Here is a 285,762-nt window from a genome sequence, read left to right as displayed (position 1 = left end):
CTGAGTCATCATTCGTATCAGAAAATGCTGAAGGGGCGCCTGGGTGGCTCAGTCGGTTAAGCGTCCGACTTCAGCTCAGGTCATGATCCCGTGGTCTGTGAGTTCGAGCCCCACGTCGGGCTCTGTGCTGACAGCTAGGAACCTGGAGCCTGATTTGTTTCTGTGTCTCCCTCTCTACAATGCTGAAAAACAGAGTGCTAAGAGAAGGCAGATCAAAGACTAAGACCAGGAAGCCACCCAGAACCACCAAGAGGGCAAAACTGGGACCAAGAATGCAGTGAAGAGCAAACTCTAGGAAAGACTCCTGAAAGGAGCTGAATTCCCTCTGGGTCGAAGATCTCAGAGATAGGATGCAATGGGAGAGATGATGGCCCTCACGACAGAGAGGAACAGCCAGGATTTTGCCAGGCCTGGGCGGAGCAAGCAGAAGCGTTCCAACTATTTTCAGCAAACATTTACAGAGCGCTTTGCTGGGTAGAGAGGACACACAGACAAACTGGGTGTCGCCCTGTCCTTAAAGAGCTCAAAGACAGGTAAACAGAAGATTACTGTAGAATGTGATAAGTACCATGATAGAGGGATGGAAGGAGGTGGAAATCCATTCCGCCTAGAGCGGTCTAGAGACACTTCAGAGAGATGACCTTGCGTTGGTTGGGTAATAGTTGGGGTGGGCTTGACAGGCGTGGCGAGAGAAGTCGGAGGACTTTTAAGAAGGGGAAACAAACTGAGGAGGGCTGGAAAGCAAGAAGATGCTTGGAAAAAGCAGCACACTTGGAAAAAGTGCAAGTGGTTCAGTCCAAGACGTGCCAAGTGTATTTGTGCAGAGGCCAGGCTCAGAAGCTTGGGCTTAATTCTGAGTTCAATAGGGAACCACGAGAGGGTTTAAATAGCGCCATGAGGTGATTAGATTTGCATTCTAAAGAGATCACTTTGGCTGCCAACAATAGATTGGATTTAGGAGGGACAAAAATCAAAAGTAGGAAGCAGAGTACGGAGGTTGTTATAAAAGTCCAAGCCTCAGGGCGCCTGGGTGGCTTAGTCGGTTAAGAGTCTGACTTCAGTTCCGGTCATGATCTCATGGTTCGTGAGTTTGAACCCCGTGTCAGGTTCTGTGCTGACAGCTCGGAGCCCTGAGCCTGCTTTGGATTTTGTTGTGTCTCCCTCTCTCTCTGACCCTCCGCCTCTCATGCTCTGTCTCATTCTGTCTCTCAAAAATAAGTAAATGTTAAAGAAAAAAATTGAAAAAAAAAAGTCCAGGCATCAACTAAAGAAATGGGAATGGGTGGGTTCAGCAGAGGGGTGTGGATGGAGAGAGAGAGGATGTGGGATTGGAACTTCTCTTAAACGTTGTTCCACCTGCAGGATTTCTAGCATTCAAGGACCCCTTGGAGGTTACCCCAGGGTGGAGTCACTTTCCCCTCTTGCATCACTCAATCTGTCATGCTTGCCTGGAAGGTAAGATACGACGCAAGGCTCACCAAAGCTGTATCTGGTATGCTTTAAAAATGGGACTAAACTGGGGCGCCTGGGTGGCTCAGTCGGTTAAGCGTCCGACTTCAGCACAGGTCACGATCTCGCGGTCTGTGAGTTCGAGCCCCGCGTCGGGCTCTGGGCTGATGGCTCGGAGCCTGGAGCCTGCTTCCGATTCTGTGTCTCCCTCTCTCTCTGCCCCTCCCCCGTTCATGCTCTGTCTCTCTCTGTCCCAAAAATAAATAAATGTTAAAAAAAAAAATTTAAAAAAATGGGACTAAACCAACCTTTACTGAACCTTGGCCTAGGAACCTACATTTTCTTAACCTTTAAAACAATTCTGTAAAGCTTATAAACTTGTTGCCAATTTGCAGATTAAAAAAAAAAAAACTGATCTAGAGAGTCTAGAAAGATGCCCAAGTATACAGAAATATAACGCATCTTTATATATTGATCTTGTATCCTGCAACCTGCAAAACTCACTTCCTAATCCTAAGAGCTTTTCGTGTGTGTTTATTTCTTTGGCTTTTCTGCATAGGTAATCATGTCGTCTGCAAATACATTTTTGCTTCCTTCTTTCCAATTGGATCCCTTTTTGTTTTCCTGTCTCATCACACAGCTATAAACTACAATGTAGGGTGTTGAGTAGACGTGGTGAGAGGGGACATCCTTGTCTTATTTCTGAGGAAAAGCATCCAGTCTTCCACCAGTAAGTATGATATGAGCTGTGGGTGTCTTATAGATGCGCTTTGTCAGGTTGGGGAAGTTGCCTTCTATTCCTGGTTTACAGTTAAAAAAGGGCAAATGTAGGATTTGAACCCAGTCTCTTAGACACTGGAGCCTCTGTGCTCAGCTCTTACAGCAGCAAGAATATTTTTTTTCCATGTGCTGCCAGTTCATTTTACAAAAAGCTATTCCCCCGCCTCCTGATTTTTTTTTTTTTTTTTTTTTTTTACTAGGCAGTGGGGAGGAACAGATTTCTCAAAGGCTGTTTCATCAGAAACTTCATGAACGTTCTGTGTTGCTCTAATGTACAGGTTCTTATTTCTCATCAGCTAGACTCTTCATTAATTTCATCTAAGTGGTGTAATTAAAGAAACTGTTAATTGGTGTATTACTAAGGTGCCATTATGGTATGTGACAAGCTTTAATTAGCATGTGGTCTGGCACTCAATGTTCTCGACGAATCACTCGGAAACAGAGATCATTCTCTCAAGAGCAGCACTTAATATGAACAGAAAGGTAGTGCGATTTTAAAGCAATGGGGAGAGAAGGGAGAAAAAAATAATTTCCAGTGTTTTTTTTTCTCGTGAAAATGGACTCTTCCTCGCCCCACTTAACAACACCCTCCATGGTGAAATGCACAGAGCTAGAGACCATGTGTTGAACTCCACTAACTGCAGAATGTTGTACAATGAAATCACAGACGTCTCTTTAGCCAATGTGGCTGCTCTATAAAATGGGTGACCTCTAGAAGCACGGGGACCCCACTACTTCCTCTACCTAGAATGTCCTGGAAAATTTCTACCCTCGTTGGAATATAAGAGTCACCTAACTTATTCTTTATTTTATCAATTCAGCTATTCTCCATCCAATAAATATTTCCTGAGTACCCACTGTGTGCCTAAGGCTCCAAAGAGCTCAAAAGAGGAATGTGACAGGGCCCTGCCCTTGAGAAGGTTCTGGATGCTGTCTGCACACAGCATTGGCAGCAACTTCCACGGGCACTTGTCACATGGCACGGTTATTGGCTTTCTACCATCAGCATACCTCAGGGATACTGTAGTGCTCCAGGGAGCCCTTCCTTTTTTGGATCCTTGGCCCTCAAACACCTAGTACAACACCTGAAATGTGAATTAACAGGCTGTTAATACGAATCATTCTGTTTTCCTTCATGGTGTTGAAATGAATGGTGGGATGTAGTGGGAAGAATATTGCTTTAGAATTTGAACCCTTGCCAGCTGGATTAATCTAGACCCATCACTTTATCTTTTTGAGCTTCAGTTTTGTTTTCAAAATGGAAATGAAAATAAGTCACATAATATCAAGACTGATGTGTGGCTCAGATGATATACTTTATACAATGACATATGTTAAACTGAAAAGCACCACTCAAGTCAATTATTATTAAATTGTTAGTTATCGGTGAGAAATTTCACCCTGATTATTTTAAGATAATGCCCCAATCATTTAAAAAAAAAAAGAGCTTCCTCTGTTCTGAAAAATTTCAAAAGTAGTTGATTTCCACAATTCAAGGAATTTTCCACCATCTAAGAGCCTAACAGATCAGAAAGAAAATCTCTGAGACAAGACTTCAGCCAATTTAGTAGAGATCTCTATTAAATACAAACTCATTGATCGTGTTCGTTTGTTTGTTTGTATTTTTATAAGTCCCGTTCTCCATCATTTCGATTCAAAGTTCATCAGTCTATTATTTCTTCTACACAACCAGTACAAATAACTCACAGCCAATTTAATTACCTCGTTACAAAATTTCAGTTTCAATTCAGATCAAACAATATCAACTGAGCTTGTGCCAAGCGCTGAGCTAGGCGCTAAGTGTATAACCGTAACAGAATCATGTCTGGGTTTATACATTGGTTTGATTTCTAAATATACTCACCTATTAAATTGCTATCATAACTAAAAATGATAGCCAGCGACCAGAAGCCTCACTTCCATAGTAAAATACTGAACAACCAGTAAGTAATGGTAACTAAAAACTTAAAAGATACCGTCCAGGTAGGATGCATTCTGGAAAATTCTTTTTCCCACTTGGAACCACAGGTAACCATAGAACAGCTTGTGTTGTAGCAAGGATGGAAGGTTCAACTGGACTTTTATAGTCTTCGCAGATCTTGAGGTACTTACAATGTCCACAGCCAAAAGAATGGTGAAAAAAAGGAGTTGCTACAGTCCGGTGGGTAGAACACATCTGTTCTTTAAAGACTGATCTTTGAACGTTTGCAAATGGAGAGTCTGAGAGGACTCCGCAGGGAGCTTAAAAGTAGTGACACTGGAAAGCCTTTGGTTACAAAATGATGAAAAAGTCGTGTCCAAAGAGAGAGAGAGAGATGAACCCCAGAGCTGCCAAGTCAGACAACTTGATTGAGCACCGTTCACAGCACAGACCCCAGGGGGTGTCATTCATGGAGAGGGCACCTTGCGCAGGCCGTGACTGGGATTCTGAGTAAGAACTTTACCCAGGTCCTACTTTTTGGGATTAGTACTTAATTACCACCAGAACCGTTTCACAATTACACATATATGTTATTTTACTTAAACGTTAGCATCGTGTGTGTGTGTGTGTGTGTGTGTGTGTAAATATACAGATGTATTAATAAAACTTGGTTCATCTGTACATAACTCCATCTGAAGACTAAATCAAGTTCTTGAGAACCAAGTCCTTGAGTGCCAAGTTAAACAGACCTACAGATATCATCAAGGACAGAAACCTGAACTGGGTAGACGTAAGTAGATTTCCTGGCTGGGTAGGTCAATTACCAAGGTATCAATGAGTTGGTAAAACCATCTCTGGGTCAGCCAAGGTCTACCCTGTAAAAGTGTTGGGGGAAAAGACTGCAATCTCATGAAATGTAATTTATAGACACTGCTGAATTTATAAATTAAGAGCTCGTGTATTAGAATACTTGACACTTTGTCCAATAGCTTCAAAAAAGCACGTAATTACGATCAAAGGGTTAATGCCTAACAGTCTTATTCTGATATCAAATTATTCAAAGTCAAGACAAGAGAACTCTATAAATATATTTTGTTATGTCAGCCTCTCTCTGATTCTCGGAAACTTCTCTCGACGAATGCCATTATCCAAGGCTGCAATTGCCAGACTGTGCACACACAGATAATGGCTATTCATTCATTGTATAACTCCCGGTGAGGAAACAGTCTCAACTCCTCTTTTAAAAATCTCAACAGGCGAAAAAAAAAAAAAAAGATTGAAAACAATAGCTTTTAAGGGCTTTCTAAAAGGGCGTAATTTTCCAGAGGCATCTCCTTTAATCCTGTAAGAATCCAATGTTGCTTCCACGCAGGTAATCTTTCTGAATCCTTGTAAAGTAGGCAGCAGGCAGGTACTCCGACCTTTTATTTTGGATATCAGTTGACCAAGTAAATGTCCATACACTCAAAATAAATGTTCGGTGGAGCCTCTGTTATTCCATTGAGAGAGGCAGCATTGGACCTTATCCATTCTTTTAAAGAAATAGTTAATCATGCTTATCAGGTGCCAGACAGTGTTCTAGGTGCTGAGGGTCCAGCACTGAGCCAGGAGACAAAGACCCTGCACTCATGAAATTTACATTCTAGTAGGGAAGCCGGGACAAACAAATAAATATATAAACAAACAAATAAATATATTCTAACGTGATCTCGTGGTCCGTGAGTTCGAGCCCCGCATCAGTCTCTGTGCTGACAGCTCGGAGCCTGGAGCCTGCTTCAGATTCTGTGTCTCCCTCTCTCTTTGCCCCTCCCCCACTCATGCTCTGTCTCTCTCTCTCTCTCTGTCAAAAATAAATAAACATTAAAAAAATAAAAATTAAAAAATTAGAAAAAGCATGGTAGTTGTTTTTCTTTTTTAAATGAAAGGACATAGAGAAAGTATTTGCAGTAGAAACAGCTAACAAAGGATCTACATTTGGAACCTAGTAAGAAGGCAAACAGTCCAATTTAAAAACAAGCAAAAGACTCAACAGACATTTCAGAAAGAAGAGATACACATGGCCACCGAGCACATAAAAAGATGTTCAACCTCCTTCCGTCTTCAGGGAGATGTAAACCCAAGTTACAGTGAGATCCTACTACAATCCAAGTAACACGGGGAAACCTATCTGGAAGACTTACAGCACCAAGCGTTGGCAAGGGTGCGGAGCGACAACATTTCTGTATTGCCGGTGAGAGTGTGAATCGGGACAAACGCTTTGCAGACCGGTTTGACTTTTTCACGTAAAAAAATTAAACATAAACTTACCCTATGACCCAGCAATTCCACTTTTAGGTAAATTACCCGAGAGGAATGGAAACATCTGTTCCCCGAAAAGACTTGTAGAGTGATGTTTGTAATAGCTTTATTCGCTATAATAAAAAACTGGAAAAAGAACCCACCAATGTCCTTGAATAGGTACATGGATAAATGAACTGTGGCATACTCATGCAACGATAAAGAACGACATGGATACTTGCAACAACATGGATGAATCTTAAAATCATTCTGCTGAGGAGGAAGGAAGCCTGTTGTCAAAGAATTCATATTGACACAGCTTGTATGAAATTCCAGAGGAGGCAGAAGTAACAGGTAGTGGTAGGGACACGATCAGAGTGGTCTGGGAAGAGAGTGATGGGGCGCGGCGGCTGGGAGTGACTAAGGAAATAAAGGAACCTTCGGTGGGGGGTGAAGGATATAATCTATGTTTTCGTTGCGGTGATAGCTACCCGGGTGCCTACCTTTGTTAAAACTCACCACACTGTCCACTTAAAACGCATGTGTTTTGCCATTTGCAAATCATACTTCGATAAAACAGAGGCACGTTTTTACCGGAAGGGATGTCAAACTGAAACGAGAAACTTACTAAATGGGTTTAAAAGGCCACCAGAGCCAATAGGGAAAACTGGTAGATTGGAACGTAAAGGAATGACCTGGAACATAGCACAGAGACAAAGAAAGAAAAGGCAAGAAGGACCAACACATTCAGATTGGCGTTCTCCTAGGAAGGCAGTGAGCAGTGAGGGCCCCAGCTGAGGCCACAAGGAGCAGAGAGGAGCCACCCTCCCCTGGCTAGAGTCGTGGGCAAAAGAAGCCACTGTCGTTTTTAGCCGCCTAGAATGAGCTAGTTTCTCACACAGCTGTGGAAACCTGGAAGGGATTTGATACCAGAAGTCTGGTGTTATAACAACACCTAAATGATGTGTTGGCTTTAAGCCCCAATGGTGGCAGAAGCCGAAGGATCTGGAGGAGGCTGTTGGTGTAGACACGAAGGGATGCGAAAAAGGTGTTACCAGAAGCTGGAAGAAAGAAGACGCTTGCGCGCAGGAACATATTAAACAATATTATCACCTGTGGTAACGTGTAAATTAGAAAACGTGCCTAATGAACCAAAAATCTAGCCAGAGGAATTTCCAGGCAGAATGGGGCTGCCTGGCATCTCCAAGTTGCTTATAATAAAATGAAGAGAGCAGAGAGGTAAAGCAATGAATGGCTCTGTAAATATAAAAACGACACCCACACGGGTTGAAAGCGTATGTCCCCACAGAAACCGACAGAAAATGTTGATAGCAGCTTGATTGACAGTTGCCAAAACTTGGAACAACTAAGAGGTCCTTCAATAGGTAAAGGGATAGGGGCACCTGGGGGGCTCAGGTCATGGTCTCACTGTATGTGAGTTCAAGCCCTGCATCAGGCTCGTTGCTAACAGTGAAGAACCCACTTCAGATCTTCTGTCCCTCTCTCTCTGCCCCTCCCCTACTCATGCTCTCCTGTGTGTGTGTGTGTGTGTGTGTGCGCGCGTGTGCACGCTCTCCCTCTCTCTCCCTCTCTCTCTCTCTCTCTCTCTCAAATGAATAAGCATTTTTAAAAAGTAGGTAAATGGGGGCACCTGGGTATCTCAGTCAGTTAAGCAGCCAGCTCTTGACTACAGCTCAGGTCATGATCTCACAGTTCATGAGTTTGAGCCCCACATCAGGCTCTCTGCTGACCTCGCCTGCTTTGGATGCTCTGTCTCCCTTTCTCCTCCCCTCCCCATTTGCACTCTCTCTCAAAAATACATAACCATTAAAAAAAATAAGTAAATGGCAAAGTAAACTGTGGTGCAAATATGCAATGGAATATTAGTGATAAAAAGTAAGTCCATTATCAAGCCACAGAAAGACGTAAACTCAGATGCATATTTGGAAGTAAAATAAGCCAATCTGAAAAGGCTACATATTATGTGACTTCAACTATATGAGAGTCTGGAAAAGGTAAAGCTATGGAGACAGTAAAAAGACCGGCGGTTCCGAGGGTGTGGGAGCAGGGGGATTAATGAGAGGAGGACAGGATGAATACATAAAGTACCGGAGGCTCTGTAAGAATGTTCGTAGCCGCACCGTTTGTCATAGAAAACTGGGAGCAATGAAAATCTCCGTGGACAGTAGGAAGGATAAATAACGTACAGAATGTTCATATAATGCACTACTATGCACCGTGAAAGTTAATGAAACTGAGCTGAATGCAACAGCACGGATGAATCTTAAGAGCACATTGAGTGAAAGAAGAAAGCGCATCTGTAGTATGAGTCCATCAACATAATGCTTAAAACTGGCAAAACTAAACCCCATTGTTTAGGGTTACATACATACGTGGCAAAACTAGGAACTGTTTACCATAAAATTTGGAATGGTGGTTACTTTTGAGAGACGGGGAAGGGAGTGTGCACAAGGAGGGAACACTCTGGGGCGTCCTGGGGTGATGCCAGTGTTCTGGTTCTCGACCCGGCCAACAGGTGCACAGGTGCTCGCTCTAAATGTGTTTATTTTGCTAGACATTGATAGGCTTTCTTTTTTCCTCCTTTTGTGTGTGTTGTCTTCCACAATTTAAACAAAATTGAGAAAGAGTTTAAGTGGTTTTCTCAAGTTCAAAGGGCTAGTTTCTCACAGGTTCATGTAGAGCAGTCTTTTATGAAAACCTCTTAACATCTACGCCACAGAGGTGTCTCTTTTAGTTAATACTAATTACTTAATTCAGAGAACGCTCAGTTAACACTATGTTGTTTTGCCTGTTACTCTTTCTACCTGCCTGCCCCATGACTTTCATCCAGGTGTCAGGCTCTCCTTTGTTATCTTTCCAAATTGGTTTACAATAATAAAAGGGATTTCCCTCGTGATTTGCAAGAGCCTGGTATGGAAGTAATAATGAATGGAATGGATATTGCTTCTTTCTCTTTGCATTATTGCTGGGACAAACCTAACTTCCCAAAGAGTTGGATGCCCGTGTCCTAGGAGGAGCCCGGGCAACGGAGGAGACTGCAAAAAAGAAAAACCCAGAGCTACTATTTTAAGATTTTATCTCACCACATATATTTTTGCCCAGTGAAGGAATCTGTTTCAGTTTGAGTGCTAATCTGGAAGTAACCTATCCAGCCAATGGGAACTGGGTTTTAGCAACGTGACCCTTCTCATCAGAACAGGAGCTGTCCAGGGAGACAGTCAGGTGGATCCCTCCATCCTCAGACTGGACGGAGATAGGATTAAAGAGAGAACTGGTACAAAAAACTGAAAGACAAGCCATTCTCTGTTGATTCAAACAAACAAACAAACAAACAAACACTAGCTCCAGATATAGTAGAGACAGCAGAGCCTTCTCAGCAATAGGATGATGGAGTTGTAGATTTAAAGTTACTTGTGAAAAAATACGTAAGAAGAGAGGTCCTTATGTCAAAAGACACATGCTACCTAGAACAAGAACAGCATGGAACTCTCAGGAGAGGAAGTGCAGGGGTTAGAAATCATATGGCCCTGTCACAGAGCCCAGAAGCGTCTCGAATCCAGAACCTTCAAAGTCCCAAGCCGGCATTCTTCCTCCAGCCTGGATGCCGCCGGGACTGGCTGGGGTACATGGGAGACTGCAACATCTCAACGGGTTCTGCCGACAAAGAGCAAAGGCGAGGCTGCTGCCCAAGCAAGGGCGACGGTCCAAATGCTGGGCAAGCACCTTGTGCTGAGTGAGATCAGCTGAGGGATCTCATGCTGCTGGTAAAGCTTGGAAGCCCCTTAAAGAGAGCCAAGAGTCGGGGAGTGAAGGGATTCGCACACGCCAACCCACAATATGCTACTTTGGCATATGATTATCTGGACCTGAAGACACTTGCAAAACAGCAGAATTAAGGAAGGCTCTCTGACCTCCCCCTTTCCACCTAACTGCAGGTCCGAAGATTTCCCATGAGAAAAGTGCCCTCCCTGTACTAGGGAAAGAAGAACATTCTTATCACTGGAGACTGGCGTCAATGCCAAAATGGACATGTAAAACAAACCTACTGAAATGGCCCATATCTTCTATTAGTTTCCTGTATACATTTCCCAGTCACTGTCACAAAATTTACTGTCCCCAGCCCAAGCCCTTTTGTCTTGTTCCAGCTCCACAATTTATTGTCCTTTGTGGAAAAAGTATATGTCTTTGGGCTGAACGCCTCTTAAAGTCTTCATTTTCTTCTTGAAGACTCCCATGTAATCATACAAATATTAAATAACGTGTACATTTTCTCCCGTTAATCTGTCTTATCTGCATTTCATTCTTTGGTCCAGTCATGGAACCTAAGAAGGTGGAAGGAAGAGTTTTCTTCCCCTACAAGAGCAAAGTCAACTGTACCATGACAGCCAATTTTTTGACCCAAAGTTTCTTCCCTCACAGCTTCGTGTCCAGGAAAAACCTCTGATGCCATTTCAGTGAGCTAAGTGTGTGTGTGCAATCAAAATTAAAAAAAAAAAAGAAAAAAAGGAAAAGAAAACAAGTGCATGGAAAGGTCTTCATGGTGTCAGTGAAAATAGAAAATGCTTCTTAGGGGCACCTGGCTGGCTTAATTGGTAGAGCGTGCGACTCGTAATCTCAGGGTCGTGAGTTCAAGTCCGACTCCTGTAAAGAAAGAAGGAAGGAAGGAAGGAAGGAAGGAAGGAAGGAAGGAAGGAAGGAAGAAGGGAGGGAAGGAAGAAAGAAAAAAAAGAAAAAGAAAATGCTTCTTGAGAACAGGACTGTTAACTTTCTCTAAGTTTGCATAGTATTTGGTGAGCCCTTCAGGGTCAATTATCACTCATCTGAGGGCTGTGCAATCACATCAATGACCGCTTGATAATCCCTGTGGGATGAATACAAACCGTCATACGACTTGCAGTTTGCAGTGTTCCCACATCTCTTCCCTTGCTCCCATGACTCTGTGGTTTGCTGGGAAGAACGAGACCGTCATACCACACATGATGGAAGCAGACCCAGACGGCAAGAGCGGCCTCCTCAAGGCGACTCCGCAGCTGGTTCCCCAATCACTTACCAAGTACCTGTTCATTATGGTAGACACTTCACACATATCATTTGATTGAATCCTCAAACATCCTGAGAAGTAGAAACCACCCTCACTTTAGAATTACACTTCACGTTAATGTAGAGAGAAAAGCGTAGCCAAGAATATCCCAAACAGTTCTGAAGATGATGAGCAAAGTGAGGGGGGTGGCAAATCTTATTGAATATCAAGAACTATTATACTGATAGAGACATATATCAGCCATGCTAACAGAGACGATGTAGTGTCAGTTCAAGAATAGCCAAGTTGACTGTCGAGCAGACAGGCAAGGGTAGACTGGTGAGCCAGCACCAGACCCGCACATACATGGATCTTCACGGATGACAGAGCAGGCATGGCAAACCAAGGAGAAAGGATGGAATTTTAATAAACGGTGTTGGGACGACTGGTTACCCATCTGACAAATAGGATATTAGACTCCTTACCTCACACCGTACATAAAAATCAATCCCAGGTGAACTAAAGATGTAAATAGGAGTGATAAAACTATAAAATATTTAGAAGGGAAGCACAAGAGAATATGTTTTTGATCTAAAAATAGGAAAGAATGGGGTGCCTGGCTGATTCAGTAGGTAAAGGATGAGACTCTTGGTCTCGGGGGTATGAGTTTGAGTCCCACATTGTGGTAGAGATTACTTAAAAACAAAATATTTTTTTTTAATTTTTTTCTTAACGTTTATTTATTTTTGAGACAGAGAGAGACAGAGCATGAACGGGGGAAGGGCAGAGAGAGAGGGAGACACAGAATCAGAAGCAGGCTCCAGGCTCCGAGCCATCAGCCCAGAGCCCGACGCGGGGCTCCAACTCACTGACCGTGAGATCGTGACCTGAGCCGAAGTTGGCCGCGTAACTGACTGAGCCACCCAGGCGCCCCAAAAACAAAATATTTTTTTAAAAAGTGAACAAATAAAAATTTAGAAAAGGAAAGAATTTCGTGAACACGCCAAAAGATATACCAATAACAAAATGTACAACTCACAAAGAAAAAGGTAAATAAATCTGACTATACAAAATGTAAAATTCCTGCTCAAAGGACACCACAAAGGGAAAACAACTTTCACAAACTGGGAAATGCCCACAAACTTGGAGAATTCATTTCTAATACACGTAACAGACAAAACGTTAATTATTATCTACACCTTAAAATAAACCCCATAGAAAACTTGGCAGAAGGCTCGAAGAGGCACCTTACCTACCAAGGATCTTCTATAATCAACGGACATATCAAAAGGTGCTCAATGTAGTTACCAATTAGGAAAACACAATTTTAAATTGTAATGAAATACATTTCACACCTGCCAGAGCAGCAAAAATTCAACACTCTGAACGTATCAATTGTTGGTGAAGTTGAAACCGCCTGGATACTTATGTGCTGGTGGCGGAGGAATGAATTGGTACCATCACTTTGGAAAGTAATTTGACTTGACGTGATAAATGGCTGCACAGACCGCAATGGTTCGTCTCAGCGATCGCCCTGCAAAAAGTCTTCCACTTGTGCGTGTGGGGATACTGAGGTGAGTGATCAGGGCAGCACTGTTTGTAGCAGCAACACCGGAAGCCATACAAAGTCTGTCGATAATGGCTAATTAAATGTATGATGTATTAGTATAACCCAGTAGCACCCAGAAAGGAAAATGAATGAATTGTAACTGCGTGGAACCCTGTGGCTAAATCTCAAGAACTGGATATTGAAGAAAAGGAGCAAATCACCGAGGAATACACAGCGTGTCTGTGTCTGTTTCTGTGAAGTGCCAGATCAGGCACATCTAAGCAGGGCATTGCGTAAGGATACAGACATACGAGGCAAAACACTAAGGAAAATCAAGAGAACACTGAAACCCAAATTCAGAGAGGAAGGAAACTTGGGGGGGGGGGTATGGGAAGAGATGGGGCGAGGTTGTGGATCGGCACCCAGGGGACTTCAAAAATACCAATATAGGTGTGATGGGAGCAAGGCTGTATCCTGTGGTGGGGTCCGTAATGGCAAGAGACAAACGACCTAAGAGGAATGAATTAAATTAATTATAATAGATTCCTGTAATGAAATAGCATGCAGTCATAAAAAAAAAGTATTAAGGGCCTTCTTTATGAACAAATATGGAAAAATCTCTGCCATGTTATCTGGTGGGAAAAAAAATTGAGAATGGTGCTTACGATATTCTGCCATTTGGGTCACAAAGGAGGAAAATACATCGAGCGTCCTGGGTGGGATGTACAAAAGCACATCTGACAAGAGTCAGACAACCCTGGCTTTGTCTGGGAAGGAACTAGGTAGGTGAAAAGTTTCCACGTTAGGCCAAGTGAATCAAATATCTAATTCTAAGATGTAAAAATGTTAAGGGCTACATGATTCATATAGCATTATATGGTGTTCAGAACTTCCTTGAAAACACTCCAGCAGGTTTAAAAATAAATGTCTAAACAGATGAGAGAAGATGAGCATAATATTGATAATGCTGAAGTGCGGATATGATGAAGGGATGTCCGCCTTTGAAATCTTCTCTGACGGGAAGTTATATAAAGAAACCTGCAGAGTTCTGGGTCAGAACTCAGACTGAGCACATGTGCTGAAATCCTCTCCATCTCCAGACCCCACCAAAATAACATAAAATGCATTTTGAAGCCATATTCACAGCACAGCTTGTCATTTAAAATTCTGAAATCCAAACCAGAATCAACCTATAGAGATGGTCCCATAAATGATCGTGTGGCCACCTGAAGTGAAATTATGCATCAGGAGCCCAGAGTCCAAAGCTAAATAACCTGACTTAGGAGGAATTTGTTACATTTGGGGGACCAAGGGTGGTAAACACGTCCCTTTAGTCTTCTCCACTTGCAAATGGAGGTGGTGGGGGCGGGGAGGATGTGAGGGTCCCACCTGTCCTGGGATGAGAGCAGGGTCTCTTTCCTCAGGTGTGACTTGACTGAATTCTGAGGGCTGAGAGAGTATACGTATTCTGGAAAAGATGCTGCGTATCCAAATTGAGATAGATCACATTTTTAACACCAGAAGACTTGAAATGATCCACATTTCCATCAGGAGGGGACTAATTGAATAAGCTATGCTAGATCCATGCAGTGGAGTGTTATGTAACCAGAAGATGAAGAACTAACTAACCACAGTGAAATGGAGACATCTCCAGAATATGCTGTTAAGTGAAAAGGACAAGGAAACAAGTATATGATGCTATCACTTGTCAGGGGACACGGTGGTGGGGAGGGTTACACTCATGTGCTTGCCTGTGGTTCTTTTCAGTGGAAGGAATAATACAAAACAAATAAAAAGGATGACCTGTAGGGGGAGGAGGAAACTGGGAGGGGACACGGAAGGATGGTGACACTGAGGGATGATAGACTTGTCTGGATAGACGCCATTTTGCCCTCGTCTCCTGCAGCTTCTGCATGCCTGTCTTCACTGCCTTCCTCGGCCTGCTCTGCCCAGCGCCGGCCCCCAGGTTCTGTTCCGGCTTCTTGGAGCTCTGCTTTTCTGAAAGGAATTTGGCTTTGCTGACATTCTAGGTCGTGTGGACCTGATTACCTCCACGGTGCATCCTGGTCCCCTAAGCTGCTACCCTGGATCTCCAGGTGGATGCTGGTCTTGCGTCCCGACCCGTCTCCCACGTTGAGCCACAGATGAAGAAAACCCAGATCCTTGACCATCCCAACTCTTGTTACCTGGGCACAAAGGATAGGCACATAACAATTTCATGGGTTAAAAACACTGGGCCTGATCACCGGATGCTGTGACTCCAAGGTCCTCCCAAGACCCCTAGCCAGGCCTTTTACAAATGAATTTGTCCCTTGCTTCTAGAAAGAGTGTATCAGCAGGTTCATGGCCAGCTCTACTCATTAGGGAGCAAGGGGTAGGTGGTTCAGGCTCAGAGGGAGGAGGCCAGGAAGGTCAGAGTGTACTGGGTCACTGGGCCGGGGGTTAGACAATTAGAGCGCAGGAAGTGCGTGCATGCGTGTGAGTGCATGGGTGTGTGTGCGTGTATGTGTGAGACAGAGTCAGAGACAGAGAGAAATCATTCAAAGCCTTTCTTTTCCTCTTTCCCGTCATAAAGAGAAAGCGAGACACTTGGAATTGCAATTGTGGCAGAGACTGCGTTTCTCAGGCCCCTTGACTCCAGATGGGGTCACGTGACAGGGCTCACCAATGGAACTTGGGCCACCCCTGGGCCAAGGAGGCTACGAGCCGGTATCTCTCTCTCGTCTTCACCTTCTGCGGGTTGGTGCACATGAGCATACCGGAAGCCATGTATTAAAGATGGCGGAGGATGAGCCTGGCTGTCGAATTGGCACTTGGAAGAAAGTCACCAGGGACACTCATTTTAGACTTTACGTGACTGAGAAACAAAACAAAACACTTCTCCTTGGTTTGACCCAGTGTACATTTTCCGGCTGATTTGTTAAAGCAGCTGGCTCTACCCAAAGTAATACATGCAGATTTCCCAACAGAGACACTTTCAAAATTTGCACCCCAAAAGAAGAGTGTGGGTTTCCCCCCTATGGGTTCCTCTCTTGGCCAGCAGCAGACAATGGGCACAGGGCTTGGTGGTTCAGGCGTCACCCAGCCTTCCACCTGTGGATTTTACTGTCCCGAGAACATGGCGGGCAAGGCCATGTTCCTGTTTTTACGGAGCACAACACTGAAGCTCGCGTGGGTGAAGTGACTTGTCCTCCCTCTTTTCACTGGACCGGATGGCCCCGGCCACAGAGTTGTGCGAACTCCAAAGGGCTCACGAGAGCCCCTGATATCAGTGTGCGCTTTCTCAAAACCACACTTCGTGAGAAAGTGGAGCTGGCTCTCCGGACGGGACCGGACTTGGTGATTTGGCTTGGAGATTGAGCTGGTGTGGCCTCATTATCCACAGGCACAGGAGGAGCCACTTGGGGGACAGCAGGGTGTCTGTGGGAGGAAATCGCAGAAACCTCCCAGAGCCAAACGTCTGTTTTCACACCAGCTGCAAAGTGCAAAATGATATTAAACTGTCAACATCTTTCCCCCGGTCTAAAGAATCTGAAATCCTATCTGTGTCTGTCTGTCATCAGATCTGTGGTACGGCTGGGTGGCCGAAACACCGAATCTCGTGTGCCTGGGACCGACTCCCATGTTTCCAGGCTTTGGGAATCGGGGCAGAGCCCCCTCACTTGTCCTGGACCTCAGCTTTCTCCTGGGTAACGCTGACACTTCAGGCCTAGGAGGTTTGTAACGAGGATTTTAAAATATCATGCGTAACAATGCTTAGTAAGCTGTGAAAGACAGAACTAACGTTATCTCATTGAGTGAGATACTGGGTGTGAGACATCTACCCGGGGCCCGCTGTGTAAGTAGATGGTCAGGTGAACGCATTTTCATTTATTTCCAGTGTTATTCCTACCAGGATTTTTGTTTTGTCCCAAGACCACGCCCACAGCGTGAAGTCTCAGAAGATATTAGTGCCTCTTCTCATCCTATATTATCGCTTATCGTCTCCTGTTGGCCAGTTGTTGCCAAAAATGGCCGCAGCGACATTTTCAATCCCACATAGGCTCCTAGAACCTTGCCACTTCCTGGCAGGAGGTAGCATTCATTTGTCCTTGAACGCGGGTGGGGTGCCGTGACTGCTGTGTCGAGTAGAATGTGCCAGAAGCAATGCGGCCTGATTTTGGAGGCTCGTTCGTAACTACTAGGTACCTTTTTGGGATGCCTGCCTTTGAAATCAGCCACCATGCTGTGAGGAAGCGCAAACCAGCCCTCGCGAGAGTCCACGTGGAGAAGCCCACAGGAAGGGACTGGGGCTCCCACCAATAGCCAGCATCAACCACCAGACAGGTAAGGGAACAGACCTTTAGGTGATCCCAGGGCCCAGACTTTGAGTCTCCCAGCTGAGACATCGTGGAGCAGAGACGGGCCGTCCTTGTCTAAACTCCCAACCCCCAGAATCGGTGAGCACAGTCGCTGGTTGCTTTGTGCTGCTAAGTTCTGGAGCAATATTTGGGGGAGCCGTCGCACCTGGGACCTTCCCCCAGTGGACCAGAGACCTGTTGAGGAGGGAAACTGTCTCATCTACCTCTTCCTTAACAAGCTGAGCAGGGGACTCAGCAAATGGTGGCAGCCTGGTCCTTCCGGAAAGATGCTTGACACCCCTTCCAGTCCTTCTGGAAAGCCTCTGTGCTCAACGAGGCCAGGACTTCCAAGGTGTGCAAAGGTGTTTGCTCATTCACCGACCATTCACTGGATGTGTAATGGACCAGGGGGCTGTGACGGAGGCAAGACGGCGAGCAAATCAGAGGCGTCCGAGGCCCACGCGAGTCTTCCAGTTTGGTTGGGGGTGGAGGGGGCAAGTTACAAGCAAAAAAGGGACGCACAGTTATTCTCAGTTGTGATGAACGCTGCCGAAGGAGATACACAGGGGGAATGCGGTGAAGGGCCGACGAGGAGGGACCTGCTCGGTGGGATGGCGAGCAAGGGCCTCTCTGAGGAGGTGATGCATGGGGGGTGGGGGGAGAACATTCTAGGTGGACAAAACAATTACACGCAAAGGCCCGGAAAGAGTCGGGGATGTTTGGGGAAATACAAAACCAGTGTGGCGGGGTGTGGTGAGCCAGTGCTGGGCTGGAAGACGTGGGACAGGCAGACCTCGGGAGAGCTGCTTGGATTTTCCTCTGAAGGGTGTGGGTCCAGTCCCCAGGGAGGACACGGACTCCAACATCAGGCTGGGGGGCCTGTGTACGCATGTTTTCTGCCCTCAGTTTCTGGGGAGTGGCCAGTTTGTGACTCCTCTCTCTCTCTCTCTCTCTCTCTCTCTCTCTCACGCACACACACACACAGCACACCCACACAATATCAGCCTAAAGTAGGTAAATAAGAAATAAGGAGCTTCTGAACAACTGAGTCATGGCCACTGAGTAGACACCCAATTGCCCTACCCTGCACCTAGCACGGTTCCAAAAGCCTCCAGGCCTCACTGAGCACCGTCCACTCTTAACTTAGCACCCGGCCCTGACAACCCTTGTTAGCTGCTTGCAGAGCTGTGAGAAGAAGCAAACTAGGAGGGATTCCTGGGGGGATGCTGCCGGCAGCCCCCGCTGAGTGGGTCCCTCTACCTTGTAGGCCCTCGTTCCTTCTCCCGTGCGGCCCCATGCTCGGTGCCCTCCGAGGCCGGCCTTGCGCGCGAGGTCTCCTTGGGTTAACCCAGAAGATGGGGCCCCCCCTCCCCTCTCCCCCACGAACCGGAGCCCTGAGTCAGGAAGGAGGCTACCGGTACAGGAAGAAGCCAAGAACTTCAGGGCAGGGCGGTGCGAGCGCGCGGGCCGACCCGTGTGCCCTGTCTCCTCCCCCAGCAGGACATGCTCTTCGTTTAACAGTCCCAGATTCAGAAAGCAAGGCCGTGTGTAGCATTTTAATGTTTTCTAATAAACGTTTTGTATTTAAGTGTGTATAACTGACATAAAATGTCTATAGGTCTTAGAATCATTTCTACTCAAAGTGCTAGAGTAGGGACGCCCGGGTGACTCAGTCAGTGGAGAGTCCGAATCTTGATTTTGGCTCAGCTCACGGACCTCACGGTTTCTGAGTTCGGGCCCCGCATCGGGCTCTGTGCTGATAGCATGTGGCCTGCTTGGGATTCTCTCTCTTCTACTCTCTCTGCCCCTCCCTCTCTCAAACATAAGTAAATACACTTTAAAAGGAAAACACGCTGGAATAAAAGTTTAGTGTTTAAAACGACAGTAATAACGATGACAATGACTGGCATTTGTGATTTCTGCTTAGCTGCTGTTTACCGGGCACTCTCTATACCCATTTAATCTTCACAATGGGCGTTAGCTTTCTAGAAATGTCACCTGTCTGGCACCACGCCCCCTTCCTCAGCACACGCCCCTCAGAGCGTGCACGCTCAAACACGCACACACCCAGAATTTTCGAGTAGGTGCCTCATGGGTAGACACGGACGGTCGCTTCTTACCCTCCCTGCACCCAGCGAAGAAAATCCACATTCTGCTGGAGCGGGAGCAGGGAACAGCTGCATGAGACCCGAGAAGGAACAGCCCACTCTGAGCGGGGACTTCGGGGAGCGTCGGGAGAGGGAAAGACTGAGGATAGTCCTGGGGCCGGCCGGCGGGAGCCGACGCCCGGGCTCTGCCCTGTGCACGCTGTGTGGCGGTCTGTCGGCTGTCTTCCGAGTGTGGTCCCCTTCCCATCTGTTGCTGCCTGAATTGTGTTTTCCCACGCCCAGGCCTGCCCAAGCTGTCACCAGCTGTGACCAGCTGTCAGCCAGTTGTTAGCACTCTGCCCCTCTCCCTGCCACGTGACAGCCCCTCTCGTCAGCCAGAGCCCAGAAGAACTTTCCAACAGGCGGTCCAGGGGACAGACGGCGTTTAAGAGCCGAGCACCCTGTAGTTAGGTTGGAGACCCAGGTGAGAGACACAGAGACCCGGCCAGACAGACAGACACCCAGACAAACAGGAGTGGAGGCAGAGAGCGGGAATCAGAGAAAAAGAGAGAACAACAGGAGAGAGGCACAGACACAGACGTTTAAAAAGCAGGGACGCACGTGCACACACGCACGCACGCACGACGGGCAGGTAACAAAGAACCGTTTCCACCCACCCACCATGGGTCCCGGGGACCAGAAGCCCCGGGAGTGTTGCTAAGGGCCTCCTCAACCAGCTACTCCAAGTGTGGTCCACAAACCCACGCCAGCAGCCACGACCTCCCTGGGCGTGTTTAGACTCTCAGAGCCGGGCCTACAGAGGGCGGGTTACTAGTCCCAGGAGATTCATGTGCACGCGAAGCATGAGGAGCGTGGCTCTGACTTGCTGCGCCGCCGTCTCCGCAGCCAGAGGTTTGAGGCTGACGGGCTGAGTGCGCCCTTCCACTCCCGCTGTGACCCGAGCTTGGGAGGCAGGAGGGGCAGGGGGGGCAGCTGTCCGCTCAGCTCTGAGCACAGAGCCAGGAAGAGGGCCTGGGAGCCAGCAGGCAGCCTGCTCTGCTTTCCACCCTTCCACCTGGCCCCTGTCTCCGCGCTGCCTTCGCCCTTGTGGGTCCCTCCACCTTGTAGGCCCTCGTTCCTTCTCCCGTGCAGCCCCATGCTCGGTGCCCTTCGAGGCCAGCCTTGCGCGGGAAGTCTGCTGGGGTTAACGCAGAAGATGGGGCCCCCCCTCCCTTCTCCCCCACGAACCGGAGCCGAAGTAGTGACCGCTGCCGACCCACTGGACATTCTGACATTGCCGGGCTGTTTTGCTGATGGCGCTCACTCAATACACACAGCAGGATTGCGTTGAGTACTTTTATTATCCCCATTTGACAGATGGGAACAGTGAGGCTTAGAGGGCTACCTGTCTTTATCCAACATGTCTAGGGGATACCAAATACCCTATGTGCCAAGTTGGGTGGCCAGCTAGTCTGTGGACCCCCCCTCCCCCAATCAGGCTTCTGGGCCCAGATGGTGGCCCCTGGACGACGGGGCAAGCCAAGCCCCGAGGGAGCAGGAACCCACAGAATCTCAGCTGCCTCTCCAGAGATAAGGGTGCTTTGTTCTCCAGGCTATTTCCAAAACCAAGGAATTCCACCGAGGCCTCTAGGCGGCCGGCTGCCTCCCCAGGCGCTGTACAATTGCCTCTGAAACATCAAGAATGACAGTTATTTTTTATTAATGAACTCAGGACCTGCTTGGTTCCATAAACAAGGCTCTTCCCTGGAACAACCCCTCTCTCCAGCTCTCAGCCTCCAGCCCCCTGAGGGGCCCCTCTGCCCACAGCCTGTCCCTGACTGAAGTTGGATAGCGGGTCCCCCACTGGAGGCTGCTAGGGTGGTCCTGGACCGGGACAGGAAAGAGGGCCCACCCGAGGACACCCCCAGCTCTGGGGCTCACAGAGCTGGTGCGGAGAGAGAAGACACCACCTTATCCACCGATCAGCCCGGTCTCCTGGGGCAACTGACCTCACCTCTCTGGAAGTCGGTTTTCAGACTGTAAATCCGGACAGTGGTCCCTGGGCTGCCTATCTAGAGGGCCGAGGGAATCTGAAGAATGCGAAGTTTCCATAAAGTGCAAAAAGACGGCGTGACCTGTGTCCTTCCAACTGATTGAGGCAGGAACAGCCGCTGCTATAGAAAACCACTTCTAGCTTTTACCTTGAGATTATACATTAAGCCATTGCTCAGGGCGCACAATTTGCATTAGACTGAATACAGTTTCCATCTTAAAAAAAAAACCTTGCTGCCTGTAGAAGTCTGTACTTTCTCGTTCTAAAGAGCAGGTAACAAAGGCGGAAGGGGGAAAGCGGTAATAGGAAAATGAAGTCAGCTCGCCAGAGCAGATAGAACACAGGGGATTGCTTGAGAGCCATCCATGGATGGTCGTGGAAGGCCTTTTTTCACAGACGTTTCTGCAGGAAAAAATAACTTCCCTTTTGCTGGTCTGACACCCTCACGAAAACAATTACTTCTAGCACATGGTTTCTGAGATTTCATATGAATATTGACTATAATGCTCATTCTGGAGCAGAACAGCCTGCTTGGACTCCCTACCTTGTGCTGAGCCCTTCTAGCCTATTTCCTCTTTGCAACTATTGCACGAGGTAGGGACCATCTCCATTTTCCAGGTAAGAAAACTGAGGCCCAGGAAGGAGAAGTAACTTAGTTAAGGTTGCATAGTTGGTAACAGGGAAGGAAGATGAAGGCAGGGTTTTGGGTCTCCAAAGTCGTATTTGCTGCCGCAACAGTCAACCCAACTTCCTTGGTGTCAAAGATTCCCTCCGTGGCTCCCGCCCATAAACACCAGATGACTCAGACTAGCACAGGCGAGAGCCTCCTGTAAACTGTGAAGTCCCACACGGAGGTCAGAACTTTTTACATCAAAGCTCTAATTTATTACAAGTAATTTAGAATTTGTTATTTCCTCCAACGAAGGCTTGCTTTTACAGAAGGAACCACCACAGGGTTCCTTGAATAATGAGCGTTTAAAATATTACTAAACAAAACTTTCCAGGGGTGCAATCTGCTGAAGGGAAGTGAGGGCTGGGAGGTGGAAATCTCTGGAACTGTGGGATTTTGCGAGGGCAAGAGGAGCTCAGCTGAGGCCTCCTGACGAGGACAAGTGCTTTTTGGTCACCTCAACCTGTTCACAGCCCTGGAGCAACCAACTAATTTTTTTTTTTAACCAACATGATTATTTACCATCATTACACATACAGTAGGTTACGTTCATGGGAGAGCCTGAGACAGTTATGATTTCCAACAAGGCTCAGAAAGGTTTAGTGACCTGTCTGAGGTCATAAAAAAAGCATGGCTTAATAGGAATACACACCCATATGGACCAGCAACCCCACTCCTGGGTATATACACAAAAGAATTGAAAGCAGGGACTTGAACTGCTCCTTGCATATCCAGGTTCATAACCCAAATAAATACTCCTAAATACAGAGAACAATCGGAGGGTTGCTGGAGGGGTTGGAGGTGGGGGGATGGGCTAAACGGGGAAGGGGCATTAAGGAAAACACTCGTCAGGGGGAGCACTGGGTGTTACACATCGGGGATGAATCACGGGAATCTACTCCTGAAATCATCATTACACTATATGCTAACTAACTGGGATATAAATAAATAAATAAATAAATAAATAAATAAATAAAAGAAAAAAACAAATATCATCGAGGGGTGAATAGATAGACATAATATGGTATGCACGTACAAGGGAACATCATTCAGCCTTAAAAAGTTAAGAAATTCTCACATCTCTACAACACGAACGAACCTTGAAGACATTATGCTAAGTGAAGTGAATCGGACACAAAAGAACAAGTGTTTGATTCTACTTAGATGAGGTCCCTAGAGTGGTCAAGTTCACAGCGACTGAAAGTAGAATGTTGGTTGCCGGTGGCGGGGGGGGGGGGGGGGGGGGGGGAGGGCTGGAATGAGGGGCTGGAAATGTGGCGTGGATGTTGAATGGATATGGGGTTTTCATTTGCAATAATGAAAAGTTTGGGGGATGGATGGTGGCGATGGTCACCCAACAATGTGAATGTACTTAATGCCACTGAACTATACACACAAAAATAGTTAAAATGGCAAATGACATTCACGTTTTATGTTTTACGTATTTTTTTACCCCAGCTAAAAATCAATGTCAGGGGCGCCTGGGTGGCTCATTCGGTTGAGCGTCCTACTTCAGCTCAGGTCATGATCTCACTGCTCCTGAGTTAGAGCCCCACTTTGGGCTCTGTGTTGACAGCCTAGAGCCTGGAGCCTGTTTTGGATTCTCTCTCTCTCTCTCTCTGCCTCTCCCCCACTCATGTTCTGTTTCTCTCTCTCAAAAATAAATAAACATTAAAAAAACAAAGCAACGTCAATGTACAAACTGAGTAATAAAAATGGTTACCACTTATAGAGTACCCAATACGTAGTAATACAACCTTGTGAGGTCTCGTTACCCTTCCAGTTTTAAGATGAAGAAATGGAGGTTCAGAGTGGTTAGTGACTACCCCCAGAAGTCATAAAGCCAGAGAAATAAAGTTGGGGTTTAAAGCCAGATCTTTCTTTCTCTTTCTTTCTTTCTTTCTTTCTTTCTTTCCTTCTTTCTTTTTTCTTTCTCTCTTTCTTTCTCTTTTTCTTTTTAATATTTATTTATACTTGAGAGAGAGAGAGAGAGCGCGCGCACATGCACGAGCACAAGTGGGGGAGGGGCAGAGAGAGAGGAAACCAAGGATCCGAAGCAGGCTCCAGGCTCCCAGTTGTCGGCACAGAACCCACTGTGGGGCTCGAACTGAGGAACAGCGAGATCATGACCTGGGCTGAAGTAGGACCCTCAACCCACTGAGCCACCCAGGTGTCCCTAAAGCCAGGTCTTTCTGGCGATCTCTTTCTGGCTTCTCTGTGTTGCCTCCTCTCCTCTGAAAGCCTTAGCGCCCGTCTGCATGGCCTTTGGTAAAAGGATTTTGTTTCTTTCACAGAAAACTATGAACAAAAGGCATTCAGCCTTGGATTACTATTAGGGGCTGCCTCTGGCCTCATTTCAGGGTGGCCTGGAGTTAATTCCTCCCCACCCTGTGCCTCAGCTTCCCCATCAGGCAAACCGGTGGCTGTCCTCCCAGGGCATTCATTCCAGCACTCTCTCAACAGTGCATGGCCTCTCAGAAATGTCTGTAAAAAGAAGGCAAATTCATAGGTCGACCATAAGTCCCATTTTGTTCCAGGCAGTCCTGATTTCTGACTGTTGCCTTTCAAGAGTATCCTGGTTTGTGTGATATGCTCACCCCACAAATTCACTAACTAGGTTTTGTTTGAGCAACATTTGGCTTCAGACCTCAGAGAGTTGCCTCTTGTAAATTCTTATTTCTCTTTGTTTTGAAACCTACGAGGTAAAACCAGCCAAAGTTTGTCAAGATTGATATTGCAGGCTTTGTTTCGAAGTCGCTCAATGCGGACAGTTGTATGTATCTTTGTTGAAAATTGCAAGCCAAGGGGCGCCTGGGTGGCTCATCTGGTTGAGCGTCTGACTTCAGCTCAGGTCATGATCTCACGGTTCGTGAGTTCGAGCCCCACATCGGGCTCTGTGCTGACAGCTCGCAGCCTGGAGCCTGCTTCGGATTCTGTGTCTCCCTCTCTCTGCCCCTCCTCTACTCATGCTCTCTTTCTCTCAAAATAAATAAACATTTTTAAAAAATTAAAATAAAATTGGAAGCCAAGATGTCTAATGATTTGGTTTTGTTTCAGAGCTTAAAACATTTTTCATTAAGATAGGGATTATTCTGTGATTTTAGAAAACACAACAGTTCAGTACAATGATTTTTTAAAAATTCGAGTGTAGGGCCAGCACAAAATGGCTGGAATAGCAGGATTTGTAGGAAGAATTACTATTATGAGGGTGTTAATGAGTTGATACATAGAAGAGCCACACTTCTACAGAAGTAGAGTGAGTCAAAATTTGTCCTGTTATATTCTTTGGCAGTTTATGGTCACTCTGAGAAGGATTTAAACTTTTTTATTTCATGGAAAGGCAACATACATTCCTTTTGATAATGTGAAAAATATAGAAAAATACAAAGAGACAACAATCCCATTACCCAAGATTCCTACTATAAACACTCTGACATATACTTCTGGTTATTTGTGTATTCATGTATGTATCATTTATCCAAAAATAGCACACACATTGTATTCTCTTCTATAACATCCGTTCTTCATTTATATTTATATGTCAGACGCTTTTCTATTTTGTTAAACATGGTCCATAAAATCCCTTTAATAGTTATGGGGTTGTCAATTATATGGATATGTCAAAATTTACTCAACTCTGCCCCTAATGTTGGATGTTTCTTTCTAATTTTTTGGCTTTGAAAAACCACAAAGAACTGAGAATCATTCTTTTGGCGAGAGTTTTGGAGAACAAATTTTTGGAAGTGCATCTGCTAGGTTAAAGGATATGTTTCTCTAAGGCTCTTAATGCATATTCCTATCAGAGTCACTGTGGAAATTCTAAAACTTCTGAAATAAATGTGAAACGAGACATCGAAGGCACAGACATTCTAGACCTCTTCCCCATAATTCATGTCCTCTGTGCCTCATCATAACAGGTTCCAAAGCCAAATGGGCCAGCTTGTTCTAATGCCCTTAGTGTCCCAGGATGGTTGAGTTGCAGAGGGAAGAATCCAGGACGAAGAGATTGGACACTTGGTTTCTAATCCTGGCTCAGTGGCCCAAGTGTGGGCCATAAACAAGATATCTGGCTTTCTGGACCTAAGTTCCTCCATTCGTGAAACAAGGGGTCCAACCAGAAAATGATGAAAGTTCCTTCCTGCTCTTACATTGGAAAGGAAAGGAAATTGATGGAAATGCAGTAAAATATTAACATGAACTTCTAAATGATCTTAGCTCTGCCTGCTTTCTCTCCCCCTCATTTCAACCTCCCCATGTCTCACATCGTCCCCGTGCCTGGCTGCCTTTTACCTTTTCTTATTTCACCTTCTCTGATTTCACCCTAAAACTCACCCTTGGACAGGCTTCCGCTGGGTGGCCAACGGTGACCAAGCCCTTTTGAGTCCTTAGGAATTAGAAGTAATCTTTCCCCAATGTGCTTTTTTTTTTTTTGGCTGTTGTTTAGAACCTTTGAAATGCAAATCACTCCAACCTGCAGCTAAGGAAACTGGCCTCTATAGGGCCTCCAACTGACCTCAACAGCCTGGTCTAAGCCCCAAGTAGGCAGGACTCTGCAGCCTGCTTCCGAAGATCAAAGGGGCATTGTTCAGCTAAAGTTCACCACCAGAAAACCTAGATTAGCGAGTAGTTCCTCCCCCCTCATCGGCTTTAATATCAAACCTCTGTTAACATAGGCAGGACGCAAGGGCTCTGGCCACTGGGCTCTGAGCTACTTGAGGAGAGAAGCTAGTATGAGATCTCAAAAGAGGGACAAGGTAACAGCTAAGGTTGCTTCTCTGATCTCGCTTGATATAGAACAAATCAAAGTGGTCAGGAGTGGGGATTCTGGAGTCGGCTGGCCCGCCAATACCTAGACGTGAAATACACTACATGAATTCCTACAGCCGCGTCTAGGGGCCAGAGGATTCAAGTATTTCGTGATTCATCGGCAGTCTCTGCCTCGCTCCTCCTCGAGCTAGTCCTGACTGGTCAGTGGAAGTCAGCAAGCTCTGGCCAGCGGGATGGATTCTGATCTGCCTGACCACTGCAGGTTCCCACACTTCCCAGACTGGTTGTCTGGACCCCTGCCTTCTCTTTCCTGTGCATGCCCCGTGGACACACACATTATCTCCACTCCCTCCTGGAATCCCACTAAAATGATAGTAAAGGAATGTAAAAGGCACAGGCCACAAGGACAGAGAGAACAGAAGAAGAGACTTACAGCAAACGAGAGATACCCATGACATTTTAGAAGCTGGAAAATAGGGCTTAGTGGTAACGGGCTTAGGAGATAGAAGAAGAATCTAACTTTCTTCAGTAGGCCGAGTCTACTGGAGAAGAAACAATAGCAGCCAAGAGATGGCAACAAATCTTTAAAAGCACAAAGCAGATGGGTTAATTGGATCTGACTGAGAGGAGAAACGTGAGTTCTAACTGACTTCAGTAGGCCAACTAGAAATAAGCTGATATGAACCCTACAACTATGGAAAGGCTCCAAATTGGAAGCCCCAGATCTCCCAGGAGGTGAGGGGTCGGAATGAGGCTAAAAACTTGAGAATTGGTGAAAAGACTTCTTAAGGGGCAGTTAGACACCCCCCCCCGCCCCCCAGTTGCCCACCCAGCCCTCATGTGTCCATTTCAGCACGATGCTGAAAGTCTGCTCCCTAAAGAATTTGAGTTGCAGAGGGCAGAGGACATGGCACAGCAGAGGGCAGTGGAGATGCCAGGCACGGCTGAAAACAGGATGCCGTTTGCTCTTGAAAGCAAGGGGACAACATGAAAAATTTATACAGCTGCAGACTGATTCCACCGCCTACCCCGGGCTCCCGTCTCTGCTTGACTCCACAAACAGTAGCACGTCGCTTACACCACGTCTCCCCCTGCACATTTTGGCAAGAGAATGGAGCAACCATCGCTGCAGAAATGAACTGATGAAAACAAGACAAAAAAAAAATCTATAAATATTAACATTTACACGTTTACCCAAAGACCCAGTCAGGTCCCTGCGTGATCACGTTATAATAAAGCTTACCAGTCAGCAAGGTTCATATATTTGCACAAAGCTGCTTAGGGCCTCAGACTTAAATAGGGATGTGCAGCCAAAGATCGTACCATTTGTGTGGAAAGTCTTTAATATGACACGGGAGCCAAAACAATTTGACAAAGGGAAAACCAGACCAATCAGAAGATGTTTGTTTGAAGTTTAGGAAGTCCAGAGTCAATTTTTGGAGAAATCACAAAAGAAAATTTCTCAGAGCTAAAGGATTTGATGTTTTGTTTTGTTTTTTAAATAGAAAGGGTCCTTCAAGGGCCCAACACAATGTATGAAAAAAGAGGCATTGTTATAAAACTCAATAATAGTAAGAATAAAGAGAATACCAAGGAACAAAGATAACCAGAAAGCTAGAAACTAAAGCACATGAAAGCAGTGTGTTAAAAATTCTGAGGGACAATATTTTCCAAATAGACAGTATAATACTCTTCTAAATTATCAATTAGATGTAAGTTTAGAAAAAAATTCAGACTCGAAGATCTCAAAAACTCATCTCTCATGAACCCTTCGTTGGAAAGTTTCTGGGGAATGTCCTCAGCCAAAATGAGAGAGTCAAGGATGTGACAGACACGGACAATGGCGAAGATGGGGGAGTGGGGACCAGATATACGGTCCCATCTGAAACAAAGAATGAGACAAAATATAGGAAACAATGGCTCTCAGGATATTAGACACCCAGATAACGAAGGCCATTGATCCCCGGGAGATGGAAGATGGGGTGCTGTGCAGGGACGCTGAAGCAGGTGATACCCAGAGATGGAGCTGGAAGTCTGGGGAAACCAAGGCAGCTGGCATTCACAGGGTAGAACACTTGAGCAGAAAGCATTTTGCAGAAAAGGGAATCTTAGAGATCTGAAGAAGGTCTCCTCCAGCGTTGAGCTGAGCACTTTCCCATGAAAACCAGCCAGGGTCAGGGGAAGAGCCATTGTAGGGTTAGAGAGAAGAGGGCTGGCACCCTGTCTGTGCCCACCTCTCAGACTGCACAGTCCCATGGTTCCGGAGGCATCTGCCAGCAGACTAAGCAGTGTTTTGCCCCAGTGTTGGGGAAAAATGAACCCTAGACTTAACTATTGCTCTGTTCCAGTCTAACAAAGATTAGAAGCAAAAACCAAAGGGATTGTTTCCATGTAATTTAACCTCAACCCAGAACAGAATTCAAGAATGCTTTTAAGAATGTAAAAATATCCAGTACCCAGCTAAATAAAATTTACAAATAAATATACAGACTTATTATTATGGAAATGTCTTTAAAAGATAAGACTACAGTAAAAATATTAAGAATGTATTATAAAGTTAATAACATATATAGAAGTAAAATGTGAGAATATCATCACCAAGTCCTAGAGGGAAGACATGGAAACATATTGTTGTAAAGTTCTTACACACAAAGTAGTGTAATATCACTTGAAAGTAGCTGTAGAAAGTTAAAGATGCATACTGGGGACTACAAGGCAACAACCAAAATAACAAAACAAAGAATTATAGCTAATAAACCAACAAAATCCAAAGGGATTGGAATGGAGTAACAAGAAATACACAGTGAAATTCAAAAGAGTTGGGAAAAAGGGGAAAGTGGAATGAAGAGCACGTGAGGGAAATAGAAAACAAATAGTAATATGATGCGCTTGAACCCCAGCACCTCAATAATCACATTAAATGTAAATGTCGGGAACGCTCTGTCACAGCCAGCCTCCAAGATGGCCGCCATCGAGACCTGCCTTCTGGTGTTCATGCCACCATATAAGCCGCTCCCATTAAGCGTGGACTGGGCTTAGTGAGTTACTCAAGATGAGGCAGGTGTGATGGTGTGATCGCAGACTAGGTTGTACAAGGCAGGGTGGCATTTCTTTCTTTCTCTCTCTCCCTGGGATCAACGGCTCTGGGGAAAACCACACTGTAAGCCGTCCTATGGAGAGGGCCTCATGGTGAGGCCCTCGTGGTGAAGGAACTGCAGCCTCTGGCAAACAGCTTTTTGGTGAGCTCAGAAGAGGATTCTCTGGTTTCAGTCAAAGCTTCCAAGACTGTAGCCCTAGCAGACAGCTGGGTTGCAACCTCATCAGAGACCCTGAGCCAGAACTGCCCAGCTAAGCTGCTTCAGCATTTCTGACCTTCAGAAATGGGTGATAAAAAGTCTCAGCAAACTAGGAATAGGGGGGAATTTCTCCAATCAGATTAGAGGCATCTACAAGACCCCCAAAATTACCCTCACACGGAGACTGAATGCTTTTCTCCTAAGATTAGGTTCAAGGTAATCATGTCCCCTCTCAGCATTTCTACAAAGCATTTATACTGGAGGTTTTAGCCCCTGCATGGAAAAGAATTAAAGGGCATCTAGATTGCAAAGAAAGAAATAAAACTGTTTTTATTTATAGGTGACATAATCATTTATTCAGAACATTCTTTAAAAAAAAAAGTCTTATTTATTTAAGTAATCTCTACACCCAATGTGGAGCTCAAACTCATGACCCTGAGATCAAGAGTCGGATAATCTACCAACTGAGCCAGCCAGGCACCCCCACAGAACATCCTTTTGAATCTGTAATAAAGCCGCTAGAACTACTGAGTTTCACAGGCTTACAGGATACAAGATCAAAGTACAAAAATCAATGTATTGGTATAGACTAGCAATAAAGAATCAAATTAAAATTTAAAAATCAATGTAATTCACAATGACATCAAAAATATTAACTGCCTAGGGATAAATCTGACAAAAGGTGTGCATGATCTATGCACTGAAAACTACAAAATATCCCTAAAAGCAATCCAAGAAGACCAGAATACGTGGAGAGAGATATGAGTTCATGCATCCAATGACTCAATATTCTTAATAGTCTAGTTTGTACTGAGTCTCAGTTCGTACTGAGTCTCTACAGATTCAACATACTTTCAATCAAAATCCCAGCAAAGTTTATTTTTTTGTAGGAATTGACATGCCAGTTCTAGCATTCATATGGCAATGTAAAAGATCAAAACTCAGGTCTACATGAAAGAGCATCACATTGTAGAAGGAATAAGTGGGGATAAAATTAAAATGCTTATTTTTCTTGGGGCGCCTGGGTGACTTAGTCAGTTGAGCATCTGCCTTCGGCCCAGGTCATGATCTCAAGGTTCATGAGTTTGAACCCTGCATCAGGCTCTGTGCTGATGGCTCAGAGCCTGGAGCCTGCTTCAGATTCTGTGTCTCCCTCTCTCTCTCTGCCCTTCCTCCACTTGCTCTCTCAAAAATAAATAAATAAATAAATAAATAAATAAACTTTAATATGTTTATTTTTCTTATTCTTGGTTGATCTAACAGATAAGTTTATTCAAAATAATAGTACCAGCAATATATTTGATTATGTATGCATATATATACATATATATACTTATATATAAATTAAGTGCTTATATATAAATTATATATATATATATAATGCTTATATATAAATTAAATGAGTGATAGCAATTATTCAAGAGATAGGAGGGAGACATTCCAATTATTTTGTTATTATAAGGTACACTACTTGGGAAGTGGTGTAGAGTTATTTGAAAGTAGACTTGGATTAGTTATAAATGTATATTGCGAATTCTAAAGGCATTGGCTAAAAGTAGTAAAAAAAAAAAAAAAAAAAAAAGGAGGGCACCTGGGTGGCTCAGTCGGTTAAGTGCCCGACTTCAGCTCACGTCACGATCTCACAGTTTGTGAGTTCGAGCTCTGTGTGGGGCTCTGTGCTAACAGCTCAGAGCCTGGAACCTGTTTCAGATTCTGTGTCTCCCTCTCTCTCTCTGCCCCTTTCCTGTCTCTCTCTGTCTCTCAAAAATAAATAAATAAGCATTAAAGAAAAAAGAAACGAGAGAAAATGAATCATATAAACAGTCAGTTAAAACCACAAAAGGCAGAAAAATAGTGGAGTCAAAGAAAGAGAGAAACAAAGAACCAGGGTAACAAATAGAGAACAGTACCAAACACGGTAAATATTAATCCCCAACTCTATCAATGATCGCTTTGAAAGTCATGGTTTAAATGCACCAATTAACGGGGTGCCTGGGTGGCTCAGTTGGTTAAGCGTCCAGCTCTTGATTTCGGCTCAGGTCATGATCTCCTGGTTCGTGGGATCGAGCCCTGTGTGGGGCTCTGTGTTGACAGCCTGGAGCCTCCTTGGGATTTTCTCTCCCTCTCTTTCTGCCCCCACCCTGCTCATGTGCACTTTCTCTCTCTCTCTCAAAATAAATAAACGTTTTTAAAATGCTCCAATTACAGACAGTAGATTAAAAAACAAGACCGCACCTATATGTTGTCTACAAGGAATTAAAACCACAGTGAGATACCGCTAAACATCTGAGAGAATGTCTAAAGTTAAAATGACTGACTGTACAAAATAGCGGCAAGAATGTAGAACAATAGAGCCTTTATAACATTGCTAGTGGGAAGGTAATGTGCTACAAACCATTTGGAAAACAATTTGGCAGTTTCTTAAAAAAATAAAAAAACAAAAAACAAAACAAAACAACAATTAAAAAAACCCTATAGGACCCAATCCTTCCCCTCCTGGCTATTTACCCGTGAGAAAGGAAAGCATATGTTCATACAATAATTTTCACATGAATGTTGCTAGAAACTTTATTTTTTGATAACCAAAGACTAGAAACAACACAAATGTCCTCCATCTATATGATGGGATACTATTCCGCAAAAACAAACAGAACAAAAACAAAAACAAAAAAAGCAAGCTGTTGATACAGACAACACCATGAATAAACTTCCAAATAATTATGCTGAGCAAATAAAATGAGTTACAAACAAATACATACTCTGTGACTCCGTTTATGATAAATCCTAGAAAATTCCAGGTACCCTTCAGTGACGGGACGCAGATCAGTGGTTGTGTAGGCATTGGAAAGAAGCAGAAGAAAGGGATTACAAAGAGACACAAGGAAATTTGAGGTGATGGATATATTCAGGACCTTGATCATGGCCATGTAAAACTTACATATGTCAAAGTTTATCAAGTTGTACATTTTAATGCGCTAAATTTGCTGTTTGTTAATTACACTTCAATAAAGCTGTTAAAAAGAAAAAGGGCAAAAGCCCTGTTTAAAAAGACCTGGAATATAGGATTTGGGGGATCCAACACAAGAGATAGGAAATGGAGGTGCCAGGCAAGGGGTAGACCGAAGGCCTAGGACCCAGCCCTGCACTGTCAGCCAGATCAGAACAAGAGGGTGGAATGCTCCAGAAACAAATGAAAGACATACTTCCTTTGTGTATTTGAATGCACTAATTGAAACCCTAAGGAAATACAGTTCCATTGGAGAGTTTGGGCATGAATTAGATACATAGAGCAAGGTAGACAAAATTCACTGAGCTAAGTAAACAAAAGGAGGCAATTATTAATTGCAAGGGGGCCAAAAAGTTGCATCAGGTAGGAAATCTAATGGGAGTGTAAAAAGTGGCTCTATTCTAAACGTACTTGCATACACGTAAAGATGTAATATGATTGGGGTGCCTGGGTGGCTCAGTCAGGTGAGCGTCTGACTTCGGCTCAGGTCGTGCTCTCGCGGTTCCTGAGTTCGAGCCCCGCGTCGGGCTCTGCGCTGACAGCTCAGAGCCCGGAGCCTGCTTCGGATTCTGTGTCTCCCTCTCTCTCTGCCCCTAACCCAGTCGCATTCTGTCTCTGTCTCTCTCAGAACTAAATAAACATTAAAAAAAAAAAAATTAAAAAAAAAAAAAAGATGTAACATTATTTCGCCAAATTCAAATGCTGGGAGGAATGGAAAGAAAGAGGTGGGAACTGATGTGCCGTCTAGTAGCTGGGGAGAGAGCCCACGAGAGGCCCCAAATCTCGACTCCCAGACCAAGGAGTCAAAAGACAAAAATCTCAGAGTGATATATTAAGAGAGAGGATAGTTAGGTGAGGCCACAGGTGTGTTAACTAATCTTCCTGTGGTCCTGATTCCACAGTGTATACGGGGGTCAAATCGGAATCTGTACACCTCACACACACAGTGGTCGGTGTCAGTTACGTCTCAGTAAAGCTGGGGGAAGCGGCGATGTGCACATATCACGGAGGCAGATGCAGGGAGGCCAGCAGAGATGCGGCCCAGGGAAGGAAAAGCAGTTGCTTCTAGGAAGGAGGACCCGGGGCAGCGAAGAAACTGAGGCAGGAGACGGCTGGTTGTGGTCAGAGCCAATAATCTATGGCTTTTGAAACTACCTGTAAATATCCCTTCGACAAAACAAAAGGTACCGATGAAAATGGCAGGCTTGCCTACTTTCCCCTCCTTATTTGTACCTGTCCAGAGCTTCCCCAAGTCTATTTATTACTTTCGTTTAAAAAAAAAAAAGAAAAGAAAAAGTGAGTCAATAAATGCAAGTGAACAAAACCCATCCTGTTTACAATTCTCAGGAAGGCAGAGGAAAAGACTTTGAAAAGAAAGTTGCAACCGGGATGGAAAATCCCTGAGTCGCGGGCAGCTGGCCGGGCTCCTGGTCTGCAGCGCCCAGGCCAGCCTTCCCTGGGGAACCGCCACAGCCACTCCAGGGTGCGGCCAGCTGCCGGAGGACCTGGGGCCGCTGCTGCGGTGAGGGTTTGAGCCCTATGGCACCACCCCATGTGCATGCGCGTGTGCACCCACACCCCGCCGCCAACACACACACACACACACACACACACACACACACACACACATCAAAAGTGGGTATAAGATAGCCTGACCTCTCCCAGTTGGAAACTTCAATTTTCTGGATATTTCTCCTTCAGAAGGAAGCGAGGGGTAAGAGGGGGACAAAGTGAGTGAGAAGGGAAAGGAGAAGGAGTTGAGTGCTATTCTGAAGAGAACATTCCAGAAGTTTCCAGGGGAAGGGCTGGAAAATGGGTCCTTCCCACATATTACCTCACTGAATTCCAAAAATAATTCGTATCCCCTTTTGACAGAAAAGGAATCAAAAGCCAAGAGAGGTCAAGGAATCGTTGTAAGCTTACCAGTGTCAGAATTTGAACGCACAACTCTTTCATCTTTCCCTTCTCTTCTTTCTATCCTTCTCTCATTATTATCATTATTTTATTTTATTTTTTTTTATGTTTGAGAGAAGCACAAGCGGGGGAGAGATAGAGAATCCCAAGGAGGCTCTGCACTGACAGCAGCGAGCCCAAGGCGGGGCTCGAACCCACGAACCGAGATCATGACCTGAGTTGAAGTCAGAAGCTCAACCGACTGAGTCACCCATTTTTTTTTTCCCTTTTGAACATACTTCCATGGCACCCAGACAGGACACTGAACCCTAGTTTGGGTCTCTGTAAACTTACACTTGAGAGAGAGAGATCTGAAGAATGAAATAAATGAGTGAGTAGTTTCAGGTGCTTGTTAGGGCTGTGCACCCAGGGAAACAGGGCGACATGATGGACAACCGGGCATGGGCGGAGCAGAGGTGGTCAGGGAGGGCCTCCGAGGAGGCAATGTTTGAGCCGAGCCCTGAATGACAAGCTGGGGAAAGACAGAGGAGCAGAGCATCTGGCCTCGGGATGGCCGTGAGGGCCTGTCTGATGCGGGGCTCCCTGGGAAGGTGACCCTGAAAGTGTTAGAGGATGATGGGCAAGTGTTCTTGGGAACAGCACGTGTGAGGCACGATGGCCGCGGACCCTCAGGAGAGGGTACTTGAGCCATGCTGGCCCCCTGCACAAGGACCCTGACCTTGCCACAGCAGACTCCCTGGAGTTGAGAACTTAATCATCTCTGGAGCCCCCACTACCTTAGAATTAAGTCCTGAACCTGATACTCGGCCTTTTGTGCCTTCAGGTTACAGGAGATCATTGTCTCTATGTGCTACCAGGAGAACACTAGGGCTGTCACCCTTGACCTTATTGATTAGTCACCTCCAGCCTTCCGCGGTCTTTCTCAAATGCATCAGTGGTTCTCAGCAACAGCCTGTCCTGCTCTGTTGCTCCTCCCCACTGCCAGCTTCTTAAAGACCTGAGACACTGCACTCCCAGGGCATTCCTATCCATGGGTATCCCATCCAAGTTCATCATGGGGCTTGGAGCTATGGCACAGCACCCTTGGGCAATCGGGGCTCCACCACAGTGCCGGGGTCCTCGTGGCCGCTGGCTGGCGAGTGAAAATCCCCAGCAGGGTGGGCTTCTCAAAGCATGCGTGGGCAGTGAGTTTATTCGTGAACGTTCTCTTGATCAACCCCTGGCGGGGGTGGGGGGCAGTAAAGGAAGTTAGCCAGAGAAGTTGGACCCTAGCGTCTTTGCAACAAGGGCCCAGCTAATCTCCCTGAGAAACCTGGAGCTGCGGTGGCTCTTCCCAGACCAAAGCAAGGGCACTGGTCTTTGGTACCTATGCATCAGCCAAATACTGGGTTGAGCTGCCTCCTGGGAAGGGCCGTAACTTTGAACGTGGCAATGACCTTCAGCCAAGGGTGGTGTGTGTGAGGGGGCTGCTCAGCTGGAGACATTGCTGGTAGCTGGGGGAATGAGCACTTTGGTCCTGAAGGGGTTTTGAGGGGTGCACGGGGACATCTACCATAGCCCCACTTTGGACCCTTGTAATGCAAAAAACAATTAGCTTCCTTTCCTCGTGAGGCATCCATAGAATCAACATCTGGAGGCCGAGAGCCCGAGGCCCATTACAAGTAGCAAAAGAATTTGGACAGGATGCGTTTAATCTTGAGTTAATGGTACAGTCCTCCGCCAAGATAAACTTCTCAACCTCGACGTATTTTATTTTGAAAAGATGTCATTGTCAGGTACAGGGGAAATGTGTCCTCACTTAGGCTGCTGTGCCAGATGGCATAATCACTGGATGGGGCCACTTGTTCGGTCTGTTATCTTCTTCATCTGAGGAGCTCTCTCCCCCACAGACCCATCTCCCGAAAAGCTGGCCACAGTTACTAAGTACTTCCCGCCTCTGACAGCTGCAGGAAAGCGACGCAAGGCGCTTTGAAAGCAGACATTTTTGGATGTGACGTTTCTAAACATCAGATATGTTGGATTCCCCCTCCCGTCCCCGGCGCTGGGTGGAAGTCAGATGGGACTGACAGGGAGCATTTTGCCCTTATTTTCCATTCCTTACGTTTTTATTGAGCACCTACTATGTGGCCCCTATGGTGGTAGTTATTAATTCATAATGACTGCCCTTCGCTGCCAGTCATGGGCCAGGCACTGTGCAGGTCTCATTTACAATACATGTAAGGACTGCAGGAGGTAGACGGGTGCCCAAATTATCCCCGGTGTCTGCAAAGGGACATGGAGGTTCGACTAGATTAAGCAACCTGGTCAAGTCAGCGGTGGGACCCAGCCTATGATACGGGCCTTACTTGTAACGCTCAAGGGCTTGCCATCCGTCACGGAGTCCAGTCCAGTGAACAGGAAATGAGTTCCCTGACGGCCCTGTGCCTGCTTCCGCAGCGGGTACGGTCTACAGTGCCACGCGCAGACCTGCTTCCCCCCCGGGGCGTCCTGGCACTCTCGGCCAATCCTAGAGTTCTAGAACTCTCGGGACTGCCACCGGCAGTCCAGAACGTCTACCGCCAGGCCAGGCAGTTGATGACAAGGATGGATTGCCTCTCGGCGCTGAGCTCCCAGCTCTGTGCCCCAGGAGAGCTCTGTGTGGCTGGTGTGCTTACCCTCCGCACAGAAGCAGGAGGTCCTGGCGTCCCTTCTAGGGGCTCGGTCCTTCCCGCTCCACCCTCAGGACTTTCCTCTAGGGCTAGAGCAGAGCTGGGGATAGGATAGGATGGGGGACAGAAGTCCTACAGTCCACCTCCGTTCCAGAATTTCAGAGCACACAGTGAAGTGCCAGAAAGAAATACCCTCTTTTTGGGGCGTGGTTCCGTGTCAAATCCCGGAGGCACGGTCGCTTAGTCTACCGAACCTCTTCAGAGACATTCTTCTACCCAGTGAAACTGGTAGGGGTGGAATCACCGGTCCCATTTTGAATAAAGAAGATGAGACTCGGGAAAGCTGCTACCTGACTTGCCCAGGAGCACCTTCAAACACCAGGGCAAAGACCTCCTGAAGGACACCACTCTTCTTGTCCCCCACCCCCGTAGAGTCCGAGCCAGAAATCTAGGAGGGGACAGTGCAATCCAGGAGAGAGAAGGCAGCCTTCGGAGTCAGAAGAGCTAAGTTTGAATCCTGGGTCACTACCTGGGCGACGGTGGGTAAGTTACTTAGGTCCTCCCAGCCTCAGTTTTCCTACCTGTGAAATGGAGTGAGTAATCCTTGCATCAGGTTGTTCTGGGGTTCAACGGATGTCACAGCTGTAAAGAAGCTAGCCGAGGCTGTTTGAGAGAAGCCCTATATCTCTCTTCCCCTCCTCAGAGATGTACAATCATTCTTACCCAGACATGTGGTTAATATGAAACAGCTATATTTACCTGTCGACTAATAATAATTTGAAGCAACTGACTTAATGATGAGCCCAATATGATAACCCTAGAATATAATGGGAAGGAGACACTTGTCCTTGTCCCCTTTAGTCCTTGTCCACAGGTGTCAGTGGCATTGGACTGGCACTGGGTCAGGCTGAGAACACCCTGAGCTGAGCACCACACCCAGGACGCTGCTTCCTCTCCAGGGTCCTTTCTCACTCTGCCCTCTTTCCCCCCCACAACGCTGAACTTCTGTCCTGACCATCCCCGTCTGACCTCTGAGCACCTTCAGTGCTCTTCCCTCTGCCAGGAACACACTCCACCAAGCCGAAGAAGCTCAGCTTGAATGTCACTTTACTCCTTCACTCATTCATTCATTCATTTATTCATTCATTCACTCAGTGCTTACTGAGTACTCATTAGACTCTAAACAGTGTGCTGTTCCTTTCCAGAAATCCTTAGTGAAAATAAACTTGGAGTGTGTGCAGAAGGAAGGGAATAGGGTCCAGGTGCCCCCCACCCCTTCCTGGGCCTGGGTTGCCAATAAGGGGGTGAACTTGGTTACCTTTGTGAACTTGCTCAAGCCGTGACATTCTGGGAGTCAAAGAGCTCCCAACCCATGGCCAGCTGGACCGAGAAGGGGGTCTTAGGACACTGGCATTGCACTTGGCTTTGGTGAGCCTGTGCTCTGCTCCCTGGTGCAGGCCACCTGTCCAGAGCTAGATGGACGCTCCGTGGGACTGTGCAGTGTATCAGGCAAACCCATCACTCCAGTCAGGCTCAGAGATGGATGAAAGTCCAGCCAATCCACTGCGACAGAGACCCCTGGGATTGTTACCCTCACCTACCCTCCCAAGGCATATTCTTTCTGAGTGTTTCAGGGTGGCCATCACGAAGCACCCAAAACGGAGTGGCTTAAAACAATGGTAATGTATGCTCTCATAGTTCGGTGGCTAGAAGTCGGAACTCGCAGTGCTGGCAAGGGCCACGTTCTCTCTGAAAGCTGTAGAGGAGAATCCTTCCTCGTCTCTTCCAGCTTCCGGTGGTTTGCTGGCAACATTTGGGATTTCTTGGGCTTACAGCTACGTGATTCCAATCTTTGCCTTTCTTGTCACGTGGTTCTCCCCGTGCGTCTCTGTCTGGGCACGGCTGTCTTCTTATAAGGACATCAGTCATATTGGATTAGGGCTTCGTCCTACTCCAGTATGGCCTCATCTTAACCACTTACACCTGCAACAGCCCTATCTCCAAAGACAGCTGCATTTTGGGGTACTGGAGGTTAGGACCTCAACGTGTCTCTTTTTGGAAGGCAGCCCACAACGCCTCCCTACCACCTCCCGCAAGGAGCCTCTCAGCCTCTCCGGTGGGCATTGGCCTTGACCGCGGCGCTTGGCCTTCAAATGTGTTGAGCTCAGTTGCTGGAGATTTTCCTCTCCTGCTTTCCTCCCCCAAATATTTATCAAAAGATTAATGTATTCCAGGAATGGTGCCAAGTCCTGGTACCCAAAACAGTAAACAAAACAGATGGTGGAAAGGCTGTCATTACGTCATCCTGGCCCATGGGTCCTAGGTCCCCTCTGAGGCCACACAGAACACCCTGGCCACACCTTGCCTGTGACCCTGTAGATATCTGAAGACAGGCATGGGTTCCCCCCAAACTCCTTTGGTTTGAACAACTTTGATTCCTTTACTTCTTCCTCTTGATAGGGTGACTGTATATGTTATGGACCAAACTGAGACATTTTGGAGAGTGAGAGTGAGTGCTATTAATAATTACACCGAGGCAACATGCGTAAACCAGCAACGTCCCGGGCTGACCACAACATATGGTCACCTCATGGGGCATGGGTTTCCAGGTCCTTCCTCACCCCTGGTTGCTCTCTTCTGGGTGTTTTGTAGTCTGTCTCCTTTTAAATCATTGCTCCCAGAAGTAACTGCCATATGCGTCTGGCATAGTGGAAAAAAACCAGATAGGCGGGGGGATCATTTTAATAAATGTGCCGAACACCGTGACACAGGCAGGAGAGAGGTATTTGGAGAATCCAGAGGAAGAAACAATTAACTCTTTCTGACAAAGCTCGGGACGGCTTCCCAGAGGAGCTGATATCTGAAATGGTTCTTCGAGGGTGAGTAGATTTTCCCACCGGGAGAGGGGTACAAGTCCTTGGGAAGGGCATCTTCGTCATGCCTCAAGGTCGAGGAAGAGCGGGGTTCCCGGCTTACCTGTTGCTGATAGAGGATCATGTTACCCTTCCTGGAGCTCTGTGAGGTCTTAGCTGATGCTAGCTCTACTCCGGGCTAACGCTAGAATATAATGGGAAGGACGCACTTGTCCCGGCTGCCGGTAGTGGAATCCTACTTCTTTCTGATTGTCTGGTTTGCTCCAAGGAAGAACAGGCAAACTACAGGCAGAGTTTGGCAAACGAAGCATGAGCAACTTGCTCCAGGACCCCCTGCACTTCTAGGCCCCCATAGGAGTGAGTCATTTATAAGCACTTGCTGAGAGTAAGCTTCCTTGATGGGTCGGCCTGGTCTCTGGGGAGGCAAAGATCACACATGGTCCCTGCTCTCAAAGCGGTCCTTCTAGGGAGCAAGGCGCATGCATGCAACGAGACACAGGCCATTGCAAAATATTTAAGAACCGTCACATACCTTTATAAATTCGTCGTGCGTTTTGTGAACACAGGGAAAGTTTTGAGTAATTCAGTCAGGATACAGTTGGCTTTCACTGAAGAACTTTGAGGGCTTTGATGGCCAAGTCAACCTTCAGAACTAGAGAAGGGGTAGCCCAGAGGTGTGAACACACAGGAATCGTGTAAGGTCAGGACAGCCTTTGTGGCTCTTGTGGAGTGGGGGTAAGGAGAGGGGGGCGGGGCGAGGGTCCTCAGAGCTGCTGGAATACAGGCCACCGTCATGCCTGGCCACCCATCCACACACCCGCCTTCCCTCTGGCCAAGGTCTAGACACCAGTCCGCTGACTGTCCTGGGCAGACGGGAGGGCAGCGAGGAACAAGGTGGATCACAGAAGCCCCCAGGGTCAAACACATCCCAGCACTTCTGGCTAAGCTTCTCCCACGCCCTCAGGAGGCTGGCTTTCTCGCAGCTGCCGTGGGCTCCATCTTCCAAGGTGCGGAGTGGTGGTTCTCTGGGGTGATGACTCACCCTGGAGCCAGCCCCCGTCCAGGGCCAGACACTCTCCACAGCCCAGGCGTTTCAAAGGGGCTCGTCTTGGACAGACACCGCGACCAGAAGGGTGGGCATCCGCAGTCGCTGGGGGAGAAGGTCAACCACAGAAAGCGTCCCCAGGCTGTGCCTTCCTGCTGCGGTGAGAGGGACGTTCAGCTGGGAAGCCAAAGTGTGAACCTCTTGGAGCTCAAGCGTCACCTCTTTGGGGAGGCTTTTCCCCAATTCCCTCCTGCAGAGCGAGCCTCTCCTGGGCGCTCCCGGGCTTCTGCTGGGCCGCCTACCGCGCACGGGACTGTTGGTGACATGTGTCCTCATCCCCTCGGGACTGAGAACACGCCTGAGGCCGGGGGTGCCTTCCTCATTTCTGAACTCCCACCCCTGGCACCCACGGGGGGTCACAAATGTGCGTGGCACGAAAGTGAGGGAAAGAGGAAGGAAGTGCACAAAGAAAGGCATGATAAAATAAAATCCCGCGTTCACAGAGAGGAGACATGGGTGGGGAGAGCGAGAAGGGGCTGCATTCTGAGTTGACCTTTGTTCTTGTCGGCTCCGCCCACTCAAAATACTTAATTATTATATTTTATGGCTATGTCGGTAGAAGGAAAAATGTAAGCCAGGCACAATTCATTTTTATATATTATTCAGTATTATATTCAAGTTTCTTCCCTTCTGATTTTACTTTTAATTATTTTTTTAACGTTTATTGATTTCTGAGAGAGAGACAGACAGAGCATGAGTGGGGGAGGGACAGAGAGAGAGGAAGGCACAGAATTTGAAGCAGGTTCCAGGCTCTGAGTTGTCAGCACAGAGCCTGACAGGGGGCTCGAACGCATGAACGGTGAGATCATGACCTGAGCCGTAGTTGGATGCTTAACTGACTGAGCCACCCAGGCGCCCCTCCTTTTGATTTTAAAAGACACTATTGTGGGCCCCTTAAAATATAGTGGGTCTCAGGCATAGGACTTACTTGGTCCTAGCAGGTAAGCCATCCATGAGCCATAAACATGGTGGCCAAATACTGATAAGTGGTCTCACCTAGGCACCAGCCAATCAAACCCCACCCTTTGCAGCCTCAAGTCGCTGCAGGCCCCTGGCGTTCTGGAAGAAGGGGCTGAAGTGGTAGCCAAGGGGGCCACGCTTGGGGGGGCACTGTGACTCCTTACCAACTGGTACAGAAAGACTGAGAGCCACCAGCATCCAGGACAAGTATGCCCTTCCCATTAAGTCCTAGGGTTAGCCCAAAGTAGAGCTAGCATCAGATAAGGCACGGACATTCTGGTGCCTTCTGTAAGCCCTGGGTGGAAGTAGAAATAATAAAAATGGTCGCTGCAAAGATACAAGATAAAGAAAGAGGAGGAGGTGAGCCTAACTGCCAGGTTTCTGATCTGGGTCACAAGCGGTACCCTCAGTGAAAGACGGAATTCAGCAGGAGAAGCCGGCTTGAGGGGAAAGATAAGGAGTTCTGTCTGGAACACGTTGGATGTGGTGTATCTCTGAGATTCCAGGAGGCAATGCCTGTGAGCGTCAAATAGGTGGGGGTAGCGTTTTTTTTGTTGTTGTTGTTTTTTTGTTTTTGCTTTTAGGAAATAAGGTCTGGAGCGATCTGGAAGTTTCAGTGGGTGCAGAGTAAGCCCTCAATAAATCTGTCCTAGGCTGAATCAGAACCTCCCCGCCACCCCAATATTTCAGCCCCGGGCTCAGAAGATGATCTGGAGGACCCCACGCAGACTGACATAAAGGGAAAACACAGAACATCCTTTGTCTGATTATGATCGAGGCAGACAACTGCAGGGTATACTTCAGCTCTAAGTACCCAAGGTGTGGGGCCTCTGGCTGTCAGAAGTCAGCACCAAGGGCCAGCAAGAGCTTGTCTTATTGTCTTGTGCCTTGAAGATCTGGGAGGCATAAGAAGAAATTGCATTTTCCAGTCCCTGAAGCAATATTTGTTTTCCCTTCACGTCTATTTCCCTGGGTGTATTTTTTTTTTTTTTACTCTGTTGATAGATATTATATAATCACATTGTTTAAATATTTGAGATGGTGATTACACCACCATTCAATTTTAATTGCTACTTTTGTTAAGGTGTCAGATGTTTTCAAGCAAAATTAATTAGGACCAACCAATTGATGGATGGTCTTTCCAATCCAGACCTTCAGAAACCAACCCGTTTCACACCCAAACACTACAATTGCAGAGTGAATTTGAACCGTAGAACTTACCATCTAAGGGATGTCCTCCCCTAAGGCCACATCACGGGTTGGTCTTACCAATGATGAGTAAAAATGCAAAGCATACGGTGGAGAATCACAGAATTTATTTTTATGCAAAAATCCCTTCTCTAGCAGGTCTGATGCGTCACTCATTTCTTTTTGAATCCTGTAAGTGACAGGCATCTCAGTACCGATCAAGACGGCCGCATCCACCGTTGGCCTGTTGTGAGGGTTACGAAATCCTTCCTTACGCTGTACTGGAACGGATTTCGCAGTCACTTGCTCCTGTTGCTTGTACATTTCGCTTTCTGAAACAACACAGAAAACTTCACTTCTGATTCTGCTCCCTGTGAGGACATTAGGGTGGAGCTCTCGGGAGTTCTGTAGCCGACTTCTCTTCTCATTGTGGGGCTAGGTCCACAGACTTAAAGGATTTGAGAAATCTCTGAGAAGGAGTTCTGAACAGATTAGTCAGCTGCCACGCCCTCACTTAGACGTCATTTTCGTAAAAGACATCACACCCTAAAATCTACCTCTGCCCTTGCTCATTTAGGGGGACGGGTGTCAGTGTTTGGAGAAGAGAGTTGACGTGCTATATTGGTGACTCACTTAGAAATCAGGTTGCATGTACAAATATGTATTTATTTGAAAATTTTAATTATATTTACGAGGTTTAATGCAGTCTTTAAGATGGCGTCTGGGAACCTGCGGAGAGGTACTTTTAGAAACAAGTGTGCACTTCGGTCAGACTGAGTCAGACTGTGCTGCTTTAGAAGTTCAGCTCTGCCACTTATTAACAGTGTGACTTTAGGCCTTGGCTTCTTCAGATGGAAAATGGGTATGAAAATCATTAACCTTGCAAAGTTAGAGTGTGGAATAAGTGAGAAAAATCTATCAAGTGCCTGGCATTCAGCTTGGGTTGTATCAGGTGCTCAATAAATGGAATGATTAGGAGTGTAGATTCCAGTTTTATTGATTTTTTAAGTGTATTTATTTTTGAGAGAAGGAGAGAGAGAGAATCCAAGCAGGTTCCACACTGTCAGCGCAGAGCCCCACAGCAGGGCTCAAACTCAAGAACCGTGAGATCATGACCTTAGCCGAAATCAAGAATCGGAAGCTTAACCGACTGAGTCACCCAGGTGCCCCTAGATTCCAATTTTAAATATGAGGAAGAATGTTCAGGGGTGCCTTGGTGGCTCAGTTGGCTAAGCATCCTCAGGGTTCTGAGTTCAAGCCCCTCGTTGGACCCCACATCAGGCATGGAGCCTACTTTAAAAAACAAATGAGAGGACCAACTGGGTGGCTCAGCCAGTTACGTGTCTGACCTTGATTTCAGCTCAGGTCATAATCTCACTGTTTGTGAGATCAAGCCTTGCATTGGGCTTTTCACTGACAGCACGGAGCCTGCTTGGGATTCCCTCTCTCTCCCTCTCTCTCTGCCTCAATCCAACTTGTGCATGCACACCCTCTCTCTCTCTCTCTCAAAATAAATAAATGAAACGTAAAAAAAGGATTATTTAAACACTTCTTAATTAAAAATGTGTTTAAATAAGCAATAACCAATCATGATTTTAAAAATCCAGTTTTAATCTCAGCCCCCAACAATTCCACCAGGCAGCCTGGTGTGTGACTTTTCATATACGCGGATATAAGCACATTTATCAGTATGATGTGATTACTTCACGAATGAGCTCATGTTATACACTGTTCTTCTTTCCTGTCACGCTGCATGATGGACAATAACTCCAGCTCAGTCCTCTTCACAACCACGTATCGTTATGATAGATTTTTAAAGGGAGGTTTCAGAAGAAATGATGCCCGTGAACCACGGTGTTTTCTTTGAGTCCATGATCCCAAACAGTTGGATGAAAACAGAAAGATTCAGGTTAACGTCTGATAAATATTTCATCTCTTAAATAGGGCGAAGATCTAGATAGCAGTAAGGAAATACTCCAGAGAAGACAAGTAGGTAATTCTGGATGAGTGGGGATTATTTCGGTAATATTGAGAATCACGCCGCGATTATATGGCTCTTGGTCATTTATCTTACAGTTGGCACTGATAGCGACCCTCCAAGGACAGAGGGACCCACTGTCCCTACCTTAAGCCTAGAGAAGACTGAGGCTCAAGGAGCCCCACGCTGGGAAACCAGGCCTTGGGAGAAGGCGGAGGACAGGGGGTGTTGGTCTATCTAACAAACGTGATTTTTCTTGACTTGACCCCTCAAAGCCCTCATCAGCAGGAAGACCATTAAAAAAATGCCAAGTGCCCCTTGGGCATCTGACCTTATGTGCTGTGCTGACCTGAAGCTACTCCCTCATTTTGAAAGAAATGCGGATCTAGGACATCAGGCTGCGGGCTGGGACTCCTTTTGATCCAAACACAGCGGTAAGTGGTCCAGGGTTTGGTGAGCACCTCCGAGGTGCCAGCCCCATTATTAGACGTCACCAAATGTGGGACAGTGGAACCTGCACTGGGCTGGCGACTGGGCTTCTGTCCCAACCTGGGCTCATGTACCCCCACCTCCGTCCCTGTGTGGGGGGTGCCGTCGCCCCAGCTGCCTGGGGAGTGGCTGGAGCCCGAGTACTATTCCCTGGCCTGACGCTGGGGCCGCCGGGGCCTCCGTGAGTGCAGAGAAGGGCAGGGGACCTCACTCGCCCCCTAAGCTTACAGAATGAAAATCTTGGCACTCATCCACATGGTTTCAGGGGTGAGTGGAGTGGCATCATCTCAGGCTGACCCGGGGTTTTAACGGAGCAGAATGAGGAAAAGGAGACAAGACACCCCATCTGGAACGGTGGGCGGTGTTTGGGAAGTTTATTGAGGAGTCCAGGCTCTGCCCAGCGAGCAGAAGTCTGGTGAGGTGTCGCGGGTAGGAGACGAGGAGACTTTGCCCCTCTGACAGCAGGATGAGGGCCCTGCGGGTCTGGCTGTCCTTGGCTCAGTCCTTGGCCCTGCGGGAGTGGCTGACCTTGGCAGTGCCGGGAGCAAGGACTGGAAGACCGCCCACAGAGGGGCAGACACTGTTGTCAGCTAATACGGTGGGCCAGGGAGGGGAGTCGATTGGCAATCACCTTCCCTTCCCTGCAGCCCGGACTGTGAGAAATGAGTATCACATGGAGAGAAAGACGGCTTCCTTGGGACCCGAAGCAAACTCTGCAGACAAGGTGACAGCTACCAGGACTCCTGACCTCAGGAGGCACTGGGAACCTCGCTTAGCTAATCTGTCCTCTGGAGGCGGTCCTGAACCTGCAGGCATGCCATTGTGAGGATGTCATAGCCAGTGGCTTCTCTCAGTGATCTCCTCATGAAAAAGTCCACGTCGGGGCACCTGGGTGGCTCAGTCGGTTATGTGTCTGACTCTTGATTTCCGTTCAGGTCATGATCTCCTGGTTCCTGAGATCAAGCACTGAGTTGGGTTCTGTGTTGAGGGCACAGAGCCTGCTTGGGATTCTCTCTCTCTGGCCCTCCCCTACTCACACGTGCTTTCTCTCTGTCAAAATAAGTAAATAAACTTTAAAAAAGAAAACGCATATATTCCTCTGTTGTGGAACTAAATGCACCACAGCCCCAAACCCCTCAAAGGAGAGTGGAGACAACGGCAGCTTTTAACAGGAAGAAAGATGGTGTCCAGAAACTTCTGCTGGTTTCAGGAGAGAGTGCTGGGCTTTTGTTATTTGTGTGATTTGATTTCTCTAAAGGAGTGGCATTCAGTCTGGGCTTCAAAATCCTAAAGATGCCCAGAAGTACCTCTAGAGGGAGACAGAAGGAGGCTGAGAAGTTGGGGTTCAGGGTCCTAAACCAACTGCTACAACCAAATTTGAAAACCGCAGGTCTGTTGCCTCACTTTTCCCAAGGACTCTGGCCTTGACCTTCCATGCATGCGTAGCAGAGATCAGTCAGTCTTGCTTTGGGAGAAGAGAGAGAAATTCGTCCACTCATTCCACAAATATTTTTCGAGCACTTTGTTTGTGGCAAGTACGGCCATGCATCATGAAAATCGAAAAGGTCTAATAAGTGCCACCGTCGTCTTTGAGTCGATTGCAAATTTTGTGTCTGTGGCACAGAGAGTTCCTAGGAACAGTAGGAGTGTGGGCTCAGCGACAGGCCTGGGCTTCTCCCTGTGAATAGTTGGAGTCCTCGCAGATCTAGACACACAGATCCAGTTCTCTCCAAGATACCTCTTTCTCTCCAGCTTATTTTCGGTACCTTCAGTTTGTGAGGACTCTTTGGTCCAGCCATGCTTTTTGGGTTTTCTCCCCCCACACTGTATTGTCCAACTGGTGGCCGTCTTAATCTAATGGGAAGTTTTAACGAGAAGTTTTGCGGCTTTGGTCTTGATATATTTTTTTGCCCTGTTCTTTTTTCATAAGTGGCTTCTTGTCTAATAAGAATGCTGTAATATGTAACGAGAACAACTACAACAAGTAATAAGCCTTTGCTATATTAAGGCACTGAGATTTGTGGGTTGTTACTGCAGCATAGCCTCACCCATGCTGATTAATACAAACGCCATCCACTTATCCTTCGGGCCAAGTCCTGTTTTTCACCCCATGGCTTAAATGTCTCCCAGTTTGTGAAGCCATCTTCCCCTCCCCAGGGTAGGGGCAAAAGCTCGCTCCCCTGTGCACACAATATGTTACAGCACAAAATAAGTTTTCCTGAATTTGTCTATGTCTTTGTCTATCGCCCCCACCGGCTTGAGAGCAGAAGTTACAAATCATATATAAATGTTTGTTGATAGACTAAATGAATGTAAGTACAGTGTTCAGAGATTTGCTTCTTCAAGTCTAGCACTTTAGTGCTCATTTCTGAGCTGCAAAGAAACAATCTGTCACTGTATAAGTGACAAGGTGCAATTGTCAAGCATCTGCCTGACAACTTGGGTTAGGTATGAAAGTTTGAAATCAAGGGGATTAGAAGAGAGAGTTTGTGCGATGTCTTTAGACACTAACAGCCAGTGCCCCGTGAGCGTTGCCGAACCAGACGGAAACCTTCCTTAGCAAGTGTCAGGGAAAATAGCACAGTCCTCCACACTGAAACAATTTGTTAGCGTTTACAAGTTCCCGTTTTTCTGTATTTTAACTTCTAATTGGTTTCCTCTTTTGTGCTAAGAATGCCATCTGTCCCTTTGACAGGTTTTTGGATGTGATGCCACTTACCAGGAAATATGACCATCATAAATATTGTAAGATGATTCTAGCGTCCATCCCCAACAGCCCTGTCTTAGTAACTTCACACAGAATCCCACACTGTTCCTGGGTAGAGATTTTACCACTTTTCAAGCACTTGCTATGTTAAAATAAAGCTTTTCGCCCCCACAGTTCCTTGGAGTTCATAATACAATGCAAGGTAGCCTACTTGGTCTTAGTTTGATTGGGGATCTCACATCTGCTCTGTTGCAATAAAAAGGGTATTATTACCCCTATTAGTGGGTTAGAAAACTAGGCCGCTGAAAGGAGACTTGCCTAAGTTATAGAAACAATACGGTATCAGGATGTTAAACTTAATTTCGGAATCTAAACCCACTGCTCTATGGATATCATCTCTCCCTTAAGGAAGAGCAGGAATGGGACTCATTATTCCCATCTAATGAACCCGGAAAGGGAAGCCAAGAGATGCTGAATGGCCGATGTAAGATTCTTCAGCAAACAATTCACAACTCTAGACTTGAACCACTCATTTCCTGTGGTCTTGTGCTCCATTACTACCTTAGGCTACCTGGCTACCTTGGCTTTGCCGTACTTTCTTCCAAGTGCAAGGTCACCTAAGTCAAGGACAAGCTAAGGAGAGAGAGGGGGACCCACCCGGGGGTGGGGGTGGTTCTGGTTGGAGAAAGGATCAGTAACTAGTCCCAGTACGTGAGAGGAGCAGCTCAACTGGGAACCCAAGTGCTGCGCTCTGTTGATGTAGGGCTAACCAAACTCTCCCATGCAGACTGGGGCAAGAATATGGATGCTACCCCACTTAAAACTCATGAAAGGCCAATTGATTTTTTAAAATTTTTTTAAATGTTTATTTATTTTTGAGACAGAGAGAGACAGAGCATGAACAGGGGAGGGTCAGAGAGAGAGACACAGAATCTGAAACAGGCTCCAGGCTCTGAGCTGTCAGCACAGAGCCTGACGCCGGGCTTGAACTCACGAACCGCAAGATCATGACCTGAGCCGAAGTCGGACGCTCAACCGACTGAGCCACCCAGGCGCCCCATGAAAGGCCAGTTTAAAGATGAAGACATTAAGGCTCAGAGTGGCTGTCTCGGTTACCTGATCAGGCAGAGCTCGCTGGCCTGTCTGGCTTCAGAGCTTGGTCTTTCCACCATCCAAGGCAGCTAGCAGATACTATGCAAGGTGCAGGGATAATGTGGGCAAAGTTTCTTCCACTCAGGGACTGTTACCCTCGTGAGGGGAGTTACACATAACAGGACCCCCGATAAAGAAAGCAGGTGGATTATGCAAGCTGGCAGCAGGCTGCATGCAATCAGCGGAGACTTGCAGGGGAAAGGCAGGATTGGGGAAAGATCAGCATTCCTTTCTGGAGTCTCTAGCTGATCTTTGAGGAGAGGATTTGAAGCAGAAAAGAAAGACTTTCTAGGCCAGAGGCAGCAGTTTCTGGAAATGGACAGATAGGGGCTTATCGCCGATCACTATTTACACACAAGGAAACCGAAAGGGCCCCCCCTCCCCCGGGGCAGATATTAAGGTGGACCTGGGTGGTCCTTGGAGCTATAGAGAGTGTCATCAGCATTGAAGGAAATTGAAATTAGCAAGAATCAGTGGGCAAATCAACCATTTATTATGTAATCACTTGAAGAGGAGGTCTGAAAAACGTAGTGGATGGTGGACACACCCAAATGAAGTCCCGGAGACTGGAAAGTAATTCCAGAGAAAGGCGACCCGGGTGTGAAAGTCTGCTCCATCTGAGGGGCAATGCCAAATGGATGCGCAGAGGGGGTGTGCCGTCAGGATTCCCTGCAGCCCTCCCAGGCTCCTGGGAAGACTGGGTTCCCCTCTGTGCAAACCCTTGAGTTTCCAGAGTGCCAGCCTACGGGCCTCACCCATCCCCAAGGTGCCTGGCCCTGAGCAACCTACCTGCCTCCCAGACAGCATTCCTGTCTTGCCTTTTTACACGGAGAAAACAGGTAAATGGGGATTTCAGTTCTACAGCAGCAATAGCACCTTCCTTCCACAAAGTTCTTTGCAGCTCGCCGAGCATTTTCACGCACCCCGGTTTTGCTCTTTCCCCAAGGCTCTGTAATATACGAAGCCTGAGAAAAGGCTTCCTGGGGGAGGGGGCTGTCTGAGCTGCCTCAAAACCAGGGAGAATGACAGTCTGTGAGGGGAGCGCAGGGCCTGTTGGATACTTCTCATTTTCTAAATCTGTCATTCAATTACTGGCATTCAATGAGGATCATTCTTGTTTTAAACACAATTATGCCAATAACACTCTCCACCCCAAAACCCTCTCATTGCTGGATCTCCAAAAAAAAAAAAAAAAAAAAATCTGTCTTGCCTTGGGCACGTGCAACATCGTGTACTTTAAATGGCTTTGGCTTGTTTGAGTTTAGTCCTAATTAAGCCACTGCCCATTTTGTCTCCTCTTGGTCTCCTTGAACCCCCTCTCAGTGGGCTCAGTGTGGTACCAGTTTGGTCTGAAAGACTGCCAGCAAGCCTGGGAAACAAAAGAGAATTTCGGGACCGACTTTAGGCTTCAGGAGAGGATCCTTTACTCCTCCCCCCGCCCCCGCCCCGCCCACCACCAAATGATTAGCTTCATGATTAGCTGTCCTGGGAGTAACAACATTTTTTTTTTTTTGAAAAAACAAAACCAAAAAATTAAACTGGCTCTTCATCCCACCGGTTTAAATACAAAACAAAACATGTAAGTAGGAGGAAAGTTTCTCCCTCTACCTGTCTGATTCCATTCTTCAAAATAAACCACTCTTCGCAACGTGCTGCACATTCCGCCCAATAACCGGTTGCGGGTTTGTGTTGACCCATCTAAGTGCCCGAATATTCAAGATGCCAGGCACATTGACCCATCCTTTGCTCATTTTCCTTCCTACACACGGATATTTCCTTAGCCGTTACCTATAGATCTGATGCATTACTTTTAGTGACTGCCTATTATTCGACCATTCCCCTGTTGATGGGCATGGAGATTGTTTTCAGTGTTTTTGTTACGGGCAAAAAATCCTGCAACACGCATCCTCGTGTACCTATTTTTGTTTTATTATGTCTTGTAAGATGGAAGAGTGGGATTGCTTTTACTCTCGGGGCTGGAACATCAGCCCTGGAGGAGAGGCCCCCACCCCCTCCTCAGCCTTGCCAACACTTGGGCCAATCTGCTAGACCAAAAAATGTTAATCTCCTTGAGATTTCATTTGCATTTCCCTGACTACTAGTGAAGCTGAGCATCTTTTCATATGTTTATGAACAATTTGCATTTCCTATTCAGTGAATTACCTACTCTTATCCTGGACTCCTACTACTATCTGGCTGTTTTTCCTATTCAATGTGTAGGAGCTCTTTGAATACACGGGATATACTTTTTTCTCTTATAGACGAGGCAAGTATTTTCTGTCACACTGTAGTCTTTTGACTTCGTTCAGGGTGCACTTTAACTATCAATTTTAATTTTTATTGGTAGTCAAATATAGTCAATTTTTCCTTCCTTGTTTCTGGGCTGTCTCAGAAAATACTCCAATCTTTATTTTCTTCTTATACTTTTATAGTCTTTTTTCTATTTAAATCTTCAAGGCAGGCTTTTCTTTCTTGCTTGTTGGTTTGTTTGTTTTTCTTCCCCCTTTGGTTTGGTTTTGTTGTTGGTGGTGTTGTTGTTGTTTGTTTGCTTTCTGTTTTGCGATTGGGTAAGGCAGAGATCTGGATTTCCTATATTCCAGATGAAGGGTCAGGGATTTAAGAGGATTTAACCAGCAATAAAATGACGCAATTTTTTGTTTCGGAGCGGGGAGAGACCCAGTGAAGTTATTAGGAGAAATTGTGGTCCCTGAAGCTGGACCCAGAGGAGACCCTTAACTTGTGATCAGGAAAAAAATAATCTCGACATTGCGGAGCTCCTAGTCAGTCGTGAGGCCGGACCCTTGTGAATGTGTGTGGGGTTTGTTTTGTTTTTAATGAAGGGATTTACAGGCCAAAACATTGTCTTCCCTCAAAAATCTCCTTATTTGTAAACCCAATCCTGTGTATCACTCTGTGCAATCCGTTGGTCCACTTTAGAAGTGTGTCTGGCTGAGTCCACGGTGAGGTTTGTGACTCATCTGTGCCCTGACTTGGGACACAGTAGATGGGTGCTGAAGCAAACCCTGTCTTCGAGGCCATCTGAAGATTTTATTTAATGTGCGTCCACACAGCCTGAGAGCATCGCAACATTTGAAAAATTCTCGACGAGCAGGCTAGGAAGCAGCAGCGGCAAGGTTTCTGGGCGGACAAAGTCTTTTATCTTTCCACTTGCAAATGAAGACACCAATAAATACTTGTTGAATTTTATCATTCTGTTAACCTTCAAATTCAGACTTGTCAGTAATTACTGGTTTGCATTAAAAGGAGGAGATAGAGATTGAGGTCCTGGAAGGATACCTGATTTGCTGGGTCTCTTGTCTCCTTGTCCCCTCTTTTTCTGTTTGTTTGGGGTTTTTTTTTCCATTCTTTTTTCAGTCAAGGGAGAAAGACAAATGGCCTGCTGAAGGGCACACCTCTGGTGAGAGAGGACAAAGGTAGGACTTTTAAACGTAGTAAAGGGGGGCCATCTTGGCCTATTTTAACTGTCCTCACATTTTGGTAAAATGGTAGGGCAGGCAATTCTGAGTGCTTTTTCTGGGCACTGTGGCTGCTGGGGGCCCGAAGAAAGTTCTCGAGTGACACTCATTTTTCTCTCCTACTGTGGCCAATACACGGAAACTATATTGGAAGAGGTGGCCACCTTAGGACTCATTGTGGGATCTCTGCCTTTGAACAGATCAACAAGGACTTACTGTAGTCAGGTATTACCGTAGACAGGTAATTGGCTTTGCCTCTGACAAGGCCTGTCCTTCAAGGAGCTCACAGGTCTAGTGAGGGAGGCACAGCCCGTCGCCCCCACCTGCAGCCCCCCCGAGGGAAGTGGGCATTAAACAAACATTCCCAGGCATATATAATTACAAATGGCAGTAAGTGCTCTGGAGGAAAATCCAGAATGCTGGCAGAGAACACAGCAGGGGGGCTTGGTTTAGATTAGGGGGTTAGGGAAAAGCAGAAGTGGGGGTGGGAAAGGCTTTTGCAAAGGTGAGGTGTTTTACACACGTGAAGGAAATAATAATAGAGGTGCCTAGAAGGGGCAGCCCATCCTCATTCATGGGCCACTTCCTAGAACTCTGGGAATTCGCCTCTCTCCCCAGAATTATGTAGGCATCCAGGGTAAGGGTGGGAAGTGACTTCACAAATGCTAATATGTGTGCATTTTAGGGGCTGTCCCCTGACCCCCGCATCCTCAGCCATGATTAGTTTGAACGCTGAGGTGAATGGCCGGGATGAGTCGCATCTCCAGTTTGGGAAAAGGGAGACCGAGAAGGTTTGCCACTCCAATCAGGGGGCCAGGTTCCCCCACCCCAAAACCACCCAGGGAATGCTTTCCAAGGGAAAATTCCACCTCATGAGGTATTTGGTTGTGAAGAGGGCTGCCCAGGGGATCCGGGTTTTCCCTGGGGAGTTTTGGGGTAGTGGCAATGATCTCTGATTCCCCGTCTCCCCCAAACACCTGTACGATAGCTTGACCAGAATGAAGTGAGGATTTGACCATGGCGGTGGGATGAGAGGGTAATGCTGCCGGATGGGGGGGGGGGGGGTCTCCATTTCCCTGGAAACCTCATCTGTTACTACCTGTACCTGCAGACGCTCACTAGGTGCTGGGCACTGTTCTAAACTCCTTTAGAACGCTCATTCTCAAAACAACCCTGTGACATAAGCGCCATTACCAACTCCCAATTTCACAAATGAGGGAACTGAGGCACAAAGGAGCCAAGTAGCGACAGCAGCCTTTCTTTTTGTCTCCAACAATTTGCAGTCAAGGGTTTTGAGCCAGGAGGTTTGGTCTCCAGGAGGTGGGGACCCATACTTCTATGTGAACCTCATCAGCCTCCCCATAATTCGGGAAAATACTAGCTTTGCAAAAGCTAATTTGGGAGCCCGTGGGGGCAGGTCTTAACGCTCTTTTCCCTCGGAAGCCGCCCCGCGCCGCCACCCCCTGCGCAGTGGGGAAGGCTGGTGACAGTGCCGCGGGGGGGGGGGGGGTGGGGGAAGGGGGCGGCGGGGTGGCCCTACTCCAGCCCCGAAGACCAGATCCAGCAACTCCGCTGTCTTCTCGGTCTCCGCGAGGTGTCGCCTTCGGCCGAAGAAACCACGGCGGCGCCACCCTCGTAGCCTGAAGTTATTTATTTATTTTCAAACAAGGGGGGCGCCCCTCTCCTTTCAATTCAAAACTAGAAACATCCTGCGGTCTCGTTCCTAAATGGGCGCGTCCTCCTCCTCCCATTTTGCACCCTCGGTCTAGCCTCCCTTCGAGATTACACGAGCAACCCCACCGCCAGGCCTTGCTCGACGTTGGCGTCGCACTCAGCCGAACACAAACGCAGTCAGGGCGGGGGCTGGGATCGGAGCCTCGGCTCCCCCACCCCCGCCCCCCCATCCCCCAGTACACACCCCCGGAGCCCTCCGGAAAGAAATATTTTAATGCCAAGCAACTGCCAGGCCCGCAGGGTGGGTGCTGCATTGCACCGCTCGGCGCGCAGCTGGTTCGCAGAGTGCACCGGGTGCAAGCCCGGGGGTCTAAAAGCGAGGGAGGAGCACACCCCGGGCTTTCCCAGCTTTGCAGCCTCCTCTCTGCAAAGAAGAAAAGCAAGTGGCTTTTGGCGCGAAAGCCTTGGCGCCTCCCCTGATTTTTATGGAAATCAAGAGGGCGGGGTAAAGCCGCTTTCCTCTGCCTTTCTCCCTCCCCCTTGTCTGTGCCGCAGCCCCCTTCTCTCCCCGCCCCCCGGGTGTGTCAGATTTTTCAGTTAATAATATCCCCCGAGCTTCAAAGCGCAGCCAGTGACAGTCATCTGTCTGGACGCGCTGGGTGGATGCGGGGGGCTCCTGGGAACTGGGTTGGAGCCGAGCTAGCGCTAGCCAGGCGCAAGCGCGCACAGACTGCAACCACCCGAGGACCACCACCCCCAGGCCACCCGGAGACCCCCGCGCAGAATCGCCTCTGGATCCCCGGCAGCCGGCGGGAGGTAAGGAGCTGGGGTTGCAAACTGCCCGGCGGCCCCCGGGTGGCGAGCGCGGCGGGAAGGCAAGCCCCGGACGGGATCGCGGCTCGCGCACAGGGCGCTCGAGTATCCTCGGGGGACTGTTGCTGCTTCCGAAACAAAACCATCTCGGGGTTTTCCCTGAAAAGCCAGTTCCAGCCCCGAAGGCACCCCGGGTGGAAGAGACCCGCCCTAATCCTTTTTACAGCCTTTGCCAGGAGGGGTGTAATGGCTTCATCGAAAAGAATTTCGCCCTTCTCTAGAACATTTATCCGTGTTTGAGCTGACGGAGAGCGGGTGCGTCTCGACCCCGAAGCTGGGGTTCTCCAAAGGGTGCCCCTGGAGGAAGAAGAGAGGGGGGTTAGGGCGAGGCCGCCGCGGTGGTAATCTGGGTCACGACTGCTCCAGCCCCGAGGAGACGCGGCTCTCCCGGGGACCCTGCACCATTCCCGGGAACTGGGGTTCAGGCTCTCCCCTCTCCCAGGAAGAGGACGTTGTGGGGGGTTTGTAAGAGTGGGGGTGGGGTTAGAGAGGTTCAAAATAAGCTATTGGCAGGACTCTGCTTGCAGCGGATGGATTGCTGAGGGGCGTCTGTTCTAAATGGGGGGGGGGAGGGGGTTTGGGTGCCCGTCGTTGGGTCTCAGTCGAGAGAAAGGCGTTTTCCTTTTGCAAAGTTTCCTAAATCCCCCGCTACCTTTTGCACTCCCGAGGTTGCAATTTTACAAAGGAGGGACTGAGGGTTCTCCAGATCATCTGGCCGGTAGCTGGGTTGGAGCCTCCGGCTTCCTTTGAGCAGCTGGACCTACATGGTGCAACTGGGTTGTCGGGGAGCTGGAGAGAGCTAGGATTTTGCAGCCTTGAGCGGCCCCCTCCCCCAGGCACTGCCGAGTGTGAATGAAATGGCAGTTTCCAAAGTTGCAGAGCCACACCACCACCCCCCGCATCTGCATGCCCCCTCCCACCCCCTGTCGTAGACAGCTTGTACACAAAAGGAGGGAGGGAGAGAGCGAGAGCCAGAACTTCCTCCACCTTCGGGAGCACCAGGCGGAGTGGGGGGCTTGCAGGGGAGACTGACGAGCCGGGTGAGAGGGGGCGCCCACTGCCCCCCCCCCCCCACATTAGGCTTCGCTTGCCAACTCTCTCCTGGTGTGTCTGTCGGTTGCAGTGTCGGAGATTGGCGCGGGCACCCGCCCTCCGCGCCCCCCACGGGAAGGAAGCACCCCCCTAACTAAAAGGAGCGGAGCGGAAAGAAGCCCTCATTCGCCGGCCAGGAGGCGAGCCGATGCCGAGCTGCACCGCGTCCACCATGCCGGGGATGATCTGCAAGAACCCAGACCTTGAGTTTGACTCGCTGCAGCCCTGCTTCTACCCGGACGAAGATGACTTCTACTTCGGCGGCCCCGACTCGACGCCCCCGGGGGAGGACATCTGGAAGAAGTTCGAGCTGCTGCCCACGCCCCCGCTGTCGCCCAGCCGTGCCTTCCCGGAGCACAGCCCCGAGCCCCCGAACTGGGCCACCGAGATGCTGCTGCCCGAGGCCGACCTGTGGGGTAATCCGGCCGAAGAGGACGCGTTCGGCCTGGGGGGCCTGAGCGGCCTCACCCCCAACCCGGTCATCCTCCAGGACTGCATGTGGAGCGGCTTCTCGGCCCGCGAAAAGCTGGAGCGCGCCGTGAGCGAGAAGCTGCAGCACGGCCGCGGGCCGCCCGCCGCCGGGCCCGCAGCCCCGGCCCCGGGAGCGGGCGCCACCAGCCCTGCCGGCCGCGGGCACTGCGCGACGGCGGGGGCGGGTCGCGCCGGGGCCGCCCTGCCCGCCGAGCTCGCCCACCCGGCCGCCGAGTGCGTGGATCCCGCCGTCGTCTTCCCCTTCCCGGTGAACAAGCGCGAGCCCGCGCCAGCCGCCCCGGCCGGTTCCCCGGCGGCGGCGGCGGGCGCCGCGGTCGCGTCGGGGGCGAGTGCCGCAGCCTCGGCAGGAGCCCCGGTTGCCATCCCCCCGCGCCCCGGAGGCCGCCCGGCCAGTGGCGGTGACCACAAGGCCCTCAGCACCTCCGGAGAAGACACCCTGAGCGACTCAGGTAAAGACCGTGCCGGGGGCCGGCCGCCTCCCTGGGGTCCTGGAGCGGGAGTCGCGATCCCTTTGTTACTGTCCGTGGGGTTTGACTGAGGGGGGGGGGGGAGCGTATTTTGGAGGTAGTGTTGGTGGCAGAGGGCCGGCTTCCTCCAAGCCGAGCCCCCCCAGGATAAGGAGAAGAGGGGGAGCGAAAGCTGCCAAGAGGGTGTTCCCCAAAGTCTCACCTTCACCGAAGTGCCCGCCACCCTCTGCGGGAGCCTGACTCTATCACTGGTCCCCACCCGTCCCCCACCTCTCCGGTGCGGCCGGTCCAAGGGATAAAATTAGGAAAAGTTGGGTGGCTAAAGCTGGGTGGGAGTGGAGAGGCGCGCTGGGTGCGTTTTCTGGGCAGAAACCTGTTAGCACCAGGGTGGAAAGGGACTGCCTCCCAGGTCGGGAGGGCAGGCGCGGGGAGAAGACACAAAGGCGGTGCAAAAATCCTGTGTAGGGCGCAGGAAGGTAGAGGGAGGTTGCACAGATGGCTACTACCAGTTTTATTTATTTATTTATTTTTTTCAAGCCTCCGTAGTCTTCCCCGCCCTCGGTGGGTGGTGGGCTATTTGCTCCTGGTCCGTGGCCAGCAGGCGGCGATATGCTGGCTGGCGGGCGGGCCAAGGATCTGAAAGGCTGGGGGGGGGGGGGGGGGAACCGCCTCCCCCCTCCATTCAGCAGCTGGTGGCAAGTAAAGCCACTGTTGTGTACATTCTCAAGGGGCTGCCTCTGCATGGCGTGCAGTGAGCACCGGGTCCAGTTTTGTCTCTGGCTAGAATGCCAGATCTTTGAGTTATTTTGTGACCCAGTGCCCTTCAAGGTGAGGGCGGGCACTTAGGCCCTCCAGGATGTACACACCCTGGGAGAGCACCCACCGATTGGTTCCATTGTGTGCCTCTGTCTGCCTTAAACTGAAGGGTTGGGTTAAAACCCAGACTTTGCCTGGAACTCTGGAGGTAAAAAGAACTCTGTCCAAACACTTGAATAGCCCTTGTCCCAGCAGCAGGGAGCTGGGGGCCCCTTGGATCTTGAAAACCCAAGTGTTTTCAGAATGCAGGTGGATGGAAAAGCCCAAATTTCCTTGAGGGCCGAGGACGGATTCATCTAAGGCTCCTGGAAGGAAACTTGGTGATAAGCCTCCAGTTTGAATCGGGTCTGTCCCTTTAATGTCTGTGCCTTGACAGCTCTCGGTGAGGGAGCACTTCCTTCCAACAGCTGTCTTCTTGGCAGAAAACCAAAACATTGGCTTAAAGGGACCCACAGACTGGAACAGCCTCACATTTCGGCTTCAGAACAAATCCCACAATTGTTCAGCTTTCCGGCCCCCTTCAGATCAAGCAGAAGATGTGTTTTGATTTTCATGCTTGCATTTTAAACAATAATTTTCGATCCCGGTGAGGGAGTAAAGGAGGAGAGAGGGGGAAGTGTAGACACGATGCTACATGTTTTTGTTGCTGTTATTGCCCGGGACTTTGCGAAGCGGCGCCCCGCCCCCACTTGGGGTTTTAGAGTTCCTGTGGATTCTGACTTCGTAGTTAAGATTTGGTCTTTGTTAGATGAACACCTGCTTACCGATACAGAACTCAGGTTCATGGCAGGCGGGTTATTTTTCGGCCTTCGTTAGTAAAAGTGCCCCTTCAAGCTTAAGGCCTTGAAATCAAACCCAACTGTGTGTCACTTGCTAGACGATGCTCCTAAAATGGGGATCCTCAATTCTTAAGCGTGGAGAGAGAAATACGAGTGAGTCTTTGGGACAGACTAATAATGACGATCAAAGCTTACCATTTGCGGAGCATCGGTCTGCTAGGCTCTGTTCTCCACGTAGTACCTGTCCAACTCCAGAACCCTGTGGCGTTCTCCCCATTTCAAAGCTGAAGAGATAGAGGCTCCGGAAGGTTAACTAACTTGCCCGGGGTCCCACAACTGGTGTGCGATGGGAGTCGGGATTCTGCCTGACCCCAAAGCCCAGGTTTATATTTCTGCCACCGGCTAAAGTCTGAGTGTGGAGGCTGAAAAAAAGTCCAGCGGTGTGGGGGAGGGGGGAACTCCCGGATGTATCTAATTTCGAGAACCACCGTGCAGTGCCGTCCACATCCCAGTGCCGTCCACATCCGTGTGGATGGATCCACGATGATTGCGCACTGGGCCGGCGCCTGACGTGAGAGCCTCTCCGTGGACCTCAGGGTAGCCCCTCTTGTGTCTCCCCAAGAGAATGACTCCCCTCTCGTTCTTAGATGATGAAGATGACGAAGAGGAAGACGAGGAGGAGGAAATTGACGTGGTGACCGTGGAGAAGCGAAGGTCCTCCTCCAACAGCAAGGCCGTCACGACCTTCACCATCACCGTGCGGCCCAAGAACGCGGCCCCGGGCCCGGGGAGGGCCCAGTCCGGGGAGCTGATCCTCAAGCGCTGCGTCCCCATCCACCAGCAGCACAACTACGCCGCCCCCTCCCCCTACGTGGAGAGCGAGGATGTGCCGCCCCAGAAGAAGATCAAGAGCGAAGCATCGCCCCGCCCCCTCAAGAGCGTCATCCCCCCGAAGGCTAAGAGCTTGAGTCCCCGCAACTCTGACTCGGAGGACAGCGAGCGCCGCCGGAACCACAACATTCTGGAACGCCAGCGCCGCAATGACCTGCGGTCCAGCTTCCTGACGCTCAGGGACCACGTGCCAGAGCTGGTGAAGAACGAGAAGGCCGCCAAGGTGGTCATTTTGAAAAAAGCCACCGAGTACGTCCACTCCCTCCAGGCCGAGGAGCATCAGCTTTTGCTGGAGAAGGAGAAGTTGCAGGCAAGACAGCAGCAGTTGCTAAAGAAAATTGAACACGCTCGGACTTGCTAAACGTTTCTCGAAACTGGACAGTCACTCTGCCACTTTGCACATTTTGATTTTTTTTTTTTTTAAACAAACATTGTGTTGACATTAAGAATGTGGGTTTACTTTCACATCGGTCCCCCTCCCCGTCGAGTTTGGATCTGGGTGGGGAGCAGGACATGTGGGGTTCTGCCGGGACCTCGGGAGAGGGCCCGCATGATGGGATGCTGGGTGGCCCTTGCAGTTTCCTCCATGTCACCTCCGAGACCGCGGTCGAAGTTCGTGACAGTTGGGAGCCTCTGGGCTGTTGAAGTCACCTTGTTTGTTCCAAGTTTCCAAACAACGGAAAGTCATTCCTTCTTTTTTAAAATGGTGCTTAAGTTCCAGCAGATGGTCACGTAAGGGGTTTGCCATTTGATAACCCCTGGGGAACATTTCTGTAAATACCATTGACACACCCGCCTTTTGTATACGTCCTGGGTAATGAGAGGTGGCTTTTGCGGCCAGTATTAGACTGGAAGTTCATACCTAAGTACTGTAATACCTCAATGTTTGAGGAGCATGTTTTGTATACAAATATATTGTTAATCTCTGTTATGTACTGTACTAATTCTTACACTGCCTGTATACTTTAGTATGATGCTGATACATAACTAAATTTGATACTTATATTTTCGTATGAAAATGAGTTGTGAAAGTTTTGAGTAGATATTACTTTATCACTTTTTGAACTAAGAAACTTTTGTAAAGAAATTTACTATATATATATGCCTTTTTCCTAGCCTGTTTCTTCCTGTTAATGTATTTGTTCATGTTTGGTTCATAGAACTGGGTAAATGCAAAGTTCTGTGTTTAAGTTCTTCAAAATGTATATATTTAGTGCTGCATCTTATAGCACTTTGAAATACCTCATGTTTATGAAAATAAATAGCAATTAAATGATGCAGCTTTTTTTTTTCCCCCTTAATAGCACTAGTTAAGCTCTGTCCCCTAAACGCAAATAGTCCACGTGTTGTAGAGGGAACTGGGGTTCTACAGGTAGTCCTTTTACATCCGTGCAGTTGCAGACGGGCCACTGTCCTCACTTAGGGTAGAGAGAACTGAGGTTAGGGACGTAAAGCCATTTGTTCCAGTTTATGCAGAATGGAGACGTCATTTGTGACCATGTGTTATAACTCCTAGCATTCAATAATTTACTAAACACTTTCATTTATGTTTCGTAGAATTAAGTGGGGACCCCAGACTTGTTCAACCGTTTAGAGCGAGAAGTATAATTAACACACGCAGGATTGTGAAACTTGGCTATGTCGGTACTATTTGTTTCATTGGCGGATGGCTTTATAAGCTCATGTAGTTTGTCTCCAGGACTGTGGTCTCCAAAATTCACTAGGATTTGAGGTTGTATGTTAGGCATTGTAGCAGAATAAAAGAGGAAGTTGGTTCCTTCCCTGAAGGAACATTCAATCTGATGCACAAAAGGAACTCCTGGGGCAGAAGTTGTATGGTCCAGATCAAGTGCCCATGTTCCTTCTGGAGAGACACCGGGGCATGTGTAGCTCTGTTGGCTTCACACAGGTATGAAGGAGGACAAACCAGGTTAATGAATTGGAGGGAGGCACAGTTGGGCTAGGAAGGAATTTCTGTTTCCTTGTTGGGAGGTGATGATACCTTTGCATAAGAGGCATTCAGCCTCTCAGAACTGAAAGCTTACAAATAAGCTGTGTCTCTTCGGGGTGAAAAGCGGTGCTCGGTCATTTCTCTAAGGTTTCATTCATCAGAAGTTTAGCTCTGAACTGACAAAAGCCTTTGCTAAGAAGACAGGTCCAGCCATGATAATGCTTGCCTTGGTCACACAGCTTGGGGGGAGCAGTGATGGTAGAATCCAGGCCATGTGGGTCCCCGTCTGTTTTGGCTACTTTATAAAGGCCAGTGGGGGGTTAAAACTTGAGGTCCTCCTCCTCCCGGTTTACGGCCACATGTCCTAAGGCTCTAAGGTTGGCAGTACGGCCGTGGACATTTTCTGATGGTAAGAGCATGTTGAAAGTCATGAGAATCTCTTGCTTAATCTCTCCACTCGCCCCCTTCCCCCACTAGAGAATAATGAAACTTCTTTAGAAGACCTTTTTGAATAGTCGTTCCAGAAGACTTCCTGTCCATTTGCCCCAATCCTCTGCAGCCTTGTTTGTGTACCCATGAGCCAAAAGAAAGTTAAGTGGCCTCCAAGTCCTTGAGATTCTTGAAGCTCTGTCCAATCATCCTGATTTTTCTATTTTTGAGTCGATAAGGGGCCTACTTAGGTGTTTTGGATGAGATGGAACTCTGGCCATGGAAAAGGAAAAACCATTGCGATGAATAAGGCTCTAAGCTCATTCCTACCAGGTTCTCTTTTTGCTCTGGCTGCTGGGAAGCTTAGAGCCAAATCCCGTGCTCTCATTCTACATGTCGGGTGCCCATCCATCCTTTTCTTCTAAAGCCTATGATCTCTTGATTTTCACTGTTGGTTTAGCCATGCCTTTTGCTTGATTTTGTTACACTGAAGAGACCTTTTTGCATTAGGCGGGTCATAAATAATGTATTATAATATATACACTAAGGTGAAACGCCATTTATTTGCCTTTCCTGGACCAGCTGAGGGAGAGTGTCACCCAATTTAGCTCTGCAATTATCTATAAAGTAATTGCTGTGGTCACAGAAGAATTGGAGAACTCATTTCAATCACGTGAGAAGCCATCTCTGTTCCAACAGCGGTTTTGAGCCTGAGGAGCTGCTCTACATGAGTTAGATCAATAAACGGTAGGACTTAGACGGAGCATAGAGATGATCTCATTGAATTGCTTTATTTGATAGAATGGGGTCATGGGATCCCGTATCGAATTAGCGGCCCAACCCAGGACTGGAGCCCCGTCTCCAGATCGGCTCGATGCTCTTTCCACAGTGTTGGCTTTCCTCCTGTTTACCCTATTGCCTCCCGACCCCTGGCCCACCCATCCACCTACAGCGTGCTTGCTTCTCTCTTAATTCTTGATGGCCGACCCTGCATAAGAACTTCCAATAGCCCTCCCCGTGTAGAAGATGCAGTTCAAATCCTTCAGTCTGGCCCATGAGGCTGCTACCCCCACCCCACCCCCACCCGCACCCCTACTTGGGCTCAGCAGCTCCGTCACCACCTGCCCCTCCACAGGCATTCTTGTTCTAGCCCCGCCAGGTGGAGCAGGGCTTTCTTACTTCACACATTCCCTCCTCTTGGGTTATCCAGTTTCCGTTTCTTGAAATCCTTTCAACGCTGAATGGCAGACCCAATGCTATCTTGGTCAGGTGGTCGTCCCCATACCCCCAGGTGGGCCTCGTCCTGCTCTTGACCTGATGTGGCTGCTGGAGATAGAAAAGCTCTCCGCATCACCCTGAGACCTGGACGGGAGGTCCCCAAAGGCAGGTAGTGTCCCCTTCACCTCTAGTCTTCGGCCCCACTTGCCTGATGACTGACAGATGACAGGACCTTGGCAGATACCAGCAGAATGGCTGCTGAGTAGGCAGCAGAGGAAGGCGTGAGGGGAGGACCAGCCAGGGCAGAAATCATTTATGTATGTGCCTCCTGCCGGCTCCGATCTGCAAGCTCTCAGGCTAATACAAATGGGGAACCACACCCCTTAAGGCATCACTGAATGTCTAGCGCTGACGGCTGGAAGTGAAGGCAAATGCACGTGGAGGTCTGTCTTCAGGAAGCCCACAGTCTGGAAGGGAGTTAAGTCCCCGGGCCTAGTGCAGAAGCAGGGGAGACAGGAGGGACCGATGGAGGGTGGAGGAGTGTTGAGCCAAAGCACGAGAGAGGGTCCTATGGCTGAATTGGGCTCTGTACCTCCAGGCTCTGGTGGAACCCTCTCTCGGTTGGAGGAAGCTGGCTTGCTGGTCTACCACAGTCCCGAGGAGGCTCGTAGATTTATCTGAGGTCAGTGACTGTGCGGTGACGATGGTGCAAGACCCCCCGCCCCTGGGGAGCCCTGTAGCAATCACTGAGGGCTTCTAACACTCGAGTCTCACCACCCTTCAGGAGTGTTGGCCAGCTCATCAGACACCCATTTTTGGGAGCTGGGTCTTCTGGGTCTGACTTTCATTAATGTCTGTGGTGGCTGTCTTGAAAATCCTGTGATTTTTTTTTTTAAGTGTGTTTGTTTGTTTTTGAGGGGTGGAGGGACAGAGGAAGGGAGAGAGAGAATCCCAAGCAGGCTCTGCACTGTCAGTGCAGAGCCCGACGTAGGGCTTGAACTCAGACCGTGAGATCGTGACCCGAGCTGAAATCAAGAGTCACACGCTTAACCGACTGAGCCACCCGGGTGCTCCTTCGGGCTGTTTTTAGAATCAGAGGTTATTAGATTTGGAACAGGCTCAGAAGCCGTCGAGCTCAATGTACCACCTCAGAAGTAGGGCTGCAGAGAGGAAACAGATGAGTATAGAGTCTGCTCATGGGCAATCTTTCTTCTTTCTTCCTTCCCTCCCTCCTTCTCTCCCTCCCCTCCTCTCTTTCTGTCTTCTCACAGTGAATGTTTCTTTAGCACCTATCTTGTGCCAAGCACTGTTTTAGGCACTTGGGAAACCTGGGGAAAAGAGGCAGAACTCCCCCCAGATCCCTGCTTTCATGACTTTATAAAGTCTGGGAGAGAGTGACCACAGTGAGAAGAAATGTAATATGCAGGTACAGTAAATAGCATTCAATACGATGGTGGAGGCTTTGAAAGGGAAGGAGGGATTCGGGGAGGCACCGCAGGAGGGAGGCAGGTTGCCAGGCTGAGGAGATGGTGGGGAAGGTGTGTGGGGCCGAAACCGGGGGCTGGGTCCCAGAGGGACGGCACCCAGCTCTGAGCACTGTGGTGGCTGCTCGGCTGCCGGGAGCCCGGCCTCAGTCTTCGGGGTTCTTCCTCCAGCATCTCCCTCTGGACGTTGGCAAATGTTCCCCCCACCGCTACCCCACTCCGGCCTCTCATTCACTCCCTCAAAGGGAAGCAAGAGAGTGGATCTGGGGCGAGACTCCCCGGTGTGAATGTGACTGCCCCACCCACGCGCTCCAGGTTGGGCTGTTGCCCCACGGGTACAACTGGGGACGACGGCACCCCCCGCTCCCCAGGGGTGCTCGGGGGGATCACAGACTGCACATAGCACATGCCGTGGCACCTGGCACGTGATGGGTGCCATCTAAGTCTGGCCGACGATCTGATTTCTTGTCGACGGGAGCCTTCCTCCCTCCATTTCCCCCGTATGTCACCGGGGCAAAGAATCCCTGCGGAACATTTGCTGGTAGAACAAACCCACAAGCCTGAGCTCCACAAGAAGTTTGCGGACTTTTTGTTTCTCCAGAGAGGCCTTACAAAACCTAAAAACGGGTACCTTGGAAACAAATGAATGTGAGCTTTGAAGCCCATTTTAAGACGGAGCCTAGGAATTCGAGTGCCGCGGAACATCTACGCCTTCTACAATGGTTTATTAGTTTTCCCTACTTGTAAAGGAAATCTCTTCATAGACCACTGACCAGGGTTACCTGATCTCTTGTGATATTGACGTATCATGCTACAAGACATTCATCCTGAAACCTTTGACCAGGAGAAGTAACAGAGCCTTTTTATGGTGGAACTAGACGGACCTGTTGGTACGATGCACATTTGGAGAAACACGCACAGCACGTACTCCCATGATAAACGCGGATGGTCTGCTGCGGGGTGTGCTCGGAAGTGACGACACAAAATTCTCCTTTCTTGCGAAAGCTTGCGAGCAGACCCGAGATTTTCGGCAGGCTTTCGGGAGGTGGTGTGGGGGGGTGAGGACGCGAGCACATTTCCTTCATGAATCGGCGGCCTGTTAGAGGTGGTGCTTTGTGTTTAGGCTTTCCTCTGCCATTGCCCCGAGGGAGGGCCTGCGAGCCAACTCTCCAGTCTACAAAGTGAGGGGCCAAGTGGACTGGGAGGCAGCCCTGGATAATAGAAGGACTTAGTGCGGTCGGATCGTAGCTCAGTTATTTGCTGTTTTCAGCCTGGGCATGGGAAGGCGACCCCTGTTCTTCCACGGTCGCGTCTGTGAGTGGAATGAGTTGGTAATCTCCAGGGCCCCGTTTCAATTCCGGAGAAGCCTTCGTCCTCAGGGATGGCTTGAATCGCTACAAACGTCTGCCCTGTTTGTGAACATCCTCCAGTGGGAAGCCCTGGGCACGCATCTGGGCTCTGTCGTTCACCCAATGTGGGGCTGAGGGCAAGGTGCTCCCCTCTGACCTTCCCTTTCTTCGTCTCCACAACATCAGTAGTAATGACCACCTCGCAAGGTACTTAGAAGGATCGGATGACATAAAGTACATGAGGGATGGGATAGCCATCTGGACACTGTCGTATGTAAGCCTTCTATGAGCTCTGATCTCCTAGTTGGTTCTTGTCCAGCATCTCCCTCCCGCTTCACCGCCTGCTTTCTGGAGTCACTTCCGAGTGGGCTTCCTCCAGGTAGTAAACGCTGTGAGCAATGCCTTCACTTGATCGGCACACTTCTGGTTGCTACGCTGTACCGAGAATAGGGCTTTGCTCACAGCATCGAATTTAAATATTCGTGAAATAGTTACTACCAGCGAAAAGACTTGACTTAATGTTCAAAGCCAGCTAGACGGTCTCAATTTGTACAGAAGAACTGCATATGAAGGCTCGTCTCACGTGGAACTGGAGAAAACTATGATACATCCAATCTTTAATTGTGTTACCCAGGTGAAAACAGAATATGATAACCGACATCTAACATCTTGAGGTTTTGCTCGGGTTGATTTCGCCACTTTTCTTTGGCATAAAGCCAAGAAGAACGAGAAATTGATCCTAGAGACTAGAGATATGACCCCTGCTGGAGCTCTAGTTAGATGCGTTTCGTTGGTGAAGAGAGCAGGGTTGAGACCAGAGTTTACTGACGGAAATGATGTGATTGCATCTGGGTTTGAGAGTAAGTCTTTCCCACCCCGAGTTGATCCTCCTCCTGAATTTGCCAAACTAATATTTCGTAGCCTGTCTTGAGGGTCAGTCATCTTTCTACCTCTCCCCCAAACATCTCATTAAAATAATGAAGTTGGAGGCTTTCTTGGATGGCTTTAACTGTAAACGTCCTGGATGGCTGCGAATACATTTCGTTTGACACTTCTGGGAGATTGTTTCTCCTGGAGTGTTACCTCCCTCGGAAATTCCTCTGGGTAATAAATGCGCACACGTCAGCATGTGGCTGCGGTTCGAGCCTCTGTTATCTTTGGCTGACTGTGTGTGCAGGCTGCCATGTCAGGTGTGACCACAGGTTCCCCTGGCCAGGCAGCCACAGGAGGACTTTTTTGTTGCCCACAGTGATGAACCACAACGCGAAAGTGTCGGAGCAAAGAAACAACGTCTAGCTCTGGTGCAAATGAAGCCCTGGCTTCACTGGAGGCACGGATGCTGAGGGCTGGATTATTGGGAGGGGAAACCGCCGTAAAATGCTTATTATGCTGTTTGCTGCCATTCAAGGACTCTCCCAAAAAGGAGAAGTCCTTTTTGCAGGGATGTGGTTTCTCTTTCCCTCTTTACCTAGGGTGACTGGTTTGTCCGAGTTTGCCCGTGACTGTCCCAGTTTCAAAACTGAAAGTCTGTGTCCCGCTAAACACTCACTCTTTGGCAAGTAAGGGGCGGACGCTCCCCTCCTCTTCCTTCTCTTCGGGGGTCTGCTTGACAAGACTCCCCGTGGAAGGCAAGGAGACAGGGCTGGAACCCCCACAGCACACACCTCCCAGGCCACCTGCACCGCGGTGCTGAAGGGCCTGGCAAGCAAGGAGCGGCTGGAAAGAACATTGTCTTGGTATCAGAGCAGGTGGATTTGAGTTCTAGAGACATGATTAAGTGACTTGGAGCGAGTCCCTCTGTGGCTGTAGCAGAGGAGAAATCTCTGTTTTCCTTTTGGGCTGCTGTCAGCCCTGCAGGGGAAAATGAGTGTGTGAGGTGACAGGTGCCATGCAGATGCCAGGGACTCACGTTCTGCTGGCCTGCCCACTCTACTGTCCCCAGGCTCTGGAGTTCCTTCTAGATGATGATGATGATGATGATGATGGTGATGATGATGATGATGGGGATGATGGTGATGATGATGATGGGGATGATGATGATAGCAGTTGGAGGCCTGACCCTGACCCTAGTTCCAGTCTTCTAACTGGGCCTTCCCGAGCCTCCTTCATTCTTCAGATCTCCGCAAGGAGCCCAAAGGAGCAATTTTCAAGTTATCGGACAATCCCAGGGCCGAGAGGGAACGGCCTTCCTAAAGCTCTCCGGGTGTGCGCTTGTCCTAGAGACATCCTGGGAACACAGAGAATAAACTCTTTCCTGAGGTCTGTGGGTAGCCGGGCTCTGTTTCATCAGAGAAGCTGCAAGTTCAGGCACCTACAGACGAACTTGAGCTTCAGGCTCTGAGTCGAGGACCCTGTGATGATATTGCCACAAACACGTTCCATGAGATTAACTACTTCCTGTGGTGGGGTGTTCCTTTTATTGGCAGTTGTGAAACCATTTTGGCTATGTCTGTTGGGGCGGTGGGACCACATTCCTCAGGATGTGTGTGTATTCTTTCGCAAAAGAAACAGGAGTGGCAAGTCTAGTCGACCTTTCAAGGGCCTTTCAAAGCAGTTTTTACCTCTATCTAGCTTTGGGGGGAAACCTGCAGTTAACTCACAGCAAATAACGGCTTATATATTCTGGAAATGTTGTTTGAGGGGCACAAGTGCCCAGCTGAAGATCCCCCCCCCCCCCCCCAGTCCTGGGCCTCCTGAAGGGGAGAGGGTCTGTCATGTTAATGACATGTGCATATTATTAAGGGAAGGGACAAAGGGCCTGGAGCTTGGGAACAAGAGCTGTTCTGGGGACTCTTCAGTATGCAGATGGTACCCTTATTATAAATCCGATGGGGGGAGGGCCCTGGGAGAGTCTAACCGTAAAGCTATCTTGATGGAGAATGGCTCTCTCCACAGATGTGGAGCTCTGAGCTCCCCACCCACCCATAAAATGATCCCCCACTGTGTGATCACAGAATACATTCTGGAGTCGAAATGCCATTTTACTTTGATTTCTTTGAATTAAAAATGGCCGATTTAATGGAATGCCAGGCTCCCGGAGCCTTCCAAGCCATGTAACACTTGCCTTCTTTCAGCGGAGCTTACCAGCCAGATGTAAAACCTGACGCTCTCCACGAGTCCTTCCAGGGGTGGAGAGTGTGTGCCCGTGAATGAGGTGAAAAGAAGATGGGAGAAGAGTCAAGATGGCCGCTGACTCAGACCATCCCCTGGGCGGGGAGACGAAATGTCAACACGGGTAATTTCCGGAGAAGAGGCGGTGGGAAGTGAGATGAGAGCACAGGGGGGCCTTCCCACTGCAGGAGGAGATACAAGATGGCCCTACTGCCTGTGCAAGTATTGCCCTGGTGCAGAAAGACAGGAAGGGGCATTGCAGGTTGAGGGGGCAGCCTGAGTGGAGCTGTGTGGAACTTCACGGAGCTGCATGCAGGCGAGTGAAGGTGCTGGAACTGCATGGAGGTGCATGGGGCTGCGTGCAAACACATGCAAATGCAGCGCATGTTTAGGGCACAAGTGCATCCTGGAGCCACAGGTGAGTTGCACGCATTGGACCTAAGGACTGCCAGTAGGCAATGGGAAACCAGCCAACGTGTCTGTGAAGGAGAAGGACATGACTAGGTCCCGTGGGACTTTGGGAGCAAACTATCTACATAGATTTAACCCACGTAAAGTTGCCCCGACGATGCCTGTCAGTCTCAGTAACCAAATACCTCGGGCCTGTTCCTGAGGGCGCCAACCAAACACTCCTGACATGGTGGGGAGCCAGACCCGGGCTTTCGGGGGCCTGAGTCTTGGCAAGGCCACCACTGAAAGTTTCTTGCTCCTCAAGCCTTGCTGGTCTTGGACTTTCTCTCTTCTGCCTGCACATCTTCCCAGTCCTACGGGTCAGAAGCCCACCTGTCTTCCAGGGACCAGCTTAAAGGCACCTTCTTCACCAAACCTTCCTACTCTCCTTTACAGAAAGTCTGCTCCCCTTCCTTTAACCTCACCCAGCGCTTTCCCCACACCCTTGTGTGTTTGAAAAATGACACTAACTCCCTCTCTCCCTACCATGATCACTATGAAAAAATTAGACAGTAAAGAGAAGTAAGAAAGAAAACTATCATGAGAAATCTACGTGTCAGAGAGAAGTACTATTCAAATCTTGGTGTATATTTTTCTAGATTTTCCCACAGGCACATAAATGCATTTGAACACCCGTTTGTTTTGTATTTTTGTCAGGTCACTAATAACTTTTGATTATGTATTATAAATAATTATATTTGGGTCTTATCTGTCTTATAAGGGGTGAGGGGCTCTGTGGTCTCTGTGTGTTCTGCACTGGCTAGAATGGGTTTTGCACATGGCAGGCAAGCAACAAGTGACGAATGAAGGAAGGATTGGGATGGGTTTCTCCACGCGTATCTGTAAAATGAGAACTTTCGATTGTATTATGCCTGAGATCTTTTCTAGTGCCAACTGTTGGGAGATTTCTGATCATTACATCTCTGACATGGGTAGAAGAAACAATCCGGTGACCGGGTATATATATCCTTTTTAGCATAGCATTGTGATGGCCTCAAACTAAAAGGAGACCAAACAGTAATTTAATGCACTTAGGCTGGGTCTGAACGAAACCTAGGAACCATCTGGTTCAGAGTGGACTCTTATTAATTATTTTTTTTTTTCCTATCCCAAGTGGGCCAATCTTGGGATATCAGTTAAAACTTAGAATCTGAAAAAATTTGAAGACTATAGATTCCTCATTTCTTCTGACCTGTGGGGCGACCGAGAGCCTATATGGCATCTTTGCACGGGGTGGAAAAAGGCTTCCTCTCCTCTCCAGGAAGATGCGGCACCACGGGTCCGCATGGCTTGGCGCACAGCATGCAGCTGGATATTGCGCCCTCTTACCTCCTCGGTAAGACATCTCTTGGGCACGACACAGCCTGAATGATTGCGTCGGCAGCCCCGGTGTAGGGTACCTGTAAGAACGGAAAACTCCAGGTAAGTGTTTGCTGTCTGTGTTCCAGATTCTTCTTTAAGCAGATGGGCAGGAATATGTTGTAAGAATCAGAAAAATAGCATTTGTGCGGTCGCACAAACACACTTCTCCAGTGGTACCCAGATACTCCCCAGACCCTGTGCTTTTCCTCCTGCTGCTCTCTCTGTCTGGAAGCTACCCTGTCCCCGGCCATTCCTTTCCCAGTTTTACCCATTTTTTTCACGGACTCAGCTCAAAGGCTGTGTCTCCCACAAAGCCTTCCATGACCCGTTTTGTTGGAATTCACTGAAACCTCTCTTGTGCTTGATGTTCACAGAAGTTATTTGGAACAATTTGAAAAGCCCTAAAGGGTAGACGCTGTCATCTGCACAGCCTCCGAGAACTTCCTGGACACGTGTGTGTCCTCTTTACCTTCTCTCTAAGTCCACGCGTCAGGTGTATTTTTATTCCTTATTCCCTTGGTCCTTTGCATTTCTGTAGCTCTGCATAGTTTCCAAGGCTTCCCCATGAACCAACAGAGAAGGTATTCTTAGCCACACTTTATAGGTAAAGAGAAACTAAGACTTAAATTTACACACCTAGAAAGTAGTGAGTGTGGGTGTGAATTTGGACTTCTCAATCACCGTTTGGTGTTCCCTACTCGTAACACTGCCTAGAGCACTAATGGAAAATTATTTGAAGTCTGGAAAGAACCTCTGCGTTAGAATCATTTGTCCATGTTATTACTGAACCTGAGTTTGAAATGTTGTTGGAAGAGTGACAAGCTATTTCTTTCCCCCACTGAGCCTCTTCTAGAAGGAGAGCAATTTGAAGGGTGATGCCGGGCCTTTCCAGAGATCTGGTGCTTGTGCATAAGCTGCCTTCACCAGAGACAACTTAAAGGAAAGTTCTATCACCTGCAACCCAATTTTGTCTTTTACAGCCAGGAAAGGACTGTTAAACTCCTTTCCTTTAAACAGATTCAATTGAGCCACGTTTTCTTGGCCCTCTGCCCCCACAATTCCATGTCCTACCCCTTGGAGGAAAAAGGACCCACAAAGATTTCTACCTGGCTTTAAGTATTTAAAAAATACATAGTGCATGGCCCCTAACCAAGAAGCTGATTGTTGCTGATATGATGGACCTCCTTTCAGGTAGCGGTCCTCAAAAATGAAAAGAAGCAGCTCGTCCTGAAGTCCCTGAATATGTTTAGTATGGAGCTCACAGACTGAGTCTGAATGGGGATAATAAGATTGGAGCAAAGCAAGATTTTTAGTTTTGGAGAATAGCATATAAATATTCAGGTCGTGAAAGGAAAGAGAGGGCTCCCATATTCTGCCCTCATCCGTCCCCAAAGCCACTGTGGGCTCCTACAATTCTCCACTGGTTGCAGCCTCAAGTCTCTGGGCTAACTCTGCATGTGTCCCCCTACTTATGCCCAAACACCCCAATTAAAAAATGGGCGAAGGTCTTGAACAGGCACCTCCCCAAAGAAATATACAAATGGCCAGTAAGTAGGTGAAAGGAGGCTCAACATCACTCATCATCAGGGAAATGCAAGTCAAAACCACAATGAGATACCACTTCATACCCAATAGGATGACTGTTACAACAAAACAAAACAAAACAAAACAAACAAAAATAACAGGTGTTGGTGGGGATGTGGAGAAATTGGAACCCCCAGGCATTGCTGAGGGGAATGTACAATGGTGTGCTTGCTGTGGAAAACTGTACGACCACGGGCAAAAAGTTAATCATTGAATTACCATGTGATCCTGGATTCCACCTGTAGATAGATACCGAAAAGAACTGAAAGCCGGGACTCAAAGAGATATTTGTACACCCATGTCCGTAGCATTATTCACAATAGCCAAAGGCAGAGGCAACCCAAATATCAAAATGTGGTTATACGCACAATGGAATATTATTCTGTCTCAACAAGGAGTGAAATCCTGTCAACTGCTACAACATGGATGAACCTTGAAGACATTATGCTAAGTGAAATAAGCCAGACATAAAAGGAAAAGTACTATACTCCACTTATATGAAGCAGATAGAGGTGCCTAGAATAAATTCATGCAGAGTATAACAGAGGTACCAGGGAAGGGGGGAACAAAGGCATTAATTAGGTTGTTATTGTTTAATCGGCACAGAGTTACAGTTGGAGGTGATAAAAAATTCTGGAGACGATTCTGGTGATGGTTGCCCAACAGAGGCATGTACTTAATGCTACGCAATTGTACACTTAGAAATGGTAGAAACTGTAGGCAAAAAAGTCCCCGTGGCCAGGCCATACCGCGGTTAGCTCAGATTTTCTATGGGTAGGACCAAGAGATTAATGGTTTTCTAAATTCCCCAGGTGATTCCTATGGGGAGCCAAGAGCAATGACTTCTGCCATTCCTGAGTTTTTGACAAAAGCTTGCATAGTTTTGGTTCCTACTATTTACTACCTAGATGTCCCAAAGGCACTCATACTCCACCTGTCCATGTTGAACGCATCACCTTCCTCCCCAAACTGTCCCTCCTCAATTACTCACCTATTTGGTCTCCACCACCATTTACCTACAGTCGGTCACTCGGTGTAGAAAGCTGGGCGGCACTCTTGGGAAAATGGAGTGCTTCCTTCTGTCTGCTTAAATAGCCTGCCATGTCCTCAGGGAAAGGAGGCGACCCTGGCATTTGTGGGGCTAGAGCAGGAGCCCAAACCGGGGGCGGGGGGGGTGTCCCCATCCCAGCGTGCCCTATTTTCTTTCCCTCACCAGATTCATCCTGCCTCTGGTAGGCGTGTTTCCATGATGCCTGTGGGGAGGGGCGGCTGGAGGAGGGCCATGTGACCGAATCTAGAGGTGGCACCAGGTGCAGGTAGGTCCTGGCCAAGCACACCGGAAGCTTTAACCAGCTCTCTGGTCTACCACATGCAGCCCATAGGTGGCTAGTGCTTCCAAGGGGTTGGTCCGTCCCATAGTGGCCCAGGGCTCCAGGGCTCTGCGGTCACTTCTCTGTGAGGCCCCTTCTCCACTCTCTTCCCTCCGATCACCAGCTTGCCTCACGGTGTGGCTCACGAATCCACTTTTCGTTCTGCTTTCTGGCACCACTCCGGGCCGAATTCCCTTCAACCTGCGCTGTGCTCACGTGGTGGTCCCGTCAGAGAACATGTCATCACACGGCCTCGTTATTCTGTTTGCACGATTTTTCCCCCAACAGACTGTGAGCTCCTTGAGTGCAGGAAACACGTCGTATTGACTCGCGCTTGCTGGACTAAAATGCAATTTTGTTCCCTCCAGGTTTGATCCAAGTTCCCTTTGCTGTGTGGCTCTGTGACTTATTTCTGGAGTAATAGGCTTTGCAGCTGTCACTAGAGGGTGTGACCTGACCCTGCGGCACCCAACCCCCCCCCTACACACACATGAATGCCAACCTCATGTTGCACTTTAAGACCACAAGCCCTTGGACAAGATTGTCTGGGCGTGTGTTCTAGATTCACTATATAGTGCTGGGTCCATTATTTCATCTCTTGAAGGCCTCAGTTTCTTTTTTTTTTTTTTTTTAATTTTTTTTAACATTTATTTATTTTTGAGACAGAGAGAGCATGAACAGGGGAGGGTCAGAGAGAGAGGGAGACACAGAATCTGAAACAGGCTCCAGGCTCTGAGCTGTCAGCACAGAGCCCGACGTGGGGCTCGAACTCACGGACCGCGAGATCATGACCTGAGCCGAAGTCAGCCGCTTAACTGACTGAGCCACCCAAGCGCCCCTGAAGGCCTCAGTTTCAACATTGGGAAAATAGGGATAAAAAGTGTCTAGTTCTTTGGTTTGCTGTGAGAAGTGAGTGAATATAGTGACCGGGCCCGTACTAAGTGTTCAAGAAATGTTAGTGATTATTTTTATAATTGAAAAAGCAACCAAAAATGGGGCGCCTGGGTGGTTCAGTTGGTTAAGCGCCCAACTTCGGCCCAGGTCATGATCTCACGGTTCGTGGGTTCGAGTCCCACGTCCGACTCTGTGCTGACAGCCCTGAGCCTGGGGCCTGCTTTGGATTCTGTGTCTCCCTCTCTCTCTGGCCCTCTCCTGCTCGTGCTCTGTCTCTCTTTCTCTCTCTCAAAAATAAATAAACATTAAAAATTTTTTTTATAAAAACAAACAAGTCAGTCTAGCTAAGAAATTCCGGGAGAAATCTGAGCAGACATGGCCAGACTTCAGATTCCAGCTCCTGCCTCCTGCTCTGCTGTCCTCAGCTTGTCTAGGTGTGCCCACCGTCTCAGGGAATGCTCCAGGAGCAGGTATCAGGAGCACTGAGCTCAGAGTCTCTGGGGCAAGTGTGGAGGGGCGCACGCAGCTGGCTCTTGCCCTCTCCTGAGCTGTGCGGGCAAGCGAGCTCCCTACAGTCACCGACCTCATCTGTAAACCCACCACCAAGCAGGGATCATTCTAACCTCACAAGGGTGTGAGGAGAATTAAGTGAAATGAAGGACTTCCAGGGTTACGAAAACCGTGGAATCCAAGGGATCATTGTTATCCAGTAGCTCACTCGATTTGCAAAGTCACCCCAGAGGTGGGTAGAGAGGGTTCTGTTTTATGAGTGGAGAAACTGAGGTCAGCCCAGCACATGTGTTGTCAGAGCCCAGGAGAGGATGCGGGTCCCTAGCTGCTCTGGCTCTGGGTTCCTTTGGGGTCTGTCCTGCGTGCCCCAGAAGCCTGGCTTGTTAGAGGCAGCCCCAGGCGCTTTCTAAGGAGGCTTGGATGCACCCCTGCTCAGGGACCTCGGGGGTGCGCAGGGGTGGGCTGTTCTTGGAAACCGTGGATGGGTCCATCCAGCCTTTGGGGCCAGGTCAGTTGGGCTGGGACTGTGTCTTCCTCCCTCACCGCGGGGGCCAGGCCCCAATCGCTTTCTTTAGAGGCCTTTGTGCAGCCCGTTCTTTCATCCTGGGCCCGACACAATGCAGGGGTGAGCTGAGGTCAGATTTTCAACCTCCAGCTCTGGATTTCCTGTCTTTTGTGGGCTGGAGGACAGATTATGCCACCCGGCTTCCTGTCACCTCAGCACTAGGGGCTCTCGCTCCCTGACGCCAATCTGCCACGGTAGACTGGGGAAGCTGTTGGGAGAGGAGGAGGAGGAGGGCCCGGCCCCTGCTCCCCGTCACTCAGACTCAGGCTTTGGCTGCCGATGGATACTGACGATCTCTCCAGGTCTGAGTCTGTGTGAGTTCGGGTAGTATCTTCAATGAGGCCTCATCCTCAATGAAATACAGTAGGATAAAAAAACAAAACAAAACAAAAAGACAATTCCATTAAGCGGCATTCAATGGATGCCAATCCCCTTTCCCTTTTTCACAGTCTAGATTACGTAATAAAAATAAATGAGAGATGGGCCCCCAGTAGCAGAAAAGAGTTAAGAAATGAAGTCTTTCCAGAGGACCTCTTTTGCACTGCTGGTGGGAATGCAAACTGGTGCAGCCACTCTGGAAAACAGTGTGTAAGTTCCTCAAGAAATTAAAAACAGACCTACCCTATGACCCAGCAATTGCACTAGGAGGTATTTAGCCAAAGGCTACGCGTGTGCTGTTTTGAAGGGGCACATGCACCCCAATGTTTATAGCAGCGCTGTTGACAACAGCCAAAGTACGGAAAAAGCCCAAGTGTCCATCGGCAGATGAATGAATAAAATAGACGTGGTTTATACATACAATGGAGTATTACTCGGCAACCAAAAAGAATGAAATCGTGCCATTTACAACAACATGGATGGAACTACAGTGTATTACGCTAAGTGAAATCGGTCAGTCAGAGAAGAACAAATATCATATGACTTCACTCATGTGTGGAATTTAAGAGACAAAGCAGATGAACATAAGGGAAGGGAAGCAACAATCATGTTAAAACCAGGGAAGGGGACGAAACAGAAGAGAGTCTTACATATAGAGAACAATCTGAGGGTTGCTGGAGGGGCTGTGGTTGGGCGGATGGGCTAAATGGGGAAGGGGCATCAAGGAAGACACTTGTTGGGACGAGCACTGGGTGTTATATGTAGGGGATGAATGACTGAAATCTACTCCTGAAATCATTATTACACTGTATGCTTAACCAACTTGGATGTAAACTAAAAAAAAAACCCCAAAAAACAAAGAAAGCCTTTCTGAGAGAAGGCTGTGTCTCGGGGGAAGAATTGGGGGCTGGAGAGGAGGTGGGTGGCAGGGGGCATACAAGATGCCCTGGGACACTTTGTACACTTTGCTACAACCAAGTGCCACAGACCGGGGGGGTTACAACAGAAATTCATTTCTCACACGTCTGGAGGCTGGGGGTCTGAAATCAAGATGTCGGCATGGGCTCCCGCTCCCCAAGGCTCTTGGGGAGAATCTGTCCCATGCCTCTCTCCCAGTTGCTCTTGATGGCTGGCGATCCTAGTATCTCTGGGCTCACACCTCCATCATGACACAGCGTTCTCCCTGAATCTCCGTGCATTCCCTCCGCCCGTGTCCCAAATGTCCCCTTTTGGTACAAGGATCGTGGTCATATTGGCTTAGGGGTCAACTTGAAAGCAGTGTAACCTCCTCCTAATAGTCACTTCTGCAGCAACTATTGTCAAATAAGGTCATATGCGGAGGCACTGGGAGCTAAGACTTCAACATATCTTTTTAGGGGGCACAAATCAACCCCATAAGAGGGGGGCTCAAGTCAGTCAGCTTTGATTTGCCATCTGTGCTGTGCCGGACCCTGTGCTCGCTCTGGGGCTTACAGAGATGCACAGGACAGTCTCTGCTTTCAGGGGAAGCACACGGTCCAGAGGGGAAAACAGACAAGCAAGGAACAGATGTTCTCATACCGTGCGATCCGTGCTGGGAGTGGTTTGAACATGGGGTAATGGTGATGAGGGCTGTCCTACAAGTGTACCCTGTAACCCCCACCTCCTGACCACAGAGGGGAGGCTTCCTGCAGGGAGCGAAACCCTACAGAGAAGGGCCTGTGACTCCAGCCTCAGGGACAAGAATGGGAAAGAGGTTTCACCGATTCCAAGGAAATGCCAGACCCAGTGGGGAGAGGGAGGCTTCTCCAGCTCATGCGGGTCAGGGACCACCACCTCTCACACCTTCCCTTTTGTCAACTGCCCCAAGCTCTGCCCTCCACCCTTCCTCTTTCCCAGTCCTTGGGCCCAGGGGGAAAGGCTAATGGCGCTTTCCTGCTTTCCTCGCCCCTCAGTTCCTGAGTCCCCAGGTGAGAGAGAAAAGCCAACACTACAGAAGCTGAAGGTGATACTTTTAACTGTGTTAATAAACTCTTTGGACTCTTTTTTGGAGCTGTAAACCATGACTCATGTCGTGTGAAATTAAGTGGTATGTATGCCTCGAAATAGAGCGTGTTCTGTTTAAAGAGAACACTCCACCGTGACTCCTGGTACATTTGGGGGGTGGTGAGAATGGGGTGCCTGGGGAGGGGAGTGGACACAAGGGCAACCCAAGGCCTGGGGCTAGAACAGTCCACAGTGTGTGCTCCTCACCTGGTCATCTTTAAAATCTTCCTACAAAGACACCAGGAGAGTCTAGGTTTGGCTTGGCCTTTTACTTTTCTTTTTCTCTTTTTTTCTCTTCTTTTCTTTTCCTTTCTTTCTTCCTTCCTTCCTTCTTTCTTTCTTTCTTTCTTTCTTTCTTTCTTTCTTTCTTTCTTTCTTTCTTTCTCTTTCTTCTTCCTTTCTTCTCTCTTTCTTTCTTCCTTCCTTCTCTCTTTCTCTCTTTCTTTCTTCTTTCTTTCTTTCTTTCTTTCTTTCTTTCTTTCTTTCTTCTTTCTTTCTGTTTATTTATTAATTTTGAGAGACAGGGAGAGGGAGGGCACCAATTTGCCATTGCTGAATCTGAAACACAAACGAGTGTACTCAGAAATGTGCTGAATTGAAGCCGCGATTAAATACCCTGGGCGGAACCCCAGAGAAGAGAATCTCTTGGCTAAAATTCTTTTTCTTTTTTTCTTCCTGTTTGAATACCTCCCTCCCCACCCCTGCCCCCAGCCCTGCTTTCATCTCTTTGCAAAGGACTTCCTAAAGTGGAATGGCATTGGTTCTTACCTGGGCACTTCATGGCTGGCACCATGGGACTTGGTCCCCATCTCACAGGTGACGAAGCCCAGGTGCAGATAAGTCATGTGCCTTCCAGGTCCAGATTCGCAGCTAGAATTCCGACAGGATCTCCCCGTGGAGCTGGAGTTTTCTCAGGAATCCGGCCCCTCCCCACCTCCCAGTCACCTAATCTGGCCTCTGGGCTTCCACTGATCGCAGGAACTCTGGTCTGGGTGGGGATGGCCCAGAACGGCTTCTAGAATCAGAAGAGAGTCAGCATGGAGCCTAATGGGTGAATCTCAGGCTCTGGAGCCAGGCTGCCTGGGCTGGGGCCCCTCTCTGCCTCTCCCTTCCTCTGCGATCACGGGTAAATCTCAATCTCACATGGTTCCGCTTCTCTATCTGTAAAGGGGACTAACACCACTGAACCCTAGTATTTTTATGAGGGTTAAATTAGTTGATTTATGTAGATTTCTTGGGACAATTTGTCACCTAAGAAGTCTCGCATAATGTTCATTACATTAAAAGGAGCGCCTGGGTGGCTCAGTCAGTTGAGTGTCTGACTTCGATTCAGGTCATGATCTTGTTGAGGTTCGTGAGTTCGAGCCCCGCGTTGGGCTGGCTGCTGTCAGCTTGTCAGCGCAGAGCCTGCTTCGAATCCTCTGTCCTTCTCTCTCTCTCTCTCTCTGCCCCACCCCCACTCATGCTCTCTTTCAAAAAATTAATAAATAAAACGTAAAAAAAATAATGAATTAAAAAAAAATAGTCCCCAGTGTGGTGGAGACTTTTGAAGATCCAACATTAGCAGGTCCAGTGATGGGTCCATAGCCACTCTTCTCTGATTTAGTAGTAAGCTAGCAGGTAACTAGGTTGGTTCTTGAATCTTTCCTTCCGAATACTTCATGGTGTTGGGCTTAAAGACAGGAGATCTGGATTCTATTGCCTTTATCTCATTGCCACTATCTTACATGACTGTCAGGGCAGGGCCACGTTGGGTCCTTTCCTGGCTTTTGGCACCTAAGCCAGGGACTGAGAGGCAGGAAACATCCCATCCGTATAGTCTGCACTGGGGCCTCAGTTCTCACCTCCGTACGTCAACTAATGAGCTTATGGCTAAGGGGTGTAGCTCTGTCAGCCTATACCACCTAGAACCTGACGTTCTTACAAGGTGTTTCTGGAGTGGCTGTTCAGAACCAGGACCCAAGGATATTCAAGCTAGAAAAGAAACACAGTGGGGTCAGAAACACTGTGACTGACTTGAGTCTGTCTCCTTGGGAGCCACCGGCCAAAGATCCCCATGATTCCGAGTTTCCAGAAAGTCAGGGGAAGTGCCTGGAGCCGAATCCTCATGTGTGGATTGGCATGATCCCTGGCAGAGGGTGGAGACAGAGCAAGGGCAGGGTGGATAAAGGTTTATTCAATTTTGGAATCTTCTTTACAAAATCATAAAAACAAAATTAAGCGTGAAAAGGAATATTTATCTAGGATAAAAGAAATCGCAAAATAAGATCACATACAAAAATGCTGAACACCGTAATTATCATAAACCCCGGAAAACTCATGATAGTTTTATTACAGAGGGGCCTGTGATAGCCCTGTAATACTGTTCCCTTAATTTCTCTTTCTTTCTTTTTTTTGGTTGCCTCTTCATTCATATTCATTCATATTACCGTTTGTAATATCATTATAGGGAGAAGGGGAAGATAAGTCTGTCTTTTCTTTAAAATTTTTTTTAATGTTTATTTATTTTTGAGAGAGAGAGAGAGTAGGAGAGGGCCAGAGAAAGAGAGAGGGAGACACAGAGTACAAAGCAGGCTCCAGGCTCTGAGCTGTCAACACAGAACATGACGCAAGACTTGAACTCACCAACCTTGAGATCATGACCTGAGCCGAAGTCAGACGCTTAACCGATTGAACCACCAGGCACCCCTATGAAAAACATTTTTAATGTTTATTTATTTATTTAGAGAGAGAGACAGCACAAGCAGGGGAGGGGCAGAGTTAGAGGGTGAGAGAGAAAGAATCCCAAGCAGGCTCCATGCTGCCAGCGCAGAGCCCAATTCAGGGCTTGAACTAATGAGCCGTGATATCATGACCTGAGCCAAAATCAAGAGTCAGATGCTTAACTGACTGAGCCACCCAGGCGCCCCTGGGTCATCCCCTTTCCAAATAAGGATTTATACTTTGGAAAGTGTTTCACAATTGTAAATTTTGGAAGAGTCTCCATCAAGTCTCTTTCGCAGACAAGCTCTAAGATTCCAAGGCACTCTTGTGCAGTGATGCGTCTTAAATGTTCTTTGCATCGACAACTTTCATTATCAAGTTTCTCATCAATATCCTTGTCGTAGTGGGGTGGTGTATGTCTGAGCCTGTATTTGTGGAGCATTTCATATCAATTTCTCTTTAGCCGGATCGTGGTAAACGCAGGTGACCACTGCGATGCCATCCAACAGTAGGGGAAACATACCCAAGGGGAGGTTTCCGAGTGAGAGAGATGATGTTCGTGACCAACCACTGCTAGAATAGCTTCCTTTCGCGAGTTTTATAAAATCAAAAGAGCCCGTCACTTACAGTCCTGGAAAGAGTCCGTGGATTGAGAATCCTGAACCTTAAGCTTTGTTAACTTGACAGAAAATTCAGGAAGAGGGTGACCGGTGACCACGCAATGACCACGTTTCCAGTGCTCGCGTTCCTCTCTGTGGGACAAAGGAGAGGACAGCAAGGTGTCATTTGGTTCTCACCCGCCTTGAAATTCCTCCCCTCCTTTTCCCCTGGGTCTTTCCTTTTGACTTCTCCCTTTGTGTCCCCACTGACTCTTTCTAGGACGAATCGCTCAGCCACTTGCCAGATCTCACCCAGCCCGGCTGTGTGTGTTAGAGTCACGCCCAGGCGCTCTGCCCTCTTCTCCATCATCTTCTTCTGACCAAGTTTAATCTAACTTCAGGATTTCACTCCGACGCTGCTGCCTTCAGCCCGGCTTATTATTTCTCACTGTAACTCATTTGCGCTTCTCAGGGTACCCGTGGGGTCTGTTTCCCTTGCCGCTCTGAGCTCCTGGAGGGAGCAGGGATCTTGCATGCGCCACCTCGGGTCCCACGGGGCCTCACACATGTGTTAAACACGTATCGTGAGTGGTTTGAAGAACATCACGACATCATGACTCAACCAGAATGATTTTTCACTTCGAGCAACCCCATAACCAATTAGGACTCATCAGACAAACTTTTACAAGACCATTACTTTCAAATGGAACATCGCGAATTATAATATCACCTGTGCCTAAGCAAACACCGTGAAGGAATTGGAGGCTTTTAAAAGTTCACTTAAACTTCAAATGAGATTATAAATAATTCTAAAAGCCCTGCAACTTTATGACGGGGCCCTGGAAGGGCTATTGGGAATGAGGAAGGAAACTAAATAAAACCCAAGCCTGGGATGAAAGCGTGCCCCAGACATCCTTTGTGACCCTTCCCTGCGCAACTAGAAACTGATACAGCGGGAAAGACACGGTCTCTTATGAGCTTCCAGACTGCGATGAAGAGAGACGAGAAGGAAATACTACCCCTGTGTGTTGTGGGCCCCACTGCAGAGGGGGCTGTGGGAGGGCTCAGGACCCACCCGGGTCAAGAGGGAAGCAGGGGTTCCTTGTACAGATTGCTCCCGCTGCCAAGCAGGCCAGACCCTGGTTCTGAGTGGCCACCCTTCCTTCTTCCTCTGGACAGAAGTTTCTCCGTTGCTGCATTGGGCTGGGAGTCAGGACACATGGGTCTTAATCCCAACGCTGGAGTGAATTTACTTTGTGATGCCAAGCAAATCACCAAGCCTCTCTGGGCCTCACTGTCCTCAGTAGTCAGAAGCCCGTGGTGTGCCTGCCCTAGGCCAACCACTGTGCCAGGCAGGGGGCTTGTAGACACGGACCGGTGTGGAATCTCTGGGAATATAAACCTGGGTGTTGGAAAACATGAGGGACAACTCCCTGGAGAAGGTAGCACTTATCTTACTGATAAGAAGGAGGTATTCAGAGGGAAAAGCACTATTCAAGGAAGACATTCCAGAAAGCCAGAAGAGAACAGAGATGTGGAGGTTTTAAGCAACTCAGTGTGCATGGAAACCGTAGGTTCTATGAAGGCAGAGAATGATGCAAGATGGGGCCAATTTGGGATTGAGTTTAAAAAAAAAAGAAAGACAGGAGGGGCGCCTGTGTGGCTCAGTCGATGAAAGCCTCAGACTTCAGCTCAGGTCATGATCTCACAGTTGGCGGGTTCAGGCCCCGCATAGGGCTCTGTGCTGACAGCTCGGAGCCTGGAGCCTGCTTCGGATTCTGTGTCTCCCTCTCTCTCTGCCCAACCCCCGCCCTCCCCCCCACACTGTCTCTCTCTTTCAAAATAAATAAACATTAATAATAATAATAATAATAAAGGAATATTAGAAATTCCATAGATATAGATGCATTCTTTGGAATGAATGATAGAGTCATAGGAAAATGTTTTAAAATGTAGAAAACACCATTCGAATGCAATTCGTGACTGCCAACACACACGTACACACACATTGTGATTTGTGATCTACTGGTGGTGTTAGCAGAGCGTTGGTTGATATTCTTAGAAACTCCTCTATCTTTGTGTTTCTCCACATTTTTTTCTTGGTTAGTTTCACGAATATACTGCTTTTCAGCTAATAATTCAGCATTGGCCGTCACAGTTCCCAGTCAGGGCTAAGGTGGTACGTTGTTTTCCCAACGCTGAGTCAAGGGGGTCCTGGAAACACAAATGAAGGGTCAGTGTTTCCTGCAGGAATCCTTGGATGTTTGTATTCAAAGTAGAATTGACTCTTGAATAAGACGGGTTTGAATCTATAGAGGGTCCACCTCTATCGATTTTTTATGGTACAGGATTGTACACGTATTTTCTCTTCCTTACGATTTTCTTAACAACATTTCCTTTTCTTGAGCTTACTTTATTGTAAGAACACGGTATAGAATCCATATAACACGCCAAATATGTGTTAGTCGACCTCTTATGTTGTTGGTAAGGCTTCCGGTCAACAGTAGGCTATTAGTTCAGTTTTTGGGGAATCAAAAGCTATCTGCAAATTTTCAGCTGGGTCGGGGGTGGTGTCGGTGCCCCTAACCTGGAGTTGTTCAAGGGTCAACTGTAATGGTGCCTTTGGAAGGTCTGCTAACACAGAGATGCGAGGGGTGGTTCTGAACAGCAGTAAGGAGGAGAAATTCCACTCTGCCCTTTCCTGTGGCAGAGGGAAGAGTGTTGGTGTAGGATTGTGAGTCTCCTTTGCCAGCGGGGCAGAATTAAGCTGGGCACCATGAAATACATATTTCTTCTCGATTCACAGGACATTCGTCTGAGTTCTGGTTGCTGCTCTAGCCACTAACTCTCTCTGTATCATCTTAGGGGAAACAAAAATCCCTCTGAGACTCAGTTTGCACATTTATCAAGTGGAGCTCGTGAGAACACGACACTTCTGTCCCATCTTGATCTGCACCTTGAATCTTCTTGCCGCCCTGGTCCCATCCAGCGGGCGTATCTGGTTTTCGCATTTGTATTTTTCCTGCTTTGCGTGGCCTGACTGCTCTTCACCCTTGCACGTCTGAGAATGAAGTTCTAAGAAGCAGGCAGCTCATGGAATTGAAGCCTCACATGGGGGCTTGGAACACAGACGTTACAGCCATCCCCGGGAGGCTCAGGGAGGCGATAAAACTTTGACCGAGGTCTATTGTCTTTTGCCACTTTGAATCAAACCCCAATAAGATACCCTGAATCCTGGCAACAATCTGCCCATTTGGGTCTGTTTTGGATTGTTTTGTAAACAAATATCATTTCAAAGACTCCCACTCCTCCCATCTCCTTTTTTTTTTTTTTTTTTGGTGTCTTGATAGCCTTGTAGATGTTGGGTGAATCCCTTTACATAAACACCGGCAAGATTGTTATGAATTTTTCTATTGACAGATGAGGAAACCGCATTTTGGAAGTTCAATCGCTTTCTTCAGGAAGAGATCTCCACTTGAACGGTCGAGTTCTTTCCGCTTGTCTGGTTTCAGTCAACCCGGAGAGAAAGTGACCATCAAATCCTATGTAGGCCTTTCAGGGGATAGCAGCTCTAGAAGGGTGCTCTGCTTGGTGCTATCAATGCGAGCCTGGAAAAGTTAAGTGCATTTTTTATAAATCGAATCCTATTTTAGGGACTTAAGGGAGCACAGTATATAAAGGAAGCGTCTAGTGAATCCTTTTGTGCAGTGAGGATTTTTTTCCCCTGCAACTTTTTTTTTTTAATTTTTTTTAATATTTATTTATTTATTTTTGAGAGACAGCGTGAGACAAAGTGAGACTGGGGGAGGGGCAGAGAGAGAGGGAGACACAGGATTGGAAACAGGCTCTAGGTTCTGAGCTGTCAGCACAGAGCCTGACGCGGGGCTCGAACCCACAGACTGTGAGATCATGACCTGAGCCGAAGTCGGACGCTAAACCGACTGAGCCATCCAGGCGCCCCTCCCCTGCAACTTTAACAATTTCTGCTAATTTAGCTGCTTTCTAGACTGGAACTTTTGTACACTTTATTTTTTTCCTCAGGTGGAGTCCTGCATTTGTCCAGCGTTTGATCCTGATTCTTTATAAAAATAATAGCAGGAATGCTGATACAGAGGATTTTGAAGATGCACATAATATGGCCATTGTTCACATAAAAACAGTTCATTCGGAAATCATTTGGGCTTTTAGACTTGTAGTCAAGACTATATGTGATTTGGTCAAACCTCTCTTTCTAGTCTCATTTTCTACCTTTCTTAACATACCTCATGCTTCAGCCTCCAACACCTTCCTCCTTTCTAAAGGTCTTATCTTTTGCCCTGAGTCTGTGCTTCCCAGAATTCCTTCCCTTGGAATGTTTCTCATTCTAACGCCCTGGTCATTCCCCTCCAACCTGGCGTGTGCAAGGGCATGGGAGCTCTCTCTTTCTCTCTCTATCTCTCTCTCTCTCTCTCTCACACACACACACAACACACACACACACACACACACACACACACACCCCTCACATATGCTCCCACACACCGACATGCCCAAACCCTACAGATCTACAGCATCCAATACAGTAGCCATCAGCCACATGTAGCTATTTAAATTAAAATTAGTTAAAATTAAATAAAATGTCAACAGGTGAGTGGATAAACAAACTATGGTATAAACATCAATAGAATACTATTTCACCACAAAAGGGAAGGAAAGCCTCCACATGATACAACATGGATGAAGCTTGAAAACATTCTGCTAAGTGAAATATGTCAGACACAAAAGGACAAAAATTGTGTGATTTCATTTATATGAAGTACCCAGAAAAGGCAATTCATACAGAGAGAGAAATAAAATAGAGGTTACCAGGGGTTAACCTGGGGGCTCGGGGAAGGGGAGTGGGGAATCATGTTTAATTGGTACAACGTTTCCCTTTGGGATGATGACACATTTCTGGGATTGGAGAGTGGTGATCGTTGCACAACATTGTGAACATACTTAATGCCGCTGAATTGTGCACCTTAAAATGCTTAAAGTGGTAATTTTTATGTTTATATGTATTTTACCACAATAAAAATGAAACAAATATTTAAAAAAAAAAAAAAAAGAAAAAACAACTTGTGGCCCCTGGGTGCCTCAGTTGGTTAAGCGTCCGACTGCGGCTCAGGTCATGATCTCATGGTTCATGAGTTGGACCCCCACGTCGGACTCTGTGCTGACAGCTCGGAGCCTGGAGCCTCCTTCGGATTCTGTGTCTCCCTCTCTCTCTGCTCCTCCCCAGCTTGTGCCCTCTCTCTCTCTCTCTTTCTCTCTCTCAAAAATAAATAAACATTAAATAAAAAGGAAAAAACTAAAAAAAAAACCCTTAAAAATGATAAAATAGGGTTCCTCGGTCACACTACCCACGCTTCAAATGCTTAACAGTCACAGGAGGCTAATGGCGACCGTACTGTTCAGAGGAGACAGGGAACATTTCCATCATGGCAGAAGGTTCTTGTGGGCCATGCTACTCCAGATCCTTCTAGGTCCCTTTGTTTTTTGAAACATTCCTTGAAGATCCAGTCCACTGTGATTACTCCTTGGAATTCTTGTAATGATTTGTTGTGACCTCTTTCAAGACTTTGTCAAATCCTTCGTTGCATTTTTCGGAAATACGCAGCTCGCTGATTATTCCCTGACCAAAGTGCAAGCCGGTGGAGGGCAGGGGCTGGGTTTTGGGCAAAGTGTCCCATGTCTGGGTGCGCTGGTCCCACCCCACGTCCGCGGACTCCCACAGTGCCTTGCAAGCTAATCAACCCTAACCAAGTAGGTGCCTTTGAATGAACGGCGGCAAGAAGACAGAGGGCTGGACCACAAACCCCTGACGCGATGGCCCTTGCTGGCAATGCAACTCCACCTTATGTATTTCGGGAGCCATTTGGAGATGACATATTTGTCTTCCATGAATAAATTTGTACCACAATTCGTGGGCCATAAATTAGATGTCATCTGTGCACTCCTCTGGGAATGAAGGGAAAGTTGTCTGGGAACTTCCGTAAATTGGATAGAAATTTGTCCTGTGTGTGTGTGAAGTCACTTCTCGGCTAGCTATTGAAGGGAACTGCCAAGTCTCTCTTCCAAAAACAAGTGGCAAAGTCACTTTGTTTTCTGTAACACAAATCCGTTTGCAACAAATAGAGGCCTCCTCTGCTCATGATCTTGTCATTAAAGCCTCTGGCTTGATGTATTTCTCTATAAAATAAACCCGAGACCGTATTCATAGAGGAAAATGCAAGCACGGGCTTCACCACGTATGAAAGGGACCCAGTGTAAAAAGAGCTTTCTTTGGCCTCTTGAGTTCGATGATGAGATCTCGTGGCCAGACAACATTTTTTGACTGGTAAGAGCAGAAACGACCGTCTTGAGTTACTGTTTAGTGAATGAGGGCCTTTGTTTCCCACAGAAGAATTAAAAACCTATGGGCCTCCCCCATGCAAACAGGAATACATTTCACACAGCGGTGTTGGGATTAAATGACCGGATCATGAAAAAAGCCAGAACAATGCCCCCTCACGTTTTAATCATTTACCTGGCATTCCAGTTGAGACGGTTTCGCCGAACCTAGAAGGTTAGGTCAAGGGTGACCTTCCCCAAATGCTCTTTCCGTGTGCATCTCTGCTCCGTTCTGTGTGTCTCCAGAGTAAAGGAAAATGGCCCATTTTCTGCCGGTCAGATTTGGAGATGGGAACACTGGAAGCTGGAAGGGGCCTCTGAGTGTCGCCGCTGCGCTGTCCCACAGGTGGGAAGTGAGGCTTGGAGACAAGACGCCCGTCTATGGTCACACGGTCGGTAGCAAAGCTGGGACGGCCATGTCCACGACTGACTCCAGGTCGGCGTTTTTTTCTCCTGTGATAATTGGCCAATTGGACATTTCTGAAACTTCAAATGATCTTCCCCTTCTTTGAAGCGATTCCTGATACACATTGAGAAAGAGGGGCATGCCGTCCATGGCGAGAAATGGACATAGTAAGATTGAGAGGTAGACAGCAGGACCAGAATCCCCTGGGTTCTCTCCTTATTCTGTCCCCGATCAGCAGGGCGACCTGGAGCCAGGCCCTCATGTCCCTGTGCCCTGTCCCTGCATCCGTGGGAGGGGGAGGATGTTGTCAGTGTCATGGGCTTCCTCCTAGAACCAACAGTAGTTGGGAAAGTGCTGTAGGGAGTTGCCGGTGCTGAGCAAAGGTAAAGTGTGAAAACTGCTGTTTGGTTCCATGCAAAGCAGGGGGAAATGGGGACAAGGGTGAAGCGGTGCTCCCGAGCGAACAATGGTTTCTTAGGGAGGGAACCAGCCTTGGAGGTAGAGGGACAGATGCTGGAACTGAGGTGCTTGGCCAAAGCAGGCAGCAGTGACAGTGTGGCTGCGGTCAGATGTGAATGGGAGAAGGGGAATGAGCTGGGTGGCCGAACGGACGGGTACAGCCGAAGGGCCCTTGATCCCACAAACCAGGTCACTTAAGTTGTCCATGCCTTGGTTTACTCCTTTGTAAAATGGGCCCACTGATGTGTGCTCTGAGGCAGAACAGGATCATCTATTTGAAAGCCCTTTGCAAAATGTGGAACAGGGCACAGAGGCCATTGAGCTCACGGGGGAAGGGATCCTAGGATTCTGAGCTTAGCCAGAGAGTGGCTGTCAGTGATGGTGGGTAAGGTACAGGTTTCAGTTTCCGAATCTTTAAAAAGGGGCCTGGAGCAACAGGGCCCACAAGAACCTTCTGCCACGATGGAAATCGTCTTTGTCTCCTCTGAACAATACAGTCGTCCCTGGTGTGGGTAGTGCGGCCGAGGAACCCCATTTTATCTTTTTTAAAGTTTTTTTTTTTTTTTTTTAGTTTTTATTTTTTTCTTAATGTTTATTTACTTTTGAGAGAGAGAGGGAGACACAACATCCGAAGCAGGCTCCAGGCTCTCAGCTGTCAGCCCAGAGCCTGACGCGGGGCTGGAACTCACGAACCATGAGATCACGACCTGAGCCGAAGTCGGACGCTTAACCGACTGAGCCACTCAGGCACCCCCAGTTTCTGAATCTTTAAATGAAGGTGCATCAAAAGATGATGGAGAAGAGACAACGAAAAAAATGACAAAAACGCCGTAACTATTGTTTTGCCCTTGCCTTACTACAGAGTGAGGATACGCAGTAAGGCCCAGACCTTCCCAGTGGTATGCTTGGGGTTATCCAGGGAGGCTTATGGGGCATGCTGGGAGGATCCTTCTGGCAGGATGATGTATCAGGGAGCACAGCCACTGTGCTCTTGCTTCCCTTATCACGGCCCAGGGAGCACTGGGACAGTGCTCCCCTCTGTGCAAAACAGCATGAAGGGCGAGGAATGTCAGGGCTGGAAGGCACCTCAAAGGTCATCTAGTTCAACCGCCAGTCTGATGCTTGGCATTCTTCCGTGAATTCCTTGTCAGCCGAAACGTGGATGCCCCTTCCCGAGGTGGCCCATTTCATCTTTGGACCACAAAGACCGCAAGGAAACTTTATTCTGAATTTTGAAAGCTCTCAGGGTCCCAAGAATTAACATATACTTTTCCTCATCTAGAATGTTTCCTTATATCCCTACCTTTCCAGTCTCTGTACAACTACTTAAACCATTCATCAATAGCAACAGACTCTCAAAGTCCTTATTCCATGCCCCACACTGTCGTCCATGCTTTACAGATATTAGTTTAGGCAATCTTCTCAACAACCCTGGGAGGAGGGCATTGTACTGTTATTATCCCTATGTTACAGAGGAGCACATTGGAGCACAGAGAGGTTAGGCACTTAGCTCAGAGTGACACAGCTATTATACTTTGGAATCAGGATTCGAACATGGGCCAGCCAGGGGTCCTGCACCCTACTCCCGGGACTTAAAGCCTGTCCTGATCATGCCAGATGGAGCTGCCTTTTCCCTGGCCATTGCCAAATGGCCCTTAGCACTTTCTACCTTGTGTTAAGCCTAGGTACCTGTGATTTAGCCTCCTTGGGGTCAACCAGGCAGAAGCCCTACAGAAAGCCGGGCCTGGAGAGATAGCCATCAGAATTGTTCGCCCAGCCCCGCGCGCAACATTTGCATCTCAAAGAAGCTTTGTGGTTTTCCACTGATTTCAAAGCTCTAACTACAGGGAAGGGCCCCATGGAATGTGCAATTTCGAGGGTTGACAAGGGGCTCCAGGCTGACCCTGGATCGCCTTCACCTCGGAGACGCGGAGACGCGCACACCAAAGAACTCAGCGCCTTTCACCTTCCCTTCAGAGACGGTTGGAGAAACAGTTGTTTGATTTTGTTTTGTTTTTGCCTACAGCCTACAGCTGTTTGATGGCTTTGAGAAGGAAAGTGTCACTCGTGAGGAAATCACGTATTATTACCTCCTGTCCCTGTCGGGGCCAAAAGCCGGGAGAGATGTCTAGTTTCTTCTCTGCAGCCCCATCTCCCGCGAGACTTGTGACTCTAGAGGGGACACACCTCAGCACGGTGGTTGTTTTCTGCATCTACCTTTGCTTCTCCCTGGGTGTGCTTACTGAGGTCTCTCTTAAGGAAATCCTACCCTTCCCTGTCACCCCCAAGCCATCCCAGACCCAGTGGGAACAAGCCGAGGCCTCTCCCCTCAAACTGAGCCTATGCGCCAGCCAGCACCCTGCCCCAGGGGCCCTCAGGGGGCTGCCTTGGTTTCTCCTTGCATCTTTCCCCGGTGCCTAGCCCCCTGCACACCTCACTGCCAGTGTTCATTTGGGTTGAACCAAATCAAACTAAATCCCATTGAAACAAGTCGAATTTAATCTTTATTCCCGAGCTCGCTCTGTGGTACGACCGTGGGATGGGCAGACGAGGTCACTTCCTCCCTGCAGATTCTAAGCCAATGCATTCTTCCATTCCAAAACGTTCCTCCGCTTGTCCTGGAGGTAGCCAAGGGAGCCACTCGCCCAAATGGGCCAGTGGCTGGGCTTAGGAACTCGAAGTTCTCACTCCACCTGGATCTAGGAAGCCTTTGATAAAGATTTGACACCAGAGAATCTCTGTCCAGCACAAGCCATTTCTCTTCTGTGCCTACAAAGGATAAAGATCTATTTGTCCCTGTGTGTACGTTACAAAAAATGAATGGGGATTTAATTACAGCGGCTCATTTCCTAAAAGGAAGTCTTATTTACGATGCACCATATGTTTTGCCAGTGGCCATACCCCTGAGGGCCGGAGTCTTGTCAGATTTCCTTAGATAAGCGGGGTCAGCTTGCCTGGACTCTGCCTGGGGACCTGGGAGGACAGGCCCAGGGTTCAAGGAAGTGGGGAGGAAGATGTAGGTGGGCTACAGAGCTCGGACCACCGGAGACCAGCCAGCAACCTAGGGGAGGCTGCCCTGGCTTCAGAGGATGGAACCAGAAGCTCAAACAATTTGTGATGATTAAAAATCGCCTGGCTTTTTTCATCTACTAAAGTGGCTCTTGACGGGGACAGAGTTTCTCTCTGATCCTTCCTTTTGCGGTTTTAATTCCCTCTCTGCCAGTTCTGAGCCAGCGCAGATGGCTTCCTAGGGCTCCCAGAACTTTCCGTCGAGATGCCCTGCCCAGCAGAGGGGCAGCTGGGGAGGGGGTCGGGCTCTGTCCCTGCGCTCATTCGTCCTTTGACTATTTCCTATCTTTTACCTTTGGTGGTACCCATAGTTCTAGATGCTGTGAAGCTGAGGGCGGGGTCAGATTTCTCAGCGGTGTTCTGATGCAGTTTCTGGAACCTGCTGTAGCACCCAACTCCACTGAGGAGATTTATTAGTGGGAGACACCTCTGCCCACCCAGTTTTCCCTTTTCCTTCCAAGCGCCCTTCCCCTTTGCCAAATACTGCTTCTCTCCTCTTCTCTCTCCACTCTCTCTCCATCCTTCCCCCCCCCCCCCCCATATTGCCTGGATGTCGGACTCTGGGTGGTTTTCCTTCCAGCTCTAGCATTCACCTGCTGAGATCTTTAAAGTAGATCCCTTCTGAGCTGGGGAGTGGGGAGGCGGACACCATAGTCCCTAAAATGTCCCTTCTAGCTCTCACACGAATCAGGCCAGGTAACGGGTGGTCCTGTCTTTTCTATTACATGGGTCTAGCAGATACCCACCTGCTCTGAAGCAGGAAGGAATCAGGCGAAGCCACCGGAAACCAAGCGGCCTCCCGGGACACGATGGACTTGATGGAAATTTGGACAGGATTGCCTGTCCTTGGACGGTGGTCCTGGAAGGCTCCTGATGCTCCCAGACCTGGGTTTTCACTGGAAAAACAGGGAAGGGAACTTGAAAGAGTGACTGACCGCTGGCTGGTGAAGGGGGAAAGTGCGCAAATCGTGAACACTTAACTCTGCTCAAAGGATGGAGATGACGGGTGCTGACTGCGGACCCCGCCACCACCCCCAGGGTCCTGGGGGCCTCCTGGAAGACAGCAGTTGACTTGTGCATCTCTCTTCGTCAGTGCTCACAAAGGAAGTGCTCGGGCTTGCCTGGAGCACCACAACCAGAGCCTGCCCGCTTTCCTGCTGCGGCCCCCACGTCCCCCCACTCTCCCCCGTCCCCCCATGCCTCGTCCTGTCCCCGCACGCCCCCCAGGCCTCTGGACACAACCTCCCTCTGCTTTCCTGAGGGCCCAGACCAGGCCTTTTTCAGACTCCATTTCCAGACTGTGGCTCAACCTTTCAGGCTTCCCTTCACGTGACTTCCAAGGAGGATCTCGGGGGGCTTCGGGGCCCTGTAAGCAGGCTTTCGGATTTCCTGGGACTGCAGGCTCCGTGGGGCTCTCTCAGCTCCCCCTCCCTGAGTAGAAGGTGATTTGTTCCCAGATGCCTTTCACTAATTAGAAACCCCCTTCAGTTCTCCTGTTATGTAAGAATCCAAGGCACCACGTGACCCTCTGAAAAGCTGGGCTCTGTTTTAAACACGGATTTTTAGCCGGGATCAAATGGTGAGATTTTGGCGCCGCTTTGCAGCGGTGAAGCTGCGATCCCCTTCGCCCTTCCTCCTCACCCTCTCCTGCCTTCTCCCCGGGCCTCACCCTGCGGTCAGTCACTGGTGCCCGGGCCTCCGCTTCTCCGGCTTCTCCGGCAGGGAGGCCCGGGCGGTGTGCGCGTGCAAGGGCGCGTGCATGTGCGCGCGCGCGCATGCGCGCGTGGAGGTGTAAGGGCCGGCCGGAGGGTGGGGGCCCGCGGTGCGAGGCGGCCAGGCCGCATTTCTGGCTGCTCATTGTTCAGTCCCCGTCGCCATGGCGACGGGAGCAGCTGCTCCATTCTGGGCCTTGGCTTGGCTGTGCGGGGCGGCCCGCCCGCCTGTCTGCCCGCCCGTCCGCCTGCCCGGCCGTGGGAGCTGCCAGCAACTCGCCCTCCCGCTGCCCACAGGCCCTGCCAGGCTGGGCGCAAGAAAGCGTGTTTACTAACACCATCCACACGGCTCCCTGGGCACCGCGGCTCTGCCCAGAAGATGTCAGGCCGAGGGCACCGGGAGGTGGGCCCAGAGCCAGGCTGTCTCCAGCCCGGGGAAAACTGTCCCCGGCCGGCTGCCGCCCTGGCCTGCCGGCGGGGCCGGGCGAGGGGCTCCCGGCCTCCCGGCACAGCCGCGGCACTGGGGGGCTCCAGGCCCCCGGGAGGCCCTCCCTAGGATGCCCTCCCTGCGGCCTCAACATTCGCGGCCTCAGCGCCCTCTCTCCCCTACGTCTCTCAGAAAGGCTGCCTGACGACAGGCCTGCTCGGGGAGGCCTTGTCGCTGCCCTGACTCGTGCAGCCCTTACGTCGGAATTAGTCGTGGCCACAAATACACAATCACAGAGCTGAAGGTGGCCCGGGAGACGTCTTAGGCAGGTGGTCTCATTGTGCGCATGGAGGAAACAAGGAAGACGGGGACAGGGGGATGGGAAGAGGTTCAGTTCTCAGGGCAAGTCATAGACAGCACAGGGGCCCCCTCCCTGCCCCGGGGCCGCATGCTGGTAACCACGCTGAACTAGAGGCCCAGCCCAGAGGGTTGGTCAGAGCTCCCTGAGGTCCTGAGCCCTTTCTGCCCTTCGTCATCACCCTCCGCTCTCTTTCCCCTGTCCTTCCCTCGTTAAGATCGCTCTAACCTCACTTTCTCTCTGTCCCCATCTCCCTCTGCCCCGCCCCTCCTTCTGCTTGTCTAAGGAGACCTGGGCTGCGTGTGCGGGCGCGTGTGTGTGTGTTTCCTGCCTTTGGCCGGGGAAGGATGTTCCTCCTCTGAATCTCTCCCTCAGCATCCAGCCCCCGGGGGATGACAAGTTACCCAACTGTTGAGTCTGAAGCGTCAGAGCCAGGGGCCATGTGACCTTGACCTGCGTGCACCCCGTTCTTCTCCCCTACCACACCCCTCCCAGGCTTCTCTACCCAGCTAGGAATCTTCTCTGTGTTCTTCTGATGGTCCACTGCCCTCCAGCTAAACCCATTTCCCCCAGTGGGTGTCACACTGCCTGATCTCTCGCCATTATTTCCTTAGATTCCTGGTGAATCAACTCTACAGGGTTTGGTCAACTCTCTTCTGTTGCTGCCTTCTGTTAAGTACCTCTGTTAAGTACCTGTCCTGGGGCAGGGACTAGGAATAGGATGTCAGCCAAAGAGGACCCAGACTTCCCAAGGCCACGTTGTCTACCCCCGGCTCAGCTTGCTTCCTGGCCCCATTCTGTCCCTTGCCTGTGCTGAACTCGGGTCTGCCCCTTCGGGCTTTTAAGGCACCCGTGCCACCACCCCACCCCCCGTGAGGGGCCGGCGCAGGCTCTCGCATTTGCACGCAGGCCAAGGAACGGCGGGGAGGGCGCCTTCTCTTTCAGGGTTTCGTGCCTCAAATCTGATCTGGGCTGTGGACCGCGAGGTTGCCTGTGTCCCGAGGAAAGGGAATCTCCGGCCTCAGCAACCGGATGGGGAGAATAACTTTGGGAGATTTCCAGGTTCCTGCGTGGTCACCTGCGGTCCCCTTGAGGCCAGCCCTGCCGTGCATGGACCTATAGAGCATAAGTCTCTAGGGTGATGCAGAGGGCACCCCTATGGGCAGACCTGATAAGAGTGTAGGAGATAGGAAAGGGGTCCAGTCCGTGAGGAACCAGCTACGTTGGCCTGGGAAGTAGTGCTTGTGTGTTAACCATCGGCCCCGTGTCCACTGTCCTCTCTACGCTGGGCGGTACGTCGTCCCCTCCAAGCCTTTCATTCACTCCTCACAGAGACTCTCTGCAGCAGAAGTGACCGACCTGGGTTTGGAGACAGGAAGGTGAGACCCGGTTTCTGAGACCTGCCCAGGGCGATCAGCCGTGGACCAGAAAACTCAGCTCTATTCGACTGAGAAACTCACCTCTCTTTCCCGATTCATCCTCCCCCCCCCCCCCAGATTTCGGGGTGTCTCTTCTAAACTGTGACCTTCAGAACCAGTTGCCAGTGGCGAAGTCAACAAAGGTGTCCTTAATGACTCCACTCCACGACCACCGCAGGCTGCCCCATCCCTTTCTGGCAACCAAGAGCAGCCTCCTGCCTCTAAGCCTCCACGTCGGCCTGTCCCTAGCTCATTCTGCTAGAAGAATCCTAAAAGGCACATTGCTGAGAAATGAAATGGAATAAAATGATAATGGGAAGAAAGATGAAGGCATGAAAGACAATAGCCACCCAGCACGTTTGACGTGACCCCCACTTACGGGAAATCATATAGGTGAGCACATCTATGTCTAAAAACATTGAGATGCATGGAGAGAGACAGAGACAGAGATTTAGGCTTACGTCTCGTGTTGTGGATGCCATTGATGTGTAGTCAGGCACTAAGTTCACCTGAGGAACAAGCCAAACATGATTCTTTTCCAGTTGTGAGTCAACAACCTCCCCCGGGTTGGTTGTGGGGGTGTGTGTGTGCATGCATGCGTGTGTGTGCACGCACGTGTGTGGTAAACGTCGGAGTAAAAGAGAAAGCCACGGAAGGATCTACTCCAGGTTGTTAACAGCAGTGATCCAGGGTTGGGGGAAGAACGGAGGGAGAGTCAGAGACAAAAGACTGGCTCTTTCTCATTTATCTTTATATCATTTCGCTTGTTACAACACACACACACACATATACACACACGTTACTTCAGCAACTTAAAGCTAACTAAATTTTTAAAAGACCCAAATCTGATTATGTCTCTTGTTACTTAATATCCTTCCATAGCTCCCCATTGCTCCTGGGATATCATCCAAATTTGACATGGTTGGCAGGGCCTTTCATAATCTGCCTCCTGTCTGCTTCTGCCTCCTCACGCCTCACCATGCCAGGTCACAGTCTGGGCTCCAGCCAAACTGAATTCCACTCAGTGTCTTTGCTTGGCCTCCGGCTTCACATCACCATTTCCTGCACCTAGAAGCCTCTCTCACATTTCCCGCCTTGCTCCCCTCCCTGTGCGTTTCACAGAAGGGCGCCGTGGCCGTGTTGTGTTCACCGAGGGGCCACTTTCCCAGGGTGTGGGGAGGAGAGGGAGTTAGGGACGATGTCTGACAAGAGGTTTCAACGGCACTGGGACTTGTTCTGTTTCTTGCTAGAGAGACTGACCCGCTGGAGAATGGTGGTGGAGGAGGCTTGTGCGTTAACATGCTTGGCCTCCCGGATCTCCTTACCAAGGGCCCGTGCCCTCTGTTCCCTTCTGAGTGCACAGGACCATTTCAGAGTCCCACCGCTGGGTGAACCCAGGGTCAAGACAGGCAGTGTCTCTGGCTTTTGACACTGGTGACTTCAATGTAAGGCAACCGTTAGTGTTTGGAAATACGAGCCAAAGACAAGTGGAAAAAGACCCCAAATACCCGCAAGGAGGAAAGCTTTGTAAGGACTTGGGCAGATGGGCCCAGGAGAGAAGAGTCAGGGGCATTTTGGTGTTTTCTGATTGAAGATGTGAGAAGGCTTCCCCAAGAGAAATCACACTCCCCCTGAAGACAGGATTCAGAGTCCTCTGGTCTTTGGCTGGTGACCTTAGACAAGCTGTTGCCCTCTCTGAATCCGAGTCTCCTCCTCTGTGTATTCTTTAAAAGTGCTTCCGTCTCTTAAATTGTTAGAATCTCTTTCCTAGAACTCACAATTCATCCCCATTGTGACTGAAATGCCAGAGTCATAAGTGTAACATTTTCAGTAGAAAAAGATTAAATTAAAACTAATACTTTGCACTTTGATGCACAAACCAAAATGATCAACAGAATAACACAGCTTGACAGCAAAACCCATAATTTAAACAAAGATGTGTGAAATCAAGAAATGCTGAGCTGACCTTACCCAATTCTGTGTGTGTGCGTTTTTAAAGCACTGGTTTTTATATATTTTAGCTGCTATTATTTGAACCAAGCTGGCATCATGTGTAGAATTGGGAGTTATTGTAGTCAGTGTATAAACTGAAAGAAATCAGCCCAGGGGACCCAGCTTTCATGCTTATTTATGGGAAAATGCTGTTTAACTAACCTTGAAGTAAAATCTTCTGAAAAGAAAAAAATCTCTCTTGTGCCTTGCAAAGACTTTCCCCTGAAACACAAAAGGAAAGAAAATGGGATTAAAAAAAAAAAAAATCAAAATAAGTTTATGTGCAAAGAATCATTTTCTTCCCTGTTAATTGGGTATATATGTGAACTTGAAATTATAAAGAGGCCATGTTTAGTAAAGTAGCTGGGGGGGGGGCGGGGAGGGGGTGTCAGGGAGATCCCCGACAGCCTGATTCTTGTGCCCAGGAAGACTTTGGGAGGGATCCTTCCAGGAAAGTTCACCAAGGACTTTTCTTTCTTTTCTTTCTTTCTTTCTTTCTTTCTTTCTTTCTTTCTCTCTCTCTCTCTCTCTCTCTCTTTCTTTCTTTCTTTCTTTCTTTCTTTCCTTTTTGGAGGCTAGGGAGCGTCTCAATGCACTCACACTACCGGTTGAGCCACATTCTCCAGAGTCTCTTATACCAACAACTGATTCCAGCAGGTTCTCCAGCTTCATGCTAGTAGCAACAAGAGTTTGTGAACTGGAAAGGGACTTAGAAATAGCCTGAGCCTTAATTTACAAGAGAGGAAACAAAGCCCAGAGAAGAGAGGGAAATGCCGAAGGAAGAGACCCAGGGAACCCACACTGAGCATCAGGCTCTCCTCGACTTCGCGCAGTGGACGGTGAACTCCAGGCTTGATGGGGGCTCCGGCTGGGGAAGATTTCCTGTCATCTTTCACTGGGAAGAGGGCTTCGGTGTCACTGTGTCGTGATGAGGCCCAAGGTTTTCCGTGGAGGCCGCAGGCCAGAGGGATGGGAGGGGAGACCCTGGGTGGGAAACGCTGTGCAGAGCAACGGTCAGAGTTCACATCTTCTGACTCCCAGCCCCGTGGACCCTGCTGTCTTGCCTTCGACACCATGCCTGTGATTTATAGGTAAGGACCTGTTCAACCCCCTTGAGAAAGCTGATGGGGGAAGACCCCATCCTCTGTGTCCACGTGGTAAACGGATGCTTCTCTGGCCCTGTGAACAGAAAGGTGAGGCCATGATGGGATCTGAGCCGTGGTCAGCGGCTTGTCCCCAAGGCCCCCAGCGTGCCCAGGCGTGCGCCCAGCCTTCAGAAGCCCCTTAAGACAAAATGCGGGATCTTGAGGATATTTGGTCCCCGGGACCCATTATTTCTTACAACACACCGTCTTGGGAGACGGAAAGAGACGATAGAAGGGGCCCATAGTTTGGCTCTGGGTGACTTGGGTGAGCTCCTCAATCCTCGCGGTCCCCAGTTCTGCATCCGGGAAACGTAGGGAGGAGGGTCTTCCTCAGGGGGCTGTTGAGAGGTGGATGGAACCAGGCAGTGCGTGTGAAGCAGCAAGCCCTGGCCCGGCGTGTGTGTGCCCCTGGCGCCCCCACCCGCACTGTAGTCCCGCTGGGTCTTACTGTCCCCTCCCGATCTCGCCTCTTCCCCTGACTCGGGGGCCACACCTGGCCGCTGAAGCCTTGGATGCCGCTCAAAGGCCCCTACTCGGGGAGACTCGATGCAGCCTTTCTTTCAAAGGGAACCACGGCATCCACCAGGCCTCTGCGTGGCTCAGGTGCTGTGCCTCACTGGCCTCTGCCTTGCTCAGCAGTGAAAAGGAAGTGGCCGTAAGTTTGAATGACGGTTTTTTTCACTTCACGACTAGGGGACCATGGCCCACTTGCTTCTACACCTCCTGCGTCTTGCTCCTTTACAACGGGAGGAGACCACGGATGACATCTCGAGGCTGTTCTGGAAATTAGGACACAATCCTACGTGAAACGGCACAGCGCCTGGCCCGTGGCATTCGCTCGCCACACGGTGAACCGTCGTTATTCCTGTTAGATCGCAGGCACTCAGAGCGGGGAGCCTGCGTCCCGCTTGCTTCTCTCTTAGCCTGTGTTGGGTGTGGAGTTAGCGCTTAGCACAGCAGGTTGGACGGAGCACAGCAGGTTGGATGGTGGCTTGGAGGGGAGCCAGGCCCTGGCGTCGGCAGTGTCCCGGAGAGAGACCCAGCCTCAGCACCAGCCTCGGCCGTGGGATTAGCCTGACCCCTGTGTGAGTCGTAGCCCTGACACTCACCCACCGTGCGATGTTAGGCGGTTCAACACGTCCCAGGTTTTTGTCGACCTGCAACGGAGCGCATCATACCGGCTTCAGTTGTGAGACACCGATCCTTCGGCAGGGACCACTGAGCAGCATCTTGGGTGCGGAGAGTGAGGGTGGTGGTATTTGAGGCTTCTGCAGGGGGATTCCAGTCCCGGTCTGCGTGAGGGCAGAGCCGTCCTGAGACGCAGGGGGCAGGTGACGCGCCGGGCTTTGTGCGGCACGTTTCCTCCGCCATTTGGCGTGAGGGACACGAATACAGTTGTCCCTGCACAACTGTAACCAACAATCTGCTGATTGTCTTCTAGGCACCCCCGCCATGCGACAGGTGGTCCTCTACTGCAGTGGCAGGAATGTGGGAGTCAGAATAAACCCGAGGTGCCCCGGGGCCCAGGCTGGAGAAGGGACAGAAGCCAGTGGAGGTGATTGCAACAGGAGTTGTGACGACCTTGCTTACAGAAAAAGCTGGCCATTGAGAACTGGGGACCACCTGACAGAGGGAGGATAATATTCCCTTAGGCCTCAATCCCCCTTCTCTAAAATTTGGGGATTAGGCTGGTTCGAGGCCGAAGGCTTTTCTAGATCCACCATACTAAGATTTGAAGACAGATGCCCCTCTGCACTGGCCAGTTGGCTTTTTAAGACTTTGGCCAAAAGATCTCTTGTTAATAGTGTTTCCGAAGCTCCCTGTACATCTGACCATGTCACTCCTGGGCTTAGAACCCTTATGGCTTCCGTTGCCTTATAGCTTCTGTTGCCCACAACATAACCTCCACTCCTTGGACCGGGCTTTTAGGCCCCCCGTGCTCTGGCCTATGCTTCCCTCCCCTTTGTGCCAGAGCATGCTGGGATGCTTGATCGTCTGTGCCTCCCCGAGCTCATGCTATTCCTATGACCTCAAATGCCCTTCCTGTGTTTTTCTCCTGACTCAGTCAGCTCAGCAGTGGACTCCCCAGGAAGCATTCAGGGATGTCTTCTCCCTTCCCCGGCTCCGGGAGGTCCTTCACCATGTCCCCCCCCCCCCCCACGCAGACCTCAGGCCGGCGCTTATCACAGTTTTGGAATGAAAGGTTTTAAGGCCTGTCTTTCCTATTAACCAGTAAGCTTCTGAGGACCCCTCCTCACTGTCACAGAAGCAGGAAGAAAGAAGTGAGAGAAGTCGAGAAAGATTGGGGGTGGGCACAGTTAGGAGGGGACAAGGAAGACAGAGGCCCTGAGGGCAAGGAAGGGAGGGAGGGAAGGAGGCCAGGAAAGGAAGAAACAAAGGGTCTGGGGAGGGAGCAGTGAGTGACTTCACTCTTCTGGGCCTCACTTTCACATCTTTAAGATGGGTATGGAAACGTCCCTGCCCAACAGCTTCATAGTTAGGACCAAAAAGAGAGTCAAGAGAAAGCATTGAGCCATCTGAGAATAATCTCGGGGATACTGTCAATTAGTACGAACGAAAGAAATCCCCCAGTGTGTACCACGGTGACAGCTTCTTTGTTTGGTGGTTCTTGAGACAATTCGAGGTCACGTATGTAACATCCCCAGCATCCTGCCTGCCTGTAATAGGTGCTCAACAGGAAGTGGTTATATTATTTCAGTGATTATTATTATTGACCTTTTGAAGGCACGTCTACCAGGAAAATCTGACTTCTAAAAAATATTTTTAATGTTTATTTATTTACTTTTGAGAGAGAGAGAGAGAGAGAGAGAGAGAGAAAGCTGGCATGAGTGGGGGCAGAGCAGAGAGAGAGGGAGATACAGAACCTGAAGCAGACCCCAGGCTCTGAGCTGTCAGTACAGAGCCCGAGGCAGGGATCGAACTCACAGACCACAAGATCATGACCTGAGCGGAAGTCGGACACTCAACCGACTGAGCCACCCAGGCGCTCCAGGAAAATCTGACTTCTAGCCTTGGCCCAAGTTTGTGAGAATCTGGCCTTCCTTTCTGCAGACCTCTCTGGGGTGTCAGACCCTGAGCTAGGCCTTGGGGACACAAAGTTCAAGAGAACACTGTCTTTGCCGTCATGAATTTATGTGCAGTGAAATCACAGTGTCAGGAAATGCCAGAGCGTTTGGGGCCCTGGAGTCACCTGGCTCGACTGTCTCCTTCTCCAGGTAGAGAGGGTTGAACTCCAGAGAGAAGCAGCCAAGGGCCCCTCCGCCCAAGGTCTCACCTTCCCTGATGGCAGAGCCAGAAGGCAGCTCATTTCTGAGCGATAGTGTCCAACTCTCTCTGCCAAAATATGGGGAGTAACAGCAAAGGTCGACGACCAAGGCAGAGGACACACGTGACCAACGTGCCCAGGGGGCGGAGAAAGGAGGGATTTCCCCATTTGTCTTCTAAGTCATTTCTGAGCTGCTTTTCAGAATCAGGCATGCGTTTCAGTTTGGTCCTCGTGGTGCTTGGCTTTTGCCATCAACAATGGCACAATTTGTGCAAATTAACTAAAACACACTAAAGTTGCAGCGAGCTCTAAGGATCGCCTGGAAAGCATTCCGTGTCGTAATGCGTAGTCATTACTCATAATACGTTCAAAATGCGCTCCTTGGAACCCCAGCTTGAAATACCCAGAGATCAATTTTCAATAGGCTGGCAAATAGACGACTTTAAACATTATTCATAGAAACGGTGTTTATTTAATCTTTAATGCCACCTAATGCATTTCGGTCAAAGTTATCAGTTCATGTTCAGGCTTTATTGCGTGGAAAATGGATGTGCTATTAATAAGTCAATACAAATACAAATATGGTTTCAATTGGAAATCATTAGGTTGCATTAAATGGCAAATGAAATCCATAGGAAGGATTTGTTTTATTTTGTTTGTAAGGAGGGAAAGGAGCCCTGAGAGGCATTTCTCCGCTCGGTAATGAGGAGGAATGATTGGTTTCCACGGAGTGGTGGATTACAGTGGAGGCCCTCGCTCTATGCTCAGGTTGGAAACCGGGGAGGTGCCTTTCCCCGCACAGCTCTTGGCTGCTGTGGGCCCAGCCCGAGCGCAGCTTGCTTTGGAGATTCAGCGGGAGTCACCCAGGACGGGGTGGCGGGGGTGGGGGGAGCAGAGCAGAGACCCCTTCCCCTCCCCAGCGCTGGCCCTGGTGGACCTCAGCCCCCTCCTGCAGTTGGGCCAGCGCTGTGGGGCCTCTGACCTGGGCTCCTCTACTCTCCTGGCTCACCACAGCCCCTGTGAAAGAGCCTGCACACGTCTTTACCTGATTAGAAGCTCATTATGAGCACACAACAGCCCTCGGTGACCAAAAGCAGGGCCTTTGTTGAAGAGGAGATTCCTGGGTGAATGCAGTGGCGCGAGTGACCCTCAGGCCTTTTTAGTGAGATGGGAGCGGAATTTGAAGCTGAATAGATCTAAGATTCAGGCTCTGGTCCCTCCATCCATTATTCCCGTGACCTGGGGAGAGGGACCGGGGTGGTCTGCTCTTCGGCAGAGTCCGGGCCACTCTGTGAGGTGACGTGTGCCAGTTTCTGGGCCCGGAGCAGGGCCCCACCCACATTCTCGTCCTCTTCCCCCCTGGGGAAACTCTGCTTCTGTGTGTGTGTGTGTGTGTGTGTGTGTGTGTGTGTGTGTTCTTCCTGAATCTCGTCCTTTGTCTCACTCCAGTGCAAGGAACATTCAGGACGGAACCAAAATAGACAGAGAGACGTTCGGTGCTTCCCTAGTAGTTTTGATGAACGATGTCTATGTTGAACTCGTCGAATGCCGCGGTGACGATGTCTCGCCTGAACTCGGTGGCGAATCTGCTCTTCCTGCTAGGTGCCAGGGAAGCGCGAGGGTTGTGTGCCACCAGACCCACAGGGGCCCCATCGCTGGGAATCCCTGGGTTGTTTCTGTGTTTCAGCGAAAGGGTCAGCTCGGACCAGAGGTCCCCCCTCTGGCCACCAGGTGCTCTCCGTAGTTTCCCAGCTGTGAAAATGCGCATGTTGGATGGCCAGTCGGGCTCTAGAAAGTTCCAGCAGAGGTGACTTTCGAGGCACACAGTTGCTGAGGAACTTGCTCCCAGTAAGGAGAGGATCTGACAGCCAGAGGGACTGTGGTCCTTTGGGTCCATCCCCAGCAGTGGTGCTCCCAATGATAGCCCTGGGGAGGCAGGGAACCTTCTGAGCAGTTCAATCTACTCAGATTAAAAAAAAAAAAAATGTCAAGGATCTAAATGCTTTAGCTCAATTTGTTCTTCCATCTCCGTTTCACAGGTGAGAAAAGTGAGGCACAGAGAGGTGAAGCACCTTCCCAAAGGTCACACAGCAGGGAGTGGTAGAGCTGGGGTCTTGCTCCAGAGTCCCACCTCTTAAAACACTATTCCACTTCGCATGGTGTAAACATTCGCTTCCAGGGGCACCTGGGTAACGCAGTGGGTTAAGCGTCCGACTTCGGCTCAGGTGACGATCTCATGGTCCGTAAGTTCGAGCCCCGCGTCGGGCTCTGGGCTGACAGCTCAGAGCCTGGAGTCTGCTTCGGATCCTGTGTCTCCCTCTCTCTCTCTCTGCTCCTCCCCGCTCATGCTCTGTCTCTCTCGTCTCAAAAATAAGTAAACATTAAAAATAATTTTAAAAAAACAACAACATTCACTTCTGCTCAGGGAGACGGTTCACTTCTCAGAATTCTGGTGGATCTAGGGCAGATCTGCCCGGGACGGGGCCCTATGACCACACCAAGCCCCTCGGTCTCTTTGAGTTCAGTGTGTTCATTTCAACTACCTGGAGGGATCGGATGAGGATTTAGAAACTGGGAGCAATGTTACTAAATGTCTACCATAATGGCTGCTATTATGATTTCATTTTAAGAGAAAGAAAAGCCCCATGCACTTTCTTGCTGGGGGTTTGCACTTGGTGGTACCCGAGTGGTGATTCTCAGGGCAGGAAGTGTCCCTCGAAGTGGGGGGGGGGCTCACACCCAACCGTGCCAGACCCGCTCTTCAGCGTGGCCATGAGTTTCTTGTGGTCTGCCCGTGGCCGGGCCACGAGACCTGCTGAGTCAGCACCTCCTAGCAGAGCTGTGGAGTCAGGGAGATCTGGATTCCAATCCCGACCCTCCTTCTTCGTGGGCGCAGTGCCCTATACTCCGGTGAACCTCCGTTTCTGGAGCTAGGAAATGTTTAGAAGCCCATTTGCCTTGCTGAGTTCTTGTCAGGATTAAGGGAAATCATACCGCTGGTAACCAGAACACCTGACACATGGTAAGAATTCAGCAGTGGTGGCTGTGCATGCATTTTTCACCCACTTTGCAAAATCTGTGCTCTGTAGTGCTGAAATCTTTTCCTCTGGGCCTTCCACTCGCTGCTTCTTGTCCCTCCCCTGGAGACCACACAGCTTAAGACTAATCCCTCTTCCACATGACAGCCCTCAGGCATGTGAAGGCGGTTTGTGCTGCCGTCCTGAATGTTCTCTTCCCCGAGCAGAGCAGCCCAGGGCTTTGACTGTTTTTCCCGTGCCCGATTCTGCTCATTTTGTCAGACTGTGGTGCTTCTCAGAGATATTACCCGTTCAGCATCTGCGCGGTTGAGTTTTCTTTTTCAGATTGTGGTCAAACCCGGGATGTTTTCAATAATCCTGAGGCCTGGGAAGAAAGCAGGGATCAAATACTGTGTTTGCAGGGGGGCAGCCGCTGACCTGCTGAAAGATCCCGAGCACGACCCAGAAGCAAAATGACAGCCACTGCTTTTGCTTGACCTCTGGGGAACCAGAGAGTAATTTAGGGCTTGAAATGTGGGATGCAAATGAGCGTCTGCCTCCTCTTTGGCTTCAGGAAAATGGCTTTCATTTTCCGAGGTGATTACAGTAAATTACACCTGGAAGAGAGAATCTAGAACAGTGTCTCAAAGCGCCATGAATTAATGGACGAGTACTCGACATACACGCGCATGTCTTGGGAGCGGAGAAGGATGGAGACGGGGAGAGAGCGTATGTAATAGATTGATTAGGAACAGAAAATAGCTTGGCCCCCCCCCCGCCCTTATTGTGACAGTTTCTGAGTGCCTATGTCTTAAGTATAGGAATAATATGGACGATCGTTAACACTCACTGTACCTGGGGTTTCTAGAATAGAATAGATTATCCCGATACAACTTTCATAGATACTGAATAGCAGTGACAGCTTCCTGTGAGTCTCGGAACATACTGTGAATTAACGTGAGGTGAAGCCAAATGAAGAACGTGAACCGGGCGATAGTTTCTTTTCTAAAAAGAGGGTCTGGTGTGTGCCTGACTGCTCAGGATGAAATGTAAAAAGAGAGATGTTAGAGGACGCTAGACAAGGGAAGCGTGTTTCACATTCTTCACCTGGAGTCCAGAGAGGGGCCAGGAAATTGATATAAGGGCAGCGATAAGTCAGGGGAAGAAAAGTTCAGTGAATGAGGATCATTTAACCCAAGAAGGCCAGCCCAGGGGGTCTAATCACAAGGTTGGGGGACGTGAATGGGTGTCATTCAGAAGAGAGCCGTGCTTCGTCTCTGCGGGCTGAGAACAGATCAGGCAGGGAAGGAATGAAATCATAGCACCAAGAGCTAAGGTGAGCATCAGTGAGCAGGTTCTGGGACCAAGGCTGGTCATCCACAAAGGATTATTTAGGGAGTCAGGAAATTGCTTTGGCTAGAAATTTTCTAACTTCAGACTCATCTTTCCAGAATGATATAGCTGGAGTCCTGCTGGGAAGGGAATCAAGTGACTTTGATTTTTTGTCTCCGTGGAATTTTCCTGTCATTCCCTCATTGAGAATGTCTCCCAGCAGTCAGGTCGGCGGGGACCTGAGGGGTTTCCTAAGGAAGGGGACTGATGGCACTTCTTAGGAGCTGGCAGCCACAGGCGAACCACGCAGGGGCTCTGGAAGAAAGCGCACTGTCCTGGGGTCTCCCGCAGAAGGGATTTCAGATTCAAGGGGGCAGGCCCAGGCTTCTTTGCTTCCGAGCTGATTCCGTGCTGTTCAGCTCCAAAAGAAATTGTAAAACTCAGAAGTAAGGAAATGGGTCTTTGGCTTTTAGTCACTGTTTTCTTCTTGGTAACTCAGAAAGAAAAGACAAGTTAGCTTTCTAAATAATTTAACACACACACACACACACACACACACACACACGCACACATGCACACACATACACATATATATACACTTACATAATTGGCATTGCGTCTCCCAGAGGGCACGGGCTGGGGACCCAGCGAGGCCTGGGACTGACTCCTGATTTTACCCCTTACCAGCTGTGGGACCTCAGGAAAATCCTATTGGACCTTTGATTGCTTTATTTACAAAAAGAATGAAAACAATGTACCTATCTTTCAGCGTTGTTCTTAGGATTAAATGAAGTACCCTATGTGACAGTTTTGAGATCTGATGCCCAGTGGTTTCCTTGAAACACTCTAAAATGGTTTCCTTTTCTTTCTTTCTTTCTTTCTTTCTTTCTTTCTTTCTTTCTTTCTTTCTCTCTCTCTCTTGAAAATTCATGTGTGACAGATATGGTAAATGCTTATAGGGAATGCTGGAAAAAGTTCATGGCTCAGCCATGCCAGAAAGCACAGAGACTTCAGATTGAGAGACTGAACAGATGATTAAGCACATGTATCTATATCCATATAGATTGTATATATATGCATTGATTACATATGTTAGCACCCACGCGTCTCTATGATTCTGTGTGAATACAACAATAGAAACACAGAAACATCTCCTCCAATCTCTTGTAGTTTCAGAAGCGGCCTAGAAAAACTGGTTGACATGTCCCACGTGGCTGGTTCCTGGCCTATATAAATCAAGAACTGGTCTTCTGGCTCCCAAGGGCAGTCTTTCCTTCTACTCACATACATGCATGCACACGCATGCACACACACACACACACACACACACACACACACACATCCCACGCTGCTTTCTATTCTTCCCAAAATGACATCTGGTCCGGAATCACATTGCACAATGTGGTTTATCCTTTTTCTCTTTCTGCATGTTCTCCATTACTCCTGCTGCCCAAGTGTTTGCACTGTGAGTTTGCCCTCTGGACTTTCTCAGAAGAAGCGAATAATGGTGAGCAATGGGTCAGGCCCTCTGGGGTGCGGGGCCCGTTCTGCTATGGGGAGCAGAGACGTGCTGGGTTTCAGAACAGCCCAGGCCTTCATGCCCCGAGGTATCCAGAACCCTTCTGGTTTCTCTTTAACACACCAGTGCTCTACTATAAAAACTGTTTGTAACCAAAGTCAGTTTTGGGGGCGTCTGGGTGGCTCAGTCACCCAGTCACGTTCTTTCTAATCTTGGTTTTGGCTCAGGTCACCATCTCACGGTTCATGAGTTCAAGCCCAGCATCAGGCTCTGTGCTGAAAATGTGGAGCCTGCTTGGGATTCTCTCTCTCCCTCTCTCTCTCTCTCTGCCCCTGCCCTGTTCTCACTGTCATTCTCAAAATAAATAAATACACTTAAAAAAAGTGAATGTTTGGCAAAACTGGGGTCCACTTGCTTTAGAGGCAGATGAGTGTGGACTGGGTAATGGAACTGGGTGTGAAGTTCATGCACGAGTGTCCTCGGCAGCACACTAAGCTGTGGCCCTTGAGAGTTTTAGGAAGCCCAGCACAGCCTTCCCGCCTCATGTCTGGGGCCGAGCAGGCCCCCGAGGCCACACCCACCACACGACTGAGTCTTCCTGGAAAACAGGGACCATCTCTTCCTTGATCAGAGGTTCTACCAACAAGGCTAATAACAACTCCCATTTTCTGAGCACGTCTGAGAAGTTCTGCACTAAACACACATTATTTCATTTAATCTCTTGAGAGAGAGAGAGGGAGAGCGTCCCTACAACAGTCCTCAGACGGTGATAGTTTAAAGTCAGGAAACTGAGGCTCAGAGAGATTAAGTGATTTTCCCACAGATTTAAAATTCAGGTCCTTGTATCTCCATTAAAACAACCCTAGTTTCTTTGCTCATGCCCAGACTCAGGGCTTCTAGAAAAGTCAGACGGGCCTCACAGTGAGAGACAAACAGGGCTTGGGTCCTCATGATATCTTCTCATCTCTCTAGTCCACCGTGTACCCACCATCTTGTGGGTGGGGAGGTCCTTCCGTGGTCTCAGAGGGACTCAGCGAGGGTAGAGGGGTGGCTGTGCCCTCTGTCACCTTCCCCAGCAAGTTCAACGTGTTCCCATAGAATGTAGTCTTATGGATTTTTTTTAGCCTGAATGACCTTCGAATTAAAATCACTCAATCAGCACATATTTTGGGACTAGATTTGGCTTCTTTTAATTTTTTTTTTCAATGTTTATTTATTTTTGGGACAGAGAGAGTCAGAGCATGAACGGGGGAGGGGCAGAGAGAGAGGGAGACACAGAATTGGAAACAGGCTCCAGGTTCCGAGCCATCAGCCCAGAGCCTGACGCGGGGCTCAAACCCACGGACCGCGAGATCGTGACCTGGCTGAAGTCGGACGCTTAACCGACTGCGCCACCCAGACGCCCCTAGATCTGGCTTCTTGAAGGAAGTGGTGGTGCCTGATTCGTCCTTGTGTCCCACTGTCTGACACATAGCAGAACTTCAGTAAATGTTTGCTCAGAGAATGAAGAAGCATCTTCTATGTGCCAGGCACTGGACAAGGACAAGGGGGAATAGAGATGAATAAGATACAGACCCTCCTTCCGGGAGCCCAATTCCTAGGTCAGAAGAGATAATGCTATGGTTTGAATGTTTGTGCCGACCCCCACATTCCCAGGTTGAAGTCTCAAAGGGATGGCCTCTGGAGGTGGGGCTCCTGGAAGGTAATTAGGTTAAGAGGGTGGAGCTCTCAGGGATGAGATCAGTGCCCTTGTAAGTAGAGGATGATGGGAAGACACAGTGAGAAATCTGCAAGCCTGGAAGAGGGCTACACCGGAGCCCCACTGTGCTGGCACCTTGACCTCGGCCCTGCAGCTCCCAGAGCTGAGGAGAAAGAAACCATTTTTGTTGTTGAAGCCATCCTGTCTGCAGTCTTTGCTACAGCAACCCAAACCGACTAAGGTGAAGGCAAAGCTGCATTTGCACACGGAAAAGCCGTTAACAGTGCATGACCCACGTTAGAGGTCGAGTGAGTTTTACTGTCAGAAAATTCAAAAGAGAGAAAGATGCCCTGGGGTCAGAAGGCTCCTGACAGATGTGAGGAATCTGGATTCATATGGAGGTCTAATTTGTGCGGCAGGATCCTAACCAGAGGAAGAAATTTTTGGTATTCAGAGCCGTAAAGCAGAGTTGCAGAGGCCTATGGGGCAGGAATCTTTCTCGGTTGCTGGCAGGATTCAGGAGACTAGAAGGTGGGAACAGGGTGTGTGTGTGTGTGTGTGTGTGTGTGTGTGTGTTCGTGGTGTCTTCTTGCACCAGCAGAGAGATTGGACCTAATGATTTCTTCTGTGTCTCTGTTTCTAGTTCCAACATTAAGTCAGGGGAACCCTTTCCAGCTTCTTGTTTAGAATCCAAACCCAAACCAAATACCAGTATCCACAAAATGAAATCAAGGACTCTTCTAGAATGGTGACTAGGATTCCCTCATGCTTATTTCCATTCTCTGCTGCATCTCCTGTAAAATTCTCAACCCCAGATGGGACTTGGGAAGGGGCAGAGAACCTACATTCTCATAGACGCATGGACTCTGGGGGCAGCTCTCAGAGCTGGTTGCTCTCGCTTCTAGAAGGATATTGGAGCTCTCTTGTGCCTCCGAAGGATCTGCTCTGTTGGAGCATACTGCAGTCCTATGGGATGTGGGTCCGGAGCCTGGTGAGTGGGGGCTCCTAGGGGGACATCAACGCCCAGGTCCCATGGGACCCTGTCAGAGAACAGGGAACAGACAACCCTGGGCGGTCAAGGCCCCCTTGTTTGAGAATCACTCACGGAGGTCACTCCTTCCATGGCTCCTTTGCCAGTGTCCCATCTGCCCCTCCCAGAGGAACGCTGGGGGCCCTGGGGGCCCTCCCACTGAGAGGTGGGTCCGCATTGTACAGGTGAGGGATGGAACCTTGTGCGATTAAGTACATTCGCCCAAGGTTCCAGATTGAGTGTGGGGTTAGGTTTGGGGACAACATCAAATCATCTCAAAAACTCTATATTCAGAAGGACACACCCCTTCTAAAAACCCAACACGCGACCGTTTGCCCAGGGCCGATTTCCAGGTGGAGTCACCAAAAGAGACCATGGTCAGACGTGAGATGAAGTGAGAGGAGATGAAGTGAACGAGGAAGACACCGCTGGAATGCAGAGGGGCCTGTCATCCACAGCAGCTTCAGAGAGGACAAAATTATTTGTTGTTGGGTGAATAGTGAAAGGGGTCACATGGCGGGTGGCGAGTAGTAAAATGGAGATCCTGGGAGACTTCTTGGAGGAGGCAGCGTTTGAACAAGATCTTGAAGAAAGGGCTCAGCAACTGTCCATCTGTCCCTCTCAGATGAATGAATGAATCTATTTTTCATTCATCGATTCATCACTTCTCAAACTTGAGTTTCTACCATGTGCCAGGCACATTTCCATACATTCCTGGTTTAATTATAGTCCTTCTGTCAGGTAGGTAGCAGTATATCCCAAATTTACAGATAAAAACGCTGGCTCCAGGCGACAAAATTCTTCTCCTTTTACCCCATTCTGGTTTGCCTCCTCTGGTATGAAGGAAGAAACATCTCCTTATCTTAAAAGGCCACCGCCCTTTACTTCCCCACTCCCTGCCTCTCTTTACCTCTCCACTCCAACCCCCTCCAGCCATGGCAGCCTGAGCTCTCCGAGATCTGAGCAGGTCACATTCCAGCCCCTAACTCCACAGGGCTTACCACTGACCTGGGACAAGTCCCACTGTCTTGACTGCGATGGTCAAGACCTCACATGACCTGCAGTTACTGACTTCACCTGCGTACATCTTTCCTCACTAACTTTTATTTCAGCTGAGCCAGGCAGCCCGTGGTTCTCTCCCACCTCTGGATTTTTCCCCTTTTTGGGCCTTGGCTCGTCCCACTTAAAATTCCTCATCCCATTGATGATGGCCTCCCTGCACATTACAAATGTGTTAAGTTGAATTCAGCTTCCTTCAGGAAGTAGGCAGATGGGCAGTTTTCCAGACCACCTGGCACTTTCTGGAACCGAGGACAATAAGTACAGCTCGAACCCTGGCATGGGGGTCTGGGAGCTATTTCAGGACGGTAGTTTTGGGTAGATGAGGACCCTGTCCTCAGAATCAGTTCCCAGGGGTCTACAACTTGGTGACAGGAGACACTCTTACACCATCCGTCACATTGGACATTTTGACGGTGGGCCATCAGACTGCGTAAATAGTATTAGTTATCATCAGTGAGTATGTGCGAGAGGCATCCTGTCCTGTCCCTGCCCCAATCCTTTCTTCCCCCAGCTGCTGATCCAAACACCAGCCAGAACCTTCCTCCTCCCTGATTCTCATTTCATCCCAGCTTGACTTTCTCCCTTAGAGGTGTTGACATAGCTGTCTGTTTTGCTTGGTGGTTCTGTTTTCATTAACCAGCCAGGAACGTTACTCATTGTTCTCCGGGATTGACCAGGTAAGAACCCTCGCAGCTTCCCTACAACATTTCATCCACGTTTTGCACACGATTCATTCCACACGTTAGAGCAAGAGCTTTGCAGCTATGGCCCCAAAGCCTTGGGCTCCCGCGGGAGGTAGGTTCTTCGGGGAAAACACAACTAAGCATGGAGTTCGGTACTGCCGAAAAGATGAGAGATGGCGGGGGGGGGGGGGTGGGTAGAGGGTCAAGGACGAAGTGAGGCTGTGGTGTGGAGTGCCAGTGCCAGGTGAGCACATTATTTGGAAATAGAAAAAGGATTTTAGGTCCGGTCCAAAAGTTTTTCTCAATAGGCTGGCTTGAATGCGGTCATGGTAAGCAGAGAGCGACTAACTTTGTAGGAAAGATCTGCGCACCACCCCGCAGCTCCACGCTAGGGGCCAGGACACCAAGGTGTAGTCTGGTCTCTACTCCCTGCGCCCCCACCCAGCTCACCCTAAAATCTCTGTCTTCACCCAACCTCTCTGAATCAGCCTCCTCCTCTGTTGAATGGAGAAAACAACAGTTCACAGGATGGCTGAGAGCATCCGTGAGATTAGGCTCATGGCGAGCGTCGCAAAACGTGCAAACCCACCGGAGCCCCACAGAACGATGGCTTCACGCAGGTCCGGGAGGAGGCTCATTCTCCAGCAGGGTGGTGACCGCGGCCTGGCTCTGCCGCGAGCCCAAATCATTGGCCACTCTGAGCGTAGACTGACCCAGCCACAGCCCCATTCTGTCCTCATCTGGAGTCCTTGGCAGAGGCCCGCCTCAGCCGGGGTTCAAGAAGACACACACTTTGGGGTAGAAAGAACTCTACATGCACCCTGTGGGCATGTGGGGCCAGGCAGGAGGTGGTTCTGGGGGGGGGGGGCGGCGCGGGAGGCAGGGGCCGGGTGGGGGTGGGGAGGGCAGGAGGGCAGTTCCCGGAACACAACCTGCCTGGCCAATTGTATATGTAGCCATTTTGAATGTCAATAACCCCTTCTTGGATTTTTTTTTTTCCTTCTAGTAAAACACCCACACGGTGTCCTTCCTTTGTGAGGCTCGTCCTTCTAGCGCGGGTTGGAGGGCACATAGTAGGCACTCAATAAATATTTGCCCAGTGCGTGAATGGATGATAATCCAGCACTAATCCCCTCTCTTCTGCTCCCCACCCCCCAGGAAGAAATAAAAGATGTCCATTTGTGGCTCGGCCACATTCAGGCAAACTTCCATATTGCTGCCAAGTCCTGCCATCTGCCACCCCCGAGGGGCAGGTGCTGGGCCGCCTCGGCACCCACAAAGCCGGGCCGCGGGCACAAAGGCCCGATGTGCACCGATAATTGCTGAGTGTAAAGCCCGCCGGCCGGCCGGGCTGATGCAAGTTTGCTGGGTCTGCTGAGATTTGCATACAGATGGCCAGTCGGGCTGCAGGGCCGCCCGCCACAGCCACCGCGACACGGCCGCCCGCTCCCGGGTAGACCGGCCCGCAGCCCCTTTAGAAGTGTGGTGGCTTTGACTGCGGCCCCAGCCCGAGAGAGGCCTCATTCTGCCTGCCCTGAATAGTCAGTCATTCAAGGGCTTGCTTTGAAATTTGAAAAGAGAGAAAGACAGAGAGATTGAGAGAGAGACTGATCAAGAGACACGGACCCCGAGACAGAGACAGATTGAAAGAGAGACGCAGAGACATGAGACACAGAGTGGCAGACAGAGATGGAGAGAGACACAGAGAGACAGCTGAACAGAGACAGAGAGCTTGAGAGGCAGAACCAGATAGAGACAAAGATAGTGAGAGCGAGAGAGACAGACAGAGACAGAGAGATTGAGAGAGAGACGGAGAAGGAAGACCTTGGAGGATGAAAAGCAGCCAATCTCCGCGAGGGGGGCTCGTGGTGGGAAGGGGGCCTGGCTTCGAGAGTGTGGGGAGCCACCTGGAACCCGAGATCACTGTGGAGACTCAGCCTTGGACGCATGGCATTTGCTGGCTCCGGCCCCCGGTCACCGGGAGTAAGGGTCTTCCAGAGTCCCAGATGCATCGGCTGCAAGAACGGGGAGGGCCGCGGGGCAGGGGTAGGCACCTCCCTCACTTGAAAACGGTAGAAGCGGGTGGCAGCTGTTTTGAAACTACAAGAAAACCCCGGCACAAAAATAAATTTTAAAAAATCCCTGCAATAAAAAACAAACTCTAAAGGTTAAGCCAGAAGTGTCCCTAAAGCAAGTACTCACACCCCTTAACGTAGCCACGGGGCGCAGGCTTTGCTCTTTCTCTCCACCTCGTTTGGTTTGGAAAAAGCTCGCGGGATGCGCCGCCAGAGACTGGACACGGTGGCGTGGGGCACCCCACACGCGGCAGGTGCTCTGCCCGCACCCGACTCTCTGTTTAACAACCCCTGCGCGGCTTTAGCTCTGTGTTTGCTAATACCCTCGCCCTCGCCCTCTGCACCGCTCCCCTCCCCATCGCCTTCGGTGAATGACCAACACGGCTGAAAAGAGAAAGGCGTCATTGAACTCTTGTTGCCTCTCTTGTCCAAACTAAATGAAAGGGAAACAGAAAAGCAACACAGAGTAGCTATTTCTCATGTCCCTCCCTGGACGTTTTCAACCTGCTTCTCCCCCTGGGTCGCCTGAGCAGGAGAGATCTGGAGGTCAACCTTCATTCGGGCCCCCCCCCCCCCCCCGCTCCCTCTCCCCCTCCGTCTTTCACCCTAGCGCCCCAGCAAGCACCTCAAGACCTGGGCTTTCCTGCCTCTACGGCGCTCACCGCCCTCCGTCTGCTCCGGCCGCCCCACGGTTTGTCCCCACGCCTGCACGGCTCCTTTCCACCGCCCTTCGCTACTCTCCTCCCCACCAGCCCCTCTTCTCCCCGCTGCAGCCAGAATGCTGCTCCTAAAGCACAGTTCTGTGCATCTCTCTCCCCCCTAGAAACCGTTCATTGACCCACGACTGTCATGTAGAGAATAAAAACCAAGCTCTTCAGCTTGGCGTGGAAACCCCCTTGATCTAGTTTCTTCTCCCGCCTCCCCTCCCTGCCCCGGCCCCTGACGCCGAGATCCCACGCCCCTGCGTCTTTGCTCACGCGGCTGTGCTTCTTGGCCTCGCGCCCCTCTCCTATCCTGATGAGCAGGACAGAGGCTCCTTCCTTCCTCCCGCCCACCTCCCGTCTCCTTCCATCCCGCCAACGTCATCGGTGCCGTCGCTGTTCACGATATCCAGTGTGGAGGATAAAAGGGATGCAGAGAGAAACCCTTCTGTCCCCCTTCCACCCTCTCCCTGGTTGTCTAAGGCAGCTGGAGGAGGTCACAGCTGAGTCCCCTGCCTCGGTTCCACATGTTCCCCTTCCCAAGCTGAACCATGTGTTTCCAGGCAATGGCTGTCTTTATATCAGAGACAGACACCAATGAACTTGAGACCAGCGAACTACTGAACTGAAAGGATCTTCCTCCATATTTTTATCTGGCTTTTCATGTCTGAAACGATGCCAGGAACTCAGAGGAAGTCATTCACGGAGGATCAATTCTATAAAAGGGAAATTACTGACAATTTGAGCCAGACATGAACATAGCTTTTATGATCTCCTTTTCCTTTCACCACCTGAAAAGTCAGAGTGAAATTCACTTTGGATGCCGTATTTCATTCTTTCAACAAGTATTTAAGTTGTGAGACTGTGAGTGAGGTATTCGTGTGATGGTTCTTTTTATGAACCGGGCTCTGAGATGTTAATATTTTCGTGCTCAGAAACGTATTCCTGCTTGGTGATTCTCTCCGTATGACTCTGTCCTGTTCTTTGCACTCCCTGCAAGTATTGCACGGACTTTGGCCCAAAACGATGCACTCTGGTCTCACCAGAGATGGAAAGATGGGCTGTAGTTAAATAAAGTGTCATGGGGAACAGACCTCCAAGTAAAATGGTTTCTTTTGGGGCTGAACCTGGGTAGCTTTCTGTACTGATACCTCTTTCAGGCTTGAACTTATTCCCCCGTCACCTAGGCATCAGTGCACTTGTTTCAAGGGTAGGGCATGAGGATGGGGTGGGGCAGAGAGCAGAAAATCATAAATAGGAGAAGACAATCTTAATATTGTAGGTGATTTCAGAGTGTTCATCCTGGTCAATTTGATCTCGTGTTCAAACCAACTTGACATCATTACTGGGAAGATACTGTGGCCAAAAAAACAAGGAAGAGAGACTGAGGCAGAGGGACGAAGGAGACCCCGTTACTAGGGATGTGATGTGGGGCCAGGCGCTCAGGCTTCTGTAGCTCTGAAGATGACAACGCCTCCTTTCTAGGCTTTTGGTAAAGGATTTAAGCTCCATAACACATACCTAATGCGGTGTCTGGTAAATATTAAGTGCTAAAGAAGTACTCGCTGTTATCGTTGCCATTCATCATTGCAAAAAATGAAAGACAAAAAGGGGAAACGAACCCATCCATGAGTAGATATCCATCTATCTTTTACCTGCACCAAAGTTTAAAACAGAAACGAATCATTACTGTCCCTCCGCGGCCCTGTTTCTAACCCCACTTCCGTTTATAATGTTTTCTCTGTAGCAATTTCACCAGCACAGAGTTGTACTAACTTTGTTTGGAGAATGCAGCGCTGTGTTCCTGTCTCCCAGTCACTTCAGGAAGCAATAAGCTATTGAAATTTAATGAAATATACTATTATAAAGCATTGTTCAGTCCAATTCAATTTAATGCTGGGTGGCAGATGCTTCCAGAACACAACAGACATTTCTAGAATAGCAAGGCACTGTGACACGGGGAAACGTGGAGAAGAAGAGTCTAAGTAATACGTTTAAGGGACGTAAACGGATTTCCAAGCAAATAGATGTGAGTGTGCAGTGCCTTTTACTCTGAATCCTGCCCTCTAACTTACTGGGTGACCTTAAGCAAATTATTTAGCTTCCTTAGGCTTTCTTTCCTCAACTGTAAAAGGGAGACTAACGAGTCTTATCTTGCAAGGTTGTTGTGAAGAGAAGAGGAGAGACGTGCAGGTGGCCTAGCGTTGGGGGCACAAGGTCCCTGTGGGCTATTTGAAGTATGGACGGATGTGCTGAGGCCCGAGAAGACAGGATGATTTGAGAGCGGACCCCCGCCGTGGTTACTTCCTGACCATCCATGGGCGCCAGAAGGTGTTCCTTTACTACAAACTCTCCATCACCTCCTCTCTCTGCTCCTGGCCAGAGGCCATCAGTGTTTGGGCTGTGAGCCAGTGGTGAGAACAGGCAGGGGTGAGGTCAGTCAGCTTTTCGATGCCACACAGATTGGGGCCGCTTGGAAAACGGGACCTCCCCCCAACCTCTCTTAAAGCCTCCCTGAACTACTTTCGCAGTGTGGGTGGAAGAGAAAAGAGAAGACAGAAGATGACTCTGTAAATACTAAGTTGCTATTCGGGTGCTAGGGGTTCTTATCAGCTCTCCAGAAAGGGGAGGGGCGGAGAAAATCCCACCAATCAGCGATCTCCCTGATCTCCCGAGGAGATTTTCTTACAATGCGCAGGCGAGAAGCAGCTACCCTACCAGTTTATAGCTTTCTACTCCAAGTGTGGTCTGTGGACCAGCCACGTGGGCATCCCCCCCCCCCCCCCCCCCCGGAGAGCTTGTTCGAAATACAGGACAGTGGTCTCCACCCTATACCTACTCAACCAGAACCTGCCTTCTAACAAAATGCCCCAGGGTTCAAAGGCACATTGCAGTTTGAGAAGCACCGGCCTACAAGGCCTCGATGGGAAGAGAAACAGTTGATCACGACGTGGTCAGTAGGAAATTTGACGGTACTGGACGAGAAGTGATGCGTCCCAGGAGGAGAAGGGACCAGTGACCCATACGCACCTTTGGTGCTTTGGGGTTGCTTGGGGGCAAGGCCAGAACTAATTGCAAAGAATAAAAGAGAAGGGGGGATAAGAGTGAGGACGTATCTTCACACACACAAAAAGGCTGGAGAATGTTAGGCTGCCACAAACCTGGTGGCAAAGACCGTTGGCTTGTCCCCAGAGCCTCCTTCAGCCCCCCGGGCGGTTCAGCCCAGCAGCCTCGCCATTTCCTCCGGTGCTCCTCGGGAAAACCCTGTGGAACAGCCTTGTCAGGGAGCCTAAATACTTGCAGGGATTCTACCGAGTTCGATCAACATCACAAAAGCTTCCAATGAGGACATAGCACTTAGGAACTCTTTGTTATCAATTAGTTAATCATTAGGTCAACCAGCACTTATTGACGGCTGGACTAACTACTCTCTTAGAGGCACCCTGACATTTTTACTGTTGCAAGATAAATCAGAGGTGGGTCTCATTGTCTGCCCAGGCATTTCCATGCTTTCTCACCTTCCATCGAGGGGGTCCTTCTGCTGGAGCTCTTTTCCATTCTCTCCTCAATTTAATGCTTAATGAGGTACTTAGCCTTTAGGACGTAGCTCGGTGGCCACCTTGGTCTCAGCGTGACCCTGATCTCAGCAGGGCTCCCAGTCACTTTTGGGTTAGAGCACACAAGGAAGCTGAGATCTGGAATGGGAATTTATTCTCGGAAAATTTCCGTGTGCCCCATGGAACCCCATGCGATGTCTTCGCATAACCCATCACCAGATAGGCACCTCCTCTGACTGGTGCTTTCTTGGTCTTTTATAGGGACCTTTGAATGCCACCCTCACAAGGACCCTCTCCATTTTATACACAAAAGACAGCTAACACTTAGGTGGAGCTAGGACCCAAACACGCAACATTCTCTAGCTCCCGAGCTCTGACCTTCTACCTTTGCAGATCCCGGGATGGGGGAGGAGGAGGGAGGGGTGGGGGGGATGAGGGATGGGGGGACGGAAAGGAGGGAAGGCCCTGTTTATGACGGAGACCCCCTGGAAAATATCACCAGGGTCCCAGATAAGCCTAGAAGTCCACTTGGGGGTGGGGGGTAGTGTGTATGGCGATGTGCAGACCATTCATTGGCCATCTCTCCTTCCTCATGGATTTCTGTTGAGTGGGAATCAGGATCTTATAACTCCAAACATCTGGATGTTAAGATGGGAGGTGCTTTCCAGTTATAATGCTCCACAATACCACAAGACTAAAGGAAAAACACATCTTCTTTTTATGTTTTGTGACTAAATTTTTTTTCTTTTTCTTTCCTTTCTTCCTTTCTTTCTTTTTTTCTTTCTTCTCTATATCCCTCCCCTTCTTTGTTTCTTTCTCTCTTTCCCTTTTTTTTTCCTTTTTCTTTCTTTCTTCTTTCTTTCTTTCTTTCTTTCTTTCTTTCTTTCTTTCTTCTCTATATCCCTCCCCCTCTTTGTCTTTCTTTCTTTCTTTCTTTCTTTCTTTCTTTCTTTCTTTCTTTTTTAAGTGGGTGTATTTAGCCATTATAACTGGTAAGAAGCCAGAGATAGTCAGGCGTCTTCTGGTTGGAACAGAAATAGCCCTGTTAGCCGTGGACTGCGTCCAAGCTCCTGAACAGCGCCCCCGAGAAGATCTCCATATAAATGGTTCCTTCAGGACTCCCCTTTGAATGCTTCCTTGGTCTTGGGGGTCTGAAATGAAGCCAATTTGAGAGAGTTCCAGGCATTTCCCACAGGGCCTCCTTCCCAAAAGCTTTTCAAAGCAATCCCAGAGGTCCAAGCATCCTCTCTAACTAGGGACTCCCACTATGATGAGGAGTTTGGAAAACTTGCCTTTAGGCCCCTCACACCTTTGCTCCTGGTCCTTTGAAAGCGCACAGCCCTGGCTGGCTTATCCTCTAGCCCAGGCGATGCCCGGGACAGTAACTGGCACACCGCAGGTTTGCAATAAATATTCGTCAGCTTAAACTGTAAAACATGTAGGAACTACTCTGATACCCTCTAGAGCCAGGGCACATGTATGGTTCCCGAGCACACTGGCGGCAGAAGGATTTCTGGGTGTCCAGTCAGTTACTGACAACGCCTTTGGAGTGAACGACATAAGCCAGTGACTTATATATGCTCTTAAATGTATAAGAAAGGAAACGATTTCAGTAACTGTGCTGATATTTCAAGTTTTCACAGCGTGGATGTGAAAGCTGCAGGTACTTATTGTCTTTATTAAGTAATTATTAAATAATACTAAGACCAAAGTCACCCCAGCAAAGCACAGCAGGAAAAAGCCTGGACCTGGCAGAATGGGTTTGAATCTACGTTTCTTACCAGAAGGGTGGATGATTTCAGATAAGGCCCTTGGTTTCTTTGAACCTCAGATTCCTTGTCACTATTACCATCTTGAAGACCTTTGCTCAAATAGATAACACATTTCAAAAAAATTTGTTTTACTGTTTATGTATTTTGAAGAGGGAGAGAGACAAAGAATGAGCGGGGGAGGGGCAGAGAGAGAGGGAGACACAGAGTCCGAAGCAGGATCCAGGCTCCGAGCCATCAGCACAGAGCCCGTCGCAGGGCTCGAACTCACAGACCATGAGATCATGACCCGAGTCGAAGTTGGAGGCTTATCCGACTGAGCTACCCAGGTGCCCAGATAGATAATAAAATTTACAGATCCCGTGCAGAGTATCAGCTTTGTCATAGTTCTGTTATAGACAAATTTTTGAGGCCAGCAAACTGGGTATTTTAAAAAAATTAACTAAAAAAAAAAGTCTGGGGCACCTGGGTGGCTCAGTCAGTTGAGGGGCCGACTCTTGACTTGGGCTCAGGTCATGATCTCGAGGTTTCGTGGGTTTGAGCTCTGCCTGGGGCTCTGCACTGGCCATGCAGAGCCTGCTTGGGATTATCTCTCTCGCTGTCCCTTGCTGAATCTAAAACTTCGTGTTCTTGTTTTCTTCTTGCCGTGGGCTTTCTTCCCCATGAGGTCACCGCTGTGTGCTGTGTGGCCTTGGGCAATTCCCCTGCCTTCTCTGGGTCTCTGCTTCCCCGATTGCAAAGTAAGCATCATGCACCCGAAGAGTCTCAGGACCCTTCCCCGTTTCCAATCTTTTAGCCTTCTGGCTTATATTCACCAAGAGATCTTTTTAGAAGCAGTGTGCTCAGTTTCACAATCTAAATCTCCTCTTAGACTAAATCGATTTCTTCTTCCCTTGTGCTGATACAGAAATTTCTTGAGGTTCAGCTACCACAGGTATCCCACTGTGTTGCAATTTTCTTGAGGGTAGGGAATAAATCTCACAAATATTTCTTTGTATCTTCTGAAGCCCGGAGGACCGGACCGGCCCAGAGTAAATGTCCAGGAAATGTTCGTGGAATTGAAAACCCATCACCAAGGGGTCAGCACCTTGATAGCCTAGCCTACTGCCACGAAAAAGGTAATTAAAAAAAACTATGGCATCATGGATACGTGATAAGAACAGCAGACACGGAGATGGTTTCTATACTCGGATGAAACTGGAAAATGTGCACCTCTGAACGAAGGTAGAGGTGGGATGATGATAATAATAATAATACCGTCAACAGCTAATAGCTATGGAGCCTATAAGTGTCTACTGCTTCTCTAAGCTCTTTAAATACATCGTTTCACTTAATTGTCACAAAATCTTCATGAGGAATGTGGTGTCACTACCCCCGTTTTATAGACGAGGACATTGAGGCCCAGGGAGATTAAATAACTCGCCTGGGTCTTACAGCTGGTAGATAGCGACGCTGGGACACATCAGATCACCTCCTACAGGCAGACACTTAAGGTATTTTATAGTGATTAATTCTGTTAGTCTTTACAACAACCTTCCCAGGGGGGTTGTTTTAACCCCGACTTTATCCTTGAAGAAGCCCTAGCCTTGGAGAGAGATTGGGTAAAGCTAGGATTCGGTAACAGAATATCAGCCCTGGTAACGGGCGTGGCTGCACCCAACCTTTCTGCCCGAGCTCCAATCCCACCGGAAGCCGTGGGGATTTGGGCAAGTTGCTTAGCCCTCCGGTGCCTCCATCTCTCCTTCTGTAAAATGAGGATAATTTCAAGCAGTGACACGCGCCTTAGCGAGAATTCAACGGAGTAATGAGATGGAATGATAAAACCAGGCCAGGCACGGGGATGGCATCCCAGCTGAGGCTCAGTGTATCCAAGGGACAGGAAGGCCTGAGTGGCTGGAGAGAGAAGTCAAGAACATCCTCTAAACAGAGGGCCTCGCTCTAATGACACCATGTAGCCTCAGAGACTGAAATGATGTGGATTGTGCATAATGTTTGGTTTCTACACGCTGTTTCATTAGAGGTGCAGAGCAGTGGTTCCCAAACTGGGCAGTGTATTAGAAGCACTTGGGGAATTTCCAGCGTTCCCAATCTCCAGGCGCAAATGAAATCAGATTGGCTGGGGATAGAAGCCAGGCTTCAGTGTTTTTCTAAACTAATGCTGTGATTCCAATGAGTGAGTGGCTAGGTTGGAGAACCAGTATTGTATAGACCATCAGGGTTCCCACAGGGTCCTGGACGTGGGCAAGAAGGTTTCTTGAAGGAGGCCTTCTTTTTGTTGACTCATAGAGGCAGTCCACTTGGCTCAACTCCCCTTAGAAGTTGAATCCATACCTTCAACAGATTATTGGCACCTGTGATGTGAGGGAGAGAGGATGCATTCCTGAACAAGCCAAGCAAAGTCCTGTCCACATGGAGTCTACACTAGAAGTTGGGGATGAACACACATTCAAAAGAATAAATATGGTATTAAGGAGAATCGTGGTAAGGGCTATAAGGAAGAGAAAAGCAACAATGTAGAGTAGGCTCAGCAGGGCTTTCTGTGAAGCTGACATTCGAGTTGAGCCCAGAGGGGTGTGATGGCAGCAGTTATGTGAAGAACATTCCAGATGGTGACCACGATGTCATGCATTCAATGGTTAGAAAGACCACGAGGCTGGTATACAGTTGGTGAGAAGAGGGTGGGGGGCCTGGACAGGAGCACAGAGAAGCAGGGGGCTGGGCTCTCAGGGCTTTCTGGGGAGCTAGTGGGTTTTACTTGAAGCGCCGTAGGAAACCACTGGAGGCTTTGGCGCAGGAAGTGATATGATCTGGTTTACATTTTAAGAAGATGATCCCTGTTGGGTGGAACGCAGGGGTGAAGGGTGAGCCAGGCATGGAAGGGGAGCACTTAAGAGCAGGTGCAGCCCAAGGTGGAGTGACTGTGGTTTGGTAGCAGTGACGAGGGATGGCAGTGGTCAGGCTTTGGAAGTGATTTTGAGGAACAGCCAATGGGACTTACTGATGGATGGCCCTAGAGGGTGCTGAAAGCAGCAGGATCATGAGGACTCCCAGATGTTGGACTTGAACAATTGAGTGGAGGGTGTCATTTCTAGATGGGAAGATTGTGGGAAGAGTATTTAGTGAGAGCATGAGGGAGAGAGAGAGAGAGAGGAAGAAAGAGAGAGGAAGAGAGAGGGGATAAGACAGGAAACCAACAACTCTACAGCCGACATGTAATCGTGCCATTTAGACATCCACGTGGAAGTGAAGAGATCAGGCTGAGAGCTCAGAGTCAGTGGCATCCGTGGCTTGGTGCATTTGCACCATGGCACTGGTTGAGACTATCCTCGAGGCCTTACCTTGGCCACCCCTTGAACATTTTGGCCTGGCTGCTGATCCCACATGCTCTGAAGGTCCATTTCCCACTGGACTGAGATATGCAGTGGGGTTTTCTGCTGACCTTCTTCTCTCTGCATGGTCTGGATGCCTTGGCATTGGTACCCATGGCCGGGCTGGGGTGAGAGGGTAGGGATTAACAGCTCCTGTGCTCCCCCAGAATGCCAGCCTCCTGGTCCAGGGAGCATGGGCCCTCTGGTCCAGGAGCATTTGGCAGAAGCTGTGATTTCTCCTTGAAAGAGCCATGAAATGTCCACCGATGATGTTCCAAAAACTGTGCAGAAAAGCACCCGGGAACAGGTATCGCCCAGCGTGGTTGAACCACTCCTTTTTTCTTTTTTTTTTTCCTCCCTTTCTCCAGAAGTAGAACAGAGCTTGACTGCCTCCGCAGATCCATGTCTGCAATCTTAAAGCTGAACTTTGATTTCTTTTTTAGCGACTTACTAGAAGCAGCACAGTGGAAAGGATCCCCCGGCTGGAGCCCAGCTGGCTGGTTTTGTGATCTTGGGCAAGTCACTTAACCTTCGAGAGCCCCAGGCCCTTCATCTGCAAACAAGGCAGTTGGATTGAGTTTTTGTGATGGTCCCTTTTAGCTCTAATGACCTGGTTTCTTAAAGCAGATTTCTTCCTCTTCTCCCATCAAAGAAGTGAGGCAGAGAGAGGAGGGGAGGGAATTGCCTGCCTGGATCAAAGTGTGGCCTCCCAGAGCCCTTGCCTTCTGCCTGCAGAACTTGCTCATCTTGCCTCTTACAAAGTCAAAGGTGGAGGGATGTGATGTTGGAAGACTTTTACAGATTCTGAAACGGCAATGGACCGATACTCGCTGTGTACCTATCAAGAACCTAAGCACAAGCTGGTCGCTGATGAACTAGAGACAATTAATCAAAAGAAGGAAGGAATTAAAACACACAAGAAGAAATTCACTTCCTGCTCTCAAAACACTCATATTCTCATTGTTCAGTAAGGCATAACATTCTTGAACCCTTACTCTGTGCTAACAAATTAATGTGAGATAAATGTGTTATTTAATTCTCTTTTAAAATGATAGATTCCTCCTTTTCATCAATTTTTAGACTGCTCTGGTGCCTAAACAACTCTTCAGTGAACAGTGAGATTGGAGACATTATTATGAGCTCACAAATTTTTATAGATTTCATATTTCATTCCTTTTGGTTTCTTCTTTCTTTCTTTCTTTCTTTCTTTCTTTCTTTCTTTCTTTCTTTCTTCTTATTTTTCTTGGTTTTTGGCCACAGGTAATCCTTCACATTTGCTCCTGTGTCCTTTTGACACAAGACTAGTATCTTAGAAAGTTTCCTTGCTTTCCGGTACATTACTTCATCCTTACAACAATCCCAAAGAGATAGAATCTATTATTATTGGCATTTTACACATGATAAACCTGAGATTGCCCAAGGCCACAAGGCCCGTGAAGGTGGACCTCGGATGTGATCTTCACCTGACTCCAAACTTTTGACCATGACACTACGTTGTCTATTGGAAGAGACAAGATGAACACAAAAGAAATAATCAGTAAATAGCAAAGAATGCGTTAAATTAATTTCACTAGGGGGCTATTAGACTAAGGTGGGTTTAATGCTTAGCAGCTTAAGCAAACCAATAACTAAGCCTGCATTGCCTCAAGGTTAAGAAATCAAAACCCAAGGATGACCAATCACAAACAGCCAGCTGGGCTTTTCCAAATAAGGCAGCTGCTTAAGCAATAACCAATCAAATAATTTTCTTGCTTTGCTTCTGCTTGTCTCCATAAAAGTTTTGCCCCTCGTTCGTTCCCATCCATGGAGTGCTCCCAGCCACTTCTGGTTTGGTGTTGCAGTTGGAATCGATTGTTGCTCAAATACTGAATTCCACAAATTTTAGTACGACTCAGTTTATCTTTTGACAAGTGGCATGTCTTTTGGCTGATTCATGACGCATTATTGAGTTCCAATCATATGCCAAGTTCTGTGAGAGGCATAAGATGGGGTCTCTGTTCTCAAGTAGCTCATGCTTCATTATGGGCTGACCTTTGTGTTCATGGCAATGGGCTTGAAATGAATTCAGGGTAGGCTGGGGAGGCCTGGGGCAACTTCTGGGATGGGACTGGATCTGGCCTTTGGAGTCGGGTTGGAACTTTTCTGAGATGAGGCATTCTAGGCAGGAGCCCATTCCAACGAAGCCCCCAAGGCAGGAACCAGCTTGGCAGAGGGGTGGCAGTTGTCCATACTGTCTCAAATTACTAATCTTCCATAGGCTTGACTTTGAGAAGAGTGGGGATGATAGATCAAGTATGCTGTGTAAACGCCTCTTAAATGTTTTTATTTATTTTTTGAGAGAGAGAGAGAGAGAGAGAGAGAAAGTGAGCAGGGGAGGGGCAGAGAGAGAGGGAGACACAGAACCCAAAGCAGGCTCCAGGCTCTGAGTGGTCAGCACAGAGCCCGATGCGGGGCTCAAAATCACGAACTGTGAGATCGTGACCTTAGCCGAAGTCGGACGCTTAACTAACTGAGCCACCCAGGCGCACGTGTTGATGGTAGAGGCCATATGTTAATGGTCCCTATATCCTCAACGACCACCATATGGGTTGTTTCTTCATCATTTTTAAAAGTTGAAATGAATTTTTCCCCCAAAACATTCCTACTCTTCGATTGGATAATTGTATTATGTGTCTCTGAGAATCTACTGCAAAGAAAAAGTCAAGGATGTGCCAGAGACGTTCATCGTAGAAGTATTTGTATCGATAAAATATTAGAAACTACCTACAAGTGAATGCTTAATCACACTAAGGTCCATTCCCTGCTATTCTAGGTATGATCGTCTTGGAACTTGCTGTTAGATATTAAATGTCTTGTTTATGGAGAGTTTTTACTCTCATGGGAATGTTCTTGAGACACACTGTTAAATCAAAACATTCAGGATATGAAATTATAAGCACAAAGCGACCCTGGCTATGTAGAAAAAAATACATAGAGGGAAAGCTGGCAAGAAGTACATCAGGAATGTCAGCAGGAGCCTCTCTCTGGGACGCTTATCTTCTCCTTTTGTCTCTATTCTCCAAAGTGGGTGTGTCTTACTTTTGTAATAGGCCAAAGAAAGGCCATATGAGGAGGGGGGGCTATTGAAATTCCTCACCTACTGACTCAACATTCTAACAAGTTAAGAAGCTGAGTGTCGTTTTTGCTACCTAGAACAGAACAGGGAAGTCAGGAGTGTGAAACGGATACTCTGGGAAGCTGGGGTGGGTGCCGGGGTGGTCCCAGCAGAACAATCTGAAAGAGAGGTGAGGTTGCCGAGTTGGTGAGCTGATGGGCTGGGGGATCCTCCCCACCTTGGTGGCTCCCACCCCTGTTCCACGGCTACCTGAAGAGGTAGCTGGCCGGAGCGCTGGTGGAAACTCCAATTTTACAGTCATTAGGGGCACAGTGGGCTAAGCGATCAGCGGGGGCTTTGATGTGGTTAACCTCGCTGGGGGCCAGGCTGCTCTGACCTCGGCAGTGTTCTCACTCTAAAGCCGAGGTCGGGTCAGTGCTCCCATTGTTTCCCGGGCCTGCATTAACTCCTGGGCCAGAGAACAGGGCCCGCTCCCCACCGCCCGCCTCCCGCCCAAGTGCGCCAGCTTTGTTCCCTCCCCACCGGCTCCCATTGTGCCTACTGGGGGGGAAAAGGCCAGCATTCATTTCCTCACTCGAATGGCTCCTTCCTCTTCCAGCCCATAAGCATTTTGTCACCGTGACCCCAGAGGTGATTCAGGTCTTTTGATCTTGCCTACCTAGAGCCCCGCTCTTCCACTGCCATCGGGGCCTGGCCGCCCTCCGGAGGGGGCCCACGGCAGAGTGAGCCCTGCGCGCGCTGGTGTGCAGCTAACCAGAGAGGGTGGCTTCTAGTGGGGTGCATTCCAGTCTTTCTTTCCACCAGAGCCCCCGCTCGTCAAGATGCAAAAGCCAGAGGGCCTGGAGACCTCTTCCCTCCTTCCCAGCCCTCCACAGAGCTGGCTGGCCTCCCCCCTGCCCCTGCGCCCCTTCAGCCGCAGCACATTTCCCAGGACTCCCTGCTGGCTTGCTGTCTCCTGGACTGTCCTGGCCTCCTTGGCCTCCACAAGTTCCCTGTGGACTCCACCTAACATGACTCTCCCTGTCACTGTAACGCGGGTCTCACGGTTCTGTGACAATGCCTGTGTGACCAGCCGCGGGCAGTCACAGCTCTGGGGCCACCCTGACTGTGAGCTCCTTGAAGGCAGCACCACATTTTCTTCCTCGTTAGGTTCCCTCCTCCCGCTAGGTGATTCCAGCAGGGCCCGGAACAGTGAAAAGTACAACATCTAGTCACTTCTAGCCAGCCAGAGGGTGACTTGTGACACTTCCAGAAGAAGCTTTATAGTATAGGCAGGAGTAGAGATGGTTTATAAACCGTCTCTGAGGGCTTGAGAGGTGCGGAGACGTATCGGGAAGGGTTTGGGTGAGTTTTTAAAACATCTGAGGCATCAGTTCATTTGCTCGCCCGTTTGTATGAACAGGAATGGAGCCCCTTCTCTGGGTAATTATTAAATTGCCCTCAGCACGGGGAGTGCAGAAGGGAGACAGATCCCTGTCGGCGGCCCCCCAGTCTGGCGGTGGGAGTGGTCCATAGGCAGGAAAGCATGACCCTTCTGGAGGAGTGAGGACAGGTGGATTCTCGTGCCTGCTGGATTCCGTGTAGAGACAGAAGGAGCTGGACCTTTGAGGGAAGGTAAACTTGCTGAGACAGATGAAAAATGTCCACAGTAACAAACTTATTGGGCAATATCGTGCAGCCGGGGAGAATTAATACAGTTCCTTGAAAGTGAGTGATTTCAGTTCAAATTCCAATTCATGGCTTTGAAGAAAGTACACCGAAACATCACACAGCAAATTCAAGGCAGCCTTTTCTGTCTGCCTGTCGACAGCTGGAGGCACATTACTGACGTTCGTGTCTATGCCTCTTCGGGAAATTTGGGCTGGCCTGTCGGCAGCCAGCCAGAGCTGTGCCAACCCCTTCGGAGCTACCTAAAACCCCTTCTGCGGCAGGGTCGGGCCTTATTTGTCTCTTAGCTGCTCCTTTCCAGCCCAGACTTAATACTGTCCAAAGGTAAACTTGACTTCTCTCATGAATCTGCTCATTCATTCATTTACTTCCAACCAATAATCTATCCTTTGTCAGTCAACGGGTTATTTTCATGCATTCGTTCCGCAAATGCTTTACTGAGTGCTTGGAACCGTGTTAGCTTCGGGAGCTATAAAATGAACACACAGTGCTGTCTTCCCCCAAGAACATTATTTCAGTGAGGGTCATGCCACCTGGGAGGCGCCGTGATGAGGGAAAAACCACAAGGTAGGGGAAATTCGAGAGGAGCCTTAGCCCTAACCGGGAGTATTCGAAGAAGGCAAAAGGTTTGCTAGAGGAGATGACACTTGAAAGATTCTTGAACGTTGAGGCATTAGCCAGGAGGAGAATCATGTTTGAGCTTGGAAGGAAGGTGGGTATGAGAAGACCCTGGAAACAGACTGAATCAGGCATTCAGGACAGTCCAGAGTGGATTCTGGTCCTTGTTTCTGAAGGGTCCTGAGGGCATGGAGACGAGTGCTCCATTCTATCCGTGTGGACCCTCTGTTGGAACTTCCCACTGCCTCCTGGGGATGGACCCGGCTCAGACCATCACCGTCTGCTGGACGCTGCCTGCCTGCCACTTTCAAACAGGACCCACTTTTGTCATATGGAAAACACCGTAGCGGCACACAAAAGCCTTAGCATCTTCCAAAATGTTGCATTGTCTATGCAGATAATTTCGGAGAATACTTACTGGCTTCAAATAGCTCTGTATTTAGTTGGGTGGCACCCTCTTCCTCCCACCCTCCTGGATATGAGGGTAGATGCCTCTGAATGCGCTGTCTGAATCTGAGGCAGAAAGATAATTATTTGCCTTTCTCATAAGGAAAAGCTAATTACTAGAAGGAATCCCAGCATAATTACACAGTTAAGCTTGGTGTCTTTGTACCCATCACTTCCTGACAAAGACATCCCCGTTAGCCTATAGCCTTTTGAAGGAGGAGGGGATGATCATTTCTGGTTCTTTCTAGCTTGCTCACTCTGTTGTCTGCCCAGTACTGATGCCCCTGGGGTAAGTACATCGAGACAAGTACCTGGGTAATAGGAAAGGGAGAGTGGTGGCCTCATAGTAACCCGGTAAGGGAGCTTCTAGAGAGTTCCGCAGGTGAGGACATCATGGCTCAGGGAGACGTGTCACTCGCTCAAGGTCTCTGCCTATAAGAGCTGGGGGTGGAATTTAAACCTTGGTCTGGGAAGCTTGCTTACTTTCCCTACAAGAACCTCACGGTTGGATGTTGACCTGGATGTTGGGGTACCCTAGGCAGAGTAGAAGCGTGGCCAGGAAGGGGGTGAGGGATTTGCTTCTCCATGTGGCTAGGCCTGGCTGGCCACGACCTGGAGTCAAGGGCTGGCTGGGGCTGGGCCGGGGAAGGAAGAAAATGTTCAGCGTGACTGAACACTTGCTATGTGCTCATGAGTCGAGGCACGCACACCCTAGCATGGAAGATGGGATCAGAGGTGTGGTTCTCGGAGGGGGTGGGTGGGGGGTCTCACCAGTGGACCTTCAAATGCCTGTCTGCCTGTCATGCTTCTGGCGCAGATGACGACCAATCGACAGGGAGGAAAACATCACAGAGAAGAGCCCACAGCACTCGATGTCTGTGTGTTTTTCTCCACAGGGAGAAATAGGCCAGGAGGATATTCCAAGCAGAGGAAAGAGCAAAGAAGTGAGCTAAGCCCAAATGCACACTGTTGTTGGAAGTACATAAGTGATAGGTGGGAGCCATTTTGTTGAGTGGGTGGTGACTACCGGCCGTGATCTCATAGAACCACCAGGACTTCTCGTCTGGAAGGACAAGAAGTTGGACCAGGTGAGTTTTAAATCCCCCATCCTGTTTTGACACTCTGTGAATCAGTGTTTTTAAGATATATTTAAATATTTGTAATGCCATTTGGATACATCTATCAGGAATCTGAAATTCTTCCTACCCTTTGATCTTAAAATTCCACTTCATGAAATCTCTCTGAAGGAAATTATAAGCAAGTATATTTATTACAGCATTGCTCATAATAGGGAAAAATTGGGAATAACCTAGAGACCCAACAATAGGGGATTCACTATGTAAATCGTGTTCTGTCTTCACCTTAGGTTTTATATAGCTATTGAAAGGATGTTTATGATGAATTTATAAAAACAGAGGGAAATGGTTCTGTCATAACATTAAGAGGGAGAGACAAGACATAAAGTTGTGCATTCAGCCACAATAATGACAAAACCAGTGCGTCCTAGAGCAGCAGAGACACAATTAGGCACAAAAAATTCAAAAAAATGCATTACCGGGGGCCACCTTTGATTGATAAAACTATGGAGAATTTAAAAATTAACTTTATTTCTTGCATAAGAAAGATAAACCTTATGGCTATGTTTTTAAAAATAAAACGCGGGGCGCCTGGGTGGCTTAGTCGGTTGGGCGGCCGACTTCAGCTCAGGCCATGATCTCGCGGTCCGTGAGTTCGAGCCCCACGTTGGGCTCTGTGCTGACAGCTCAGAGCCTGGAGCCTGTTTCGGATTCTGTGTCTCCCTCTCTCTGACCCTCCCCTGTTGATGCTCTGTCTCTCCCTGTCTCAAAAATAAATAAAACGTTAAAAAAAAATTTAAAAAAAAATTAAAATAAAAAAATAAAACGCAAAACAACGGCAGCAAAAACTCTCGTGCAAAGGCCCAGCAAATCTCCTTTGCTGGTGGTTGGTGACTATGTCTGGGTCCATGACTTGCAAGAAGGTGGCCTGAGACCTCAGAAGAGTGTTTGGGGGAGAGACAGTGCCAGGAAGTCCCCGAGACAGTGGTGGTTGGTGGGTATTGGCCGCTAGACGGGAAGGCAGCTTTCTTAGTGATACCAGCTCCTCAGAGGCTCTGACGAAGCCCCCGGGGGTAATATTCAGCCCCAGGCATCTGTCCAGACCTGCAGGAACCAGCAATGATGTGAAGACAGTTGTGAGTCTGTCTATCTAGGGTTTTGTGAAATGTCGAGATGGCCTAATTTCCATCTTTAATCTTCTTGGGAAACGGTGGAGGCCAAGAAGTTTCATGGCAGGGACTAGACTTGGGGTCAGAGACTCAGGCTCGTGTCTCGCTTTGACTTGTTCCTTCTGGGCTCTTGGGTTTCGTGCATCAGAGAGGGAATCACAACACGGACCCTGAAGAGGTGGGCACGGAGGTTTCAGCGAGGTACTATCTGCCAAGTACCTGACTCGTGGGAGGGGCTCCGGCCACCGGGACTCACGTCTGTGTGATCTTCTCCTCGTGCTGCTTCTTTATGGGTGAGAGATGTGACCTTGCCTGTGAGCACTTGCTGTGAAGATCCAGTTTGAAACTGGCCAGTTTGGGGGGCGCCTGGGTGGCTCAGTCGGTTAAGCGTCCGACTTCGGCTCAGGTCACGATCTCACGGTTCGTGGATTTGGGCCCCACGACGGGCTCTGTGCTGATGGCGCTGAGCCTGGAGCCTGCTTTGCATTCTGTGTCTCCTTCTCTCTCTCTGCCCCTCCCTTGCTCAAGCTCTCTCTCTCTCCCTCTCTTTCTCTCTCTCTCAAAAAATGAATAAGCATTAAAATTTTTTTTAAACTGTTTGGTTCATGACATGGCCTAGCGGGCCGGCCTCATTGTATGAGCGGGCCCTAAATTAGTCCTGCAAAAGAAATTGTTTAACTGATGTCCTGCGCTGATACTGCTGAGAAGGTCCTCCTCCCCACAAGACAGAGCCGGTGGCCAATCGCTTCACTCCACTGAGGGGTTTCGAAAGATCTGAGAACGGGAAGCGAAACAGCTTGTACAGTGGCCAGCAGGGTTCTTGGCACGGTTCCTGGGAAGGCAAGCTTCTGTGCCCTTCTCCTGTGGTCTTATACCTGCCTGGCACCAGTTCAGCGAACAGTTTTAGATTCCGTGGATATGGGCAAAATCTCTCCATTGTTGCCAAAGGGGGATTTCACACATGATGATATAGATTTTCTGGCCAGATGGCTCTGAGAAGCCCTGGGAGCCCCAAGATGACCCAGTAAGATGGGGGCTTAGGGGGCAAGGATTTATGGGGTTTCCAGGGAGATTGCCGAGTCTAGAAAGAACAACCTGGCTGATGTCTGCCGTTTCACTAGGAGAGCTCTGACGCCTGAGAGCCCTGAAGGTGCTCAGGCTTCGTGGCCTCCCTTTAAAAGTTAGATTGTCGTGGGAAAGTCACATCCTATGCCATTAGTAGTAGCTGCTATTAGGCCAGATTCATCGGGACAAGTAAGGATAGAGTGCTGGCCGGGTCAGCACCGAGAAGCTGGGGCAGCAGAAATGAAATCAGATGGGAGAACATCAGTGGAGAACCTGTAAGCAGGCCTCTCCAATCCCCTGGGGTTTAGATTTTATCCACTTTTAAATTTAGGGTAAGTTAAACCTAAGACAAGATTATGGTTAAGGTGGGAGAGAATCTAGGAGGCCATTCTCAAATGAGGGACAGGGTGGGTGTGCGGTGGGGTCGGTGAGATAGGTGAGACAGTGAGGCACTGATGTCCGGTGCATGGGACGCGGACTGCTCATCTCGGAATTGGGTGTGCGATGACCTCCATCCATGGCCACTTCTAACCCCAAAGAGTTTACCTCCATTCCTGGGATCCGACTCCTGGGAGGGAATCCCGTGCTGACTCTCCACAGGAGTTACGGTTGTGCTCTAGGCCCCAAGCCTTCTATCCTGCTGGGGGGGGGGGGGGTGAAACCAGGCTTCCTTTGTCCACTGTGATGCTTCTGATATGCTGATTTCTCAGGACGCCAAAGCATCGGGTTTTCAAGGAGTCAGGATCCACTGGAAAGAGAACTGGGGGCCCTGCAAAGTTGAAGTCATTACCACATGGCTATTCATACTTCACATGCGACAGCGCTGTGAAGGGAAGGTTCCTGGTGTCCCCGTCCTACCCAGGCACTAACTGTGAACAGGACTTTAGTACGTCTGAGCCGTAATTCTAAGACGAGGAAACTGAGGCCCAGCGGGGGAAGTGACTTCCCCACTGCTGGTCACAGAAAGGATTAGGACCCGTCACTACCGTCACTAAATCCTCGTTTCCTTGACCTCCAGGACCCACGTTCTTCTCCCTGTGCCACCCAGCATCGGATCACACCCCCAGGCAGAGCTCCTAGGCGTTTCCTGCCTCCTGTGTACAATGGTGAGGATTTATTGTAGCTGGGATTTTGTTTCAAGCCTTTAATATGATTAGCAAACATCAAATATCAAAAGCTTATCTAGTAAACACCTCCCGTCCATGCCATGGATGTTATGGTCAGCTTCGGATTGAAGTCGAGTCACATTTGAAAACAGATGCAATTTCAAGAGGCCAGAGCGAGGCCGCCCACATCTGCTGGCTGTGATCTTTCGTCTGCAGTAAATGGCATTGTTGGAGAGCCGGGCTGTAAAACATCAGCCTGGTCAGCAGGCCCTGCTCACAATGCCTGGAGCTTTCCGGGGGATTTGAAAAATGCAGCCGAGCACTCTGAGTCTGGTGGGCAGTCTGCCTCAGGACTGCGAGGTTCAAATCAAATATGTATTATCTTTGACCAAAATTCCAGTGATCCCGCGAGGGCTTCCAGGAACGATTCCGGCAGGAGTGGAGGTCAGGGGAGATGGTGAGCGTGTGTCAGACTTCGGCACCTCTCTCTCTCCGTTAACGCCAAAAGACCGCGTACTTGCGTCCTCGCCCCAGAAGTGAGATGAGAAACGTGCCTTTGGCCCACGCGTGAGCAAACGTGAAGTGTGAGCCTGAGGCGTGGGCGCGGTGCCTGTTTTCCCTTAGGTCCACGGCTGTGGTGGCTGACTGCTGTGCCTCTCCTTAAACGTGCCAGGCCCAGAAGCTGGGCTCTGCCTGGTGCCCACTGAGCCCGCTGGCTCGTCTTCAGGGCTGCCGGGCGTGTGTGTGGGGGGGGGGGAGGGGGGGGCGTGCAGGACAGTCTGAGGGATTCTTCCTAGGGATTCCGGTCACGGCAGCACGCTCACTGCCGTCCCCGGCGCCTTTCTCTTTCTACTGCTCACACGGGAAGCAGACACTCTATCTGGGGTACTAATGTTTCTCTGGGCGCCACAGTCCGTGGATTTGAGTGACCCATTCCAGCTGTTTCTGGCGGCGGCCCCGCGGCTGGCTGCAGCCCAGTGGGTGGCGGGGTGGTTGACACCGTGGAAAATGCGTTCCTAATGGGCCAGGAGCTGCCATCCGCAAGAGCTGGAGGCGTTGGCGGAACGAGAGAACTTGTTCTCTGCCCCTGGGTCTGGCAGGGTTCACCCGCGGACGATGAGCGGCTGCTTGCAACAGGGGAGGCATTGATTTGGTTTCGACTCCTCGAAGCTGATGAGGAGGTGGGGCCGACCCCACGAAAAAGTTGGCCAGTGCTCCTGCGAGGACCACTGTAATGGCGACTCAGGATTCGCGGGGCGGGGGGGGGGGGGTGTCTCAACGGGGCTGCTCCGGGTCCCAGCTGCGCACTGCCGTGTCCCCCGAGCTGTGGGTCCCTGGGGCTCTCTCGGCACGCGCGCCGCTGCAGGTGCACGCGGAGCCTTGAAGGACGCGTGAGAGGAGGGAGGGGGGAGGGCTCACTGGGACAGGATGGCTGCGGGGATGGGACCCGAAGGGATTTTCAGAAGTGCTTTTACATCGTCGGGTACCACCATGGCCAGTGGCTCAGGTTATGGGCATCACCACGAGGGCTGTTACTCAAGTTCGGGGAGGATCTAATTTTTCTTTAATTTAGCTTCTATTTTTTTTTTTAATCAAAACTATGTATGCATATCGTTTCAACAGTTCTGCAAGGCCTCTTAAGAAAAGCAAGGGTCTGGGGCGCCTGGGCGGCTCAGTCTATTGAGCATCTGAGTCTGGATTTCGGCTCAGGTCGTGATCTCACGGTTCATGAGATAGAGCCCCGAGTCGGGCTTTGTGTTGACAGTGCTGAGCCTGCTTGGGATTCTCCCTCTCTCCCTCTCTCTTCGCCCCTCCTCCACTGGCGCTGTCTCTCTTTATCTCTCTTTCTCTCTAAAAATAAATAAATAAACTTAAAAAAAAAAACCCCGCAAGTTTCCTCCAACTTCTTCCTCCCTATTTCTGTTTCCCCAGAGGTGTCAACTTTGAACTCTTACGACTCTTGTCATTTCCCTCCACCTCTTGTAGTAAAATATTGTGTTTTGATGTGACAGTGTGAGCAACAATCTGTTGGCTTTCACTGTGGAAGATGACAATTTGGCTTCTTTTTGACCGTCCCTCTTCTCAACATTTATTGGCAGAAACATTTTCTTCCCCCTGTAAATCACAACTTTGGAGAGGGGCCAGACAGAGGGTGCAAGAAACAGCATGGAGCGCAAACTCCCCAAGTGAGGGCAAGATAAAACGATTTCCCAGTGAATCGTGGCGGACGTGGAGTTTGGAGCTAAAATTACCCATGCGACGGATGCTTCGTACGTGCGGATCCCAAGGCCATACGGTGTATTCCACAAGGCACGTGTGGACAAAGGCATTCCCTACCTTTATATCTTTTGCAATACTCTGTGGAAGAGGACCTAGCTGGGTTAGAAACACACTTTCCTCAGAGCCCAGGAGAGCCAGGAGAGGAATGCAGGGGGCGTGTCAATAATGGAAGAGTATGGCAGGCGCATCAGAGTGAGCCATCTGTCCCTGCTGCAGGACACATCCATGAAAATATGATGCTGATCGTCAGGTCCTGGGAAAGGAAAGAACCTGTTTACATTTATGATAGGCGTGGCACGGGGCATCGTGCCCATAAGAGAAGGTGCTCAAAACGTAATTTGTCTTTAATAAACGAAGCGGCTCATTTTGCAGATGGGTACACTGAGACTCAAAGAATGCTCTAGTCATACGGAAGATTGATGATGGAGTTGGTAGAGGGACCTGCGGCCCTCCCTCCCTCTATATCCTCCCTTCTTCTCTGTATTGGTGTATCGAAGACGACTGGGACCAGGCATTGTTACAGGCGCTAAGGATTAAAAAGACAGAGACTAGGAGCCAGAAGGGCTAAGAGTCCTGTTGAGAGGCAAGTAAACAAACAATGTGGAAGAGAGTGGGGTTGTGATAGAGGTGGATTTACGCAAGGTACTTGAGGAAGACAGGGAAGGGACAGGTAACTGATCGAGAATCAAGGAGGACTTCCCAGAGAAAGTGATAATTGAGCTTGATCATGAAGGAAGACTAAACCTCAGCCAAGAAAACTATAGTCAGCCCTTCATTATGTGATCACTTGACAATGTGCAGGGAAGAGTTTGGAGGCAGGAGATCGGGGAGGAGACTTGTGTCTCCTTATTCAGGGGAGAGGTGACACGGGCTTGAACAAGCAGGACAGTGGCCAGGGAAAACAAGGGGGCAGGTGGGAGAAATATTTTGGTCCAAGGATTCACCTAACCTGGTGGTTGGCTGGAGGGGCGGGAGAGGAAAAGCTCTAGACTGACTCCCAGATTCCGGACTCATTTAGGGGCAGTAAATGAGGGTAAAGTGATTCACAAGAGGTGAGAGAGGTTTTTTGGCAGGGGAAGAGGGTGAGTTCAGGTTTGAACTTGTAGATTTGACAGGTGAGAAATCTAAGAGGAAGTGTTCAGAGGCGTTTGGGTTTGCAGGGCCACAGACACAGAAGAGAGGATCGGAGCGGGGGTCAGGGGCCGAGGCCGGTTGTTGAAGCCACAGCAAGGAGCTTCAGCCAGGGGCATGGGAGTGAGAGGAGGGGAGTGTTGAGGACAGAGCCCTGAGGAGCATCTTCACGCGGGGGATGGTGAGAGGGAGAATGTGTGATGTCTACAAAGCAGAATTCAGAGATACGGAAGGAGCTCCTCTCAATGAGGGGAAAGAGATTTTAGGAAGGAGAGGATGGTCAGCACGTCTAACGCGGCAAGAAAATCTAGAAAGGAAAAGACAGAATTCACTAGGGTGGTAAGGCCGTGAGCAGCAAATCTCCATGCCCTCTAGGAAAGCTGGCTGGCCTTGGGATGAACAAAATCAATGTGCCTGCAGGATGCTGCTCTGCAATCCTCGCTCCCTGGGACCCACTGATGAGCTGTCCTAGAAGACAAAGGACAGTAAATGGGGTTCCCGCCAGGTTGAGGCCAAGCCAGGTAGACTGGTGAGAGAATCTGTCTTCTGGTCTGGTGACCATGTGCCCTGGTCAATGTGTTTTCTTGGATAGAGAGAGCTTCCAGCATTCACGTCAATGAAACAAAACCATTAATGAATAAAAAAGCAAAAGAAAGATGTGCATCTCTTATATGGGGTGAGACACATGACAGGGCATTGGGATAACATGATGCTGCAGGCGAGCACGGCCTTTGGCTTCAAGCTTCTTGACCCCAAGGCAAGAAGGCAAGCAGGCTGGCCTATAAGAACTGTCCATATCAAATTCACATAAAAATATGATCACAAACGACTTTAGAGATGATGCAATTATACTTTTGGCTAAAAGGGTAGCTGTTTTGGATAGCGCTGGTATGGAGGATGTAAAGCCACCTGCTTCCCCAGTCCCCATCCCCCAAAGTACTGGTGTCGGGCTTCAGGGTAGAGTGGAAGTCATTTTTCTCGTTCAACAGCTTCATTTCGCATATGGGGAAACTGAGGCCAAAGATGCCAATCTAGGTGATTGGTTGGTAAATCTGGACTAAATTCTGTACATTCCACCTGCTTTTCTGTGTATAAGGATTTCAGGATTCTTTTTATTTTAAGTGGCATTTGATTTTCATAAATAAAATTCACTAAAAATCGGTCGATTTCTAGCCAGAGATAGGTACCTTTAATATTCAAAATGCACATGTACATACACACATGTATGAAATGTACAGATTATATATCCTTTTTTGTTTTTTTTTTAAAGAAGCTCATACATGTAAAGTTTCTTTCCTTCTTTGTCCCTTTTGACCCCCTTCACCCATACATGCCAGCCCCTACCCCCTGACTGTGGCAACCACCAATCTGTTCTTCAGACCTAAGAGCTTGTTTTTTTATTTTTTATTTTTTTAATGTTTATTTATTTATTTTAAGAGAAGGAGAGAGCACACAAACATGAGCTTGGGTGGGGTAGAGACAGAGGGAGGGAGAGAGAATTCCAGGCAGGCCCAGCACCGCCAGCACAGAGCCCGACGCGGGGCTCAAACTCACGAACTGTGAGAATCATGACCTGAGCTGAAAACAAGAGCTTAACTGACTGAACCACCCAGGCACCCCATTACCACATCTTCTTTATCCATTCATCCATCGAAGGACACTCAGATTGATTCCATGTCTTGACTATTGTAAATAATGCTGCAGTGAACATAGGGTGCATGTCTCTTTTCAAATTCGTTTTTTGTTTGTTTGTTTGTTTGTTTGTTTGTTTTCTTTGGATAAATATCCAGAAGTGGCATTGCTGAATCATATAGTAGTTTTACTTTTAATTTTTGAGGAACTTCCATACTGTTATTCATAGTGGCTACACCAATTTACATTCCCACCCACAGTGCCCAAAGGTTCTCTTTTTCCCATATCCTTATAAACACTTGTCATTTCTTGTCTTTTTGACAATGGCCATTCTAACAGGTGTAAGGTGATATCTGTTGTGGTTTTGATTTGTACCTTCCTCATGACTAATAATGCTGAGCATTCTTTCATGTACCTGTTGGCCATCTGTATGTCTTCTTTGGGAAAAATGTCGATTCGGATCTTATGCTCATTTTTGTTTGCTACTGAGTTGTAGGAGTCCCTCGTACATTTTCGATATTAGCTCCTTATATTAGTTATCAATTTATTTCTGCTTTTTAAACTTAGCACATCATGAATATTTTACCATGATGGTAGGGATTTTTCTGTAATGTGATTTTTAATATCTGTGTAAGGTATTATCACATGGATGTATCATACAGTGAACTTACGTGAGAGATTGACCATATTTTGTTTTCCAGGTAAGATCTGTTGAAAGCTATGCACATCAGCCCAGCTTTTTGGGAGCAGACAAAACAACTCCCAAGAAATTTCCCAGTTTGAAGAGCTTGGCTGTACTTACCACACGGTGATGTTTGGGCACCACGGGCCCATGGTTTCCAAATTCCTGAGTGACTTTGGGTATTTCAGTACTTTCTCCCTCTGAGGAAGCCAGGTTGTCTCCTCTCCATTTGATTTCTGCAGCTGGGTTTGCATAGCTTGGCCCTGTGACTGGCCAGAAGCCCTCCACTCTTCCCCACTCAGCCATGGAGCAAAGGGAAAGCCACAGACATTTCCAGCAGAGTTCGTAGAGCCTTCAAAGGGGTTTTGCATTTACCAAAGAGATTCTTCGGAATTTTGGAACGGCCAACATGAAATCAATTCCTACAAGACTAACAAATCAGGAGAGAATGAGGAAAGATGCCCAGAGAAATGACCTTAGGTCATTGCCAGATCCTTAAAGTGCCTCCTGAATCATCAAAGAAAGATTCCATTACTGCCAAGATGGTTATAACGTCAGGTTCAATTTATTATGTCTGGATGCCTTGAAAATTAATCATTTAAGTGTAAGTATTTTATTATTTATTTATGATGTATACCCTGCTGACTTCGAAAATGAATCAGAGGTAGCAGGCTATATTTTATTTTTGTGTTTTACCTGTATTTTTGTTAACGTAAAATGTACATTGTTCTAACAACAACAAAAATCCCTTGTTCTGCCTCTCACTTTCTGATTTTGTTCCTTAAAAGCAACCAGTTTCAACACTTTACGTTGGTCTTTACATGATTTATTTCCGTCTTCTATGTGCTTATATTGCTATTTTTAAATTTATTAATGCTAGGCATTATCCATATTGACTGCCGGCACACCACTGGTTGATTACTATGCGTTACTGATTCTTGATGGAGCACATCCAGAGTGAGATATTACAGAATCAGAATCCAGGAAGAATATGTTTAGCCTTGAGGTTACTTTAGTAGCGTTGAGGATTTAAATCTCTTATAACTATAGCCTTCACTTCCTTTCTTTCTATCCTCCCAATATAATTACTTTGTAATCTGTAGTTAAATCAATAGTCAGTATTTACTTTTTTACTATGAAAACGTTGCTCCCTGAAGAGCCAGTAGTATATTATGAATGCTCTTCTTTCGCAATAATTTTTTGTGTTTTTCTGGAGCTAGTAATTCTCTGCATAAGACTATGTACCTATTTTTAATTTCTTAAAATCATTAAGGTTTATCAATTGTGTTTTGCAAGTGCTTGTATGAAGCAGACCATTTATCAGTTGCATTTCCCCACCTCTGGAACACTCTCATTGCCCTTTGTCTTGTGTTCTAATTTGGACTGAGTTTTAAGCCTGATATGCAGCTGTCATTCTGGGATGAGGTAGACTGTATGTTAAAACATATTCACTGCCCCTTCTTGGAGAAGATTAGATCTCTGAGTCCCATATATCAGGTTTGGTCCTGTGACCTGCTTTGGCCAATGAAATGTGAGTAGAAGGTGTGTGTGTGTGTGTGTGTGTGTGTGTGTGTGTGTGTGTGCATGTGTGCACACGTGTATCACTTCTGAGAAGAAATCTTAGAGCCAGAGTATGGCTTGCTGTGGCCTCTTTTATCCCCTGCTGGGACGGCTGTCAACATTTCAGATAGAGGATGTTCCACTTAGATCTGGAGCAGAGATGACACGAAGTAGAGCTATAACCAACCCACGATGGACATGTAGCAAGAAATAAAACTGTGTAGTTGTAAGCCCCAGCACACCTTAGCCTATTTTGCCTGCTATGTGTGACTTATCATTGCTGCCTTTCTGTGTTGGCTGATCTGCTCCTATTCATTTGTTCAGCTGATCACTCACCTTTCTCTCACTTTCTCTCTCTCTCTCTCATTATCTATCTACCTATCTGTTCTGTTGTTTAATCCCCTGTTTTGATGTGGCATAACCCATGCCAGCTTTCTAGGAAATGGTGTATGGGATGTAAAATTTTTGAATTCTTGCGTAACAAAAATTGTCTGTATTCGATCATTACATTATTTAGCTAGTTTGGCTGGGTATAGAGATCTATGTTGAAAATCACTTTCTCTCAGAAATATGAAAGCATTCTTTCTGTTTTTTAAAAATTTTTTTAACATGTATTTTTGAGAGACAGAGGGCTAGTGGGATGGAGCAGAGAGAGAGAGGGACGCACAGAATGTGAAGCAGGCTCCAGGCTCCAAGCTGTCAACACAGAGCCTGAAGAAGGGCTGGAACTCAGGAGCTGTGAGATCATGACCTGAGCCAAAGTCGGACGCTTAACTGACTAAGCCACCCAGGTGCCCCTGAAAGCATTGTTTGTTTTCTAATATTTTATATTGCTATTGAGAAGTCTGATGCCATTCTCATCCCCAATCTTTGGATAGAATTTAATGTTCTTCCCTGGAAGCTTTTTTTTTTTTTTCCTGTTTAGCTAGTGGAAGTTTTAAGATCTTTCCTTATCTCAGTATTTTGAAACTTTACACTGAAGATTCGTCTTTTTTTTTTTTTTTTTCTTGTATACTTTTGATCCTGGAGCTCATCATGCCCTTCCCTTCTAGGAATTTTTCTTTAAAATAATTACGTCTGGGGCACCTTGGTGGCTCAGTTGGTTGAGTGTCCAACTTCAGCTTAGGTCATGATCTCATGGTTCGTGGGTTCGAGCCCTGCATTGGGCTCTGTGCTGACAGTTCAGAGCCTGGAGCCTGCTTCGGATTCTATGTCTCCCTCTCTCTCTCTGCCCCTCTCCTACTTGTGCTCTCTCTCTGTCTCAAAGATAAATAAACATTAAAATAGATAAATAAATAAATAAATAATAAGTAAATAAATAAAATAATTATGTCTGTAATAATTTTCTCCTGTTTTTTCTTTCTGTAAATAGCATTAGTCAGATGTTGAATATTGTGGGTTGATCCCAACATTTCATCTTTTATGTCTTATTTTCCAATTCTTTTGGATATATACTCACATTTCTTTGGCTATATATTTCATTTCCCATATTTTCATATACACATCCATGTATATATGTATATATATATATATATATATATATACACACACACACACACACACACACAACAAAACAGTTCAAAGATTCCATAATTGTGTTTTCTGATCTTTCTATTGAGTTTTCTACTTTAGCTATGTCATCTAATTCAAAGGAATCATTTATAGGAGAATAAAGAAGAGATGACCTTGAAGATCTAAATCCATGCTATTTAGCCTTAAAGTCTGTATGAGCTTCGAAGTCACTGAGTTTAGCGTCTCCAGATGAAAAGAATAGTTTCCAGAAAGAAAAAGACTTATCTAAGGTAATGTACCACCACTTGCTAATTCTGGGTCAACTGCCTTTCCTCCACCAGCATTGTTATGCCTGTTCATCTTATTGATAAAACTTTGTTTCAGTTCTGGAAAAGGCGCTTTCATTTTTTTAATGTTTATTGATTTTTGAGAGAGAGAGAGAGAGAGAGAGAGACAGAGCGTGAGTGGGCGAGCGGCAGAGGGAGACACAGAATTTGAAGCCAGCTCCGAGTCCTGAGCTGTCAGCACGGTCTGACATGGGGCTTGAACTCATGAACCATGAGATCATGACCTGAGCTGAAGTCGGACACTCCACCAACTGAGCCACCCAGGCGTCTCTGAAAAAGACACTTTTAAAGTTAACTCCTGAATGCAAGTAAATAATGAAGATTGGTTGGGGCAGCATTGAAAAGTGGGCACTTAACGTAATGGTGAGTGAGCATTGCTCGCAGTCCCAGAAATCTACTTCCTCTCCTGTCTCTGACTTGCACTCCGATTTTGACAATTCGTTTCATCTTTCTAGACCTAGGGGTCCTCATCTATAAACTGAGGAGCTTGTAGTAGGTCGTTGCTTCTCAACGCATTCGTCAGAGCCCCAGACGTTCCATGGGTGCCTTGAGCCTTGATGGCCTGGGGAAGGGGCTGAAAGAGGGAAAAGGAGGCAGGGCTCTGAGCCCTTCCTCTGCTTCTACCTGAGCAGACCCCTTGGGTCTGTTTTATGTATTTGGTTTTCATGGAAGCTTTTATCTCAACCACAAGATTCTGTGGTTAAATGTTTGAGAACCACTGGACTAAACTTCTCTAGCCTTTCTTTGGACAAAGTGTTTTTTCTGCCTCTCTGATTATAGATGTTCTTTCAGAGACTGATTTAGACAGGCTCAAATTTATATGCTGTTGAGCTCTTTGGAGTTCCTATAAATTAGGATGCACATCGAGATAATTACCATTCTGGAATTCTAAGCACTTAAATACAAGTCAATCCTTATAACCCCCTTTTAAACCAATTGCCTCACTGCAGACATGGTCACTGAATATATATTATCGATGCCAATAAAACAGGAAACCCGATCCTGCCATTTTCCCCATTAGATAGTACAGAGGGGTTAAAGCCAGAATCTCAGCCGTCATTCTGACGGCAGGATCTTGCTTCTCTGGACAGTCTAACTCTGGTTGTCAGGCCAGGCACAGGGGCAGACCCAACGCCTTCCATCCCTTCGGCTCTGTAGAGTCATGGAGTGGACCAGCTTGTAATCCCTTGCTTTTGGGAAAGAAACTGGTTTTCTTCTGTGGCCAACTGTGTCTACCAATCGCTAAAGGAAACAATAGACCCAGGGCAAGCACTACTCTCAAGTGGTGGCACTGGGAGGGAGCAGGTCAGCGTCCGAGCCTGGCATTAAGGCAGCCGAGGCCAGTGGTGGAGCCCAAAAGACCACAGAGATGGCTTCTCCAGGGCACACCTGCTCTGAAAAGGAGTATGGGGGCCCGGGGAACCGAGGCAGAGAATGGTTTTAGGACTCTGTAGAATCAGAACGAACTTCATAGAAGAGCCTTAGAAATGTTGTGGGGAAGCACATGGAAAAACTAAAAGCCAGACAAGTGACACTCCTTGCTCAGGTCACCCTTAGGTCACAGTATTTCACTTCTTCCAGTCTACACTGTGAGCCCTCAGGCCTCTCTCCACAGGGGCTGGGCACGTCAATGAGGTAACTGACAGAGGAGTGTTTCCCCGAAGGCAAGGAGCCTTCGGGAAGGGAGGGTGAGGGGACGGCGTTTTCCCACCGGGAGCCATTGCTCAACAGGCAACAGCCAGAACCCAGACCAAATTCATCACCATGTGAGACTCTCAACCCCACCCCGGACTACTACGGACTCCAGAGAATAGCCAGTGTGTGCGCGAATTCCCTCCTGCCTCCCTTGGCTGTCCGCCTGAGCCAGTCTGTGCCCGTTAAGTTCATCTTCAGTTAAAACTGTGACCACACCCCGAACCCTCAGTCCTTGGGCCACCTCTGTACTGAAGCGCTTGCTGTGCGTACCAGGGATGGAGCATCCTGCCCTTTCTGAGGTTGACAGGCTGTGACGATTCTGATAGGGACCGGGAAGTCACACATATCATTTACTTCCGTAAATAGTCATCCCATTAATAAGCATCCACCGAGAGAAGACGGTTCCTTTGCAGACTCCCAGGCCACAGGCTTCAGTTTCCGGAAAATGCAGATTGGGACAGCAGATGAAATAAAGCCATCACCAGCCCATAGGACAGTCTCAAGAGGAGTGACTGTCCCTGTCCTCTGCAGTTGTTGCCAGAGAGCAATTTGCCCTTGAATCCAATCTACCATCCCTAAACTGACAATTTCATTTCCCTCCCAGCCCACTCCCTGCCCCGAAGATCTGCTGAAGCCGCGAGTTCCAGCTGAAGAGCCGGCAGGATAATAGGTGAGTCCTGTCCGTCCATCAGCGATAATAGTCACAGACACTCGTGACGCCTTTTGTCTGCTGGCTTCCCTGAGGATGCAGGCTGGGGACCTGGGGTATTTACACTGCCTTTGTGTGTGTGTGCTTTTAACATCAGCCCTCTTGTTTACTTTCCTGCCTGTTTACTACCTTTGCAGGGGCCCAGCCACTAAGTCAACACGCATTAAGACCCAACATCAAAATGTCATAATGCGAATGAGCAGAATTCAGAAAGGCCAGGGACATTGGCTGCTCTGTTGGGTCCTGTTTAGTCTGAGGGTAATGAAGAGCTCACAGATGACCTGATTTCATTAAACTAGGTCAGATTCGGCTGAAAAGCGGCTATGACTCTCACCCAGTTATCCAGCGGGCTCTCCCTGCCCCCACCCTGCCCCCACCCCAGGGCTTGAATGCTTTCTGGGAATTAACGCTGAGTTTTGTCAATACAGTAGCTAAATCTCCATGGAATAATTGGACCTTTCCCTTTGGCTTCTATTTGTGCAGTGGGGAGGCCGGGCATGGGAGAGAAGGGGAGAGAAGGATGGGGAAATCTGAAATTGCCTTTTGGAGGCCGCTAGCACGGGACGTATGATTCGGGCGTAGCAGATGTCTATTGAGCCAAACATTCTGAGTTACAGCATCTTATCTGAGGGCTGTGTTGACAGAAGCTGCTGACCCGACTCAGTGAGGGAGTTTCCATGCAAACAAGGTTTTCAATGTGCGCAGGCTCCCCCAGGAACACACAGACAGTCTGCAGCTTCCACAGTCTGACTGTGGGGAGCAGGGAAGGGACCAGTCTGAGGGTGGAAGCAGTGGTGTGTGCAGGAAGGTTGGGGGCTTGAGGGCTGTCTTTCGGGGGGCTCTGGAGGCAGAGGCAGGGTCAGCGGTGGGCATTCCGGGCAGGCAGAGCTTAGCTCATCCACATAGAAGAAACCATTTCTAACAATAAGGACCAAACAAAGATTGGATGGGCTGTCAGAAGAGGTCATTTAAATGTTAGACTTTGCTGAGCGTTTACTATGACGGATGTAGGACACTTCACCTACCTTTTTTCTGGGTTGAACAAACAACATCTCAGTTGAAGGGGAGAGATGAGGAAATTGAGGTTGAGACATCTTAAGTGACTTATGTAGGGACCAGCAGGAATATGTGGCAGAATCAGGGCTTGAACCCAGGTCGTTCTCTGCTCATGTGCTTCCCACGCCCCGTGGCCCCCGTCCCTTGTTTGACAGCAGGAGATTAGAGCGTTGCTCAGATTCGGCAGAGGGGTCTCATTCATCGGTTGGAGGCTGGACTAGATGCTTTCTTCAGCAGACTTTCTCAGGGAGAGTTGAAGGCCTTGAGGATTCAAAGGTTCAGGTTTCTTGTTACTGAAGAACCTGAGAAGGTCCTGGAAAGAAAAAGGCAATTTTGGAGTATGATCTCCCTCCCCCCTTCACCCTCACCTTGGACGTATCCAAGTGCTCCTGAACTTCCCATGCCATTTCCTTTGAGCAGCATCTCCGGCCACCTCAGACTGGACGAGTTGCTTGTCTGGAGCATCTACAGTGCCCACTGGGCTCCTTTTGGGTACTGAGCTCTCTGGGTGCTGGGCACTGGGCACTGGGCACCCTGTATCCTTGGCTGAGGGTCTGGTTTCCCAAGGACTGGCCTGAATGCTGGGCATCCCTGAGTCTTATGAAGCAGCAGGAAAACACTGTGGACATATGATTGGTTTCAGAGACAAACCAGATGTCACCTCCCCACTTCTACAGAGCAGGAGGAAGAAATATCCCCCAAACACAGCTTGGCATTTGGAGACAGAAGACAGGTTGTAGTTCTGGTTTAATGTCTGTTTCCACCTGTGAGCCTTACCCCCGTAGCTTCCTCTGGACCTCTGTTTCTTCTTCTTGATGATGGGGGGTGGTAACATATACCTCTTACAGAGTTCTGGTCAGGATTGTATGAGATCATGCAGATAAAGAGCCTCAGTGGGCTGTAAAGTGCTGGGTAGATGTGAAAAATACCCTGAGGCTGCAGAAACAAATCCTAGCAAATGTAAGCAAAACACGGGGAATTTATTTTAAAGAAATGGCTTGGAGGTTGCTCTCTGGAGCCTCAGGAAGAACTGGAGTCCAGAACTGCAAGTCCTTCCAAGACCTGGGGCAGCACACTTTCTCCCTCTTACCTCTGCTTTGCCCTGTGTGTCTGTTTCTTCTTCTGTCTCTGCTTGCCAGTCTATGTGGCGTCCAAGATGGCTGCCCCGAAACTCCTGAAGTTACACGTCAAGGGAACCAGTGACAACAGAAGCACCAATCTCCCTCTCAGTTCCAAATTCCTGAGACAAGATTGGGATTGACTTTGTTTGGTCAGGTTGTTACTCCTGGTCCAATCCTCTTGGCCAGAGGGGTGGAGTTACCTGGTGCAAGTAAGGTGTGTGTGTGGGGGGGTGTCCTCTCTGTGGTTATATGGATGGGGTGAGTGTATATGGAGAGAATTCCAGAGAAGAGCTGGGGAAGCTAGTAGTTCCTGGGCTGGATAGGCATCTCATACGTGTCCATCATACTCGCTTGGGTTATCTAATGCTGCGTGACAAAGTACCCCAAATTTCAGAGGCTTAACACAACCATTTATTATGCTCACTGATCTCTGGGTCAGGAATTCTAATAGGGCACAGAGAGGATGGCTTATTTTTGCTTCATAGTGTTTGGAGCCTTAGCTGCCGGACTCCAAGCTTGGGGCTATAATCATCTGAAGGCTTGTTTGGTCAAGATTTGGATAAGTAGGGGCGGCTGATGCTGGCTGAGGGGGGTCTCAGTTCCTCTCCACATGGGCTGCTTGGGCTCCCTCACAGCATGGTGGCTGGGTTCCCAGGGCAGGCATCCGAAGAGAAAGGCAGGCTGAAGCCTCATCATCTTTTCAACCTGGCCTTAAGAGTCACCCAGCATGGCTTCTGTACGTTGTATTCAGTAGCTTTCGTTAGAAGGGAGTCATTAAACCTGACTCATGTTCAGGGGTGCCTGCGTGGCTCAGGCAGTTAAGTGTCTGACTTTGGCTCGGGTCATGAGCTCATGGTTTGTGAGTCTCAGCCTCGCGTTGGGCTCTATGCTGACAGCTCAGAGCCTGGAGCCTGCTTCAGATTCTGTGTCTCTGCCCCTCTCCCACTCATGCTCTGTCTCTGTCTCTCTCTCAAAAATAAATAAACATTAAAAAGATAATTATAAAAAACTTGACTCTTGTTCAAAAGACAAGGGAAATTAAGCTCAACCTTATAATGAGAGGAGAGGCAAGTTTCTAGAAAACAGAATGTGACTAGAAATATTGCTGGGGGCTTTTGGGGGGCAAATACAACTTGCCACAATATTTATAATAGTTTCCATTGCACTTGAAGAGACCTTTATAAGTAAGAAGCTGAAAGGCCACCTCCAGAGTTGTAAGCTAGCTTATGGGTTTCCCAAACCATTTTGGCTCATGGTGCCCATAGACCAAAAGAAATACCTAACAGTTCTGTTTATTAAGTAGTTCTAGCCAATAACTTAATAATCATTTATCTCCTAACAAATTAGTACCCACCTGAAATAATCATACCCATAAATTGAAAGTAAAAGAACCATTTTTATCTCATTCTTGAATAAATACAGCGAACGGCATGTGAGCCTTTTGGGTGCTATGCAGCTTCTCTGATCCTGGCATCTGATTGGACACTAACATCTTCGTTTCCTGTCTCACAGTGACTTTCACACTTCATCTGCCTGTTATCACTGAACCCCCAAACCCCGCTTTGCGAGGATAAGATGTCGTTGAAAGGAATGTAGCACAATCTACTGTTGCAGGAAGGAACGACCACAAAGCACGTGGTTTGTGTGATGTCTAACGGATGTCAGGAACTGCTCCAAGATACAAAATACTCTTCAGTGCTTCCCTGAGTTTGCTGTGGGCCTCGGGGTACCTCAACCCACAGTTCGGGAATCGTGGGCTTAAACACAGAAGGTCCAGAATTAGGGACCTACTGATAATGCCAAAGGGGCAGCTTCTTAAGATTTCCAACTTCCTAACAAGGGCATTCAGATTTCAAATGTTTAGGCGACTCCGAAGTTGAGTAATTCAGAATCTGTGTAGTTAAGCTAACTTGTTGAAACCGATGAATTTTAAGGAACCACTTTGGTTCTCTTTCCTGGGTAACAGATGAGAAACAAGGAGATCTCCTCCCTTCAGCCTCAGGGATGCTGGAGCAATGAGTTGCAGGTTGTCTTCAAGACATTGACACTTGCCCTGGAGAGTCATTCGTGGAGATCGAGGGAATGACATAATACGCAGGGAACGCATCTATGCCACCAGAGTTTCCCATGTCAGCCCACGCTGGTCAAGAAAGGCAGAGAATAGTTTCATTCCAAGCTTAAGCCAACATTCTTGCCACTACACCAGGGCGCTGCCCAATATGACGGGAAATATTACATGAATGGTAAAAATGTGAGCTAAGCCCACCCCATCTCCAAACCCAAAAAGCTTCCGAGACCCCTGAAGTTAAATGGAACTAAATCATCGACACAGTCTCCAAAGCAACTTCTTATTTATTTCAGAACTTTCTATGTGACCCCAATCAGGTCATTTTCTAGCTCTTTGTTTCCTTAAATGGAGCACTGTGGAAGAAGAAGTCACTGTTTTTCTCTAAAGCTACTTAGCAAATTGCGAATGAAAGAGAAAATACACATGCAACTAAGAGTTTGTCACCTTGCTGAACTAAAAAATATGGCCCAGTTTCACTTTCTCGTCCCTCTCTCTCTCTCTCTCTCTCTGTTTCTCATAATTCTCAGCCAAGACAATAGGAGTCATGTGATGTGACCGAGAAATTGGGCCAGTTAAAAATAGAAGGCGCACTCCACCAAGTTCATTACAAAGTTGAAGTCTTATTGTTGATTGCCGTTAATTTATCTCTGCCTGCCACATGTGTGAGGGAGCAGGGCGACAGACAATTGGTGACTCTGAGAGCCGGAGCCCCCAGCCCCCCGCTTCCCCTCCTGCCCCAGCTGAGCAGCATCACCCCCGTGAACTCACCTGGGCCCCGATAATACCCTCCGCCCAGCCCCCAGGCCCTGTCTCCTCCAGGAGCCGTTTTAGCTGTGAAACAGTTCTGGCTGCCTTCTCCTCTCTCTCAATGGGGGTGCTCAGCACCCACCTTTGTAAACGGGGGTGCACTTCCCGGGCTTTATAGTCATCTCATTGAAAGGGCTATTCTTACCCCTATTTTGTAGCCGAGCAGATTGAGGCCCTGAGGGGTGGGGGGGCGGCTGGAGCTGGAAGCCTCTCTTTTTCGGTTGGGTGATGGGTTACGTGGGTCCCTCTCCTAAAGCGTTGGGAGCATGGTATGCACTGGACGCCTGTACCCTCCCCGTGGCCAGTGCTGGAGTCGGGGAGGGGTAAGTTAGGGCCGCCGCCATTCGTCCCGATGGTGAGTTAGCAGCGGTGGGGTTCACACATCGTTTCCCTCTGGGTTGGGCCAGCCGAGTCACAGACGCGGGAGTGGGCCGACGGAGGTTCAAGTCTCAGCCTTATTGCTGCTCAGGTTGGCTTGCGGGGCCCGGCTCAGCCCTCTGGCCTCTGGTTTCGAACACCCTTGTCCCAAGTTTCTACTTCAAGACCCACCTGAGGAAGAGCGTGATGTTTTCCCATTTGCGGCCTCGTCTCGTCAAAATCAAACCCACGGGTGGGGGGGCCTCAGTGCTGAGTACGGGAGGCAGGCCAGACCCTGACCTTGAGCATTCAGTGTCACCCCGACAAACACCCCGGGGAATGCAGGCGATGACACCAGCGTCCAGGCTGGCCCAGACGAGGGCCGAAAGGTAATTCTCCTCCTCACCCTTTTGGGAGGGATGAGCAGAGAGGGAGGGGGCCCAGGTCTTAGCGCCTCTGTTCTCCCTCTTCAGAGAGGGTGCACAGGGTAGGGGCTCTCAGCTGTGTGGCCTGATGTCTCCTGCCTCCCAGCGCACCGCACAGGGTGTGCACGGTGTGGTTTGAATGCGAGCTGCGGAGGAGGGTCCCAAACCTTGAGCGACTCGCAAAAAGTGGGCTTCTCAGCATTGTCTGGGGCCGTGGAAAGCTGAGGGGCCCTTCCCACGCAGGGAAGGTGCTTTGTCGGAGAGCAGCCTGGCACACCTGCCCTCCAGGCGGGTGTTAAACCTCAGCTAACCTCAGGGCCACCCTGCCCACCTGGTGTCTCCTGGGGTGACTTCTGTCCTCCGAGGGCAGCTGGCAAAAGGAGGACTGTGGGGCAGGGGTTCCCGTGGGGAGGCTGGGAGGAGCTGCTCACTTGTGGAGTGTTGAGATATGCCTGCCGCCGGCTCCCCCCGCTGCCTGGAAACAGGGCTGGCCCAGCTTCGATTAGAAGGTCTGGGAAGGCGGTGATCTGCACCGAAGGGGGGTAGAGAACAGAACCTTGAGGGAATCACCAGGAGATTCTTTGTCTTTTTTTTTTTTTTATAAAAAGCTTTTTTTGGGTACAGTGTATTTATTTGTTTTGAGAGGGAGAGAGAGAAACAGCACCAATCGGGGACAGGGAGAGAGAGGGAGAGAGAGAGAATCCCAAGCAGGCTCCACGCTGTCAGTGCAGAGCCTGAGGTGGGGTTCAAACTCTTGAGCAGTGAGATCATGACCTGAGCCATAACCAAGAGTTGGATGCTCATCTGACTGAGCCACCCAGGCGTCCCCTAGCCCAGTTTCTATCAGAAGGTGTGGGAAGGGTGTGTTCTAGACTGAATGGGGGTAGGGAACAGAATCTTGAGGGTGTTGCCAGGAGATTGTGGGATCTCTCTCCCCTTTTTGCTTTTACTGCTCTTTGTAGATTCTTCTCCTCTGCCCATTTCTAAGACCTGGGGGCTCTGCTGCCTCTCCAGTAACTGCCAACTCCACCCACCTCCTCCCTCCCCTCCATCTCCCCCTGCCCTTCTCTTCTCGCATAGACCTCAGGGCAGCAGAGCCCGATGCCAAGGTAGGACAGGGTCTTAGAGCCCTGGTCTGGTCTCCAAATTTCATAAGTGAGAAAACTGAGGCTAAGAGCAGAAAAGAGACTCCTTGGACGTTCCCGGTATATGTTGACAGATCCAAAATGAATTCATAGAAACTACATTTCTGTGTAGCCTGGAAGAAGTGTTTTCTGAGACACGGTCTCCTTCTATCCAAGGCAATGTTCGTGGGGTGGTCCTAGCCAACCTACGGGACGCGTGACACGTATCATAGGGGGTCGGGGCTGGAATGTTGCTTTACCTGTTCCATGGGGATACTCGCTTGTCTGAGTCTCAGGATTGTCCCCAGTGATGACAGAGTTCATATATGGAAAAGGGCCGATGTAATGCCAAGTGCACCGTGCACCCTAAACATCGTTCACTCACTTCTATGGAGAAGCAGAGGTCGGTAGTTAGAGTATGGGTTCTAGAGCTAGATCACCTGGGTTCTGACCCTAGCTCTGCAGTTTACTGCATGGCCTTCGGCAAGTTATTATTATTTTTTTTTTTACCTCTCTGGGCCTCAAATTTCCTGTCTATGAAGTGAAGATAACAATCATACCATTCTGTAGGGTTGGTGGAGGGTAGAATGAAGATTCAGTGAATTAAGCACCAAGAAGAGTACATCGTACCTCAGTACTCACTGTTAGCTGTATAATAAACGTTTCCGTCAACAAAGCATGATTGTTATCACTGTGATTGTTTCCCCGTCTTCCAGAACCTCAGGGCCCTTGGTAATGAAGAAGTCAGAGTACCCACAGAAAGGCAGGGTTCACGAATAATTCCCCCTGCTTACAATCATTGGGGATGTCCGGGGGAGATATGGAACAACTACTTCTCCTGGGATGCTGAAAAAGGGTTCCTGCATGGTAAGAGAAACTAGCATTGACATCCCCTTCAAAGACTCCACGCTTCAAGACAGCACTGTGAATTTTGAGGGCACTTAAAGAAACGTGCAGAAAGATACTGCAACTTCTTAAGAAGATGCTGATCTCTGCCTTTTCCCACTCATTCGTTCAGTGCTTGCAGAACACCTTCTACGTGGCAGACGTTGCTGGGGACCGACAGTGGATTAAGTATGGTCTCTACCTCCAGGAGAGACAGACACAATAAGCCCGTGTTTTCAGGGCAGCTTGTTGCGTACAATGAGTCTACGTGGGGCGCTATATGACAAAGGGGATGTTGTGGCTACTTTGGGAGAGTTCCACCAAAGAAGTCTTCAGAGAAGGAAAACATTCGCCTTGGGTCTTGCGAGTCAGATGAGTGGGAGTGCCCCCGACAGCTAAGAGGCACAGACATTCTCAGCACAGGGAACACCATCTTCTCTTTTCCTTCCTGACAGCCTCGTGAAACAGAGAACAGAATGGCGTGTAGCTGTTTTGTAAAATGGGAAAGGTTACTGACGGATCAACTGGTGAGCCTCCGAAGTTGCAAGAGTCCTCTGACCCCTGCCCTGGGACTCGCCACCATATCTGAGTTACTCTATTAACAATTACCAACCTTAAGGTTCATGCCTAATACCCATCATCCTTCCCTGACTGGGGACTTACCAGTTGAGGTGATCCCTCTATTTTTGAAATGCAGATCAAATGGACAAAGCTTATTTCCATCTCTGCCTCATCTTTTATAAATATCAAGGAATGCCCCAACATTGCCCCCATCCCACTCCCAACTCCGACCCACTCAAATCAAAAGAGGAGTTCAAAACCTCAACCTTGAAAAGCTTCTGGAATCCAATAGGCTCTGCCTTGCTTGCCTCATCACATCCATTCCCACAGCACGGGCAAGTCAGGTATGAGTTTCAGTTTACATGGGCCCCAGCATTGAAGGCTGAGTGCCCACCAAGTACCTCTGTGAGGGCAAGGCCCAGGAGTGACGCATGGCGACAGCCACCTACCACGTCCAGCCTGTGTGGTTATGGGAGAAAGGAGGACTTCAGGTGGCAGAATTATAAGGAGTGGGGAGAAGGCAGAGCCTCAGGCATTGGATGTCCCGCGGGCCCTGTAGAGGGTTGACTGAACCACTCGCCCTGATCCCGTGGCTCTAGAGCTGTGCCCACATAGCTCAGCACACACCGAGGTCTTCAGCCTGGTGAAGCAGAAAGAGCAGGGGATTGGGAGTCACTGAGACCTGGGCTAGAAGCATGGTGGTGGCTCTACTTAGCTGTGTGGCTCTACATACAATGGGGCTAATCAAACTTAACTCAGAAGGTGGCGTGGATTAAACAGGAGGATGAGAGTAAGAATCCAGGCCTGGTGTTAGCTACAAACACATACAGGGTGATCAGCAGATGTTAATATGTCAGACAACCGGCATGTATTGAGCACCTGCTAAGACTTCCATCTTGAACTGATGGTCTTTAACCATCATCGTTCAACCTGACATTATTCATTCACTCAACAAACATTTATTTGAGATGAACTCTATGTCAAGCCCTGAGATTTGTGCTGGGGATGCCGACAAGGATAAGATGGATAAGTGTCCCTGTGGAATGCCTACACCATATACTGTCTGCAGCTTTGTCTATAAGGTTGAAATATCGGAAACAACCCAAGGCCCAACAATAAGGGAATGGTTAAGTAGATGGAAAAGAAGCCTTGTTATAGGATCATGTTGCCAAGTATTTTTGTTATAATAGTAACTGAAGCAAGCAGGAAAGGAGAAGTTTTTAAACGTTTTTTTTATTTATTGAGAGAGAGAGAGAGAGAGCAAGCACGGAGGTGGGGCAGAGAGAGAGGGAGAGAGGGAATCCCAAGCAACTCTGTGCTATCAGCGAGGAGCCCAATGTGGGGCTCGAACTCATGAGCCGTGAGATCATGACCTGAGCTGAAACCAAGAGTCGGATGCTTAACCGACTGAGCCAACCCAGGTGCCCCAGGAAATGAAATTTTAAGTACAATTGGTCCTCAATATTCATGGCAGTGTTCTACAAAGTCACTTCAAACACTGACTCAGTGAACAGGACCATTGTTCTTAGGAGAAATACATGGTTAGGTTCCTGTGAGCTTCTGTTTATAGCATTTTTGTCAACTGACAAATTCCTATTCTTATTTTATGTGTGTTTCTGTTTAAAGACACTTTATTTGATATCTATTGTTGATTCATCAACATAGAACTCATGGCCAACAGCGCTATGGCCCCTGCCCTAATGAAGCTTTTCTAACACATGTACTTTTTCTTATAAGACACATCACAGCTTCCTGGCTCTTGAGAACACTTGCAGCATTATGGCGGGGGGCTATTTTAAACAGTGAAATCACCAACAGGAAGCACACAAATACAAAAAACATTGCGCTAAATAGATTGGCAAGAGGCCATTTGTTTACAGTATGGAGCTGAAACAAGAAGGCAGAGACTCTCTGTGTTTTGCCTTGGCTGGGAACCCGGATGTGGGGTCACTCAAACTCGTCACTTTGTGCATGTCAGTGAATGACCATGAAAGTTCTTTGAGCATCGGTTTTGAGGTTACAGATGCATTTTAGTGAGTAGGGAAATTTGCAAATAAGGAGTCCATAGAGGGTGGGCATGTGAATAATGTAGGACATCGCATTAGTATCGATGCATTTCTGTTTTGTTTTGTTTTTTAAGTTTATTTGTTTTGAGAAGAGAGAGGGAGAGAGAGAGAGAATCCCAAACGGGCTGCGTGTTAGTGGCACAGAGCCTGTCACGGGGCTCAACCCCACAAACCGTGACATCATGACCAGAGCTGAAACCAAGATTTGGATGCTTAGCTGACTGAGCCACCCAGGTGTCCTGATGCTTCTCTGTTTTAAAATTTTTGTTAATGTGATCCAGTTGGGTTTTGTCCCCTACATTTAAACATAAATACGCCTCAGAGAAAATGAACGTGCAGCCTGCATGTCGCCTCCTAAACCCTCCCTCTCCACCTACTTTGTCTCCTCAGCTTGGTCAGCGGGCTCAGAGATGGTGGGAATGAGGCGTCAAGGTCAGTAGCTCCCAGCCTGGGCAATTCCACAGCGACTGAAGTTTCTGGAGTGGCAGTAAGGCCAGCCACAAATGCTTGTAACTGCTGTCCCGTGTAGCTGCCGTCCCGCCCTGACGCAGGACCCCTCACTAGAGAACAGCACTGGGCAGTTTCTCTCAGGTTGTGATCCTGTCCTCTCTGCATGGCTCCCAGGAACTCAGCCCCGTCAGAAACTCCCATTTTCCTGTGCTTTGACGCTAATTAAAGGTCTTCCTAAAACTTGGACTCTTTGGAAGAAGGATTGAATATTCCTTTGATTCAATATGTCTGTGATGGAAATATTTAGAATTATTGCTCTAAATAATGTAAAAGGCACCCTTTTCTATTCTTTTTTAAAGTTATTTGTCAAGAAGCCAGCTTACCTGTTGACGGGACCTCGTATGCTCCATTGGATTATTCTAGGGGTCCATTTGAAGGGAAAGATCCAGAAACATCTTCATCAATACTTGCAGAGGCTAGGAGCAGTATCGTCCTAATTCCTGACTATGGGGGCAGGAAATTCCAGGCCACAAAGGTTGCTAACATTTTTACCTGATTTGCCTCCGGATTTAAAGGTACGTGAATGGCTTGTTTGTCTAACTCAGCTCTGCTCAAATCAATCTTTCATGGATCCCCCCAGTAAAGATCACATTGGGTCAAAGGTCACAGGTCATCATGGTTCTCAAATACCTACCCATTTTGTAAGAGTTCCAAAGTGGACAATTACTCGGAAATTAGCACAAAAGAAAAGCAAGTATTTCCAAAAATTAATTGGGAAAAAAAATGAGTACAGCAAGCCAGGTGATGTTTCTGATGTTGTCTTTATGGCTCTTCCAATTAATTTCCAGTTTTTCTCCAACTTGACTTGCAATAACGTAGAAGATGATAGAAGGCACCTGCTGTTGATGTAGAGCTCCCTTGTGCTATGTCTGCTGCATGATTCTTGAGCTACGATCTTCACCCTTCCTGTGCCTGTGTGTGCTCGTACACACAAAGCATTTTTAAACACGTGTGAGCCCAGGCAGCCTTCAATGTTCTAACAGAGATTCCCTACAGTCATTAATTCAGGGCTACCATTGAGAAAAAAAAAAAAACGAATCAAATCCAGCCAAACCAAACCTTAGAAGGACTTTCCAAAAATAACACAGTTTTGTAGCTCATTCCTAGGGTGCAAAGCTATTAATTTTGACTTAATAAAAAAGTCAAAGTGTTCCTAGAAACAAGCAAGAAATAAATAGGGGCATTAAGATTATATGGAGGGGAAGAAACTGAGAAGCGAGCGAGGGGTTGTGTGAATGGAGTGTACTAAGGCAGCGTGTGCAGTGTGAATAGCCCAGGTTGGTTAAATGATGCATTTTATTTTATTTTATTTTTAAAATTTTAGATTATTGATTTTTGATAGAGAGACAGAGTGAGAGTGAGGAAGGGGCAGAGAGGGAGGGAGACACAGAATCCGAAGCAGGCTCCAGGCTCCAAGCTGTCAGCACAGAGCCTGGGGCGGGGCTCGAACTCATGAACCGTGAGATCATGACCTGAGCCGAAGGTGGACGCTTAACTGACTGAGCCACCCAGGTGCCCCAATACATGCATTTTAAAAGGTAGGTGCTCATGCCCACAACTCGTGGCCTTTGGAGAATCAAGGAGTTGGGTTTGGATGAAAGGAAGTAATTTTTTTCCCATGAGGAATGAGAAGGATTTTAAACTATTGCTTCTTTGAAGGGAGACCTCCAAATCTTAGCATTGAGATGCCTCATATTTGCCTCACGGTAAATATTTTTTAATTAATTAATTTAAATAATTTTTAATTATTTTAAAATTAATTAAAAGAAATGTTAACATTTCTATTATAAATTTTTAGGGCAAGAATTAAAAAGAAATCCATCTGTTGATATTTATTTTTCTTGTCTTTTGTTAACCAAAGATTTTTTGGAATGTTCCAGCGTAAAGTTACGACTTTTGTCCATCTTGGATAGGGACAACTTCTGCAACTTGGGTCGTCCTGCTAGGGGAAAGGACACTTTAAAAGGGGCAGAACTTGGTGACCTTGCCCAGTGACCCTGTCTCTTCTTCATTCAGCAGAGGGAGTTTCCAGAAAGTATGGGCATGGCTCCAAGGTGCCAAATGGATTCACTCAAATGGTTGTTTATTCCCTTGGCATCGAAGGTGCGAGAAGTACGTTTCGAAGCGCCCACTGTGTGCCAAACCCCGACCTGGATGCTTTGTCGATCTCGTGTAATCTTTTTTTATCAATATTTTTTTTTAAGTTTATTTATTTATTTTGAGAGAGAGAGAGAGAGGGGGAGGGAGAGAGAGAGAATCCCAAAGAGGCCCCACACCCAGCACAGAGCCCGACACAGGGCTTGAGCTCATGAATGTGAAATCATGACCTGAGCTGAAACCAAGAGTCAGACACTTAACCGACTGAGCCACCTGGGTGCCCCTCTCCTATAATCTTTAAGTGATGTTACAAAGTGGACATGAAGAATTTCCCTGTTTATGGGGCACTTGGGTGGCTTCGTCGGTTAAGCATCTGACTGCAGCTCAGGTCAAGAGCTCACAGTTTGTGGGTTCGGGCCCCGAGTCGGGCTCTGTGCTGACAGCTCGAGCCTGGAGCCTGCTTCAGATTCTGTCTCTCCCTCTCTCTCCGGCCCTGCCCTGCTTGTGCTCTCTCTCTTTCTCTCTCAAAAATAAATACAGTTTTAAAGAATAATAAACAAACAAATAAATGCAAGAAGCTCCCTGTTCCAATGAGACGGCACAAGAGAAGTTGTAACTTACCAGCTACATGGCTGAGCTGGTATTAAACCGGGTGTGTCAGTCTTTGTGGCTTTTCCGTTGGGTCACACTTCTCAGAAGCTCTGGAATCACCATGCAGGGGAGATGGTGCCCCTGAAAGCCCACCAAGGAGGGAGGGGGATTAAGGCTGGTCCGGTCAAGCTAGGGCAGAGGTGGCGGTGCCCCAGCGGTCTCGGGTCAAATGAAGCCTGATCCTTTCGTAGCTTGATTTGGCCTCGAACTGGGAAACAGATGGGTCTGGGCTGCCTGAGGGTCTGGGGGAGGCTGAGCAGACAAATGGGTCCTGGCTGCAATTGCTCCTGCCCTGAGGGTCCGGGGCTGGGGGCTGCTTTGGGAAGGGGACCCCAGTGCCTATGTACCTTTTGACTTGTAAAACCTTGGATAGCAATTCATCTGTGAGGCTGCAAGGCTAGAGAGCTCACCCTTTCTGAGGGCAGCCGACTGGGAGACCTGAGGCAAGTTCAGGGAGGTAAGGCAGATGTCAACAGGTGTGTTCAAAACAAGGTGGCTTGTTGCCCAAAAAGAAGACCCCAAGGGCCACGGAAAGATGCCTAATGGACTTCATGCTCTTTCAACCGCAGACTCATCCTTTTGCAATGCCGGTTAGTGGGGTTGTTTCGAAGAGATGTGGGGTTGCCTAGCTGTGGGAATGCCCTGAAATTGGATAAGCGGGGACCCAGCTCACAAGCGTGGAATGAATGAATCGATGAATGGAAACTTGGACACTGATTCACTCACTACTCACTTATCAATAGGAAGGCCAACCATCTGGTTTGCCTAGGACCCAGTTGTTTCCTGGGACGTGGGACTTTCAGTCCTAAAATGAGGAACGTCCTGGGCACACCAGAACTAGATGGTCCCCCAGGTACTGAGAACTGATGATGGACCAGACCCTGGGCCCTGACGGGGCATATGGGGCTAAATCGGACGCAGTCCCTGCTCTCAAGGAGTCCACGTGTAGTCGGGAGAGATAAATATGACACGATAGGGTCACGTTCAAGAGCAAGGCTGTGGAGTCAGAAGCACCATGATGGCTTTTAAGAGGAGGAGCAGGTGCCAGAGGCGAGTCTTGCTGGGGGAGGAGCCCAACAAATCTCTGGAGAAGCTTGGGAAGAAGGGCTTTGGGACCCAGGGACAGCTGGGACAAAGGCCTAGGGTCTACAACAATGTGTTGCCGCAAGAAGCAGGGGGCACCATGTGTATGCGTTTGTGTGTGTGTCGGGGACAAATGGGGGAACACAGGGGTGATGGTGAGGTTGGAGTGGTCTCGGAGGGGCCAGGGGACAAGTTGTCGACCGTGTGAAGAAAAATGAAATTTATACTGTAGGCAATAGGGAGCTACTGAAGGCGTTTTAAGCCGGAGAGATAGAATCCAATATTACAAAACGTTTCATCCGTTCAGCAAATGTTTGCTAAGCGCCTACTGGGTGTTAGGCATTGTGCTAGGGGAGCGAATGCATGCTTGCAGGCATGGCTGTCTGCCAAAAAGTTTCTTTTTAATTTTCCAGTTGCCGAGAGGGTCCTTGAAATCCAGGGCCTGGCTGATAGGACGTTCGGGCCTGTTGGCCTCTGTCAGAAAAATTGTTCCGCAGTGAGCAAATCTAAGGAGGAGACCGCCGGCACCAACTCCAACCTCCGCCCCTTATCTGTTTTTCTTTTTCCGAAAGACCTTGAGGACTGCAGCGGATTCCACTGCAAAACGGTTACACAATTTCCCCCCAGAGAAAGCGAGCTTCCACCTTAGGGGATGAATAAGCCCTTTCTTTTCTGGAGAGCCGGCCAATGGAGGCCCCGGGCTGGGTACTGCAGGAGGCACGGTGCGGGGGGACAGCAGGCCTCGCTCTACTTTGGGGGTGCCGGTGTTGTCATTAAACAGAGTCTGCACGGCAGAGGCGGGGGCTGCCGGCGCCCCGGGGAGGCCGACACGGCAGGGAACGGGGGTCAGCCTGCAGCAAGCGGGCGGCCCCCCAATTCCGCGCGGCCCAAGCATCCATTTTTCCGGGACTGCGGGTCCTATAAATGGTGCCTTTGAGGAGAGCTGCCCTGGTGACAGCAGGTCCCTCCCTGCAGCACCCACTCGGCCACGGGATTCTGAAAGCTGATTGTCCCTCCTCAAGCCCTGCCCTCCTGCGACATTGCTCACGCTGACCATTGTCCGCAGAAAGAGGCCATTGTCTGGGGCTTACATACCTGCTGACAGAGGCACATGAAACCAGCAGAGCTTTGGGGAGACAGAAATCCACCCAAAACAACAAAAAAAACCTGAGCCTAGCCGGAGGGCAGAGTTTAGACGGGGCTTGTTGAATTTCCTGATCTGCTGGTGTTCTTTCCAAGAGGAAATGCCCCCCATTATGGGAGGATCAGAGTTTTATCTCTGGGCTGGAATGACACCATTTGTGCCTTTGTGTCAACAGCACAGAGGGGCATTGTTTAGGGTTATGTGGCCGGCGCTGGGAAGGGCTTGTTTGAAGAGAAAAAAAGAGAAAACCCAGAACAATGTTTACCCAGCAGGCAGCTCCTGCCAAAGCAGCCGCCACCCCGTGCACTGGGATGTCAGCTGGCCCGCCCGGGCCCCCTCGGCTGTGCCTCGGCCTCGAGTGCAGCCGCGCGGGCAGCTGGCGGGGACAGGTACGCGGTGCCAGCGCCTAAAGCACCAATACCCAGCACCGCCCCTGATCCAGAGCCGAAGGTCAGTGCTGGGAGAGCAGAACCGCCGCTCCGGGGTGCAGGCAGGACCCTGAGGTCTGCCGAATCGCTTTGGGGATTCAGCCTCAAGAGAGTTGCTACTCCAAGTGTGGTCCCCGCGCCAGCGGTCTCTGTCTTACCAGGAGCTTGTTGGAAACGTAGGCTCTCGGGGCGCCTGGGTGGCTCAGCCTGTTAAGCGTCTGACTCTTGGCTTTAGCTCAGGTCGCGATCTCACGGTGTGGTGAGTTCGAGCCCCGCGTGGAGCTCTCTGCGCTGACCGTGTGCAGCCTGCTTGGGGTTCTCTGTCTCCCTCTCTCTGCTCACGCTCTCTCTGTGTCTCTCAAAATAAAATAGCGTAGGCTCTCGGGCCCCACCTCGGATCTGTCCCAGCTGAAGCTGCATTTTATTTATTTTTGAAAAAAAAAATGTTCATGTTCATTTAGACATGTTTATTTTTAATGTCTATTTAGACGGAGACAGAGCACAAGTGGGGGAGGGGCAGAGAGAGAGGGAGACTCAGAATCCGAAGCGGGCTCCGGGCTCTGAGCAGTCAGCACAGAGCCCGACGCGGGGACTGAAGTCACTAATGGTAAGATCACGACCTGAGCCGAAGCCAACCGTTGGACATTTAACGGACTGAGTCACCCAGGTGTCCCTTGAAACTACATTTTAACAAGATCCCCTGGATGAATTTACACCTTAAGCTTGAGACGCATTGGTCTAAAGCAGGGGTTCTCAAACATGACTGCACGTTGACATCACGCGGAGAGCTTTTACAAGTTCCAATGACCCGCAGCATCTCAGGGCATTAATGTCAGGATCTCTAAGGGAGGAAGGACCATCAGTATTCTCTAAGACCCCCCAAGGGATTCCAAAGTATCTCCAAGTTTGAGGCACAGGAGTGAGGATAGTGCCCTCTTTCTCTGTCCCAGCACGGAGTCTGCATTGTTATGATGCGGCAATTCCTGAGCATTTTCTTTTTTTTTTTTATGTTTATTTATTTATTTATTTTGAGAGAGAGAGCACTTGTGTGCGAGAGCAGGGGAGGGGCAGGGAGAGAGAAAGAGAGAGAGAGAGACGAGAGAGAGACACGAGAGAGAGAGAGAGAGAGAGAGAGAGAGAGAATCCCAAGCAGGCTCCACACTCAGCTCAGAGCCCACAGGTCTTGAACTCACGAACCGTGAAATCATGACCTGAGTCAAAATCAAGAGTCAGATGCTTTACCGACCGAGCCACCCAGAAGCCCCTTCTGAGCATTTTCTGTGTCAGAAATGCTGAGGCTTCATCGATGAAGATGGTTATGTGTTCATGACTACAGTGCCTTTCTGGCCAAAAGAACTCCTATTCATCCTTCAAAACCCAGTTAAAAAGCCTCCTCCTCCGTGATGCATTCCTAGATCTCCTGAGGCAGGGAAAAATGCTTCTTCCTCTGAACTCCCATGGCCCTCTGCCTCTCTGTATTGTTGTACTTGTCACATTAAGGTTTAGTGATCTATTTACTTGTCACTAGACTGGGAGCCCTGGCTTCAGGGACTGCATCGTATTTATCTTTGTATCCCTGGGCCTGGGGCGGGGCCTGGGCATGCAGTTGGCGCTCAATAAATGCTGTTGACTGACAACATGAATATGAAGACAAATACCTGAATGAACGCAAGCCTGAGTGAAGACACCTGCCCTGCCTTTAAAAAAACAAAATTCTAGGGGCTCCTCGGTGGCTCAGTGGGTTAAGCGTCCGACTCTCGGTTTCGGCTCAGGTCATGATCTCATGGTTTTGTGAGTTTGAGCCCCACATCGGGCTCTGTGCTGACAGCTCAGAGCCTGCTTGGGACTCTCTCTCCCCCTCTCTCTCTGCCCCTCCCCTGCTCACGCTGTCTCTCTGTCTCTCAAAAATAAATAAACTTAAAAAAGAAAGAAAGAAAAACCTAAAATTCTAGCAGAATAGATCACCTTGCACAGTTAATGAGACGTTGACTTCTGATGGGTGTTGTGACTGAGGTCTGACCGGGGTCCTGTGGGCGTGCAGAGCAGGGGAGAGGGGCTTTCTTAACCACCCCGCTCCAGGCTTGCCAGGAAGACGGTGGCCCACAGACTGCTCAGTGCTGCATCTCTAGTCCAGACCCCAGAGATCGCACCCGAGGGGTCCCCTTGGGCCCCTTCCCTTATCATATTTGAGAACAGGAAGATCCTCCAACGGATGGAAGCTAAAGATTCTGTTTTTGTTTCTGGACGATGCTGGTGTCGTTACCTTGTGCCCCCAGGCCCCAAAACACGAGCCCGGAGAGCGTCCAGGGGAGTCTAATGGGTCTGGGTGACTGCTAAGCGGATGGTGTGGCCGCCTGGGCTGCTGTCTGTCTGTGGCAGCTTGGCTTGCAGGCCAGCGGATGACTGCAAAGGTCAGGGTTCAACCGGCTGCCGCCTTCCGCGGTCGGAAGCAGAACAGACTTCCCAGGCTGCCCGTGCTCCAGGCTGGAGCCCGCTCCCTCGCTGCCGAGGACTCACCAAGCCAGGAGTCCTCGGGGATGGGCAGACGTCGGCCGATCGGATAAATGGGTACAAAAGAAGCCGAGGCAGGTGGTGGGAGTTGGCAGGCAGAGGCCAGGGGTCAGAGGGCCCAAGGTTTGAGACAAGAGACGGGAGGCCGAGACAGGCAAAGTGGAGCGGTCTGGCTCCAGAGCCAGGAGAGGGGTCCGACTTGCAGCTGAGTTTTAGACCCCCCCCCCCCCCCCGGTGGCCTGATGATGAAGAGTAGTGTCATTAGGTGCCACATCAGGTTCCCGAGGGCGTCCTCCGAAGGAAGGTCTCTCCCGGAGCTCAGCGGGGACACCATTCTAGAGCCACGTCGCGGCTCTGCGGGGACGTTTGAGAGGGAGATTTCCCTTTGTCTTTTCTCATGTCCCTGCCCAGGCCGGGGCTCCTTCTCTGTGTCAAGGAAATCAGTTCTACTCTTCACCAGAGTGCATCTCCCTATTCCCTGCACGCCTCACGCCGGCACCTCGTGTGTCAGGGGGTCAAGACCTGCTCAGGTGAAAGTGACCCTCGAAGTCATCAAATCCCCACACGTGCAATCCCCAAAGGTTCCTTCGGGAAGATAGCCTCAAGAACGGAAGGACAGAAAGTACCAGACAGGCCAGCGAGGGCTCGACTTCCAGGAGAGGAAGAAAGCCTGGGGCGGGCGGGGGGGGGGGGGGGGCGGGGGTTCTTCTCATCTCGGGTTCTGTCCTTTCCAGTCCCTCCGATGCCGATGCCGGGCAGCTCCCAGGCCCGAGCAGGGCGGGGCACCGGGAGAGGCCGGAGCCCGTGAATTCCAGCGGGGTCCCCAGGTGATCATGAGGGTCAGAGTCCGTGTGCCTCATTCAGGGAGGTCATAGGGCTGGAGACGGAAGAGCTGTCGGGTAGTGGACCGCGTGTAGACATTTTGCGCTGAGCTGGGAGCCGGCACCGAGGCTGAATCGGGGCCAGGGCGCCCGGTATGAAGTCTCCTTCAACGGGCGGAGGAAGCCCAGGGCGTCCTTTTATTGGCTACTGGGTAAGAAATGTGGGAACGTGGGACTCAGTTCAGGAACTCGACAGCCACGTTCTCCTCCAGGAAGACTCCCTGACAACCGTCGAAGGAAATGACCCATAAACACCTAGGGGTTTACCCTGCACCTTGACTTTCCCCGTGATTCCGGAGATGTGTCTCCAGGCCCTACCATCCACAGGCCCAGGGCCTTCTCCGGGGCTGGTCCAGCCTTGCCCTCTCTCTGGTCTCCTGGGTGCCCAGCTTGGGACCTGGCCTGGCCTGGCCTAGTACCGGGCGAGCATTTCCTATGTGGACTGACTTGCCTTTTGCAAGGGTGCACTGTCTTGGGGTTTGGTAGCAGGGGCACAGAAGAGTCTAGAATGCTGCTCAGAGCACCTGGCTTCTTAGATTTCTCGCCTGCTAAGTGGCCTAAGAATCCCTTCCCCCCACCCCCACACACAGTGTGCTCCAAGGAGCACGTAAGAACCTGAATGTCACACGTGAGAAGGCCACCAGCGATCTTACGTGACAGGTGGCATCGAGTGATGGTCCGGGCCTAAACTCTGTCACCAGGCTCCCAGGGAGTAAATCTGGCTCTGCTGCTGGAGAGATGTGTGACCTGGGGCTGGAGGCTAGCTAGCCTTCCCTGTGCCGTGGATTCCTCATCTGTAACATCACTGGTCATGAGGATTCCATGGGTGAGTTTATGTAAAGCCCCCGGAACAGTGCCTGGAGGCTGGAGATAGACGGAGGCGGGGGTGATCTGTGTTGCAAATTTGGCACCCCTTTCCTGATTTCAGCTTTCCTACATTACCAGCCTTTAAGCAGCCTTCCGTGCTCTATGAGCAGTCTTGGTCTCACAGAGGAACAAAGATGGGAATAGGGCAGCACAGCCTCCAGGGGGGGGAGTTGGGTTGACCTAGATCTGGCTCCTTGTAGCCCCAGGTCAATAATTCTTCGAGCAGACTGTTTTCTTTGTATTGGGAAGTCAGGCCTAAGCACGTGTCCTTTGGGTGAAAGCATCCAGTTCTCTTTGGCATCGCAGGCCTTTTGTCATTTCTCCTCGGGTCTTTTCTGCTCATATTCCTCGCCCTTCCCCTACACATTCTATAGTTGCTTGGAGTCCAGAATGGACGTGGTCCGCACCCATGTGAAAAAAGGAAGGTGGACATTGAACACATAATTACCAGGGTGCCATGTCCTATCAGAACGTGCGGAATGTAAGGACAGCACACAGCAGTGCTTCACGACCTGAGGACGGGGGCCAGAGAGGCCTCCCGAGTTAGCCAGGAAAAGCAGGGGTGGAGAGTGTTCCACACAGAAGCGCAGCATGTGCAAAGGCCCGGTGCACACCAAGAACTGAATGACCCTACTCACGGCCTGAGTTCTGTAGTCTGGTCTTGGATGCTCGTGTGCTTGTCTGGTGTTTGCTCACCATATCCATCTCACCATTTGCAGGGTCCTCCTTTCTCTCTATTTGTGGCCCCTGCCATGAGCTTTTAGTCTGAAACAGGATTGATAAAGTCTTTCTAGAAAGGACCACTTGGTAAATACCTTAAGCCTTACGGGCTACACAGTCTCCATTGCAACTCCGGAAGCCACCATTGTAGTGTGTGTGGAAGCCGCCACGGGCGCTCTGCCAGTGAATGAGTGCGGCTGTGCGCCAATAAGACTTTATTTACAAAAACAGATGGTGAGCTGGATTTGGCTCATGGGCCACATTTTGCCAACCTCTTGTCTGGAAGGGAAGACAGGCATGGACCAAATCATTGTAACCAGGTGGTATCACATGGTCATTTTTCTCCCGCGGTGGTCAACGTGGAGATTCTATAGAACTCAGTGCAGAGGCCTGAGTCGCGCACAGTCCTCAGTTCATGAGACATCTCTCACCGGTCCCTGCCAGGCTCCTCTTCCCACTGATGTGCTCATCCCTCCTCGTTCCCATCCCCCTCTCTGCACAGACGACTGTCTCAGTGCATCTGCTTTGCACCCCTGAAATCATAGGCACATCTCTGAAGCATGTTGCCCTGTGTAATGTATGTCTAAGTTATATAAATGACACTCTGCTATCCATTCTTTGGTTTCTTACTTCTTCCGCCCGTTTGGCACTGCATTTATTTTATTTTCATTTTTTTTTTTTTAAGTCAGCTTCACGCCCCACGCAGAGCCCAGTGTGGGGCTTGAACTCGCAACCCTGACATCAAGACCTGAGCTGAGGTCAAGAGTCAGACGCTTAATCGACGAGCCACCCAGGCGCCCCTCAGCACTGCATTTTTAAAATCTAATGCCGTGCCTACACCTAGTTCTTTGCTTCCAAATGCTGCAAAAATTTTCACATTGTACATCACCGAATTCTCCTTATTCATCTCCCGGGTGATGATCACTGTGTTTGGTGTTAGTTCTTTATCCCCACAAACAAGGTCACATCTTCCCGGAGTGGAGGCGCTCAGACCTGCTTTTCCCGTGCTGTCATAGCTCTTGTCCTTTGGATATCTGCCTCCACCCTGGACTGTGAGGTCTTGAGGTCTGTTGTCAGACTCATATCTTTACCCCAGAGTCCAGTCGAGATGCCTGGTACTTTGGAGAGCCAAAAGTGTTGGGTGAACGAATCCGTCTTTGAGGAGAGAACTCTGTCAGGCAACTTTGGGACTTCCCTACAGTCTAGGAGAGCGCCTGGTATCTCCTGTTGTTCTCCCGCAGCAGACTGGTCATAGCTCTCATCCCAGTGGCACCTTTGCTCGTGGGACCCTACCCACACGCCCACAGATCACCTTCCCATGATTGTTTCCTGTTTGGTTACATGTTGACCGTCTGAGGGGCTGATTTCATTTCGTGGTGTAAACTCAGGGAGTATGATGATTACTTCCTGTGTCACCTTGGCTAGGCTATGGTACCCAGTGGTTTGGTCGGACACCAGTCTCGATGGCATTGGGAAGATCTATCTTAGAGGTGATTAGTGTTGAATCCAAGACATTGGATAAAACAGATTAGCCTCTGTAGTGTGGGTGGCCCTCATCCACTCAGTTGAAGGCATTGACAAAAAGAATGAGGTCCCCCAAAGAAGAAGGAAGTCTATGTTAAGATGCCCTTTGGACTCGAGATGGCAGCGTCTAGTCTTTCCTGCACTTTCAGCCTTCTGACTCGCCCTGCAGATTTCGGACTTGTCGGCACCCGTGATCACGGGGTGCTCCACTTTTCAATGAGCCAATTCCTTATCCTCTCTCTTTTTCTCCCCTCTGTACATCTGTTCTTCCGGAGAACGCTACTAATACAGGGAGGGTCAGGGTAAATCTATTCTGGAGGAAGATCTTTTTCTTGACTTTTGAAGCCTCAGGAGGATTTCAGGAGACTCTATCTGTGACCGTATCTAGGAGTCCTCACGGCAGACTGACACCACACACAAGCTCAGATACCAGATGATGATCCTGACGTTTGGGTTGAATCAGTAACATTCAACAAAGACCCACCTCAATTCCTTGCTGTGTCTGGCTGTAGATGGTGCGAAACATCTAGTTGATCTGGGGACTGATTCTCGTCTCAGCCTTGAGCATTATTAACTGCCCATCAAACCAAACTTAGCCATGATACAAGAACCACAACGGGCAGCCTCAGAAGACTTTAGTGCACACCCCTGAGAGCAGAGAGCACCAGAAGATGGTGAGAAGGGAAGATCTACCAGCTGGTCCCTAGTATTTTCTAAGTTTATGGCCCATCAGTTACTGTGGTGCTGACACTTGGTTATTTTCACGACGCTGCAAGGGGGGCCTGATCAGCCCCATTTTATAGATGAAGAATGGAGCCCAGGAGTGCTGAGTCTCTGTCGGGAGTGGTAAGGTAGTCAGCAGTGGATCTGGATTCAAGCTTGAGTTTGTATTGTGAGACCAAAGCCTGTGCTCGTCCCATTGTGTCCTGAGTTTCACTCACTCACTCATCAATTCATTCAAGCACCCGAGATGGGGCTTGAACTCGCAACCCCAAGATCCTGAGTCGCATACGCCAGGCACCCTGAGTGTCTGGTGGTTTAAATGGGAGAGTGTGTGGCAGGGGTCCTAGCTCCTAGCGCACGAGGGAGGTTGTGGTGGCGCTGGAGGAGGAGAAGCTGGCCAGGAGGAGTGAGGATCCCAGAGGAAACAAGGATGTTGCAGGAGAGCATGTCCAAGGGCCAGGCCGAGACCCGGTCATCAGGGAGGGGTGCACTAGGTAGGGGTGCAGACGCTGTGCATATGGCTGAGGCCATCAGCAGTGTGAAGAGTGGAGGGGCTTGATGCCGGAGATGCGGGCAAGACCTTGGAAGGTGGTGCTGAGCTGTTGGACTTGGGGTCACCTGGGGCTTTTGTTCAGACCCAAGACTAGGGCGAGGAGAGTGAGGAACTCATCCAGGGTGCAAAATCTAAGGAGGGCCAAGCAGCCCAGACACCGAGATAGAGAACGTCAGAAATTAGCGTAAGCATATCCATGATGGACAACGGAGCAAGCCTATAAATAAAGAATCGGACCCTGCACTTGCGTGACCCACCTCTCACCCTACCCCAATCCTGGCTCAGTTTCTGTTAAAAATCCAGGTTCCTGGTTCCCCCTTGGACCTACCGTCTCAGACTCCGCAGGAGGAGCCTTATTATTTCCCAGTGTCCGGGCAGGGCTGGGGGGGGGGGGGGTGGCTTTTATGGTGTGTTTCTACTTTTTAAACTTGTCCATGGCCAATCACCACCTGTGGGCACTTGGTAAATATACAGCTTCGCACCTCACTCCTGGGCCTTCTACATCCAAACAGGCAGCGTAGGGACCTTGTAGCAAAGGGCCCCTAGGAGCTCCACACCACCCAGTCAAGAAGGCAAATAGCGGTGATGGCAAGGAGGGTTTTATGCCAATGGGTCCCAGCTTTGGGGAGGGCGCGTCTGGCAGGCCCAGGTGCTAAGGTGCTGTTTCGGATGAGGTTTTCCATTTTTCAGTTTCCAGATGGGGAAATACCCTGACTGTTCAACGCTGCACATATATTACCTCCCTGCAGCAGCTACACCGGGAGGCTCTGGAAGAAAGCCCTAAGTCCTGGCCAGAGAGCCAAGGCCCTCCACACCCGGTCCCTCCCTCCGCCTCCAAGCTCCTATCCCTGGCGTGCTCCTCCTGAAGCAGGGAGATGCTGCAGAGAGTTCACGGGCTTCAGAGTCCACAGCCTTGGCTCCAGAGCTCACCTGCACCTCGTCTGGGCACGGGTCACCTTGGAGGAGTCTGCTGCCCTTTGGGTTCTTGGGACATAATACGGTTCTTTCGGTGGGGGGTGGGGTGGGGTGGTGGTGGGGGTGAGGGCCAGAGGAGACCATGTAAAATGCAAGGTGGGAAAAGCATTGATATTATTCATAAACCACACAGGGAGGGCTTCTCTGGCTGCCTGTGAACCAGTCCCCAGTGAGCCATAAGCCACAGACAGACTGGGTGCAGACCAGCCTCCCAGCCATCACCTCCTGCTTCTTCAGCAGCTGGCCACGGACGTGATGCTAACTGTCCACTCCTCCCACGAGGGGGGCAAACCTAGGGTGGCGGTGCTCCGAAGAAGGTTATTTATCCCTTCCTTTATTCTAAAATAAGAAATTTTACAAGGATTGAAGGTGAGGTAGGGAAAGGTTTTTTCTTTTTAATTGTTTTCAATGTGCATTTATTTTTGAGAGAGAGAAACAGAGTGTGAGCAGGGGAGGGGCAGCGAGAGAGGGAGACCCAGAATCCGAAGCGGGCTCCAGGGTCCGAGCTGTCAGCGCAGAGCCCGACGCGGGGCTCACACCCACGAACTGCGAGATCGTGACCCGAGCCGAAGTCAGACGCTCAACGGACTGGGCCCCCCACGTGCCCTGGAGAAAGTTTCTTAAATTTTTAGCCTTCAAGGAGAGTCTGGGAAATGTGCTTTTACAGAAGGCACTGGGGGTGGGGGTGCTTTCTCAATCGCCGTGCAATCTTTCAAGGAGACGAGGGCCTCTCTCTCGGAGCACTCTTTTAGGAGGAGCAAATGCTGTCCGAGTGACAGCCTGCAGCAGGGATGTGGGTGGTGTCAGGGGGCCCAGGCTGGAATGGGGGAGCCGTCTCCCAGATACGCCGGCTCTCCGGAGTGTTCCGGTGCCGGATGTTGGTGTGAGCTGAACAGATTTGGCTGGAGGTTTCATCTGGGCAAAGACAGAGTCAGGAGGGGCTTGTTTCTTTGTGTTTCGACCCTGCTGATGAGCATGGTTGGAAAACTCAATTATCAGTGAGGTTAGGGGCAGGGCGGGAGGTCAGGGCCTAACGGCCGGCTCTTCCTCTGGGCGCTGAGAGATTTGATCTCCTCTCTGCTGCCCCAGGAGGAGGATGCATTGATCAGAGTCAAAGGTCATGTGTCATCAAAGGCGGTCCAGGAATAAAAGGAGCCCTTCCCAAGGATTCTAGAAGGGCCCCCCAAACCCAAAGCGATTCACTCCTTTCGTAAGCTCAGATGTGCCTTGTACTCAAAAAGTCTAGAATTCTCGTTGCAAAATTTGCAAGAAAACATTGCTTGATCCGAGGGTAGCTTTACAAAGATTTAGGATTTGAAGGGGGAGGGGTTGGAAGCATCCTCTTTCTATCCTCCTCAGCCAAGAATTCAGAACCCTCTGGGGGAGAGACTGCACGTCTTCCTTTTTTTTTTTTTTTTTTTTTTTTTTTCAGGAAAAACAATTCATTAAAAAGTTCTTTGTATGAGTCTGGACACCTCAAAGATAGGACCCTAGCCACCCTCGTTTCACACTTATCTTTTCCCATGGGAATATTTCCTTTCTAGACAGGGAAAACCACACACACGCACACACACAGAGTAATTTGAAAGTTGAAAGTTAAATTTAAACCATCACATGGCCAGTGGATTGTGTAGAAAAACCATAAAGACAGAAAAAAAAAAAGTCTACCAAAAGACAGACAAATGGAAAGAAATGCAGAGGGACAAGGAGAAAGAAAGTTCATGCCTGAAACCGGAAGGTCAAAGAGTACCGTAGGGGCAGACGTGGCCCTCAATTATCATCGGGTGACTTAAAATACGACAAAATATCCCCAAATGCAAGATTCTGAACTATAGGGGAGGCAAGAGTTTCCCAGCAGATGTACCTATATATTTTCCTTAATAATTTCAGCGAAGTGTGGATAATGAACAAAAGGCCCGATGGCTCATCTAACTTTCCTGTTGTCAAAGCCAATTGGATGCAGAGAGGACGGAGTTGATGACACACGAGAACAGGTTTGCATTTCAAGTGCAGGTCTGAGTCCTAGCTGAGATTTGGGGCTGACTGAGTTAGAGGCATCACCAAAACCAGCCATTGGGATCCACCTGCATAAATACTATTGTATATTGTATTACACGTAGATGTACACGTCGATGCTGGCCTCTGTCCAAGCATACCCAGGTGTTATCAGGAAAGTGACTATATGTAAGAGGTCTAGATTACCTGCCTGAGAAAGTTGGCGGGTGTCCCACAAATGGGCCCCAGAGCTCATTTCTAGATTACAGAAAAATGAACACAAGGATAATGCGTGTAAGGCACTGTGTTCATGGACCTCTCTGCATTTTATTGAGTGTAGGCTATCGCTAACAACGTAGATGCAAATGCCATCTCACCTAGGAAGCCCTCCCCACTTGCCTGGTCTCAGGGAACTTTCTCTCCACGACTCCTCTACAGACGGGCTCTGTCTGGGGCTATAGGTCTGGCCAGTTCTTGATAAACTCTTCCTCAAGTCTCATCTGCCCATCGAGCCGGGAGGCTCCTGGGAAGGGAATCACCGTGTTGACGTGCGGCCGTGCTGGGCCATGTTAGGTCCCCTGTGAAGCCCCGTGGGCTAATTAGAATAGTGGCCCCACCTGGATAGCAATAATTCTGAATCAAACCCACTTCCTAGGTCCCTGTTCATCTCATAAGTAGGATAAGAATGTCGTTGGAATCATGTTGTTTAGTCATGGAAGGGCTAACGCAGCACCACTGCTCATTCAGCATATTGTCTACACCAGCTGTTTTGTTTTGTTTTGCTTTTTTCACAGCAAGACTTTCTCAACGAAGGGGGCAGGGCATCGGTTTACATTCTAGCGCAAGCTCGCTATTTTGTGCTCGTCTGGTGGCTTTACTCCAAGGTGCCCTGACCAAGGGCACCGTCTTCATTTTACAGACGTGGACTTAGAGGTCGAGAGAGAGGGAGTGACGTGTCCACGGTTTCACAGCAAGAGATAGAGCTGGCAGCCGGGCCTGGGCCTGCGGACACCAAGGTCTATGACAATAACGAAACAATAGTGCGGTAATGCCTGTAATTCTCGCACAAGATCACACAGCATCTGTGGCGTGGTGCTGAGAATGGGACGTGGCGGGATTCAGTCTCCACACGTGAGGAAACGGAAGCACAGGGACGACAGAGACGAGGCCTGAGGCAGAGAGGAGGATGCTGGCAAAAGACGGGACGCTAGTCTGTTCCCGCCTCCGGCCCAGCCCTCGTCCCGACACGTCCAGCTTCAGATGAGCGAACGTGGCCCTTCGTCCCCCAGAGATGGCCAAGAAGCGTGGGGACAGGCGGAACTTCCAGGCCTCGTTAAGATAACCGCAGGATGACAGGCTACGTTCCGGAAAAGTCTCAGCCACGGAAAGGCTCCAAGTGCGTGGCGGCCCCGTCCGTGATAGAGCTTAACCTCAGTGAGGCCTTACACCTGTGTCTTGTGCGAGCCAAGCCTGCTGGTTGTCTCGAAGCATCTCGGGAACAGAGTATGGTGAAGATACACATGTCCGTCATAATTTAATCTCCACGCGTGCTGGTAGCAAAGAAAAGTCTCTGACACGAAGCGCGTTGTAAACTGTGGCCCTGAAGCAAACGGTGGGTATCATTCTTATTTCCGAGCCTAAAACAACCAGCTGTTTGACATTTTCCAATTAAAAGTATGGGCCTGGGATACTTGCCCGTTAAAAATGTAACACCACCCATAAAATCTCAGCTTTTTTTCATTTTCGTTTTTTAAGAACACAAATTAGGCCAATTAAATAGTTTAAATGACTTTCTTTTTTCTTCTTTTAAGCAGAGGAAGCCATACACAGGAACCAATAGGTCCCTCACAAAGATTTGCTGTTTCCCCTGGAGCAGACACCCACAGAAGGGACAGCCACAAATAAATCTCTTTGCAGTTTTTACAACCGAGGGTCGGTCAAACTTTCACAGGCCTCACATAAACCTCTCCTTGCACGTGGTGATCCTGGGAACGCTTTATTTCTACTCCAACTTCCCGTCTGGATGCTAGTGCCCAGTGGGCCAGGGATGGGGTCTGCGGCCTCGGGGTCCCCTTGGTGCCCACGGCTGCCTAATGAGGCCTTGTCTGTTGTATTGAAGTGAGCTGACCTGGCCGATAGGCCGATAGTTCCTTTCCTCTTCTCCCAGGAGAACTGGGGACTTCTGCGGAATGAAGTCTGGGCTTCGCAGAAGGACACTAACCTGTGTGTAGAGAAGAATGGGGAAGAATCTCTCTCTCTAGATGTTTTCTGATTTTTTCTGACTTACGCGCCCAACAAATAGAACTGCTCTAAGAGTATGCCTTTGATGTGTGGTCAGAGCTGCTGCGGAAAGCCGAGAATTCCGTGGTGGAAAATCCCTATTCTAATTTGAACACCGCTTTGCAAAGTCAACTCCGAAGTTTTCAGAAAGATTTCATGGTCCACTGCCTCTGGGATAAAGTTGAAACTCCTGGGCCAGCCCTGGGTGGAGCCGGAGGAGGGTCAGGGCCTCTCGAGTGGCTGGAACTTGGTCCAAACTTGACTAGTTACTTCCCGGTTGAGCCTCATGTGCTCTTTTCTGAGACGGGGTTAACGATAACATCTAAACCCTTAAGGTTTTTGTGAAGAGTGAAGGAGGTCATGAAAATAGAGGGTCTGACCTCCCCAAACTCTGAAGTTCTCACTCTCTCTCCCCCCTTCTTACCGCCTTTCCTCTGGACTTGTTAGGTCATACTCAGAGGCAGGCCCCGGCGTAAACATGGAGTCGTGAATTCCACGAGGTTCCAGTCTTCAAGGAGCACATCATACCTGCTAGAACGCACAGCCAAGGAGATTGGTAATGATGTGGTACCGGCTGTGCTGATGGAGTCAGAGAGGGAAGGTCTAATCCGGACAGTTTCCACTGTCCCTCTGGGTCTGAGCAGCACCTTCCCCAGCTTTTATGAATACAGCTGTTTTCATAGCCATTGCGCCTCTGCCCAGGAGCGTCCTTCAGCGTGTGGGGGAGGGGGTGTGCACAACAGCAGAGAGAGAGAGCCCACCAGGGGCTCGTGGCCTCCCAGGAGAATCCAAGGGGATTCAGGCAGCCACTGAATCCATGGGCCACCATCCATGAAGGAAGCGCTAAAGGGGGAGAAGATGGCTACCGTCCAGAGATGGGGACAAGGGGCCTTATGGGTGACCATCTCCAGCTCCGGCTCAGGGAAGACAGGCCTGTGGGAGAGTGTTTCTCATATGTGGGTCACTTCACAGTCAAGTTGTCAGAAGGGATGATAAACTGAGTTTGTCTGGAGGCAGAATATTTGAATAAGGTGGGGTCTGTTGAAGACTCCACCTCTCCTTCGGGCCCTCGAAAGGCCCTGGGGGTGGCTATTTGGGTGTTGGGCAGGCAGGGTTCCTCGGTGGTGGGGGCAGTGGCCAAGAATGAAAGGGCCTCCGTCCACCCAACTCATGGAGCCTTGGAGGGCACGAGTGCGAGCCCAGCAGGCCCTGTCCAGTGGATGTAGCCTGTCAAGTGCCCCCCGGCCCCCGTCTCTCTCCTGAGCACAAAAGCCTGTTGTCTGGGGAGCTCAGAGAGTGGGCACAGACCATCCTCTTTTCTCTGTGTCATTAATGTAATCTATTTGATCTTGAGGGTGGTTTTGTTCCAGTCTCTCAAGGGAGTGGGGGGAGGGAAGGAGGCACGTCTTCTGACTTTAGAGACTAGAAACACTTAAACGTGACGATTAAGACCAAGAGGAAACACGTCTTGGGTCCTCGTTTCCTGGTCAGGAAAGAGCTAATAGTCAACGTCTCTTGGACAGTCCCCTCTTCTTTGGAATGCGACTGTGTTTCTTATCATTATTGCTAACAATACAACAGTTGTTTACATTTATTTATGCACCCTTAGCCTCTCTTTCGAGAGGGTTTTGACATACCAGTAAAATAGGTTTACAATGAATACATGAAGGAATCATGGCTAAGAGAAAAGAAAAATAGAAGAGACAAGACAATAACAGAATAAAGGTAAGAAGACAAATTTGTCTCTCTAGAGGTCTGGGCAGTAGCTGGATGTGGGCCAGGACGCAATTCTGAGCTTCCTGGTAACCACGGTAATGAGGGAAACACTCATATACATGGTGTGCGTCATCAACAAGAAACGCGGCTGCCTCAAAAGCAGGCTCTTTATGATATATTAAGAAATAATATCAATAAAATTCTCTAAAAGATCTAGATATTGGGAGATAGGCTCCTTCGGGAACTCTTAAGTTCATAAATATCTTTAGGGCAGCATTTTCTGAATTGTGTTCCGTGAAACACTGATTCTGGGGTGCATCAAGAGGTGTTCCCCCCCCAAAGAAGAAGTGTTCCCCCAAATCAGACACTGTGGCCAGATGAACATAATTAATATTCACACTTAATTTCCCTCTTGGAGATTTGCAATGCCTCCATTCTCCTGAGGACTTGAAAGAGTCTGAGGAAAAGAAATGGGGTAAATTTCATTCAAATAATTATTTCCCAGAGTTTTTTGGTGACAGTACCAGAATTTGGAGGAACCTCTGGTTTTCCTGGGGCCCTTTTGTGGGAAGTGGGGTACTTTCTAAAAGCCAGGCTCTGTGTCTTCAGGAGAGTTAGTGTGTGCATAAGATTCCTTCCTGGGCTTCCTCCACCTTCTGCCCTGCCCTGGGTGGAGGGGGGCGACTGGGCTCCCTCAGCAAGAGCATCACAGGGACCATCAGGGTCTGATCCCAGCTCCTGCCGGCACCTGGGGGCCCTTGCAGGGCCTTCGGAGTTAAATGTCTACATGAGGAACGAAACCCCCCTTGCCGATGTTGGCCCGTCTTGTTTCATGAGACTTCTGCTGACAAGCTTCAGTCTCCATTTCACCTAAGACTCCCCAGGTGCCCCCGGGGCGTGGTGGGGAAAAGCAGGGCAGAAGGTGGGAGAACGCCGTCTTGCCACGTCGAGGCAGCAAGATTAATAAATGATACATATCTGTGGGATCTCAACAGGGGCAGGAGGCTGGCAGTTCCGGGTCGGCTTCTTGGAGGAAGTGACACTTTAACAAAGATTTAAAAGATTGGCAGGAGTCATACAAAGGAGAAGGTATGGGGTCCCATTTGGGGCCTGGCTGGAACAAATGGTCAGAATTGGCTCTGGGGGGAACAAATGGCAGGGACCAGGCTACTGGAGACAAGCCGGAGACAGAGGGCCTGGCTGACAAGCTTGGGCTTCCTGGTCTAGGGACCAAGGGGAGGCACTGAAGGACCCCCAGGGGGGATGGCAGGGCTTTTCTGTTAGAAAGAGCCTCTTAGTGATGTTGGACGGTGACACAGAAGGACACATACGGACTGAGTGGCTGAGGCCAGGGTCCCCAGCCACCTGCCCAGGGCGACGGCTGCAGGAGAGGGGTGGGGCTCCAGCCTTCACCCTCGGTTCCAGTGGATAATGGGAGGACATGAGCTCCCCGTGCTCCCTGGAAGATTGGCTCTCTCTCTGGCTGGACGTCAGAACAAATTAAGGGCACTTGTCTCACAAGCCCCACCTGGCCGGCAGCATGGTCGGGCCAGGCTGGCAGGGGAGATGTGTCCCCAGCAGCATCTCGGACCTTGGCCACTGGCCTCGGAGCGAGAAAGGCTGTTCCTGCCCTGCCTGTTTAGTGAACGGTAGATAAAAGTACGAGAGACCATGACAGCCAAAGACCTGTGTCAGTGTCACGGTCCGAGGTTTTCTGTGCTCATCAATGTGGCAAACAGAAGCCTCACGCCCTATCAGAGTCCCGGCTGGAGTACAGAAGCAGCCAGAGGCTGGGTGGCCAGGGGCTGGCCACCACATCCCGTATTTCCATCTTGCAAAGTGCGCTCACAAGAATGGTCTCATTTGATTTCTGTCTCAGTCGGTTCTGGCTGCTACAATAAAACTACCATAGACTTGGTGGGGGTTGGGAGGGCACTTAAGCAACAGACATTTATCCTTCACGGCTCTAGAGACTGGGACCCCCAAGATCGAGGCACTGGCAGATTCGGTGTCTGGTGAGAGCCAGCTTCCTGGTCCACAGATGGCCTGTCTTCTTCATGTGTCCTCACAGGGCAGAAAAGAAGAGAAGGGACCTCTCTGAGGCTCCACCCTCGTGACCTAATTACCTCCCAAAGCCCACATCTCCTAGTCCCGTCACACTGGGGGTTAGGGTTTCAACCTAAGGCTTCAGGGAGGAATAAACGTGTGTGCTAGAGCACACTGCATTCTGCCCTCTGACGCTGACACTCCTTAAATCCCCATCACTACATCCCGTTATCCAGGCGGCCCTCCTGCATCTCCCCCTCTGGGCCAGTGCACCTGCTCCATCCACTTACCGCCTCAGATGACCCCTCTCGTGGCGTTTTTGCCACATTCAGATCACGGCTTCATTTGTATTTTTCACTGCCTGTAGGCAGAGCCCTCCATCAGCTCTCAGAGGTATCCCATGCCGGGCACACACAGGGCTTCACCAATATTCGATGAATGAATGAATGAATGAATGAATGAAAAGCTTCACTTTCTCCTGGTTAAAAAAACCTTGATGCTCGGGCCTCGGGAAAACCTCCTCCACTCTTGGGGCAGCTGGGCTGGTAGGTCTAACTATGGGTGAATCCGAGCATTGGATTCACTCGTGTTGCCCAGCCGAGGACCTCGGTGGTTTCTGGAGTCTGTCCGCCGGTATAAGCTTGTCAGGATTTGGGGGCGAGCAGTTATTTTGGTGAATTATGGAGAGTCAGATATCAGCCAATGCCTGCTGATGCTTTGAGAGGGTGGGGATATGAGGGGCATTTTGAAAAATGACTTATTTTGAGGGAAGTGGTATGCTTGCTATGGAAATTTTATAAATGCAGATAAGCAAAATGAGTTAAAAAAAATAAATGAATAAAACGATTATCCTATCATTTAGGGCTATTGAGCACCTGGCCGGGCCACTCAGGTTTGAGTAGAGGGAGCCTGGACACCGCCTCTCAGTGGAGGAATGTGACCATCCCACGGCAGGGAGAGCATCCGGGAAGGAGACGCGCTGATGTGGCCATCGTTGGGGAATAGAACTTCTCACAATTAAATCTCAGTACGAACTGTTAAGATGGTCAATGAAGCTACAATCATTTCAGCTGGGAGTCCTTTATTGTTGCACTAAAGTAAAAAAAAAAAAAAAAAAAAATCTTGGCTACATGGTGCACAACCGTCTGACCCCGTATAGCACTTCTCGGGTTTCAAAAGCCACTTTGTTCGCCGCTCACAATTTCCCGGTGGGGATCATCACCCCCGTTTTACAGCCATGGAAACTGAAGTCTAGAAGGGAATAAAGAATTTCTGCAGTGTCAGCACCTCGTGGACTGGGGAACAGATCTAAATATTCTGCTTCAATCCCAGAGGGCTGTCTTCTCCTCCACGTCGCCACTTACTGTGATTACAACCCCCCAGGGGTCACATTCCACACCCAGAAAATTGTAACACTGACCCAAAAGGTAAGACTTCCTTTTTAATGTTTTAACTTTAGCGTGGCCTTCAGCCTTTGACTCTAGAATGGTGTGTACTGAGTAAACATTCCCTCAGAGCTGGATGACCGGGGTTTGATTAGCGGAAGGAATGCTCGGCAGAAGGAACTGGGAAAAAGGGTGGCCCGGCATTTGAAAATGGCACCCAGTTCTTGAGTGAGCAAATATCTGAAAGTCTTTACCACTGTCTGGGCAGTCTAGGTGGGTGCCTACCTCTTGGTGAAAGTAATAGGACTTTGCAGACGATGATCTGGACCCTTGAAAGTCCTCCGGAGACCCTGGTTCTCTCACTCTCGGAGACCCCGCCCCACATCCTGTCATATGTGACGGGACTCCTTCGTTCCATATTATGTATTATGGGGTTTTTGTTATTTTGCTATAAAAAAGTTCAAAAGAATTCTGCAGTTTTGTTTTTAAAATTATTTAGCTATGGGTAACTAGATTAATTTACCATAAGGTCTTTTTCTTTTCTTTTTTTTTTTTTTTCCCTTCTCAATCTATTTGGAAATTCATGCCACGTGCAAATATATAACCTCCACACTGTTTTCTAATGCAATGAAATGCTCACAAGTGATAAATTTAACAATTATGAAGTGGCATGGGACATAGTGTTAGCTTTTTAAGACAATTAATTAAACATTTACCTATTTTGATTTTGCTGTTTTTGTTTTGTGTTTCAGAACCAGTTTTTGTTTTTTTGTTTTTGTCAGCTCTCAAATTTTTTTTGTGGGACCCTTTAAAAAGCTCACAAGCTGGATCCTGGAGCTATGGAGCCTGGCCAATAAGATGATTCTGATTGCACAGAGCCTAGTGCTTTCTCAGTGAAAAGGGTCCCCCAAGTCCCTATGGTTGTGTCGTCAGAGCTGGAGCCATGAAGAGAAGCCATTCCTCATTACGAAGTGTTTTTTCGGGCCAAGGGTACACACTTGTCCTGCTCTAAATGCTGTTGCTGGCAGGGACCTTTGCCACTCAGTCAACGGACTGAGTCCAGGAGGATGACCGAATAATCCGGGAGGCTCTGAATTCGCCATCATTAATTCAGATGGTCCAATTCTGGTCATCAGTTCAGGTTGATCTGAAATACCAGTGGGCCAGAGAGTGTGATGAGGGAAAAACTCTTACGGAGAAGAAAATGGGCCAGGGAAATGGACTTGCTTAAGCCCAGTCGTGGAAGGAGTTTGGGGTAGAGAAGGCCACTCACGTCATTAAAAAGCCCATGGTGTGGCAGAGGCTCTGATGAATTTCATCTGGCCAGTCCAACATCTTTTCAAGGGGAGCTTGAACTCCATTTCATAGATTGGACCCCTTGGGCTGAAATAGGCCAATATTTGCCCAAAGAGAGCCGGTGACAGGAACCCAGTGCTGCCTAATTCCAAGGCTCTGCTATGTCTTCCTGCCGTTGCGATGGAGAGACATGCTTACGATTTTTTGGAGGAAATTAGCAGCATGTTTTGAGGTTTGTGCTTGGAATACCAGCAGGCTTAAGGAGATTGCAGGAGCAATGTCTTTTAGGATTTTCCATTTGCAGAAGCCACAATCCTATAACAAACAGTCGGTATGAAAGAACTGGAGAGAAGTAAATTAAGGGCTTACAAGAAGCAATCAAGCCTTTGTCTAGAGTAGTGGAGCCAAGAACCCAGTTGGCTAACAAATCCTCGTGGAGCACCTACCTACTCCGTGCAGGGGTCCCTGAGGGATGATAACCTCTCAGGTTTGGGTCCTCCGGTGCAGACAGGCACGGAAGTGGATAGAAGGAGCTCTGGCCTACGAGTCAGAAGATCAGAATTTGCAAACTTCTCTTCCTCTCCCTGGCTGCGTGGCCTCGGACAAATGAATGCACCTCTCTGAGCCTCGGTTACCATTTTGTAAGATGGAGATGCTAATTCTTGCTCAAGCCACCTTCGGGCTCGACACGCCTGTGGATCCCCGCGGAACTACGGCATGCGGTAAACTACTATCCTCTTTATGACTGTCCCTTTGGCAGACCCAGTCTGCGGGGGAAGAGGTATGTCGTTTCTTTGTCCTCGGCACAGGGTCTGGCACATGGTGGCCAGGTACTGGGTGGGCCCGGGAGGAATAAAGCTGTAAATCTCTTACATCTTAGCTAAAATAACCTCTCCTAGTGCACATGGACCTTAACTGGAATCTTTCTGCCCTGTTGATACTTTAAATAATAAAGACCATTTCTTGTCAAGGATCCAAACTCTTCTTGCGCTGACCAGGAGTCTATCAATCCACAAGATGCTTCATTGAAATCAACCTGTTTTGCAAAACAGCTTTATGGTCTTTTTCTGATGAAGCCAGATGAATCCTGCAGCCATCAACCTGGGGAGGGCGTTTCTCCTTTCCTGCAGCTCAATGTTCACAAATAATCTTCTCTTTTGATCCATACCACTGATTAGGCAAGGGTCCTTTGTAACTCCCGGAATCGCAGCATCGGGGACTGTCAGCTCCAAAAGGGCCCTCGAGAGTTACATATTCCTACTGCCCTATTGTAGGGGAGGTCTGCTGCAGAGTGTGAAGGAACTTGTTCAAGGTCATAGAGCAGAGCCAGTCTTGCAAGGAGTTGTGTCCCTTTTCCTTAACTCAATGGAAATGGCTACTGTCCAGGACGTCTCTGGATAAAGCCAGCGGTCCTCTCTGGATACGCCGTGTCACCGAGTTGAGCCACGAAGCAGTTTCATCATCTGATGGGTTCCCAGCTCTGTCAAGACTTTCGCCAAGTGCTCTCCGATGCGGCACTCCGCGCAGACCCTGCAGAGAGGGACACACGCTGTGGACGTTCTCATGGCCCAGCTCACGGTGGGAACATCCGAGGGCTGGAGTGGCCCTGGGGTGCTCTGCAGCGTGGGTGGAGGGGACTCTCGTTCTCCCCGGCCATAAACTCACAGGGCCGTGGGAGAGGTGGGAGAGGACTGGTGTCCCGGAAAGCGGGCCTGAGAACAGTGGTGGGTTGGTGGCCACAAGAGCCGTCCCGAATGGCCTGTGCAGTACCTTGATCTGGAACATGCCGGGGTGGGGGGGGGGGGGGGTTGTTGGCTGCAGCCACAGATTAGTCAGATTCCCAGCTGGCGTCTCCGAGCAGGGAGCTGCGGTGAAAAGGCCTGAGTGACTTCCTTCCTCCTTCACTAAAGCAGGCCTGGAGAGTGAGGCCCTCGCACTGTAATTACATGTAGGCAGGAAACAAATAGCTAAGACCTGTCTCCAAGTGAGGAAGGAAGGAAGACATCCAGGGCTCTGGGGATTCTTTATCTTCTGTTCTTGAGGCGCTGGGAAAATAAGAACTGCTATCTACTTTTAAATCTTTGCCAACCCTGGCGAAGTGGGTATTATTAGCCTTAGTCCACAGAGAAACGATAGAGTGAGTTCCCCACGGCTGCGGTGCCAGTGGGTCGTGTCACGGAGCTGGGGCTGAATGACACTTCTGCCTGACTGCAGCCCCCGCTGGTCTCTCTGCCTCGGCTGTACGTGGCCTGGACACTTCCTCTTAGAGCTCAGGGTGGCCTCCTTGCGTCGCACAGGACGCCTGACCAAGCAGGCCGAAGTCCAGTACATGCTTTTGTCCATACCCCGTGCACCCCGGGCTCTCTTCTGCTTCTGCTTCTGCCCAGAGGGAAGGGGACCTCCTCTGCACAGGCTATCTGCTCAGGAGCCTGCTCCCACGGGGCCACAGCCGCCCCCCCAGGGGCACCGTTTTGGTACCACGCAAAGGTACTGTGATGGCCTTATGTTAGCTGGGGTCATTGTAACTTCCCCCGGCCTCAGCCTTTTCTCTTGAAAAGTGGCGATCTTACTCCGACCATCTGCCGTGAGCCCCGGGCCAGGCTTTAGGGCTGCACGATGCACTCACTGTTTGTATATGTGTAACCTGCCGGGTGGCAAGGCCATTCGACGCATCGCTTAAATTCTTACGCGCGTGGTGTTTCCTACTGGCCGGTCCAGTTCCCGGGGTGGGTTTCGGTAAATGCAGGCTTCCCTGCTGGACCGTGTGGGTACAAAGTAGATGACCCTGGCCTTCCCCGCGGGGCTGCCTGTGACCACCAGATGGGAGAAAGCTGTGTGTGTGGGGGGGGGGGGTGTCTCTGGTTTAGATACAGGCCAGGGGGAGATGCGACAGCCAGCACCTCTTTCCCCTCTGTCAGGAGAGTGACAGAGCCCCGCCCCATCCCAAATCACCTGCACTGGTGCCCCCTGAATGCACAAGCCCTTTTAAAGCAAATGTATTCACTTCCCTCTGCTTTCCAGGCGGGTTTCTATTCTTTGTCAGGATGCACCCTCTCGCCTCTGGCAACATCCCTGGGCCGCAGCCTTGGGGCTGCTTCGCCCTCCCCCCACAACCCCAGAGCGTGAACCACAGTGCCGTGGGCACAGTAGGTGCTCTGGTTACCTTGCTTGAAGAAGTGCCTAAGTGAACGCCCGGGGCGGTTCTGACCTTGCTCTGGCATCCCAGGGCTTTGTGACCTTGACTTGCTCCCCCTTCCCCACGGGGCGTCGGCTCGCAGGGCCTGGGCCTGACTGGCTCCCCTTCTCCCGCAGGCCCAGGCCCATTAAGCCGCCATCTTCTCTCACCTCATTATCGCCTTGGCCTGGGGAAGCCTCCGGGGAGGCAGGGAGCCCCTGAGAGCGCGGAGGTTTCCCCTCGGCCCTCCCCCTAGAAGACAGAAAGCCAGCCCCGGAGGGAGTGTCTTCTCTGCGGTTTGAGAGAGGCCTTCTTTCTTCGAGCTCATTAAACTCACCCCAGAGCGGTGGGAGCAGGGGCCAGTGGCCCGGGCGCCTTCGCCTTTGGCTTCCCAGAGCCGGGCCTTTATCTCCGGGGCAGATAAGAGCCCAGGCTGGGCTCTGTGCTGCGGGAAGGGGAGCGGGGGAGGGGAGCGGGAGCCATAAAGCAGGGCGGGGCCGACGGTTTAGGACGGGGTCCTGGGGAGCCAGAGCTTTGAACTCTGCCCTCTGAGGAGAGGAGGTCTTTATGGCAGGAATGAGGCCCCCAGCCGGGCCCTGGGCACCCTGACTGCCGGGCGAGACAACAGAGCCCCCGAGGTGGGACCGGCTGCCGGAAACGGGGCTCCGGGGCTTTATTGACTTGTAAACGACACCGTTAAGAGGAAACCCTCACCTTGGCTGGAAACAGCTGTGTGAGTGGCTGTAAATCTGTCCGGGACCGCGCGTTCCCTGGGCGGGAGAGGGGTGGGGGGAGGGGGAGACAGGGGTGCGATGGGAGGGGCCCATTGTGACCGTGCACAGGAAGGGGGCTGATGAGCGGGCTGAAGACAGATCCCCCCCCAAAAGGGGAGAAAAGCATTCCCAGAAATATACGAGTCATCGTCGGCAATGTCAACCCAGAGAAAGGGACATCGCGAAGCCCGGGACGACAGAAAACCGTGTGCGCGCGGTGAGGGGAGGGACTGTGGGTCGAGCCCATCTTGGCTTCCGAAGACAAGTCCATGAGCAGCCCAGGCCTCCCATAAAAACGAAACATAATAATACCCTTCAAAGGGTATAATAATTCAGGGAGATAATAGGAGAGCACCTTGCCCATTGAGAGGCTCGAGAAATGAATCTTCTTTCTTCTCCCGTTGATAACAAAACAATATGGAGATTTGGGATCTTGGCTAGCTTTTTTATTGGGGGGGGGAATCTTTGTCATTTCGTGGAATTAGATAACTTGGCAAAACAAAAGACAAGACTGCTAGCTGCTTAAGGGCAGTGAAGGTCCTGCCTTATTCGGTTTTGTTTGCTTAGTTGCTAATAAGAAACTTGGTATGGAATACTGAGAATGTGTTTGATAAATGTTTGATTTAAATAAGAGAGGGAAGGAAGGGAGGGGGCAGGAGGGAAGGTAGGGAAGGAGAGAGGAGAGAAGGAAGGAAAGGGGGAAGGAAGGAAGGAAGGAGGGAAGGAAGGAAGGAAGGGAGGGAGGAAGACAGGAAGACAGGAAGTAGAAAGGAAGGGAGCAAGGAAGAAGGAAGGGTGGGAGGAAGAAGGGAAGGGAGGGAGGGGGGAAACAAGGTCATTTTCTTCTGGATCCAGTCTAGTAGTTGGAACCCAGAGGAGCAAAGGAAGTAAGATTTGCTGATTTCAACGGCCAGCGAATGCATCATAAAACTCCGTTCTCACAGCCACCAGGAAGACCCTGAGAATAATTGCCCAACTTGTGCCATTTACTTATTAACCAAGAAGTAAATTTGCGTTATGGGCACGTTATTTACTCTGTTGGAAAATACCTTCTCGGCGCCCCTGTTTTCTCCTTTCTGATGGTAAGATTTAAATGAGGTAATATTCGTGAAGCTGTTAACACAGCAATTGGAAAACAGTAAATGCTCAACACGTGCTGGATGTTATTACCCTTCAGGATGGAGAGGCTGGCCCAGAGCGGTTAAGTAACTTGGCTAACCCACGAGGCTGAACGATGTCATAGCCCGGATTCCCACCTGGCTCCTAACGCTCACACTCCGGATTCTGCGCTAGGTTCTGGTGCTGCGGAAACACCGTGAGCCGTCGTGATGCGAGGGATCCCGCAGCCGGATGGTCTCGACGTGAATTGTCAGCTGTAACTTCTTTGGAGATACAGCTTATCCGCTCAGCTCGTGAAAAGTTCACGGGCCCTTGGGATCCTTATCTCTGCCTGAGGAATACCTTCGTTCATTAATGAGCAAACTACCGAGTAAATAAACACAAGCAAAGGGGAGGCCGAGATGTTAGGCAAACATTTGCAGAGCACGATGCCAGGCCTTTCCGGGGCTGGGAGCTGCCGAGATCTACCCCCGCGCAGATGCCCAGGGCTTGCCTGGAAGACAGAAAGTCTCCTTCAGAAAACCCCTGGGGGCTACCTGGACTCTGTACCCCAGAGACGCCTTCTATCTCTGGGTATCAGTTTCTCATCTGTATGACAAGGACGCAGGGTGACATGTGGCATTTCACAGCATTTTGATTCCTTAATGATTCACAGTGAAAGAGATCTGAACCCAGGAATCGCCAGGGTGCCTCCGTGTCTGAGAGTCCAGTCTGATTTTTGTAGTGGCTTGAGCGTTTTCAATGATTTGGGGGGATTATCAAATGCAGGCATAGCTCTTACTGCGTGCAAGGCCCTGTTCGAAGTGCTTACAAATACTGATTTATTCGCTCCTCACCTCAGTGCCATGAGGAAGTCACCTTTATTCTCATCCCCTTTTTACAGATGAGGAAGCGAGGCCCGGACTTTGGAGAATCCGAACCTGAGCAGCCTGGGTCCTCCAGGCTGAGCAGTCTCCTCTCAAAACTGATGAAAACAGAATGGGTTTCGATTTGCCACATGTCTTTCAATCTTCCAAGGAAGGATGGAAGAAAGGAGGTAAAGGCGGGGGCAGAGAAGAAAGATGGCTGATGTGCAGAAAATGGAGATGCGTTCGAGAGAAAGTGGGTGGGAGGGTCTGGGGATCTGGGGTCTCTTTTTTGGGGGGGCAGAAAGGAGGATGTCTGGGGGCACCTGGGTGGCTCAGTGTCATGATCTCACGGGTCGTGGGTTCGAGCCCCACGTTGGGCTCTGTGCTGACAGCTCAGGGCCTGGAGCCTGCTTTGGATTCTGTGCCTCTCTCTCTGTCTGCCTCTCCCCTGCTTGTGCTCTCTCTCTCTCTCTCTGTCAGAAATAAATAAACATTAAAAAAAAATTAAAAAATAAAAAGAAAGAAGGACGTCTGGGCACCTGTGCTGGAATCGGTCCTCCAGAACTTACCCTCACCCAATGACTTCCTGACCATCCATCTAACAATTCCGTGCACCCCTCCTTGATTCTTGGGACGTAGCTGGCAGAGACCAACGCCCGGGGACCGCGAGTCCTGTTCCGGGTCCCGCGAGTCCTGTTCCGGGTCCCAGATTGGCAGAGAAAACTTGGAGGAGAGGCAGGGCTTCTGATGTCCTCGCCTGAGCCCTGGCGGCCATACCTGCCACATTCCATTCTTCAGAATTTAAAAGCCTCCTATTCTTTTACAAATCACTGGTTCAGGCCTAAATTATCCAGATAATTGAGCCGCCTGGCCCGTCACTTTGTTGGCATAGACACCATTTATGTGTAATCTGAGAATATTCTATCTGCTGCGGAGTTTCTTCCAAAGGCATTATTTCTAACCTTCTTTAAGAACAAATTTCCTGTTGCCATGGAGATCATTTTTCGGCTAATTTTATCGGGTGCAGGAGCCTGGGCTGGGAGCCCCTTTTGCACATTTCCCAAGTTGTCTGCTCTGGAGAGTCCTGGCTTGTCTTTGTCAAAGAGGCTCTGGACCTCAGCGTCCTTTGAACCAGACCAGTCAGGTGATGGCCAACACTTTGGTTTTGAATTCTCAAAGCCTTGACCTCATTTGTATAGGCACTTCCAATTTGTTTTAATGAGAAAACCCTTAGAGACTGGGGGGCTCAGTTTTATAAATACATGCTTTCGGAGACCTGCTTGTGAGCAAACTGTTAAAACGAGACATTCCTGGGCTAGAAAAGACTAGAAAATTCCAAAAGCCTAAAAGGCATTTCTTGAGCACCGAACCTGCCGTCGCTGAGGTGCACGAGGGGAAGCAGAGAAATAGGTCCTGAAATCTGTCCCCAGAAAGTTTGCCGTCTGGTGAGAATTAAATCGCTTGAGAGCTGGGAGGGCCCCCAAGGATCATGCCTTAATATTCTCATTTTGCTAGTTGGGAAGTTAATCCACACTCTCGAAGCTGGTACTCGGGAGAGTTGAAAACCAAGGTGTCTTGGCTCCCAGTCACTTGGGACAGAGTTGGTATAAGCTGGGCCACACCTCTCCTCTAGGCTCCGCCCCCTCTTCCCACCGGACCTGCTGTGCTCCCTACTGTCCTCACCTCCGTGCCTTGTACATTCAGGTACTGCTCTCTGGAACCCACTGTTGCCCTTTTGGACACTTTGGTATCCTTCAAGGCTCGTCTCAAATGTCACCTTCTCTGAAATTCTCTAGCCTGGCTTTCATGCGGAGCCCGCACTCTGCTAGAATTATTTGTGTGTGCGTGCCATCTTGTCCAGTGAACACGGAACCACTTGAGCATGGTGTTCCATTAATCTCTGCGTTACGGTGTGTAGGACAGGACCTGGCATGGAGGGTGCCCTCGATGAGTGCCCGAAGAAATCAATGGTCCTAAAAGCCAACATAGAAGAACTTACCATGCACCGGACCCTGTATGAATGCATTAACTCTGTTTTGGTCTGTTTGGGCTGCTGTAACACAATGCCACGGACTAGGTGGCTTATAAACAGCAGAAATAACTTGCTTAAAGTTCTGGAAGTCTGAGGTCACGCTGCCGGCACAGTCAGGGGAGGGCACTCTTCTGGGTTGCAGACTGCTGATCCCTGGCCATGTCCTCCCACGGTGGAAAGTCCCAGGGGGCTCTCTGGAGTCTCTTTTATAAGGGTGCTGGTCTCACTCAAGAGGACTCCACCGTCATGATTTGAGCACCTCCCAAAGGCTCCACCTCCTAATACGGAAACCTTTGGGAGTTAGGATTTCAACACATGCATTCTGGGCGGACACAGGCATTCAGATCATGGCAGCCTCACTTAATACTCTCACGGATCCTAGGCGGTCGGTACGATTATTACCCTGTTGGGCTGTGGAGGCCCTGGGACACCGCAGAATCACCTGCCTAAACCGCTCAGCTGGAGTGTCCTGGAGTGGGGGTCCAGTCCCAGGCGATCTTGCCTCCAGTGGCAGCTGTAGCAGCTACTCTGGATGCTTTTTCAGTCAAGTTCAGTCCCGTGCCGCAGGTGTAAACCTCCTTGTGTAGCTGAGGACATGGACGCTTAGTGAACAATAAAATGACTCTTCCAAGGTCACACACACACACACACAGGCACATCCGGCCACGGAGCTGGGATTTGAAGCTGGGAAGTCTGGCTTTGAAGCTGCTGCTTTTCATCATGTCAGCAGACCGAGCTTAAGGTTGGGCGTAAAACAACATGGCGCTGACCATAAATAATTTAGAGGCAGTTTCTCTCATGAGACTTTCTAATTTTCTTTTATAATCCCTACTTGAAATACGTCAATTGAGAGCTAGTTCCTACTCTGTAGCGCAGAAAACCCCAAGGCTTTTCTATTCTTTGTGTGTCTGAGGCACATAATAAGCGTGGGTACAGGGTGTGTGTGTGTGGGGGGGGGGAATCAGCTCTCTCCATCAGAGGAAAACGTCCCCGGTACTGAGACTGCGAACACATGGCTCTTGATTCTGTTGCTGCTATTTAAATAATATCTTTAACTTGAGATCCTTGAACGTGAACTTTTCAGTCAAAGGAATACATGGAAAGGAACCAAATTATCTCCCCTGGAGAAAGGAAGACGCTGACCCCCCGTCTGTGTCGGGGACCCCCAGGAAGGCCATCTACTTGCAGTGTGCCCGGGTGACATGTGACGCTCGTTTACATTGCCCTTTCCCCCACTAGTGGATCGGGAACGTCCTCTAGCCTAGATGTGGAAGGCTGACGGCAGGAACCGTCAGTCCTGGTCTTGTCGCCGGTGCCACCTTCTCCTGGGGACTCGGCTCGTCCAGGCCAGGCTGGTCACCACATGGGGCAGTAGCGGTTTCAGAAGGGAACTGGCTGTCAGGCTCCTCCTGTGCTGTTACCCTCACTGTGTATATGAATGGCTGAAAAACTAAGGGAATCAACATGCTGATGGCCTTGGCCGCAAGAGCTTAGAGCTTGCCTGCCGGGGAGTCTTCCTGGTGAGCCCTTGCTTTGTCCTGATGGTCACATGCCTGCCCTTTTGCCCCAGCCTTCAGCTCTTACTGGGCTCCTGGAAGCACATTAATGTATTACTTCGAATCATCATGTTCACCACCAGACCCGCCTGCAGGGGTTGTAGTAAGACTCTAGTGAAAGCCCACAAGTCCTTCTAGAGCAAATGTCCCTGATCCATGCTCTTGCGTCGTATGGACGGGTTTGCAGGAGCTGGTCTAGGCCCGGCCGAGTCAGGAGACAGCCAGTGGTCAGGATGATAGGTTATCGGGGCGTTCCTGCAGACCACACAGACAGCTGCCCAGAATTTCCCTGCCGTCTGCTTTCTCCCCAGTCAGTCACCATGACCTCCTCCCAGCTGTTCTGACATTCCATTCTCAAGGCCTAAGGCGTACTCGGTGGCCAAGCTAGCTGTCCCATCACTCCCTGGATTCTTAGTGCAGGAAATGAAACAGCCCACCATGGCGGAGTCTCCATTTCAGGGATCCGGAGGACATAGTCATGTTTGAAGCAGGACTGGCATTGGCGAAGGAGGCAGGGCACGGTCAGCGCGGGAGCAGGGAGGACGCTCTGGAGGGTAGAGGAGGCAAATGTTTAGAGGCAGCTCCTTGTAATAGTCAGGAACTCTGTAATAGTCATTTCCCTGACTCTTTCAGGAACCCGATTCGGTAGACGTTCTCATTCCCAGCTAACAGGTAGATAAAGTGAGGCCCGGGCCGACTGCCACCTGGCTACAAGAGACAGAACTGGCTGAGTCTGGTTCCAAAGCCCGGCTTCTATCTGCGCTCACAGCCCCATCAGAATCAGCCCTGAAACAAGGTTCACATTCCGAGTCGTTCATTATACAGGGAAAGAGCTTCTGAGGCCTGTTGAGGTTGATTTGCATAATTCATTTTTAGAACATTAATTAGCCGGGATGTGTAATAGTTCTTGTGCCAATTTGTGTTTCAATTTCAAATGCAAATACAAATTAGCAAATGTTATTCCTGTGGCACCTTAAGGATGAAACATTTGCTGCTTGTAGTGAGTATTAATCTTTACATTTCTGAAACTATGACTGATAGAAGCGATAATATCCTCTAATTTGAAGGATTGAGAAAAAAAAATCCAGTCTGGTGGGGGAGGGCAAGTAAGAGGTAATTTTTTTCAGCAAAAGAAAACAGCATGTCAGGCATCCATCCATCCATCCATCCATCCTTCCATCCATCCCTGCATTCATCCATCCACCCGTTAAATAGCATTGAGTGTGAAGTAAGTGTCAGACTGTGTGGTAGGAGACAGAGATGGTTCCAGAGCGCTCGCACACATAGCGGGAGAGAGTTCTGTCACTAAACAAGTACACTACATGGGGATAGGCTTCAGAACAGAGCTCAGCTTTCAAGTGGTGGAACGGAAAGACCGGAAGTACCCAGGAATGGTGCCCAGGCAATGGGACACCGAGCGAGCCAAATCTTGAAGTGGCAGTTAGCGCAAGCCACGTAAAAGCAGATTTTGGTGGCAGGGCGGTGGTGGCAGTGAGATCTCTGTGGGAGAACACCTTCCGTGTGAGATCTGCCGTGCCCTAGGAACTCCAAGCCATTCTGCCCAGTTGAAACGTAGGCTCATTTGCAGGTGGGAAAGCAGCGGGGAAGGTGACGGGAAGGCTTGTCTGCAGGCTGCGTTGTTGGGAATTCACTCTGCTGACCTTTGAGAGCCACTGGTTGAAGGAGCAGGTCAGACTGACATTTCAGCTCTCTCAAGAGCCCTTGTGGAGAATGCCTGTGGGAAGGAGACTGTAGACAGGGCGTTAAGAGAGTATTGGGACAACCTTCAGAAGAGAAGTGATGAGCTGGGCAGTGGCAGAGGAAGTAGACAGGAGGGGACATCATAAAGAGATATTCCAGGAATGTCCTTACTGGGGAAGCTCTCTGGGGCCGGGCTTAAGAGCATAGGCTGGGAATCCTATGCACCTGCTCTCTTTCCATCCTGGCTCTGACCTTGGGCAGGTCCCATAGTGCTCTCTGCTTCCCATCTCATATTGCCATGGAAAATACACCAAGTCTGAGCAAATCTGAAAGGAAGGACAGCTCAGCATCATGTTGAGGACAGCGTCCGGGGGAGCTGGCTGAGACAATGTGTGCTTTTATCTAGATAACAGCCACTCAGTCATTGAAACATCATCATGGGCAAGGCCAACTTTCCCTATGGACGCTAAAGTTGAGTGATGGTGGGGAGGCACCTGGGTGGCTCAGGTGGTGAAGCGTCCAACTCGTGATTTCGGCTCAGGTCATGATCTCATTGTTTCGTGAGTTCAAGCCCTGAATCGGGCTCTGCGGAGCCTGCTTGGGATTTTCTCTCTCCTCTCTCTCTCTGCCCCTCCACTGCTTGTGTTCTCTCTGTCTCTCTCAAAATAAGTAAGCTTAAAAAATTATTTTAAAAAATGATAAAGTTGAGTGACGGAACCCTCCACAGATGGTGATAGCCTACCTTCTAAGGGCATATATCAGAATGTATAACCTTTAACTAAGTCTGTAGAAAGCCGGACTGGAATATACATTAATCAAATGTAGCAGTTAGTAGTGACATTTGATAAGCTGATGTCACATTCCTGTGGGACTTTCGGTAGGGATGACACTCAAGAAATGAACAAACAGGGGACCTTCCTTGAGTGGACCCGATAAGGGTGACTTCAACTTGAGCCTGCAAATGTTCAGCTTCCATTTCGTTTTCATAAAGTGATGGGAAGTGATGAAGGTTCTGATCAGAGCTTCTCTGGGACGCAGCTTACCCAAGTGACTAAGAAGTTTAGGTGGGATGACTTTTTAAAGGTCCAGTCTGTTCTTTCTGTAGTTTAAGAGTCATTTCCTGTGAATATTCCGAATCTATCAACCCATAATTATTTATGTATTATGACATGGTGGTCATTTTGTATTGCAGGGTTTCCTCATGGAGAGAAGGACAGGGTGCTTCTATAGAGAAAAATTCCCAGGGTATTAGATAAATCTAGATTTTGACGTTTATCGAAAGTCATCTAAACTGACTCCCTGTCAGTGTCACATGCTCAATATGGAAAGGCTGTAAATTCAATTTATATTGTAATTCTGCAACTCGTGGAAATAAATTTTGGGTCTGACTTCAACTGGTGTCAGTCCTGAGAATATGAGGAATCGGAGATTCTTTTAAGGCGGGCACGGAAGTTTCCTGGTTTTCAGATTGTACTTTAAGCTAAGTATTTAGATGAATTTTTTTTTTACAGTTTATTTATTTATTTTGACGGGGGCGGGGTGATGCAGAGAGAGAGGGGGAGAAAGGATCCCAAGTAGGCTCTGCGCTGTCAGCAGAGAGACTGATGTGGGACTCGAATTCACTCGAACTCACTGGAACTCACGAACCGCGAGATCTTGACCTGAGCCGAAGTCTGATGCTTAAACGACTGAGCCACCCAGGCAAGTTGCTGAAGTAACTTGTCCTCGCAGTGCCACTAGTCATCTACCAGTACTAGAAAGTAGTCTATTCCCCTGCCACTTTGACCAAATATCCAGACAACTAATTTCAGGCTGCCAATTTGGAGAGCTAGTTGCCCAAGGTCTAGGACTATCTATGTCACCGACCTGCCGGTGTGGCTGCGGCTACCGTGGGAGCCTGCTGTCATTAACACCGCGGGATCTCGACAGGCCACCGCAGTGCCTGCTGCCGTAATGTTCCTCTAGAGTCAGAATCCTCGGATGCCATGCCACCAGGATGGCCGACTTGCTGCTGCCACTCCCGGTGCCACAGCCCGCGGGCGCTGTCCCGCTGGCCCGTCCTTTACCACACTCATCCCCAACGGAGCTGTGTTACCTGAGCAGACACCCCGGAGCCCACGTCTGGCTGCCGCATGTCTTGCTGTTGCTAGAAGCAAAAGTAGGAAGAACAAAGTGGCTTCTCTCTTCCTCCTGCCTTTCATGCTCCTGGCAGAGCCTCTCACTGGCAGAACCAAATCCGAAGCCATCTGGCAAGGGAATCTGGGCTTGCATATAGTTTCCAGGCTTCCAGCCTCCTGCAATTCAGAGCGGGGAGGGGGAGGGGGAGGGGGAGGGAAGCTGTTAGCACTCAGTAAAATGGTTGGTGCATATGTTATCACCAGACAAGTGAGTAGGCACAATTTCGAGTTGAAACAAATCAACCCCCCAATGGCAACAATGGCCCCACCTATTTCCTTCCTGTATCCACGCGATGTACCTTTTCAGCTTGTTTCATGAAGAAGTGGGGTCAGGGCACCTGAGCGTCCGATTCTTGATTTCGGCTCAGGTGGTGATCTTGGGTGAGTTCGAGCCCCACAGCAGGCTCCTCGCCGACAGTGTGGGGCCTGCTTGGGATTCTCTCTCTCTGCCTCTCTCATTCTCTCTCAAAATAAATAAATAGGCTTAAAAAAAAAGAAGTGGGGTCTAGTTCCCCACCTCCTGAATCTAGGCTTGCTTTGTGATTTGCTTTGACCAATAAAATATAGCAAAAGTCAAATATGCAGGTTCTGAGCCTAGGCCTCAAAGGGCCCATGTGCTTCCACTTACTATCTTTGGAATCCTGTCTCCATCGAGAGAAAAAGCCCAGGTCAGCCTGCCAGAGGTTAAGAGACTGCGTGGAACAGAGATAAGTTGTGTCAGTTGAGGCCTCTCTAGACCAGTTAAGCCCTCGTCACCCCGGCAGATAACCAGAGACACATGAGTGACGCGGCTAAAAACAACCAGTCGCCGCCCCTGCGACAATTCATTGACTTGTGATTTTAAGTCACTAAGTTTTGGAGTTGTTTGTTATGCAGTAAGAGTTAACCGATACATGGGCTCCCAAGAGTGCGAAATCTAGCAAAGCGAAGATGTACGTGCTTGGAATGGAAGCAAATGGTGGAGCATCAGTGAATCGTGCAGGAAGCCACATCTGAAAGATTTTCAAGGGGGAGGCACACCCCGTGGACTGATTTTCCATGGAATCTTCCAATGAGAGATGAAACTTGAACTGGGCATTGAAACCCAAGCAATGTTTCAGACAGATTCTGTGTCTCCCTCTCTCTCTGACCCTCCCCCGTTCATGCTCTGTCTCTCCCTGTCTCAAAAATAAATAAACGTTAAAAAAATTTTTTTAAATCACACTTTTCATAGCAAACATTAAAAATAAATAAATAAAATAAAAATAAAAATCACACTTTGAAGACAGTGTAATAAATGAGAAAGTATTTGTTTTAGAAGAGAAAGTGAAAAAAGCCACATGAAACTATACCTGGAATTGTCACCAGGGTGGCCAAATATTTAGAGAAATGGTTATGTAACTTAACACAATTGAATACAAAGAAGTCCGGCACAATGGGTGACAATTTTGAAGTCACCACTACCTTCTGTTTCACTCCGTAAGTATTTTTTGTTTGGCCTGTAACGGAGTCCTGTCTGTCTAATTAGACATAGTAACATCATATGTATATATTTTATTTTATTTTATTTTATTTTATTTTATTTTATTTTATTTTATTGTTTATTTATATAGTTTTAAAATTTTTATTTATTTTTGAGAGAGAGAGAGAGAGAGAGAGCACACAAGCGGGGTTGGGCCAGAGAGAGAGGGAGACAGAGGATCTGAAGCAGACTGATAACAGAGATCCCGATGTGGGGTTTGAACTCAAGAGCCATGAGACTATGCATGACCTGAACCGAAGCCGGATGCTAATCCACGGAGCCACTCAGGCGCCCCCACGCAAGTGTGTATTTTAAAACAAGGTAAATTGCCGCAAATATTTTTCTAACGAGAACATCAATGTATAGTTATTGAAGAAACTTTGGGATTTATAGAGAAGAAAAATTTCTCACCTAAGCTGTAATCCCATCAGCAGAGATACAGTCACTGTTTTTGCTTTGGTGTATTTCTTTCCAGTCTTTTAAAATACATGTTTGCACAGCTGATATCAAGTGGTAGGTATAGTTTCGTGTGGATTTTTTCACTTTCTCTTTTAAAACAAATATTTTCTCATTTATTACACTGTCTTCAAAGTGTGATTTTATTTTTATTTTATTTATTTATTTTTAATGTTAGCTATGCAGTGTGATTAAAAAATTTTTTTTTAATATTTATTTATTTTTGAGACAGGGAGAGACAGCATGAATGGGGGAGGGTCAGAGAGAGAGGGAGACAGAATCCGAAGCAGGCTCCAGGCTCTGAGCGGTCAGCACAGAGCCCGACGCCGGGCTCGAACTCACGGACCACGAGATCATGACCTGTGCCGAAGTCGGATGCTTAACCGACTGAGCCACCCAGGTGCCCCATAAAGTCCGATTTTAAATGGCTTCTTAGATTTCACCTTCTGAAAGAACCATTATTTCTTTAATTTCCCCCACTTTGCTGGGCATTTATATTATTTACCCTTTTGCTGTATTGTAAGTAGCTCCATGAGCTACTATACATATAAAACATTCTATATAAAATTCTATATAAAACATTTTGATTATTTCCTTGAGAGTCCTTGCTAGAAGTGGGCCAAGGTGTACCCATTCCTCAAGGGGACTTGGTTTGTATTGCCAAGTGTCTTCTTTTCCCAGAAAGGGGGTTCTAATTTTTTCTCCTTCACAAACGAAGGATACTGCTCATTCCATGGTCTCTTTCCTGCGTCGAGCATCATCCCACATATACCATTTTGCTAGTTCCATAAACGCCAATCGGTAACCCATTGCGGCTCTAATTAACATTTCCTGAAGTTTGAGATAGATCGGACATTTCTCATGCAGTTATTGGCTCTTTGTTTCCTTTTGCCCGCGAACTGACTGCTCATGGTCTGGAGAATTGATATTGACATCAAAGTCCTTTTGTGGTTGTCCAGCTGCTCCTTGCCTCCCACGAGATACGGGCTGTGCAGTAGGAAAGCTGTCATCTCCTATAAAAATGTCTATAGGATGGGCTGCCACACACGGCCACTGCTGCAGCTGTCACCTGGGTGGCATTGCCAGGGAGCTGAGACACAGCCCTTTCTACAGGATGACTTGGAATCGCAAACCTGAGGCTCCGTTGTGTGTGTTTGCCTGCGGGGTCCTGCGCTCGATAGCACTTCCGCCCCGGGGGTTGTGCGCTCCAAATCGTAGCAGCACGTCGAGAGCTTTCAATGTCCCAGTGATCCAAGGACCTGCTGTGGCCAGGAGGGAAGTGGACGCCATAAGGCTGTGCTGCTTGGGTGGTTTCAAGGCGACCGTAGGCTGCTTGGCCTGAACTGTCCCCTTTCATCTCTGGCTCCATGGTGTCAGATGCTGAAGGCTCTGGGAGGGAGCTTTCGAGCCTCATTACCCACCCGGAGTACCATGCAATTCCTCAGTAAGCCACCTGTTCTTGTCAAAAGAAGACCCGGCCTTGCGTGTACTGACTGGAGGCGATACATCTATTGCGGGTCGGACAGACAGAGAGCTTGGTAACGTGAGTGAAGATCACACAGACATTTGCTTTTCGCTGTTCTGTACCCCACGGCATTTGGGACACCCTTTTATTACAGCATTTATCACTCTGTGGTGTCATTATCCGTTTACTCAAATGCTTCTGCCTCTAGAGTTTGAGCTCTGCGTGGGGATGGACAGCATGTCACGAATCCCTGTATCTCCAACGCCCCTCTGCACAGGGTGCTGGCACACAGTACCTGCTCAGTGGACATTTGCTGAATCAAAGGAATGCTGTCATCTGGACCGTGAGGAAAAGGAACCCTTATACGACTTTGTACGAGTATGTTATTTGTTCACGAAGTTCTCAAAAGCAGGTAGTGATGGAACAGCTTTCGTGCTATGATCGCTGCCGACTCTGCCCAGAGCTCTGTCTTGGGCGCAGCCTGCACTCCTCGGCCAAAAAGCTGCTGCTACCAAGGGGCCGTGACAGTGTCTAGCGGTGGGAAAAGGAGACTGGGGTTAACTGATACTTGCCCAGCCCTTAAAACCAGCGATGTTTTTTTTTTTTTTTTTTTAAATCTGGTGTGGTGTCACGGATTCAATTATGCTGCTTAGAAAGATATATAGGGGCACCTGGGTGGCTCCGTGGGTTAAGCGCCCGACTTCGGCTCAGGTCATGATCTCGCGGTTCGCGGGTTCGAGCCCCGCGTCGGGGCTCTGTGCTGACCGCTCGGGCCCCGGAGCCTGTTTCAGATTCTGTGTCTCCCTCTCTCTCTGCACCTCCCCCACTCGTGCTCTGCCTTCATCTCAAAAATAAAGAAACATTAAAAAAATAAAAAAAAAAGAAAGAAAGATATATGGAAGCCTTTAGCCCCAGTATGTTATAATGTGGACTTATTTGGAAATAGAGTCACTACACATGTCATTAAGTAAGTAGGGTAGGTCCCTATTCCATATATGACTGGTATCTTTAACATTTTTTTCTTTTATTTGAGACAGAGAGAGAGAGAGAGAGAGAGAATCTTAAGCAGGTTCCATGCTCAGGGTGGAGCCCCATGCAGGACTTGATCCCACAACCCTGGGATCATGACCTGAGCTGAAATCAAGAGTCCGACTCTTAACCGACTGAGCCACCCAGGAGCCCCTCTGACCAGTTCTTTACGAGAAGAGGGAAGTGTGGACATAGAAACACACAGGGCAGGCGGCCATGGAAGACGGAGGTAGAGACTGGAGTTTCACTGCCAAAACCAGTTTCACTGCTAGTTCATTGGGATTAGCAGAAGCTGAAAAAAGCAAGGAAGGGTCCTCCTCTGCTAGAGGCTTCAGAGGGAGCATGGCCAGCTGGCACCCTGATTTCGGACTTGTGGCCTCCAGAACCGAGATGGTAATTTCTGCCGTTCTAAGGCAACAAGTACGGAGTCTGTGGCACTGGGTTCAGCAGCCCTCGGAGGCTGTCACACACGGTGTGGCCCAGCCCACCCTCGGGAGGCAGTGAGGTTCCCTGTGAACACCTGCACACGTACACACACGCTCCGACTCTCTTCTCCAGTGCTGACCTAGTTTCTGAGAAATGATCAATAAACCCCGGGCGTGTCTGCAGCCTGCGACTCGTCTGTATCTACCCCGGAGTTGCGTTTTATTTCCCTTCTGTGGGTCAGACTGAGAGCTGGTTTTGAAGCCAGAGCTTTATTTTTATCATCCAACTCAGTGTGTGGGAGTCTGGGATTGTCCCTGCCACGCTGGTTTTGCATAGGCCACTGGGGGGATTTCTTGGGCTTCTCGAAGGCAGAGGTCCCAGCCAGCCTTTGCCTCTTGGGCTGCTCGAAGGCAGAGGTCCCAGCCGGCCTTTGCCTCTTAGGCAGCACCCTGACAAGAAGGGAACTAGAACCTGAAGTCCTGGATATTGGGTCCCATTCTGTTCCATACGGGGCTTTGGACAAGTAACTCCTCTCTGGACCTCAGGCTCTCTCTCCATGGACACAGCTGGTCACAATCTGTGCCCGCTAAATATTCTAGCGGCTATGTCCCAATGGGGGACAGTCCCTCCAGTGTGTCCAGGGAGGACAGGAATACCTGGACCCAGGTACAGAGGCCTGAGACAGGGGCGAGCAAAGCATCTGGTCTCACACAGAAATTGTGATAAGAAACCAGGCACTTCATTTCTTGGTGAAATTTCTTCTGCTTAAGGGACATGCTTAGGATCACAGGACCTGGCCTGAGTTCCAATTTGAACACCATCAGGCAGTGCAGCCTGGCGGTGACGCCCTCGACCTCTCTGAGCCCTGTTTTGCTCACCTGGGAAATAAAGGTAGCAATGAACACCCAGTGGGGCTGTGGTGAATTCAGACGAGACAAGGGCACGAGCGTGCCTGGCAACCCTGAGGCCTTTAGAGGCCAGAGAAGGTGGTTCTTCTGTGTTTTCTTCTCTTCTGTGTCCCCTTCCCCCATCGGCAGAGCCTCTAATGGCTTTGGCATCTCTGCGGTCCATTTCCTGGAGGGTGTCAATTATTTAGTGGATGAATACATCTGCCAGCAGGCCCAGGGAGCCACCTACAAGCGTGCCCCGGGCCCGCTCCCTGCTCTCCAGAGGCCGCCTCTCGCCCGTGGCGACCTCCGTGATGGGGACTTCACGCTGCCTGCTGGGGCTGTCCCCAGGCTTGCTTTCCTGGCCTGGCCGGTTGCCCTCTGAGCCACAGGTCCCTCCCTTAGAAGGAAGTTTGGCCTCTTAATGGCCATGAATAATCGATGAGCTCTTAGAGAAGGGTTCTGATGAGAAACACTCCTTCCCATTAGTGACCCTGGCATAACCCCTCAGATGCCCCCTCTGCACACCGCCCCTGCCCCTGCGCACAGCTGCTGGGAGCAGGGTTTGTTTTGCGTGTGGATGGGCGGGCGAAAGGAAGCTCTGAGAGCAGTCAGGAGGCTCCCACCATGAGGGAGAGGCCACAGCGGCCTGTCCACCCACCCGAGGACAGTGCAGGGCAGTTTTCCAGCAGGGAAATGTGTGCAAATATCGGACTGCAGTTGTCCTTGACCTTGGGGGGAGGGAAAGACAGTACACGGAGCGGGTTCTTTGGGGTGATTCAGGAAGCCGTTGAGGCTCGTCCCAGAGAATTGCACACACGACGAACACCTGGCAAGCCGTCTTGGTTGGTCCCCAGGGGACCCCTGGCCTCCCTGCCGGTGGCCTCTCAAACTGGGTGAGCCCAGGTTCTGAATTCAGCTGGCTATCTCCCCTTCTCCACCTTCACCCCTCACGTGCCTTCGGCCCCCCAAGGTGAGATTAGGCCCCGTCTATCTGGCCTTCTCCTCTCTGGGACCTGTCATGCTCTGTCTTACAGAGTGACCGCTGGTCTTCTCCCCACCGCATCCCAGGTGCTCAGCACGACGATCGGCACATAGTGGATCCTCAGCAAATGTTACGTCGGGGAAGTCGCATAACCTTCCAGACTGCTCTTACTCATGAGAGGGCTGATGGGAATCCACTTTCTAAGCTGTAAGTAGGTGATAAACTGGATTTCCATGTATCCTGTCATTATTTAGGTGTTCAGGAATGTGGTTATATTTTTTTCTGGCCTCCTAAGCTCGGGGGCGTATGGGTCAGAGCTGACTTGTTGGACCCTATCCCCAAGATGGGGACACTAAAAAGGTCCCGTCAAGGCACTTACCAGTTGGGTGATTCTGGCTTCTTTCCAGGAGCAGGAGAGCAGAGGTACTATAGTGATATAGCGTCTCACCAATCAGGGCAGGATTAAACAATGGATAAAGGAGATTGAAGAAGTTTGTCAGGTGGACTTATAACTTACCAAAGATTTGGGGCAGCAATTTAAGGATTTAAGCTGCCCTGGGGGCAGAGTAGGGGACAGAAATGAGAAAGGGGGGGGGGGTCACTCCTTGTTAACCATCTACCAGGAGCCAAAATGGCGGTGGGCACTTTATTTTAATCAAGTTATTCGTTTCTCATACGGCCCCCAGCATGAAGTACTTTCAATATTTGTTTATGGAAGATGAAACTGAGGCTCACAGCGGTCACACAGCCTGCCTGAGTTCACACAGGGTACAGGGGAGGCTGGGGCAGGGGTTCCATTTTAGCAGGTGAGATGGGCTGAGCATATGCGCATCATTTGAAAGGCCTTAGCCACAGGCTCCCAGCGCGGTCCCCTTTGGATAGGCGAGGAAGGTGATGCTCAGAGAGGTGAAGTGACTTACTCAAGGTCACATGTGCAGAGAATGCCTGGATGGCTGAGAGGCAATGTGGTGGCAAGGCTGAATGTTGAATGGAATCTCAACCCAGCTCTCCCTTGACCTGTGAGGGCTTGAGGGCAGCTTAGTGGGGGGAGGGGGGGCGGGGAGGGGCTGGAGCTGGGGGTGGATGGTGTGGGGCTGTTCCTTGCTATAAAGCTAATGTCCTAGGGAGCAAATTGGCATCAAAGTAATTGTCTCTTGTAGGAACAACATTTTTGAATCTCAAAGCACTCTTGTATCCATGATCTCCTTTAAGCCACCAAATAGCCCTGCAGCAGCATAGGCCCTTTTAGGCCCATTTTGCAGATGAGGAAACTGAGGGTCCACAATATTGTGTGACCTGCCTGGGATCACGCTGCAAGTGGGTCGCGGACCTGGGGTCCCCACCTACCCAGCTTCTGGTTGTTTACCCTCAAGGTCATCCCTTGTCCATCCACGTCAGCAACCTTGGTTGTCCTTTGACTTCTAGCGGGCGCCGCGCACATTTTTCCCAGGTGGAGGGGCTACCCCTTCTCTTTGTAAACTCGGCTGACAAGGGAGAAATCTTCCCTGGCAAACTCAGAGACTTGCTCAGGGTTCCGCAACGGGAACGCCGATTCGCTCGGTGCTCACGAGGAGCCCGCGGGACCTCGGCTGGCTGCTCTGTGTCTGGATAGCGGTATCTGGAAAAGTCTGGTTAGCTCCCCGCATCGCGCCAGGACGTGGCGTCAGCCAGTCACGGAGAGAAAAACACTTGTCCCTCACGCAGTCTGTAAGCTGTCTTGAAACCCAATCTCACAACTGCACAGCCCGTTTCTGTTTCTGTCGTATCTCTTCTCACTTTCTTTTCCCTGCTCGATCCAACGGGAGTAAGTGCTGACTACAAGTGACTAATAGAGTCTCCTGCCTTTTCATTCAATCTTGTCATGATTTGCCAGTGAGACTCTGCTTTTGGTATTGATATGAGGCATGTCACAGAGGCTTGGGAGCCTTCAGAGGCGGGAGGCTGACTGATGGGACCACAGAACGCACAGAGCTGTGCACCTGCCGAGGGGCTGAGGCTCCGAGCCTCTGCCCACAGTCCCGTGAGTAGCACTGCACGGACGTGGCAAGGAAACATCTGGGCGTCTCCATATTCTCACGGTTGGCACGACACCATCTCTGCTCGAGGCTGTGTTTCGCCATGGCCCGCATCTCCTTTCTTGCCCCTCCGAGTCCTCTTTCCTGCCTCGGGTCAGGACTTCGTCAGCTCTCGCTGTCGGCACGTGCATATCGGCCTTTTCTCCCCCTCGCCTACCCCACGACCTGGCTTCCGGAAAGCCCCTCCCGAGCCACCGAGCCACCGAGTGACCCTACCAGCCTCCTGCTTCTGGGCGGGGCATTCGAAGCTTCTCACTAGGCCCCTGCCGGCCTTCCCAGCCTTAAAATAGCACCTAACATTTGCAAGATTAATGCGCTTTATGAAAGAAGACTTCACATATGTTAACCCCAGCAGCTTATCACACTTCTTGTTCTCCGGCCAATCGGTCTAGGCACTGCTCTCTGAAAAATCTTTCATGTGTTCCAGACTCGTGGCATTTCTTCCTGAGCTTTCTTCCGCCTGGAATGTATTTTTCCTCTGTTCATATTTTCTTCTTCCTCCGATGCCCTTCCTGAAAACCATCTCCCGCAGGAAGCGCTCCGTGATCTCTCCAAGCTTTCAGGGGTGAGGACCTGTGTCCAAGGCTTTACTGTCCCTCCCAAGATTCAGAAAAGTTTATTTAAAAAAAACACACCCACTAAATGACACTGAATTAATTAAATTACGATCAAGCAATAGACACCATTGCCTTCTGAATGAATGCCAGTGGATTGAATTATTATTATTAGCCCAAGACTATAACATGCGATGGAAAGAAAGGGATTGCTTTCTGGAAAAAAGAGGACAGTAGAGATGTGCCCACTTGGGTGGACGCCTCGTGAAGTCGGGGGGCGGGGGCGTGCACACTTTCTATTTGGACCAAGGGTTTCCAGAGGCAGGGCGAAGGCTCCACACTCTACGGGACCAGCCCTACCTCTCCCCCAAGAACCTTCCAGAATACCCATTAGCCCACATCTCTCCCCCATTTAAAACGCATAGCAGTACTCAACGTACCTAACAGCAGCAGAGGGGGCCCTGGAATAATAATGGGGAGAGTCGAAATAATGGCCACCAAAGGGTAGCCGTGTGTTACACTCGCTATGTGTTTTGCTCCTCTGTGATCTGTTTTCTTTTCCCCTTTCTTGTTAATCACAGGGACTGACCTATCTTTGCATCATAGGTACCAGTGATGACGATATTCAAAAGATACAGAAAGCAGTGGGAGAAGAGGAAAGATGAGGAGTGGGGAGTGTGGGGAGTGTTGGCACACATGCACAAGCATGTGCATGCACGCCCATGTCTGCACACGTGCGTGCACACACACACGCACACACGCTCCCCACCATTACCTTGCCATCACCTCAGGAGACCACGCTGCCAGGCGGGGGAAAACAGGGAAAATGAAACCCTGCAATGAAGCAGAAAGGCCAGGCTGGGCCCCTGGGCTTTGTGCACAGTGTGCTGCTCGGGGCGAAGACTTTAAGGGTGAAATCGAGGCAAACCACTCACCGGACGCAGACCCCTTTCAGGAGCGGGGGTCTCTTCCCGGCCGGTGTCCGTGCCTCGGACCTCCAAGCTCAGTGCGCCTCTCTGTCGGTTAACCGGCTTCCGCCCGCTCGGAGCGGGCAGCAATGTCTTGATGGTCTCCAGAACCCTGCGCTGGGCAGACCGTGTGCTGGCTCCCGAGGTCCCGGGGACACCTGAGAGGAGACTCCGGGCACCTGCAGGCGGGAACACGAAAAGCAAACCCTCCAGAAAGGCATTCTGCCCTGGTCGTGCCCACAGGTCTTTGTCTGAGCCCCTGCTCAGAACGGTGCGCAGGCAGGGTTGGTGGGTCCCGGGCCACTGGCCTCAGCACGCTTGTGTCGGGGGGACCCTTCTCTCTCTGTCTTCACAGACCTACTTCGTTCAGGTCTCTGCCGAGCGTCGCCTCCTCAGGAGCCCTTCCTGACCCTCCGTCTCCAGGATCTCCCCTCCCCTTACCTTATGTAAAAATCTTGAAAAACTATCTCCATAATTGACAACGTCCTCAGCATCAGAACAAAAGTGTTGCGATGTCGTGGCTTCTGCTCGTTTTGCTCCTGGATGGGTCCCCAGAACTCGCGGCGGCAATGACATTTGGTGCATCTGGGATGGCAGATAATTATTCCGTGTTGTAACTTACACTTTCTGCATCTAATTCTCAAGACAAAGTAGGGTATGGGGGGCACTAACGCCTTGTTATAGAGGAGAGGAATTGGAGGCTCAGTGCTGTTAAGTCACCTGCTCAAGTCACCTGCTTAAGTCATCATCAGTCACACAGCTGATACTCAGGTGAGCAGATAAAAGTGGTCGGATTAAATGCCCAAATTCCTTAGAGAAGAAGGCCTTCTCCTGAAGGCCATCTGGTTTCTGGAGTGGGGGTAGATAGAGTGATGGGGAAGAAATTCTGGGTGGGAGGGGCCCGGGAGAGAGGGAAGGGAGACAGTGTCCCTCACTCTGAGGGTGACGAGCTGGGGCCTGGAGACACCGGAACCGGCTAGACTGATCCTTCCCCCAACTCCCTGTGCCGCCTTGGTCCGTCCTTTTCCTCGCAGGGCCTCCGGTTCCTTATCAATACAAGGAGAAGACGGGATTAGATTCGTTGTTCTCAGAGAGTGTTTTTGAAGCCGCAGGAGGAAGTGGGGGTTCTCGGCACCCCTGCATGTGAGGACCACTGCCTGAGCTGAAAAGGGCTGTTCGCACAAGAGGAATGGCCTCAGGGATGGGGGGCGGGGGTGCTGGGCCGTGGGGCCAGGGGATCCGAGCACCAGTCCAGTGAGGCCTGTCACTGACGGTGAGGCTGGGGGTCCTTACTTGGCTTGTCCTCAGTTTTCTCCTCTGCAACGTAGAGCTGACCACCCCCGGCCCCAGGATGATTGTGCTGGGGAACGGGGAGGGCTGGGCACTCAGAGGCTGGCGTAGTGCAGGGCCGCTGCGAGGGGGTGGCTGGACAGACATGGCCTGGCCGAGAGGGCTCGGAGGACCCAGGGCCCGCAGTGTGTCTGCGGAGGGATCCTGTGGATCAGTCCTCCCGCCTGTAAAATGGGCCACATCAGACAGACCTCAGTCTAACCCAGGGGGGTGACACAGAGCCCCCACGGCCTCAGATGTAAAGGGGCGATGATAAAGATAATAGCCACCACTCGTAAGGTTGTGGCCCACACCTATTTAACCATGCTCTGTATGGTTAGGAACTGTCTGTCTGTCCGTCTGTGTATGTTTTCTGCTTACCCTTCTACCACCCTAATGAATTCGGAGCCAGTACGTTTCCATTTTACAAATGGGGAAACTGAGTCACAGAGAGGTTAAGTGACTTGGCACACCCCTAGGGAGGGGTGGGCTGGGATTCAGAGTAGCCTGGTGCTGTCACACCTGGACCTGTGGGAGGTGAAAGGAGAGAAGCCCCCGAGCACTGTTGGGGCTCCTACATCCGGCCGCCCTTCTGCTGCTGCTGCTGTTCCTGCTGATTTTGCTGGGGCGACAAGGCTCATGTGAGACAAGTGTGCATCCCTAAAGGCGCAGATGGTGCCCTGACTTCCCAAATTATGTTCTGTCTTCTCTCAGACCATTTTTCACGCTGATATCTTTCTTTACCGCTTTGGGAAAATCGTAATTCTCTTGAAACAGATGGGTCAGAAAATTGAGTGTCGACTTCGACGTGGCCTTTCCTAGATGGCATCTGGAGACCCAGCGAAAGGGAGAAAACGTGAGCAGGCACGGCAGCGGCCACGTTGCCTGGCCGGCTGTGTGCACGTGGCCGGCCACTATTAAGTCCACGTGTCTGCACACAGGACCTTCTGAGTACAAGTACAGGAGGGTGGATGTTCCATTTCTCCTTCGTTGCTTCCCTGGCTCACCCTTCATGGGGAAGGGTCTTTAACATGGTAGCTCACCAGTATGATTCGGTGAAAAGGTTTCAAAATTATGGAAAAAAAAATTCTAGGTGCTTCTCTCTGAACGATCTGGAATTTTGGAGCCCACTCTCGGGACTGGGACCAAACAAGTGAGGCAGCTGGGGCACACTTAGTTACTAGCTCTCCTGAGAGTGACATCTCCTTGAATTTGTGCCCTATGTGCCTCTCTGGCCTCACCCCAGTTCCCAGCCCGGGGTTCCAGTGCCTGCTGGCTATGGGGAGCTTGGGTCACCTCTCAGGATGGAGTCAACACTGATCTTTGTGGCTTGACTGAAGAGAGATCCAGGAGGTGGTCCTTGGCCAGGGATGACAGAAAGGCCAAGACACAAGAGGCTGTCTCTGTGTGGACCACTGGGTGACTCAGCGGGCAGGGCACTGTTTATGAGACTCTGGGCTCTTTGGCTTCGGATCAGCCAATAAATCTTCCTGGCAATGTTATGTCTGCATCAGCTTTCAGACTCTGCGGGACATCCTGGAAAGGTCATCCCCAAATATGAAAAGAAACAAAATGAAATTTAAAAAATGAAATTAAAAAAAAAATCCGAGCCACGTTTGCCCCAGCAGACCCTCCGCGGTGGTAGCTTTGGCTCTGTATAGGCCGGGTGCTTCTGCAGGACGGGGGTCTTCAAATTCTGCATCATTTATTGACTTCATGAGAGCCCCACAGTGGGGAGGGGATGAGAGAGAGGAAAAGAAGGTAAAACTTTGGGCTCCAACTCCTGAGCAAACCTGAGTTTAGTTTTAATAAGTTGCATCGGTTAAAATCAGAATACTGGATTGAATTTTTCATACGTCAAGAAAACAGGTTGAAAGTCACTGTCTTAAGAGATATCTTATTGGGGCGCCTGGGTGGCTCAGTCGGTTAAGCAGCCGACTTCAGCTCAGGTCATGATCTCGAAGTTCACGAGCTCGAACCCCGTGTCAGGCTCTGTGCTGATAGCTTGGAGCCTGGAGCCTGTTTCGGATTCTCTGTCTCCCTCTCTCTCTGTTCCTCCCCTGCTCGCACTCTGTCTCTCTCTCAAAAATAAACAAAGATTAAAAAAAAAATTTAAGAGATATCTTATTAATTCCCTTTGAGGACACTTCTTGGCTTAAAAATCACCTATTTCCCCTTGATTCCTCCCTCCCCCCCCCCCCCCCATTGAGGACAAAAACATGAGATAGTTGAGGCCAGGCTGTCACAGGAAGATACTTGACTAAATGTTCGTGAGACAACAGGAGGGAAATAAACCCAGAAAAGCTTGTATTGAGGTAGCCTGGCAGCTAAGAGCCGGCTCATTTCCTAGTACAAATTCAAGGAGACACCCCTGAGCTCCCTACCTCCTGGCCACTGTCTCAGTGCCTTCCTGGGAGCTCTTCCGGACTCAAAATAAGGCGAAGCCTGGGGAACTTTGAACTCAATGGAAAACAGTCCCCTCTGCTTTGCACGCCAAGGCTCGGATTCTGTGTCAGTGTCCCATGTGAGGCCCACCTCTGCTTACGGTCGATAACATGGGGATGTCCACTCTTTTCAGGACAGATCCTTCCTATCCTCAGGGGAACGGCCTTCGAGACCTCTACAGGGTGCTCCTCAGAATACAACCCGGCCACGTCCACTTGCAAGTAGGGTGTCTCTTTTACTAGTTAATCATCACCAGGGTGACCGTAAATTCTGGTTTTCCTGGGACGGTCTTATTTTACGCCTGTTGCCCTGGTGTAATTATTAATAGCGCTCTTTTCACTCCCAAAGTGTCTTATTTTGGGCGATAAATTATATGGTCACCCTAATTATCATTGTTACAATCAGAGTGCTTCCTGACCCTCACTGCCCGCCTGACACTTACCCTTCCCCCGCCCCCTCCTCCAGGAAGCCCTCCTCCCGCCACGCTAATTCGAGCTGATCTTCCCTTCCAGGAGAATGCTTTGCTGCTTCTCGAGCCCACCCTGCCATGCCTTTCCCTCCTCCACTCATCCAACCAGGGCCGTGTGCCCACCTACCAACCACCCGGAGTATTCCAGGCCCTGGCAAAACAGGAGGAGCCAAATGCAGAGACAATAAGTGTGTAGATATATATTATGTTCCCTGAGGACAATGACTATGAAAAGAAGTCGAGCTGGGGTGGGGTGGGGGCGGAAAGTGATGGGAATGTGTGTGTCCTAGTTTTTTACGAGATGGGCAAAGCATTGTAGAAGAAGATGGCATTTGAAAAAACTTTTTAATGTTTATTTTTGTTTTAATTTTTTAATGTTTACTTATTTTTTTTAAAAAATTTTTTTTCAACGTTTTATTTATTTTGGGGGCAGAGAGAGACAGAGCATGAACGGGGGAGGGGCAGAGAGAGAGGGAGACGCAGAATCCGAAGCAGGCTCCAGGCTCCGAGCCGTCAGCCCAGAGCCTGACGCGGGGCTCGAACTCACGGACCGCGAGATCGTGACCTGGCTGAAGTCGGACGCTTAACCGACTGCGCCACCCAGGCGCCCCTTTTAATGTTTATTTTTGAGAGAGAGAGAGAAAGAGAGAGACAGAGCGTGAGTGGGGGAGGGGCAGAGAGAGAGAGAGGGAAACGCAGAATCCGAAGCAGGCTCCAGGCTCTGAGCTGTCAGCACAGAACCCGGCGTGGGGCTCGAACTCATGAACCGCGAGATCGTGACCTGAGTCAAAGTCAGATGCTCAACTGACTGAGCCACTCAGGTGCCCCTAACAAGGTGATATTTGAACAGAGGCCTGAAGGGAGTGAGGGAGCGAGGGAGCCCGGTGGGGAGAAAGCATTCGAGGCTAAAGGAGTCGCGTATGTAAAAAATCCTACAAAGGGAGGACTAGCAAGGACGGCTGTGTGTGGATGTCAATGCCAGGGGGGAAGAGTGCGTGTGGATTCGGAGTACCCGAGGGCCACTTTCTCTGTTCTCCCCATAGCCGGGCTTGACACGGAAGCTCACATCTTGATAACCTGGCTGGATGTGCGGCGGTTGGATCACACGTCAGCGGTGGCTCTGGGTCAGAGTTTCAGAGGACAGCCTTGCCAGTGTGGTCAGACTGCTGACATTTTGTTATGGGTTTACTGAGGTTCCCAAACCGTCTAAACCCCAAGCCGTCCCATCCCCCCCGCCCCCGACAGTCACCGATTGCAGCAGACTCCGGAAAGAGTGCGTGGTACCTCTCTATAGTTCAGTCTGCTCCACAGAACTTGACCGGGGCACATCTCCGGGGAATGGCCTCTTCACCTGACACCATTCTGCAGCGTTTCATGCGGCATCTACCAGACTGTGTGTCCAGAAGGTGAGGAGTGTGGCCTGCTCCTTCGGAGAGGACTCATATTACATGCTTGCTCCAGGCTATTGAATTTGGTCATATTGCATTCTTATTTTTAAGTGTATTTAAGTGGATCTTCTCCGGACAGTACAGATTTTGCAGCCAGACAGGGCTCATCAGCCCCCGGGGACCCTCAGTAGCAACCGGGCGGGACTGACCGGTGTGAACTTCTGGGAAGGAACCAACCCCGGGCTTTGATTTGCCATACCTTCTTTTGCTTTTCTCCTCGATTAATTTTCCATCTTAGTAAACCAATTTGAATCTTTTTTGAAGTGTCCCGGGTCTCAAAGGAATCCTTAACTAATAACTTTTTCAGACATCCTCATGTATAGGGTCATTTCACACACCCACTGCGTGAGAAAAGGCGTGTTAGGATCGCAGGAGATGGGGAAATGACCAACAAGTGCTGAGGGGTCCCTGCCCTCCAGCCTCAGCCCCCATCCGTTTCTCATGGGTCAAATCGCAGCGAACGCCGGTATTCTATAGAAGGAAGAAACTGACCCCGAAATTCCATCCTTCTAAAGGATTAATTATTTGCATAATTTACTTTGTTAATCATGGTGCTGGGCCTAGTACCTACGGAGAGGAAATCGGTTTTTAAAAAAGAAGATGGTTGGGTCATCGTTACTTCACTATGTCTGCGTTGGTGTCTTTGTGTTGAATGTAATTAAGAGCCTTAGTGTGAGTTTTTAAACGTCTGATCAACCATCCCCCACACTTTCACCCAACATGGCCACAAAGGGAGGTTGAGACTCATTCAAACCAGAACTTAGCAGCCTCATACAGTCCTATGCATGAGGGGGGAGGGAAGGGGCTTGGGGAGAGAATATATTGAGATCTGCCCTTTGATCGTGTTCAATGCGACTTTGCATTTACCTGAGGGATTAAAAGTTCTCATTGACCAAGGCTCCCGGCTTCCTACTCAGCCTTTGACGGGACAAGTGTTAATTGGACAATATAATGGGGACAATGTTAATTCCCCTCTTAGAGTTCCTTTTCTTGTTCAGTCAAATAGAAAGGCCCTTTTAAATGGCAGAGAGAGGAAGAAAGGAGCTGGTTTATAAGGGTAATAGACTGCACATCTTCCCCCTTGTCTCAGAACAAGTGCAATGGAGTCAGCATAAAGCAGGCCCTAAACAGGGAAAGAAAGGGAGCGATGTGGTGGTTTGCCTGGAATGTCACCCTGGATTAGGGATCGGGGAAATATGGCCAGTAGGCTCTGTCTGTTTTCGTAACAGTGAGGGGTGGCGGTTTGCGGAGGGGGCGAGAGACACCTAGGATACTCGGGGTAAGGAAAGGACAGTTTGGTGTAGGAAACGGGGGTGACGGGGTGACAAGGACAATAGGACATAGACGATCAGAAACGTGGTGGGATCCCCTGAGCAGCTGGGCTGAGTCGGACACTCCCCAAACCTGAAGAAGTCACGACTGCACGGGGGAGATGGGCAAGAGGCAGGGATTCTAGAAACGATAGCCCGCGTTCATGGGTTCCTGTAATTAAAATTTTCCTCCTGCCCAATCTTAAAATAGGCTGAAGTGCAGTTGTCTGTAGATTCTGGGAGCCACGTGGAGAAACTAACGTTTTCCCCGCAGTTTCCATCTCTCTTCAACAACCCCGTCTGTTTCTCTGCTAACGAAGTCTTTCTGCTGTTGAACCTCGACTAATACTTCTTCTATCCCTGGTTTTTATGAATGATGACAAAGGCCCATTCAGTTTTTCAGTTGTTAATTTATTCAACAGGCATTTTCAGGCATCTACCATACGGCAGGTACTCTGCTGTGTACCCTTGAGCAAGTCACTTAAACTTCCTGTGCCTCGAACCTTCAGTCATGGGAATAATTACCCCAGCTTTCAGTCTACAAGGTTCTTTTGGGGATCGATGGAGATAATGGATATAAAAATACCTTATAAACTGTGAAATATGTGAAATGAATTATTCTCTTTATGACTTTTATTCGCTGGGGAGATAAAAGGAATGCGTAAGAAACGATGAGGAACAAAGACAAGAAAATCTCTATTGAAAGACAAGCCTGCCAGGCACAGACAGAGCACAATGCAGGAAACTAAGGCCTGAGTGACTCGAGGGAACCGCAGTTGTCCAAGGCGGGTTGCTTGAGGGAGGTCCCAGCCCTCGCTGGCAAGAGTCAGCATCCTTCTCCGCAGCTGCAGCTCCAGTTGAGAAGGCACCTTTCTGGTGCATCTGGAACCAACCAACCACCATGTCTAGTAACTCAGCATCAGGGACGGGCTTTGGCCCAGTAAGGTGCTAGTAGCATCTGATCTCTCTGCGTTACCCTCTGATTCCCTTAATTCTAACAATGGCACCTCTTTCTTATTTCGTCTTCCAGTCCTTCTACCTTCTTTGTAAGCGATTTCCTGTACTAACTTCCCACCATTTGAAACACGAGAGCAAAAGATTTCTTATCGATGCAAAGACAGTACGAACACTCTTTGTTCTTTCCTTCTGGGGCAGAAATGGAAACAATTCTTGCTCAAAAGCGAACAAGTTAGTTAACGTCGCTCCTTGCTGACCCTGAAATCCAGGGTGATTCCTTCCATCTCTCTGTTGCCACCTCTGAAAATGCACACAGTAAGTTTGTGTTGGTGAATTATCGCTCACAAACAGAGCAACCCCACGTGGCTGCGCAAAATCTCTGCTCTGTGTAGCCGGGCGTCCAGGTGCACTTGGGGCCAGCACACTTTCTCATCAACTCGTCTTCATGCACCTGCTTCATCATCCAGCATCCGGCCTTTGACGGGGCCCTTCTTGCTCTGAGCTGAAAGCTGCACACTTCAGACTCACCAGCCCTTAAATATTTTATAGCAGACCGGCTGGAAATTAATATTTAATCACAGACTCCTTGGCACGTAAATATTTAATCATTGATATGGCTGATGAGTAATGAATCAGCACCCAGGAAAACTTTTGGTCTCTGGTGCCGGTTTTGAAGGATCTCTGGTTCTGGTCTCAGAGGACAGAGGTATCAGCGGTGATTTTATTTCTACACCGAGCTTAATAGTTTTAAGGGCTCTGAAAAAAAAAATGGGCTTAATACCAATCTGAGGTTCTGGATCAGAAAATCGCATCTTCAAAGACCATAAGCAAATTGCGAATAGCCGTAGTTTGGAAAGAATTGGCTGGATGGCTACAGTAATCAACATTTCTGTCAATTTATATCCTAAGAAAAGACAGGGGCTGGGATGAGGAAGGGATATCCTTAAAGGCATAAGATGGGGGCTTGGGATGGGAAACTGGAACCCCTTATGTTTCCAGGGGTGATTTGGAATATGAAGTGAAGAGAAAAAAATCAGGAAAAAGTTAGGAAATTCTTTTAAAAATATTTTAATGTTTATTTTTGAGAGAGAGAGAGAGAGCGTGCCTGAGCATGCGCGCAAGTGGGGGAGGGGCAGAGAGAGAGAGAGAGAGAGGGAGACACAGAATCCAAAGCAAGCTCCAGGCTCTGAGCTGTCAGCACAGCGCCCGACGCAGGGCTCGAACTCAGGAAGTGAGTGATCATGACCTGAGCCAAAGTTGGTCACTCAACTGACTGAGCCACCCAGGCGCCCCTAGAAATTCCTTAAATATAACAGTAGGTACAGACAGGAGGGGGAAAATTGAGGTCGGAAGGACTCATGGAGCTTTAAAAAGTAAGAGCAGTACAAATTTCATGAGTTACACAGCAAAGAAACTGCCGGGGTGCATGTGCCCTGAAAAGAGCAGCTTCCTCACCAGAGAGATTTCTATTATTTTTTAAACCTTACACTTTGATGACTCCAGGATAACTTGCACCCTACCCTGCTTAGCTTTGCGGGGCCATCATCACAAGCGTGTGCCACAAGCCCTGGGCTGCTTCCAAAGACACCCATTCTGCGAGACCTGACTTACTTCTAAAAATTTGAGTCCTGTTTTATTTTCCCTGAAAATGTTTCTGCCCCCTCTCGGCCTTGCTCTCAGCTTCCCGCCTCACGGGGGCGTCTCGCCGTCTGGGTCACATGGGCTTGGTGCCTGTTCTATTGCACCTGGGGTGGCCTGGCTGGCAGGCAGTCACGTTAGCCCAGCTGGCAGGTCCCCAGGGGCACCTGCGGACACTGGCCCGATGAGGGGGTGCTGCTGAAGTCCAGGGTAACTCACAACCGTCACTTCCAACTGGGAGACTAGACCATAGGACCACCACACTTCACCTTCCCAAGTTACGAGAGGGCTCCGGGCCTTATCACTCTGTTTACAGAGGATCCACTGTCCCCAAGGACTTCAGGAGAGAGGACAAGGCTAAGGGTTGGCGCTATAAGCCAGGGCTCTAGGGGGGCCGCTTCCCTGCTCTGTCCACTCACCTCAGAGGCCCCACTTACCTCTCTTCCCTGACCTGTGCAGCCAGCAGCCTCAGACACGCTCTCCTCCTCCCCCCCATCACCCTCCCCCCTTCCCTCGACCCCTCAAATGACATCGACTTTCCTTTCCTCCTGAATGCTGGATTGGAGGCAGACTTTTTTTATTTTTTTTAAAGTCAATTTTCCATTTCTGCATTTTTAATTTATGGGGAGTCTCAAGAAATAGGAACAAGGGAAGGAATGAGGGGCCAAGGGAAACTGTCATGATTCCTAGTACAGAGTCATGATTCTCCTGCCTCAGTTTCCCCTCCGACTCCAGTCAGTGCACTTGAAAGTGTCTGTGTGGGTGTGAGGGGTTCCTCACCTCAGCATGGGAGTCCTAGCCAGAACCCCCCTGTGCGCAGAACCCCCCTGTGGCTGATTTGGAGGGTCGGGATGACCGTAGAATTCAGTTTCTAGAATTCAGCCTTAAAGGACTTCATTTCTCCATTGTGATGGGCACTTACCTTGCCACTGGATAGCCATTATCCCCATTCTTCTTTATTGTTAGAAGAGTTCCAATTTTGGTGGTGGTGGGGGAAGGAGTTTATTGTCCCATGTGCTTAGGGGCAGGGGAATCTTTCTGTCCCCATGGGTGAATGTTGATTAGTCTAAACTGACCGTGGAAATTCTATTCCCTTCTTGTTATCGCTTTAGTCATGGGTACGTAGAGCAATCCTAACCAATATGGTATGAAGGAAAATCAGGGACATCTGTTCAGGAGGCTTCTGGAAAGGGTATTCCTCACTGACAAAAAGAGACGGAGGAAGAGGAATTGCCCACCTGCCTTCGGATGCAGTGGTATGAACTCAGTGGGGCAGCGACCTTGTCGCCACGAGACAGACAAGGACCAAAGCTGAAGATGGGAGAGAAAAGTGAAGCATATGATCCTAGTGCCACTACACTGACCGAATCTAGAAGCACTTTATCTCCAGGCTTCTTAGAACGTTTAAGCTGCTTCTAGCAGACTCTTTCGTTATTTGGGTTCGAAAGCATTCCAATTAATGTACCTCATGAATAGGGGAGGTGGGACTGACAGCTAACAAGCTAAAGACTCAAGACAAATGACAGGGAAATGAGAAGTCAAACAATAATGAGGAACTTTTTCATGCCCATTAGGTTGGCTGATAATCGAGCCTGGTGCCTGCTGACCTTGGGTGAGACTGTGGAGCCATGGCACCTCCCCCACACTGCCATCACCTCGGGAAACCAGCTGGAGTGTCAAAAATCAGAAGATGCTCACAGTTAGTGGGCCAGCCATTCTCCTCTTTGGCAAATAAGTGGAGATACCCTTGTACACATGCAGAGGGGAACGTGCATACTAATGCTCTTGACAGTATTTTCGTAACGGAGGAATTTGGAAACAAGCCTTGATGGTCATCAACTTGAAACCAGACTGCTTCTCCAGACTTTGGCCCCATGAATAAAGTGCAGCTACATGTATCAACATGATTAAATATCAAAAATACAATTCCGAGTGAAGAAAAGTACGTCTCAGAGATACAGGTAGGATCTGAAGTGATTCATATGAGGTTTCAAAACACACAAACAACCTGATAAATATGTAAAGAAATGCATTGGGAGGATAAGCACCTTGTTCAAAATGGTAGCTTGTTTGAGGAAAGAGAGAGGGGAATGGTGCATGGGGAGCTCCATTAGACCTCAATGCTTTTCTTCCTTAAGCAGGATTGGGAGTAGATGGTGGATATTAGATTCTCTATACTTTTTTTCATGTGTCTGAAATATTTCATGAAAAAAAAAATTCTTGAAACTGGTGTTATGGGCTCGAATCAATGAAGTGAAACTTGACATCGACAAGCATATGGTCCTTAGCCAGGTGCGTACGTGGAGTTTTTTAAGGTGGGGGGTGGCAGTGGTGCCTGGATTAATAAGAGTTTATGAGAAAAGGAACCAGAGAGGTTTGTTTTATTTGTACCACGAGATTCTTGTGAACCAACAGGATGATGTAGTTTCTAAATAAGTTGGTGTCCACTTGGGTTAGAAGCATAAAATTACAGTGATAACTTAAGAGGAAGTGAGTCCAGCCTTATTTCCCACTGACAAGACGTTGCCCGGAGGATGATGTGCAGGTCCAGATTTGTCACATTACAAGGACTATTTTCAGGGTAGAATAGGTTAAAAATGAATAACGTAGTGAAAACCCTCGAGACGATGTCATACAGGATGGGTTGGGGAACAAAGGACGTAGTTGCAACACAATGACTCTCATCACATCTTTGATGAAATGTCATGGGGCAGAGGGAGAAGATATGTCATGTGGGACCAGAGACTCACCCAATATTGAAAGATATCGGGTGCATGTGTTAGGTGGGGTGCTACTTTTAGCTCAGTATGAGCTGGAGCTGATTAATGTTAGAGGTATCCTATGATGGGAACAGTGGCCCTGGGAAACAGTTGGCATCTTGTCACTGGGAAAGTCCAAGAAGCCTTTGTGGAGGGGTGGGGTTCCAGCACTGAGTGGGTGGCTAGACTAGACAGCCTCTGAGGTCCTGGTCCTATGGTTGCACAGTCATGGGACAGAGCATACAATACAGATATTATTGGGAGATGCCAGCAACTATGTGACGAGCAATGAGACAGCCTGGAAATAATTCCAGCACTGTTTTGGCCATCGGCTTTGTGATCAGGAGCATCAATCATTCTTTGGGCTTTCTATTTGCTGAAAGGTGGAAGAGAAGCCTAGGACATAGGTGAGGGCTTGGGTCTACAGAAGGGAGATGGCTGAAGTAGGGGCTGTGGGCGGATACAGCCCACCCTCTGTTACCATAAGGAGGCAGCCCTCAAGAGCATGGTAAGAAGATACGGTTTCCAAGGACGGCTGATATCTATCCGTAAGCTACAGCCTGTGGATGCAAGTCCTGCCTTATGGATTAGCTGCTCCCAGTGTTGAAGAATGAGAGAAGTAGTGGGCACGTACAAATAGATGCGTAAGTAGGCTGGAGATAGGACTTGGAGAGTCTCTACTCAATGATAATTTTGAGGAATTGAGATTTCCACCAGGGGCTCTAAAGTCCTGGGTTCTGGTGGGTACAAAGAGGTAGATGGGAAGGTAAGAAGGAAGCGCTTCTCACAGTGTGAGGATAAATATGCCTTTCTTTATCCACCAAATTTTCTCAATGGGTGGTGGTGTGTAGTGTGTGTGTGTGTGTGTGTGTGTGTGTGTTTTCCCCAAAGGCTTTGGGAAAGTTTTGTTTCACTGTTGTAATAAGGTCTCAGCTGTGTTTGGTAGAGTGTTAAAAGCAGAATGCCAGATGACAAAAAGTATTAAGGATCAGTGAGAGATGACCCCTTTCCAACATCCACTGGGCCTGTGCGATCTCTGCCCAGAGGGAACCCCTATGGCCCAGTATGACCTTCCATGTCAAATGTGGAGTCTGCAGATGCTGTTTTCTTTCCTCTTTCTCCTCCTTTCTTTCTTCATCCGTCCCTCCGTCCCTCCCTCCCTTCCTCCCTCTCTTCCTTCCTCTGTCTCTTCCTTCCTCCCTTCCTTCCTTCCTTCCTTCCTTCCTTCCTTCCTTCCTTCCTTCCCTCTCACCTTTCTTCTTTCTTTCTTTCTTTCTTTCTTTCTTTCTTTCTTTCTTTCTCCCTTCCTTCCTTCCTTCCTTCCTTCCTTCCTTCCTTCCTTCTTTCCTTCCCTCTTTCCCTCCCTCCCACCTTTCTTCCTTTTTTTCTTTTCTTTCTTTCTTTCTTTCTTTCTTTCTTTCTTTCTTTCTTTCTTTCTTTCCTTCCTTCCTTCCTTCCTTCTCTTTCATTGGGTTTGATGTACTTTATTGATGGAACATCCCAGGGCATCTGGGATGGAAACTGTCAACATGGGGAGATTCTCAGGGTGCTGGAGGAGGCATGGAGGCAAGGACTCCCCAGCAGCTGAGGACCTCTCTGTTGCTCTCATGCTCTCATGGAGGCTGGTGGTCCAGGGAGCTTTTACTTCTTGGATACCATGTGGACAATATGGTCTACTACCTGGTTGCTGCAGCCAAATTCACTTTTGTATCAGGAAATGAGCTTGACAAAGTGCTTGAGGGCAATGCCAGACCCATGGAAGCCGTTCTTTTTTTCAAAGGAAAGATGGAAATCCTCCTAAAGGCATGTTTTCCTATAACTCAGCATCTTGGCCTGCTTCTGCTTTACCTGCTTCTGGGGGTGGGGAGGGATGCAGTCATCTCTTTCCTCTAGCCATGGATCTGGAGGCCATTCAGTAGGGATGTGTTAGTTATGTATTAATGTGTAACAAATTACCCCCAAACTTAGTAGTTTAGAACAACAACCATTTATTATCTCTTACAGTTTCCGAGTGCCAGGGGCTGGCTGTGGCTTTGCCGGGTTCCTGCTCAGGGTCTCACACGACGTTGCGGTCAAGCTGGGGCTGCAGTGTCTGAAGGCTGGGATGGGTCCACGAACCCACTCCAAGCTCACTTATGTGGGTGTTGGCAGGAGACTCCAGTCCTCACCACGAGAGTGTCTCACGTCTCCTGTTCCTGACATGACAAGTGATCCAGAAGCAAGTGATCCAGAAGCAAGAGAGTGACAGAGAAAAAGTGGAACCTGCAGTCTATTGTAACCTAATCTTGGAAGTGATGTATCATCCCTTCTGCAATATGCTACTAGTCACAAGACCAACCCTGGTTCGGAGTGTAAGACGTGACTACCAGGACACAGCACTGGGACTTGTAACTCTAATTGCAGACATGAACATCTAAATTAGCTCCAGAAAGATCTATATCTGGGCAGAAGGAGTGTTAATATTTGTTCATTCAACGGGCTCTTATTAAACACTTCCTTTGTGCAAGTCACTGTTCTAGGTGCTGAAAATACCACGGTGAACAAGACATTCAGTTTCCGCTTTCAGGGATTTGAAATTTTAGTGAGAGAGGCAGAAAATGCACAAATAAAACGAGTGGTTCTAAGTACTATGGAGAAAATAAAATGAGGGCTGTGACAGTGAAGGGGAGGATACACCCGTTTGGCATGTTTACTTCCGGCCTGATCTTTCTTCACAACAGCCCTCGGGGCAGTGTTACCAGCGTCTCCATTTGCCGCGTGAGGACGCCAAGTCTCACGGGAGGTGATGTGATTTTTCCCGGGATCCCAGTTACCGAGAGACAGGGCTGGGGTTTAAACCACGGTTCTCTGTCTCTTTCCCAAGCCTGCGTACGTCACCTCTGCGTGCTTCTGTCTACCCTAAGAAGAGACCCTGCAAGCTGGGTTTGTACATCAGAACATCCTTTGAAGGTCTCCTATGGAAAGGTTCAAATCCCTGCAAGTCTGTAGGCAGCTTGAGGGCAGGCCTGGCGCTTTCTTAGACTCTGCATCCCCCCTAGACATCTGGGTATTCTCAGATGGACTGGTTCTCAGGCTCCTGTGTAGTTTTTTCTGGGCTCTGTTGTGTCTGTGCCCATCCCGCCGGCAGTTTGTCTCTGGGAGGGAAGCATCCCCCTGAAGCTTTGCTGGCTGTCTCCACTGGCCGTCGCCCGCCAGAGCCAATGTTGGGGGGCTGTGGTCACATCTCGGGGTCTCATTTTCAACAAGAGCACTTTGAAAGAGAAAAGCATCAGCTGGTTGTCAGCAAAAAAGGGTAGTCCACTTTCACATTCGTTATCTTGCCGCCCCTCGAAGCGGACATGTGAAGTAGGCAAATGGGGCTTATGGTTCAATTTCACAGATGTAGACACCAAGACTCAGAAGGAGAAAACCACTTTTCCTGAGGTCTCACAGCGATGACTGGAAGGGCGAAGGCTTTCTGATCCTACCACAGAGATGTCTCTTCCCCGCTCTGTAACTGTCCAGAGATTATGTTCTGCGAAATAAAGCTCCATGTGGTCCAGCTAGAGTAGTGTTTCTCAAACTTCGATGTATAAATTAATTACCTGAGGATGTCACTAAATTGCAAATTCTGACTCTCTGGGTCTGAGATGGTGCCTGAGATTCTGCATTTTTTTTTTTTTTTTTTTAGAGAGAGAGTGCCAGAGGGGGAGAGGGGGCAAGAAAGAGAGAGAGAGAGAGAGAGAGAGAGAGAGAGAGAGAGGAGACAGAGAATCCTAAGCAGCCTCCATGCTCAGCACGGAGCCCGACTTGAGCCAAAATCAAGAGTCAGATGGTCAACTGACTGAGCCACCCAGGTGCCCCAGAAATTCTGCATTGCTTTAATATTTTTTTAATGTTTATTTATTTTTGAGAGAGAGAGAGAGACGGAGCATGAGTGGGGAGGGGAAGAGAGAGAGGAAGACACAATGTGAAGCAGGATCCAGGCTCTGTCAGCACACAGCTGGACGTGAGGCTCGAACTCACGATGTGTGAGATCATGACCTGAGCCGAAGTCGGATGCTTAACTGACTGAGCCAGCCAGGCACCCTGAGATTCTGCATTTCTTAGCCCACGTGCAGGGGGTGCCCGTGCTGCTGCTCCATGGTCTACGCGTTGAGTAATAAAGGTCACCCTCTGGCCCGTTTTCAGATGTCAGAATTCTAGCCATCCTTTGAAATGCAGGCTGATGACCCCTGCACCTAGGAAACGTCCCTAATGTCTTCTTCGGTTGGGAGTGCAGCCTCCTCTCTCAGTGCCATCCTATGGGCTTGTTGCTCCCCTAGGAAGGCCCAGGTCCCCTGCTAGTTACACTAACCTGACCCGTGATCTCAGACGCTCCTCGCCGGGCATGGCTCACACTGGGTCGGGTTCACAGTGGCTCTGGATTTCTTTACTGTAGGCGGCATCAGTGGTGAGAAAATGAGCACTGGGTTGGGCAGCTGAGCTGATGTCTTAATTCGCCATTTCTTTTCTGCTGGGATGGTTCACTAAGCGATAAAATCTTACGGTAATATTGACAAGGCCACACTTTCGGGCTGTGGGGCTGCTCTAAGTTTAAACTGATAAGACAGCTGATAAACAGACGCTGGGCTGTAAGTCTGCCTCTAATCTTCAAAACTGGCACATTTTGAGTCCATTGCCACTGATCTGTACTTAGGGAAAAATCTCTTCTCAGAAAGTGGAAGGCCTAAACATACGTAGAGCTTCTTTGCTCTACCAGGCTCTGGTCTACAGCAGATACAAGCTTCTCCAGGTAGGGACCCGCTGATATTCATGTCTAAATCCCAGTATCTAGAACGTGGAGACGTACTCAGTAAGTTCTCAAGTACTGACCGCGCAGGGCCACGGACGTTAAGTTACGACTAAAAAAAACAAAACAAAACAAAACAGGGAAGAATCATAACACATCCTCAGAGAATCTCAGTTTTTGCATTTCTCTTTTCATAGTTTAGGATTAGGCAATCTTCTAGAGGAGGAAGTTGGTTATTCCTTTTTGCTGGACAGATGGGCACACAGATGCTCTGGGAAGTTCATTAACCCCACCCTGACATTTTTGCGGTCCTGGCTTTGTCTTACAGTGGATCTTGGAACATATCCAAAATATACTTAGACATACTTCTCTGGGAGAAAAGCTTTTACACTTCAGAAACACACACACACACACACACACACATACACACACTCTTAATTTGAGGTTGAATTTTTCTGCCCTAATTAGCTGTGTCTTTGAGCTTCAAGAGCTAGTTTTACTGTGGTTATTAACGAGGCCAATCTCTGATCGCTGGTCTTTTTCAAAAGCATTCCAGCCTGCTAAACAGTGGCCTTTCATGATTTACAAGTTTGGAATCTTTGAGAGTTTTCAACAATTAAGGTGCTAACTTTTCGCACTCGTCCGGTCTCCAAACTTCTCAATCACAAAACCTTGAAAATGGTCTGTGGTGAGGGGAGCTCGGTGCTCCCACAGGTCCCTTTCTAGACGTGGGAGGGTCTGGTGAGCTCATCTAGTCCGGCAGGCATCGCTTCTAGAGAGGATGTTGGCAAGAAGTCACTGGCACTGCTCGTGAGCACGAAGCCTGTGCTAACTTAGCATGAAGCAAGGGCCAAGGGCAAGTGCTGTCGGGGAGTGACTCCAAAGGCGCGAGAGTACACAGCCCTCCCTTTAACTCAGCGTGTTTTCAAAGTGCTTGGCGACTTGAAAGCTTACATCCTCCTCACAACAAGGATGTGTGGTGCACCCACAAATGCTATTATTACTGAATGGGCAAAACGAGGACCCGAGAGGGAGAGTGACTTCTTTAAGGACACACAGTCAATGGCAGAACCGGATCCAAGGGCTTTCTGGTTCCCAGTCCAAAGCTCATCCCAAAAGGCGTGTCAACTCCTTCCGTCTAGAAAAGCACCCCTTCCTTGTGAAATAATTTCAAGTGCTGGCTTAAAACGTCTCAGCCCTGATCAACAAATCACACTCTATGTTCAGAAGACATCCGGAGACCCTGGGCATCCTAAGGTCCCATTTGATCTGATGAATCCTAATGAACAACACCAGTAACAAGTTAAGAGATCAATCACTCAATATTTACAGGCATGTTTCCCTTCACAGAAGGAGCTTACTGCTAGTTTTGAAAAAGAAGCACACAGATGACGTGTTATGGAAATGTGGAAAATACAAATGGGTGACTATATATCAACAGCAGGACCCACAGGCTCTTTTATGAATGTGTGATGGGATAGCTTTTTATCAAGACAGAAACATACCTAGAATTCCGTTGCCGTGTAGGTTTCTATTTATCTGAAACAAAGCAAGGGAAGATGGCTGTAAACGCACGGGTACAGGGTTGTTACATTTCAGCCGTTTTCTTACTCTGATCATAGTTCCTGATACCTATCCAGCTCTCGATATACCTCGGATTCGATTGGCTAACAGACTAAAGAGAATGAATTGTTCCTGTGACAGGTGAGGTCTCGATGTTTAACTGGAATCTTTCACTTCTCGTCAAATTACCTCCCAAATATCTTCATATCTACCTGCTTCTCCCCACACCCAGCTGGTCTAAGTCTCCACCGTTTCTCGCTCAGGCATCTGAGCGAGACTCCCCAGGGGTCCACCTGCTCCCCCCTCTTTGCTCAGTCCATCCGTTCTCCACACAGCAGCCGGAGTGGTCTTTCAAGCCACACCCTCGCTTAGAACCTGAGAGTGGCTTCTCACCACATTCAGAAGAAAATCCAACCCCTACCAGCGTCGACGCCGTCCCGCAGGATCTAGCCTTTGCCCATTTGCCATCCTCACCTCCTACCTCTTGGCCCCTGGTGAACTGAGGCTCAGCAGTGCTCCCGGAGCATGCCCTCTGCCTCCCACCGGGCCTGCATTGACCTTCGGGGGTCTGTCCCTAGATCGCCACAGGTCTGGAGCCTCCTAATCCTCAGAGCGGCTTCCCTGAGCCCACCGTCCGAAGTAGCTCTTCGTCTCCTCTCTTATCAGTGTCCTGTCTTTTCCTTCTGCACACTTACCCTCACTTGAAAAGTACCTTCTTCGTCGTCTGTTCCCTCCCACTAGATGTAGGGCCAGAGAAAGTAAGAAAATGGTTTGCTTTATTCACTTCGGTATCACCCGTGCCTAAAACAGAGGCTAATATATAGCAGATGCTCGGTAAATACCGTGATGCACTGGGCCACGTGCAAATGTAGGAGAAAACACGGGGCACATTTGTTGAGCATCTACTACGAGTGACATCTCCTTCACCTTCCTTATCTTTTACGCCCCAGCAATGCGAGGTGCCTGTTGGCTCGCTGGGCCCAGAGGAGCGAGGTGGGTCTCAGGGAAGCTGACTGACACTTGTAAGGCTTTGCAATTATTCACAGACACGTAGGGTGGGACACAGAGGCCAGTGACACTCCGCAGCATGTGGCTCTTCCACCGCAGTGTATGGATCGTTTACAATGTGGAAGGTAGCCAGGCATCTGGTGCCGCTGCCCCTGTGAACATCAGCTAGCAGTCACTAATAGAATATGTGCCAAGGGGGAAATGTTACCGTATTACGTGCAGGAGCAAACCAAGGACTCATAATTTGAACAAATCGTAAGAATAAAAATGTTAAAAATGACAGGCAGCAGCTCCCCTGGCTGGCTCAGTAGGGGTACGCCATCCCCCCTCGGTGATCTGCGGGGATTTGGATAATAATCACAATTAGGGATTGGGAGGAAAGAATGTACACCCCCCTTCCTCTATCACAGCTTTTCTAGCACTATCTGCTCAGCAGATGTCCAGGCCTTGCTGTAGCCACCCTGGTTCTCTCGCTAGACAAGGATCCCGAAGGGGACAAGGGGTCATGCCACACCGTTCAGCCCGTTCCCAGGGCCCGACGGGGGGGAAGCCCGCGGTACGTGTTTGTGGAGTGGCTACGACACCTCATCTCCAGCACCTCAGGAAATCAAGAAGGAGCTTGTAGCTCTTGTCGTCCGAATGGGCTGCAATTGGGGTGCCTGGGGGGCTCAGTCGGTGAAGCGTCTGACTCTTGATTTTGGCTCTAGTCATGATCGCAGGGTCGTGGGATCGAGCCCCGTGTCGGGCTCTGTGCTGAGCGTGGAGTCTGCTTGGGATTCTCTCTCTCTCTGTCTCAAATAAATAAATACATAATTTAAAAAAAAAAAAAAGAATAGGCTGGAATTGAACTTGGGAGGGAGACCCGGTGTGGGTGACATGACCCCGTGAGGATAAACCTTGAATAAACCCCTTCAGTGAGCACTGTCTTCTCTGTCCAGCCTGAACCAAAATCAGCTTTCCTGCTGCCAAATGGTGAGTGATATGCGAAGGATGGCTTCAGCTAAAGCTGCAGATGGTCACGTGTCTTTCCCAGCTCACGCTTATGCCATCGGCTCGCAGATGCTACGGTGCAGATTCAGACCTAGTGTCACTGGTTGAATTGTGTCCCCTTCAAAGGAGAGCTTACAGCCTTAGTCCTCGGGCCGTCAGGTACCGCCTTGCTTGTAAATAAGGTCATGGCAGGTATCATTAGTTATGTTAGTTACATGGACTATGCCGTGTCTGAAATCTAATAGGACCGGCATCCTGGCAAGAAGAGGGGGATTTGGACACAGGGACGCACAGGGAAGGTGGCCATGGGAAGACGGAGGTAGGGATTAGCGTAGACGCAGTCACAAGCCAAGGACCACCTGGGTTTACCCAAAGCTGAAAGAAGCAAGGAAGGAGACACCCTTGGAGGTTTTGGAGGGAGCACGTCCACCAGCGTATGGATTTTGGACTTCGGCATTTAGCACTAGGAGACAACATGCTTCTGTGGTTTTAAACCGCCTGGTTTGTGATACTTTGTCAAGGCAGCCCTAGGAAACTAGTAAAAATCTAGGAATAAATATCACCATTGGCTGGTTTGACTCTTCTAAGGCAACCCAGACAATCCATACCGAATAAATGAACAAGTCAGAGAAAAGGGGACAAAGAAGGAAAGGGCATTTATCTGTGGATCTCTCCACCCGGGGTGCTCCGAGAAGAGCCCTTTCTGTGCAGCATCCCCAGATCTGGGGAATCATGAAGCACGTGACACAGCTTTCCACGGCTGCTGACCTCACTGTGCCAGCTCACGGAGTCTGTGCCCAGAAGAGCTGAACCATCTTCCGGGAGCACGGCCATATCGCAGACCTCGGTGCGCATTTGTTCATGGGTAATGTCCGTCTCTTCCCACTCGCTTGTCTAGTGGCTCGAGTCCGGTTCCCAACTCCATTGTGCCTCCAAGTCATCCAAGTCATTAATCCAAAGCACGCTTTCCATCATCTTCTTATGTGACACTTAGCAACTTTCAACACTGTTGGCCATATGCTCTCCTGGGGCCCTCTCTTCTCCTGTCTCTCTGAGTTCTCCTTTTCAGCAGTCTCCTCAAACCCTACCCTTAAACGCTGAGTTCCTGGAGACTCTTCTTCCTACTGGGCCAGCTCGTCCATACCCATCTACCCTGTAGACTCCAGCTACCACCCAGGCACTGACGACTTCCCCAATTTCAAGACCCACCTGTCCAGTCACTCACGTAACATCTCTACTGGGGTAACACAAAAGCTCCTCCAATTCAGTATATCCAACAAACAACTCAGAGTGTTTTCCTTAGCCTCATCTTCCTTGGGGATTCCTAGCTCAGCGAATGTCCCTATCATCCTATTTTGAAATCCTGAAATATCAGGCTCATCATGGATCCCATCCTTACCTTCCTTCTTTCTACCTTTCCCATCCAATCAGTCACCTAGTCCTGGTATTTTGACCTTTTCTTATCTCTGAAATCTTTGACTTCCCTGCCATCACTTTTACGCAAGTTACTTTCCATTTTGTACATAATCTGCCAAAGCAGTGTTTTAAGAGCACAGATCTCTTTAAGGTGCTTCTCTGTCTAAGATCCTTCAATGATGAGCTATTGTGCTTAGATTCCTTACATGTCCTATGCGGCCTCGAATAACCTGGCCCTTGAAACTCATCCAGGTTCTTTCCATGTCTCTGCTCTTCATTCCAATGTTGGCTTCCCTCATGATGCCAAAATGACTGCAGAAGTCTTTTAGGCTTTATATCCACTGACGCCTCTGTCCAGAAGGAGAGTAACAGCTGGTTATAGCTCCCTTAAAAGAGTGCTTATTCTTGCCCTCTCTTTTCCCTGCTCAAGAGACCATGGCAAATCTCCTTTTAGGTCTTTTTGGAATACACTGCTGATTCCTGAACGAATTCCTTGGTTGAAGGAGTGCCACGTATGGATTAGATTGGGCCTAAATTACCAAAATGGATGCCTGGTGAAAGGAGGATGAGGTTAACCTGATTGGGTTGAAATAATGAGGATCTACTCCTAGACCCGGGAGTAAAGGAAATCCCTTTCCTCCCACCCTACCAACACACACAAAACCAACCACCTGCATTCTCCAGTCTTGGAGTGGGTGGCGGGGAGGGGGAGTAGATGGGGTACCAAGGAAGCTCCAGAATGAAATACCACCATATTGACCCCTTTCTCTTTCTTATCTAGGTGAGTCCTACTCACTGTTCAAAGCTGAGCATGAACATCACTTACAGAAACCCTCTCCAAACCCTTCTCAACACCCACTACAAACACACTGGACCTCTCTATTCCACACTGACACAGGTCATTGCTCCCCCTTCACATCATCTGTGGCCACGGCTGTAATTGGTTGTACAGTCACTCTGATGCCTGTGTCCTACCCTCCCACCTTTGAAGAATGTCGGCTCCAGAGGGCAGGTCCATTGTCTGCTTTGGTCTCAGTGGTATCTCTACCTACTAACACATGTATTACACATCATAGATGTTCATTAAAAATGTGTTGAGGGACACCGGGTGGCTCAGTCAGTTGAGTGTCCGACTTCAGCTCAGGTCTTGATCTCACGCTTCGTGAGTTCAGGCTCCGCACCGGGCTCCAGCGTGGAGCTGGCTTCGCATCCTCTGCAACTCTCCACTATCTGTCCCTCCCTTACTCACGCTGTCACTCTCAAAAATAAAAATAAAATGAAATGTGTTGAAGAAAAATAAAAAGTAAATAAAAATGTGTTGAAGAAAGCAATCAAAATAACAAATAAATAAAATCTGTACCTTATAGAAAAATACGAAGAAACAGCAAATCCTTCAATCATCATATCCTTGTCTGAAGATTATCAATGCCAACAATTTTTTTTTTCAAAATTTCTCCTGGTTCTTTTTTCTATGCACATATATATTTGCATGATTGGGCTTGTACAGCGTACATAATTTTGTATTTTGGGTGTTTAAATTGACATCGTAACACTGACATAGTTTTAGAACCGTTTCCCTATTAATGGGCCTATCCAGTTTCTACCATCTAATTTTTACTTACAAGCAGCATTGTGATGAACATCCTTTTGCAAACAACCGTTGTCCTTTGTCTCAGATTGGACACATTTTTGGAAGTGGGCTACAGGAAAAAAGGACATGACTACTTTCAAACTTTTTCCGCAAATGCTAACCGTGCTACTGGGGCAAGAAACATACACCAAAACTATATTTTAGGTCAAGACATGGAACCAACATCTATCTGCTAAGCGAAGTGAAAATCTGTCCTTCAGGAAAACATACATATTTTAGCCTCTGTTTGGCAGTAATAGTGATATTCTAAAACATCCCTTGTATTTGGGAAGGATCAAATTCCTTATCAGATTATGCAAATCTGGTATTATTTATTTTGGGATGCACTGGCAATCTTGTGAGATGTAGCCATTCTTCATAACAATGCTAAAAATACAGTTTCTGTCTCTTTTTTAAAAAAAGTATTCCTTATCATCCTTGTCACTTCCAAATCCCTGTATTCCTTCACCTAGCTTTTTTAATTTGCCCTTCTTTCTCTCTCTTGTCTTCCAACTGCTGTGATAAAGCACAATCCTGGGGGGCACAGGCATTTGGCTACATTCTGACTGACACAAAGTCTGGGCTAATTTCTAAAAAAAAAAAAAAAAAAAAAAGGATAAATGCTGATCTTTCCTATAAAACAGATTGGAACTTGGTGGGATTCTGAATAAGAATCTGGGACTGGATGAGAGTTCTTATTTATAAAATATATATTTTTTAATGTATATTTCTTTTTGAGAAAGAGAGAGAGACAGAGGGTGAGCAGGGGAGGGGCAGAGGGAGAAGGAGACACAGAATCCCAAGCAGGCTCCAGGCTCCGAGCTGTCAGCACAGAGCCCGATGCGGGGCTCAAACTTGCGGACCGTGAGATCATGACCTGAGCCGAAGTCGGACGCTTAACTGACTGAGCCACCCCGGTGCCCCAAGATCTCTTCTTTTCCTTTGTGTTTCCTTTCCATCCCCAGCAAGTGAGCCCACAGTACTGTCATCTTTCTCCTCTGGCTCTGATCTCTTCCGAGCGGAGCTGCGTGACTGCGCAGGTGCGTGCAGAATCATTCTCTTTCTCAGAAACACCCCCGTGTTGCACAAGAGTCCCTCCCCCTTTCACTCTTGCAAGAATGTTTAGTGTGCATGCGATTTCCCAGGGCCCCCGCTGGGCACTGAGACACAAATATGACAGATAAGTGCTGTCCTCAGGGAGCCTGCAATCCAGCGGGAGCAGGTAAGCGCATAACTGAGAGTCCTCACAAATGGCACAGGAAGCTGGCATAGGGCTGCCCACGGCAGAGGAAATCAGGGTGAGAGCCCCGAGGGGGCGGCATCTGACGGAGGTCTCAGAGGCTGTGGGATTCCTAGACACAGCAGAGCGTTTATGTTCCCTGACACGCCATCACAGGGTGTCTCTGGGCCCCATCGTTTCAGATGCAGATTCTTAACCCCTCCTTCGGAAGCCCGGGCCCGGGGGGGCCTACTGTGGGCAGTTGCAGAGTAGGCCTGAAGGAGCACAGGAGTCGGAGAGCCCTGGGTTCGAAGTTTAGTACTGCCCTCTCCTTGTGGGGTGGCTTGCAACAATTCCCCCGAACTCACAGAGCCTCAGTCTCCTGCCCCGTGAAATGGGCCTCCTAAGCGCTACTGGAGAGTGGGAGGCGCGAATAGGAGCACAGAGCACTGTGCCTGGCACTTGGAGAGGGAGGCGGGGAAGCGCGCAACTTCCTGGGCTGCTTCTCCGAGCTGCGAGTCTGCGAACGCCGCCGAAGGGGTGGGTGGCAGCACGTAATCCCGCCCTCTGTGAACCGGTGACCTCCCTGGCCACGGAAGCAGACAGGTCATTTAAAAAATGTAATTTTCGCATTGACATTCTTCGTGCTGAGCCCGGGGGCAGGCATGTCCATTCTGCACGGGGAGAGCTCCGGGGCAGTAACCCAGAAAGAAGAGGCAGCCCTCACTTTGCCATTCTGCGCCCGGGCCTCTGACAAAAGAATTGTGCAAATGAACCTTTAAATCCGTAAATAGTGCCCCCACGATGCCGGGAAGAATGCAGCCGCGACAAAGGGCAATATTCACAGTTTATCTCAGGGTGATGGATCTGAATGGACGCATGAACACGGGTTTGTTAGAGAAAGAGCAGGCCACAGCCCCCCGCCGGGAGCCCAGTGGCCGCAGTCTGCAGTGCAAACAGTCAGTCCAAATCCCGAACAATTAGGGGAAACCAAGCTGCCATTATCTGAACTTCAACTTGTTCTCATGATTGATATGGGAAATGAAAAGTTGTACGCGGCTCGGGGAAGGCTGTGTTCGCCCTCACGGCGCGCGGGGCTCCGAGAAGGTGCACGATGTGTGTCTCGTACCCACGGCGCGAGCGGCCGACGCGCCCCCCGGGTCGGCGCGGGGATGGGGCGGCCCCGCCCGGCAGAGCACCCGCGCGTCGTTCCCATCTCTGGCCCGTCACATACCCTTCTTCGGCCTCGGTTCTCTGGAACCTCCCCCCACCCCCATAACCTCAGCACATGACAAAATTCTTAAAAAATCGTTTTTGGGGCCGGGCGGGACATTTCTCTGGAGAGGGAGGATGCATTAGATGTCAGCGGCACGGCCGCGGTCCAGTCGGCAAGTCTGTCTGCGCCTCAGTGTTGTGAGCTGTAGAATGGGGATCAGACCCACCTCACAGAAAAGTATGTGACTTGACCAGTTTGGCCGCTGGCACCGGGAAGTTCTCCATAAATGTGACGGGTCCGTATTCATTCCTTCAACAGCCTGAGCGTTTGCTGAGGACCAGTCACTCTGCTTGGCGGGGAGGGCGGCCCAAGAATGACTAAGACAACTCTGGCCTTTGCGGGGGATGCTCTGGGGCTTACGAGCAAGCTCTGTACCTAACAGACGGTTCGAGCGTTTCAAGGCCGGGGGGCTGTGCCTCTTTTCCTCTGAGTCTCCGGTTTCGGGGGGCTCCACGGGGTTTGCGGAGCCGAGGTGAGCCCAGTGTTGCAGGGGAGGGGCACGGCACAGGGAGGATGAAGCATTTGCCCTGGGCCTCAGAGGGTGGAGGGATTTGAGAAGCTCGTGTGCAGAGGACAGCATCCCGAGCCGCAGTAAAGCCGCAGCAGAGGCTGGGAATTAGGGCTGCACAGGGCCTGGCGGCTGGAGGGTGGGGTTCCCGGGAGGTGAAGGTAGGAGAGGAGGTTGAAGACAGAGGCAGATCATCCAGGGTCCGAAGGCGAAGAGGAGGTTTGCCTTTTAACCTGTAGGCAATAGGGAGGGATAAAATGTTCTGGAGCAAGGGAGTGCCACCTGACTCAAGCTCTGGGGAAATGTGTTCTGAGGCTAGGCCCACGATGGGGCAGGATGGCCCGCAGAACGCAGTGTCAACAGGGCTCGGTAGTGCAGTGGATGCAGGGAGAGGGGGGTCAAAGGTGACAAAGGTTGTGAGCTTTTGGCTCCTTCTCTTCCAATCCTTTAATTAATGAAACTCTTCTGATTCCCTTCCATCAGAGAGGAAGGGCAGGATTCCACACCAGTTGCCAGGAACTTATATAATCAATCAATCAATTAATTGCACCCACACACACTTTACGGGTGGGCAGGAGAAACGTACTGTCTTTAATCCGTTTTTGAAATATGCCCGGGTGAGGGTACTCTTTGCACCTCGGTTTCACGGATCGGGAGACTGAGGCCCAGAGGATTCAGTGAATGCTTTGCTCAAGTCTGGGCTGGGATTTGAACCAGGGTCTTTCTGCTGAGACAGCCATCCACTTCCCTTTATGCTAAGCCGCCTCTGGTGAGGCTGGCCCCTGAGGCATGCATGCAATTGCACACACACACACACACACACACACACAAACCCTGTGCTCGGGCCACCAGGACAGCGGCTGAAACAGAGACTTCCAAGAACCCTCTTCAAAGCGGCCAGAGGCATTCAGCAAGGCCTGGCATTCAGGCTGGAAGGATTTCTCCATTGTCTCCACCATCAGAGGTAAGTGACATCTTGAACGCCTCAAGAAGATTAAATAGCCCGGCTCCGTCGGAAAGCTTACAAAAAAAAGGGTGAGAGAGAGAGAAGAAAGGACGCAAGTTGGCTATTATAGAGCTGGTCCTTTTTTGTCGCAGAAAGAGCTTTCAAGGAGCACTATTGGAAGAAGCGGGCCCAGAGAAGAAGACAATGCCAGAGAGCCAGAGAGAACTCCTACAGGAACCCGGGGCTGGGCGCCGTGAATGCGGATTACTGCGGCTCCGAGCCGCCAAAGAAAAGGGGAACCCTGGTCAGGATGAAAATGAGGAATTACTTTTTTTCCCTTCCCCTCTGAGCCTCCAGTTCACTGCGCAGCGACAATGCGTGATGGGGGGCACTTGACATGCCCCTCTTCCAGGCCATGTTGGCGCCCCATGTGGGGCCCCCGGGGAACAAGGGCGGCGCAAACCCAAACAAAGCTGATTTTAACCCGATAAACTCACCCCACATTCTCCAATAGAAACGACGGGCGATTGGGCTGCTGAATGTCTGCGCGCGGTCCAAACACATGGGACAAATAAGGAGCTTGGATTTGCGGATGTTTGAACATATGTAAACTCCTTCATCTTTTTAAGAGAACTGTTTCCTTTTTTTTTCTTTTCCTTTTTCTCTTTTTCTTTCTTTCCTTCTTTCTTTCTTTTTTTTTTAGTTTTCAATGGAAGAAAACTGGGGATGCTGATGGCCCTTTTTGCAAAGCCTCAAAAGAGCCTGTTTCTAGTAGGTGATGAAGCTATAGACTGTGAGGGAGAAAGGGATCTAATTTGCTCAGATCCTGGGAACATGATTTGCTTTTGAAACACACTCTATCCTCATCCACCTCTAAATGGCCACCCTGTACATTTAAAATGTGCTCTGAAAGATGCGGTGCAGAAAAGCTGTAGAAAACGGCCCGAGCAGGAGATCCGACTTCGGGTTTGTTGTCGTCTTAACTGATGTTTTGTTAAGAATCACTCAGCTTCTTGGAGCTTCGGCTCCTGCCCACATTGCTCTGAGCACTGGGCTGCTTGGATGAGGCAGCCTGGAGCCCACACGGTACAACCCCCTGCATCCCCCAGGGCGCAGGACACACGGGGGGCTGCTGTGGCCGAGACCTGTGGGTGATCAGTGCTCCCTCCTGCCTCCTTCTCCAGGGAAAACCAAGTGAGGGGACCGTTGCAAAATTGCTTCCGAAACTCTTAGTGTGTTTTACAAATCTGAGCTGTTCTCTTTACCATTTGTCTTCTCTTTGGCAGAAATCAGTTATCCAGACCTATCTGTTAGGTCACCATCAGTTACTGAGCCCAAGTCCTCGCGTGAAACTCAGCCCAGCAAGAACTCAAAATCATTTTCATTCACATAAAGTCACTAACGGTGTTAAAACTCTCATACTACCTTCAAAAGAAACACGTGGCCGGTGTTGATAGCGGAAATGTAACAGAAAGCTGAATAATGAGTTTGGTAAGTCTTCCTCCCTCCTGAGGTTCTAGTCCCGTATCAGGTGGTTCTAGTCTGGTATCTGTCATGAGGTGCCCCGTGCGTCCTGGAATGACATTTGCCTTTTACATGTAGTCCTGACTTGTGTTTTCAAATTCAGGTTTTGCCTTCTGTGTGTGTGTGTGTGTGTGTGTGTATGTGTGTGCGTGCGTGTGTGTTAATGATTAGACCTGGCATGTCTATCAGAACTGAAGGTCACAGTGGAAATGGGATTTGGCGTCTGAGATGGAGAAAAATGCTGTTATGACTTAAGAATTCCTCCTTTCTGGAATGTGAATGCACATGCATGAAACGTAGCGCCTCCCTCTGAGAGTCTCCTCGCTGAGACGGTCTGACCTTCACAAATGGAAGAAAGGCCCCTTTTCTCGAAGCTGCTGCTTTATTTGGCCCCAGATGTGCCCTCACATGAACCCAAAATATCTACCGTAAACAGGAAGCTGTGCAACTCGGGGGGGAGGGCAGTGAGTTTGGGCACAAGGCAGACCTGGGGCTGACCCCTCCCCCCACCACACGCCTCTCTGGCCACGGACCATCTTTGAGCTGTGGTGAGGACAGAACGGCCTGGTGTCCCTGACAGCTCTGTGAGGAATTTGCAGAGCAGGAAGGGCTGCGAGCAGTGGTCAAGCGTGTGGTGGGCGGTCGAGTGGTCTGGCAACGCCACTTACTACGTACAGAGTGTCCTGTGCCTCTGCCGATTCATCTGGAAAATGGGGCTACTATTGGAAGCTTCTTCGCGGACTGTTTCCCACACCATGCCCGCCATGTGGTGAGGCCTCAAATGAATGTTAGCTACTTTTAAAGCTTCTTGGCCAAGGAGCCTGGAAGGAAGAGGGAGAAAGGGTGATATCCAGGAGGCAGATCGGCTGGAAAAGTCTGACCACACTGGTTCCAACCACATCTCTTACTCTGGGAAACCAGAGGCTGTCGATGAGGAGGACGAGGGGCCGCGGAGTCTCCGACCCTCTTCCTCTGCTCACCTCCCCCGCCCCACGTCCATCCTCTGGGATTACAGGTAGAAGCTCTCAGGGCACGAAGATTTTGTGCCTGTTCCTGACAGAGATACAGTGGGACTGAGGTGTTGGAGGGTGGGGAGGGGACAAGATCATGACCGTTAAAATTTGAACACGTTGTTCCAGCCTGTTAGTCGTGGAAATGTCTATTATTTTTATTATTTAGCATGCTGTAGAACAATTGTTAGCTTTCCCTCCGTGTGGGACTACACGCTGCCTCTCCCCAAATCCCCGCGGCCCCGGGCCAGCCAGGGCTCCCCGCTCTCCCTCAAGCTGCCCCTTTGGCGGCCATTTGCCAGGGCTCCGCTTGACTTCATGTGTCTTTTTTCCAAAAGCTGTTTCGATTAACCCACATTTACAATAGGAAATAATATTAGTCTCATAACCAGAGGGTATGGAGCCCTCGTTATGTAGAAACAAACCTTGAGCTTCAAATATTTCTGCTGGTGAAACGTCTCACGTAAAACTTTTATTGCAGTGGATGTTATGGGGGAGACATTTTAAATAGTAAAAACCAATATGCTGTGTTCCTGGATTATTTTAGTTAACAACAACGAAACTAGTCTAAATGCACTACCTACAAATTGAATAAAACAGAAGCAGTCGACTTATAAGATTCGTATTACATAGCCTACAATTGCAACACATTAAACTAACAAGTGTCGCCTACCGTGTTTCTACAGAGCTGTGTCACGTATGATCCCTGGATAAAATAATACTAAAAGACAAAATAAAAATTTTTTTGGTGAGAGAGAGAGGGAAAAAAAACCCATCTTGCTGTTATTCTGGGATCTGCCAGTAAGCTCAGTGGGAGGCAGACCAACGAGGAAAGTGACCCCCTTCGGTTTCCAGGTTATGCGACCCAAGAGCTCGTCCAGTGGTGGTCTTGGGGAGTTTCTTATTGCCAGGGAGGCTAGCGTTGGGCAAAGCAAAGACCCTTGGTGGGGAGGACTCTTGGGGAACGTTGTCTGGGCTTTCAAGTTTTTTATTTATTTGAAATGTTTATTTTTGAGAGAGAGAGAGAGAACGCAAGTGGGGGAGGGTCAGAGTGGGGGTGGGGACAGAGGAGCCCAAGTGGGCTCTTCTTGGACCCTAGGAAGCCTGATGCGGGGCTCAAACTGCAAGATGATGACCTGAGCCAAAGTCAGACACTTAACCCACTGAGCCACCCACACGCGCCTGTCTGGGCTTTCAAAATAGAGGGAGGCACAGGATGATCTCATCTCAGGAACTTCCCGTGGGGACACCTTTCCACCGTCTGACCTCTGGCAGCAGGGAAACTGAAGGACCAGGGCCTAAGCCAGCTGCTCCCCTGGCATTTGGGCGGGGGGGGGGGGGGGGATTGAGTCAAAGGAAGAGACTGAGCTTCTGACTGCAGAGAAGAACTGAGACTGTCTTCTGCTCGTGGACAGCCTGCTGACCCAGGGTGGCGTTGGCCAGACTGGAGGGCCACGAAAAGTGCCCCACCGTCACCACCTGATGCTTTGCCTTCGTCAGGGATCCGGTTGTTCAGAGGGTCCCCGGTCGACCTCTCAAGCCTCTGTCAAATTCCCCATTTGGAACAGCAAGGACAGAAAGATACTTTTTCAGAACCTTTACATTTAGCTCAATCAATTTTTGCGTGATGTGTCCATTTCTTTATGTTGTTGAGGGTTTTTTTTTTTTTCGTTTTGCTTTGTTTTGTTTCTGAGCTGGCAGAGTTCTCAGCTTAATACTGTGAGCTCTACTTTTTTTTTTTTTTAAGTTTACTTATTTATTCTGAGAGAGAGAACCAGCAAGGGAGAAGCAGAGAGAGAGGGCACAGAGGATCCAAAGCGGGCTCCTTGCAGACAGCAGAGGGCCCGAGGCAGGACTCGAACTTACGAACCGTGAGATCATTACCTGGACCAAAGTCAGATGCTTAACCAGCTGAGTCACCCAGCCGCGCCCCCCCCACCCCCCCATAAACTATTTTTTTTTGTTGGGAAATAAGGCGGCTTTGATATCATGCAGTGATCCTTCTGAATTTGTCCGAGATAATTTTGGCCTGAATTTTACAGGTGAGAACCCCTGCATGTGCATTGCTGATGTTTTCATCTGCACTGGAGAGTCTTCTGTCTATTTTGGGGGTAAATTCTCTGTCAATTGGATATGGGCTAAACATTTCTTTTTGCTCATGTAGTCCAGGAGGGATTCGATATTTCTGCTGGAGTCTGGCACGCCCCCTTTCCAAAGGGTTTGTTTTCTGGCCGTCGTGAGGCTTTTGGTTTGGAGGGTTTCCGCGTGACCTCTCAGTGCATCGATTACTTGAGCTTCTTCAGTTAACGACACGTTCATTCCGTTTCTTTTCTGTTAGAGAGTTTGTCAATGAATATTTAACCTCTGCCACGTAAATCGGTTTCTTCACAACTCCCCTGATTCATTTAGTAAGGGCTCCCCCTCTACGAGGCGTCTTCGATATGCCTAATTCCAAGTTCTCATGCTGTCTGTTGATTCATCACGGCCGGTAGCCCAGTGGCTCCTCTTTAGCAAGTGTCCACGTAGAGGCTGGACCCTGATTCAAGAGAATTCCGGAGATTGGAGTCGTTCTCCAAACCCCGTGTGAGTGTCGCCTACACTACTCTGCACACCGCTGATGGGTTTTGAAAGACGTTTTGGGTGCTGTACTTGCTATTGGATTTGCTTAGTCGAGTCTTCCAAGGACTGAGACTTACTTGTAATGTCAGCCAGCAGCCCAACTTGCTGTAAGCATTTAGATTTCTCTTCTTTTCATGCTATTCTATAAGGGTCTATTTTAAGACCGAGTGGAGAATGGTCACGTTCCAGCTCATTGTTTGTGGTTTTCACATTTGCTATTTCTGATAGTTTGTTCTTGAGTCTGACTTCTAGAATGGTTGATTTAAGAGCCCCAAGTTTCCATTCAATGTGACTAAAGTTCTCAGCACATTGACGTCCTTCCTCCAGAAAGACAGAAACTCCAATGGCCAGTTCTCCATCTCCCCTTGCATTGTAGTACAAAGTTTTAAGCATGCAAAGCTTCCACTGTGACGGGGAAAGCTGTCCTCTCCCCCACAGTCCTCGGGGGTCTGGCCCTGGGCTAAGCTCTCCTGGCAGGATGGCCATTGCCTGGCACAGGGTCTCCAGAATCAGCATCACGCAAAGCTCAAGGCCATCAGAGGACCCTTTGTGGCTCCTAAGGCCACTGCTGTATTTGCACAGCCTAGGTTGCCAGGACAGGACCCTCTGGCCACATTAGGTGTCAAAGTCCAGCGGTGAGCATTCTTCCCAGGACCCTCTCTGTGCCTGGCAACCAGGGCTGACCCCAGTGGAAGGGGAGTGGGGACATGAAAAACAATGTCTCCCAACTCTCCCACCTCTTGGCCGATAAGGGAAATGATCAGATCACTTGGACTATAGGCTAGGCTCTGTAGGCGAGAGGGAATGGCCAGAGGCTCTGGCCACCTCAGGTCTTTCCTGGCTGCCCCCCAAACTAAGGACATCAATATGTTTCCAAATCTATAACCATTCGGGGTCACTAGTTGGGAAGTTCCAAGCTGGAAGATTTGTAGACCCCCAGTAGCGACCACTGCTCCTTTTTCTCTCTCTCTTCTGAAAAATTAAGATGACATTCATATGATGTAATGTTTTCATTATTTTAAAGCTTTTTAACTATTTTAAATATCCTAACTAATTTAGTGGAATTTAGCACACTCACAGTGGTGTGCAACCACCACCTCTGTCTAGTTCCAAAATATTTTCCTGACTCGAAAAGGAAACCCCATAACCATGAATCTCCTAATTCCCCTCTCCCCGCTAATCCCCGGCAACCAGTGATTTGTGACCTTTCTCTCTGCATCCATTTTCTGCATATTTCATATAAATGAAATCATACAATATGTGACTTTTTGCGTTGGCTTCTTTCACTTAACATAATGTTTTTGAGATTCATTCATGTTGTAACCCCTACTAACACTTCATTCCTTTTTATGGCTGAGTATTAGCCCCTTGCATGGATAGATCACAATTTATTTATCTATTCATTCATTGAGAGAACATTTGCACTGCTTCTACCTTTTGGCTCTTGTGACTAATACTGCCATGAACATGCATTTTTATGCATTTGTTTGAGTACCAGTTTTCAATGTTTAGGTCTGTATTTTGGGATTATACTGGGTGAAATTTCTGGGTCATATGGTAATTCTGTGATGAACTTTTTTCGAGGAATAACCAAACTACTTTCCACAATGGCTGCTCTCATTACAATCCCAACAGTCAGATAAAGTGTTCTAATTTCTTCACGTCTTCACTAGCACTTGGGATTTTCCATTTTTCAAATGATAGCCATCCTAGGAATGGGAAACAGTACCTCAATGTCAGCTCGAGTCCTTTGCCCATTTTTTAAGCTGGGCTGTTTGTTTTTTTGTTGCTTAGTTGTAAGAACTCTTTACATATTCTGGATATTAGACCCTTGGCAGATATATACATTGATTTGCAAATATTTTCTCCCATTTTGTAGGTTATCTTTTCACTTTCTTGGCCATGGCCTTTGATGCACAAAAGTTTTTAAGATTGGTAAAGTCTAATTCATCTTGTTGCCCATGTTTTGGGTGTCAAAACTGGGAAATCATCATCAGATCCAAGGTCACGAAGAATTACCCCCTCTGTTTTCTTCAAAGTGTTTTGTGGTTTCAGTTCTTGGGTCTAGGTCTTTGACCCGCTTTGCGTTAATTTTTACATACGGTGCGAAGCCAAATCTTCTTCACTCTAGGATCCAGGCTAAAAGCACGTCCCCTGTCTGGGACACGACATCCTCGTAGCAGAGGGAAGAGAACAAAAGCCACACCATCCAACGGCCTTGAAAAACTCAGCCCCAGCATGGTGTGTGGTGTGTCTGCTCTTGTTGTCTCACCGTTCCTGGTGTCGATGGTGAGTTAGTATTCTCCCGGAGGAACCACGGAAGACGCTCGTGGCAACAGCAAACATGTATAATCTTCCATTCTTACGTAATCTCTTACATTACAGAGGAGAAAGAAGCTGGTCATGGGAAATGATGATGCAATCTACCGTATGAGCCCTAGAAATCATAGCACATGAATCAACAAAATAGAGTAAAAAATTCAGAGTACAAATATTTTACAGGAAACTTTTTAATTAATTTTTTTTTGAGAGAGAGAGAGGGGGAGTACGAGTGGGGGAGAGGGGCAGAGGGAGAGAGAAAGAGAAAGAGAATCTTAAGCAGGCTCCACGCTCAGTGTGGAGCTCGATGTGGGGCTCCATCCCATGACCCTGGGATCATGACCTGAGCCAAAATCAAGGGTTGAACACTCGACCGACTGAGCCACCCAGGAGCCCTTTCCAGGAAACACTGGAGGTACCAGCTCCTCCATCCCTTACCTGAAACCACTGGGGCCCAGTGACTTCCGAATTCAGAATGTATTGGATTTACGTATAATATATAATGCTCCCAGCAGGATCCAGGGCTGTCCTTGTAATTAGCAGATGAGTATTTTTGCAAAAAAGGATGATTATCCGCAAAGTAAGAGGCCCAATTTAGTTTTAGGTCAATTTTTACTGGCAAACAAGCTTAGGTCAATTTAGGTCTTGCTGCCAAATGAGCTTAAAAACCAACAAAACCACTTTTCAAAAGAGCTTTAAATGTTTTTTATTATTATTTAAAAAAATTTCGAGGTTTATTTATTTTGAGAGAGTGAGAGAGAGAGAGCGAGCAGGGGAGGAGCAGAGAGGGACAGAGAGAATCCCAAGCAGGCTCTACACCGTCAGCACAAAGCCCAACATGGGCCTTGAACTCAGGAACCGTGAGATGATGACTTGAGCCGAAATCGAGAGTTGGATGCTTAACCGATTGAGCCACCCAGGCGCCCCAAGAGCTTTTTTTTTTAAAGGTTGCGATTGCAGATAAGGGGTTGTTGACTTGTATTTTGGAGAGTCAGACACATTTCTTAAACTAATTTAGGAGGAAGCAATCCACAGTCACATACCTCCTTTCCAGAATTTTCTAGGTAGTAATCAAATAAGAGTTCTCCTAGACTACTGGATGACTTAAAAACACACTTTTTGCCGGGTATTATTTATCAGCGGTTGGAGATTCTTTGGTGGCCCTACCTTGACAATCTATTGATATGCCTACTCTGCACAAAGGTCTCTGTGAGGGTCCCTGTCCTCATGATACTTGAAATCTGGGTGGGGAGAAGAGATGGTAAGTTTTACGGTATGTGGCTCTGCAGTCGGACCTATGGGAAGAGCTTGCTTGGGGAGAGGTCTGTGAGGGCAAATCAGGGTGGGGTCCGGCAGAGTTTGGTCCTGTGAAAGGAAGGTCTGTGAGCATTCCAGGTAGGGAGAACCCCCGGAACAGGAGAGCCAAGACAGGGCCTTGCAGAAGAGGCTGAGGGTTCGGGGTGGAAAACGCCAATGCCACAAGACCAGTTCAGAAGTCCATCTACTTACTTCCAGTGTTTGTGGACAGAATGACCTCTTTGTAGCTGTTCCTTTTCAGGGGAGTTATTACAGAGCAAAAGACGTGTTTGCCGGAAAGTTTAATTAAAATGTACTTCCTCGGAATTATGTTCAGGGAGCAAATGAGTTTAAGCAGGTTACTTGGCACATACCAGTTGGGAGGTGATGATCTCTTCATTCCTGACTCGAGAGAGAGAGGGGAGGGGGACAGGAGAGGAAGTGAGGTGGGGGCTTGGGAAGCAGTGAAGGGAGAGGTTCCTGTAGGTACTTGTCTGGGGAAGGCTTTGCAGGCTGTGGGTAAGCAATTATTCCTACAGTCTGGGAGCCAGCCTTCTGTCGGGGCTTAAAATGCAGCAGACACCTGTTTCCGAGATTTCCAAGGGAATTTTCCAGACAAATGCTCCCTGTCTGCTTGGTTAGGAGTCAGGTTCTCCTCCCTGGTTATCCATGACACCTTCCTCGGAACCGCGGGAGCCTTAGCAGTGTGAAAATTGCCTGATGGAGCCCAAACTGAAAAAGGGTAAACTCTGGTGGGAGAGGAGATAAGGACAACAAATGAAAACCTCAGCTGGGCATCACTGAGCACCCGTGACCTACTTGGTGCTAGAGAATATATGACAAGGTATGAGGGACACTTGATGCCTTTGTTCTGCTCTCTTGTTGGGGAAGGAAGGTGTTGTAAGAACATCTATTGAGTTCTTTCCATGGTCGGAGCCCTCTCCAACGTGACTGGGGTTCGAGACCAAAAATAATTGGTACATGATTGGTTTGGCATCTATGGTACATTTTTGGAGAATTCTGAAAAGGCTGCTCTGATCCTCCACTAGGATTTCCAAGGAAGAGAAACCGAGGCAAGGAAAATCATGTCCTTACTTGGGTATTTCATCTTTACAAACTCTATTTCTTCTGCTGGAGTTTCCTGCAAAGACGTCCAGGTATCGTTGGAGACTTGCCCGGGGTCCACAGAGCCGGCTGCACTCCAGCCTGTCAACATCCCCCCTTGCATTGTCACTGGCCCTAGACTTTGAGCTTCCTTTACAGCCTCTTCATAAAGGACAGAACGTGCTGCTCTCTTGCTCCAAATCCGTCAATGGCTATCCGTTGTCTTGCTTCGTATCGTGGGATCTCAAAGTGGGATGCCAAATCCAGCTGTGGGAGGTTTTCCAGAGGATGGGGCATGTAAGCTTGAGTCTCAAGTAGATATTTATAAGGTAGTCAGCGGGGACAGTGGGAGTGGGGGTGAAGCATTTCCAGAAAGCATCCTCTGCAAACCATCACGTGCAAAAGCACAGAGATATCACGCAGCAAAGCATGATAAAGCACTGCCAAGAATTGTGGGGTGGCTGAAATCCAAGGGTCTGGAGGTGACGGGGGGCTGGATTCCCAAAGGGTCTTGTATAATAACCTAAGCTCAGATTTCAATGCGATGCCCGAAGGTCGTTTCTTTCCTTTTATGATATCACATGTCAAATACAAGTTTAAAAAACAAAACCAAAATTAAGGTTTTGCTGTGCTTGGTTTTCTAGCCCTCTTTTCCACTCAACATCACATCATGAGTATCTTCATGCATCCTCAACAAATCCTTCACGAATATTTCTGTGCCTGTGTGATGGTCAAACAGATACATCTAAGCATGTTTCCCATTTTCGATTTTTGGATAGTTCAGCTGTTCTCATTTTTTAACACTAAAAATAAAGTGGTAATAAACACCATAAGGATGTATCTTTGATTTGCATCTCTAATTATTTCCCTAGAATTGATACTTAGAACAAAACAATAATGTTACCCACATTTTATGTTCTCTATCTTTAGGACACCAGAGTGTCTGTCTCATTTTACCCTCTTGGACAACGAGAGTGATCACTTGGAAAAGAAACTGATATTTTGGGGGTGCATGGGTGGCTCAGCCAGTTAAGGACTTGACTCTTGATTTCAGTCCAGGTCTTGATCTCATGGTTCATGAGATCGAGTCCCGTGTGGGCTCTGCACTGACAGTGTGTAGCCAGCTTGGGATTCTCTCTCTCTCTCTCTCTCTCTCTCTCTCTCTCTCTTTCTGCCCCTCCCCTGCTCTAGCATGCTCTCTCTCTTTCTGTCTCTCAAAATAAGTAAATAAACTTTAAACAATAAATAAAATTAAAAAAAAGAAATTGACATCTTTGGAAAAAAATAGTTGTATTAATTAGATTTTCCCTAATATTCGAGGTAAAAAATTTCTTTAGATGTTCACTTAACTTACGTATCTCTTCCAAAAATTGTTCCTTTCCTTTGTCCAATTTCTATAGGATTATTTTTCTTACTTATTTGGAAAAAGACTTCATACACCAGGCCAAGTCTTTGCAGTTTGTTTTAGTTTCTTCCCAGTTATATATATATATATATATATATATATATATATATATATTTATTTTTTTTTTTTTAATTTCATGCGCTTTGTAATATAAATAGCTAGACGCTAGCCCTTCTAGAAGGTAAAGACTGCAGGCTGGTGGGATAACAGGCAGGGAGGGGAGGGAGCCCTAGGTGGCTTGGTGGTTTCCAGCGTGGAAGCTCCGGGGGGGGGGGGGGGGCGGTGACTCAGGCTGCTCAGGGGTGGCACCGATGTGCAGGTGAGATGCCCAGAAGAGCTAGAAACAACATCTGAACCTCATTCATACCATGTGGCTGAGGGCCGTTTGTAGAAGGAATGAGTTCCCATCTGCATCTAGAGCTTGTAGAGAATTCTAGGAGGAGGCACGACTCGCTCAGAATGAGAGCCCTGGTCTCTTGACTCCGAGTCCCGAATCCACTCCTGACGATGAGTGGACAGCTGGGTTGTGAGATGGCAAGGCAGGGGGACTGACACAGCCCAATCTAGGCAGCATCTGATTCTTCAGTTTCACTTTTTGTTTCTTTTAATGGAAATCTCATCTTCACACGCCTTTCCAGCCTGCAGCTGGCTTCTCCTCTCCCACGGGGCGGTGGGCTATGTTTTGGATACCTCAAGCCCACTTCATCTTGGAGACTGACAGGAACTTACCAGGTGTTTATTATGACGAAACTGCTCTCCATCGGCGTTCATTACTTTAGTTTCTTCTACAAGGGTCAGGAATGTGGCACCATTGACTTTTCCATCACCCTGGATTAATTAATAGAAATCAATATGGCGAGAACAAGGAACAGAGCAGTTAAACGTCTCACGATTAGCGCCCATCCTCTTGAACTTCTGTCACGTAGGGAGAAAGATGAGCACCCCCACTATGAACATGTCCAAAACTTCCTGTGTGAACAGACATTTCTCTCCTTCTTCTCCTCCTTCTCCTTCTCTTCTTCTTCGTCTTCCTCCTCCTCCTCCTTCTCCCTCTCCTTTCTCATGACTTGGCAGAATTGGATAAAACCACGTGTTTTATTTTACAGCATGCCTATAGCTTGGCATCGTTGGCATAAAAATGTTCCTCTAGCAGACAAATCACGTGATAATGGCTTTTCCTTTGGGCTGGATCATTTTTAAAGATATTATAATGGGGGATTCACAGTAATGTGTGCTGCAGCCTGGAATGTGCCTGTGCAGGTGGCCAAGTGAATGTCGATCTCTCTGTCATTCTGCTGTCCAGCCACCTCCCCCTTGGCGGGTGTTGCAGAAGGAACTGCACGTGACGTTGGCCTCACCTCTGGGCTGGTCTAGCCGGTGGTGCTGCCCTGTGTGCTCTGCTATGCGACAGGAGCCTGCCCAGGCTCAGGCCTTGCTGCAGAGGGGACCAGAATCTGCGCTTAGATGTCTGCCTGTGGTCTCGTCTGAAAAAATCCGACAGCTGATTCTCCTCTGGACTTCCTCCCCGTGGGTGGTGAGCCTCATAGCAGTGATGGGGCCCGGGGAGTGTCTCTCAGCAATTAGGGACAGATCCTTGGGGGGAATCCTGGCCTCCACCAGCTCAAAAAGGGTAGGAGTTTGGAAATAAATGCCCGGAGGGTCCATTCATAGCAATATCTACACCATTCTAATTTTTGGTTGAAAGATCATTTCCAGAAAGCGAGGCTGGACCTAGGCTCACAAATAACATAAATAATGCCGATGATTATTATTAGGCAACGGGTGTTGAATTTTTGATGTGTTTATTTCCCGTTTGGTGTTTCTCATCTATTTCCAAAGTGCGGAATGCCATTTGGAGTCTCAAAGGCACCCAGAAGTGAAGAGGGGGGCCTGAAGTTATGCCTCATTCGCCGCTGGGCCCACGGATCAGGGCCGGGGAGGCCTCGGGGGAGGCTGGGGGGGGGGGCGGGGGCGGGTGGCGGTGCGGCCCCGCTGGCTGCTTCGGGCCGCCGGCCCCGCCGGGGCCTCCGGGGCGTTGCCTGGAAACCGCGCAACAATGCCTCCCGAGCAGCCCCGCGATGATCTTTTCTGAAGTGGCAGCCCCTTCAATTATTTTATTTCCATTATATTATGTTAATTAAATCAGCAAAAAGAACAGAGCACATGCATGTCCCAAGTGTAGTGGCCGTGAAGGGTTAATCGGAATGGCCCTGGCGGCCGCTGGCTGTGCAGAAGCAGCAGGCAAGGTGCCTTAAGATGGACCGGTCCCCAACTGGTCCGTCCCCGGGTGACCCCGCGGGAGCCAGAGTGTCCTCGCAGCTGCCTGCGTTTTGCCGGCTGTTTCCACAGCTCTCCCGAACCACCGGCTGCTCCCGGTGGGGCAAAGGCCGCCGGGGCACCCGGCCGGCCGTACAGAAGGGATGCTATGACCCTTTGAAGAACAACTTAGTACCGCAGCCAGACTCTGCAGAAGCCACTGTGCCCCAGTTCATTGGTGGTGACAAAAGACATTGTAGGTGCATCACGTGAACACCTCAGGCAGAGGCTTTGAAAACATTAAGTGCTTTGCTGCAATAAAATCTTGTGTCGAATCCCCCAAATACAACCCAAGTAACAGTGAGGCTGCTTTGATTGGCGTCAGAACTGGGGACCTCATTCCCCTTGCCCCATCCAAGATGCAAAGCACAGTTTGAAAACCCGCGCCTTGGAGCGTCCCAAGCGGGTACGAGAACCATGGGTTTTGTGGGGGCGGTCTGCTGTCGGGGGTCTGATGGCCACAGGGGTCCCCCGACCTGATGGTCCCATGCCCTGAGAAGCGGGTCCTAGAGTCCCCAGGGATTTCTGAGGTTGAAAACAGAAGGTACTCCCTTGCCTCAATTTACTTGTCTATAAAATGGACATAAACATTCTGTGTGGCCTCCCGGGCTCCTCAACTTGAAGAACTGACACATAATGGCCACTTCCAGGCCTGTGGTAAGCACTTCTGGGGAGGTGACCCCCCTCGCCCTCAGAATGTCTCTTGAGGGGGGTCTCTGTGTTTTAGGAAATGCTCAGAGCATCAACCCCCCGCGTCTTCTTCTTTTGTGGTGGGGGTCGTGGGGTTGCTGTTTCGGGCTGTGATTTTACTCTTCCTTGAGTTCTGCAGACACCTGTCCGGTGAGCCTGGAGACCCGCAACCTGATTCTGGTCTTGCCTCTGACTCCGGGAAGCAGGCGACAGACCCTCCCCTCTCTGGCCTGTGGTTTTCTCCTCAGTCAAGTGAAGACCCTACTATCAGGGATCCGTTAGCTCCCTGCAGCTGCGGCATCCTCTCATTTGAATGCCATCAACAAAAATAGCAGTGCAACGCCTTCTGTCAAAGACGACAGAGCAATTACTCTAAAGTTTATTTCCTCTCCCCTGCGTCTCCAATATTGCAAATCTCCCCCGTTTTAAAATTAAGTTGTAAATGAGATTTGAGTCCCACATCACTTACTTTGTTCTCTCTCCAACAGAAAGGGTTGAATAACCAGTTCAAAGAAAACGTACACATAACTGAAATTCAAAGGGGGTTGGAGGGATTTTCTTTCTCCTAATCTTGGTTACTGGGCTCGCCATCTGATTAACCTTCCCCCGGGCACCACTGTGAGGGTGGGATTCCCTGACCCAGCTCTCTTAGTAACGCCCCTCTGTGTACAGGAGGACGCCCCAGACCTGCATCACCGCTGGCATCACAGAAGTCACAGAAAAAACAGTTAGAAAGTGCTCACCGTGGGCCAGGCATTTCACATGTACTCACTTCTAAAACATTCACATTTTGAAGTATCTGAGCTTCTACCTACTTTACTGATCAGGAAACCGAGGCACAGATAGGTTAAGTGACTCGCTCCCGGTTTTACAGCTGGTAAGTGACGAGCCAGGGTTCCAACCCGTCCTGTCTGCCTACCAAGGTCTTTGCTCTTCATGCCCGAACTTGACTCACATATAAGCTCTGTGCAGGAAAGGAGGGGCTAAAAGACCTTCTGGTCAAATCGGTGTGTGGCCTTCAAACCTTCTGCAAGGCTGCCTGACGGTCACTTGTCCAGCCTGTACTGAAATACTCCTGCTGACGGGGAACTCTTTCCCTCTGAGGGCAATCGTTCATCCATCCCCCAGACAGGCACAGGCCCCACCTACGGGCTCAGTGCCGGGCCATCGTAGCTCCTTCTGCTGAGGGACTCGTAATCCACAGCCAACCTGTTAGGTCCTTGAACAGCTCCGACTGCCAGAACACCCTGCGCTTGCCAAACTCGGAAACCCCTCCCTCTCACTAAAGGGGTTGTATAATTACTGTCCGAACCAGGACCCAGTGGAGAGCGAACAGGGACTCCTACGATAATTTTGTCATGGCGACAGGCGTAAACGGAGTCTGTCGCTGGCAAACAGGGCATTCCCAGCCCACGGTCCACAGCCTGGCGCTTGTCTGGTCTTTGAGTCCCCTCCAAGTGTACTCCTGTTCTCCTCCACACATCGGCCCTTTGAGGACTCGACATTTGAGGACCGGTGTCTGGCCAGCTCTGAGCCTCCTCAGAGGACTCCACGGGAGTGCTCGTGTCCTTAGTTTGGAGCCCGGCCACAACGCCCTTGCTCTCCCCTGAACATGTCTGAGAGTCTCAGGTTGGCTTTCTGGTCCTGCCCTGCCCTACCCTGGCCCTCATTCAGTTGGGAGAGGAGCGAGCCTAGGTCTGCAGCAGAGGGGGGGGGTTGAAGAAGGCTGGCTGCTTACCAGACACATTTGCAAAGCCTGGGACTCAGAGAAGATAAAGACAACAGAGGCAAGAACATTGCCATCGTGGCTCTGTGGCTGACGGGGGCGCGGGACTTAGAAATTTAAGACAGAAAAGTTTGGGGAGAGACGATAGAAAAATACGTTTCCCTGATATTTCTTAGAAAACTTCGGACAAGCATATTTGTTTTTAGGTGAGCGATTATTTTAACCCATCAGCCTGGAGAGCCTGCGTCTCTGTACGTCACTCAGTCAGTCAACAAACATTCACTGACTCGCAGTTGTTTGTAGGGCATACAGATGACACCACGCTTGCTCTCAAGGAACTCAGCGCTTAGACGGGGGCAGAATGTGAGGTGTTCAGGTAATATGTGCCACAAGGGGGGCGCCCAGGGATCATCGAACTCACCCCCTCGGGGCTGTCGGACAGCTTATAGGGTAGCTAATCACTGAGCTGGTTCGCAGAGGATGCGCAGCAGCGTTCCCGGCAGAGAAGGGAAGTGAGCGACATTCCAGGCAGAGGGAACAGCATGTCCAAGAGACAAGAGGCAGCAGGCACGTGACAGCGTTGTGGGTTCAGGTGGCTGCTGGGGGTGGGGGTGGGGGTGGGGGTGGGGGTGACGGAAGCCGGGAAGGACCCCGAGGTGGACCCTGGGGCTGTTGGAAGCGTCCGGGCCCGGGCTGGGGAGACCCAGACGTTCAGAGGCCTCTTTGCACGGCTGAACGCCGGCGCGTGGATTTAGATGTCCCCGTAATTAGTTAAAATGAGTGCCAGCGTGAAGCCCCAATGAGAAAACGCCGTGTTTGCTGAGCGTTGCAGAGTTGCCGGCAGACTGCGTGCTCGGGCGGGAGCAGCAAGCGAAACTCTGCTTCCTTCAAGCTCCATTAATCTGCCCATTTCTTTCTGCCCCAAATTCCTCTTCAAATATGCATCGGTTCCTCAAATTCGTAAAGGAGGCAGTGATTTATGACCCCGTGGGGGGGCCGGCAAGCCTCCGGGCAGGTGGTTAGCGGAGGCTGGGTTGGTCCGGTTGACCGTCCGCCGCTGTCCGAGAAGGACAGTGGCTCTCCTCTCCTTCCCACGTGTGCACGCGTGCACACACACACAGGCGCGCACAACCGCTCATCCCGGGCCCGTGTCTTCAGGCCCTCCTACTTGTGGCCCTGTGAGGGCTCCTGGGAGAGCCCAGCGACCCCGTGCAAGGGACGGCACCCCCAGTATCTCTTGTGGGTGAGCGTCTCCCCTAAACAGCCCTTCTGAGTCTGAAACACCAGCAGCCATCGCTTCCTGTGTATTTGCTGTGTGCCTGGTTCCGGCTCCAGTCTTTTATTCGCCTCCTAGCTAAGTTCATAATATCACGCAAGGCAAGGATGTGCTAGCTCCCGTTTTGGTGAAGAGAAACTGAGGCACGGAGACGCCAAGGGACAGGTGCCAGTTTTCACTGAGCCAGCAGGAGGTGGAACAAGGATTCGAACCTGGGGCGATGAGGCCTTTCCCTTTACCCTGGGACCTATAGGGGAGGGGCCGCAAGGTCCCCTCCCCTTGTCCGGACTTGGGGCTGGGATCAGGAAGTGAGTCACTGCCATTGCTTGTGGCAAGGGCTTTTGGAATCAGGATCAGTAGAATTCATTAACTCACTTGTCAAGCAGCTTTTTCTGAGGGCCTGCTGGGCTGTTGTGTTCACTGGTGGGGTGAAGGGACAGATGAGCCACGGCCCTCAGAATGTTAGTCCACGGGGAGGGAATTATAGACATCACCCATGTGATCCTGTGAGCTGGGTGCTGGGCTCCAACAAGCGAGTCAGGGCAGAGGGGCCGGGGATCAGGCCTTGCTCGTGCCAGAGGGGCTCCCCAGAATGGGGGGACCTGGTGGGGAAGCAATGGCTGTGCAGAGAGGCACAGAGCTCATAACGGGGCAGAAATGCTGGCGTGGGTGGCCCTGTAGTTTATTGTTTAATTTAAGACTTTTCTTCCAAATGTTTATTTTAAAAATTTTCGGGGCACCTGGGTGGTTCAGTCAGTGAAGCTTCCGACTTCAGCTCAGGTCATGATCCCACGTTTCATGGGTTTGAGCCCCACGTCTGGCTCTGTGCTGACAGCTCAGAGCCTGGAGCCTGCTTCGGATTCTGTGTCTCCCTCTCTCTCTGCCTCTCCCCCGCTCATGCTCTGTCTGTATCTCCCTCTCTCTCTCTCTCTCTCTCTCTCTCTCAGAATAAATAAACAAGAAAAAATTTTATTTTGAAAGGTTTCATACGACGTAAAAGTTGAAAGAAGAGAACAAGGAACACGTTGTATATCCTCTACCTGAACTCGGCAATTGCAAACGTCTTGTATGTGTTTCTCTCTCAATCTATGTACATAGATGATGCATATATGATGTGCATATGTGTATATGATGCGTGTGCATGCTTTTTGTATGTATGCCTTGTTTCTTGCTGAACTCTTTGAAGATAAGTTACAAACACACCAGTTTGCTCCTAAGGCTTCTCCTCTATGTATACAATGCCCGCGGCTCTGTCTCCGTGCTGTGGAAATGACTAATGGAAGATACTGTGTGCAAGAATCCAGGCATGATGCCTTGAATCTAGCAGATACTCAGGAAAAGTTAGGTCCTTCGCTCTTTCCTTGAGGATAGCAGGTCTCTTTGAGATGGGGACAGGAGATGCACTGGTGGGTGCTGACAGGTGGGGTATCAGGTCCTCACAGAAAGTGAGAGATGGAAGGAAGAGCGTCGGGGTCACCTGGCTTGGGGTCCCAGGTGTCTGGGATGTATTCTCCTTAGCTCTGTATCCGATAGACCTCCACGTCCTGGCGAGTCCACCTTGAACGGCCTTCTGAACCCATGTTCTCCTAGCTCTGGCTTCCTCTGGTCTTGCCTGCCATTTGTCATAGCTGCATCACTGTCTGGTTCATCTCTGTGCCCTCCACTAGCTTCTCTGCTGACCAGTGGGCACCAAAACTGTTCACCGGTGACGAGCACCCAGGATGAATGAACCAATGGGTGGCCTCCTCCTTGATGTCCCCACCTCCTCCTCCCCATGGTCATGGCAGACAGGCTCAGCCATCCCAGGGCAAGGAGGTTGCAGCCAAAGTGAGCAATTCGGAGGGCGGCAGAGTCACGGGGAAGCCCTGTTCCCTCTCAGCAAGGTCTCCTGTTACAGCTCCCAGCACTGACTGCTGGGCCAGACCCCGGTGGCCCTGGGAGCCTGAGATCTGCCTTTGCATCCCATCAAAAGGATCAAGACAGGAGCCATTGTAAAGAACCCAGCGCAGGGAGGTGCGCACAAACAGAGTTGATCGTGTTCGGTCTGTTCCTTCTGGGCTGGTGCATCCCCATCTGAGTATTTCCACAGTCTCTCTAGAAGGGTGTACGTACCTTGAAAGAGACTCTGTCCCTCATCAGCCATGGGACTTTGGGCGAGAAGCTTCACTTTTCTGAACCTGAGTTTCCTCTCCTGTGAAATGGCATTTCCTTCCCCATCTCGTAGGGTTGTGAGGTTCCCACGAGCGTGGCAACGTGAAGTTCTTTGTGTGGAGCTCAACTCGTTAGATCTACTGATCATTGGTAGCTAACGATCGACTCTATTTGTTCTGATTTTGAGATGTTGTTTTTTTCTGAAATACCGACGATAGCTCGGAGTGTAGGAAATCCAGCCATTTGCTTCCTGAATTCATGAAGACATTGGCCCTGGGACCAGAAAGACACCGTGAAGCATTAGCATCTTTATTTTTTATTTTTAAAATTTTTCTTTAACATTTATTTATTTTTGAGACACACAGAGACAGAGTGCAAGCTGGGAAGGGGCAGAGATGGGGAGACACAGAATCCAAAGCAGGCTCCAGGCTCCCAGCTGTCAGCACAGAGCCCGATGCAGGACTTGAACTCATGAACCTTGAGATCATGACCTGAGCCAAAGTCAGCCGCTTAACTGACTGAGCCACCCAGGTGCCCCAGCATTAGCTTCTTTAAAGGGTAAGGAACATTCCACCCTGGTGTGAGAAGGCGCACAGTTAATCTTTCAGTTTCCTCAGGAAGTTGCCCGGGAAAACAGAGGACAGAGGATCCAGGTGGATGAATTCTGTGCCAAACCCTTGGAGTTCTGGGCAGCCCCCTTGATCTCTGGGTCTGTGGGCTGTGGGCATCCCTGTGACGGCACAGATGGATGAGAGTGTGTGTGTGTGAGCGTGTGTGTGAGTGCATGTGTGCATGTATGTGTGTGCACGTGTGTGTGAGCACGTGTGTGTGCTGTACAGAGCCCTCCCCTCGCATCTCTGCCCAGCCTGGTGCAGCAGGCCTTTCCTTCTTCCGATCTGCGAAGCTGAATCAAGAAGTGCAGGTTTTTCTCACGCTTCCTGCGGCAAAGAGTGTCTCTTTAAGCCTTCCTGGGGGCTTGTTGTTCTGGAGAAAGGAAGGATTGCTTGTGATCTCTCTCTGACACGCACAGGACCCAAACGTCCAATGAATATGCAGAGGGGTCTTTGGAAATGCATGCTCTGGGGACGTGGGGCTGAAGACCTGGGAAATCCTGGGCGATGCCCCCCAAACACCAACCGATGGCATTCGGGAGGTTTTCTCCATGCTTGAGCCTTGGAGAGCAGGCTCCTGTCAGGACTGCTGAACTTTCCATTGAGCCTCTAGTTCAGGCTTTCTGTGGATCTGCAACTTCCCTGCAAAATTCGGCTTAGCTAGCGCCCTGTTTGTAGACGGGCACACTCCCATAGCACAGGGGAAGGAACTGCGGCTCAAAGAGGAAGTGTCTCACCCCCAGTCTTACAGCTGTGGAGTACCGAAGCTGTGTTTCAGCCCAAGTCTGCCCAACCCGACGCCTCTGGGTAGACGTGAATTCTTACTCTGTGCTTGGGACACACTTTCCACGCAGGGGAACCAGGCTTAGGCTGACTTTGGCTTGATTCGAGGTTTACATTTCATTCTCCATGTACACTTCATTCGTTTGATCTTCAGATGGTAAGCCCCGGAGAGGCTTGTAAGTGGCACAGGGGAAAGAAACACACTTTTGTTCCAGGAGCTTCTCTGGAATCCTTCGAGGGCTGTGTGTGTGCAACTCTCTTAGCAGGGTTGTGGCCGCGGTCTGATCTGGAATAAGGTCACCGCCTTTGCGATGCTCCCACTTTTTTTCCTTTAGGGAGGTAGGGGGGGCATGATTTTGGGCTGGGACCTCACCCAGCACTTGTCCCAAAAGGGCCTCTCAGAACATAAGCGTCTGTGAAATATAAGCTTCAGGAGGGTAGACACTGTGCCTTGTTCGCTGCGGTAGCCGCAGCACCTAAAACAATGTCAAGCACATAGTAGACACTCGAAGGATATGTTCTCAAAGAACTTAGCAAATTATTGACCATGACTGTTAGACAACAGGGAAGCACGGGGGAGGAGAGGGAGACTTTGTCATGCCTGTGGCCGCAGCACGGAGCCTGCTGACCGATTGGAAGGTTAGATGGGTCACTATTATACCCCAACCTTGACATTCATCTTAAACTTCACAGTATGATCATAATTCATTTTCACACAAACCAAATTTCCTCTGAGTGACGTGACCCAAACCTGTATCAGTCAGCTTTCGCCAGATTGTGCTGCGGAAACAAACACGACCCAAATTTCAGTGGATGATAACACACGTTGTTATTATTAGTATTATTATTTATTAATTTTGCAGGTTCTCCTAGTCCTGAGGCTCTGATCCCAGCACTTCCTCATTCTGAGACAAAGAGCAGCCTCTTATCTTGACCTCGTGGCAAAGGGGGACAAAAGGCAATGCACCCAGGCAATGCATCTGGCAGCCTCTGCGGGAAGCAGGAAAATCACTTTTGCTCTTGTTGCACCGGCAGAGGCGGGTCACATGACCAAGCCCTCTGGCGGTGGGGGTGGGGTGCACATTACTGGTGCAGGGGCTCCTGCAGTGTCGTGGCAGTAGGTGGGGGTCCGTTCTCATACAGGCCGGAAGGCTATAGTCCACTCCACTGGCCATAAAAATACTTTGTCCCATTTGGAGGGCCTTTTCTCTTTCAACCCCAGGATCCCAGAATGTCTGGCTGGAAAAAACTTTAGGATGAAGTCTCCATTATTATAAATCAGGAGCCTGAAATTCAGAAAATAGAGTGGACCATCATGGCTTCCTCGCACGGCATCTCCTCCTGACTTCGTCATGTTTAAACCAGAACCGCGAAAGTGAATCGTGCCTTTCGAACCACAAGGAACACAGAGGCAAAGCCCCCTCCTCACCACGGCTGCCTGCACCCCTCCCTTCTTGAACGACTTTCTCTGTGTTGCCCCTGGGGACAAATGGCCTGAGGCACACAAGGAGCAGGCACTCAGGGACCAGGAGACGCATGAGGACACCTTCGATGACAGCACAACGTGACGCAGTCACCAAGCCTGGAAGCTCGGAAGGGGCTGTCCTGACCTAGACGTGAGGGTGGGGGAAGGCTTGCTGAAGAAGAGGGTCTTCATGGAGCAGCTGAGGTTTGCGTGTGCAATGAAGTGTGGAACTTCTGAGGCGGGGGGGGGGGTGCAGTCCAAGGTGGGCTCCAGATACAGTGACAGGCGTCAGGGGCCACTGACGGGTCTGCAGGGGGTGGGCGGGGATGTCGAGGGACCTGAAGCTCCATGCGGTTTGGACTGGGTGACAGGGCGCCATTGAGGGGTGAGATTCTTCCTACAGAATCATCCTTCTGGCACCCTCTCTGGAGAGGATGTGGCGAGGGGTGGGCTGGGGGCTGTGGCCTGCTCCGGGCCGTGGTTATGGCTCTCCCATGGGATCACCACACCCTTCCACTTCCTGCACTCGGGCTCTGATGGGATCGTCACCATCCCCTCCGTGTAGGGGCTCCTCCTGCCTTGCCCGTGAGGAAACTGAGACTCAAAGACACACGGTGACGTGCCCAAGGGCACACGTAGTAGGTGGGTGTCCGTGCTGGAGAGTTCTTCCAGGTCTGCTGGACCCCATATCCTTTCTTTCCAGGCCATTCGCCACCTCCTTGGCCGTAATGAAATACCACAGACTGGTTGGCTAGAACAACAGGAATTCATTTCTCACAGTTCTTGGGGCTGGATCTGGTCAAGAGCAAGGCATTGGCGGATTTGTTTTCTTCTCAAGCTTCCGTCCACGGCACATAGATGGCCACGTTCTCACTGTGTCCTCACATGGCCTTTTCTCTGTGCCCACACTCCTAAGTGTCTCTTCCTCTTATAAGGACATCAGTCCCATTGGATCAAGGCCCCACCTAACCCAATGTAGCCTCAATTACAGGTACTGTCCTTAAAGGACTTAAAGGTACTCCTTAAAGGTACTGTCGCCAAATACAGTCACATTGGGGGTTGGAGCTTTGACACAGGAATTTTAGCAGGACGCAATTCACTGCATACCGGGCAGGTAGGCGATGGAGACCACTTGCCTTTCCAGTTGTTTGTGTTCAATTAATACACTATCTTCACATCCGTTGTTTTTTTTTTTTTTAATTTTAATGTTTATTTTTGAGAGAGGGAGAGCATGAGTGGGAGAGGGTCAGAGAGGCAGACACAGAATCGGAAGCAGGATCCCGGCTTTGAGCTGTCGGCACAGAGCCTGATGTGGGGCTCGAACTCATAAACTGCGAGATCATAACCTGAAAGAAAGTGGGATGCTTAACTGACTGAGCCCCCTCGGTGGCTCTGAGGCGCCCCCTCACCTCTGGTTTTTGATCAGACATTAGTAAGGTGTTATTTCGCCCCCTCAAGGACCCTGGCACGCAGTAAATGCTCAGAAAATACTTGTTGAGTGAAGGAATGAGTGGTTCTAGGCTGCACGAAGCCACGTGCCAGAGGCCCCTTCTGTGATCCCAGTGTATTTAGCAAGGTGGCTGGTCTGGGTGAGGCTTTGGTTTGAAGGTGTGCGGTTGTTATTTGCTTCTTTTTAAATTAAGCTTTCAAATTTTGAGATAATTGTTGGTTCACGTCATTTCGTCCTAGCTTCAGATCCCCACTTTATTGCCTACAGGCTGGGAGGTCTTGGGGGAGCTGCTTGACCTGATGTGGTTCTGTTTCATCACCTGGCAAATGGGGCTGTGAATGATGAGCATGCCATCCGGTGTCCCTTGCAGAGTTCCCACTGTGTCAGTGGCGTTATCACTCTCTAGGAGTGCTCGAAACGTCGTATTGGCCTTGTCCCTTTGAACCTACCTCCTGATGATGCAAAGCCTCCATAGGAGACAGCAGAACAGGGAGAAGGGCATGTGGGGCTGGAAACTGAGCAAATCTCACTGTGGACACAGATCCCGCCCTTTATCACCGGTGTGACCTTGGCCCATCTGAACTTCCAGCAAAGCAAGCGTAACAGCGCCCTCCTTAAAGGGTTGCTGTGAGAGAGAAGAGTTAATGTGTGTTTTGCACCTCAAAGTCCTAGGAGGTGTCCAAGTGAGGGAAGACCATTCACTTCTGTCTCCTCTTTGGAGCTAACTTGCCCGCCACCCCTTGTTCCCTTCAGCCCTGCCCCTTGCTGGTTAATTCCGTAATTAGTTGAGCTAAAGTGTGAAAGATTGGCCATGGATTTCACACTTTAATAAGGGGCATCCTATCTGACTCCCAAAGGAAAGCTAAGCTGCCATGTTTTGAACTAGTATCAACGAAGGGAGAGGTATGTTCAGGCATGGGTAAAGGCAGGAACCCTGGAAACCTTCCTGTGTGGGTGGGCTACCTACTTCACCCAAGCCAGGGCCTTTGCTAGTCCCTATCACAAATTTATGCAAATTAGATGCCAAAGAAAGGCTGACCACCTACACACTCTACCAGGGTTCTTGTTCAGTGCACAACCTGTTCAACTGTCCAAGGGTGACCTGCAGCCTGTTCAAGCTGCATCTGGCTCTAAGGTGTCTCTTGTCAACTTGCCCACCATTGCACCTCCCCCTTCTGACAGAGGACTCCTGAAGTCACTGGAGACTGGCCGTGGCTGCTGCCTTAAAGGCTGCTTCTTTCTGGACTCAGCCAGTCACTCGCTGGAGACCAGCAGACTCAGAGCCCCACTGACCCTTCCTCCCAAATTCGCAGTTCAAGTGACTTTTTTTTTTTTTTCCTGCAGCTTCAGGAGTGTCTGGATTCTAGTTGTCTGAAGAAAGAGGGACAGCCTTTGTCCCTTCCCAGGCTTATTTCCCACGGAGCACTGAGCCCACCTTCCCTGCATCTGCCCTTGTGGTCGTGGTGTGACTGGCATCCTCATTCCCGTTCATCATGAGGATGGGGGCTGGGAGCACAGGGGTGGCGGTCACATCCACTGGATCCTGCAGGTGACTCCTGTGCCTTTCTTCGAGTCCCTGATAGAATGAGTTTCCCTGTTCTGCCCGCCTCTCTCACAGGGCTGCAAGGCAGAGTCAGAGAAGTTACTAGGTGTGTGAGGGCTTATAATTTTTAAAGCCCAGTGCAGAAATTAATGCCATTTTTTTGCTGTGCCAGGTCACTTAGACTTGTCTCCTTTAATTTTTTTTAATGTAGATTTATTTTTGAGAGAGACAGACAGACAGACAGAGAACAAGCAGGGGAGGGGCAGAGAGAGAGAGAGAAAGAGAGAGAGAAAGGGAGACACAGAATCCGAAGTAGTCTCCAGGCTCTGAGCTGTCAGCACAGAGCCTGACGTGGGGCTCAAACCCATGGAACGGCGAGATCATGACCTGAGCTGAAGTCGGACGCTTAATCGACTGAGCCACCCAGACGCCCCTACAGTTGTCCCTTTGAGGAGAACTACATAACAGCACAAACTCTTAAGAGCATTTCTAATTACAAATTCTAAACTGTAGATGCAATTGTCGGCATATGCAGATGACTGGAACAGCTCTGGTGTCAGAGGGGACCACAAGAACATCTCTTTCCTTTAAGTTCCTTAAGAACCAAATATTGGCGTCCTTCTGGACATTTCTGGTCCTGTATGATGGGGGGGCTGGTCTAAAGGGCCTTGGAGGGCTCCTTTCGACCTTCTGCCACCAAGATCCATAACAATTCTGGATGAAAAGAGACCCGATTTTCATCAAGAGTAATTTTGCGGGGCAATTTTCCTTTGCAATGGTTTTTTTTTTTTTTACATTATTATTAACAATGTTTTCAAATGACTCTGATCTTTATCTTGGCTGCATTAAGGAAAAAAAGCAGTCACTTACGTCTTCGCCGTCCACACTGGCCAGTCCTCTCCCTGAGACTTGAATCAAATTTGAGTGATGTTTGCTGTCTGCCAGGCCTCTGCTAGGCTTGGAGGAAGATATGGAAATAAATAATGACAGCTCCTGCCCGTGGGGAGTTTGCTGTCTAGTAAGGGACACGGGATGTATCCGGAAAAGGCTGTAACAGAATTAAAAAGCACTTTGGGAACAGTGGCAGGGATAATGGGGGAGGTGTAGGTGGTGGGTTATTTTTAATTGGGAGGTTTGGAAATGACTTCTGAGGGGAAGAGGCATGCAAGATGGGCCTTGGAAGATGCTAGGATGTTGGTAGATGGATGTGGAAGGGGAGCGTGAAGGACATTTGCAGAGGAGGGGGACGTTTGCAAGACATGGGCGGAGGCATGTTTGGTGAGTGGCAGGCCTTCAGGTGGGCTGGAGGGGCTATGAAAGTGGAAACAGACACTGGGCCCAGGCTATGGAAGGTCTCAGAGGTGTGGAATTAACGCACTCACTCGCGCCTCTCTCGCGAGCCAGGTTCTGTCCGGGTATTAGGGAGCCTGGGTGGCTCGGTAGGTTAAGCATCCAACTCTTGATTTCGGCTCAGGTCATGATCTCACAGTTCATGGGACGGAGCCCTGTGTCCTGCTCTGTGCTGACAGTGCACAGCCTACTTGGGATTCTCTCTCCTCTCTCTCTCTGCCCCTCCCTCGGCTCGTGCTCTCTCTCTCTCTCTCTGTCTGTCTCCCCCACCAAAATAAATAAATAAATAAAACATTTAAAAAAATAAAGAGAAATAATTCACAGTCCAGTCCTTGAAGAGCTTACGGTTGAGTTTTGGGAGATGAAACACTAAAGAACCATAAGAATATAATGCATGCATTCTATGATGGAGATGAGGTCAGAGGGGGAAGTCACTTTTCTGATCTGGGAGAGGAAGAGCTTTACAGAAGAAAGGCCACCTTGGCACTGAGTCTTGAAGAAGGATAGGAAGTCATCTGAATTTTTATTTTTTTTTCAACGTTTATTTATTTTTTGGACAGAGAGAGACAGAGCATGAACACGGGAGGGGCAGAGAGAGAGGGAGACACAGAATCGGAAACAGGCTCCAGGCTCCAAGCCATCAGCCCAGAGCCTGACGCGGGGCTCGAACTCACGGACCGCGAGATCGTGACCTGGCTGAAGTCGGACGCCTTAACCGACTGCACCACCCAGGCGCCCCATGAATTTAAAAAAAAATTTTAAGTTTATTTATTTTGCGAGAGAGACAGAGAGAGCAAGTGGGGGAGGAGCAGAGAAAGGGGGAGAGAGAGAGAATCCCAAGCAGGCTCCACACTGTCAGCACAGAGCCCCATGCAGGGCTCAAATGAGCCGTGAGATCATGACCTGAGCCAAAACCAAGAGTCAGACCCTTAGCCGCCTGAGCCACCCAGGTGCCCAGAGAAGTCATCTTTATTTTGCTTGAATTGAAGCTAACCCAGTGATTTCCAACCAAGGGCGATTTTGCCTCCCAGGGGGACATTTGACAATGTCAGGAGACTTATCCGTCATGCCTGGGAGGTCGGGGTGGAGACCAGGGATACTGCTAAATGTCCCACAGGGCATGGGACGGCCCCACAATGACTTCTGCTCAAATGTCAATAGTACTGAGTGAGATGAGATACAGCATCGTGGGGCCCAAGATACTCGAGAGTAGCTAACAATTTCCTGTGACTTTGGGCAGGTCCCGGGTGCATCTGGCTTGACCCAGTGCTATGAACTGCATGTCTGTGCTCTTCCAAATCCGTATGTTGAAGCCTGAACCCTTGTGATGGTATTCGGGGGTGGCACCTTTGGGCATTAATTAGGGTTAGACGAGGACGGAGGGCAGAGCCCTCATGGGGGGGTAGATGCCCTTCTATAAAGGGAAGAGCATGAAATCTCTCTCTTTCTCTCTCAGCCATTTAGGGATTCAGCAAGAAGGCCTCCCAATGCAAAATAAGAAGGGGTCTCCCCAGGACCTAGATCTGTCGGCCTCTTGGTTTTGGACTTCCTAGCCTGCGGGGGTATACGTAATAAATTTCTCCGCACTGTCAGCGCAGAGCCCCACGGAAGGCTTGAAGTCACGAACCGTGAGATCGTGACCTGAGCCGAAGTCAGACACTTAACCCGCTGAGCCACCTAGATGCCCCATAAAATTCTGTTGTTGAAGCCACCAGGTTTATGGTACTCTGCTCTAACCCCAGTTGACTGGACACCTCGGTTTCCCCTGTCGTTTCCTCTCAGATATGAGTCTGAGGCTGGACACTTCCACGAAGCCTCTATCACGTCTCTTGTATCGTGAGAGTCTGTCTGACACGTTTAGCTCGCCCATCTTCCAGGAAGGCATGATATTCCTCTGCCGAGTTTTGGCTCATACGTTTATAGAGTTCCTGGTGACAGTCTTATAAACCATCCTGGTGAAGTTGCTTTGTTTGTTGCTTGTTAAATACAGTGGATTGCTTATACAGTTGGATTCCTATAAGACCCCGGCAAAAAAAAAAAAATGCAATATGATGCAGTATGAGGATCCTCCTTCTGACCCCACCTGAGCCAATTTTCTTCACACTGTTCTCCACGGAAGCCACCCTCCTGGTTGGAGGGAGCGTCCTCCTGACCCAGCTTCCGAGAGCCCCCCTCTGCCCCGTTGCTAAAGCTGCATGCCCTGGTTTCACCTTCCCAGCCCTCTACCATCCAACATGCGATCAGTGTGCTTCGTCTATGCCTCCTTCCCCCCGACTGCTCCATGTCCTTGCTGTACCCACTGCAAACCCATCACCGATCTTTACATCACAGTGGCTGGAATGGAGTCTCTCGCCCAGCCCCAAACAATCGCTGGCAAAGAGAAATGGAGTCGCTGTGACTGATTTAGACCAATCGTGATTCAGGCCTTGAACCAGGGCCCTCATCCCCTGAGCCCCAAGTGGAGCGGGCTCCCGGGAGGACCGTATGCGGGTGGTGGGTGTTGAATGGGCACCCGGCCGTGTCTGCCCGAGCCCTGACTCTGGTCACAGGGGAGTCACCTTCTCTCTCTCTGAACCTAGACTTGCACTAGCAGATTTCCGTGGGTCTTGGTCTGGCAGTCTGCTGGGACTTGCCAGCCCTAGTCTTTGTAGCTATGACTTCTGGCCGGAATACTGTCCTTGCTCATCCCTGCCATGCCAGCCAGCCAGCCAAGAGCACTCTCGCTCCAGGCACTGGCCGCGTAAGCAAACTCACGTCCTCTTTCCCTGAGAGCGTTCCCTACGAGGAGCTGCGCCCACGGACAGCTCCAGACCCGGAGAGCAAGGTGGACTCTTGGCAGGACACCACTGCACGGGGGCCCACAGACCAGGCTCCGCTCAGACTGGCTGTGTTGCCCTCTCCTCGCCCAGAGACTTCCATTCGGACAAGGAGATCTGACAGGTTCCCTGAGCTGACAGGCAACTGGAGGACCCGAGAGGTTTGGATTATTTTACCCCGCACCCACCTCTTTGGGCTTCAGATCCTCCACTCAGACATATTCTGGATGGTCGGGATGCTGGCACATTTTCTTTTGCAGGAAAGTAAATGGGAAGCAGTGTGCATCTGGTAAATCTTGTCTGTATTCAGTCTCTTTGAGGAGCCAAGTCTTTCTCTCTCTCTGTCTTTTTAAATTAAAATTAATTAATTAATTAATTAATTAATTAATTTATCGAGAGAGTGAGAGAAAGTCCCAAGCAGACCCTGAGCTATCAGCCCAGAGCCCGACTCTGGGCTCAAACTGGCAAACCGTGAGATCGTGATCTGAGCCCAGACCAAGAGTCTGGTGCTTAACCAACTGAGCCACCCAGCCTCCCCTCTTTGGGCATCTTTTTATCTTTTCCCTTGGCAGACCTCTGGCATCCTCCTGTGAATGCCAGAGCAGAGCTCCTGAGGCAAGGCGGGAACCCTAGGTTCTAATCCTGGCAAGACCTCTGCATTGTTGTGTGACTGGAACTTTTGTAACTGGGGGAGACTTCTTCTTAAAAAAAAAAGACTATGAATTATAAATTACTAATAAGGTAACAAGGCTGTGATGATTAATTTTATGTGTCAACTTGGCTGGGCCATAGTTCCCAGATATTTGGTCGAACGTTATTCTGGATGTTTCTGTGAAGGTGTTTTGTTGTTGTTGTTATTTGTTTTCTGTTTTTTTTTTTTGATGAGATTGACATTTAAATTGGTGGACTTTGAATAAAGCACATTGCCCTCTATAATGTGAGTGGACCGCATTCAATCAACTGAAGGCCTGATTAGAAAAAAAGACTGACCTCCCCGAAGGAAGGAAGAATTTGGCCAGCAGACAGCCTTTAGACTGGAACCACAACTCTTCTTTGGTTCTCTAGCCTGCTGGTCTACCCTGGAGATTTTGTGTTTGCCGTAATCATGTGAGCCAATTCCTTAAAATCTCTGTCTCTTTCTGTTTCTGACTCTGTCTCTGTCTTCCTCTCTCTCTCCACACACACACACACATACACACACACACACACACACCCTGTTGGCTTTCTTTCTCTGGATAACCCTGACTAATTCAAGGGCCTTGGAAGGGTCCCAGCAAATGAAGAGCCCCAGTGCTTAAGGTTCATTAGCTCCACTGTGAAATCCTCTCTGTGAGCCAGCCTCTTCCCGCTCTGCCCCTCAGCTTTCCCTCCATAAAACGAGGGGTTGGCCCACATGATTTCTGGGCTCTTCTCAGCTCGGACTGTGGTGACAAGGCCTCCGCACACAGACTGGCCGCGTTGCCATGGCTCATGCCTACAAGTCTTGGAGCACTCTCCGCAGATAGCAGGACGTCGGGGTCTCTCGGCTTGTGTCCAGCCCCCAGATTCCATGCTCCACGGCCAGTGCGGTGGGAGGCTATGAGGCAGCGAGAGGCAGAGCACAGGGTCACGGTCTCACCCTAGGAGCTACCAGCAGGCTGAAGAACCCAAGGCTACCACAGATCCTGCTGGGCCCAGCCACGTTTTCCCGTTCTTCATCCGACATCTTGTCCGTGGGCCACTTTCTGAGCGCCATCACCCGTAGTTTGGGGGCCACGCAAAGACGAATGTGGCGATTCTGTGATGTTCAGCTATAATACAACACCTTTGGCCAAGCCTGATGTTGTCGGTGTGTTATGACGAAAAGGAGGCAGGTCGTAAGAGGCATTCTGACGTGGACAGGAGGGCCGGGAGCTGCTCGCAGGGTGTTGCTAAGTGGCTGTGCGACCTGGCCCGTCACTTCCCCTGGGGGCCCTCAGCGGAGTGTCCGGTCTCCACTGGATCATCTGACGTCTTTCCAGTCAGGACCTGCACGCACACACTTTGCAGCTTTGCTCTCCTGCCACCATGTGCCTGGTGACCTGGCCCTTCTGAGAAGTCAGTGGGGATGAAGACTGTGGCCACTGAGTTTGGAAGTCATCCCGGGTGGGCTGGATTGAGCAAGAAGCCAAACGTACTGGAAAACAAACAAGTAAGGGTGCAGACGAACAAAAATCCCCTAGTTGAAAGCGTTGGCAAAGAAGCACCGCTCTTGTGCTGTGGCGGGTGTGTGCGCGCGCACGCGCATGTGTGTGTGTGTGTGTGTGTGTGTGTGTGTGTGTGTGTGCGCGCGCGCATGCGCACACGGGCATGGAAGCAGGGAGGAAATGACCTTTTCCTGGCTCGGTTGCGTTTTGCAGGGAGCACCCCCCCCCCAACCCCGCCCTCTGGGCAACCCTCCAGCAAACAGCCAACTTGCGGGATGCAGGAGAGGGTCATCGGGCCTTCGCCATCAGAGGAAGAATTCCTCCGTCTGGCTGGAGAGGAGACAGTGCATGAAAAATGGTGGCAAGGGGTCAGGAGGCGAAGGCAAGTGAGAAAACACTTTCATCTATTATCCTGGGGTCAATGGGCTCCCATCAGGGAACCTTGAGGCCGCCATGAATGGCCCGTTGCAGGAGGGGCAGCATTGTGTGGCGGCCGCCCCGTGGACCTGACAGGGCAGCTCGCGGGCCGGAGCCCCACATCACAATCCCCCAAGTGGGGACAATAGCGCCTAAGAAAGTGGTGGGTGGCTCGCCTCCCAGGAGCCTGCTTCTTCTTATCAAAGGGCTTTCAAGGGGGGGACGCCCCTGCCGCTCGGGAAGGAGGGAGAGCTGTTTGTCCAGTACCGCGAAGGCATGTCAGACTCATTCCAGAGTCCCCGTCATGGCGATTAGCTTGGCCTGTATTGAATTTCGTCCAGAACCCGTGTGGGTTTCTCAGCTGTTGCTGCTCCCTAGAAGCCACACATATTCTTCGAATTGAGTAATTTTTGTTTGACAAACAACACATTCTTGTTTAAAACGAAGCCCAAATCCTCTGATGAAAAGGAGACACGCATTCCCTCCAGAGGAGATGTCCGGAGGGCCATGTATGTCCGTTTACCAAACAACTGGGCTGTGTCCCCGCGAAGAGGGGGGCGGCTCCTGGTTTGGGCCAAACTGGCCTTGCCTTCTTCCTGGCACCTCCTTGTCAATAACCCGCGGCTACGTGTTTTAAAATACCCTGCAAATTTGTTGTGAGTCTGACACTGTGACTCCTTTATTGAGTTAGGGCTGGTTCGCTTCTGTGTCTCTAGAGATATGTCGACTGAAGGCAGAGAGCACGATTTGGCCTATAGTGCCCCCAGACTCCCTGACACCCTGAGCTTTGGGATCTAGCCTGGGAAAGAAGGGAACAGTGGCCAGAGAAGCGATTTTGTGGCACTCTTATCATATCTGGCACCAAGCCCAGGAACTCGCGTCCCAAAACAAGACGCAGGGCACTGAGCAAATCCCCAGCTCTTGGATCCAGAACTGATGCTTTCCCAGTGGGCAAAAGTGATCGTGCACAGGCAGGGATGTGGTGTGAACCCGGTCGCTGGACCTTGTAGCCTAGAGGCATTGCAAATGGCAATTTACTTAGCAAGACTGTCGGAAGGCCCGGCTCTCAAGGAGCTCGAGATAGAAAAAAAGAAGTAAGAGTTGGTTCCTACCCATGTGGGGGACAAATTAATGTATAAATGAGTGCAAACATATGTGACGAGCATTATGAGAGAGGGACGCGTAAAGTACACCCTGCACTTTAAACACCTTGAAGGAAGAATCATATAGAATTTATTTCCAGAGCACAGCAAACAGAATATGTAGATACCTCAGATACGATGGCAACCTCGATGTGGTCTTATTTGGAAATAGGATCTTTGTGGGCGTAATTAGTTAAGATGAGGTCGTACAGGATTAGAGCGGCCCTAGATCCAAGGACTAGTGTCTTTGTAGGAAGGCCCGGTGAAGGCAAAGGCAGAGACTGGAATGGTGTGGCTAAGGAATGGCAAGAATTCTCAGCCATCACCAGAAGTTAGGAGCCAGGCATGGAGCACTTTCTCCCTCAGAGCTTCTAGAAGGTACCAAACCTGATGACATCCTGAATTCGGACTTCGGGCCTCCTGAACTGCGAAAGAATAATTTTCGTTATTTTAAGCCACACAGTTTGTGACCATTCTTACAGCAGCTCTAGGGAACTAACACACACAGTGTACTGTCAATAGAATTTCATCGAAGGCATCGAGTGAAAGTTCCCACAGCTGCATGGAGGGTGGCGGGGCCGGCACACAGATGAGGGTGGGGGGCGGGGGGATGGAAGCAGGGAGGCTCCGAAGAGGCTGGAAGCTTCGGCCCGGTGGCTGGCATGTGACAGAGTGGAGGAGGCATGTGGGAAGTTGGGAGATGGAAGTGAAGAAAGTACATCAGAGCGGCCTTGTGAGCCATACTAATGAGTTTGGAATTTACCCTTTTCCTACCTTCCTCACCCTTCTCCATCCAACAGAGTCTCTTGTCACAGAGATCACACAGGAGCGTAGTAGGTTGATGGGTGTTGCAGGGAAAGACAGAAAGAGCCACCCGCTTCTCTATTACATAATGTTGTAGAGATAAGAAAACAAACACAGGTGCCGGGTCGCAGTGGTGTGATGTATACAGTCACAATTTGAAAAATGAACTAAAATGGCCTTAAAGTTGACTATTTACCTTTCCCGTAAAATGCAGAGCTGAAAAGGAAACAACTTCCTCTATTGGGAGTAATAGAATACCAAAATATTCTGCAGAAATTTCTCTTCGGAGAATTTTTTACTCCCAAATAGAGATGCATCTGCCTTGGGTCTTTCCAGCATGGCTCAAGTTACGAGGATTTGAAAAGGATGAACTCAGAAGTTCTGTGAGGGCTTAAAGGTTGGGAAGTTCTGCATTAATGAATTAACAAATTAACTAATGAATCCATCCATCTATCAATTGTCCGTCCATCCATCAATCATTCATCCAACCACCCACCGTTTATCCATCCATCCATCCATCCATCCATCCCCCCATCCATCCATCATCCCTCCATCCATCTACCAAACTATTTATCCAGAAGTAATTGTTGACTTCTGTTCTGGTCAGACACTGCCCAGGCCTTCTAGGAAATGCAGAGCATCAAGCTCTCGTCCTGGTCCTTGAGAAGCTCACAATGGTATCCAAGGGATTAAGTCATATACTTGATGTTTTATGTATGACAAAAGGGACAAGTAGACCCACTGAACAATTTGTCAGTAGTCTTTGAACTTGTAGTGCCCAAGATTTAAATATTTTTTGAAAAGACATTTCCATAAGATTCATTAGTGGCTTCTTTCTCCTGGTGCAGTGGATTTTTTTTTTTTTTTTTTTTTTGGCCTTGTCTTTTGTAGACATGGCAAACAGACATGACCTTGAATTGCTCTTGTATGCCCTGCATATTCTGAGCCCTCTGTCAAGTCTTTCCTTGGCTTATCTGACAAATGTCTCTTTGCTTTTCAAGCTGGATCAGCTGGTCAGGTGACCTTCCTGTGTGACATGTTACCTGACCCTCAGGGAAAGGCAGAGACTCTGTCTTCCATGTCCTCAGAGCACCTAGGATTCCCACAGCCCACTTAATGCTGCATGGTCATGATCTTCCTACCGTCTTTCTTCCCATTGCACCATGAAGCCTTTAACAGCAGTGACTGTGGGGCGTGCCTGGGTGGTTCAGTCGGTTGAGCCTCTGATGCTTGATCTTGGCTCTGTCCATGATCTCATGGTTCATGAGTTTGGGCCCCACGTCAGGCTCTGCACTACCAGAGTGGAGCTTGCTTGGGATTCTCTCTTTCTCCATCTCTCTGCCCCGCCTCTGTGGGCTCGCTCCCTCTAAATAAATAAATAAATGAATAAATAAATAAATAAACAAATAAACAAACAAACATAAAAAGAGAGAGAGAGCAGTGATTGTATCTGATTCAGCAGTGCCCGGATGAACAGGAGGTTCCAGCTCACTGTGGGGTACCAGGACTGGCTAATAGGACCAGGAAAGACCCTCCCTGGGAGATGGAAGCTGAGGTCCCATGATGATAAGAGTAGGCTGGAGAGACCAGGGTAGGGAAGAGAGGGTTCCGACCGAGAGAGAGACGGTGCACCACGACTCGAGAACAGGATGTGTAGTGTATATCTTGATAGAGGAGAGGCGATGTGGCCCTAGAGGTGATATTGAAAAAGTCCACTGGGTCCCCTGGGACGTGTCTTAAAGTGCAGGCAGGGGAGTTTGGGGTTTCTTTTACAAATGAGAAGAGACATTGACGGTGTTTGTGCAGGGTGACTTGGCTTCTTTGGGTTCTTAAGATCGCAGGACCGATGGAGTATGAATTTCCTCTCCCTCACGTACCTGGTCCCTAAGCTGGAAACACTCAAATACCTGGGGCCCCAGGAGCTGCGCCTGCATCATTTTCTCCGGTCTTCTCAGAGTCTGGTCTGCGATGATCAGATTGCCCCTCAGTGAAGCTCACAGGAAGATTTACCTTGAAGCGAACAGCCCTGAATCTTCAGGGACCCTCACGAGCAGAGAGCCCTTCTACAGGCGTCTTTCTTCTTCTGCGATCTTTCTTCCACGGGAACTGGATTAGGGCTCTAGACATTCAGCTGTGTGTTTGCTCCCCTCCAATTTGCTAGACAGAGCAGGATGCTGCCTGCAAAGGTCACAAACTCAAATGCCCTCAGGCTAAGCAGGCAGCACACAGGTGTGAAATGGCCTCAGATAGGGCACCTGTGAGGGGCGGAGGCTTGAGTGACTAAAAAACGCCCTACAGGCGTTCACATTCGCATTCACATTCGCATTCACTGTCTTTTGTGGTTGTTTTTTTTTTTTTTCTTTTTAAACACTTGACACCAGCCAACAGTTGCTTTGGATCAGATTCAGCCTGCAGGAGGTGGTGATTTGGTGAACGTGACCTAGATGGAAAAAAAAGAAAAAAACACCTTCCGCTCAGGATTCCCCCTGCAGCCTGCCTTCTCCAACCTTCTGCCCACACCACCTTGTCAGCGCTGTAGGAACCTTCGAAATCTGCCAGACGGGAGTGTTGCTTCCTTCCTCCTTGATCTTGGTTCTGCTTTCTTTTTGCTGGATCACTTTCTCACCTGCTGTCTTAGCCCTGCTCAGATCTCCTGTCTTCTGGAAGCTCCCCTGGACTCCAGGATGGGTGTGGTTCATCTGCATAACCAATTCATCAAGGAGCCTCTGGGGTGTCTCTTCTGTTGCCTTGAGGTACTGACAATGATTTTTTTTCTGCCTCTCCCTTCTCTCCACAGTAAAGCGGGAGCTCCCTAAGGTCAGGGGCTTTAATTTTATTAAGTCTCCATTCCACCACTCTTCTAGGGATCTGCCACAAAGGCTGGCTCATAATAGATGCTCAGGAAACCCCACGATTTGACTGATGGTACTTGGCTGTGTAATTGTTTTTAATGTTTATTTATTTTTGACAGAGAGAGAGAGAGTTCTGACAGGGGAGGGGCAGAGAGAGAGGGAGACACGGAATCCGAAGCAGGCTCCAGGCTCTGAGCTGTCAGCACAGAGCCCCACATGGGGCTTGAACCCACAGACCACGAGATCATGACCTGAGCCAAAATCGGACGCTTAACCGACTGAGCCACTCAGGCGCCCACTGGCTGTGTAGTTTTAAAGTTTCATTTCCAGTTTCGTTGGGAACATGATCTGAAAACATCAAAATAGTTTTATCAGTTGCTTTTTCGAGTTGGGCTTTGGGTTGAAATGGGTTTACTTACATCGTATCCTTGATGTTGCTTTGTTGTCCTGACACTGCTGGTCTGCGGGGCCCTTTGGCTGAGCCTGCTGCTTCTCTGATCCCCTGTGTCCTTCTGCTGCTTGTTTCCCTCCCCGTGCCTCACCCAGGGCAGAGCACCTTTGTAGGTGCCCAGTGTTTTCTGACTCGGTGATTTGTTTAGAAGCAGGGAAGTTTGGCTTCATGCCAAATTGTAATGGAAAATTAATTCTCTTCTGGAAGAAACTCTGATCATCTGAGGCCTGCCAGTCCTTGGAAAGCACCTGAGCCTTGGAGGGGGGCTCCAGGGAATCTCCTTCTGGGACCTCTGTAGAAGATACAGCTCATGGAAAAGTTCTGAACCTTGCTGGCCTTTTGATGGAGGGCGTCCCGAGCATGTGTAGAGTCTCTGGGTTGGCCCTTAGATGCTCAGAAGGCTGGAGGTCAGGGCCTGGAGGTCACTGAGCTTGTGTTCACATGGGAAAACCCACTCCTAGCAAGGAGAAATGATATGGTCACTTACTCATTTACTCAACAGCTAAGAACCTACAGAGAACAGAAAGACCTCTGGTGCCTGCCTCATGGACTTTGATTCTAGAGCTGAGAGGCCGGTGGGAAATAGATTATGGGTCCCACAAAGAACACAGAATGCTGTCCTGTGACAGAGTGTCCTGTGACTCAGGAGGCAGACACCTGTTCTGAACAATAGCTCATCCACGAAGGTCACTCTGAGGAGCCTACTGAGGTGAGGCATGAACAGGGGAGGATGGGGGTCAGGTAAGGAGTGGAAAAGAGCGTTCCAAGCAGAAGAAGGGCACACACGAATACTCTGAGCCAGGACGGGGCATGGGGAATTCTAGGAGTGTGGATGGAGCTTGGTGAATAAGGGGTCCCGAATGAGGAGGCCAAGGGAGAGTAGAAGGAAGGGGATGGGTCCTGTGGGCCTTTGTAGCCCAAGCAAATGAATTTGGACTTGGGTTTTAAATTCAGTGCACAGTTATTGCAAGGTTTTGAGCACGGACCTGATATTTTAAAGGAAATCAGATTCTTTGGGGGAGAATAGCATCAGGTTGCCCACAAGAGGAGATGTCAAGAAGGCAGTTGCGTGTAGGAATCAGAAACTTTGGAAGGGGTCTTAGCTGAAGAAAGGGATTGGGACCCTGCGGCAGGGAAGCCAATTAGGTTTTTAGGATTTATTTCTCCCATCATCTTAGTAATAAGAACTGTGGTCAGGTGATAAATTACATCCCTCAGCTTGCCTTATAGCTAGGCATGGCTGTGTTTTGGCCATTGAAATATAATCACAGGGAGTGATTCTTAAAAAGATCCTTACTATCTTTCCCTTTCTTCCGTCTTGGTATTTGGAATCTATCTGCGTTGGCTGGTGCCCTAGCAGTGATGTTGGGTCAGGAGGTTGAGGGCCGTATCTCAGATAGGATGAAGGAGGCAGACAGAGAAAGACGACCTGTTGGTTAACTGTGTTGACTTTATTCCGGCCCTAGAAGCTTGTATCTGGATCTCCTTTATGTAGGAGAAAAGTAACCTCGTATCTTTTTTTTTTTTTTAATTTCTTATTTTATTTTCAAAGTAACCTACAGTGAAATTGATCGTTTGGGAAGTGTAAAGTTCTAAGAATTTTAACATGTGTGTAGATTTGTGTCCCAGCCAGCACAATTGGGATCCAGCTCGGTCCCTTTGCCCCAAAGAATGCTCCTGTGCTGTATCATTGCACTGATCTGTTCTTTGTCACTATAGTTTTGTCTTTTAGAAAATGTCGTATGAATGGAATCATATAGTATGCTAACTTTTTCGGATTGCCTTCTTTCACTCATAAGAACTCATTTCACATTCATCCGTGTCGCCGTGTGAATCAGCAGCTCGCTCCTGTTCATTCCTGAGTAGTGTTCCGTTGTGTGACTGCACAATATTTGGGTTTTGGGGGTGCCTGGGTGGCTTAGTTGGTTAAGCATCTGACTTCGGCTCAGTCATGATCGCGTTGCTCATGAGTTCAAACCTCACATTGGCCTCTGTGCTGACAGCTCAGAGCCTGGAGCCTGCTTCGGATTCTGTGTCTCCCTGTGTCTCTGCCCCTTTCCCACTCACCCTCTGTCTCTCTGTCTCAAAAATAAATAAATCTTAAAAAAACTAAAAATATCAGTTGGGTTTTCTATACTGAAGGATATCTGACTTGTTCCAGGTTTAGGTCATTATGAATAAAGCTACTAAGAACATACGTGTAGAGATGTTTGCATGAATTTTTTTTCCCTTGGGAGGGGGGCGGATATCTAGCAGTGGGATTTCTGGTTCATGTGGTAAGTATATGTTTGACTGCTAAGAAACTGTTAAGCTGTTTTCTGGAATGCCTGCATCATTTTACATTCCTAGTGGCCGCACGTGAGAGGGTCATTTGCCTCACACCCTCCTCAGCACTGGGTATCATCAGGATTTTGTATCGTAGCCATTCTAATGGGTGTGAGGTGTTACCCCATCGTGGTTTGAATTTATGGTTCTCTGACGGGGAGCGATGCTGATTGCCTTTTCTTTTTTTTCAACGTTTTTTTAATTTATTTATTTATTTTTGGAACAGAGAGAGACAGAGCATGAACGGGGGAGGGGCAGAGAGAGAGGGAGACACAGAATCGGAAACAGGCTCCAGGCTCCGAGCCATCAGCCCAGAGCCCGACGCGGGGCTCGAACTCACGGACCGCAAGATCGTGACCTGGCTGAAGTCGGACGCTTAACCGACTGCGCCACCCAGGCGCCCCCTGATTGCCTTTTCATGTGTTTATGTGCCGTTCACATATCTTCAGTGAAATGTCTGCTCAGGTCTTTGTGTCCATTTTTAAAACGGCTTGTTTGTTTTCTTATTGTTGAGTTTTGAGAGCTGTTTGTGTGTTCTAGAAACAAGTCTTTTGTCAGGTGTATGACTTGAAAACCCTGTCTCCCAGTCTTTCACTTGTCTTTCGTTTATCTACTAAGTTTCTTTGGCAGAGCAAAAGCACTTTGATGTTGACAAAGTCCAATGTATCAACTTTCATTTTACGGATCATACCTTTGGTTTCAGCATCATTTCTTAAAGCCACTAGTTTTCAGGTCTCTGTGACTTAGAGAAAAATCTAATTTTGATTAGACATGTTGCCAGCATATAGGCTCTATTCAAAGACATGGGATGGAGTGAGATCCCCTGGAGAAGATAGGACTCAACAGAGCTGGGCCACGGTTGAGGGTTTCTCATCTCCCAAGCTGAGGCACTTTCCGCCTGTCACTTACTGTGAGTTTTGGAGCAGGATGTAGAGAAACATCGCCTGTCCTCTCGGACAACAGCACCATCAGAACCCCAAAGAGGTGCTGGCGTCTACACTAGGGGCAATGTCCAGGCTTGGTCTTTGCTTTCATTTAGTCAGCCCACAAAGGCTTATCGAGCAACTGCTATGTGCTTCTAGGAATCCCTGCGGGCAATACTTGCATATACGGTGTCGACCAAGTCAGCAACATTTCTTACCTCCTAGAAGAGCAGGACAGATAGCAACCAATGAAATAAATAAGAACATGTCTGCTGGCAAGTTTTATTGGAAAAATAACATTGCGCGCTCTGATGGCAGGTATCTGGCCTGGGTGGCACAGAGGTGGTCTCTCAGAGCTGGACCTTATACCGTCACCTCTCACAGGTCCCATACTCAGGGCCAGCTTCACGGTGGTCACATGGGCCCTGAGCTCGCAGGGGCCCCACCTCTGTTTATTGCTCTGCCACCTTCTTGGAATATTTCCATTTTGAACGAGGCATCCCACATTTGTATTTTGCAGTAGGTCCCGCAGAGTATGTAGCCAGTCGTGCCTACACTGTGTCCAAACAGCAAACCAGACAGAAAAGCCCGTATAGACTTCAGCTACCTTTATAGGTACCTTACAGGTCAGCTGCTCTGGTGCGCAAACCGGACTGCTTATTTTTTTTTTTAAATTTTTTAAGGTTTTTCTTTATTTTTGAGACAGAGAGAGACAGAGCATGAGCAGGGGAGGGGCAGAGAGAGAGAGGGAGACACAGAATCCGAAGCAGGCTCCAGGCTCTATGCTGTCAGCACAGAGCCCAACGCGGAGCTCGAACTCGGGAACAGTGAGATCATGACCTGAGCTGAAGTCGGTCGCTCAACTGACTGAGCCACCCGGGCGCCTGGGACCGCTTTTTTTGATTGCAGGAAAATAAAACCTTAAGACGCACTCACCTTCAGAAATTCACTAGACAAATAGTCCATCCAGAGTTGTTGGGTGGGCCCCACCCCTACCATTCTTTACTGTCCCTCTTCTATTTCTACAAGTCTCTTTTGCTTGGTTCGATTTTCCCTACTAGAACTGGAAGCCTCTGGTTCATAAACACAACAAATGTTTACTGGTGTTGGGGGGCGAAGATGAATTCTGTCACCAGACGGACATTCCGAGCATGCTGCATCAGACAGAATGCTGGTCATTTTACTTATTTATTTACATTTTTATGCTCACTAGAGCTCACTTTAGAGCTGTAGGCTCTGCGGCCCGGAGAGGCTACGTCATTTTGACAAAATCATACGCCTAGAAAGTGAGGGAAGGCCTGTCTGGCTTCAGTACCAGGAGGGGTCTTTCTGATGTTATTCGTTTGAATTCTGATTTTCTCCATTGGGGAGGCGTGGGTATTTCGGACATCTTTCACCATCTCTTGGATAATCCCAGGCAACAATTCCTAACTAAGCTAGCGTTCCCTTTCATGACACTTTGAACATCTTCGCTGTGTCGCCAAGTGTGATTGTTGGGTCCAGAGTTTCAACCATCTCCTAGCGGAGTGTCTGAAGGAGAGCCATTATCCCTTCAAGTGATGGCTATCCATATGAAGAAAGCTATTCATGAAGTCGGGAGTCTCCTCTTCTGCTTGGAAAATGAAGCTTTGTATATTTTTCTGTTTTGGCTCATAACTGTTCTCGAAGAGGGAGGAATCAGGCAGAAGTGACGGGGCCTTAGGTATTCCGGGCAACGGAAGCTGGCGGCCCGCCCCGCCCTGCCCTTCACCCAGATTCCTCCCTGGTCCCCGGGCTCTTTTGGAAACCGGCTTCCGGAGCCTGACACATGTTTCTTTGTCTGGCCCCAGCTGTTAGAATCTGTCTTCATTCATGAAGCAGGAAGGGAGTGCTCAGAAGGGCTTCTGCAGTCTGATGTCAGGGAACAGCCATGCTCAGACCTCAGCAATTTCAAACGAGAGATGTCAAAATAAGCCGGGGACCATCCCCGAGCACCACCCCGCCTCAGGCAGGTGCTAGACGCTTCTCGCCGGTCTGACCTTTGGTGCCCATGGCAACCCGCAGGGTCCACGCCGCTGTCGTCATTTTGCGGAGAGGGAAACTGAGGCTCGGAAGTTTGTTGGGAGTCTCAGAGCTCAGGCGGGATCTGAGCCTGGGTTGGCACGACCCCAAAGTTCTCGCGGTACCCCGCTGACACATCAACAGAGAGCTGCAGCCATCGTCCCTGCTCGTCAGAAGCAAAGGGCTCGTCTTTAGCAAAGGAACAGGCCCCTGTCGTGGAGGACGCTGGCTCTCCCCACCGGCACACTCCCGTCCCCGTCCCCTAGGCCTGGCCCACCTCTCCGCTGGGAGGAGCCCCCGCGCTCAGCCCGGTGTGGAGGGGCTGCGGTGTATTGTCACCGATAATTGTACGGAGCCATTCATCAGCGGGAATCTTATTTCAAACAGCTCTCCGGCTCTAATGGCACAGAAAGCGTGAAGTAAGCACAGTTTAATGAATTCTGATCTCACAGACAGAGGCTGCCTGAGCAGGGACAAGGGTGCTCACACACGAGGCAGGAGAAAGCCGCCGTGGGCCGAGAAGCAGGGATGCATTCAAATGATCCCCTCGTTCCTTCAAGATGGATAATCTGGTTTTTAGCAAATTTGTCGGAGACGTTCTTTTTAACCATGACTCGCCCTCCGCTTGCTGGGAAAGTGCACCTTTTAACCCGGGGAACAATAAAGCCCTGTGATCTCATTCACACCGACGGAAGGAAACGAGCCGCTTCACTTTGGGCCTAATAACGGTACCCCAGATTCTTGCAGATTTTTATAGGAAATCTTAAACATCTCGGAAAATCCGTAGATGCAGTCTAGTCACCCAGTCGTCTCCGAGAAAAAGCAGGGGAGTTATCATCGTTTGAATCCCCAAAGCAGAAATATATGGCAGGAGACCTGCACCAGCCTTATCTTTCTTCTGCCCAAGAGCCCAGAAGCCTCCATCCTGAGACCATCTCGCCACCTTCTTGGTGCTGCTGTGAAGGAGAAAGTGAGGGTAACATCTAGAGACAGTGTCTCCGGGATTCAGAGGAGTGGGGTCTGCCCAGGGCCAGGGCCGGGGCCATACCAGGAAATCATCAAGGTTCTGCCCCATAAATCACCTCATTTACACCTTACAACTGCCACACAGGCAGGAAGGTTGCCTTCATTTTATAGGTGAGGCTACCACGGCGTGGCACAGAGAGGTTAGGCAACTGGCATGGGGTCACACAGCTATAGAGCGGCAGGGTCAGAGAACGTCCCCATAGCCCAAGTGGACCCCTGACATTTCAAGCAAGCCTCGTCCCCTCTCCAAGTCTCAGCTGTCCCATATGTAAAAGGAGAAGGCAGGGCTGTCGGAACACTAGACAGCTTTTGCTCACAGTGATCGCTGTGTCATAAGAGCTCTTGTCTTCTTCTGGGAGTGGAAAGGGCATGCTTTATTCCTTGCAGAAGGCTGGGGAGGAGGGCAGCCGGGGAGGGAAGATCAGAGTTCAGTTTTCACTTCATCCTTCCATTTGCTCACCCCTGTTGTTGCTAGACTCGTGTTCAGAGCTTGGGATTCAGAGAGGACAGAGATACGGTTTCCATTCGTGAGGGGCTCCCAGATCTCTGGAGAAAACAGGCACATTAAAAATAAAACCATCGGACATGGGAGTAGATCCTCCGACAGAGACGTTCACAGGGGGCTGGCGTGGGGGGACAGATTTGACAGACCAGCTACCTCCGACTGACCCTGAGGAGATCATTCCAGTGATTCGGGGCCTGAGTGTCCTCATCTTTAAAATGGAACACTGACTTCACAGGGTGCGGGGCCGTGAAGAGGCCGGTATGCTCCGCCCACGGTGGTTGTGTTAGGAATCCAGTGAGTAGTTCAGGGATCTGAGGAGGGTCGTGGATTCTTCTAGGCCATGTCATCTGGGAGGCTTTGGGAGGCCCCGTGCATGCTACACGGCGTCCTCGTCATCCACTCCCTGACTGGTCCCTGCAAGTTTCCCTCTGGCCTTCTCCCCAGGCAGCTCCAGCTTGGGCTGGCTAACGGCTGGCACTCTGGAGTCACACAGGTATTGGCACTGAGCCAGCTTTTGCTACATAGCTGAGTGTGGAACCTGTCAGAAGCTGCCTGACCTCTCCAGGCCTCCGTTTCCTCCTCTGGGAAGACGTAATGAGAACACTTCCCCATGTAGGGGCTGTGGGGAGGGACAGTGAGGGCACAGCACGAAGCACTGAGCTAGCAGCAGGTGCTGAGTGAGGGCCACCTTCCCCTGCTCTCTCTCCTTTCCCACTACCCCCTCCCTCTTCTCCTGTCTGCCCCCTCCTCTCTGGCAGCTGCCCCGCCTCGTCCTCATTGTTATGATTAAAGGCAAGAACAAGAATGGCAGGACTATCACTCTGTACTCACTCATATGCTAAGATGGGGTTCCCAGAATCAAGGTCAGGGTCAGGAGCCTACACTTGTTCTGTCTACCCAGAGGCCTGAAGGGCAGGTTGTAGGCATCCTGGAGGCATGCTAAGGTGGGAGTTTAAATCCATATCAGCTGTGTGATCGTGAGCAAGTAACTTACCCTCTCTGAGCCTGAGTTACCCCAATGGTAAGATGGGGGTCACGGCAGCTTTCTCATGGGTTTGTTGTGAAGAGTAAATGAGATCATCTGAGTTAGGACCTTGGTGGGTGACGGGCACTTTCTTCTCTTCTCTTCCCTGGGTGGATGCTCAATGCCTGCTCTGTAGGACACACATTGGGTTGCAGGTATCTCACCACCCATCGCTGTCCTGTCCTGGAGAGGTCCGGGTGCTCCCAGTGAGGGTCCTCCTCCAGGACAGCACCTCTCTGTGGACTCCCAGCTTGTTTGCTCCATCCACAGGGAGCCCGGGTCTGAGGAGCTTGGCTTCTCAAGGATCATGTGGCTAAAGGTGACACTGCTTCCCTATGGGGTAAGGTTGCGTCTTCAGAGAATATCTTCCAGACAATCCCTTTTGTCTGTGGGCATCTCACCTCTGTTTATGGGATGGGTATTCGATAATAGAAATGACGGTGATAATAGTCTCTAACAAATATTAGGGCTTGTCTCCTGCCAAGCATGGTGCTGACGGGATGGAGAAAGGGGCTCACAAGGCTTGCAACAGACGTTCAAGGTCCATCTTCTGGCCGCCGTTGTACCCCAAGACTCGGAGGCTCTGCGGTAAGCAGAAACCCAGCTGCTCACACCAGGTAGAGCTGGGGACTCTGGCCAGGTCTGGCTTTCTTCCAGCCTTCTGCTCTCTGGTGATGCTACCTGGGATTCTTAGGTAAAGGAGAAAAGGAGGACAGAGGACCTGAGCTGGGGGTAAGTGGAAAAGTTTTACTCGCTCACCTTCAGGTATACCTTACGGTTTGTTCGTCATTGGCCTTGGGATCGTCATTTGGGTTCGTCATTTGTCTTGGGAATGCGGTCTTGGGATCCGTGTCGGCAAGAATTCCGCATCCTGGGTCAGTGCTCACTCAGGCCACCACCCGCCATGTCCCATAGGTACTCCTCCATGATCTACGCTCTAGCTCCCTGCTACAGCCTACCCCAGCGATTGCAGATGGAGGAGCTTCTCTCAGACACGAGCGTTGTGGGCTCTTGAGGCTGGATTGAAGCCTGGTCAAGTGAGAGACCAATGAGGTCAAGCCTTAAGCAGTGAGCAGTTTCTCCCATGAATTGGGCATGCCTTATTGCCTTGCCTTGCCTTTTCTATCCCTGTCTGAAGTCCCCTTCCCTCTTGCTCCGTCGGCCAAGTCCTGCTCTGTCCTCTGGGACGCTGCACGTACCTCCTTTCCCCAGGAAGCTCAGCTTGGCACCCCGAGTCTGGTTAGGTGCCATTTCCCTGTGCTTCTACAGCCTTGGGCTTGTGCAAGAACAAGCCCTGGGACTGTGTCATCTGACTGCCTCCTCCATCAGACTGTGAGCTCTCTGAAGGCACAGGCCTTAGTCATCCATATGTCCAGCCTATTCTTAGAACAATAGCTGTAGCTAGTCAGACAGGGCCGGCTATGCTCAGAAACAAACAAACCCTGACCTTTTGGTGGCCTCATATGACACGGGTGAAGTTCTCGAAGACGTTAACATCTGCCGCTGGACACGGAGTCCTCCCTAGTCGTGTTCCTTTAATGGTTGCCTGGGGGATCCTGGTTCCGTCCGTGTGGCGGGGCCATCGGGAGCACGTGGCTTCCTTCCTTCCCAGAGGCCACACGGGACGATGTCAAGGACCTGGCCTGGGGGGGACCAGACCCCACTGCTTGTCCAAACTCAGCCACAGACTCCAGCCCAGCTGCACAGGAGGCTGGGAAATATTGAGGGGCATGCGGGACTTCAGTGAGCATAAAAGGTCTCGAAAGGTGGCTCACAGAGAGTGGCTTCAGCTCTGTTTCAGCGACTGCTTCTTGACGACCAGAGCTCGTGATGCAACGAGAAGGCTCCCTGGCTCAAGAGTTTTAGGACTGGCTAGCTGATGGCAATAAAGTTGCTTCCCCTCACTTCAGCCTGAGGCTTGAGTTCAGACAAAATTCAGCTTTTTGAAAACGAGGGTCCGGGCCCTGGAAATTCTGTTTAGCCCTGTCAGTCCTGAAGAAGCGCCGTGTTCCCAGCTCCGACCGTCCTTTGTCCTCCGCGAGCTCCCGAAGCCTGGAGAGGTGACTTCTTTATTCTCAGGAGCTGCTATTTATAACTTCCAAAGGACCCTTCCTCCTTTGGTTCTGTACTGAGGCTCAGAAAAGCGAGTCTGCCTCCCCCAGCAGCCCTCCCCCCGCCCCAGGCCTCTCTCCCCCCAGAGCAGTCCCGTAAATAAAGGATAAAAGGCCCCGTAATTATTACCATTCGACAACACAGAGACTGTCAAAACCAGGAGTCCAACAAAAGCCTTTACATAAATCACAGCTGATACAATGGCTCTCGGCTGAAGGGGAGAGAGGCTCAGAGGCTCAGTGATGCCGAAAGAAGGTCTGTGTTTGGGGGAGGGCCTGCCAGAGTCAGCGGCCCCTGGAGAAGAGACGGGGCCTGACGTCTGAACACAGGGCAGCCCATCCACCTGCTCACTGGACCGACGGTAGAGGCCATGGAACGAGAGTGAAAGTCTGGGGGCAGACTCCAGATGTGAAGGCTCCATGGTGCCGAGTGGCCCAGATGTTTGGGACCGGGCAGGCACAACAACGTCAGCAGCAGCTGACGCTAGCCTGGCAGAGTAATGCACCCGGAAAGACGCGCCAGCCTGCGGTGGTGCCGTAGGGGCCATCAGTACCCCGCGAGTGGTGGAGACATTCGAGGCCCCGGGGTCCAAAAGAGGGGCACTGGAGTCGGCTGTCCTGCTCGGAGGAAGCTTCCTGAAGGCAGACGTGCCTTGTAAAAGAGGAGATGGCCGCTCTGGAGTCGAGGGATGGGGCTGAATCAGGTCCCATCGAGGACCACACTTCTTGAGAACGTGAGCACAGAGCTGGAATACCAGTGATCCATGGGGCTGAATCAGGTCTCCTGCCCATCGAGGACCACACTTCTTGAGAACGTGGGCACAGAGCTGGAATGCCAGTGATCCAGTGCACGAGTCCTGTTTCTGAAGGACAGGGACCCTTCAGGGGCGGGAGCAAGTCCAGAGAAATGGGGAAATCGGTAAGAGACTTCCTATCTCTGAGCACAACAATCATTCGTTTTGAATAAGCCATTCAGTGGCACATTAAGAATTCAGTGGCATTTACCAAATGCCAGTGGCCCTCACGCTCTGTGCTTCCCCTACTACTTCTTGAAGATGAATGAGACATTGTCCTTAAGGTTTTCGGCCTCGGGCAGGACGCACACATGGTGACAAGAGCTGTAACGCAAGGTGCGCAGGGCAGACAGACGAGCCGGGGGACGGTGCAGCAGCGGGGGGACCCGTGGTGCCGAGTCCGGCTTCCCAGCCCTGCTGTTTGTGGGCTTGGTGATCGTGGGTGATTTATGTACCCTCTCCGGGCCTCAGCTACATCAGAATATTGATGGGGGTGATGAGGGGAAAAAGAGAATCAGAACAATGTCTGGTATCTCGTCACGACCCCGATTATAAATTGCGTAGAGAGCCACAGTTTACCAAGCACGTCAACATCTGCTGCTCACGTGACAGGGCTGATCCAGTCTGCCCATTTGAAGGCGAGTAGACTGAGCCTCCAAGAGGAAAGCTGGTGTCCCCAAGCTTACGTGGCTGGAGTGGCTCGTCCCGCATCGTGTGTCTTCTGTCCTAAGGGGAATGCCACAGGTTTGCGTTTTTGGTGCTGGGGTGGTAAATGGGATGCTCTGAGCTCCTCCTGCACAGTTCGGAGGGGACCCTTCGGGCAGCTGGGAGCCTCGCTCACTGTGGCTAAGCCCTGAGGCAAGTCCGATCTGACCCTTCCCAGGGTTGGGCTCTTCTGCCCAGGGGCTGCCCTGATCCCATGACACATGCACACCCGTGAGCTGGGACACCTGCCCCGGATGACAGGCAACTTGCTGGGGCCGAAGGAGACCCATGGGGCTCAAGGTCTGCTCCCTGCTGCATGTGGATCCCTGTGGCCCAGGATAGAAGCATGCTTCTGGGGATGATACGAGCCCCGTTGATCTCTCTCGGGCCCTGGATGGCCTCATCCTCTCTCACCTGGGATGGCCTCACACCCCCTGCCCCCAGATCTCTCCACTGCACTCGACCTCAGTGGAACCCTTAGGTTATCCTCTGGGGAATCCGATGTGAAGCGTCCCCTTTGGATTTGTAAAGCCCCACGCCATTACCACCAAGACGTAGTCTGGCATTCAGAGGGAAAGCAGGACCAAGTGGGGTACGTGGTGGCTCCTTCCACGGAAGGTGAACCCCGGGCAGGCAGCAAGGTGTTTTCCAAACAATGGTTGTGGCTTGTTAGTGAGTCCCGATGTCAGCTTGGCAAGTCAAGAGCTGTGTTGGAAAATATGGAAGAGTAGAGAATAGAGTAGAAAATAGAGTGTGTTGCACATGGTAGGGTCTGAGTTATTTCAGTAAGCTTCTGTGCATCTGGATCTACAGTGGGATATGATATAACATATATCTCTTATCGCATGATTAAGAAAGGTTTAAATCTCTTGTGTGGTGTTTCACGTTCTGAAAGAGGCTTCCTCCCTGGCCCCACCCCCACCCGAGCTGCAGCCGGTGGGGGTGTTTGCGGCAGGGCAGGCTGGTGTTCAGTCCTTCCCCTTCCTCCACCGGCGACGTGGGGCACCCCGGCCCCACGGCAGCTTCTCCTGGTGCCAGGCTGAGCTGTCGAGAGCTCTGTCAGAGGGCCCCGCACCCTGGTCCCCCCGTGGCTAAGATCACCCCCATTTCCACGTGGGGGCCGCAGGCGCTGGGCCATCCTCCTTCCCCGCGTGCATCAGACAGAACCTGGTGCTGAGGCTTGGGGTGGGGTCGGGACTAGAGCGGGACATCTGTCCGTCCGCCTGTCTGCGGAGCCACACTCGTGACTAGCCCACCCTCTGCTCTCCTCTTCTCTCCCCTTCCCGCCACCTGACAGACTCACGCGGAAAGCCAGCCTCGCCAGACCTGCCCCCTGAGCTGGTGGCACGGGGGAAGACGAGGGAATTAACTTCTGGCCTCCTGACAGTGCTGCAGCCTGCCAAAGCCGCCCGGGTAATTTGGTTCCTTTCCTTTGCTGACTGTGTGCCAGCCACAAGAGCGGATTAAGCAGGGAAACGCTGCGTGGAGAACTCTCCCCGTTGGCGCCCCGATCCCATTGTCTCTTGAGAATGACAGCCGCTGGTGGTGCCAGCGCGCACCGCTCCCCTGGCACGTCCCCAGAACAGATCAGCTTCCCGTTCCTGAAAAGAAGGATTTGTTAAGGAACTGGAGTTGAAAGAAAGAAGGAGAGGCAGGAGAGGATCAGGCCACGGAGTCAAAGTTAGGCCGGGTCTGTTAATTAACGAAGCGCGGCCTCAGAGACCAACGCCGATGCCGGGGCCCCGCAGGCCGCTCTGAGGGGGGACTTCGGCCCTGCCCACCCTCGCTGAGCACCTACTGCGTGCGAGGCGTTGGGCTTGGTGCTGGGCGGTGGGGCAGAGCTGAATAACCAGCCCCCTTGGGGGGGGGGTGCATACAGAAGTCCTTCTCTTCTTGGGCTCAAGGACACACACGCCCGGGATGATAACACCTAATATTGACCGAACACTCACTGTGTGCCAGGCACTGCTGTAAGCTTTTTATTCACATCAATTAATTTAATTATAATAACCCTACGGGGACCACAGTGTTGTTGTTCTTATGGACACCTCGAGCGGAGAGGACGGTGGGCTGTAAATGTCAACAACTGATCTCTGGGAAAGACATAAAAGTAAAAACAAGCCCTTGGGGCGCCTGGGGGGCTCAGTCGGTTGAGCATCCCGACTTCGGCTCTGGTCACGATCTCACGGTTCCTGAGTTTGAGGCTGGTGTCGGGCTTTGCGCTGACGGTGCAGAGCCTGCTTCGGATGTCTCTCTCTGCTCTCCGCTCGGACGCGCTCTCTCTAAAAAGTAAACATTAAAAAATTGTTTCAAAAGGAAAACAAGCTCCCATCTGTAGCATTTGCCAATTTCCGTGACGTCCGTATGCCTACCGCGCCCACTTTCGAGGTCCCAGTGTGACATTGGTGGGCAGCGACTTGGGAAGACACAGGCATGACCAGCCCATGAACTGGCTCCAAGAACTGGCCAATGGATGTTCAGGAGCTCATCCAGGCTTATGCAGTAAGTGACAAAGTCAAGATATGTACCCAGGTCACCTGGTTCCTGCACCCACTCTCTCAGTCACTGGCCAGCCCCCGCCGTGGTGTTCGAGGGAAGGGACTGAAGGAAGATGCAGCTGCTCTGGAGACTAAATGATGTGGGGTGTGACGTGCCCAGAC

At 49.5% G+C, this 285,762-nt stretch overlaps 2 protein-coding genes and 4 long non-coding RNA genes across 7 annotated transcripts; 3 read left to right on the top strand and 3 right to left on the bottom strand.

The window, feature by feature from the left end:
* The first annotated feature begins 56,005 nt into the window (after positions 1–56,005).
* On the top strand, positions 56,006–62,084 carry MYCN (MYCN proto-oncogene, bHLH transcription factor). Its single transcript, XM_027077939.2, has 3 exons — positions 56,006–56,217; positions 57,398–58,307; positions 60,568–62,084. Exons 2-3 carry the CDS (start codon positions 57,515–57,517, stop codon positions 61,170–61,172), a joined length of 1,398 nt encoding a protein of 465 aa, XP_026933740.1. The 5' UTR covers positions 56,006–56,217; positions 57,398–57,514; the 3' UTR covers positions 61,173–62,084.
* Positions 62,085–92,555: 30,471 nt separating this feature from the next.
* Positions 92,556–95,011, bottom strand: LOC106980362 (uncharacterized). 2 transcript variants are annotated; one of them, XM_053201217.1, is made up of 4 exons: positions 94,808–95,011; positions 94,449–94,569; positions 93,885–94,034; positions 92,556–92,838 (listed from the first exon to the last, which is right to left on the bottom strand). In XM_053201217.1, the coding sequence occupies exons 1-4, from the start codon at positions 94,994–94,996 to the stop codon at positions 92,567–92,569; spliced, it is 732 nt and encodes a 243-aa protein (XP_053057192.1). In that variant the 5' UTR covers positions 94,997–95,011; the 3' UTR covers positions 92,556–92,566. The 2 variants fall into 2 exon arrangements, 1 of the variants encoding a protein (XP_053057192.1); XR_001431061.3 differs by lacking the exon at positions 94,449–94,569 and having other exon boundaries at positions 94,808–94,965.
* LOC128311310 (uncharacterized) lies at positions 94,367–97,302 on the top strand. Its single transcript, XR_008289672.1, has 3 exons — positions 94,367–95,253; positions 96,131–97,014; positions 97,132–97,302. It is a non-coding gene; the product is annotated as an uncharacterized LOC128311310 (long non-coding RNA).
* A 34,592-nt stretch (positions 97,303–131,894) lies between these two features.
* On the top strand, positions 131,895–237,909 carry LOC113604947 (uncharacterized). The gene is made up of 11 exons (XR_008289670.1): positions 131,895–132,224; positions 135,465–135,565; positions 141,314–141,881; positions 144,490–147,061; positions 149,296–158,595; positions 160,097–163,505; positions 181,137–181,701; positions 182,412–183,736; positions 188,906–189,058; positions 217,853–218,239; positions 235,651–237,909. It is a non-coding gene; the product is annotated as an uncharacterized LOC113604947 (long non-coding RNA).
* On the bottom strand, positions 144,784–153,451 carry LOC113604945 (uncharacterized). Its single transcript, XR_003426996.2, has 3 exons — positions 152,702–153,451; positions 148,126–148,469; positions 144,784–144,966 (listed from the first exon to the last, which is right to left on the bottom strand). It is a non-coding gene; the product is annotated as an uncharacterized LOC113604945 (long non-coding RNA).
* On the bottom strand, positions 182,221–186,876 carry LOC128311309 (uncharacterized). The gene is made up of 2 exons (XR_008289671.1): positions 186,301–186,876; positions 182,221–184,485 (listed from the first exon to the last, which is right to left on the bottom strand). It is a non-coding gene; the product is annotated as an uncharacterized LOC128311309 (long non-coding RNA).
* Positions 237,910–285,762: the final 47,853 nt, after the last annotated feature.

The sequence above is a fragment of the Acinonyx jubatus genome, chromosome A3, assembly GCF_027475565.1.
Source record: "Acinonyx jubatus isolate Ajub_Pintada_27869175 chromosome A3, VMU_Ajub_asm_v1.0, whole genome shotgun sequence".
Lineage (NCBI taxonomy): Eukaryota > Metazoa > Chordata > Mammalia > Carnivora > Felidae > Acinonyx > Acinonyx jubatus.
This window is presented reverse-complemented; position numbering and strand designations above follow the sequence as displayed.

Excerpts from the sequence above, each read along its gene's own strand:
- MYCN (XM_027077939.2), top strand. The coding sequence starts at position 57,515 with ATGCCGAGCTGCACCGCGTCCACCATGCCGGGGATGATCTGCAAGAAC. Across the intron at positions 58,308-60,567 it reads AGACACCCTGAGCGACTCAG|ATGATGAAGATGACGAAGAG; the intron begins GTAAAGACCGTG and ends TCTCGTTCTTAG.
- LOC106980362 (XM_053201217.1), bottom strand. The coding sequence starts at position 94,996 with ATGAGCAGCCAGAAATGCGGCCTGGCCGCCTCGCACCGCGGGCCCCCA. Across the intron at positions 94,570-94,807 it reads CACCAGTGACTGACCGCAGG|GGAGGGGGAGCTGAGAGAGC; the intron begins GTGAGGCCCGGG and ends CCTTCTACTCAG. Across the intron at positions 92,839-93,884 it reads TCCTTCCTGCTTCAGAGCAG|GCACAGAAGAGAAATGGCTT; the intron begins GTGGGTATCTGC and ends TATCCTTTGTAG.